Raw genomic sequence first — 288,358 nt, 5'->3', positions numbered from 1 at the left:
TAATGTTAAAAATTGGTTTTCCAGTAGATAAATAAGATCTTTTGCCCAGTGGTGATTAATATTTCCAGGTTTTTTCTTCATCATAATGACTTTAATAAATTACCACTGCTGTGGAGCTCATTGATTATGTAGGTCTTTTCACACCCAAACTATAAAAAACAACAAATACTGGTTTTAATCAAAACCACATTTTATCTACTTTTCTGTTCTTCAAATTTCAGTAACATACATTGGAAAGGAATGTAGATGTTTATTGAAACAAGAAGTTTTGTTGCTTTAGTGTTTTCACTTTAAGTAATCTTAATTATTTGTGTATTACCAGCTAAAGTAGGTCATAGGACAATATTTGGTTGTCCTGAGTGAACAAAAGAACAAAAAAACATAAATCACTGGTTCTTCACTGTGATCTGTGGACTATGGGTGATCTCCGAGATCACTGTCAGAGGTCCAGTGCTGACCCATGAATTCACCGAGCACAGCGTTTGCATTGTTTTCAGTCAGATCAGTTGAGTGTTAGACAAGCTGATATGTGAGAAAGTCTGAAGGTCAGCAGTGGTTTGGAAGTCAATGAACTAGATAATAGCTGCAAAAAAAAATCTTGCTAAAGTTTTACTAAGAAAGGCCTGGAGAGCTATAGCGCAACCAGAGATAATAAATCCTTCAACCAACTTGGGTCAGGTCTAGGTACAGTAATAACTACATTTGACCCAGCCAGCAACTTGAGTTTGGCTGTGGCATTATATTAATAAACGTTGGCTTGTCCTTAGCAATTTAAAAGAATTGGAATGTAGTATTTCCCTGTTCTATATAATGTATTAAAAAGATGCAAACAGTGCTGCATCTTTACAGCTCTGTTACGTCAGAGTTTAGCTTCTTAACCCAGTTCTTTTAAAGCTAATTTGTCATCTGTTGGGTAGATGTATCCTAGTTTTGCTTGAAGGGATGACAAGGGAAAGATCAGAAAAGATCAGAAAAGTGTATTGTGAACTCTTGCGTCATAGTTGAACGGAAAGAGAGATTGCTGACACTTTAACAAAGATATCTTTTGTCCAGAGTCATTAGAAATTGGATAGCAGTGAGCAGAAACAATGGACCTAATTGCTTTTTCCCCCGCCGAAGTTCAAGATGACCCTACTGAAGTTAATTCATTGGGATGGTAGAAAACTGTGAAGAATAAGGCATGCAAAAGCATTTTTCTTCAAATTTTCCAGTGTTACACTATTATTTGAGCAGAAATGTCGATAACAAGCATCATGAAAAGAGCTGCTGAAATACTGTCTGCTATCTCCTCAAAACCTGTGGTAAACTGTATCTCTAGGAGCTTGATTCATCTGATCACTTTGCTGCAGTTTTCATCTACTGGTAATTCTGGTCAAATGCTTATAGAATATTTCTATGACTCTTGCAAAGTGTCTTTGGGCTGAAACACATAGTCTCCCATCCTGCTCCTCCATGAATAGTAAAGGACTTTTAAATTCATTAGCAATGCAGTATTTTCTCACCTGTTAATTGCCCACATTTTTAGAACTACTACATGACTTATTTGACATATCATCTGCCTCTCTGAGGGCATAAAGGAAATGGTTATTTAGTAACTTTGCTGCACTTATTTCTGATGTGTAAAATTTGCTTGTTACAAAAGCGAAGGAAAAAATATGAACTGAGAATTAAGAAGTCTTATTTTTAAAGTCACATGTTGTCTAATTCTGGAACCTACGCATGGTGGTATGAGTAACTAACTGACCTTAAAATGTACTTAATGAAATGTAAATGTTTTAAAATCCTAAAGTAATGGTAGTTAAGATACATACTTGAAACACTGTACAAACTTTAATTCAAAGTACACATTACTTATAAGTCAGCTTTACCTTAGCCCTACAAAATAAAATCCCTAATTTACTAAACTCGATTGACCAAACTCAAGACATGAAGTTCTTTCGGACACATGTACTACTTAACTATGTTTTGATTTACTATATTGATTTGATATCACATACTGTAAGAACAGTCTCAAACTATTTTTTAATTAAAAGGAAAAATATGCAGACATGAAATTGGTTGTGTAGATCAGCTCTGTTTAATTTAAATTAATGCCGTTGTCAAGTCATTTTCCTTCTTTGAAGCATGCTGGGTATGTGCAGTTTTCCTTCTATAACAGGAGTGAATCGTAATAATAGAGTGAGGGAGATGGTTTTTGGACTGTTTCTTCCCTCAGTTCTGTCTGTCTTCACATCATCACATTTCCAGGAAGAAGAATTGGCTGATAAAGACTCTGAGTAAGCCCTGCTTAGTGCTTTTTCTGTGTAAAACTTAAAAGTGACATTATGGTATCAGGCAGCTGCATTTTTTTATTTTTTTTTTCCCCCCAGCCAGATGCAAGGGCAATGATATGAAACTGAAAGAAACCACAGCTCAATTGTCTTCCTTCCACTTAATTTTTCATACAAATTTAAGGTCAGGTTGTGGCCTGGTAACCAGTGAGGTGTATGTAACATTAGAACAGTAACTCTCTGAAACTGATTATGAAGAGAAACCACTGATAATGGACAGGAGCCTGCTCTTGGTTAAACTAAAACTACATCAGCTCCATTACTGTATGGAGTAATGGACTTCTTCAGATTTATACTGCTGTTAAGTAAGTGTAGAATCCGTCAGTGGATAATAAAGACACAGTTCTGCTAGACTTTCAAGAAAATGAGCTTTATGTACATATATATGAATTTTAAAAACTTTACATACTTATATCTGTTTATGTGTGTAAAAGATATCTACACACATTGAAGCATGCCAATATGACAAATGCTGCCACATATTTCTGACTACATAAAATCATTGTTTATAAATAGAAAACTTGTAATTTACACAAGCAAAAGGCAAAGTATCAGTAGAGCAACACTTACAGAGCTGCCATTGGTTTTTACCTTTGTTCAGTAAATATAAGACCTCCTTGTGCTTGTTCTTTGTGCAAACATTTACATCTTCCCTATATAACAAAAATTACATATATATGTCAAAGCAAAATATTCTTGTGGGTTTTTTTAAAGACATTTCTGTATTGACAGAAATGTTGCTTGAAGACTGTAACAGGATCTATATAAATCTACCTTCTGTCTAGTCTTATTGCAGCAAAGCAATAAAATAATGATAAGCCTAAGTTGTGGGGGTGTCCAGAGGCTGGTAGGGACCCTTCAGCAGAAATATTAAAATTGATGTTACAGAAACTAATCCCAAATTTTCAATGGACTGAATTTTTGGTAAAGTCTGTGAGAACAATGACAAAGGAGATTTATAATGGAATTTAAAACTTTTCTCTTTTGAAAAGCACATGAGAGAACCCAAGGAAGCCTCAAAACTGTCCTGATTTTCTGCTTTCTTACTCATCTTCTCTCAAGCTGATCTCTTGAGCTTCCAGCAGAGCAGGTTTCCTCATATATACATATATATATGTATATGTATATGTATATGTATATGTATATGTATATGTATATGTATATGTATATGTAGTAACTGTATGTGTAGCTATATATAGTGGTTTCTTAAGCTCTCTAACTCTCAAGGCATGAAGACACAGCTGGCCTGGGTATCAAAGAGAACCAAGGAGAACCCTTGCAAATAGCAATCAGTTTTTTGTTATTTGACTGTAGAGAAATAACACGGGTCCTGCTATTCTGCACTGTTTGATTCATTTTAGAGAATTACTCTGAGGATCATCTCATTTAAACTTCAGTGTTAGCAGGAAGTGTTGCAGTGTTAGTACAGATTGTTTAATAAGAATTCATATCTGATTCTTGAGCCATCAATGGAGATATTAATCCCTTTTTTAAATCATTAGATGGAAAGAAAGTAAAAAAATAGACTGAATTACAGAAAGCATTTTAGTTTTGTATCAAGTCAGTTCAAGTCTTCTGATTAAGGCAGAGAAGATCCAAATACAAGAGCCCCAAATGCAGTATTAACTCACTCTTCCACCCCTTCGTTGACCACATACTGAATAAAGTTTATTTTAGAGTGTTGCCTGTTTACAGTATCATTTAAGGACAATGGAACACTAAAAAGTCAGAGAAGAACTCAGAAAAAGGGATCTTGATAATACAGGAGATTAATTTATTGCTGTGTAACAGAGCCTCACATTTATTCCAGCCAGTTACAGATAAGGTTCACTGGACAGACCAATTTTTAAAACGAAGTTAAAGACAGTGAAAACCAGAACTGGCTGACAAAGTACCATGATCTTCTCTGAATGAGTGTTCTGATGGCAGAAAACTGCCAGTGTTAGATAGTACTCATTCCTTTGTCAATGGCCAAAGCAATGGTGATTTTATTGCCAGCCTCACTTAGCAAAACCTCAACGTTGCTGAAATAATTTTGGATTTTCCCATTTATTTCTGTGAGAGTTTTAGTTCCCCCTTTAGGCTTTTAGACCAATGAGAATGTTGTTGAAATTCATGAAAGGTGAAGATATCAGTAAAAAAAAAATAACTCTTACATTACAGAAATTCAATAAAATAATGCATCACAGATGAACAGAATAACTCAAAAAGAGCAAATAATTTCCTGTTTAACTATTACAGGAAGATCTAGCATTTTCAGCACTTTAAACAATACTGCATATAAACTGTGCAAAGTATAGCATATTCAAGTTGTGAAACTAGTGTATTTTACATGAAAATAAAACCATTTATTTAATAGCTCACTAATATTTTCATATAAATTCTTGCTGTTGCACATTTTGTTTCAATTCTGCATAATAACGTTCTTTTCAATCACTAAATGTCCAGGAATGCAAATAAGAAATTGCAACTGCTACTTGTGATTTCCCCAATCAAACTCTGAACTCTTTCCCTAATGTTTTCAAAAATTCTAGCATGTGGTACTTGAGATAATCCTGAACACAGTATGTTTTCCTGATGGCTAGATTTGCCTGTCACTAGTGTTTGCTTACCAGCAGTATCATATGAAGGAGGTGAATTTTCATTGGAAGAAACATATTGAAAAAGTGTGTGATTCCTGCTTCATTACATCTGTGTAAAGTTTCCCCCTCCCAATGCAATTGTTTTTACTTTCTTTTAATCTTGCAAAGAAATGTAAAAGTGGAATAACTGACCCCATGTTCAAAGTCATTTTCAGAGACAATGAAGTCATAGGCTTCTGGTTTTAATAATGTCTTGCAAAACACAAAGCATCATTAATCATATTCAGAGGATAAAAGACGCACAGATTTCCTAGTCTCAAAGTTTTCTGAAGACTCGAACATTACTCTGTTGTAGATTGGCATAGATAACATCCCACAAATCTGCAGAGAAAGCTCAATCAGCAAAGGAAGTGTGAAATAACACCATTTTTATTCCAACATATAAAAACTGAGACTGTCTCTTATGCAAAGCAAAATAGACTAGTACGGATATTCTGTAATAGTTCAACACTAGATGGTGTCTGTAAGTAGGTTCTCTTCTTCTCCCTTTCGGGATGAATTCAGTTAAGCTACATGTAGGAACATAAATAAGGGTGTCCATGCAAGAAATAAAACAGATAACAATCATTCTGTTGCAATATTCATGTTCTTACTTCCTTCCCAAATACTTTCACTTGCAGACAAGCCTTGTGTTCTATTAGTTTTAGATGAATGGCAGAAACAAAATTGGACTACAAATTCCTCTAAATATTATTCTCCTATCCAACTGTCCAGATTTTCATATCAAACCAAATGCTGCCATATATCGTCACTTTCAATTTTGAATTAATTTTGTCTGGAAATGTAGTCTTAGTTTATTTGTGCATTAAGGCCTTAGGAAAATAATTTTCCTTTAAAAGAAGGGAAATATAATTGAGATTTGGCCCTCTCCAACCTAATGCACGCCAAGCTGGATCCAAAAGAAGAAATAACCACAATACTGTGTTTAAAGATGTTGGTCTCAATGCAGTTGGTCTCAAAGTTTTTGAGAATTGGCTTCACTCTGGCTTAAATGTAAACATGTGCTTAAAATAGTATGATAAATCAGGACTATGTTCTCAATATCCATGTAAACCTGTAGTAAAAAAGGAAATATATAATGCATGTATAATGAATGTTACCCTTATATTTGTCTGATATGCAAGAAAGAGACTATAATTTGCCTGCAGTTACAGCTTAACATGGTCCCAGACAAAAGGAGGACTAACTAGAACCAGGGTAATCTGCAGGGTGAAATTCAGCCTTATGAAGGTCATGTGAGGCTTACCACTGATTTCAGAACAACCAAGATTTCACTTTCAGAGTCATACTACTTTGCACTAAGATAGATACACCTACTAAGAGGTTTTGCAACACTGCAGACAATTAAGAGAACTGCAGTGTAACTTTTTGCAGTGTAGTTGGGTGGTAGGAGAGGAGGGGCATCAGGAGCCTTCAACAAATGAAGGGAATAATCAGAATTGGTTTTGAGAAAGATGTGTAGGGAAAAGCCTTGTGAGGGTTTCCACAAAGTAAGTTCTCCTGCCCCATCATCCAGAAGCTGAGATCTCAACACCCAGCCCAGCACCTTGCAGTTCCCACAGACTCTACTGCACTCACACGCTTGCTGTTTTCTCTCTATCCTCCAGTAGTCTTCACAGACAGCCTGATCACTCTTCAACACCTTTACAGAAGGAAAAGAGGTAGCAGGGGCAGATCATTTAGGTTACAACATTCTACCCACAGATCTTCAGGCAGAAAGAGACAATCCACTCCAGCCTGCAAGCTATCTGCTGATCACCTGTAGGGCTGTCTTGAGTCAGCTCGAGAATATTTTTTTTCTATTTTCATGATAAAAATACCTCAATCATTATTTGTAGGTTGGAATGGTTTCCATAGAGACAGCTTTTGTACAGAAGCACATTGCAAAAGATTGTCTTTAAATTAACGACTTTGTTGAAATGTATGGATAAATTAATGTTATAGATACATATATTAATACATATCTATTTTTGTGACTTTTATAAAGTGTGCATATTCATATTTGTGAGAAAAAGAAAAAAATATTTTCCTTCATTCTTTATAGCAGGAAAGTACTTATCATCTACAATTTTATGTTACTATTTATTTACAGTAACTATTTTATTTATTGAATTATTTCATTTCAGTATTAAATGGCCCTTTTGGCCCTTCCTGCTAAATGATTTCTCTGTTTATATTTAGCAAGGTTGTAAAGAATTGGCAGGGAATGGGAAAACCAGTCCCTTAAATCTGAAGGGCAACATTTGTTCATTGAAATAAAACTTACAGGCCAGATGAACAGCGATTACGTGAGAAGATTCTCCTTATTCCCTCTGAAGACTGAATGGAAAGATATTTGATATATTTTGGTCTTGGTGTGTGTAGTCAAGCGTTATTGTTTGGCTGTACATGCTTCTCCACATTTACAGCAACTTTTCTAAACCTTGCAAACTACTTCTACAGCTGTCATCAAAATTTGTAAACATCTAGATTGTCATTGTATACATACTTTTTGTTTATTTTAAGAAACTAATTTTTTAAAGTATAACATTCAGTGAGTATTAAAGAATGTTAAAGAGAAATGCAAATTCAAAAATTTAGTTGTCTATTCTCACTGAAAATCTAGTTCTTGGGACTGTCTTTATGCATTAGCCAGTGCACTTTATGATCTATTAACTCAGTTTGTAAAACAGCATCCTCTCAAGGTACTGTAAATCATTTAACATAGTAGAGATGTTGTCAAGTTTATAAGATATACAAAGATATACTTGGAAGAAACAGCTGATAATCTGTTACCAATCAATCAGTTAAATCATTACTAACAATAAACAGGCTAAAATACAAAAAAACCCTAGACCATTGCTCTATGTTATCTATATAACAGGGTTAGTTTTAACTAAAAAATATACAATTTTTGGCTCAGTCACTCCCTTCCTACTGAATGAAGGACAATAAAAAGCATATTGCAGTGTTACATCATGAAATTCACAGTGAAGACATCTTTAGATGTGATCCAGATTCAACAGCAGACTGTTTTTTCCAATGAAAAATAAATCTGTCTCTGCAAGCTGAGTTGCTGAGGACCTCAGAATGTTCATGGAGGTATTGAAGAACTGGCTAATTGGTATAGGTAAAACAGGGATGGAAAATACTTGGAAGTGGTAAAATGTCACTTTGTTTCAAATTTGGGGTCTGTGTTCCGGAATTCCATAATGTTCTTAAGGAATATTGTAAACTGTTTATAATTCAGAATATCATTTTTCATTTGAAAATCGACTGGGCGTTTTTGTGCAGAGGCAAGAGTTTCAAGCTTTGTGGTGGTTTGATTTTGTTCTTTGTTGATTTTGTCAACAAACTCTGGAAAACATTTCTTTATGTTTTAGCTAAAGTAACATTTTCCATCTATCTATCTCTTACATTTGGCTAAATCAGCACTCAGGAAGCCATTCCTTTCCATCTCTCATTTTTAGCCATTATGCATGAGTGAGATTTGTGATATTTTTGCTTTGGTACAAAAGTGCTCAACATCATTTTAAGATAAAATATCAGTTCATATGAAATCATGTGAGCTGCCATATCAAGACTGAGCACCATTCATCACTATTTGCTTATCATCCCAATTACATCGCTGGTGTGGGCTAAGTAACACACCATACTGTGTATGTAAACTTGATGGTGTTTTGCATTTGTGTGTACATTTGTGTGTGAGGTGTAGCATAAACAAGCCCAAAGACTGATGTATGTTCTCACTGGAAAAATTAGTATAAACCAGCTTTCTATATTGCTATTTAACTGTATTGCAAGAAAAAAATTTCGATTATTCGTGGATTCTCCTTAATCAGTGTTTCACTCTTTCTGGATTCTATTGGGATGTCTTTGACTGTTGTAGACTTGACATAGATTACAAAAAGACTTTCTGGGTCTCTTCACTGGATAATTTTTCCAGAATGCAACCCAAACTATGAATATTTATGCAGTATATCCAAAAATATAAATCAACAAGTAGGCATGGCACGATTTTATTTTTTTTTTCCATTGATTGTCTTGAAACTAGAGCTTTTCCTCATCTCACTGTTGTTGTGGTTTAAGCGCAGTCAGCAACCAAGTACCGCACAACCACTCTCTCACTTCCCTCCCTCTTCGCTGGTAGGATGGGGACAAGAATTGGAAGAAAAAAGTAAAACCCATGGGTTGAGATAAGAACAGTTTAAAAATTGAAATAAAGTAAAATATAATAAAATAACAACAATAATAATAAAGAGAAATCTAGAGAAAGAGAGGAATAAAATAAACGAACAACAAAACAACAAACCCAAGTGATGCACAATACAATTGCTCACCAACCACTGACTGTACCCAGCCCATCCCCAAGCAGCGACTGACTCCTCCCAGCTGAATCCCTCATGACGTCCTGTGGTATGGAATATCCCTTTGGCTAGTTTGGGTCAGGTGTCCTGTCTCTACTCCCTCTCAGCTTCTTGTGCCCTCCTCACTGACAGAGTATGAGAGACTGAAAATACCTTGACTTAGGATAAGCACTACTTAGCACAACTAAAACATCAGTGTGTAATCAGCATTATTCTCCTATTAAATCCAAAACACAGCATTGCACCAGCTGCTAGGAAGAAAATTTACTCTATCCCAGCTGAAACCAGCACAAGCTTACATGAATTTTTCATTGATTTTGGGCTTAAATATTATTTCTTACCAAACAAAATTGGAAAAATCATGACGAAAGTAATGAAGAGTAACTTTTCAATACAAAATGCTATATAGAGGTAATTTGTGTATAATAAAAATAAAGTATTTCTAATCACTTCATAATGATGACACAAACAAAATATATTACAAGAGGTAAAGACTCAAAAAAAATTATTTCAAAGTGAAAGATTTGACATAATGATGGACAGTGCAATAAAATATATTGGTTCCAGTAGAGATCAGAGCCACAAAAATACGAGCTTAAAAAAATTATTTATTTATTTCACGTTACTTGGAAATAGTACTGGCTTTCCTTACTGGGGAGCACAGAGATATATTCCTTTTCTCATTAAGATTAAAGATTTACATTCTGAATTCATTTTTTGCAATTGATTAATACTAATATATCTATGGGATACCTCTGACTACTTCTCTTTTTAAACAGTCTACAGCACTAAAAGAAATCCCATACAAGCTACCCCCATCCTCCTGTTCCCTGTCCCACTAAATAACAAAAGCATTTTTCTGTGGTCATCTGAACTGGGAAACTGGCCTGCATTGACACTACCTTTCTTTTTCTTACAAACTAGACCTGTTCTCCAGTCTGATTTATTGCTCGGCTACATGTGTGCTTATACAAGAGACTGAGGCAGTAAGGGAAGGAAATTAGAGTGTGAATAGAAGATGGCAATGCTCATTTCACTAGCAGTAACTTTAAGCCAGTTTAAAGCGTACGTGAACCACTCTTTCAATCAAGGCTAAGGAATGTGGAAATCAACTCTATGAGGGTAAAGATAAGAGATCTGTCACCACTGGTTTTGCTTTGTTTTATTGCCAAATGTTACTCACAAATATTGGGGAAAAAAATACATAGACGTAGTTTAATTCTTACTTGTAAAAAACTGCATAAAGTTACATTACAGCAGGTCCAGGTAATAAGGATATCATTATGTCATGTGCGTGAACTCTTTTTCATCCAAATGAGTTTAAAGAACAGCATCTTTAGAATAAAACCAAACCAACCAAACAAATAAAAACCACAACAAAAAAACCCACATCTCACCTGGGAGGATAGAATGCCTTTCTAGCCAAAGCACTGAAAATAGTAACTTCATGAGTGTGGAGTGATAGGGTTTTCATTCCCAATACCATTATCATTTTTAATGAGGGATTGTAGAAGGGACAGAGGGAATAGATCACAGAACCTCATTACTACCTTAAGTTGAATGAGTATTTTCACTTTTTCATTGTCCATTTCCCAAACACTGAAAGTAACTGAGATTCAGTTTATTACCAGTGTATTTCAGTATGTTATAATCTTGCCTAGAATTAACATAAAAAGCTAATAGCCTGTTCATTAAGGTTAATACCTGACTTTACTAAGGGAGAGAAAGCCATGAGAGTGAATGTTCCTGAAGTTTCAGAGTTTATCTTCTTTTGAGGCTACTTGCACTTTCCTTTTCCATGTACAAAAAAGTATGATTCTAAATAACTTTTGTGTAGGTTTACTGAATATAAATGCAGCAAAGTTGTTTTTTATAACACCTCACAAAGGTCAGCCTTAGTCTATTACCTTTTCTTCTATGGATACTTGATTGCTACTTGCTGATTTCTTTAACCTTGTACCACGTAAATCAGTGAATCCTTTCTGGGAGCTGAACCATTTGGTAATGCAATGTTGAACATCTGTCTTTAGAAAACCTGTAATTTTTTTTTATAAAGAAGCAATTCAGCATAACTAACAAATATGATTTCATGCTTTCTATTTCCCAGCTGGTTCTAGGTTCTATAGTGTAAAGAATTAGTAACTGCTGAAATCTGTTGTAAGGGAATTAGCTACTAAATGCAAAACAAAAGATTTCTGAATAATACCCCTGTACTTTACTTAAGTATTAAGGTGTACATATCTCATGGGGACCACAAATCTTTGAGGCTCTAAGTTGTGCTGTACATCATCCTGACACTGTTCCTTATCTGGTGTAAATATAAATGGCCACAGCATGTTTCCACAGCTGAATATTTAGTTCTATTGCTGTGTTATGAGTACCACTTCTCTCTATAACCTCATACTATTCTTTACATACCAGATTATGTAAGGAAACCTGATAATGATGAGAAATCAATAGCAAGTGAGAGATCACAACTGAAAGAGTTGTCCAGACTTTTACAATCATTGGAGAGGAATAACTACATCCAAGGTGTGGAACATGTCATACTAGGGGAGATAAATCTGATAAATCATGCTGCAAAATACATTTTCATTCTTCAAATGGTAAGAGACAAGCATGACTAGTCCAGATCTATCCCAGGGACTGAAAGATGGGCAGCTACAGTTAGGATTAATTTCTTGGTCTGTGTTGAAAACACACCACCCTTAATTTGGTGTTGAAATGTTGCTCTTTTGTAGAGGCAGCTAGAGTAACGATAAGAACCACTTATCTTTGCGTCAGTCCTCTGGCATTAGCATTGGTTCTTTACCCAGACTTCTCCCACAAAATGCATTTATTTTTATTTTACAAGTAAATACCCTTTGAATATGAGAAAAGTCATTACAAACATTATTCTTGGGGTTTTTCTGATATCATTTAGAGACCACGTTTGATGTATGGCAGTATTTCTAAGGAATCTTGTAATTTCTCTTTGTATTATTGTAGGTGTCAGTGTTTTGTGCTTGGCTGGGTTAATACACTTAGCCATGCCTTCCGGTCTTCAGGAGCATCAACCTGAATTTGCTGTCTTTGTTTTCCCAGAGGTGAGCCATCAATTAGGTGCATACTAACCAGAACAAGAGAAGGACTGGAGGCATTAGCACTTCCTTTCTGAAATGGGAGCACCTGCTGAGTGCTCAGTGGTAAATGTGAAATAGAGGAAAATGTCAAAATATTTGCTGGGTAGATACCTTGGCTAACTATCCATCCTGGGCTGCCTATTAGGCTTAACAGCAAATAAAGGCTGAGTGGCTATCACTGTCCTTAATTCGTTAAGAAAACATGAATTCTAATTAGCTTCAGGCAAAGGTAGAAGTCCACGTGGAAGCTCCCAGTGGGGTACAGCCTGCACATGCTTCAGCCTCATAGCAAGCTGGAGACAGAGCTTTATTAGAAACATCTTCTTTACCCCACAGCTGTGCCTTCAGCACCACAAATAACAGCACATGAAGTCCATTTTTTATAAATCTTGGTTTCAGCTTGTAAAAAATCCAAAGGATATTTTATGCTAATAGCAACATCATGGGCTCTGTCTTCTCAAGTTTTACTGAGGGCTTACAGAGGCAAAATGCCCATAGTATTGAATAGGTGATTTGCTTTTCAAAACTGGGCAAAGTAATTAGTCAAACAATTAATTTAAATATTATCCATAAAAACATTCTCACGGCATTATTCTAAAGTGTTTTAAGGGGTGGTTATGAACTACTGATGCTTTTTTTTTTAAGCTACTCACCCTTTATTTCTTGTTTGAATTACACAAAAGCACTATTTGAAGTTATGTGATTGGGTACACAATGCTAAGAGAATCTCTTTTCTTTGTTGAGTGAGTCCATACTCTGCTTTCCTGTGCAAAATGCCTTAGGTGCAATTCTGCACCTAGCACTCAGGCAATGGCATACCACTGAGGTTATCGAAACACTCTGTTCCTCACAGTCCTTAAACAAACAAGACTGTACTGATTCAACTTGAATAGCTCTCAATTTCCAAATGGATTTTCGCATTTTAATTCTGTGAGCACAAACATTCTGTGAAGTATTTTCTGAGCTCTAATTTTTAGTTTGAGTCTAGGTTTTCTTTATCTTAAAATGCCTAGGTCTGCCATTGCCTGGGATTTTAGCTGTCATGATTAGCGGTTTAATGGTTCTATTGATTTCATGATTCAACTAGTGTGGTATTTAATCTTAATTTGGGAAGTAAATGGTTTCCCTTACTTCAGCAAGGTCCAGAATTCTTGTTTTAACTTTTTATCTGGAAGTATCAGAGCACTGACCATGTTGGCACATTCATGTTGAACCCCGTGTGTATATCTGACCGCTTGGGAGCACAAAGATGGCACAAGGCACTTGCATTCCCAATCCCAGGTCACTCCTGCCCTGGAAGGACAAGTGGAAAGCATGTCAAAGAGGACACCATGTCAACAGGACACTGGAAGCAAAACAAAGCGTGAAGGAGAAATTGAGACAGGCAGAGAGTTGGCAGGGGAACATGTCTTACATAAAAATGTCTTTGTGCCATGACCTCTTAACTTATCATCTTCAAAAGAAGTTTTTACGCAAAGCCTGCACTCTTCTAAAATGTCAGTTTTTACAAGTTTAGCAAAGAATTGAAATCTTCAGCTACTTTCCTTAGGCATCCTATGAAATACTTCCTGTTCCTCTGTTTCCATCATAAGATGCTGTCTTTTGTATTCATCGCAGTTTCACAGACATGGGAGGATGTAGCGTCGGCATCCAGAAATGACCTGCTGTTTCTTTATCTTCCTGCCATTCTAGTTAGATTCTTTGTTTTGACTCTCCTCAAAATTCAGTTGGGATGATTTTATTAATGCAATATATCTTTTAACCTAAGCTAATCACCCCCATAATGATGAAAATCTTTTGCTTTACATGGAAGATTTCAGCTGATGTCTACCTTACTCTCCAGAGGTTCTGGATCACTGAAACTTTAGTCTGATGGTAGAAATTGGTAGGTATTTATGAGTCCTGTACCATTTTTACATCATTATTCAGATAGGAAGGAAGGGAACAAGGAAATGCAAGGGAAAGGAAGCAAAAGCGAAAGAGTGAAGATTTTCTCCTACATAAAAAGTATCAGACATCAAACTGAACTTACTGTTAAAGAATAAATAAGGACAGAAAGCTAAGAATCCACAATCTGCAGATTTCCAGGACTTTTGTTGGTCTCTAGCTTTTTATCCTAGCTCATGCAACGTTTTTAGAAATCTTTAATCCAGAAAGATTGTCAATACTATAAAAATTTAAAAAAAAAAAGGCTGGAAAACAATATAAAAAATATTGTTTCTTGTATCTTATTACAAGATAGGATGAATTGGATAACCTATCAAGCACCTGCCAGATCTACTTGATTCTGTCTGATTTCTTCATCTGGAATATAGAAAATTTTTTTTTTTTTTTTAAATAATTCAGGAAACCTGTCCATCTCTTTTTAATGGGTCAAGTGCTATATGGATTGTTTATTCGGAGAGTTAGATTATGCTTTGCTGCTGTCCCTCTCAAAACTGACCAGCAATAAGCGTCAGTATTTTGCAGTGAAAGACTAATGTTGTACCAGCTGAGGGGGAGGGGAATATGAATTGGTTTTCTTACCGTTCCTTGTTTTCTCTTTGTTTTGCACAGAGACTTTCACACAGCTCACTGCTTGGAATGCTTAAGCTAGTCCAGGCGGAGATGGATGAATGAGGCAGGCAAAGGTAAATGTAATTTATTAAATGATAAATGTAATTTATTTCTTGACCACATATGTGGAACATACTTCTTTAGGAACAGGCTGGCAGGGTCCCAGGTATATACTATTCATCAGTATATTGCACTGTTGCATGAACGTACTCTTGTTTTCGTTCTCCTGTTGGTAAATTTAGAGACTGCGCAAATCTGTAAGCAGTCTTCCAGCCTTTTGTCAGATTTAGCAATTGTGCTACAGAAATGAAAAGCTTTTGCAAAGTTGTTATAAACATACAGCCAAGTAATGTGTTTAACTTGGTGAATAATATGACTTGTTTCAAAATTACTAAAGAAACACTCAAGTAACCTCTGTTGTTGTGTAGAAAGCAGTGATGAAATTGTCTTGGTCACAATTTAGAAAAATGTGTGTCACCTAACTCTGGGCCTGATCTGTTTTGTTCCAAGCCACTCACATTCCTCATTTAGGATGCACACACTGCACAGCCTGCCCTTTGTGAAGGATGCATTTATTGTCAGGGATGCAACTGCCTACAGAAGTTCCATTTTGGTTCTCTGAGAAGCTGAAGAACCCAAGGTAAAATGTACAACAAGCTGTAAACTGACCAACATCCTTTAAATGCTGTGGGAAAACACCAGGATTATGCACATGAGCAATACCAGAAATTAGTTTTTCACAGATGGAAAATACTTTCCCAGAGGCAATAGAAACTAAACAAAAATAAAACAAAATATAGTAATTCTGGAACCAGAGGACATAACTAAATTGTTTCCTTACATGTATTTTTTGTTCAAACTTTATTTCCATTTTGAAGGACTGCCAAAACAGTCCAACTTCTCTTTCCATAAAGTTATGTGCAATTCCCTCTGGAGTGGGTGTGGAAAGGGGAGTCAAATGAGGCGTGTTATCAGGTAACATAAATAATTTACAGTGTTTTGAAATCATGGTGCCTTTATCTGACTAGGGGAGGTTTGCCAAGTATTGACAATAAAAGCAGGAGGAATTTAAATAAGATTGACTTCTAGCCTGAAAGAGCATGGTTCTTTATGATTTCACCAAAACCTGCATCCCCACTATTTTTCTTAAAAACATATTTTGGCTTTTCTCCATCTAGAACTTTTGCCAATCCACTGTACTTGGTACATTAACTTTCTGTGATGATTTTGGCAGCCATTAGACATTACCTATGCCTAGCATGGGAAAAAAAGAAAGGAAACATGGACATGCTTGACATACATAGGCTAATTTTTCCCTTCCATAACATTACTGATGATAAGAACCTCTTCATTTACCATTGATAAAGTGTAAGAAAAAATAATAAAAAAGTGGTTATGACTTTTCTCTCTTTTTTTTTTTTATGAAATCTGACCATCTACAAACTACTAGATGCTAAGTAAGAGCTGCTGCTCCCAGCTATAGTACTCACATTACTAATAGCTTACTCAAGCTTATAAAAATGTATTTCACCAACATGTATGCAACAAAACTTGCATAAGGCCTAAATGACTTCATTATCTATCAGGAAGCTCACTGCCCACACTAACAGCTGAAGAACTCACTTATCACTTAACACGACAAATCTAGAGCTGTGATAGGTAGAATCTTTTGCTTAGATCCTATCAGCTAGCTGCTGGCCTTCCACACATTTCCATCTCTTCTTATCTATTTCTTCCCTTCTGTCCTTGTGGATTGTGAATAAAACTATGACATAAGGTCCAAAGACTAGAGACAGTAACAGGTGCATCTTGCTCATAAAAATTTGGTTGCTATTGCAGGGCATCGCAGAAGAGTATATCGTTCACAAGTCTCATATTTTTCATATGCCAAAAACAAACACTGAAAAATTTAAATTAAAGGAAGGAGGAAATTAAAAGTGTCTTAAAGGGGACATGAAGTTTATTTATGGTGTCTCAAAATGCAGTAAATCAAATTATTATCTCTTTAACATAATTTTGCATCAAAAGTATGAAACCCTAGCACAGGAGCACTAGGCCTGGTAACACAGCACTTTTTCATCACACCCATCAGTTTGTGAAGAAACAAGGAAATTGATGTAACACACTAAAAAAAGAAAAGGAAAAATTGTAGACGCAATTGGAGATTATGTAAATTTCAGCACTGGAATATCATCCCTATTTTCTGTGTTCAGATCTCTCTCAACTTCAAAACTATGGATTAAATTCTGTTCGCTTGCCATCTGCAAATACAGATTTATTCTCAAAAATATCTGAAGTTTCACTGGCATTGGAGCTTGAACATGAGCCTGAAAGAGCACTTTGGAAAAGTGAGGAAGTTTGGCTTTTAGCTTTCAGGTTTGTCACACAGGAAGAGACCTCTCGTGGCAGGTGTAGGAATCACCATGTAGTTACACCCAGACCTAGAAAAAATGGATTTTACAAAAGACAAGTACACAAGGAAAGAAGTTCCAAAGAAATAGTTCAAAAAAACCCACAGTGTTTGTATAACATAAAGAATGCAGTGTAAACAAAATAAACCACAATTGGGGGGGGGAGGGGAGGGAGAAGAGAGAAAATTTGGTGAAAAATACCTAAGGTTTCGATTGAACTGCAAGACAACTTAGCAAGGCCCCATAGCAAGATTTGACATCTTTGTGTTGCTAACCAACTCCTAATTTCCTTGTCATTGTCATTGGTTTGTGGCTATAGTGCTGCAGCCAGCAAATGCTAAAAGAGGTTTTACACAGCAGCCAATCTGAATATGTAGGGCATGTGGCAGCTCTCATGTGTCCTGCTGATGATACAGGTTGCATAAAACAAGAGATCAAGTAAGTAAAATGTATACAAAGCTTAAACAAATCTGTTACTTGTGTCCCGATTTCAAACTGCCTTATTCAGCCTGCTTCTATTTAACAAATACATTACCTTTTAAACATTATCAGTGGGGAAAACAATCAAATATATCCTGAAACATATAATATACTGTACACATATAAAATACTGTACAACATATACAATTATTTTGAAATTTTCAGCTGGTAGAAAACAGAATGTTATGTATATGTGTGTCTAAAATCAGTGTTTATGATACACATTTTATGTTATTCACTGAGAAAACAACTATTTTTACCAATTTCTATTAAATAAATTCCTTTATCTTTAAAGCAATACGCCTGCCACCAGAAGTTCTGACTAACTAGGAATTGTACAATTTAGCCAACTAAGAGTTTTTCTTAGAGAAACCATGGCTTATAATGCATTTCTCAGCAATGCCATTTGTAAATTTAGATGGAAACCAGAAGGCATGAACAAGAACTCAGAATAGCCGGGACTCCCGAAGGTTAGAGAAATTTTTCTGAAGAGCCAGGTTTGTGCATTTTTTGAAATGTAATATCCCAGAGAAAACCACAGGCTGAGTGATGACTTTGATGTGAAGCCTTTCCCTCTTCCCTAGCATATTACTTCAGCCTGGCTTAGCAAGTGAGTTTCTCAGTCTTTAAAGTACTCCCATTGAAACTATTTTGGTCTCATTAAATGTTCGTCAACAGCTGGTTTCTGGAGAACTCCATGCCACACAGCAGGCATATTCAAGAGCTTGCTCTGAACCACAAAGTGTTAGACCATGAATGTTAATGAATGTGCTACAACTCAGGTGGGAGTTTATTGGCATTTTTCCCCTTCATTGTCTTGGAAATTCTCTATTTTGAGATGTTTTCAGGTAGAAGAAAAACAGTGGTTAAAACCTCAGGATATTTCAGCCACGCTTTTGCAGCCAGCCCCAGCAAATGCAAACCATTCCACAAGCGTGGAAGCAGTCAAGAAAGAGATGCACCAGGAAAAAAAAAAAAAAGTGTATTATTCCATGCTGTTGATGATTTTCCATAGGCTTTTGTCATTCAAATTATCCTCAGATAGAGACAATAAGATAATGGCTGATTTATTCATAAGAGTAATTTTGCTGCCTTTTGCATCTTTTTACTGTTTTAGGAAGATGCAGATGTATTTTGCAGCTCTTAAAGGAGAGTGGAAAAGGATGTTACTTTCTCAGTCTTAGTTCTATTCAGTCCAGATTTGATAGGAGTGCTCCTCTTATTTGATAAAAGCTGTTTTCTAGAACAGGCCCACCACGACATATAGGTGGTAGAAAGTCCATATCATGACTTCTGGTGTACCTACATGTGTATTATTACTTCTTCGTTGGCAAGGCTGGGGAAGTTCTGCAAACATCCAGAAGCAGAAATAGAGGCAAGCAAGGTCTACTAGGGCAACAAAACATCTGAGCTAGACTTCAAGTACCCGAAGTTTGGACTTATGGACCTAAAATTGAAATTATTTCCTTTATTCTTTTGTGACTGTATCTGCTGCATTACTTACTCACTTTTTAGAAAATATTACCCCGAATCTCTGATCAGGGCCTTCAGACATTACTGAAATATATATATATCTCATGCAGAAATATATATACATTACTGTAATATATATAATATACTGCAACATAAGCCAATGATTTTGGTGCATAGTAATTGTCAAAGAGAGTAGCCAAAATGCAGACATTTTTATAACTGCCACTCTCACGTTTTTTAGTGGTTCGGGTATTTTTCTTTCTGTCTCATGTCTGAAAAGCTTCATAAAGACAGCAAATAGAAAAGTTACGTGACTGTAATAAGCACTTATATACTATGACTATAGACTCAGCAGTGTCTCTCAACAGACTTCCATAACAGAGAGCAAAGAACTAGCCTTTAAAAAAAAAAAAAAATAAAAAGAAGTTAGAAGTGGTGTCTTGCTCTGTGAAAATAAACACTAAACAAAGCTTTGGGGAATACTTTCCATGAAGTTACTGTGTATAATTATCAGCACAAAAAGAGAGCCAAAATATAAAATCTTGGAAAGGTGCATATATTTCATGTTACCAAATGTACTTTAATGTTTCAGTAGGAAGTACAAATAACATAACTCATGAATCATCTTTCAAGTTGTTTATACTTATTTCTTCCTACTCCCCCCCCCCCCTTAATTATTTATTCAATATTCCCACAGAGAAGTAGATGAGGGGGAAAGAATTATTTATATAATGGAGACCACATACTGTATAACGAAACATTTCATAAGTAGCACACTCACTCTTGTCCTTCATAAGTGTTCACAAAGAATGGTTTTATCCTGCATAGAGCAGTTTTATCCAAAGTAAACAATGTCCTCCTCGAGGAGTGTATGTTGACGTGTTTGTGAAAAATGCACGCGGTCTGCAAGAGAGACATTGCCCTGGATTACAACTAAAAGCCAATAAAGATAGATATTTTTGCAAAAGATGGGGAAAATGCTTGCATTGAGGATATAATTCATGGTAAGCTTAATAAATGGAAATTGTTATATTTAGGAACAAATGCAACGTGTTGCTATTAATCTTCATTTAGAATTGGGTACCATAATAGCATTATGATAAGTGAACTGTTTGACTTCATTGTAGAACCAGTTAGGAATTTTTCAAATCACATATTTCTACACACTGCTGCACTGTGTCACATAGGTGAATCTATAATGTCTCTTCATCTCATTTCTCTGATAATAACCTTTTTTTTCCATGCTAGCGGATTTGCTCAGCAGTTGTGTTCAGTGTGTTTGGAAGCAAATTCTTATTTAGGAGGTAATTTTTTGTCAGGACAAAGATTACTCTGTAATTGCAAATTATAGGATCTCTGAGAAAAAAACTAATTCTGACTGAAAAGCAATAACTTGAGAGGATTTTTAAAAATAAATATCCTTTTACTTTTAAAAATTATGCATGTTTGGAATGAAAATGCTTCACAGAGTTGTGTTAATTTTGTAGAAAATACATATTAAAATCAAGAAAGAAATATATTTTTAAAAAATTGTCAAAATATCCTACACTGTTATTTCAGAAACTTTTTTTTTCTGTTTGAGTGATCTTCATGTTGAAACTTTCCACTCTGTGATAGAAAATACAAGACAAATTCAAATAAAATGTTCTGACTGAATGAAAACAAAACTTACCCACTCCTCATTATTTTGTTTGTGGAGTATATGGAAGTGCAGAATGTTTGTTCTTAGTCAGACCAATCTCAAAATATCATTTGCCAAATGGCATTTTCATTCTCCTGCCAGCTTTTGTTAAGGTCCAAAAAAAAGGTCAAATATTCACATTCACAAAAAATGCCAGAACTTTATTCCATATCCATTTCTGTTATATACTTATAACCATTGATTTTTTTTATGTAAATTTGTTGTAAATTATACAAAGAAACTAGATGGGGCTATATTTGATTTTTCTCTCATGACTTAAACACAAGTTTATTTAGTTTGTTTTCATATTAAGTTCACAAATGGAGGTAATCACATTAAAGAAATCTTATTAAGAAATTACTGGCTTTTGGTCAACCCTTTGAAAAAGAATTCTCTGGCTTCGGCTTTTTGCTTTCCATACTCCTTTCTGAAAGGTTACCTTTTCACCATCCCCAAAATTATCTAGCTTTGGATAGATAGAAGAACATGAGGGACTTCTTGATCAGAAACCTAGGCAGAAATAAGACATTTAAATACCTCCAGAATACAATGGGACTTCAGAAATCTATATTTTGTATCTAGTTTTCTGCAGTTACATGTAGGCAGTGGAAAAACATTTACAATTTCTTGGTCCTGGTGCAATCCTCAGCTAAGCACAACACCGCACACCGGGGCTAGAGCCAGTTCTGAAGATGTTGCCCTAGTTCCACTGAAATGCCCTCGCTGGACTTGCTGTCTGGTAAACAGTCACAGATACTCCCAAATGTGAGTCATCCAGAAAATCAGGCATCCTGAGATGTGATTTGTATGCCACACTGTTTAGATGTATTTGTAGCCTTCAGTTCTTGTCAGACAGCTCAGTTTTTATGAAACTAGAAAAAAAGTTAGCAGCTTATTGTCACCAATTCTCTGTTCCTTAGAACTGATCTTTAGTCCATTATTTAATTTACCCATCTTTAAGAAAATCTAGAAGTTTGGTGAGGTCAGACCTTCTATTTTGTTCATACATAGAACAACTCATCTACTATTTTTTCCTGTAACAGTGAATATTCAGAATGCTTATGGTGAGAGATTTCTTGAGACATGAAAGAAATATACTTCAGGAGATTAATTGGCATAGTTCAAATGAAGAGAAACAAATGTCCTGAGGAGCAACTGGGATAGGATCAGAAGCTAGCCAGAGATTGTTTGGAAGCAAACTCTTAACTAGGATGTGATTTATGGTTACAGTACAGATTATTGTAATTTATTGTCGGTGGATCTAGAATGCAAACTTCAGTAAAAAACAGTAAATATATGCAACTCTAAAATCAGAAAATATAATGCTCAACACCCAAAGGGATGGATTGAAATAGATTTATTTTCTTTAGCCTAGCATCTTCGCTGCATACAGTGTCAGATTTGTTCCCTGATGCAGCTCACAACAGAAAAGGATTGCACAAAAAGACCTTCACAATAGTTTCTTCTTCTTTGTTTCATACACAACAAAGCTAAGATTTCCAAAAGGAATTAAAAGCATGAGAAGCCCATCTGTTAAGTAGAAATCCTTATGGTTTTCTTCATGGGAATAAATTTTACTTAACACAAATAACCATAAAGCTGTTGTAATTAGGAAAATCTTTACTCAGATAAAATAACAAAATTTAAAAGTTCACTCATTAGATTATATTTTTGCTAAATGTAATTTAGAATATTTTTGTGTGACATGGCATAAGCCTATTTGACTTCAATAATGCTTCTGGTTTTACTTTTTTGCATTGAAAACTAACATCAGGTTTATTTCAAAAAGTAAAGACTCTGGTCACTTCGTTTGAGGTGAATTTGTTGGTTGGTTTTTTTTTTTTTTTTACCTTCTTCAAACCATCCTTTGGAAATATATGATATAATGTTAACTATCCAATGGATGAGCTATCAAGAAATGACCATTGAGTGTACCATGCTGCATGTACCACCCACTGGACATCAGTTTTCATATCTTGTTATTTAAAAATGTAAGGGCTTTTATAAGAACCAACTCTTACCCAAGGCAGTTGTGTTCCTTTAACACCTTTGTGTAGTCACCTGGGAGAGAAAGACTGGAAATTAAGCTTAGTTCTTTTCTTTTTCTAACTGAAAGTCTAACAAACCCTTAAAAAAAAAAAAAAAAGAAAAATCGAAGTACTCTGTTATGAAGTGTTGTCATAATGGTTTTCATTTACAGCCAACTGCCCTTTCAAGGTTTGTTTATTACTTTTAAAATCTCCCAAATTGATTGTTTGCTTGTGTGCATACGTAAGAATTTCTGTATATAGTTTGGAGGTGTTTTCTGCAGGGGAAGGTTAAATGTTTCCAACGTTTTCATGAACTACCATCAGATGTCTTCCAGATCACTACTGGTTCCCAGAGCACAGATTGAGGAACAATGCATTAAAGGAGACATTTCCTTTTTCCATTGACTGTGGAGAGATTCTAAAGGGATTTGGCACCCCAGGCTAAGGTTAACGTTTGTGAACACCATCTGTAGTTTAATTTTAGACACACATTTTGGAGGAGGGTGTTACGTGATCACAAATGGTTAATGCCCATGGGTAGGCAGTCTTTAAGCAAAGAGAGCTCATACTAAGAAAGAAATGCAGTGCAGTGTGCCAGTAAAAGCTCATACCATTATTAAGACTTTATTGAGGTCTTCGTGAGACCACAGGTAAAAGTTGCAGAGATGATTGACTAAGCCAGGGAATGGCTACAGTTTCTATATAGGCACAAGAAGCACCAATTGGTCTGCATTTTTGAATCTCTTATATTTACCTTTTGGGGGCTACCTGGGCATTCCCAGACCTTTGGGAGGGGCTAGACCGGGGACCTTGGCTGTGATCAGGACTACTTATTAGTATATGAATTGTCATGCTTCTGATAAATAAAGTGTCATCATAATCACTGTATCACGGTAGCTGTGTCTGGTATTTGCCACAGCTAGGGAAATTGTAAGGCTGTAATTATGGCTTTTAGGAGCTTACAATTGTTTTCCAGAAACCTTCCTCCTACTGTGCCAGTGCTAGCTTTCAAACAAGAAGGATAAGGAACTAAACCAAACGCATCTGAATAAATAGAAACCACTACCCCCAAAATTTAAGCTCTGTTCAGAGGATGAGCTAAGGAAGCTATGAAAGCAAAATAGCAGAGCTGGAACTGTATTCAGCTCAGTATGAGTGTCAAAGGCTCCAGCAAATGTATTTAAGTTCAATATCATTTGAAGAAAGAAGGAAGGAAGAATTTGAAATTAAGTCTGGGAAGAGGTAAAATTTATTATTCATACAGGATTTTCCTCCATGAAGTGGAAGGTTATACTTCTTTTACTCATGGAGTGGTCTTACTATCTAACCAAAAAGGGGAAGCCCTTAAAAACACAACAATGATATGGATAAGTGATCAGTAGTTGGCATGCATACCACATATAATTTTTCTTTCAACATTTCCCCCTTACTTTCACCCCAGGTTTTTATGCTAAGCTCTGAAGTACTGAGACACTGAGATAGATACTTTGGTGTTTCAAATTCCCACTTCATCTAGTCAGTAGCCAAAAAGTATTACATGAACTGTCAGTATGAAAATTTCCAATAAAACAATGGGTTTAGACTGTGTGTCCATCTCAGTGCACTAGAGGTTAAATGCATTTTCATATCTATTTGCACCAGAGATGTTTACATTTTTCTAGACAGTGAAGTATGCCATATGTAAAGATCTATATATCATCTAGGTATGTTATATAGTTAAAAGCATTTAAAAAAACCCCAACAACTTCCTGTGTATGCATAAATAAATGAACCACCTATATACATATGTACATATGTGAACACATTGCCCACATGCAGTATAGTGTAAAGCATAATATAATGCATAGTACACAAATCAGACTAATTTTATATTAACGGGCTTGACTTTTTCAAAGCTGTTTACAAGGAAAAGGAAGGGAGAAAGCTTTTATTATTTTTAGGTGAATTCATCCTAAAGATATAACAAGAGGATAGGTATGAAGTGTTGAAGCAGTGTAACTGTGCCAAAGCTGATCAGGGTTCAAGTCCTAAGCTACAAAAATGGGAGAAGGAAGAAACAAGCCCAGGTGTTTGGCTGACCAAATGGGGTCCAAGAATCTTAATCAATAACTCTGCACTGATGAAGGGTAGAAAGACTGAGTCATCCTCTATAACTCACTAAGAAAATACCATATTTGCTGTAATAAACCAGGTAAAAACAAAAAACAAAAAAAAAAAAAAGACAATCTTTTGAACTTTTCAGCAAAATACCTGATTGCTGCTGGGCTGCTGTTTCTTCTCATAATGACTCCTGCTTTTAGAGGCTGCCCCATCTCTCCCCTGTCTGGCTAACATGTCAGAGGCAAGACAGATGGAGCAGGTTATCAGCGGGCAATACAGTCAAGCTAGCACTATAACATACTCTTTGTAGCTACATCACTTGACACTGTATTTTCGGGTTTCTCTGAAATCTGGGCATGTGCTATACCAGAGTTTCAAGATACATCATGTGGTAAAAGTCAATCAATAACCAGAAACCAAATCACTGTTGAAATATCCCAGACTATCTACAGTTTCTTAATAAATAAACAAACAAACAAATAAATAAATAAAGATCAGATGCAAATTGTAAAATCTTAGTTAATGGAAATGCTTCTAACACAAATACCGATGACGCATCTGAAGAGCTTCTGAACCATTAAAAGAATGGAAAGTTTTATTTTGAGATGACGACAAGGAGGAAAGTACTATCATTTTGACTCAGGTTAGAGCTATTAAAGAGACTGAAACCCTGAAACCAATGGAAAAAGGCAACTCAGGTTCTAATATTACTTCCTTAATTGCTTTTATATGTACCAAAGCCACATGCTGTTCCATTGACATAACATCATACACAAAGGTGTTTCATTAGAGTGTAAGAGCTTCCATCTATGAGACACCATTCTCCTAGTCTTTAACACGTGTGTAATGTTTACTTGTCTGAATAGACTTACTAGTCTTCTTGGTACAATTCATACAGGTCAGGACAGGGTCCTGAGCAGGGATGTTTTCTCCTATGGTCCCCTTTTAAACATATTTTAGGCATACTGTAACAATTCCTATTTCCACAGCCTTTTTTTCCTGTATTTACAGCAAAGGATCACAGGCATTTGTTAGCTTCAGCTAGGAGAGAAGATTTTATTTGAATTATGGGAAAAATCAGATTGCACCCCAACATTTCCTCAGGTAATGTCATTTTGGTTCATATGTGAGTGTTTAAACTATATCAATAAATATATGAGAAAAGCAATGATTAAGTATTTGTGAAACATAAAGCAGACATTTAAAGGAGAGTCATTAAAGACAAAGACAATTAGTCAGACTAAAAAAATGAAACACTTAGATATGTATGTCTAGCCTAGATACACACAGTAGCTGCAGTCTGGAAGCATTTATCCTTGGATTACTTTTATCTATTAATAACATTGAAAAATGATTCTTACCCCAAGTTAATTTCATGAGGCAAGTATAAAGTAAAAACTTGTACAGTGTCAAATGTAAACACGAGCTATGGATGGTAGTTGAAGAACTCTTCATATGTTGCAGTCTGTGGACTGAGGTAGTTGCTAAAGAATTTTATTCCTTAAAATTAAGAAAAGATCAACTTTGTCTATTCCGAACAATAGAGAAACTGTTGATTTATTATCTTTGCTGTGACTAGTTTCATGTAGAGATGAAGGGCAGTTGAAAAAAACAATTAGATACACAAGGAATAACCTAAAATAATATGCCCTGAACAAGCATGTCTGATCCAAAGCCCATTAAGAACAACTAGAGTCCTCTTGCTTGTCTGACTGCATTTTGAATCAGAGCCCTAACCACAAAAGCATAAAATCACACAGTCAACTGCTAGTAGCTGATTTTCCTAAATCATATGAAACTGCATGTTCACATTGACAGTGAAAGTATAGTAATGAGAGTACTGAGAAAGAAAATCCCAGAAGAGTATATAATTTGGCAAGACACGTTCATTAAAAGATCAAAACCAAAGAAGAGTGCATAAATCACAAGGCAGCCTCAGTTTGAGCTCTGGCTGTTAATCCAGGTTTTATTGCAACTCTTTTCTGTGACTTTCCATAAAAAAAGCATCTGCTGAACTATCAGCAGGATTTGATACATACACTGCCCCCAAGATACAGAGCACCCTCTGAAAGAAATGTGATCACCCTGAGCAATTTGAACTGTTGAATCTTTTACTGTATTTTAAAAGAAAAATATGTTCTATGTAATTCAATCATTTCCCCATTTCTTTCTTTTTCTTTTCCTTTCCCTTTCCTTTTTTTTTCTCCTTATAATGTTAGAGTGTAAAATGTTACTAAATAAAAAGCATACATATTTTTCATAAGACAGGATGCATAAAAGGAAGCCTGCAGATGCAGAACAGTAGCAATATGAAATTTATAGCTTTTTCATTAATATTGAGATTATAGCTTCTTAACTATCATCTCTGTTAGCCTTTTCTGGAAATGAAGTAGAAATGTGTGCCTTTCAATATTTTTAAAGGAGAGAAATTATTCTTTTAACCCAAGTATCTTTCCAATCTGCTTTTTTGTCCAAGTCTGCTCTGCTTTTGCATCTTTAGCCTTTGTAAAAAGATACTTTCTTATTCCTGTGTAAGCAAATTGAATGGAGCAGAATATCATTGCTATGCAAAATGTTTGGTGCTTATTGGTAAACAGGCAAGGGAAACACTCATAATAAACAGAGTTAACCCCTCAGCACTACCAGAGACAAAGAAAAGCAATGAGTCTTCAAGCAGCCCTTTTTGCTATGTGGTTAGCTGCCAACTTTTCAACAAGATGATGGTTATGGAACAGTGAGAATCTGGTAGCAAGCCCTGTGGAATGAAGGATAAAATGACTGTTATCTTCAGGAACCATAAGAGATATAACATTACTAGATATTAACATTACTGTGGAAGCAAGTACTTTTGATGATTATCTGCAAATACGCCTGTTAAGTACACATAAATAAATCTCTCCAAATACACATAAATATCACAGTACTTTACATCTCTAACTGTAAATGATAACCATCATCAAAACACTTTGAGAGAAGTTCCTTATCTGGCAACTTTGAGCTTTTTGTGTGGATTGGTTTATAAAACTAATGACAAGACTAGGATAGGTAAGATGGTAAAGAGAGGGTTGATAGCCAGCAAGGCTGTTTTGTTCATTTATGAAGAGAATCATAGCAGCGAACAACAGCCAGCAGGAAAATAAATGTACAAAACAATTCAGTAGTGAGAGCTACCTCAGATGTAACTGGTTTTCTTCAATGAGCAGGGTGGGTTTAATACAACTTTTACAAACCAGAAGGCTGGAGTTTACAGCTGTAGTAAATGACACTTTGAAATAATATGTACTGGTGAGACAAACATGAGGTTGTCCAGTAACTCTGCTCTCACTACTACAGCCCAAATTAAACTGCATTATTGTTACAGGATGATTTAGTCTCCCTGAGCTGTTAAGGTTCACTGTTTTTCATTTAAAGAACTTGCTGGGAGAAAGACACAAGTGGAAGACTGCTCAGGAGAAGTGAGCAGTGTGAGCCAAGTGTTTAGCAGAAAATAGTACACGCACTGTTTATGAGCTGGGTTGTGAACTTGGGTAGAAAATCATAGCTGTATGCTCTAAATTAAAGACTGAGAGAGAAGAGTTGCATAGCTTAAAAAACTTGCTTTTGGCTTGAAAAGGGACCTTAATAGTCATCTTTTTTCAATAGGAGTCCTGGCTGAAAGAAATGTGCGTAGGAAAAACAACTGATTAGATGGCACTCATTTTGTTTAAGAAAGTGGACATTATATTTTTCTTGTTAGTAAGCAGGGAAAAAAACAAAACAAAACAAAGCAAAACCAAAAAAAGAAAAAAATAAACAATTTGCTTGTCTCCAGATGGAATAAAATGTCAATTTCTGTAGTCTTTTAACTTAAAAGCAGTTGAAATAATATAATATGTATTACCTATAATGGTAGCAAACCTAACAAGTTGCAAACAAATCTTCAAGACTTACTTGCTATAAAGTCATAATAAAAATAATAATACATCTCTGAACTGGTGTGAAATCACATTTTATTCAGAATGAGAGACTTTAAATAAGTCATAAAAGTGCTGCTGCTATAGCTCTGACTATCTATCTCAAGACGAAGAATTCTGTGCCTGTATTGTCCATTTGCCAAATTTATCAATTAATCTAAGAAAAGGAAATGCCTTGTCTCATTTATGTTTCATAATTACATTAGAAGTAACTATACATAGAAAAAGTGACAAGATTTTTCTGACATCAAAATGTTATCAGAAAAACACTTTTAGTCATGGTATAAAAGCCACGATTGTGACATCATGTCTATCCCTGTGTTAATGATTAAAATCACATGTTTAAAGCTTACCTGTATTCCAGAATATGTCTGAAAATGCCAGAAAACTCTACATACAGTCCCAGAATGCTTGTCAGGCAGAAGCCTGATGGAACAAATTTTAGGGAAATTTTGGACCACTTTGAAATCAATGGGAGCATGCTTTTGGCTTTGGTGACATCAAGATTTTACCTTCTGTATCTCCATCCAATGAATACCCAAAACATTTTGTTTAAAAAAACAATTGTTGTACAACAGTAGCTGAAATGTCTTTATTTTAAGCTATTTGGATGCCAGTGTGTAAGTTGACTTACTGCAATAAGTGGCGCTTAGTAACTGAATAATTACAGTTCAAATTCAACAAATGTAATTACCTTGTAAAGCTCCTTTAGAATGCAATGTCAACAAATAACTAGAATTGCTAATGTTGGTTCAAAATATTGTCCTGTCTGAAGGCAAATATCTATGTTCAATTTCTAAAGCAAAGAGTCACTGTTTGTGACTACAGTGAACTAATAAAAAACGTTTGCGGAAAATATAGTAGCTTACATTTACTTAGGGATTCCTTTGTACTTAAGTTCCAGTTTCATTGTTTAATCAAAAAATGTTGGTTTATGAGGTGATTATTTTTTCTTCACAGGATAAAACCGTTATCTAACATTAAGTACTAAGAAAAACAGCATTTGACTTAACTAATATGTTCATTTTAGTCCAAATGCCTGAGCAATGCTAGTTACTAATTTATGACCAACGTCCTACAGCAATAAAAATGATACTGCACATGATTAAACTATTATTTTATTTCCTCCCAGTTTAGTTGCACATTCCTGCATCATACTTGGATACTTAACCAACTAGGCACTTGGTGCTCCCAGTGGTTATAAATGGGAAAACTTCAGCTTTTCTTTTTTTATTTCACTGTGTCTAAAATAAAACAAACCTGGTTAACATGATTAAAAATATATAGTTCTGTTACTTCTCATGACATTTGAACTGCTGGAGACATTCTGCTTTCCTCTTCTAATGAGGTGCATTAGTCAAGAACTAAAGGATCTTCGACCCTAGGATCAAGTGCCTACCCTTCAGGGACAGAGCTCAGTATATGGGATTATGGATTGACAGGAGACAGCTGGAAGAAATACCTGAGAATTCACACTTAAAGTAATCCCTGAAAATTGAATGTAGGTATGTGGAAATAACAATTATGTTCTCTAGTGATGTTCTCTAGTGAAAAGGCTTATAAAAACTTAACTAGGGTTTTGGGATCCCATCAACGGCTGTACTATTGAATGAAGCAGTCAAGCATGTTTAACACTACACTCAACAGGGACTGAAGTTCTGTGAATGAGCATAATCTCCAGTTGATTTTATTGCTGACTCCTTTCCTCTGCTAATGATGTCCTGTGTTGTATAATAGTATAATACCACAGAATTTACCCATTATCAAATAGCAAAAAACCAAATGGTTTATTTGCAAAGGTTTTTCAGAGCAAAGTGATGACAGATACTTATAAATGCTTGAGGCACATAGATTGATGGATATGTAGAAGTGTCAAAATAAGAACTTTGTGTTTTCTGTACAGGAGAGATCAATAATTAAAACCAAAATGCTTGGTATACTGTACATATGAGTGATTGAATGAAAATATAGTAAAAAAAAAAAAGTATTTTCAGCTCAACCTAAGAAATGGTAATGACAAACAATTTTTTTTAGAAAGTTTTGAACTTCTTGAGAGTTTAATTAAAATGGGCAAGTACTTTTATTAAAATCAAAATACTGAAATTTGGAGTCATCTTAAGTTTACTTGAGATTAACCTGTGGGGTTTTTTTCCACTAAAAGATTTGCTGAAATCAAATTAAGTTTGCCAATTCTGCCAACAATGTTCTTGAATTTTTTAATAGGAAACTAATTACCTGAAAATGTTTCTAAGTTTTAAGTAAAAAAATTTTCTCTGGAGCATAAGTTGAAATAAGATGCTTCTGTCTGTATCTTGACACTATATTAGAATCTTCCATATCCTTTTTTTTTTCTTTTTTTTCCATTTTTGAGGCTTGGACAAACCACTGCCATGACATGACACCTTGTTTCCAGTGAACTGATCTAAGGTTTTTACCCCTGTTCTGTACTTGAAAATCCTTGTACTAATCCTTGATTTAGTATTTTAATTACTAAAGGTATCAGGAAGCCAAAACTGTAGCCAGGCCTGGGACAAGATGGGAACATTTCTTTGCTCTCCCTCTATTAAAACAGAAGGACAGAAGTGAGCAGGATGCAGCTGTCTTTCTCCCTCTTTCTGTGCTAAGGGACTGTCCTGCACTGAGAAAATTTTCTGATAGGATCTGCTGATGCTGTAGGATGAAGCAAAAATAAATCCCATCTGAGAAACTGCTACCTAAAAAAATGGCCACAGAATTAATGTGGTATATCAGTTTATTAACTAAACTGTATGTCTTTTTACATTAATGGTACATTTACACTAGGTTAATTCAGATTTGAATTGGACCCTTAGAAAAATAAAATTGGATTGCTGGTATGCAAAATACACCAAAGGTCCTGGGGAGGTCCTTCAAGCATTATGCAGCCTTAATCTTACCTCCAATTCCTAGTGAATACGTGATGCAAAACTAATTTGGCAAGTCGAGGCAACCAGAAGTTCCAGGAGAAAATTTGCTTTCTTGTCAGCACGTTTTGGTCTTTAGTGTTCAATTGCTGTATTGCTGATCTGAACATGAGTCTATCTTGATTGCCTAAGTGTTCAGACATGATTGCCATGGACTAGTGCTATTTCTCATGGAAGAGTACATCATTTTTCATATACTGTGCGTACATCGGATTTGCCATTTTTAAAATGCAGCTGTTTTAAAAACACAATCAGGATTTTGTCTCGAATGATAAATTACAATCTAAAGCTAAATGAACTTGGTTTGTGATAATCCTTTAAGATCAACAGCTGCCTGGCTGTCTGGCTTACATTGGCTAAAGAAACCTAAATACAAACATATATTGCCCATTATTATAATTGCAGGGAAAGGAAGCAAATCTGTCCTTCTTTCTAGAAAACAAAATAAATTTGTGGCAAGGAGCAGATTTATTTACAATTGCAGCAATCACAAGGATAGTAATAAAATAAATCCTGTAAACAGTGTGATTATTCTGTTTATTGTAAACTTGACATTGCATTTGAAATGAGCTCCTGGGAGACTTCCCTTCCCTTCCACAACTAGCAAGATGGATGTTTCTGCACATAAAATGAAAGCTTCTGTCTTTGTGTAGTATATGTATGTTTGGGTGTGGGTGGGTGTACCTAAATTCTTGGTACAGAAACAAGTGGGTTAAAAGGCAATGAATTTAAACTAAGTAAACAAAATGTTTCACAGAAGAAACTCATTGAATAACTATATTTATTTTGTAAAATAAGACAATTTTGAGACTAAAAATAAGCATCATAAATGTGGCATATTTAGGGCACTGACTGTATCAGTATTGAGGCCACCCATTTTTTTTTTAGGTGCACCTATATAAATACTAGAATACAGAAAAATAATCTATCAATCAGAGTGAAAGAAGAAAAGTTTGATCTTAACCACAAATTATCTTTATTACAAAGATGAACCAACTATGCACAAGAAACAATCAGAGTTCATGACTATGAACATACTGAAAAGAAGTTAAACTGTTGCATCCATCCTTCAAGCATACTCTTCTAAGACATCATATGTCTTTCCTAATTTCGGAGCTATCATGGGATTATGATGTTAATCAATGGGAAGGAACTATAGCTGTTTGATTGTTTAATGGTAAAATAACTGAAAGGTATTATGGATTTCATTAGCCTAAAGCAGGCACGGCAACCCAGATGAAGCCAACAAGCCAGTATTGCTGTCACAAACCCAGTTTAACCCAGAAGCAGAAGGGCATGAGGTTTTTTACAGCATCTTACTATTTTCCAATCTTTATCAAAGGCCTAAGCATTAGGAACGCAGTGAGTTAAATTATGTGGGGATTTCTGAGTTATTTATTTGTTTGACTGGCCAAGTATCTTAGGCGATTAGAAATATATGTATATGAAAAAATATCTTTTCATCCGTGGCACCAACTCAAAGACAAAGATCATTAGACAATTTAAAAATATCAATTTTTTTTTTATAACGACTGATAGCTTTGAAAGTTATGTTCCAAAACATTTAGAAATACATTCAAAATTATTAATTAATTAAACTTTGGAGATACCACTTCCCTTTTCATTTCTTCTTTTAATAAACAAATGTGTGTAGCTTAAAGTCAGATATCACTTCTGCTGATTAGCATGATTGCAAAAATACAGGCAACAGAAACTCATCAACGACCTTGTCCTAAAACTGTAACCTCTATCTGAGTTATATTCCTAAGCAAATTGTTCCAGTTGTTATTTGTCTTCTGTTAAAAACATTTTTATTTCCAGCTAGTGAAATAAAATGTGTGAATCAGTGATGGCTGCAATTACAAATGTGCTTGAAGCAATGAAATTTTATAAGTGTCAGTTAAACAAACACGATATTTGAGATTGTGATACTATCATCCACAGTTAAATTTCTTTACCTGTGCATTACTGATTGCAAGATTGAGATCTTTGAGTGTAATATTTTTAGAACAAGAACTCTCCCCTTCCATGTGCGGCCAAGAAGAATCCTGACCCCAACTTCACCATTCCATGGAAATCCAAATAACAAAATCATTCACAACAGGAGTAAGGTCACAATGAGAAAGAGATATTGAGAGCCTTCAGAAATAATGTAAAAATAAAGAGAGCACTCCAACTAACTTGTGCTTTACCTTAGCATTCTATATGTGCTCTAAAATTGTTTCCTCTATAAATATAAATGGACCTATTTTTCTTTTGTCTTCAGTTTTTCATGATTTCTCCCCTCTTGGTTTGCCTTTTAGGACTCTGATGTAAGTGCAGCTGTGGTTTTTTTAGGAGGTGTTTACAGCATTTCTTGCACACAGCTCATCCATCACTCTCTGCTCCGATACAAGAATTCAAAATGCAGCCTGAATGGCACAGCTTTTTGCGTTTCATAAGGTGACTTAGCTGAATCTGGAGCATCGGTGTGTCACCAACAGCACATTCCTGGAGTGAATGCAGTGGTTTCTCCCATGTTCCAGAATATGTCAAAGAGCAGAAATGTTCATGTTTGTATATGCTATAGTGAAACTGGAGACTCATGCTGGAACAACACCACTTTATATTCACCATAGGTTCTTATTGGGGCTGTTTCATGTGTCATCCTTGGTAGAAGAAATTTTCCTTTGTTCCAAATTATTGTTCTTAACTCTTTCTAATGAAGCATTATATGTTACCTATATGAAGGTAATATATAATCTCTTTTTCTCTCATATGGGAGAGGTGGTTAGGGGCTCTGGAGCTCAGATAGTTTTTTCATCGATTCTCCAGGGCAAAAGGGAGGACCTTAAAAAAGCTAGGCGTGTTTGGCAGGTTAATAAATGGTTAGAATGCTAGTGCCATAGTCAGGGGTTTGGCTATTTAGAACATGGGGCTCCATTTGGGAGGCCAGATCTACTGGAGGCTGGTGGAGCTGGTCTGACAAAGAAGGGGAAGAGCTGTTTTGGTAGGAGGCTTGCCAGGCTGGTCAAGAAAGTTTTAAACTAGATGTGTTGGGGGAGGGGAGCATTGATCCATCCCAACATTCCTGGTCAGTTGCCAGCACCTGTAATAAGCGCTTGGAGCGATGTAGAGATGTTCCAGCTGCCCCAGCCATTGAGTCGGCTTCATTTGGAGCTCGGCTAAGGTGCCTCTATACAAACGCCCGTAGTATGGGGAACAAACAAGAGGAATTAGAGATGTGTGCAAGGCTACGGGAATATGATGTCATTGGTATCACAGAAACATGGTGGGATGGCTCCTATGACTGGAATGTCAGAATGGAAGGTTACAGGCTCTTTAGAAAAGACAGGCCAGGCAGACAGGGAGGGGGTGTTGCTATCTATGTCAGTGATAGGCTAGAGAGTACGGAACTCTGTCTGGGGACGGGTGATGAGTTAACAGAGTGTTTGTGGGTCAGGATCAAAGGAAAAACAGCAACAGGGGACATTACGGTGGAGATCTGTTACAGGCCGCCTGATCAAGAGGACTCTGTGGATGAAGCGCTCTACAGACAGATAGGAGCAGCTTCACGCTCGCAGGCCCTGGTCCTCATGGGGGACTTCAACCATCCTGATATCTGTTGGAGGGACGGTACGGCCCGGCACAAGCAATCCAGGAGGTTCCTCGATTGTGTGGAAGACAACTTCCTCTTTCAAGCAATAGAGGAGCCGACGAGGAGAGGTGCCATGCTGGACCTTGTGCTCACCAACAAGGAGGGACTGGTTGGAAATGTAACGCTCCAGGGCAGCCTTGGCTCTAGTGATCAAGAGATGGTTGAGTTTGAGATCCTCAGGACAGTGAGAAGAGCGTGCAGCAAGCTCACTGCCCTGGACTTCAAGAAAGCAGACTTTGGCCTCTTCAGGAACCTCCTTAGTAAGGTTTCATGGGATACAGTCCTAGAGGGCAGGGGGGCCCAAGATTGCTGGTTGGTATTCAAGGATCACCTGCTACGTGCTCAAGAGTGTTGCATCCCGACTAGAAGAAAGTGCAGCAGGAGGGCCAGGAGACCTCCATGGATGGACAAGGAGCTGCTGAGGAAACTTAGAGGGAAAAAAGAAGCTTATAGAAGGTGGAAGTGAGGACAGGCGGCCTGGGAAGAATGTAGGAGCATTGCCCGGGAAGCTAGGGACCAGGTTAGGAAAGCTAAGGCCCAGCTAGAATTAAGTTAGGCAAGGGATGTGAAAGATAACAGGAAAGGCTTCTATAGATACATAGCAAATAAAAGACAGACTAGGGACAATGTAGGCACTCTCCAGAAGCTATGAGGAGAACTGGCTACCATGGATTTGGAGAAGGCTGAGGTTCTTAATGACTTCTTTGCCTCAGTCTTCACCAGCAAATGCTCTGACCACACCACCCAAGTCTTGGAAAGCAAATGCAGGGACTGTGAGAACGAAGACCTTAGGCCCACTCTAGCAGAGGATCAGATTCGAGACCATCTTAAGAACCTGAACGTGCACAAGTCCATGGGACCTGATGAAATCCATCCACGGGTCCTGAAGGAGCTGGCGAATGAAGTTGCTAAGCCACTGTCCATGATATTCGAAAAATCCTGGCAGTCAGGTGAAGTTCCCGATGACTGGAAGAAGGGTAATATAACCCCCATTTTCAAGAAGGGGAAGGTGGAAGACCCGGGGAACTACAGACCAGTCAGTCTCACCTCTGTGCCTGGCAAAATCTTGGAACAGTTTCTCCTGGAAAACATGCTAAGGCACATGAAAAACAACGAGGTGGTTGGTGACAGCCAACATGGCTTCATTAAGGGGAAATCCTGCCTGACCAATTTGTTGGCCTTCTATGATGGAGCCATGGAACTGATGGACAGCGGCAGAGCAGTTGACATCATCTACCTGGACTTGTGCAAAGTGTTCGACACTGTCCCGCACGACATCCTTGCCTCTAAATTGCAGAGACATCAATTTGATAGATGGACCACTCGGTGGATAAAAAAATGGCTCGATGGCCACACGCAAAGAGTTGTGGTAAATGGCTCGATGTCCAGTTGGAAACCTGTAACGAGTGGTGTCCCTCAGGGATCGGTGTTGGGACCGGTCCTGTTCAACATCTTTGTCGGTGACATGGACAGTGGGATTGAGTGCGCCCTCAGCAAGTTTGCCGACGACACCAAGCTGTGTGGTTCGGTTCATACGCTGGAGGGAAGGGATGCCATCCAGAGGGACCTTGACACGCTTGTGAGGTGGGCCAATGCCAACCTTATGAAGTTTAACCAAGCCAAGTGTAAGGTCCTACACCTGGGTTGGGGCAATCCCAGGCACTGCTACAGGTTAGGCTGAGAAGAGATTCAGAGCAGCCCTGCAGAAAAGGACTTGGGGGTGTTGGTTGATGAGAAGCTTAACATGAGCCGGCAGTGTGCGCTTGCAGCCCAGAAAGCCAACTGTATCCTGGGCTGCATCAAAAGAAGCGTGACCAGCAGGTCAAAGGAGGTGATCCTGCCCCTCTACTCTGCTCTTGTGAGACCTCACTTGGAGTACTGTGTACAGTTCTGGTGTCCTCAACATAAAAAGGACATGGAGCTGCTGGAGCGAGTCCAGAGGAGGGCCACAAGGATGATAAGAGGGCTGGAGCACCTCCCGGATGAAGACAGGCTGAGAGAGTTGGGGCTGTTCAGTCTGGAGAAGAGAAGGCTGCATGGAGACCTCATAGCAACCTTCCAGTATCTGAGGGGGGTCTACAAGGATGCTGGGGAGGGACTCTTCCTTAGGGACTGTAGTGGTAGGACAAGGGGTAATGGGTTCAAACTTAAACAGGGGAAGTTTAGATTAGATATAAGGAAGAAGTTCTTTACAGTGAGGGTGGTGAAGCACTGGAATGGGTTGCCCAGGGAGGTTGTGGATGTTCCATCCCTGGCGGTGTTCAAGGCCAGGCTGGACAGAGCCTTGAACCACGTTGTTTAGGGCAAGGTGTCCCTGCCCATGGCAGGGGGGTTGGAACTAGATGATCTTAAGGTCCTTTCCAACCCTTACGATTCTATGATTGTATGATTCTTTATAAGACCATCTTTATGGGTGAATGTTAGATATTTCATAATAAAAAGCACATTATCAGTTTCAAACATGGCTCACTCCCTTAGATGAAGTTTGACTGACTCAAGTTAGAGCTTTTTCTATGTGCTGCTTGTCAGGGACAACCAAGTCTGTCCAGAGTGATGTCTGTGACTGATTTATTTTTATCAGCTTCTGTTTTGTATTGATCGGGTGCTACAGTTTTAGTTTATATCTGAAATGTCAATTCTCAAAAGAATCCTTTCACCTTTGTGATGTTTCAAGTGTGCATGTGCAGGTGGTATCAAATTCTTACTATCAGTGGAAGAAGACAGAGAGGAAATTCTGTCAACTGAAGTTATTGGGTATGAAAATGAACTTTTCTAGAAGCCCCAACCGAACGCTTACTGCATCTCATACCTGCATGACTTATACCAGGAAAAAGGCAGAATTTTGCCTGTGTTTCCTTCTTTCCCTTTCCACCCTAAATTTACATCAGTACTGAGAAAAAAATAAACAGTAACTAGACAGTCTGGTGAATTCTAAGAATATAGAATCAAAAATATTCCTTTTCAATGTTAATTTAAGATAGCTGCCAATGACAGCATAACTTAAAAAAAAAAAAAAGAAAAAAAAGAAAGAAAATTCAGTCTTAAGTTACTTTATTATCTAATAACTAGTGGGAAGCCCAATGGGTGTAGCAGACACCAGTCAAGGAAGTGCAAGCTCCAGATTGTTTTTCTAGGGACGGGATTTCCAATTTAGTTCTGGACTGGATGTGCCCTGTTTCACCTCTTCTCACAAAAGTGATAATTTCATAAGCATTCCATTTAAAAGTTAGATTGTCAATGCATCTTGAAGTTTTAAACTTACATACTTAGTATCAAGTGCTCTCTCCAGAAAGGGAAATCATGGATCACAATTTTAAATAGAAGAATATAAAATTAAAAAAAGAAGAATCAGCACTAAGAGTAGGTAAGTGTAAATTAGAGATGAAGAAGTGTTGCAAGCTTGTCTAGTCTCTACCAAATTACTTGAGTCTGTTATAGCTCAGGCTAAGCCTAGACTTCTAAATCTAACTATAAGGGCTCAAGCTTAATTCCTTATTAGAGTACTAATAAATATGTCTGCTATCACACAGGAAGTGTCTGAACAAAATCTTCTACCTAGATAAGACTAACTATAAACCATGACAATATTTATGATACCGTCACATAAATAAGTTACCAAAAAAAAAATCTAGAATGTGGTTTTATTATGTGTCATTTACCCTGTTCTAACCTTGCCTCAGAATAAATAGGGGGTAATCTTTTGAGAGGAAGAGCCTGCACACAACAGACAAAGCTGGTATGCTTTATATTCCTGGTGTGAACCATGCATTACAAAATAACTTTAACAACTACCTGAAAGGGGAAAAAAGAAAAAGAAATAATTGAGCAATCAATGAAATTTAAAGAAATAATATAAATTTACATCAGAGAACTATTTTGCATTGTGTTACCATAATGCTTTTGATCCAATACCAAGAGCTCAAAAGCTGGATTCATTACATCATCAAACTGTAGATCTTGAGGACTGTGTGTGATGCAGGACTATGATGGCTCTTTGCCAGCTGTTATTCTGAACTCCAGCAGTGCAAATGATAGTTAGTTGCTCCACTGTTGAGGAATAAATGTGTGGTCATACCTTGAAAAATATTTCAATAGAATATCATCTGGGCATGGCAAGTTGTTTGTGCATCATCTGAGTTAAACAGTGAAATGTAATCCATGTTCTGTAGATCTTAAGTAAAAGTTAGTGGGATTTGAAAAGAAGTTCCAACCAAAAAGGAAAGCGGTAGCATAATATTTCATAATGTTCAAAGAAAGCCCACCTATAAAAGAAGAGGCTACTATAAAGCTGGTTGGGCTATAAATCTACAACCCATAACATGAGAATGAATTTCAGGGCTTAAGAGCAAATCATCCCAAGTAGAGGAGAAACTCAAAACCTTTTGTGGAAAACAAAGTAAGCATATTAGCATAGTAGAGATGACACAGAACAAGAATAAAAATATTAGAATCTGGGGGAGGTTCTTGTTTGATTTCACCTACGTCACAATTTAATCTCTCTGTTCTATATATACATTATAATCGTATCTCCATTAAAAAGCACTGAAAACCCCTAGGATACTCTATTCCATATTCTTGTATTTAATGTTTGGGGTTTTTTTAATTGCTTTTAGGATGCAATAGAAGAATAAATCTGTGGACTACTTACCATCTGGTTCTAGCCTATATAAGTACTTAGAAAATATCTTCTCCAAAAAAAAAAAGTAACCTCAAACCATAACTTGCCTACATTTTCATGAAGTTTACTTACAAATATGAAGTTGTAACTGCTTTTGTCCCCATTTGCTTTATGTCAATTTCTATTCTGTGAAATTTTTCTATTTTATGAAAGTTTCAGAATATTTCTAAGCTTTATAGAAGTTCTGAACTAGATCCAACCCTTGGTTACTCTAGGATATAAAATGTGAGAGAAATGTCTGTGTAGGTCCTATAGTATGGAAATGGTTCAACATCATTATTTAAGTGTACATGCCTCTTGCATTTATTACCCAGCAAACCTCTTTCTTTAAACCTATCCAAGATTGTCAGCTTTTAGCCAATTTACCAGCAAGTTTTTAGTTTATAATGACAATATAAATCAATAAAATCAACGTTTTCTGCCAGCAGCTCTGCACCAAGAAATACTCTAGTTTCTGTTGCATATATCTAGGAAAAAAAATATGAATTTACATTAAGAGAATCACTTGAGAATAACACACTAGATGCCTTTCCCGGAAGTTCTAGCTGGGCATGTCATTCTCCATGGTAATGGGTCAGAGACAGAGAGGCAGAATTGTCTGAGGCTCAGTTAAATGCAACCAATGTGAACTCTTGAAAATATTGATTTCACCAGCATTTCCTTTGATTCCAGGCAACTTTGTAGTCAACTAGTCTCAGAGTGAACCAGCTTGGATAATTTTCATTTACTGTCTGCAAAAGGTTTTTTTCTTCACACGGATTTGATCCTATGGGGCTTTTCATAGAATCATAGAATCGTAAGGGTTGGAAAGGACCTTAAGATCATCTAGTTCCAACCCCCCTGCCATGGGCAGGGACACCTTGCCCTAAACCATGTGGTCCAAGGCTCTGTCCAACCTGGCCTTGAACACCGCCAGGGACGGAACATCCACAACCTCCCTGGGCAACCCAGTCCAGTGCTTCACCACCCTCACTGTAAAGAACTTCTTCCTTATATCTAATCTAAACTTCCCCTGTTTAAGTTTGAACCCATTACCCCTTGTCCTACCACTACAGTCCCTAAGGAAGAGTCCCTCCCCAGCATCCTTATAGACCCCCTTCAGATACTGGAAGGTTACTATGAGGTCTCCATGCAGCCTTCTCTTCTCCAGACTGAACAGCCCCAACTCTCTCAGCCTGTCTTCATACGGGAGGTGCTCCAGCCCTCTTATCATCCTCGTGGCCCTCCTCTGGACTCGCTCCAGCAGCTCCATGTCCTTTTTATGTTGAGGACACCAGAACTGTACACAGTACTCCAAGTGAGGTCTCACAAGAGCAGAGTAGAGGGGCAGGATCACCTCCTTTGACTTGCTGGTCACGCTTCTTTTGATGCAGCCCAGGATACGGTTGGCTTTCTGGGCTGCAAGCGCACACTGCCGGCTCATGTTAAGCTTCTCATCAACCAACACCCCCAAGTCCTTTTCTGCAGGGCTGCTCTGAATCTCTTCTCAGCCTAACCTGTAGCAGTGCCTGGGATTGCCCCGACCCAGGTGTAGGACCTTACACTTGGCTTGGTTAAACTTCATAAGGTTGGCATTGGCCCACCTCACAAGCGTGTCAAGGTCCCTCTGGATGGCATCCCTTCCCTCCAGCGTATGAACCGAACCACACAGCTTGGTGTCGTCGGCAAACTTGCTGAGGGCGCACTCAATCCCACTGTCCATGTCACCGACAAAGATGTTGAACAGGACCGGTCCCAACACCGATCCCTGAGGGACACCACTCGTTACAGGTTTCCAACTGGACATCGAGCCATTTACCACAACTCTTTGCGTGTGGCCATCGAGCCATTTTTTTATCCACCGAGTGGTCCATCTATCAAATTGATGTCTCTGCAATTTAGAGACAAGGATGTCGTGCGGGACAGTGTCGAACACTTTGCACAAGTCCAGGTGGATGACGTCAGCTGCTCTGCCGCTGTCCATCAGTTCCGTGGCTCCATCATAGAAGGCCAACAAATTGGTCAGGCAGGATTTCCCCTTAATGAAGCCATGTTGGCTGTCACCAACCACCTCGTTGTTTTTCATGTGCCTTAGCACGTTTTCCAGGAGAAACTGTTCCAAGATTTTGCCAGGCACAGAGGTGAGACTGACTGGTCTGTAGTTCCCTGGGTCTTCCATATTTCCCTTCTTGAAAATGGGGGTTATATTACCCTTCTTCCAGTCATCGGGAACTTCACCTGACTGCCAGGGGATATATATATATACATATGTTTTTCTTTTTAAATATGTTGTTTTCACATTTTAGTGTTTGTTTAATGAAAAGATATTTAACAAAGATGGAATGAAGCAGAAGAATCTTGTTCCTTTCTCCCCTTTCTACTTACCTTTCTTTATTGAACTTTTTTCTCCTATCCAGGCTTTTTCTTTATAATAGTTATTGACTAGATTTTTGCTTTTAAATAAAGTACTTATTTAAGAAGAAAAAAAGTAGGAAAAGAAATCTTTGGTCAATGATTTACTGTCTGAGCCACTATCATCTCCCTTATGTCTCTTCACACAGATTGTTTATTTCACCTAATCAAATTACAAAAGTTGCTTTTGGTTGCCTCTGTTCCAGCTGAGTTGTATTTAGCACACAGACTTGAGAAAAAATATTGTTTCCAAGTTATTACTGCTGCTTCTGATCATCTGAGCACAGCTTGGGGACTGCCTGCCTATGACATAAATTAAAATAGCCTGAAGATGTATGCAGCTGATGGTAGTAACCTTAAATAACTTCCTTTCCTCTACTATTGTTGCAAATGATCAGCTTTGTATTGGCTAGAGAGCCACCTTACTTCAAAGGCAAGCCACCAACTTTAAGATTCTGGTAAATCACTGGAGCAGTTGAAAGGAGGTCTACGAAAAATCATGCTTCCAGTTTCTCTCAGGCTATATTCTTGTATTCTTTTATAATTATTGTTACACGTGTGCTACTCAATATATGTATCTGAATCACAGTTGCAGGGAGGAAAACCTTACTTGTTTGCTAGCAAGGTCTAGGTTGGTAGATCTAGATTCATGGTTTATGACATTCTCACAGCACATTTCAAATACTATATGACTGACACTCAACTACAACAACTAAAATGTTTTCTGTGTAGGAGCATTTCTTTTCCTTGAAGCAGAGATCCTCTTTCTCCCACTTTTCTTGATTAAAATGAGATGTCTGGGGACAGAAAGCAAACAAAAAACAAACAAAAAACCAAACCAAATCAACACACCAACAAACAAACAAAAAAATTCAAAGACCTAAGAGTATGTACAATTTGGGCATAAGACAACATTTTTTTCTGAGAACAAGAAACTGCTGTTCCTGACCCAGTGCTGGTGCCCTAGCTCCTTGTCTGCTGTGCGTCTTCTAAACTTGGTTCTATTAGCATCTTTTTTAACCTTTGACTAATTTCCCCTAGCTGAGAAACTGAATAAATATAAACACAGACAGACTGGATAATCAAATGCATAGCTACAATGTAGAATCCTAAGTATTTAATCTGCATATGAAAGGTTATATTTCACCTGTCTTTAGGTGAGGTGGTAAGTTTTGTGAGACCCCTTTTTTCTGCAAGATACTGACAAAAGAAGTGTATATTATTGTTCATGAGAACTCTGAGAGGTAAGGAATCATGAAATGAATCTAGCAAAATAATAGTGTCATGTTCATTATTACAAGAGTCAAAGCACAGGATCGAAGGCTCAGGAAGAACAAAGTTTGACAAAAAAAGAATCAGTTGGGAGTAAGGGTCACAGCCAAACAGGAACAAAAGAATAAAGAACAGAAGAAAACATCTGCAAGCCTTGCTTGTGGGGAGGGAGAAGGAAGTAGGAAGAGGGAGGAACCCTTCCACATACTTGCCCTCAGAGGTTTGCATACATTTGTGTACTCCACATTGTTTGAACCTGATTTATAAAATAGTTACATTTCAGAGATAATGAACATCACAGATGACCTCTCCAGAGGGGTTTCCCTTCCCCTTTAGAGATAGGGGGAAGAGAACTTTCTCACCAGAGGGGGACATACAGACTTTTATGGGCTTTAGCCACTTAACTCCCTTAACTTTTGTGAGATACGTTATATATGTGCAGACCTGAGTATGTTATTTTTTTTAAACATAGTCTCATTTCCTTGCTTGCTTCTCATCTCAGTCTTTATGAGTGGCTCCACAAAATAAGGGGGCAGCACTACAACAGAAAGTTCCAGAGGAGGCAGATTTATGTGGGGTGAGCAGAACCAGATTTGCTCTGACTCCTGGAAGAAATTCAGAGTAGTGAGACTCAACCTAGGTGACAAACGAACACTCAGAGACAGCATAGTATTCACCTTATGTTCTTCCTTACTACCCATAATAACTTTGAGATGGGCTGCAGTAATTCATTGCAAACCTAGGAAAGCTTCAATTTATACCAGTAGACATTCTTGCAATCACTTTTCATTCCCATGCCTAAAAGCCAGAAAGATGTATGTACCTTCTGTCTAGTAAACCAGTGGGAAGGCTTTAATAAAACCATTAATTTCACAAGGTGTTCACAAAATCTAAATTCAAATAGATAAGGCCCCTTTCCTAGGCTTCCTTTACACTATATCACTAGAGAATATTGCTGCTTCCTTATCTTGGTACGTCTCCATGGACTAGACATCACAGGAGTTGGAAAGCATCACATAACTCACTTTTTACACTTTGCACTTTGGGAACACATCAGGAAAACATCATTTACATGTGTTCTTACGCACAAACAGTTAGGATAGACAGAAAATATTTAGCAGAGAGAAATAGGGTAGAAAATAGCATCTATGAAAGGGGTAGTTCTTAGTACTCCCTCTTGCACGTCTACTGTGTTTTTATAGTGCATGTTTTCCTCCTTATAATGTTTACTTGGCTATTTTATTTTTATTCAACTGCTCCTGAGGTAATACTATACTTCTGTTTGTGGCTAATGGGATGTTAAAGTAGTGCAGTTTATTCATCAAAGACTTCTTATCTTCCTCACCCCCATAAATGTTTGGAGCAGTTGAATTTCTCACTATAGGAGTCCTTTGCAATGTAAATATTCACAACTGCTGTCAGTGATTTCCAATATATTGCAAATGTAAAAGAATAAAACTTGGACATGATCTTTCCAAGAAGCGGCATTAAACTCGAAATAAGAAAGACCTTTTCTCCAGACTCTGGCTCAGACTTGTAAAATGTCTTTCCCATCCAGTGCACCATAAATGGGTATTAGATGTGGTCATCAAATTGTCTATGGAAGTGCAAACTCTCCTACCAAATCAATGAGCTCTTTTGAAAATTAGGACTGCTGAACTGTTTTCAGAAATAATGCAAAAATGTTTCACAATGGGAGGGATTGACAAGTGGAACAAATTTGTCATGTCAGTGGCAAATTTTTAATCACTTGGAATCTTCAGACTGATGACTGAACATGTCTTAGCCAGACCCAATTTCTTGGGACACAGAACTGATTTGTTTTTTGTGGTGGATTAACCTTGCTAAGGACTCAATCACTCCCCTCCCAGCAGGAGAGAGGGAGAGGAAACAGGATTAGAAAGCTTGCAGGTCAAGAAAAAGACAGGGAGATCACTTACCAATTACCCTGATGGGCAAAATTGCCTCAACTTGGGATAAATTAGTTTAATTTTTTGCTACTTAAAATAGATTAAGGTAGTAAGAAACAAAGACAAACATTAAAGCAACTTTCCTCACTCCTTTCCTTAGGTCATCTTTGCTCCTTCACTCCCAACTCTTCTACCCACTCCAACAGTGATACAGGGGAGGTAATGGTCAATACATAATAGTTCCTCTCTGCCGCTTCTTACCTATCACACTTCTACCCTGCTCCAGCATGGAGTCTCCCCACAAGCTTTACTTTCTTCAGGAAATAACTGCTCCATCGTAGGTCCTGCACAGACTGCAGTGGGTACCTGCACTGGCGCTTGGAGCACCTCCATCCCCACCCTCTACCCTTGTCCTCTTCCTCTGATCCTGGTGTTCCTTCCACTGTTTCTTACTCTTTTGATTACTTTCTCCTCAATCTGCCTAGCAGTTCTACCTTCTTCTTAAATGTTTTCTCAGAGGTGCCACCAGCTTCACTGATGGGCTCTGCTGTGTCCTGCAATGGGTTCACCACAGGGCAGCCCCTGGCCTCCTCCTACAGAGAACTTCCCTGCATCCCCCTGCTGCCAGCACCTTGATGCCTACACACAGCACAGCTGTCGGCAAGGGAAAGGGCTAAAATCCAATGGCTGTCACTAAAGTTTGAGAATCAACACTACATCATCAAAATTTTTTCTGTGTTAATAACATGCACCAAGTGTTTTCAACCAAGCTAGTGCCAGCTTCCAACCAATCATTGCTTCCAGCCAGTACTTTTAACTGCTTGCATCATTTATCTGTAGCGTCTTTAAAATCTGAAAAATAAACCCCATATTTTTATGGAAGAAAGTGTCAGAAATAAAGATTAGTTTCTGAAATTGGATATAGGCCCCACTTTAAGGCTTGTAAGTGTTGCAGATTATTGTGGTTTTGACTGATGAACACGTTACTGCAAATATCACCTATGCTGAAAAAACCACATAGTTTCAATTTCTGCATTTTAATATCTTTCACAAAACTTTCTGCAGAGAATTTGACATACTGTTTAAAACATATGTAGATAAATTCAAACAGAAACATTTTATGACAGTTAAAATATTTGCCTTTATATTTGGACTGTATCAAAACATATTGTGTTATGCTGGTTTTGAATACTGAAATACAAAAATGCAGCCTGGATATCCTTAACCATGGTAACACTGTTTTATAAACATGTTCATAAATATCAAAACCTATGTAACGCACATATGGAAAATCTAGACTTTTTGAGACATGAAGGGTTATTTCTGCTTTGCAAATCATGAACCTTAAGAGAGATATGACTTTAAAGAGACTAAAGAGAGGACAATTTGGGAGCAAAGTCAAGGATTTATGATAGATCTGTAGAGAAACTGTGGAAGATTTAGGCATCTATCTGCCATTTTATATGCCCAGATCTAAAGGTTACAACATCAACACCACATCTAGATGAAGCCTAATCCAAGAGGTACCTGTGTCTTTGACTTTAAAGTATTCCAGGTATGGAGAACTCTGTTCTGTACATGTCATTGAAGGTCACCTTATCCCTAGGTTTCAGCAACACAAAGCACAGCTGAAACTTCCAGGATTTGTAAATTTCTTTGCAAAGCATGAATTTGAATTTCCAGAACTTCATACAGGTGGAATTATCACTGGGCTCTGCTTTTTCTGACATCTGGCTCAGTTCCTTCTCCTGCTTGAAAAACTACAATAATTTTTACTAAACACTATTTTTGCAAAAAGCCTTGGGTATTTTCAAGAGATATGTCCTTCTATTACTTTCTGTTGAAATCATAAGCTTAAGAAATCACCATGCAAGGGGAACAAAGAAAGCAAATATGAGTGAGAATGACTTTTATCATCTAATAAATAGACTCTCATCTGAAAAAGTTCCCATCCTGTTCCAGCAATATTTGCCAGATTCTTCCACTAAAAACTCGTAGGAGTAAAATCTGGAATCTTGAAAACATCAAGTATCTTGAAAATTTCAAGTATCTTGAAATACTTCATAGAATCATAGAATAGTTAGGGTTGGAAAGGACCTTAAGATCATCTAGTTCCAAACCCCCTGCCATGGGCAGGGAAACCTCACATTAGACCATGTAGCCCAAGGCTCTGTCCAACCTGGCCTTGAACACTGCCAAGAATGGAGCATTTACCACTTCTTTGGGCAACCTGTTCCAGTGCCTCACCACCCTCACAGTAAAGAACTTCTTCCTTATATTTAACCTGAACTTTACCTGTTGAAGTTTAAACCCATTTCCCCTTGTCCTATTGCTACAGTCCCTGATGAAGTACTACTACATGATAAAGTGCTATTTCATGTAGCAGAATTCCCTTTGATGTCCCAGAGCTGAATGATAGCTCTGTCATGTCTCCTAATGATGCTTTCCATCTTAAAAAAAGGTTCCTCTGCTTCAGATGTTACTCTAAGGTTTGAGCCAGGAGCTGGAAAGCCATTTCTCACCTCCTACAACCCAGGCAAAATAAAACTCATTGGGAGAATTCTTAATGAAGAAGGAACAAAAATGGGTCAAGTATAGAGAGGACGGTTTCTAATTCTACCTTGAAAAACCTTATTTGTATTATTTATTTAGAAAGGCAGGAGAACAATACAACTTTATGCATATGTAGGATAAGGCAGGAGAAATGTGTTGGCTGGGATTTTTACTTCAAATTCCCCATAAAGGAAATTGTCTATTAAAACTGACTGGAAATCTATTGTGTTCTGTGACATATGCAAAATCAATATCTGTCTTATGTGAATAACATTAAAAAACAAAGAAGTCCCCTCGCATCTTATAGTTCAGTCCCCTGGCATCATATAGTTCATATAGTTCTTCCCTTTCCACTAGTGCCTCCACACTCAGTATATGAGCTTTTTCACCTGTTGGTCAATCAAAGAGCAAGCTGCATGTAAAGGATCTCCTCGTGAGATACTTCTATCTCCTCATGAGATACTTCTATAGTGATGAAGAAATCATGTATTGTTTTCTCATACCCCCTGAACTGTGCAAAAGGACAGCTGATAAAGAACTAACCAGATCTGACAGAATGCCCATTGCTTCTCACTCCCTCAACATTCAGAGGTTAAAATGTACAACTTGTGGCTAATTCACTTCCATTATAATTTTCCCACTACCAATATATTTTCAACCAGAGTATGGTGCTAGTGAAAGCTAGGGGATGACAGCACTTCTGTTGTAAACCCTGAATGGAAGAAGTCTTTTGAGTATGAATCACGTATGAATCACATATGAAAAAGCATCAGCATCAGCAAACAATGCACACACTTATGTGGAAAAATATGCTGGCCAGTACATAGAAACTATATTAAGTCTGTAAGCAGAAAAAGGTGCTAAACTAATGAAGAGAAGGATGCAGATAAGAAGGAAAATGGACTCTGTGTAATATAAAGAAGACTAGTATGAGAATCAGATAGCTCAATAGATGGAAGATATCCACTGGAAAGTGACTATGGAAGCTTTATTCAGAACAAGAGCTAAAAACGAGGAAACTGAGAGGAAGTCATAAATCTGGTGACCTACACGAATTATTTTACATAGTTGTTTGTGCCGATGGTTCTGCATAAAGTTATGAAGAGTTTCAGCTTTGTCACAAGCTGAACATTCAGGAAAATGAATGACACTAGATCATTTTTATGCAAATCCACAACATCCTACAGAAACAAGGAATACAATTTAAAAGAACTAATTTTTGGGTCAGTCAAATCATTGCATATGAAAACTCTAATACTCTATCAGGGCTATATAAAAGGAGAATATAATTTTGCAAACACTGGTGAAGCAGAGACAATAGGTGACAATCATCTTGCATAGTAACAAAAGAAAAGCAGAGATGTGTAGAGCCTGAAGAGTTAGAACAAACTTGATTTTGCTTTGACATACTATGGAAATGTAACAGAACTATTTTATATAAAAACAAAGAACTCTAAACTCAAACTGGAAAGTAGCAGCAACACTTTATATACTCATATTGAATGCCAAAGAGGAATGGAGGTGGAGAAGTTAAAATAAATAAAATGTCTTCTGTAGCAAGCTATTGCAGTTTATAGAATTCTTGCCTTTGACAACTTCCCAAGGTCCCTCAGCTGAATATTGACACACTGAGTAAATGGAAAATAGCACTTCTTATCCTAGGCTATGGTTTCCAGCAGAATCAGTAAAGCTGAAGGACAACAGAAACATGATTAACCCATTAATCCACAGGACCAAAATTAACACAGTAAAATATCCTTTCTACAAACATCCTAATTTTCAGGTAGAATTTTCAGGCAGAAAAACTCAGAGGGTTGATTTCAGGATGAATTAGTGCTCTAAGAGAAATCTTGAGACATAGCAGAATACTTTTAAATACGTATCATCCATCTTGCATGCAAAAGTAGAGAGAGAGACAGATTTAGTTTTTTTTTCATTTAAGGGAGATAATAAACCACTTTTTCTTCTTTAAAAAAAAAATAAAAAAGATAAATTTCTTCCCAGGGTAATAAAAATTCTCTGTGAACTTCTATCTTCCTCTTAAAGAGTGTAAACAGATACATACTTATAAAAAATGTGAGTCAAGACAAAGAAGTTACACAGTAGTACTCAATCACTTGTTCTTTGCTGTGATCATTTCCTTTTTCTGTAACTTTTATATTTTCATTGTAAGCATACTAGGTCCAGGGTCCAAAGTCCTGACTCTGTTCTTCCTTACACCACTGGGAATCAGAGAGAGATGCAATTATAAAACTAGGGAAATTAACATCGCAACTGGGTCGCTCATCTCCCTGTTTGACTCAGAAACACCTAGCACACACTGAGATGAAGTGCATGAATAATGAATAGTAGCTATAAGAAGCAGGCAAGTGGGGCAAGTGGCCTTTTCTCAGCCTAATAGCAGAAGACCTTGAGAACTTGACCTACTGAAGAATAAGGCATAAATCTGCTAAACAGCTATGAGTATATGCAATATAGTGCCTTCTAAGGACTTGGGAAATTATTTCCATTGTTCTGACCTCAAGAGGGTCACTATTGTTGTTATCTTTTGGCAATGAAACATAGTTGACTGTTGTCTTGTTTTTTGAACATTAAAGAGCTTCTATGATGAAGCAGGCAAGACTTGGACAGCACAGATTTCTCCTGAGCTAAAAAATGTAACAAGCTCTTGGCTAGTCATATAAGACTCATAAATGATGGAGGCTCCATGCTTTCTGAAAGCTCTGGGAAATTTAATGGCTTGAAGGACACCATTAAAGCTTCTGAATATTAGAAGAAAGTCCTTCTTCTCATAGTCATCAACCCTAGCTATGATTTCTAAAGCAGTATCCACAAAAAAAAATGCAATAGAATATTAACTATACACTATACACAGGCTTATTACTGCAGATTTTGAGGTAAGTAGTGACTCTTTTCTTTTTCTTTTTTTTTTTTCCTCTTTTGTTTGGATAGATGCCATAGGAAAAGTGAGTCTAAGAGAATAGGGAATATTTTTGTCATTTTCCTTCTACAACTTTGCCATGATTCCTTTTTTGGAGACAGAGAGGAGATTATAACACTATTGGATCTGCTGGCATGAGTAAGGTTGTTATAGATAGGGAGGTATGTCCTAGAAGTCGATAGTAAAATTTTTCTTATTGATGATATTTAGCTTATGCATCTAGCGAGTCTTTTCTCCACTTTATCATGCAGACATCTCCTTGGATTGGCACAGTCTTCTCTTCCCGCACAACAGTGTTGTCTTTCAGCAACTGAATATCCTTATCTTTCTGCTTTTCTTACGATTAGGGGATAGGAGAAAAAGACATGGGACATTGTGCTTTTGTAACCACTGAAACACTGCTCTCACTTGAAAAGCATATGTGGCACAGGCTTGGGAGAAGGAGAAGTAAAATTCCTACCTGCAGTGTAAGTATCCTATTAAAGGAAAAAAGTTATCAGTAGAAGTGGGAGTATCAGCTGGTCTAAACAACTTTGTAGCAAGCCACTGAATCTTCATATTCTTTTTCCAACACTGAACATAAAATAGACATACTCTGAATTGCTTTTGCTATTCTGCTAGTGTTCTGATAGGTGGGTTCCAATTCAATTTTATGTTGGGCAGAAACTTCCATATGGGTGTTGCTTATATAAACAACAATATATTAATGGTGAATTGAAGTATAAATATGTTCTTTGATACATGTGCTGAACATCAAATGGAGTTTTAATTTGGGTAATGACCAGCAACTTTTGCAAAGAACGAGATAGCAAGGTGGGTGGACATATTTCTATACAGCCTGTAGGGAGGGAAGTAACCCTATGCTATCCCAGTGTTTCTAGGTACATCTGTGATATCTCTCAGCACCCTATATTTCAGGAAGTCAGCCTGTTTGTGAAGTTATTGTAAGGTAGCAGCGGGCATAAGTAAAACACTGCTAATATACTACTTGGCCAAAAGTAGCCTCCCCTGGAGGAGTTTGTTTATAAATTGCTTTGGTCCATTTGACAAGGTCAAATCCATTCTCTTAATGATGAATCTCATCTGTTCTGGTGCAGAAAGAAATGTTTTCTTTCACTTCTACGTGTGGTAAGAGCTCATTCATCTCTGTATGTTCTAAAGGGAAATCTAGCAACATCAGAGAGAGAAGGAGTATTCAGAGGGCAACTGATGGCCAGGAAGATATATTGAATTCACTTTCCTGGGACAGACATTCAAATGGTAACAAGTGATAGAAAACAGCTCTATATTTCAGCTTGATGTGTGTTCTCTCTCTTATGATTAAACCCCCTGTGGGCCATCTGCATTTAATGGGTTAGAACTACTTTGTAGCTGCAGTTTTTCCTTCCATGCCTCTTATTTATTTGAGAGGAGACCAAACTGCACTCTTAAAAGTGCAGCATGTTGGAAACACTGCTAAAAGAATGAGAAGGAAAAAGCAAATTTATGGGCTAGTGTTGTTTTAAGCATTTAGCAGTATAAATAGAAAGTGTAGATAAATGTGGACATATAAGTGACTCTATGTTTATCTCAATTACATTATTTGCCTAAATTCCAGAAGAGAATTAGCCCAATTAGTTTATACAAGGGTTAATGCTCTGCCTGTGGACTAGCAATTTAACATATGCATAGAACTGTTTTCAAACTAAAACTAACACTCCTTAGAACAGGTCTCCCTAAAAAGAAAAAAGCATTGCTCAGTCCATCCTTAGCTATTTGAATCTTAAAAAAAAAAAAAAAAAAAAAAAAACCAAAAAAAAAAGCAGACACAGACATGGAAACTAATGTAGTAAATTAGATGTAAAACACTGATTTAATAAAGTTCAGTGTTTTAAAAAGGGTTGAATAGACTACCTGAGGGAAAAAAAAAATCATATAAGCTAAGTAATGTTGTTCCAGGACAATTTGATATAGCATAGTAAATCTATTATGTAAATCTATTAGGGATCATATTCTGCTCCCAAGTGAAGTCACTGGCAAGATTCCCATTAACTTCAACTATGATTTGATCATAAGAAGATTTTTGAGCACAGTTAAAGAAATTTCACCCTTTCTTGCCAACACTGAGTTTTCTGGCTCTAAATAATAAGCTCTCAGCCAATGAGTGTATTTTCCTCTTTTCTCATTGTATATAGTACTTAACCATTTGCTAAATAATACTAACTCAGATCTCTATTCCAGACCTTTTTCTAAAAGGCTTCCAAAATCATTCAGTATTTTATTTACCGTATGTGTTCAAGTGACATCTGATTTTTCCATATATAAATATGCATTTCATTATATATTAAAATGTTTATAAAGGATTATGAGAAAATCATTTTTAGTACTCTAGAAGCTGAGTTGTTCTCTGAATATCACTTTGAAAGAAAAATGCAATGAACATGTTTCATATTGTCATTTTCACAAAGACCTCAGCTGTTTTCCATTTTTAATGATTGAAACAAAATCGTTTGCGTAAATACACCTGAGTAAATAGAGTCTTACACAGATTCAGATACTTCTGTCTCTCTCTGAGGACACTGTTTAACAAAGCTTTCAATTTAACTGTACCGTTCTCTTTCTCAGAAGGACAAATGTATTATGAAAGTGCTAACTAGGAGCTTATTCCACCTACGAATAGCTTGTTAATCATAATCAGACTTGATTTAGAAAAAAAACCCACAAAAACACAAAAAAAAACAAAAAACAAAGACAAAGGTTTCTCTTTTTAACCGCAAAAAAAAAGAGGGGGGGGGGGGGTGGGCTTTAACCTTCTGATCAATAAATGATGTTGATTATATAATGTGAATTGCTCATTCACAGAGTAATTTTGGGGATAAGAATCTAATCTTTTGCAGCTACTGGTTTACAGCAGAAGACTTTCCCCAGCTGTGGTGACAGTGGGACTAAATGGTGGTTGGCATACATATATGGACATTCTCACAGGAGTACATGGCAGGGAGATCAAGCTTATTTCAATTATTTTTCATAATTAAAGGGTGCAGAAACCCTCATTTTCCCAGCTTCTGAGACATGAAGTGGCCAGTGTTAGGTTGTGGAGGGTTGATGTAGTTAGGACTGGAGCATGGAAAAGCGCTCATGTAACAGGATCTTGTGAGCTACCAAGTTCCACTGTACAAACCAGTCAGAAAATATTATTTTTGTTCTGATCCTATAACCTACAGTTTTCCAAATTATGGTTTTCATGCTAACATTATTTGCTTTAACCAACGGTATTGCCTATAGATTGATGTATTTATTAGTCTAGTCTACTGCTTATTCCTATGTGAAAAATCATTGTTATGAAGGCAGGCAGCATGAGCTAAGATGAAGTTTTGAGCTGTTGGGTGTGAGGCCTCACAACAGACCTTATTCTTTCAGAAGACAATGGATTATGAAGACTCATTTATTTGGATTTTTTTCATATATTGAAAAATCAAGGAGATCTCACATATGGACTGCATTCAAACATTTGGTGAGAAACTATGTAATTTTTACATTGTTATTTAAAAGTGTAAAACTAACTGGCAGAAATAGGCCAATATCTCAAATATGTCTTATGTGAGAGTGCTGTGACATATTCCTTAATTTGCATGCCACAGCTGTATCAGATTTAAAGAGTTTGTTATGCAAAGGAGAATGGCTGTGCGTCAGGAATTTAGTAGACTCACTAGTCTAGCCATCACTGTTTTAAACATTCTGCCTTAAAAATGCACAGAAAGAAAATATTAAGTTCATTATTAGAGATACATCTCCCCAGAATTACTTTTAAATTTCCCAATATGTTTTTATTGACATTGACAGTCATATACCTACCAGACCTGCCTCTTCAAGACTTGCTTTTGAGATTCTATACATCCCCTCTTAAAGTTAGGCTGTTCTTGCAAATAGAGACAGGAGAAGAAGCAATAAAATAAATCTTACATTCACAGGTCCTGATGAGATTTAGGTGCAGAAATTCAAGCAACAGAGGAAAAGGAGGGCTACCTTGGGTTTAAGTTTTCTCCTTACTCCAGCACTGCACCCTGACTCTTCTCCCAGGAGATTATTCTGCCGTTCCCAGTCATCATACCCCCATACTCACTGCACACTCCTTCTCTCATACCCACACCTCACATTCAGTGTTTGCCCAGTCTGCTGCTTATTTTACACAATTTATATCTAAAATATGTTCTTTCAACTACCACCAATTTACATTCTGAATGTTTACTTGCTAAGTTTGCTTATACCACCAGTATTTCCTATGATAATTCACCAGTGTACCACAGCTGTTTTGTGTTGCACTGACAATACAAAGCAGCTGTAAAGCTAGTTAAACTAGATATACACTTCAGCTTCTTCAGGCTACTGAAAAGTGGTAATAAAAAATAAATGGATACTGAGCTTCAGATAACTCAAAATATCTTACTATCATTCTGATGCCACCCAAATCTAAAAAAGATCACTATAGAAGGATAAGAATAGTGTATTCTGCAGATGAGTGGGCTGCTTGTTAATTGGGTACGAAAGTGCTAAGGGAAAAAATCAGTGCTTTGTTACAAAAAGAACTTCCCCTGGAAATATTTTGAATTTTAGCAGTATAAGCGTTTTAAATGAGTGCTAACTCTTACCAGCCTGGTTTTACTTTTATTTCTAAATATCTCTGATACTTACAAATTCATCAGTAAAATATTAATCTGTGTAATTTTGAAAATACTAATACTTTATTCTTTGCAAAAAAAGTCATTTACTTCTATCATGCTAAAGGATCTCAGTATTAAATGCACAATATTGGTCATATTTGCTGAATCATATACTTCAGGGACTTCACATAAAGTTCACAGTCAAAAGAAAATGCCTTTAACATATCGAGCTGTTTTTTTCAACACTTGACAGTGTGAAATATTATGACAGTAAAGTGAAGTGAGAAATATAGTTAGTTAATTTCAGCTTATTCTCGGCAACAAAAGATGCCTTTATTGATATGTTCCTGCGATATGTAACACTGCTGATTAAACTGTAGGTGGAAATCAGTTTTATCAAACTTTTCTTACCATTTTTATAGTAAGGAGAGTGGGACTTTAGCTCTAAATGTAATGTTGTCCATCACTCTAGTGAGTCTGTAAAAATCTTAAAGAGGAATTTCAATTTTCATAGATAAATTTACATGTGTTCAAAAATTTGTTCAAATACAGGCTTAATATTTTCAAATTGTTAACAAATCAATCATAGCAGAAAAAACAGCACAGCACTATGTCATCACAAATTCTTCACAGCAATAATTACAACAATATTTCACTTTCTCTTTTAACAGGATAGAGATTCTTTGCCCAGAAGTTCTATAAATTTACTTCTCAGCATTGCATGATGATCACATATCTCAAACATTAGTTAAAGTACTTGGCAGGAAGGCTGTGTAAATCACCTCCTTTTGTTTTTAGTGCATTTGCCACATGTTGAAGAAGCAGTGAAAAGATTAGTTGCTCATGCTAAGAAATCATTAAGTGGATAAAATCAAAGCACAAGAGCACAAGTCCTGTCAAATGTGGGCATATAATCCAGTGAAAAATAAAATAATTTACCTTGAATAGAAACTAACTAAAATTATTTGTGTGTACTAAAATGTCTCTTTTCTAGAATTTTCTTATAAAAAGAGAACCCTACAAATAGCCCTGTTGGCTCTGTTTGCACTAGTTGAGGAATAAGGAGCTACTCATCTTGGTTAAAAGAACTGAGTTTGGCCTTAAGCCAGCATGGGCCAGATTCTGCCATCCTCACCAGAGCTGAATAGTACCTTAAACTGGGCCTGATTATGAACCAATTACTCATGTTGTGCTGAGCAGTTCTTTGCATGAATGGGGCCATTGTGAATAAACATTTACAAGTGATTCACAATTTGGCCTATGTGAGTAGATTCACTCACATCAATGAGTCTACTCATGGAGTAAAGCACTACTAAATAAAGTGGCAGAATGTGACCCTGTTGTAGTACTTGACATCTAACATGAAGATACTTTTTCATTAGTTAAATGAAACACTGCAACCAACAGACTATCATTCATTCTTTGAGACGAGGCTGATGCAAGAGCATGACAAGCTTAATGCAGGCCTGCAACTTATCACACCTCAGGTTTAATGAAGGGTTGAATACCTGTTTGTCTAATGCATAAAGTTATGCTAGTGACATATAACAAATAATTTCCATTGCTAAAATTGAGGATAAAGAATGAATTCGAATTTCATCCCTTTCACTTAATTAAAATCAGCAGGAAGATGACATAGTCTTTCATTTTCCCCTTTGATTTTGGAGGCTTCAAACATCTAAAAATGTTGTAATGTCTTGAAAATGGGTGTTTATTCTCCCAAGTATTCTGTCACTGCAATAAATCCATAGGAGTTGTTTAATTTTACTCTTGCATAAAAAGCTTTGTATAATGAACTTTTTTCAGGATTTCAGAAGAAAATAATGGGGAATTCTGCTATCAAAATAAATAAGTAAATTGAAAGAAAGCCAACAATAAAAAAGGTTTGCAGTTTCCTGGCTAAACTTTTGTTTATTTATCCATCAATGGTGCTCTAATAAAAATTATCTGGATATCACTTTGACGTGTTCTAAATGCTATACCTTAAAAAATTATTCTGTTGAAACGGGGGGGGGAGGGGGAGATGAGAGAGAAAAATTAGAACTCGAAACAGTTTGACCTGCGAAAACTCTTCTATTTCCACCCCTTACATGTGGCACAAGTGTCCACATAAAACTAGTATCTTTACCTGTACTAATAAAATTCTTTCTTTTTTTTGTTTTAAAATATAAGGCTCATTTTCCTGCTACCTAAACAGACCATAAAAAGAGGAAATAATAAATTCTAGCCAAAATACTCTTTCCCAGTTCCTCAAGCCAAAGTTGAAGCTAATTTTTAGAAGAAGAATAAAATTAGGAAACCACGGAGTATACATATGTGTTAAACTTTGAGTCTATTACTAGTGGCAATTAAGACAGCCTTCCTTTCAATCAGCTGTGTAAGAATCTGCTGCAAAATTCCCATTTTCAAGTTATCCTAACAGTTTCAAAGTTAAGTTTGTTTATTCCACTGAAAGATTACAGAACGAACCCATTCCCTATTTTTGTTTTCAAGTTAACCTCCTGAGTGGGAGCAGAGACAGTTTGGGGGTTCCTGTGAATTTGTTTTTGTGAGCACCGGTAGTTCTGCAGTTGCTGTGGTGAAATCTGCTTCCCTGATCTTTGCTTCTACCCCCCTCACCCCCCCATCCACCCTCTGTTCCTAACAAATAGCCAGAGAGAAAAGCAAGAAGGAGCAGGCGGTGCCCGGAGAGTTGTATCCTGTTCTAATCACAGCCATGCAAGTCCTTCTTTATTTCAATTAATTTACTTTGCCTTTATGAACCTTAGAGACTGACTGTTGCTTTCAAAGAGGCTGACATTTCACTCATCTGAAGGAGTTTGGAATGTGACAGGGGAAAGGGAGGAGAAGTAAATCAAAGCAGATAGCAATTCTCCAGATGTAAAGTATTTTTCTTCTCCTCTATTTTTTTTTTTTTTTTCCACCAGAAATGTCAGAAAGTCTGCTGACATTTTAATTCCTTTGTGATAGGCTGGGACCTGAGAGCCAAATCCTGTTGCCACTGTAGCTGAAAAGATTTTTCCTATCAACTTTAGAGGGAGCAAACCAGTCTTACACTCTGAAAAAAAATGAAATGTACTCTTATAACATCTTGAGATCAGCTACAGACTGAAACTGGCATGCTTTGTTCGACTTTTTTCTTTTCGGTTTACCATAGCATAACAAAAACCAGTTAGTAAGACTGACTGGATTTGAAGTAAGACTTTGCTGTTGCACTTTTTTTCTAATTCTGTATTCTGGTGAAAGTGGCACAGTACTATTTCATGCTCTCTTCTAGTCAACTAAGTTTCAAGATACCCAATCTGCAAGGTTAAAGTTTTCTTTTAAACACTTGCTGACTTGCATAATCTGTGCACGTCTTTGAAAACTCTATTAAACACTGTGATCCTGCTTTTAGTGATATGTTTGGCTAAAAAAAAAAAAAATCTCATGATCTTTAGTAGAAACACATTCAGGTCCATAAAATAAAGGATTAGCTTCTACTCTCATTACATTAGTTGTGTATTGATATCACTCCAACAACTTTATAATATGCATTTAACCAAAGATCAGAGCTGGCTCAGAGCAGCAGCAATGAGTTAGGTCTACAAATTCCACCTACAACATGAACGATCATATATTTCCTTCTCCTCGTGGCGTGCTTAGAGATTTACTTCATGGTTTTTGTATAATAAATTTATTTGCCTTTACAGAGTTGTTCCCTTATGTAGTATTCATTTGTAAAGCACTAATTTTGTACACAGGACTGCTAAAAACCAATGGAGTAGACATATTTGCTTAATAGTTTTATTCTTTCTTGCAGGTTCTAGAATCATATTTCATCAACTGGTACAACAAAACATATTTCTATATAAAAAACAAAACAAAGAGGGCTTGTTGAGCTTGTTGCATGGTAAATCTATTTATTCTTGGTTTATTGTTAAATATTATATTGCATTTGTTTAAGCAGACATTGTGTATATTGTGTTTTCTAGCATTCCACACACAGCAGCTTATTGTTGTGTCCTTTAAATATGGGAAATAAAAATGTTTTCAGTTTGCTATTAGAAAAAAAGAAAAAAAGAAGAAGAAATTAAGAAAGGGTGCTGCTATATTACATAGCCCAGGAAATATTGGCAGCATGCTCTTTGGCTTTCATCCGTAGAACTGCAATGCTTGATGACCTCCTTTCAAACTCCGGCTTGGTTTCAAAAGCATGTCCATTGGTTGCCCCAGAAAGCAGAGAGTCAGTGAAAAAATTATTGAGGGGCACGTGGCTGAACTGATTCTGGTGGTTTGAAAAGCCTGTGTAGCCAGAATCTGTCCGGGGTGAATGGGAGTAAGGTGTCATACAGGAGGATGTGTCTCGTGGTAGCATGCAGGAAGTAACCACAGAACCGCTAGCCGTATTCCCTGCCCACAGATTGTTCTGAATCTGGAACATATAAAATGGATAAGATTCAATTTAGATAGTTCATCTTTTGTTTTCTGCAATGCTTGTTTTGCTTTATTTGACATATCCATTACTAGTTCTCCTCTAAAACAAGCCACAAATTCTTTATTAGTTACCTACAATAGTACTAGAAAATACTAATAAGACATTACCTGAGTCAAGAAGACATTACTTGAGTCAAAATACTAGATCATTCACTTAAAAGTAAGGGCTGCTGAATCATATTCCTTGCTCTGTCATCCATTTGTTCTGTGGCTTTACCTGAAGTGTTTACCACTGGACCTCGGGATGCCATCAGCCCAGCCAGTCAGTAAAATCAATGGAAGCATGCAACTGATTTCAAAGAGAAATTGTCAAAAGAGTGCACAATATCATAGCTGTTTTCACCATAAAAGCTTCTCTTCATCACAAACTTTTCTTATAGTAATTGTAGGAAACAGTATAAAAGAGTGAACAAACAAACCAGGATTTCTCAAGCAATAAAACCCAACAAGTATTTACAAAATTAAATATTGAGAAGCCTTGCGTAATTACTTGAAAACAAATCAATCCATAAAATACAGGCATGGTTGATAACACCGCCGAGAGTTTTTCATAAAGTTGCTTCAAAGCTGGTTTTAAGGTAGAAATTCTTTCAAGATGTTTTTATACTAAATTATATTTGAGGGCATTTTTTTTCAGCTCTCAGCCTTAACTGAGTGTGTTGTGCACCCCTGGAAAATGTTGCATGACAGACTAGGACACAAACTTTGTGGTTACCAGCAATGTCTGCTGAAGATCTGGAGTAACCATGTATTCAAGCTTTGATGTGTAATGCCTTCTATACTTGGCACTCACTTAAAGCTTTATTCTGAGTCTCAGGCTGTCTCCTATCGTCTATATATAGATACTATTTATGGATAGGTATTTTTCACTTATTTCTCACTAGATGAATAGACAGATTTTCAAGGCCTAGCACAAGTCAGCTCCTGTCATTATCTCAGACTGCATTCTTTCATTCCTCCTTTTTTCACTTTGATTTAATCAAACTTTGCAGTCAGCGAAGTCCTATGTTTTAAACTCTATATCTCTCTATCAGTACTATATGGATATGATTTCTGACATACTCTAACTTCCTCAGTCATTTCTCACTTGCACTCACCATTATACAATACACAGCTTTATATTTCTTCTCCCCTTTTACTTATCTCTCTTTCCTGAATGCTGTTTTTTTTTAAATATACAAATAGTATACAAGACATTTGTAACTCTCATTCACAATACAGAACTTCTCAGCCAGTAACTATATAATTTTCTTTTTGTTTTACTTTTCTAAATTTGTCTTCATCCTAAGAATCTGTTGTCTGTTCATTATATTACTGCTCCTGATGCTCTGGGATTGAGCCCATATGTCTTTGTTTCCTGCTATATGTTGGAGCAATTGCAATTACTCTTTGGTTAGCACTGTAAATTCCCACTTCAAACTTAATTTTGTCTTCACGTTCCAAATCCATAGACAAAGGAAGTTTGGCTGTAAGATATGTAGGTTATCTCTAGCTGAGTGGGGTTTTTTTCCTGCCAAAGTAGAGGTCAAGGCACTATGAATTATGACAAAAACACACACATATACACACACAGAGAATGAAAACATATTTCTAGTGCTGAGTTGTTTGTTTTCCCATTGTCCTATTACTTTGCAACAACACATATCCACCAAGCCACCAACAAGCTAAAGAGATAAATTACAGTTCACTGAACTCATCTAGATGAGATCTCGTGCAGATAGGGAGGTAGGAATAGAGTCTTATTTTAAAAGTTAATATTTTGAACACTTATATTAGCAGGGATCATCAGGAGCTGACAAATTAATTTGGGCTCCTTAGCAATTCCAGCAGCAAAAAAAAAGAACCAGTGAAAGCTCCATTCTGGTTTCCTTCCTCCCCAGAAGGCTGGGGAAAAGTCATGTGGTAGCAACACATCTCCCCAAAAGCCTTATCTGCCCAAGTCCTTATTCACACAGACATGCATACGTTCAGGCACACACACACTTCCACAGCTACTTACATGAATGCAGCTCGCCTTTCCACATACACACATACGCACTAGTTGGGCACACCTCAGTCATCTGCTCCTGCATATTTTCAGTGGTCTGCTTAGAGGTAAGGGAGTGAATAAGGTGCCTGTGGAAGGATATTGAGGAATTTTCTTCCTTCCTGTGGCCCTCCTGAGATCTACAGGAGGAAGGTGACTCTAATGAGAGTTTCAGAATTTCCAGTTCCCATCCTTCCCTCCTCTTTTCAGCAGTTTTTAGAAGACTCTCGAATATCAACCTATGGGAAACGCTCTGCAGGTTGACATGATCCTCAGTTGCCTTAATTAACCCACCTGAGCCATTTTTGACTCATAATCAGACATTGGGGTTTTTTTTTATCTTTATGGAGCAGGTGGTTTATCTGGGGATTAAAGGACACATCTTATCTGGACCTATGTGAACCATTGTCATGCTTAAGACAGTTTGTGCATTGAACCACAGAGCTATTATGGCTCCTAAGGCTTACTGACTTCTCAGACTTAATGAGTTTGTAGCCACATAGCATGTGATTAGAGTGCAGAGGGCAGTAGTAAAGAAGATTGCAGCTGAAAGTGTGTAAGATCCAGAGAATATCTTCACTTTGCTTAAAAGCCCAAACTGCACACGTTCTGTTTCAATCATGAACTGGGAAGATCAGAAACCCACTCATCCATGCAAAAATCATTGTCTTCTTTTTTTTTCTTTTTTCAGGATCACTAGAAACTTTTAATTGTACTTTATTGTATCTCATAGTTACTTATATTTTTCTTGCAGAAGAAGTGACAGATCAAGTAACTGTTGGGGTTTTCTTTCCCTTTCTTCCTACAAAATGAGTCACCCATACCTATTTCCATGCTGTTCCATTTCAGTTTGTTTGGCTGATACAGCTCTTTACTGAACTGAAACAGGGAGCTGATACAGCTAGAAAAGAATTCAGGGGAAAAAAGAAAATCAAAATTAAGCATTTTAAACACCTGCACACAGAACTCCATTCTTTCTGATGTTACGTCCAGGCCAAATGGTTAGTCTCAGAACCTTCACAACAGGGTGAATTTGCCCAGGGAGAGACTAGTTCATCTACCCAGCATCTAATAGAGGAGCTAATTCTGAAGGAGCGCATAATCTCCAAAGCTAACTCATACACGACTAAGTTTCATTTATCTGACTTACTAAGATTTCTTTCTAAGAAACAGTACGCCAAATGCTGCAGTTGCCCATGCTGCACAGATATAATTATGGGAAGAATTTTCCAAAAACATCTGTTTCAATAGGAGCATTCATGAGTTTGCCTTTAATACAGTCACAATGGGAAGACTTCAAAAGGTTCAGAGGCTCAGTTTGAAAGTGCCTAATAACCTATGTGGTCTGGAGGTACCACAAAGTCACTCTTTCCTTCCATATTTCTAGTAGTTTGGATTACAATAAACTAAGTTTAGTACCACCAATTTTCCTGAAATTTTTATCCTAGTCAAATGTCTTCCAGTTCAACTTCAGTGAGATTGCGCAGGTGTAAATGAGAATTCAGTTGCAAATCCTAAAACATACCAATGTCTTCTTAAAGAAATATGTGAACAAGTGATTCATTCCTAAAATTTTCAAAGGAGTGCCCTGGGTTTCTTCCTTAGAGGAAGGAATCCAAATTAATAAACTTTATTTCAGAAATGCCACAAGATGCTAGGAAAGCTTTACACCTTCTCTCATGAGACAGGTATACTTTTCAAAAGAATCAGTCACAGTTTCAGTCATATCAAATTTCTATTCATTTTAGTTGGTTGAGTGACTTCACTTTTGATATTAGATTTTCATTTCTTAGCATGGATTTACAATATAAATATCTTGTCATGAAATTTAGGTGCAGAAGGTATTCCTGTATTAAAAATAAATATAGTAATGTTTTACAATAAATTAAAATTATAAGACTTTCTTTTGGTATACTGGAAGGAAAAGGGACATTATGTACATGAATTTAAAGAAAATATTTTTCCTCTTAAACTCTTGTGTGATCCATGAACTATATAAAAGGCAATTCAGAGTCTGTGAATAAGGCTATACATACAGCACGTTTCTGGTTTCTGTTAACATCACAACCAACTTGAGCTTTGCTCTTGTGGTTACCATGAAATTACCAGAACCCTTCAATATATTTACCTACTGTATGGTTTATACACACACACACACACACACATGCACACACCCTTCCTGATTGATAGCAAAAAGAAGTAGGATTTCATAGCTGTGACATGAACATAACTGGAGAGTTATGGTTGTTAACATGGTTATGATATCATTTCCTAAGTATATGACCACTGCTTGACACAAAATTAGCTGAGGTAATTGGTCATCCCACATGGTGTCTTTTTTCCTTTTAAAATTTCAAGCTCCTGCAGCTTCAGTCTTCTTGCACAACACCTGGAGAAATCACATGAACTCAAATCTCCACATTTTCTGAGAATTTTACTATCACTTACCCAGCTTTGGTTCTCCATCACCAAATGTCTTGACTCATGCTATTTGAGCTACCTGCCTATCCAGACTGGAGTCTGTTTCCAACATGAGGACACACAGCTTCTATTTGAGTGGACATATGTTTTAGTGCTTCACATGGGAAACAAAATGATAATCTTTTAAAAATTTCTACATATAAAGCAATAAGTTATTATTTGTGGTTTTATTATTATATTACGTAATGTATGTTATGTCATGTCATGTCATGTTATATGTTATTATAATTACTCTAGTAAGTAATTAGAAACTACACATTGACTCTGTTTTCAGGATGGTACTGGGCATTGCAAGGGAGACAACAGTGGCACTAACTGAACACTTAAGAATTTGCTTAATTATAGAAAATGTGAATGTCAAAGAGACTTATTTGTTAAATTTTTGTCACTCCTCTCTTTGTGTGAAGCAACAATCCTTGCACTGCAAGAAAACATGAAATCTTTGCTTGCACAAAGAGCTACTTCAGACAAATTACATGCAATAGCTGTTAAACTGCTCAAAACTGCTAGTTTACAACTCATGATCTGTAGGTTATTCCTAGTCCATCAGCTCAATTAATTTGGTCTGTCACTTGCCACAGTATTTTTTTTACTGGAAGGCTCTTAAGAATGGAATCTAAATTATGGGCAAGGATTTTTCTGTACTTCCTGGGTTTGAATCATAGATTTTCAGAATAATTTCAACTGAAAAGGACCTCTGGGATTTTTATTCTACACCCTTGCTCACAGGTAACATTGAATTTAGATCAGATTACGTATGTCCTATCTAGACAGGTTTTGAGTAGCTCTAGCTACAGAGATACAGCAACTTCTATAAGCAAATTGTTCCAAGGCTTTACCACTCTTGTATTTTTTTTTTTTTATATCCAGACAAAAAACTTCTTGGTGTCATTTGTGATCATTTCTTAGGACCAAATGGACCTAATGAACACACGGAGATCATCTGTACTGGTTTGGGTTCAGGTACTTATGAGAGAGTTGCAGCACACCAATTTCAGGTATGTCCATAAAATGCAAGTTGGCCCTCGGTAGCAAGAGGCTTAATGTTACAGCTCTAAAATATGTGATAGTCTCATTCAGTCCACATTTAGACCTTCAATACAGTGAACAAAATAAAAACACGTTAATTTGATTTCATACTTAACAAGCTTGCTAAAGTTCAAAATCATGCAGAATTCAAAAAGTCATCAATCTTCCATTCTTCTATTGGATGTTTTGTATGTAAACTGTAACTTCTCCCTACTGCAATCTCAGGGCCAGTTACGATCAGAATTAATTATATTTCACTTCTGTGATAGAGTTAAAGACAAAATTTCATACTTTAAAAATACTATTAAAAAGAAGTTTCTATCTATCTCAGAAAAAAATGGATTTGCCTTATAATTAAGCCCCAGCTAAAGTGACTCACACTCATAAAGAAATACATGTTTCACAAAAAAAGTACTAAAGCAACAAACCAAATGTTGAGACTCTGAAGAGGACCACATACAGTGATAGTTTAGAAGCAAGAAAAAAGAAAAATCACAGTGCACAGACTACTTTGTATGGAACAGACATCACCCAAAAAGATTAGAAGTGTTGCTCTTGTTGGCAGATCAGCCACAGCAGTGCAACAGTCAGCACATATGCAGCAAGCAATGTACCACTCAGGTGGTGGTCCAGCCTGAGCTCCATGCTGTCACAGCTAGACAGCATGAGTATATGATAAAACTTCTTTGAAGCTAGCTCAGATATGTCTGCCACATCTACTCCTACTTAATCAGTGTACCCATAGCCTTAATGAACTATTGTGATTAACTGTCATTTATATGTCTACTACAGTTAAAAGAGTTTTAAAGTCATATAACATGTGGTATCTAATATATGCCATATGAAAGATTTAATTGGAGCATGTAACTTTGATTATTGCTAATGAGAATTACCCATATGTACTAAGGCAAGAGCAGAACTGTAATGATGATCCAAGAACTTAGTACATAACACATGTATACTGATACTACTTCTACACTCTTTGATTGCCAAAACAAATCATATGATGCCATGCTGTTCAATATATTTAATTTGATTTATCAGTCTGGTGGATGGCATGTAAACTTCAGCCTTTTCCTTCTATATTTGAGATTTTAGTGTTCTCCTTTCTCTCTACACCTTCCATATCACTCCAGTTCCCCTACCTTTGAAAAACTTTTGTCTCCACGGGATTCCCACTTGCGCTAGGCTGGGATTTTCCACCAAAAAATAAAAAAAAGTTATATTCAGTACTATCCAACTCTTGCCTGCATTTTCAAGTAAATAAATGAAACTAACAATACATTTCACACATGATAGTAAGAGGGAAAGTATTATGGTGTGACAGGATAGACCCTTTCAAAAGAACTTAGAAGAAGGACACAAATGAAGTAGGCTCAAAGAATAAGCAAGAAGATGCAAACTATGGAAATAGCCTAGGTGGGGAAAAACATTACCCCTTATGTCTGTTTTTCAAGGATATAATTTAATGTTTGTTTACATACTGATGTACTTATATTTATAAAGATAAGACCTCATAACAACCTTCCAATACTTACAGGAGGACTGCAAAAAATCTGGAGAGGGACTTTTTAACCTTATACTTTAGGAAGAGAAAACTTAGTTGACCAGATTTTCACCAACTTTAGAAAGAACCAGCCTCTGGCATAAGAGATTTGGTTAAGTTTCCTAAACACAAATGTTTATCTGACCACTAGCTGCAGCCGTTAAAGGATACATCCTTTGTGTAAGTCCTATTCATCAGCATTGTAAAAGTGTCTCAGATATCATAAGACATCTTTAATAACACTAGGCACTGTATTTAGGTGACCAAATCAAGTACTGCTTGTTACTAACATTTTCTGAGATGAGTTGAAGTAAACATCTCCATGAAGTGAATCTGCATTCATTTCCCAACCGATGTTGAGATGCTGCCTCTTAGCTTTCATATCATCAGCAGGATATTGCTAGTTAATGAGGCTCAAAGTGTCTGGGGTAAGATTTAACCAGCGAAATTTTTTCTGAGTGCACTTAAGATGACTTAGACCACATGTTGCATCTGCAACAGAAACTTGAATCTTAAATACTGAAGTTAATGAAGCTGAAATCTTTTACTAAAATGAATGAAAACTACTGTATATGATATTTTCTTAGAAAAAGCTGATTTTCAGTATAATGTTTTCAAAAGTTAAATATTTAGTCTGAATGAAAACTTAACTACGTTGGGGTATTTTTAATGTTAAATCCCAGAAAAAAACGTGAAAAACAGATGATTGTCCTGGAATATTGCACTAACTGTCCTCCTCTGCAATCCAGGTGTTACCAGAATAATTATTGGAAGGTGTATATTTGCAGAATTTGGACAGTTTAGGAGATACTGAACTTCTTGGCAGCCATCTGAGCAACTGTTTTGCACAGTAAGCAACACGTAAAGTCAATATAGTGTAAAAATAATTAGGGTTAGACTGAAGCCAACAATTATGACCTAAGTTAAAAAAAAAAAAAAGGAAAGAAAACCAAGTTCAAGATCAAAAACAAAACAACAAAACCTTAATATTTTATTACTATTTCAAAGATAAAGATGTACAATTTAATAGCAAAATTAGACCGTATTATAGAAATCAGGGTTGGACCAGATCACTTCCAGAGGTCCCTTCCACCATCAACCATTCTCTGATTCAGAGCCTTCTATCTGCAATAAGTTGAAAAGATCATTTCCTCATTGGAAAGCCTTTCAGATTTATATAGTTACAGGATGCATAACAGCATCATGTTCTTAATTTGTATTTGATGAAAATAATTGGTGAAGAGACTAAGCAGGAGTCTACACATTCTCTGTTGACTGATGTTTCTGCTGCAAAAGAGACTGATGTTTCTGCTGGAATGCAAGTAGGATGTCTGTTTTGTGAACGTATCTGTGGTGGGACTCAAAACAGATACCTTCAGGGTGCAAATTCCTATAACGCACACCAGAAAATCACATTTGTTCCTGTTCCTTCTGCCACACAGCAGTGAAGATCTCAGCTTGATTTAATCTTTTTTCAACATTCATGCTATGTTTTTTTTTGCCAGCAACAGGGAGTCTGTTTTTCCCCCATGTTAATAAAGGCTTCGTAAATAACCTCTAGTGATGTGTTCTACAATCCCCAAGAAAAACTATTTACTCAAAAGTACAGCAAAACTTGTCTAACATTTACTCATGTCAGTTTCACAATAAAAGTGCTTGTACATGGGGCATGGGGGTGGGAAGAAAAGATAAAAAAGATATTTGATTTCTTTTCTTGCATTAACTACACTGAAATGATGGAATTGTTTTGGAAATAAATCTGTAACACTAAAATAAAACATGCAGATAACAATTTTAAATATCTTTTTCTGCCTGAACTGTGGGATAGATAAATGAGTTTGTAGTCAGTCATCTACTGTATATTTATTTTCCATAAGTGAGGCATTTATAAATGGACAACTAGTTCAAAAGATTTGAATGTAGTGATGTTAGTGGTCATTGTTTTTAATACAGATCTTAATTGTTTCCACTATTCTCATTAGAAATGTTCTGTATATGATACAGATATGGTTTCATTGAAGATGAAGATGTAAGAATGTGAAACTATGAAGAATTACCACCAGGTTAGCAAGAATGTGAACTTGCATTGACTGTTCTGTGCTAGTTGCCTGGACACCTCTTCATACTCCACTATACAGCAAAGTAGCCACCTTCTTCACTGAGGAGTAAAACACCTTGTTTTTATCATGTAGCCAAACTATGCATGCAAGTACTCAACTGAAATGGCCAATGTAAAGTGAACTCACACCTTGCTCCTGTTCATGAAGTATGGTACAACAAAGCTTTCTTGTTCAGGTGACTTGACTCAATTACATGTTTATGCCTGTCTGTTTACTTGCAGTGTGTTAGTCTGCGGTTGTAGGTGAGTACTGCATATTTATGTTTATGAATGATTACACATTTTATATCTCTACATATTTTAGAAATGCTTTTTTTAAGATTAGGGTACCAACATTTCCATTTCAATCTCCTGGTTTTAAGAACTTAACAATTAATGATACAAAGTTTTGCCAGGCTGAATATTAATTGTTGTCTGCCTAGGAAAGGTTTTTTTTTGTTTGTTTTTGTTTTTGTTTTGTTTTTTAATCATAAATAGAAAGGCAGTGAATTCACTCCTCATTTTATCAAACTGAAAGTACAAAATAGGTATTTCATTGGATCTAGACTATTATGGATTATATTTTCATATAATTCTAAAGTGTTTCTTTTTTTAAAACATTCATTTTAAGACAACCACTTTATGTGCTTACCAATGGCTTGCGTTATTCCATTATCTTATGCTAATTAAACTTTCAGTTGGGAAAATTTATAGATTATATCCTCCTAAAAATACAAGATGAGCTTGAAGATACAAAATTTAGTCTAGAGAATTGAGTCAGGAATAGAAAGCCCAAAGCTTAAGTACTATGCCTTGTATCATCTATTGTGATGCTATAGGGAAGTCAGGAAGGCCTTCAAAAGGTATTTGAACACCTTGAGTGACATCTATGTCTTTGTGAATCTGCCTAGGAGTGCTTAAGGTCTTTTTGCACACCTCCACCTAGAAAGATCTCAACCAGGTGCTGGGTCCTCCTACTTAAACACAGTGTGTCATGCAGTGGTTGCTGATGCAATTTGGGCTGATGTACATTATAAAGTATAACCAGGCAAACATAAATGCCACCAAATCTGAAATGGTTGTGCTCATATTCTGAGCTGTTGAAACACAAACTGGCTTTGGCCCAGGCACCAAAACTAGTAACACGCAACCTCCTCAGAGTAAAAGCATTTTAGGTTAGGTGGATGACGCACAGGCCCAAGGCCTCTGTTTCAAAGCTACTCACATTCAGCCAATGTAGAACATACCCTAAGCAAGCCCACATAGAGTATAAGTATATTCTTAAGTCTGTCAGAGACCTTGCTTCCTAATGAACTAGAATAGCATCTGGACACAAGCAGTGGAAGGACTCTACCACAGAGACCCATACAAGATTTCTGATTTGTGTGGTACTTCTTTTTTTTTTTAGTTATATGATAAAAACAATGGGAAGCTAAAGACAAGAAACACAATACTTCAAAATAAAGGTATTCAATGTACTAAATCAAGCAAGCAGAGAAACAATAGCAGAGTGAGGCAAGGCAGTAAACCAAAGGACTGGAGAACAGACACAGAAGATTATGATCTTATTACACAGTATACCTTACTATATACTAACATAGCACAGAAAAAGAACAAATAAATAATTAAACAAACTACTACTGTCCAAGAGATCTTTCTTGTCTCTCTGCCTCCCTCTCTCAACGATATTCATTCAATTCTCATTGTACATGGCCATAATATGGTTTCATACCAGTAGAAGACTTGTTGTATTTAATGGTCTATTGAGGTCCGTAAAGAAATGGTGCATGATTAACACATCAGAAGGAAGTTATCTGCAGATCACATAGATTACACTTCATATTACCAAAGCATACATGACCAGAGTTGTTAAGACAATTGTGCCTGTGATTATAAATATCCCAGAATGGAAATCCTGATCTTATTGCAGTCAAAATTACATCATTCTTGTCAATCTCATGTCTGTAATCTTCATTCAGAATTTGTGATGGACCTAAAAGTGATTCAAATCCCCACATAATTTTATGTGCAGAAAAGACTTAGCTGTACAACTATATTGCCAGCCATTGGCAGTACACAAATTATGCAAACTCTGCAGCTCCTAAAACTGTTGTTTAAAAAATACTTATTTTAAGAGTTAATAATTCATATTAGATGTTAGAATTATTGTACACAGAGTCAGGTCCTGTGAGTGTCTAAAGAACACAGAAAACTAAACACATGAAAGTCTTCATACATCTTGTGTGTACTTGTGTGCCTGGGGATGGAAGAGAAGGTAAATGTAGAACCAAAGTACTACTTGGATTTTACCATACCTGAGGATAGCTGTCAGTCCTTGGAAGAACAGATATATCATAGGTGGCAGCAAAATGGCTCTTAGCTTGCTGGATCTGACCATAGCGTTCTCTTTTTCTCCATTTTGCTCTTCGGTTCTGGAACCAAACCTATAGTATACGAGGAAATAATCATCAAGGTAAACTTAATTACATACTGTGCAAAGAGTCTTAGGAAAAAGCAGAGAGATTTTGGACAGTAGCTTTGAAAACTTCTGTTTATCTAAGAAAGGGAAGTTCTCCACCTGAGGATGAAGTTCTTACAGTTTCAACCTTCTCAGTGTCAGACTTATTGGAGTTATTTCTGGCTATTTTAAAAGTATATACTTTTTCGTTTCTAGTGTAAAAATAAAAAAAAAAATTAACAAATTTAAAAAAAATAAAAAAAAGAGGAACAAAAAAAAGATCAGTCTATCAGTGATAATTTTGACAGAGTTCAGTTCCGTAGAGGAAAGTCACCAAGTAGCAACAAGTCAAATTTTAAAAAAATTTAAGAAACTTTCTCTCATTTTCATACGCCAGCCGACTAGGTATGACTATATGTGATCTGCCTCCTAGGGGTATACATAATTATTGTGTAGTAATGAAGAGGCAGGTTAAGCTGGTAGCAGGACAGTAGTCCATGTTACAGAAAAAGTTTCTATAAGGAAAGCTAACAGGGCAGGAAGATAATAAAAAAATCATGAGAACACAGTTTTAAAACTGTTGTGCCATTTTTTCACATTTATTTAGGTGATATCTGTTTCTGACAATGGAAAACTAAAGAATGGCACTTTACATTTAGACCACAAAATAATTTAGACCCAAAACAATGCCTTTTTGTCAACTGAAAGCTATTTTCTTTATGCTTCAATAAACTTTAGACTGTTCTGTAATATTTTGAGCATCAGGTGTTATCTCAAAACCTATCACATGCACAGTTCTTGCTATGCTGATATCTGTCATTGTTCTGTGGTCTTCAAAAAAACTTTTCTCTTTCCTTTTAAACAGTTTAGTTTGGACTGGCTAAGATTTATCCTGATGAATTAAAGGGATTGTTAAGAAAAGTTGCTGTTCCTTTATGAAAGTAATATTATCCATTTAAGACTTTGTTGTTCAGCTATGAGCGAACTCATTCTGGTTCCTTTTAAAGAAGTCACACTACTAACAGTGCATACACACATGAAAGGATATTTGTTTTATATATAGACACTGTCTGTGAATCCCATTTTGAGGGATATTTTCTGATCCCTGAGGGTGTGATGTTTAAATAGCACTGGTTTATAATTCAGTTTTTGCCTTGATCTTGGGAGAACTCAACTGTCCTTTGATTCTGCTTAAGGAACCAGGGCATGAATTTTTTATTTACTAATTTTTTATTTATTAATTCCCAAGGACTTGTTGTTAATTTAGTATGTGTGATCTTTTAAAATGTGCTGGGTAACCAAAGCAAGGCCCATGCACATAACTGCTGAGTATATATTGTTAGGGACCTTGTTGGTAAATTCGTATTATTTACGACTGCTGAGGCTCAGCAAAAAGAAAAGAAAAGGAAGAAAAAAAAAGTCTGTCTCCACAGGACGCATCAAGAACATGATAAGGGAATTTAGTCATGAGACTCTTTCATCGAAAAAGGACCTTGACAATCTCCTTAAAATAGGTGCCAATTACTTCACTGACATGCAGCAGGAAAGAGAACAACTTAAACAAATCGGGTTCAGGTTGGCTGTCTCTGCATGTGTATGCAGGACAAATATTAAACTGGATGTTGATGAAATGGCGGTGAAGGGAAATGTGGGTAAGGTATCCAGCTGATCACTCTGCTAAACTAAATCAAACAATTTGCTTGAATTCATAGTTACTAAATGAGAAAAAAGAGGCACATATTTCTTTCCTTTGGCAATACCCAAAAATATTTCTGTTTACATCACTTTACTAGAAACTGACTCTTGGCAGAGATAAAGTAACCATTTGCCTCCACAAAGCAATGTAAAAATCTGCTGCTTGTTATCCTTGAATTGCCAGATGCTTGCTTCTAATGGCATCAGGCCTTTTAAATTGCTTAATCTTGTGATGGAATACTGTTGCTACTATGGATAAAAATGATCACCATTTCCTTTCATATTTACCATATGAGAAATGCAAAGATCGGTTATCTTTTAAGAAAGAGGAGAACATGTTTAAATAAAATAGAAACAGACAATCTGTGAAAGTCTGGTGCAAACATATGTGTTTTTACATTTACTCTATTATTTTTAATAGTTTTACCATACAAAGCTTCTAAAACTTGGAAAATGTGACAAAAAATCAGTTGACACATTTTAGCCCAATTCTCCCCTCCTGTTCTGACTATTAATTTTTTCTTGGAGTAGTTCTCATTATCCCAGAATTATGCAATTGTAAGAACAGTGTTTTAACATTATGCAAGGTTTTTTTTTTTTAAATCAAGATTAAATCCGAATTAATAGAAGTCATACTTGGAAAACTATCTGAAATTTAGAGGGAGAGGGATTGCACAGAGCCTGAAGAGTTAAAAGCTTCTGAACTAACTCCATCGGAATCAGTGATATCGTATCCATGTAACTGACACAGAGTTTTGTCCTCTATTTTCTGATAATGGTGAATACGGTGTCTGCTTCAATAGACATGAAAAGAACACTTCTTTATAAAATTACTTAGCTGAGTTAGTTTCTGAAAGTGATCCTGGTTTAATTTCAGTTGTATGTATGTACACTGATGTCTATTTCTTCATACGCATGTGCATATGTGTCTGATCAAAAGTTGTGAAGTTGTTCTCATATTCAAGTCACTAAATTAAAAAAAATCATCCCAGTCTGTAAAAATTGACAGTTCTGCTATTCCCCAAACTGAAGTTATGAGTATTACCAGAATAGAGGTCTCTAAAAATAAGATAAGCTCGCAAAATGCAGCTCATACACTTTTCTAAGGGAAGATCTCTAAGTGGGGGAAGGGCTGCATTTCCTGGATATTTAGCTTCTTTTCCCACCATTACACATCCAAAGCCATAAATATTGTTGAGATTACTCTACTGAATGCACATACTGAATGAATCAACTCTGAGTTAAGATACTCAAATACCACACTAAGTGGTCAAAAGTATGTTTTGTTCCAAAACTTAGAATAACATTATCCATCTGATATGCATGTTTAAAAACCAGCAAATGTACTTCCCAGTTTTGTTAAGCTCATTCCATATAACAGAAGTGAAATTGTAACGTCCTTGTTCAACACAAGACATACTCACACACATACACGTGTATTTATATAGATTTATGTATGTGCAGTTTCACTGCATACTCTTTGGATAAAATTAAAGAATTTGATTCCTTTTTAAATTGTAGTTTTCATGCCATAACACACACAGAATCCTCTGCATCCGAGTTCTGCATCATCATCAATCTAAACTACATGCAACACATCTCTTTAATGGGATCTTTACATGTAACACTTTCTGAAATCACTGCCTGGAACTCTGACAGTAAAACAGGACTACCAGAGATCAAGACTGTTTTACTATTGATGTTGTTTTCTCATCCTTTAAACAAGTTTCTAGAACAGCAATACAAACCGTTAAAAAAAATAACAAGTTATTTTAGTATTGCAGTGTAACAGCTCACATCTATAAAGAAATAAAGCAAAATGAGCTATTTACTTTAGCTTTATGGGCCTTTGTAAAATCCCCAAGAGTGCCATTTACCAGTTCCTACAATGCACAACTTGTCATTGAAATGCAGAAGCTGGGTTCCTACCTGGACTCTGGCCTCAGTGAGCTCCGTTCTCAGAGCTAGCTGTTCTCTTACATAGACATCAGGGTAGTGAGTTTTCTGGAATACTTTCTCCAGTTCCTCCAGCTGCAAACTGGTGAAAGTTGTTCTGTGTCTCCTCTTCTTGCTGCTGGAGACATTGCTGTCACACTTATCACCAAGTTCATCCAGTTCCCCCTTCTCCTGCATCCCTTTCACCGGAGACATCCTGAGGTTGTTGCAATTGTCCATGGGCCTGCTCAGCTCTGTGTGAAGAGGCTGTCCTTCCACTTTAGTAATCCCATAGTTCACTGTATGCCAGGTGGGGGAGGGAAATAACTGGTTAAAGGGGAGGGGCTTTAGATTCAAGAATTCATACAGTTTCACGAGGAACCAGATTTTATGTGGCTGTGCATTTCTGTATAAGATCACAGAAAAGGAATCTGTAGTATTAACCACAGGCAGAGTAAAAGTGCTAAATCACATTGAATTTTAACTGAGAACTGTATCTGAAAACATAATCTAAAATCTTTCAGTGTAAGAAGACTGCGTAAGAGTACTTGAATATTTTTGCTCTGCCACGAAAGTAGTCAATAATCCATGAAATCACCTTCAACTGGAGTTGCACAGATAAGGTATCTTAGCCTAAAACAGATTTTCATGTAAGTGGCATAAAAGCTATTGACAAACATGCTTTTGAACTTGGAGGCAGATGTGAAAAAACCCCAAACCTTATTTCTATGAAAACAGAAAATAATTGTGAAGCAAACTAAATAGCTGTAAACTGACAGACGAAGAAGCAAATGAAATAGAAAATCAACTTCACTTTACAAGCTCAATAGACTCCATATACCTTCTCTTGGATTTGTAAAGTGGAATTGTTTCCAATTAAGTTTGTTATGGTTACAAAATACAGAGAGTTTCTGCAAAATGTTAACTTAATAAAAGAGATCGTTTCATATACTTTGTATAAGGATTGCAGGAACTATTTGGTATTAGGTAAAATCTGAGTGGTAGAGATAAGAAATATTCCTCTGCAACTTCTTAATAAGAAATGAAAACATTTCTTTTTTATTTATTTATTTTATTTTTACATATCTCACATCACTGTTACAGGATTCGAAAAGGCAGGGGGTTTTCCACTTTCCTCTCAGAAACAGGCAAAAAAAAAGTTTAAACCTCTGTTGAAATTAAAATCTACAAAGATGGCATGTAACACACTATAAGAAGCTTGCTTTGGGATACTCTCGCACTCTCAGTAATTTCTTTTATTTCAGTCCTACCTCATTTTAACCAAACACAATTTTTAGATACTTACCATACATAGATAGGAAATGCCCCAAAGCCCCCAAGGCACACACTAAATGAGCTAATTAGGAAAAAATTTCAGTGTATAAATCAATTTTCTATAGGGATTTTTTTAGGTTGCACTTGCACGAATCTGTCTTTATTTCTTACAAACTCTTTGATACGAAAAAAGATGCTCTCAAAAAAAAAAAAAAAAACCCCAAAAAAAAAATTTCAGTGCCTAAATGAAGTCGAAAACTGTAAGATATTGCTAGTCTCATTATTTCAGCTGATCTCAACCATATTTTCCGATTGTGCTAGGAAAATATTTTTGAAATAAACTTTTTCTGTAGGTGATTTTCATAATGGGGAAAATTTGAAATGTTTCAAAAATAAAAGACTTCACATCCTCCTTGCCGATGAGCTAGTGGGGAAAAAAAAAATTATATTTATTTAATACTGTTGTTTGAATTGCCTAATTCAGTCAGTATGAAGAATCACCACTATGCATTATTCGGTAACACAGCAGGGAAAAAAAGAAAATAAAACCCCACTATATTATCCTCGCAGAGAGTAATTTAAAAGACGCAAACAAGACTAAGTGACCTCCCGTTCCCACTCCGTGGCGGTACCCGCCGGCCGGGAGACGTCCGTGCCGCTGTCCCGCCTACACCGACATCGGCGCTGCAGTTTCCTGGGACTTTGCTGAGTGAAAGTGCCGGTCCCGAGCGCCAGCGCCATGGAGAGCGGAGGAGGGCGGTCGGCGCCGGGGCTGGGGCCGTGTCCGAGCCTTCCCGCACCCGCCGGTCGCCGCGGCTCGGACACCACGGGGCCGTCGCGGTCCTTCCCGCCGGCCGGCCGGTCGGTCGTTCCGCGGGGTGGGCGGCCCCGGGTCCCGGCATGCTGTGCCTGTATACTCGGCTCTGTTTTCTGCGTCCTGCTGCCCTCGCCGGGTCCCGGGGCCGGCAGGAAGGGCAGCAGCCGGAGAGGCAGCACCAGCAGACCAGCAGGGGAAGAGCCCTTCGAAATAGGAGATAGCCTTTTCCTGGTGATGGTATTATTAGTATTATTAATATTATTGCTGTTGTTATTACTGTTATTATTGTTGTTGTTATTATTATTATCTACTACCTGACAGCCCCTTGCACGCCAGCACCCAGGGGCTGAGCAGCTACCTTTGCTCTCCTCTGGCAGAAGCCGCCGACCTCCCCTGCACATGCCCAAGGAAGGCAAAGCGGAGGAGCAAGAGTGGCAACTCACCGTTGTTGTCCTGGCAGGGTGATGTCCTCTCCAGTCTGACATGATGCTCAGCCCTTTGCAGAGGGTTAAAGGCCTGCACGCATTTGCTGCCTGATGTTTTGCTATAAAAGGACTCATTGTCCAAAGTTTCCATAACGTGCTCCAAAGTGCCTCCTGCTCCCATGTAAAAGTCACTGTTCTTGCTTGGCTGGCTCTTCAGGGCAAACTTCTCGCTCAGAAAATCCATAATCATCTAAGGCTGCTTGAGAGCCTCTTCCCTAGGCAGAGGCTGGACTGTAAGCAGGGGAGGGAGGAAAAGTGGGTGAGTGGATGGGAGGGAAGGAAGGAGGGAGGGAAAGACGTTCAGAGCTCAGGGAGCTGGTTTGCTTCTGAGTCTTTGATTTGTCTTGTCTTGAAAGAGGGAACCCGAAGTTGCTCTTATATCTTGAAGCTCAGCAGGGCTCCTTATGCAACCTCCCATTTCTAATGAATATGAAAATAGGCAAGCCGTGTAACTCCACCCCAGGTCCCCCAAGACCTAATCCCAACACAGGAGGGAGTTCCAGGCCCATTTTCGACAGACAGATCCGTTTCAGACAGACAAACGCTCACAAGCGTGCCAGGAGGGTGGGGGGAGACAGGGAGGAGGACACATGAAAAGAACATTTCCCCTCTGCAACCTTATTCACATTTCTTCAGAGACCCTGGAAAGAGAGCAATCCCTAGCTTCCCTCCCTCTCCCCCCAGCTCCCCGAGAGGCTTAGAGCAAGGTAATTTCAGGGGCACATACCCTTAAGTAAAGGATCTTCTTTAATCAGTTTGACTGATACATCGGTATCTGTAGTCCTGTTCTCCGACGCTGTAACATTGAGAACCGGTGTTCCCTCTTTATTGAACAACTCAGAACTTTGGTCCTAGAATTAAAAGGAAAAAGAAATATTACAGGCTGTTGTTTGTGTAGATGGAGCAGAAAATAGAGGAACTTAAAAGTAAAAATCTCTCCCATCAGAAACCGGCCTAAAAGAGAATTTGACTGTTATCAAACAGACCTCCAGTCTGTCTCTGTTTGTGTATGCAAAGTGGTTAAAACGGGAGCTGTATTTTAAAACTCCTGAAATATTATCACGACCGACTTGAAAACAAAACAAAAAACCATAAAACACCAACAAAACAAACAAAAAAAAAAAAAAAGGGGGGGGGGGAAAGAAAAAAACAGCAGTTTCTAAATGAAAGTATTAAAACAATAGACTTGAGTAATAAAAAGAAAAATAAATGAGCCATATATGCATGCATTCGTATGGATATTGAAAAAGCGGATGGTTTTCACCCAAAGTGAAAACATCTTTGAAGTGTTGAATTCCTCGGTCCTTTCGCACATAGACAGGATTTAAAATATAGGCAAGAGAGAGATAGGAAACTACTTAGAAAGGGCCCAAATCATAGAAAGGAGCTGCTCCCTGCTTCCCAGTGAAAGGAATATTCGTTGGAGAAAAGTAAAACCGAGTTTGCAATCAATTCGGATTAGTGTTTCAGCATCGTGGGCCCGAGCTTGTCTGTTCTGTTAAGGCTATTTCACTGAAAACAGTTCAGTGGCCCTTCCCCCATGTGGAAGAAGAAAAAGCGGAGCTCTAGTGAGCGGTCGAAGTATAGGTGCAGTAATGGCCAACCGGGAATTCTGAGCGCCTTAGAGACCTTTCCTGTGAACCCAGCCAAAGGTGAAGAGAAGGCCAGTTTAGGTCCAGTGTGTTTGCCGGCGAGCAGTTCCCCTCCTTCTTCAGCTGGTCTCTGGTTTGATATATTCCCGGAGAAAAGGGCGGCTAAGTGAGGGTGCTCGTTTCAGCTACAGCTGAGTAGGCATCGCCCGACACAGGCACAGCCTGCCCTTCCCTGCCATCACTGCTGACACTTCCGCATCTCCGTCCCCTTTTCCAGTGTCACCTGCATCCGGCACCGGCCTCGGCGGCGGGAGGCTCGGACCCAGGCCCGGCTGCCCTCCTCCCTCCCAGCCCCGCCACCTCCCGCCCTGCAGAGGTGCCGCTGGGGGACTTGAGGTGGTTGGAGTGTTCTCGAGGGTGCTGCTGTGCCCACCTGAGGGGATGCAGAGGTGGAAGCAGTTCCCTCAAGCTCTGGGAGAAGGGAAGGGGCGCGGAGGGTGAGCGGTGCCCGCGGTGAGCGGCCAGGTGCCGCGGGGTCCGGCCAGCCGCTGCCTCTCCCGGGCGAGGGGCAGGACCCGGCCCCGGGAGCCGCTCCAGGGGCAGTTCCCGTCCCTGGATTTTTCTTGAAGAATCGGAACGTTTCCTCTTTGCACCTTTTGGACCAACGCTTGCTCCAGACCCGGGGAAATAGATCCTCTCCCTGTCCCCCGCCGCCTGCATCTCCGTGTGCTGGCATTTCGGCAGCTTGTTTATAACTATGCCTTAAAAGCACTGAATGCCCTGGGGGAGGGAAAAAGAGAGAGAGAGAGGGAAAAAAAGAAGGAGCTCTCGGTGTCTTTTAAATGAAAGACACATGCGACGTTGTTGCAGCCTGCAATCCACTTTTATCCCAATAAATGTCCCTCTTTAAAGGCAGCTATTAAACTCCAGGGGAGCCAAGGACAAGGAGTATCTCCTGTGCCCGTGAAAGCAAACCAACCACAAGCGTCCACAGCAGCAGCAGGGCTTTTCCCAGGGAGGCTGCAGGCAGCGCGGGTGCCCGCCCGCGGGGGCACGCGTGTCCCCCTGACAGCTAAGAGCCGCCCCGGCCGCGCATCCCCTCAGCTCCCCCCTCCCTGGCCACCCCTGCGGACTCGCGGGGCGGGCGGTGGAAGCGCCGGCCGCGGCTGGGGACCAGGCTAGGGACAGGCTGCCGCGTCCTGTGTGCTGCTCCCCACTTCCTCCCCGCCCCAGCTCCGCCGAGGAAGACAGAGCCTTGTCGCAGCATCTTCACCCCCGCGGTGACTCCATTCTCTTCTCGCCCCGGCTTTGCAAAGAGCTCGCCGGCGAGATTACCGCCCAGATTTATATACATGCCCTAACAATATCTGAGTATTAAATATGCAGAGAGACGGAAATTACAACCGAAGCTTAAAATCCGTCCCTCCTCCCCCTGGAAAATAACTAAATATACAAATAAACAATAAAAAATGTGAGTGGTTCCACATCGTTGTTAGCTCCAGGGGCCAAATTCTGCTCCCATTTAGCTCTGTGCAACCCAGCTGACTTCAAAAGGGGAAGGAGAGATGTAACCTAGGGGAGAATTGGCGCCACGTATGGCATTCGTTCCCCTTAAAAGGTTGAAAAACAGAAAGCTGACTTCAGCTGGCTAAAACCATCTAAAAGGGATTGGACAGATCCCGGGGAAGAAGGCGGCAAAGGAAGGAAAAAAAAAAAAAAAAAGAAAGAAAAAAAAAAAAAATCCTGTGCTGAGGTGGGACAGCTTTGAAAAGCATCTTTCTTCGCGGACTGCCTCCCTCCGCCAGGCAGCCCGGTTATTAAGAGCTGCGTGCAGATGTGCCGCTGTGTTTCCAGAGATGGAGTATCTCCTAAACCTTCTGTGAAAGGGTGTTATGTGTGATGGAGAGACGTTTCGTGGCCAGAGGTGGTGTGAAGGAGCTCGCCTCTGCAGTGCATAGGAACTCCTCGGGGGAAGCGTGTCCCTGGAGATAAGCCGGGCGCGCCCTCCGCCCGCGGGGCTCTCCGGCGGGGAAGGCGGGTTGCCTCCCCCCTCCTCCGCCTCGCATTCCATCCCTTCTGGAGATCAAAAGTTACAGACCCGAGGCTAACAATGAGGATCCCGCGTAGCAATGAGGAAACCGCGAGCGTCTCGATGCCGAAAAGTGAACAGATTTAGGGAAAGAAACGCGCGGGTCCGGTGCGGGACGAGGCAACCGGCCGCGGTGGGGTTAGGAGGGTGTCGGTACGGGATCCCCAGCTGATGCTGCCGCGGCGGCTCTGGGTGGCAGTTTCCAGCAGAAACAGTGCGACTGCATGTTTGAGGATCTCAACAGCTCTCCTCACATCCTTGCGTTTGTTTAAATAAAGTACGAACGGCGCCTATACGGGCGAGTACCTCCCGTCCGAATACCCAGGATTCCCCATCCCCCCCTCCCTCCTTCTCATTTATAATAGCAGCTTTTAACTACGGATGCCGGGGCCACGGAGATTATATTTTTATTTTTTAATCTGTTTCACATCAACACTTCTCTCCAGAAAAGTTACAACACGAAATTTATTTAGGGGCTGAACGGGAAGGAATCAGTTCTACCGGGGACCCTGCTAAACGAATTTCGGGGCTCTTATTCGCTTCACACACTCCAGTTACCCGGGAAAATCGAAGGGGAAGCTATGAGGACGAGGGCTGGGTGTTCCCGCAGGGGGACAACGCCGCAGCTAGGGGCGGTTGCCGGCTGGCAGCGGGGGAAGACGGGGAGCAATGTGTTTCCTTTGGGTGGGATCGGGTACGCCAGCAGCCGCGGGGGTAAGGAGGGTCCGTGAAATACGAAAAGAACTACCTGTCTCGAAAAACCAGGTGCTTAAGCGGTTCGGTATTTCCACATACAGAAAAGCCTTCTATTTTCTTGGCTGAGGCTTTACCTAGTTGCTCGTTTCACGTTCAGACTCAGAGACTTCATTGCGCTGGGTTCAGGAGTTAGGCTGCAGGGGGACCCTCCCAGAGCCCAGCGTAGCCATCTCCGTCCCCGGTCCTGGGAACGAGCGACCTGACCAGCGGAGGCGAAAGAAGATGTAAAAAGATACTCAGCGACTCGCTTCACATCTCCCTCCCAGTGGAATGTGTCAAATTGCAAATTACAGATTCAAAATCTAGTTTGGCTGAGTTATAATTTTCCAGACATCCTGTTTGTCAGAAGAATCATGTGAAGTATTCTCACTGCCAGCAAACAAAATACGTGCAGTGCATCTCAATGAACACTGAAAGCAGTAAAGTTTTGGGGGCTGTTTCTTCAAGTATGTTAAGCATCACTATCTTATTGCCTAAAAGTAACGATTGTGTTTCGGTTCTCTGCAGCCAGGCTGCAAAAAGGTTCCGATCCAAGCCCCCTGTAACGAACTTTGTTCCTATAGGGCAGTTTTTCTTCACCCAGGAAAAAAAACCAAAACGCGGTTCTGGTGTGGGAAGGTACCGCTCGGATTTTCCGCTCGGTGGGGAAGCGTTAGTTGGCATCGTTGTCGGGAGTGACTTTACCCCAAACCTGGGTCCTGTGTTTTCAGAGATAAATGAAAGTGTAGGAGTAAATCGACTGTTCTGCTCTGTGATTTAAAGTTAATTCCGCATGGGCAGGGGACGAGAGCGTTGAGCCCAGCTCATCCCAAGCGGGGAAAGAGATGGATCGTTTCTCATTAGGCTGGGGCCGAGCCCGGAGCCTTTCCCAGCCAGGCTCGAGGTTCAGAGGCTCCCAGATTTTGTCCACAAACCAGCCAACACTTAACGACAGCTATCATTTCACGGTTCCTGCAGTTTGGCGCTTTGACAGTACCTCAGATGCTTGGGAGGTTTCCTGTATGCCACCTGCACAGATAAAATGAAGATTTCATGTGCATCAAAGGCATATTCAGGGGGAAGACAAGAAACTGTGAACAGGAAGGTTCTCCCGTCCCATTCCGCCCGTTGGGAAAGCGGGATTGCAGTCAGAGCTGGACGAACCACGACAATTTTCTTCTCACAACACGTAATGACTCTTCTTAAACCGTCTAACGTTTCTTTCAAAACGGAACGAGATAATATTTAGTGTGCGGATTCAATCTTAGCCCCATAGGAAATCTCAACAGAGATGCTCTATACAAGCACTAATCTCTTATCTTGATCTAGTTCAAATTATAATGAATCCTACTTACATGTGTGCTATAAAAACAAATCCTACACGAATTTAATCTATGCTTTATCGGGCTGCTATTGTAGCCCTTTACCAAGTTTAGAAAGGATTTGAAAGTTGGGCCGTGGACTCAAAACCCCGTAAAGTTTGGCACTGCCAGGAAGACAGAACTGCCTCTAAAGACGCTTCTCGGATCCGACTTCTTTAGCTCCGTAGCTGAAATAAGAGTAGGCTGAGGGTTTCCACCCGGGACCGTAGGAGAGGCAGGCAGAGTCTTTCTCTGCCCTCAGCAGGGGATGGCTCCGCTCCACCCGCCTTGTCGGGGGACAACCCCGGTTGCTGGCTTAGGCAAGCGGGCAGTGGCTCTTGCAGCTGTGTCTGCCCTCTGAACGCCAAATCCTCCTCCTCCCCGACTCCGCCGTGCTTTCCAACAAATTATAGATACACACGAAAGGCGAACTACAAACATAGCAAAGAAACAGATGCCTTAGGATCAAAATCCAAAAGCGAAAACTCTCACTAGTACGCTACACAGCGTGTCAGGGGTGAACATTTGCTTCTCCCCTCTCCCCGGGAATTTATTTCCAAGGAGGCGGCCCTCCCCCAAAAGAGGTGATTCAGAGTTTTAAGTGTAGAAGTCTAACTAAATAAAGCTGGTTTGCTTTTTCCCTTTACCAGTGACCCCTTCTTGCTCTCCCACGGCGAACTGGCTGGACGCTGGCTGTAGAGCGCTGAGCATCAGCGCACCTCTGCGAACGAGCAAACCAAAAGCAAAGTCCTCCTTGGCGAGTCACACCGTCTTCCCTGTTGGCAGCTTGATTAATATTAGGACCAATTCGAAAATATACGACCTCGAGGCTCTGAATATATCGAGGGGCCTGGAGAGTGTGTGTGTGGGGGGCTGCCTTGTCATCTCAGATGAATTAATTTCTTCTAAGGCATGAAATATGGTCGACATTCTGGTTTCTAAGCACGAAGCTAAAGGAAGGTGTGAGACAGAAGGGACAGGGGCTAAGAAATAGATCCCTGTTCAAGCTGGAGGCACTAACAAACGGATGCATTGAGCTGCTTTGACAGGGACTGCCGGTTTCCAAGGCTAGCTCATTCGAAAGAACTTTTTTTTTTTTTTTTTTTTTTAATGTGATGTGTGCTAGATCCGATTAAAAATGTGTAGTTCAGCGATGCTGAAAGCCACAGGGCAATTTTATCCCGGTATTTCAGCACCCGGCTCTCTACAGTCTCAGCCTTATTTTGTCCTTTGCTGAGAGCTGCCCCTTCCTTTTGAAACGCAAGCCTGCATTAAGGAACATCTATCCTCCAGTCTTTAGACTTTCTGCCCTTCTTACCAAAGACGGCTAGATGAATAAAGAAAAGGACTTAGTGGTTAACCGATATGCTGCTAATATTTCATCCCGGGGCCTCCTCCTCCTCCTCCCCTTTTAAAACTTCAGCTCTTGGAAAAACAACATATTTTAAGCTTTCCACACAAATATTTATATTGGCAAATAAAGCCAGCCCCCAGCTTATGGTTAGAGACAGTCTTCTTTTTGTTTCTACCCCGGGCAATCAAAATTAATCCACTGTATTTCAAACCGCCTCCGAATATGTCACTTCTCCTGACAAAACGCGTACCTGGCATATGTCACAGAGAGAGCGGCACCTTTTCCCCAGCACGTTTGTGTGGTGGCTGTTTCTAGGGGGTACCAGGCAGCAGTGGGCGCTGGGGAGGGGACATGGTCCTGCAGGAAAGTCCCTTCTTTGCGCCTGCATTTCTGGTGAGGCAAGGGAGGTCGTTTCAAGTGATCAGGTAAAGCGGAGGTGGTGCGAGCATGAAGCTTCACCTCGTCTCCCGCCTACCGAGAGCAGGTCGCCCTTTGGACCTTTTGACACCCCAGCCAGCGCATCCCTCCCGCGCGGGACAAGCCTTTCCCGCACCGCCCGGGTGGAGGCTCCGAGCTTAACCCGGCACACGGCCAGGCTGCACATCACAGCAACGCAACAACCTCCCGAGGCATTACCTGCAACTCAAAGCACCAACATGAAGGGGTTCCATAAAATGCAGGTCTTTCTTTGCTGTTTTTTTAATTGATTTTTTTCCAGCCTAAAGTAGCAGAGAAATCAGTGCAGCTGAACCCGCAATGAAGATTGAAGCCGTTGCTCGTAAAATGGGAAACGAATGCAACTATTTCATACCCCCAGATCGCTCTGTGACACCCCCACTCCGGGGGTGGGCACAGTGTGTAGGGGGGTGCGGGGCCGCGGTGGTTTCCGTGGGAGCCACAAATTGGGGATAAACTGCGATGGAAGAGAAAAAGCCACCAGAAATTACCACTTATTGGGACTGCGCGGTGGATGTCTTGTCTCCTGTCGCTCCAGACGTGCTATTTTATTCCCCGTGCCACGCCTTCTTCTCTCACATTAAGGAAATTGTCATTTAACTGGTGTACAACGGTATTAAATCGCGTGAATGGCAACATATTAGGCAAATTAGAGCCACGCTTATGGCTGGCTTGCCTACTTGCAATGAATAACCCCTCGAACCCCCTACGCATAGTGATGGTGACAGAAAACATGATTTTGAAGGGACAGCTCTCATCTAATGGCCAGAACATGGCAGGAAAACAGAACCTATTTTACGGTTTTACGTTCTCCTTTTCAGAGCGTAGCTCCTAAGCACAGAAAATTAAGCTGACTTGTAGTAGAGGCATTTATCCTTTATTAGAATTTTAACTAAATAGCTATAGCAGTCTCTCCTAAAAAGCTGTTTGTACCTCAGGATATCTGTTGTGCACATTGGCTGTGTCTCAGCTCAGTGATGGTACTTAGTTGCGTTTAAGTTTGAAGTAATGCCTCACGAAAAAAATAAAGCTAACCTCTGGTTTCTTTGTCTAAGAGTAATTTAACAAATAAACGTACTAGGAATGAAGGAAACCCGACCTGCAGATAGCAGCAAACTTTTTTTTTTAATCATATCTTAACTTTGTGAAATCGGCATTGGTTGTTACTGATAGAAAATTATCTTACATGCTTATTGTTCAAGAGATATAACTGCGTTTCAGCCAGAAGTAATTTTGCATCTCCCTGGATATCTGGGCTTCTTTAGTGTTTGATGCAAAAAAGTAACTAGCTGTGTAAATAGCAATCAATCAACTAAGCAACTGAGTAAAGATTGTTAACTCCGAACAAATCTATCATTCAAGTAAAGACCAGGAGAGGAACAAATGCCAGTCCTTGGCAGTGACGTATGTGCTAAACTGTTGTGTCATCATCTATGTTACCAAAATAATGGAGGAAGTCCATCTGTGCTCATAAAGAACAATCCATTTGTCCAGCTACTCTGCAAATAACAGTGTAGTTCATAATGTCATCCATTTCAACTTCCAGTCCTTGTAAGGATGGCCAGTCTGTGGCAGTTACACAGTATTTCTGCTAAAAATCTCTGAAAACCCAGTCCCTGTTCATTGGCCATCATGGAACTTCAGGAACGTCTCTCCGGTAGGGATTTTAGAGCTAGCAAACCCTCAGCCCCCACAAAGTGCCTTGTGGATGGATCCGAAGATATGTGGTCAGGACTTCCCTGTCCACCTTTGCCTTGAAAACCAGGAAACAGTTCTCCACAATACTCAACAGCTGCTTTAGATTGATCTATATGGTTACTTGCAGGCCATACCTATGGCTCTTGCCCTACTCTGGCACATTTTTCTGCCTCTGTGTGAGAAGAAAGAGGTGTTCCATTCCTACTTAACCACAGCTACATCCATCATGAGTTGGCATCCCCCTTTCATATCTGTATCATCTATACCTATATCTATGTCATCTATGTCATCTACGTCATCTATATCATCTATATCATCTATATCATCTATATCTATATCTATATATCTATGTCTATGTCTATATCTATAACTATATCTAATCTATAATCTGTATCTATCTATATAATCTATCTATATCTCACATGGGCTTTAATGAGTGCTGCAGTATTTCACTGTGGGCCAAGATTTCCATTCCCTAAGACTTTATGCAATGATGAAATCAGCCATTGACTGTGATTGGTCTGCTTTCCAGAGGCTACTAGTCAAAGCTCCTACACTTTTCGCAACTCCTATAAAAATAAAATTAGTTAATTTGTTTTTCACTTACGGGCATAAAAAATAAACAAAACAACAAAGTTTGCTGGTGTCTATTCTTTCCCCTGTCTCTCCTCTCCCTCCCAGCCAGTACAGCTAAGTACAAACAGCTTGGATCTCAGATGTGATATCAGGCTACTCAATATTTTATAATATGGTTGAGTTCCTTTCTTGGATTTTTGGGGCCATATGGTAACAGCTACTTTTTGTATGTGTTTTTATCATTAAAGAAAAGCATGTTAAGAGACCGTAGTGTCACAGAAAATTAGCCTAGATTCCGCTAATGCTAAGACGAATAATTTCAGTGTGTATCAAGAAAAGATTCTATCTCCATAAATACACATTGCCATTATCATGATTGGAGAACAAGTTTTATGAGGAATGGCTGAGGGAACTGGGGTTGTTTACTCTGGAGAAGAAAAGGCTCAGGGGGGACCTTATCGCTCTCTACAACTACCTGAAAGGAGGCTGTAGTGAGGTGGGGGTCGGTCTCTTTTCCCAAGTAACAAGCAATAGGACAAGAGGTAATGGCCTCAAGTTGCACTAGGGGAGGTTTAGATTGTATATTAGGAAAAATTTCTTACACTGAGAGGGTGATCAGGCATTGGAACAAGCCATCCAGAAAAGTGGTGGAATCCCCATGCCTGGAAATGATTAAAAAAATGTGTAGACGAGGGCCTTAGTGACATGGTTTGGTGGTTGACTTGGCAGTCCTGGGGTAAAGGCTGGACTTGATGTTAAAGGTCTTTTCCAACCTAGTTGATTCTATGATTCTATATGACACGAAGATCAAAAGTATATTCCTCACAGTGCCTAGTGGGAAACCAAGTGGCAATTTTTCACCCATGTGTCTGAGGCCAGATTTGGACACCACTTGTGACATGTTTTTGAAAAATGTGAACCATGTGTATAGCGGATACTTCTTTAATGAATGCATGTTTGAATAATAGGTTATTAATAATTATATATAATAAGTCAAAATGTGACATTAACTCACCCTGCACCAAAACAATGTCTATGCTATAGATATATTGGCTCCCTGAAATTTACAGATCTGTTAAAACAATAAATCTATCTGAGCAATAATTTTTTGAGTCAGCAAGGTTACTGTTAAAGAGTGTCTTAACATGTAAGTAGGAAAATCTATCTGCCCGTTATTAAGTGAGAAACACTTCCTTAGGGTGTTTTCTCATTCAAGTTTGGGTAATCTGAGCACCATTAACACCACGTTCTCATTCAGAATATGCATTTTGGGGATCATTTTTTTCTGTCGCAGGAGATGATGATCCTAACACCACACTTTAAAGACCGAGGGTTTAAAGAATTGCTGTGCAGACCTTCAGGTCAGTTGCACAGGAAAAGACACTCCAGGGGTCTGTCCAGGAGAGCTCACAGAAAGCTTTTCAATTCGATTTAGCGAATGACACCCATCAAAGGATCAATGCATAAATGCACCTCGTTTGTTTCATTCTTAATTTTGAATGAAGGCTTTTCTACATTTCTGAGAAGCGGGCTTCATACATTTGGGGCATATATTTTAAAGAGCTTATTCCTATGAAGTCCCTCCTGCTTCATGTTAAAAGATCTACACAGAACAGAAAAAAAGTAGTAAAATGTTGCTAGTGAGTGGTGAAGAGGTCTGGAGCACCACAAAGGCAGTAGCATGCCTAGAAACATGCAGTTCTGGGGCTTTGTGGTGTAGGTTTTGCTGGGCTGTCACTGTAACTTCTTTTAAGAACATTCTTTTAAGAATATCTTCTTGTCCTAAATGGGAATTGCTCTGTTGGGGGGTGTGGACGGAGAGGATAAAGAAAAGAAGGGAAAATAAAAACAGAAAAAGAAAATTAAGAAGAAAAATGAGAGAATGAAAAGAAAACCTAAGAAAAACACAAAGAAAGCATGAAACAGCTTTCTGCTTTGCAGAATAGGGCTTGAAAAATTCATGTCATAAATATGTCACCCTGTGTAGCATTCGTGTTACCTCTGACCTTACATACTATAAGATGTGACTATGAACAGCAGGTATTTGCCCAGATTTAGGGTTGCTTCACCTTGTTCCTCAAAGGAATAAAAGTCTGTCTGCTAGCTTGAACAGAAGTTGCACCTTCCACATCTGTATTTGTCTAGACACACTCTACTTTCAACACTGCAATTCTTAAAAAATGCATTGGATACAATAAGACATTAACCTTTTACACATCTCAATGTCATGTAATGAAAACAGCAACATGTTTTGGCATACTTCATAACTTAATTTCTGTTGGGTATACTAGTTAACCTATGCATAACAATGTCAACTTATGGAATAGCAGACTAAGTATATAACGAACTTGAAAGAGCATGTCAGTGAATACTGTTAGTTTCATAAATTGTACGTTAAAAAGCTACTATTTTCTCTTTTCAAAACAAAATGTTTTTTAAAATGTTGTCAAAACATTTTATTTAGGCTTGGAGGTATTTCTCATTTAGAAACACCTGGAAAGCAAAAGAGGTCAGGTATGACAACTTTTACGCAGTAAATCTTTTTTTAGATATAGAGGTAGATATAGATGATACAGTTATAGACAGATTTATGAAATATGAAATAAAAATCTCTTATTTACAGTTGTGATGTACAGTATATTATGGACACTCTAGGCAAACAGAATAATCTGCAAGAAGTGCTAAACTGTGAATTGCTTGATTTTGCATCTTGATCTCCAGTTAACACCTGTAATGGCGGAGTATCTATTTACTGACTGCACTGTCACATATAGTGGCAGACATTTTGAACTAACAAGGTTTTCTTTACAAAACTTATGTCCTTGATAATAAAATTGAAATTTAAAAAAAAGGTCCAGTCTTCGGGGGTGACATTTAAAAGTCACTATGTAGCATATCTGGAAATCCATTTTAACACTTGCTACATACATTGGGAAAGTAACTAGATAACATAAGCACCTGGTGATATTTTATACCCTGCTGACAACCACTGCATTTCTATAGTCAGGCCCAGCAATTTTCTCTGACCATCATTCTTCAGAAAGGTAGAGAAATCTTTTCTGAAGTAGGCCTCACTGACTTTTCAAAAGTGTTAATAAAAACAGCACACTGATTCAGACAAGCAAGGTCATTTACTGGAGGTTTTCCATGAGATCAGCCATCTTTTAATCTGAACATGAATGCGAGTATTCACAAAAATGGAGATAATTGCTTTCAATCCATAGTCATATGTATGCTAGCATAAAAAACACCTCACAAAATAATGTCATATTTAAGTACATTTTTAAAACAGCCACAGCATTAGAATTTATATTCTTTACTGACTGAAGTTTCAGGCTCCATTAACTTCCCCACCTTTCTCAATCTGTTGCAGGTTGAGGCTTCACAATATTGGAGAAGATAGAGGAGATACCAAAGACAGACTTCTCTAGATCCAATTAGCAACTTCTACCCTCGAAGTAGAAAACATCAAAATAATGTTAGGCTTTGAAATCAAGGAGCATTTTCTGTCCTTTGATGAACAAAGCATTCAGTAGAAGTAATGAGTCAGATACCCATACATACTTGAAATAGTTTTCTTTCTCTACATCTTGTTGTACCACAAAACTCTTGCACACAGATCCGAATGAGTCTGGCTACATGAACAAATAAAGTTGAGTTAGCAGTGTCATGTGGATGTAATGTTACATTACCCCAGAACAAAATGAGAACTTAGTAAATTTGTTTTTTTCTTTAACCCTCTATGAAAATGTTAGAAGTCTTTCTTTGAAAGTATAAGACTATAAACAGGTTGCTTTATCATATTATGAGCACAATTTAGCTCTAGAGGACTTATCATATTACTAAAATAAAAAGATAAGTATATCTCCACCATTTGTAGATAGCTGTGAATTTTTGGTGCTTCAGAGAAATATCCTAAACAGACTTTTCTAAGAATGGCATTGCTGGCTACTATAGCTCACAACAGTTTGCAAGCATGTATTTTATTTGTGAGAAAATAAGAATTCACTGTTTTGATATGTGACATATATCACATGAGCATGAACCATTACCAAATTTTGCACATCTCAACTGGTTGTTATAAGCAAGCCTAAACTTATTCACTGTACAACAATCCTTGTAGGGTTAATCAGTTCTGCATTCTACACCACATGAACATGCAAGTAATTGGAAACACAAACTATGATAACTTACTGACAGGTATAAAATACTTTGACCAAAACAAAACCACCCCAAACCACTGAAACCATGTGTAATAAAAAAAGCCAAATGTAGTTAATTGAAACTCTTTATATTGGTACTAAACGAGAATCCAAAAATTAATATTCATAGGCTTAAAAAAACCCCAGCTCTCCATATGCTCTCCATGTTTGATTAAATCAACTAGTTAAATTATCTCCAATATTTTTAAGCTTTGTCCTTTTTTTGCCTGATCCCCATCCTCCGCTGAACTGCACTGGATGGTCTCGAAATGATATCCGTTCTTTATGAGATGGACTCACAGATGATTTTTCTGGAATAGGTATATTCTTTTCTAGACAATAAATAGACACGTGAAATTAAAAAACAAACAAAACTCCCTAAATTTCACTGCATCATATTATTTTTAAGATAATAGTATACACTAATATGTCTAATTTGATAGCACACACCTTTCATAATTATGCATTGCTCACCGTTTTAAAAGCAATACTAGTATTTTCACAAGGTAGGACTTTTTTAAGAACAATCTCTTTATCAAAATAGGCAGTAAAATTACTACACAAAATGATATTTTTAAAAGTGCCGCTGTCCATTTCGAGCATATTTTAAACACCTACACAGATAGTCGGTGCCTTTGACATAGGAACTAGTAATGTCATCCATCCTTCAAGTGAATGGAGAACTAGTTCATAACATACATCTAATTAACAAGTTCTTCTTTTACTATATTAGACCAAATATAAGAAGATATTTCTTTTTTTTTTTTCCAAACCCAGGAATACTTAAATTTGATGTTGAATGGTGCCACAGCAAATATAAACACACATAAAATTAAGTGAAATAATCACTTTCATAGTCATGCATACAGATGCTTGAGTAATTTAGACAATAGTTTTTATAAAATACTTAATTATTTAAATAAAATAACCAGTACAGCTAATGAAAGGTATGATTTTTCTTCTATAAGAACCATTACTTTACAAATGTAAACACCTTTCTAAGACATCTGTAAGGAAGAAAGCATCTGTGGAAGACAACTCAAATTTTGTAAGAGAATGATATGATGCTCACACTAGAACAGGTTTTTTTACATATATATATGTCTAAAATTAGCACACTTAGCTTATCAAATAAAAATTTTACAAACATATTTTTGCCACCTATTAAAGGAAAAGATTACTAACTGCGTATTTTTAGCATTTTTGATCTTTCAGCTTTTTAGTACTTTTCAATAGCAAAGATAAAATTTTCACAATAAATAATCCCCCAGATTAAAATCTTAAATCATATGGCTGAATATAATTCTATTTACTAATATGTAAAACATAGCTTTACATTTCAAACAGGAAGAACATCTTTGTTTTCTCATGGATCCTTTTCTGTAGTCTGCTAGATCTAAATGTCAGGAGATTCTCCCAGCCTACACTTCCCTTTTCCATGAATCCCTTTAATTTAAAAAGATATTTTATGAAGTTGAAAATATTGTTAAACAACAACAAAAAAAAAAAAAAATAAAAGGGAAATAGGTATTGCATGTTCAGACTGGAAAAGACGTTTGGGGCTAATTTATGCTTGAAACTGACTTTCCTACGTACTCATCTTCAAGGTTGTATCAATTATAAAGATAACAGTTATTTATGTCTATATTTCAACAAAACAAATATTTGTTATTATAATATTTTAAAACCAGAATAAATACAAATGCCAGAACAAAACCCATCAGTAACAGTAAATTTAAAAATTAGTTTAGAAGTGATAGAGTTAATGTAGCAAAACAAGAAGTCAATCTCACCCTAATTGCCTAATCTGGATTATTTCTGGAATAACAACCTCACTTGTTTATGAACCTGTCTGTACTGCTAGATATTATTTTCACAATGGATTTCAGAAGTCTGCAGGTTTTCTGGCTTTTCACTTATAAATATATGGAATTCATTGGAAGGGATATTTTGAGTTTCCATTACTATGAAATGTATATTATTATTCCATAAAAAAAATCCTCAAAGACTTGCCATAATTTTCTGCAAGAAACTTGTGAAAAGTCTTCATAAATTACCAATATATCCTTTTATTTTGGCAGAATAACAGCCACATCTGTCATAGCGTGAATTCTGCTTGTCTAAACTTCAGAGTCAAAAGTTAATTGTAACTCATTTTTGAGTTACATCTAAAGCATTGTTTAGATGGTAACATAGTCAAATGTCTTGTGAGTAAAATGTAATAACTTATTAACTTTGAGTGAATATAAACTGCCTGACAAAACAAGGTTCTAGATGCCTGTGAGAATCTAAGCTCAGTAACAGAGGAGGAGAACTTCCTCAGCCTGAAGGTATTTTTGCAAAATGCCAGGTACTCTAAAGGTGTAGACTCTGCTCCCTTGTATGCAGGTTTAATAAACCAGAGGCTATTCCAAATTCTGAAAGGCACAGGTCCCTTTTTCTTTATCTATCCTGAAGTGCTGGTTATATTTCCTAGGATCTATTTTAAAATTTACTACACAGTAGTGACCTAGAAAGATAGAATTAAAGCATAGACTACTCCATATTGTTTCTTTCCACCCTTCATGAAGTTCTCGGCACTGTCAGCCAAATAAAATAAAACCACTATAGGGAATGATCAACTATATCTACAAGACAGGTTTGTTGTAAATCACTGTAAACCACTCCCCTGTGTGTCCCATCTTCCCATCTTTGAAATGGGCATAATTATGCTTGCTCTTCCAATAAAGCACTTTTTATATCTAGTAAACAGTACTAAGAGGTGGGTATTATCAACACTGCTGTTCCAGTGACCGGTCTAACTGTAGTGAAGAAAGACAGAACTGGCATGGAGATCCAACAGCCTATTCCCTGAAGAAGAATTCTCAAAGATATGAGTCAGACCTGCATATAAGCATAGTGAAGTTTTCTTACTCCTATTCATATTATAATTCTCAGATATTATACTTAGACTACTAGTGGCTTAAATGATAATTATGGTTGAAAAATTGTGTGATGAAGCAAAGAAGCACCTCATTTACAGTGAAAGTATTAGTCAAATATGAGGTTGTTATTGTAGTTCTTTCTCCTAGAGTTTAATGAAGAACAAACAGAAAGAAAAAATGAAAATACAGGAATGGAATGCATTGCAAATATAGGACTTGCTTGATTTATCATACGTGTCCACAATTACTATGCTTATTTTTAATTCACGTCTTTTGCAATTTCAGTGAAACTCTTGATATGAACATTCTGCAGTGAAGTAAGAACAGCTTTGAACGTAAATATAAATTAAACATTTAGGTAGGGTCTTGCAAGAAGTAAAGATACTACATACAAATTAAAACTAAAACTCAGTTATTTTGTTGTCAATACCTGATTTTCTGATTCTACATTATTCAAATGGGCAATTTTTTTCCTTCAGAAATATGCAATAAAGACAGCTCAATTAGCAAATGGTTAGAATTTTCTTGAGATCAAGTGGATGAAAGACTAGAGAGTCTGATAAGGGATGACAATGCCACTTTGAATTAGTTCAAAGAAAACACCCACCAAAAACCCCAAACCAAACCAAACCAAAAATGTTTATTATATTTGTTTCATCTATATTTGTTACCTTTACTTATGTTTGTTATGCTTTACTTCTCCTTGGACATAAGTATGTTTATGCCTGCTCAGGGGAAGTTGTGCAAATATATTGCTCTATGAGATTTTTTTTTATTTTAAGAGCGGGGAGAAAGTAATAAAAAGTGGAGTGAATACTCAGGTCAATGTACAGAAAAATAAAGCAAAGATTCACCAAAAAAAACAATGATTGATGGCAAATGAAAACATTTTGGTTTTTTTTTTCAAATGTTCTACCAAGCATACACTTGACATGCTTCAAGGTCAATATTGAAGTATTATTAAAATGTTAAAAATCTCCATGTGTTCCTTTAACTGTTCTTTGGGGTGCACTTTATTTGAAAGTCTTACTTTGCACCTCAATATTTTTTTTTGAGAGAGAGTTTATATTTTTTTCTTGCTCTATTACTAATGACATAAACAGTTTTTCCAGCAAGCTTGGATTTGCAATACCTCCATTTCCCCCTAAACTTCAACGTGTCTTGCAAATGAACAGTTCATGTATTAGCTTATATGAGTGAATAAAAATAACTGTTATCAGAACTTTTTAACTGGAAAAATAAAAGGTGATATCTAAAGTCATATTTTGCCATCAATGTAAAGATATTTGTAAGGTATATATGTCATTAATATGCACATATACACACATAGATTGGCATGTGTGTATTTGTGATTTATGAGTAATTTTAAGCACGATCATAATATTTTCTTTTCATGTTATGTTCCATGAGTATATTTGTAGTGAAACTTACCCAAAGACAACAACAGAAAGATTCACATTGTTTCAAGATATAAGTATCTTTACAAAGTATAAATTAGACCCATTAGAACTGTTGGTTTTTACTTTATAAAGTACTGATTTTTTTACAATAATAGTAATAATAGTAATAATACTAACAGTAACAGTAGTAATAGTAATAACTTTTACCATTACTGGTAGTAGGATTAAATAGAACCTGGTGAGTGTATTAAGTACAATTTTACATGATATACAGTTATTCTAATACCCCCTCATATGAGAACAAAATCTTAGCCAAGAAAAGCAATTCAACTTCTGCTATCCCAAATTAGGCTTGGAAGACAGGCTGTAACAGTCATTTACTGTACTTTCATTTAGTTGTGGCATTGACTATGTGAAGGTCCAGTAGAGTCCGAGAGATTTTCAGGTGCCTGTATATATCAAACAACCATTTCTTTTGAGTAAGTGGTGAAAGCTTGTCTTGGGTTAAGCTCACATGCTTCTATTTCTAAGCAGTCACTTTTCTGTTGTTTAATCTGTTTTCTGCTATTGATTTGTTCTGGTCTTTTTTGGTTAAAGCCTGGGTCTTTTAACAAATGTCAAGGTTTGCATATCCTCTGTTTTGATAAGTAATGCAATATGTAAAATGCTTTGAATGAAATTCTTGGTGTCCAAGAAGAAAAGCTTTGTTAAACAGGTTATGATAGAAATTTTATGATGTATAGTAGACGTCATAGGGCATTTATCGATCCACCTAACATTGTATGTCTGGAGATATAACTTATTTCAAAGTCCTTACCATATTGTATTACTTAAGAGCAAATACAGCATAAGAAGGCATGGAGAAAAAGCTTCAACATTTTAATGAAAGTGACCAGAACAAATCCTTAGCAGCAAAGCGTTTACATCAATTTAAGCTCTGGAAAGAAGCTAGGTTCAGCAGGTCTGTGAAAAAGGTAAATGCTACAATCTCAGAAAAGTTACTTTTTAATAATGCTACTTATGGATATATTGAAGGTGGATCAAACTTTTTTTTTTAGTTGCATTATTCATATCAAAACTAAATTCTATTGTACTGCAATTTTACATAAAATTTTTTTGTATTATTTCATACACTTATATTTGTATAGAATTGAGAAGAAGCATCATATACAAAATTCCATGCAATACATAAAGATATATCTCCTTTCCATATGGAGATTTGAAGATAAAACATACGACTTTTTTTTTTTTGTAAGGAAATGATTAGTTTTCTCTATAAATCTCCTTGACTTCAAGTTGGTAGGACTAGAGACTAATCTTAAAATTTTATAGAAACAATGAACTTAAATATCTTTATTTATTGAACATTGATGCTGTTCTGACTAGATCTTGCTGACAATTAAATACTTGAATAATATGAATTCCTTCATGTAATTCAGTCACATGAAGGAATTTAGATAGATAAGCATTTACAAGCATTTGCAAGAATAAGTTATAACATTTATTAATTGCCACTCTGAACACTCAATAAACATAATGCTCCAAATAAGTTCCTGTAAATTATAACATTTTCCTAACTATGAACAGGACTTTAAGCACTGTTGGTTATTAAAGCCAAATAGTTATTTATTTTTCAGCTCCTTATCCATTTCCCCAATTTTGACCATTTAGGATGAAATTTGACACACTGAGTATCTGCCTTTGGCTGAAGTTTTCTGAAAGGTCGGTCACTTCTAAGAAAATATGCGAAACATTTATGTTCCCCTTTGCACAGAAGACTTTAAGTCTGCCAAGTAATAGAGGCTTGCTTTTAGGATCTGTCCAAATTTGGATAAAGTATATATAAACTGAAGTTTCTACATGATCAGAGGAGAAGTTCTTGATTTTTTGGGCTTTATTCCCTAAAACATCAGTCAGCATGGAAACACGCTTTACCATGATGTTACACAGAGCTAAGCAAGACTATTGCTAAAAATAATGTTGAAGATCATGCTAGGTCAGGGAACTTAAGAGTCTGATTATTTTATGCTCTCTGTGGCAGATGTAGCCTAGCTACAGGAACCATGGAATGGATATGAACTAAAGCCCCCACAGCATGGAGACTGAGAGAAGAGGCAGATGGCTGGAATTAGAACCTGAGAGAGAAATGAGTGACTTGAAGTTAAGGTGAGAGAAACTAAGGCTAACTTGGTACACAGTACCCTGGCGTAGCTGGCACAAGAGACTAGAATGACTTGACATACAGACTGACACTGGGAGCAGAGAGAAAATATGGGAAAGAAGAAAGTTGTGAATTGGCAAATGGGGACCAAATAAGAATAAAGGACATGGATTAAGTGTCACTAGATGGCCTTAACTCTCAGAAATTTCATAATTAAAAGAAGTGAAAATACAGGTGATGATAAGAAATGATAATCAGAATAAGTACATTAAGAGTCTGGGCTCAAGATCTGTCTAAATAGTACACTAAATTAGGCCAAATTTGGAGGAAGGTTAAATTAGGAGATGATGAATCTGAGGAATACTGGCAAGGAATATCTGGATACAAGAAGGAATGGAGAGACTGAGGAAAAAGGTAGTCAGACAAGGATCTGTGGAAAGAAACACAAGACTTGGTGACTGTGGGAAGGAAGCCTAAGAGTGGATGGGAGAGGAAGATGATGCTGGAGTAAGAACTTTGAGGAGCAGAAACAAGAATTGTTCATAGTAAATGAAAGGACTATGGAGCACAAGTGTGGAAAACTCAGCAATGAAAAAGAGACAGTTTAACAGGGAAAAAAAACAAAGAAAGATTTTTCTTGGGGGACAAAACCTATAGACATGTCTTTGCCATCCAACACAACTACTCTGTAGTAGCCCAACATTCATTACTGTGTCTTTCTGTGCACTGACTTGAAAAAAATTTTTGAAGCTACCTGACAAATATCCCACAGAAAAGGAAATCTAAAATTGTTACTCTTTGCCCCTCCCACATGAAAAAATCCTTGTGGTATGTGTAATGGTTCCAAGGTTCCAAGTGGTTAACGTCTCAGAATGGATTTTCTTTTTTTAAAAGCTGGTTTCTCTTTAGCAAAAACAACCAACTTGCCCCCAAGAATCCCCAAACCCTACTAAAAGACTATCAGGCTGTAAAATTAAGCACTTAAATTTTAGGAAATGCCTTTGTGTATCTATTAAACATAGTTCTTGAATTATTTTCATAAATCGAAACAGATGAAATTACATGAGAGAATGTATAATTTTTCTCCCTAGCCTGCTAAATTTTATGAAAGCAAGTTCTAAATGCCTTTTTAAAAATCTGCATTTAGGGTATTTTAAAATATATAACCTAAAAGTGAATTAAGCAGCATCTTGTAAATCACCATTCTGTAGTCTGTTCAAAGAGATTAGGTATGTGCTATTCTGTATGTAATTAATACATAGAAAAATATATGTGCATCTCCATAATAATTTCGAATGGTTAGAGAAGCAGTATCTTTCAGCTGTGTTTAAAAAATAGAAAAAAGTTATGATCCTGCAGAATTTGTCAAATTTGCATGCATAAGTATTCGCATTATGCAAAATTATACACAACTGTATTCCTGATCCAGATTTTCTTCTTAATCACACTCATGACCAGTTGAATTTTACGTTATATCTACGAGTAAAAAAACCTCCAACTAAACAGTAAAAAAATAGAAGTTTTTTTGCATTGTGTATTAGATGTATGTATCATACTGATATCTGGGATACTGGCTTTGATTAAGCCAGGATTTAACCTCAGAAATTCACCTTCACAGTTTTATGTTCATTTTGGAGACAAACTTCTTCAAAGTTTCTTCAAGGACTGCTGCACTTCTATTGTTACTCAGTACAACTTCTCTCCAGTCAAGGAAAAAAAATCAGTTAGTGAATTTAAGAAACTGAAAGAATGAGAGTTAGACCTACATTCACCAATTATTTTGTGAATTAACCATTCCATGATTTGACACATCTCTTAATTTTGTCACCATACCATAACTAGCTTGTTGTTTGCATGGCTGTACCTATGTACATCCATCTGTAAGATTACTCGTTTGTCGACATGGCAGCTTCCAAATAGTTTATCCAGTTCACAAATGAGAAGGAAGCCCCTTCCCTTTCCAAACCATTAAACATAATGATGTTTTCATCAGCAGATACATAAACATTATACAAGGAATGTATATATCATGACTATTATTTCTGCAGATAGGAAAATTGATGTATATAGATTCCAAATGACATTCCTAGTATAAGCTACCCCAAACCTCTTGAATCTGCAGTCAAATACTTTCCCCTGTATGGATAAAATGTATCTTATCAGCACCATATACAGAAAAGTAGGTTTTAGTATCTAAGTCTGCAAATGAACAAGTTCCATTGATCTGTGTATTTTCACATATAGGACATCAATTAAAATTCAGTGTACAGAAGAAGGTTTAAAATGTAATGAAGACTACTGTACTGATTTATTATTTTCTAATACATTGTATTTTCTCATTGATTATTTAAAAGACAGAATCAATGTTAGATGAAAAATTTGGATGTGACACAATATTAAAATTATGAACTTTATCTACCTGCACCATAAGTTTACAGAATATAAGCAAGTTCTAGTTTGGAATTCATTGAAGAATTTCAAATCTATATAGAGTTGTGCCACTGCTAAATTGCCCCATCATTTTGCATGGCTTTTTGCCTAGGTACCATTCTATTCTAACATGTCTAAGGGTTTCCAGATTGAGGCTATTTTGCATTCTTTCAGACCCTAACATAGGTTTAATTACTTTCTAACTATTTTTCTCTGACCATGTAAATATATTCTAGGCACTAATGTATGGTGGATCAACACCTCTTTTTCTGAAGCATATTTTGTATTCTAGTAAGATAAACAGAGGAATCTGCATGGAAAAAAATATTATATTGAAAGGATGTTCAAAGCAACATTCATGTTTTTTTGCTACATACCAAGGCCTGGTAAATTTTGATTAGTTCAGAACTGCAGAACCCTTTTGCATCCATCGAATGCCTTCATTTTCTGAGCACAAAAATATTAATAGTAAAGACTCATCTCACTATCTTTTATTGGGCAAAGTGCTTGCCCACTAACATTAATATGGTCATATAACAAGATGTGGCTTGCAGGAGAGACATCTTTATTCCTAAAATTGTGACAGCAGTTGTGATTTCTAAGGTAAATTGGGTTCAGCATTTTGCTGACAATAATAAGCAATTTGTATGGTAAATATCCCCTATAAATTTACAGCTTTTCTACACATTTCTAAAGAGAAAGCATAAATGTTACCATTATCTTCTAGGAAGTCTACTAAGCACGTAAATGCCGAAAAATTGAAAGGACTACTAAATGAGTACCTCCATATTTGATCCCATGTTTCTAAGATGTTTCTTACTCAGTTTCTATAACATTCTAATTTAGACTGCAAAAGAAAAAAAAAGAAAAAAAGGAAAGAGAAAAAAGACCACCAGAAATCCCTCAGTAAAATATGAGTAAAGGCATGAATAGAGAGCTTAAAAATGAGATGTTTACTGCATGTAGCAAGTTTATAAATCCTAAATGAAAGACAGCAGTTATGGAACTACAACATATAGACAACACTAATGCTAACAAGAAAGGAGCAGGAAAGCAGGAATTTTTTAAAGAAGTGAAGCTGTACCATAAAAGTTACTGTGCTTGATTTTTCTTTTTCCTTGATTTTAAAGTCTTTCCACTGTAAGAAGGGCATTATTAAGCTTCATTAACTTCATTTCACTGACTGACAGAATGGTAAAGCTAGAATTTATCTGAGAAATGAAATTGAAAAATGTTTTGTAGTGGAGATTGTATTTACGGGCTATTTTTTGAACGAGGGGTGATTAAGGAATGACAAGATTCAGGTCCAAGTTCTTCTAAATTTTTCCTGGAAAGAAGCATTTTATTGGTATCAGAGACTTACCGAAAGACAAGAATTCAAGGAAGAGAAGAATTAAGAATTCTGGGCAGTATTTTAAATAACAGTTAGAGGCATAGCTCCCATTGCATTCCATTTTCAAATTCTGGTGCTCATGGATATCCCAGTCAAAATACTACAGTTCATAAGACAAGAAGTACAACAAAAATAAAGTATGATTTGCAGAGAAAAGCACAAAATTGTGACAATAGGTAGACAATGTAAACATGTAGGAGACTCATCCAAAGGTCCAGCATTGGTTGGCTAGAATGAGATTAGGATGATAGAATGGAGGTTATGATTGTGATAGCCTGCTCACAAAGTGGACATTACTATTGAAAAAATCATCCTGTCTAGCTGGGTATAAAAGAATAAATTACTTTTAAGTCTTGCAAAATATTTCTATGTGCATCTTGCAACTTAGTGCTGACTACAGTAACAGTATTCAAGCAAGTATTAAAGCAAAAAATGTAACCAGCAATTCACCCCAATATTTACAGAGTTAATGAAAATACCAATGAGTGTAGGATTGATACTTGAATCTTGCATAATTCTGATTGTAAGCCACTAAGCATCTTATGTATGTGTATTACAGGGAAGTTATACTTCAGGGAGGAAGAGCTTTTTTTCTGTCCTTTTGCATAAAAGCAAGGTAAGTTGATGCAAAACTGAAAGGTAGAAAATATAATCAGCCAAATATTATTCTAACACACCTACTTTTGCAACTCATTGGCACTAGGTAACACAGAGATTAAGATTTTAGAATTGGTCAGACAAGAATGGATAAAAAACCCCAAGCCCACCCAAAAAACTCACCTCAAGAAATAGGAAAGAAAAATTAGTTACCAGGGAGCACAAAGAAAAAGCTACAATTTCTGGAAGGAATATAAAGTGGCATATGTTTGAGAACATAATGTATTGGCCATCAGTAGAGACAAGGTCCTAAATTAGATAGATAAATAATTAGTCTAACTGAAAGATTGCAACTCTTTCTTTAGGTTATATATACTTCTTTTTTTTTTTTTTTTCAATACCGGGTGAATTTGACTCACAGTAAATTTTCCCTTTGAACATATAACATGGAATCATGTCAAATACTTTAAATACACAAATGTTTTCCTTAAACTGAGATATGTCCACAGCATTTCTTTTATTCCTTATTTCATTTTGTTTTGTCAAGGAACAGAATTAAGTTAGTTTAGAATTAATCTACCCCATCCTATGTTTTCAGGAAGAAAAAAAAAGTAAATTTGGGTGACAAAAACCTTCAAATTCTTTAATGAAGAATTCCAAGAAAATTGGGCAGTTCCCAAAATATTTCTGAAAATCTTGACTTAGCCTTTCTAAAAAAACCCCTCTGAATGAAAGGATAACAACTTTGAAGCATTGTATGCTTTGTCTTTACAAAAACATGATCAGTCATGCAGTCATGTTCCTGTAGAATATAAAATGCATTTTATTTTGGTATCATATATGTTTGAGATTGTTTTTTTTAGTAAATACACCTAAAACCCAAACCATCGAGGTTTAATTCTCCTGAAAAATAGTACAAGAACTTGATTTAATTGTTTATTCAAATGGCAGCACCTCTAAGGTCACAGCGTCTTTTCTAAGCTCTTCTGTAATACAAGGCTAGCTCAAAAGTAATACACATACTAAATCACTAAAAAAAGTTTCCAGGCTTCTTTGTTAGCTATTTCAGAAAGCAAAACCAAGCGAGACAATATAACAGGAAAGTATTTTATAATGAATAAAGGCAAATTTCTAATGTTTCAGATTAAGGATACTCACAGGGCTAATAATTTATGTTCAATCATTGAAAATCGAATGTCTTCAGCAAACAGAACTAATGCAATAAACATGTTTATATACTGACTATAAATTGTACAAAAATAATAGTAATGACTTCATTGATATATAATATGCATTACAATTTAATGTATCTTCACTGTTTAACTTATCAAATCCATGATGAAAAGATTTATATAGATGCACATGCAGAAATGTATATAGAAAGACATGAGATCTGGAGAATGAATATATAATCATGCTGTAGTATATGTGTATTTTATGAAAATACATATATATATTAGCAGACACTGTAAACTGTCTCTCTGTCTCTCACACTTGTGACTCTGCCATTTGATGATTCATTCCTGCTCCTTTCCTAGTCTCTTCTTTTTGCAGGTATAATACAATGACACTTTTTATCTTTATTGTTCCCAAACTCATAACATAGTTCTATATGCCTATCTTCAGCAAAAGAACTTATTCTTACTTATTTTTCTGGATGGACATACAGTGTAGGTTACAATCTAGACAGCAGTTACACATTAATATGAATGTAGTGTATGCTGCATCCCTCAATTATCCAAGATATGAATGCATTCTATTCTGAATATATGAATATAATGCTAATTTTCCCATTGACGTCAGTAGCTTAGACTTGTCTTACCTAAATTTAGGATCTTAGCAGTTAGGAATCTCATCTAATTTAAATGGTGGGGGTTCATAACTAATCAATGGAGAGAAGCAGGAAAACTCAGGACACAATTCTTTCTTTTCTAAGATGGCAGTCAGAGAGAGAGAATCATATTCTTTCTTCATGGATGAAATCAATTCAGACTAGGATGATTAATTTTATCTGATCTAATTTTAGGGAAGTAAATCAAGTGAATAAGCATGGACAAATTGTACTCACTGTTATTTTTTGCCTGTGGTGGACTAACATAATGTAAATAAATCTTTATTCCAAAGCCTTTACAAAGTATATCAGAAAAACAGAGGTATTAACTATTTTTACACATTTATATTGATTTTTTTTTGTAAAAGTGAAAAGTCATCATATATGAAAACATAATAAAAAAAGCAAATCCAGAAATTACATATAATTTATGAAATAACCTGATTGCTATTTTGACACAAAACGTTTCAAGAAACTTCACTACTTAAACAGTTTTAGGAATTTCAATAATTTTGCCAAATTTATTTAATACTGCTTATATTTTCTGTAATGTACATTTTGGGCACTTGGTGTTTTATTTATTTGGAAAAGATATCGTACACAAATGAAAAAATATAGTAAGTCATATCATTAGAAATATGTTAACATTTTCTTCAGTTATATTACACAAAATAAAACATGAAACTTAAAATGCTAACATTTTATAACTTTCATTTTTTCCATACATAGATTCTTTTGTTAATTTGTATGATAATAGAGTGGTAAAAATATATGGCTTTAAAAGGATCCTCTGCCACTGAGCTATAGTAAGTTCTGTGGGATGCATATAATACAGCATAACTGGCAATCAACATAACAGAAATCTGTGGCTCAATTAGGATACATGCTCAGGTATTCAGTTAATGAAACATGCATTTTTCAAATATCTTTTGGAAAAAAAACCCAAAAAACGAAAACATTAAAAAAACCCGCTATGTTTTATAATTTAGAGAAAAAATCTTCTAAGAACCAGACCATCAGAAGACCTAGCATACCTCATATGGAACTTCCCATTAAAATCAGAAAAGCAAAGTTTTATTCATGACACAGTTTTAAAACAGAACTGTAGAAAACATATGAAAAGGTTTTAGGTTAGAAAGAAACAGAAAGGTGAGTAGCATGTGTTGTTAGGGATTCCAAGCATGCTCAGTTCCTAGCACTTTAAAGTGATCTTTAAAACTGATATTGAAAAAAACCATAACTTACTTGAAGATCTTGCTGAGTGTCTGTGTGGCTGCTTATTTTTTCCTCTGTTCTCAGTCAAAGCACTTCCACTGGCCATGGAAACAAGGTCTAAATCCGTGTCTTCTCTGCTTACAGGGCTTGCCTGGAAGCAGTGGGAGAGAATGTATACAATCATGAAACAAAATATAACATTTTCTGAATGCAGCTCACATTACCCCAAATAAACAAACAGGGTCTGTCAAACAACCTTCTTCAAAATGATACCACAATCCTTTATTGTTGCCTAAGCTGAACAAATGCACTATGTCAAAGCATTTTTGTAAATAAGAGCCGATCTTAAAATTGTGGTTTGTGATCTGAGTCAGTGCAACAACAAAAGAAAACATTTTAGTACAGTAATTTTGAAGAAAATCAATCTTGCAGACGGCTGATGAAACCTTAAACAGCTTAAGATCATTTACTGACCAGTCTATAATTAAAGTTATAGTTGAATGTCAGAGATGTCATATTGGATTATTTTCTGCAATATTTATGTTTTATCCAGGACACGTATCAGTTCAATCAGTCAAGGGCCCAGTAAGTAATTTAATCTTTACATTTTTTGCTAATTATCCATAACCATCAGACAGCATTTTAATTAACTTTAGTAAGAGTATTATATTAATTATAAACTTCTAAAATCCAGTGGAGATACATTTTGGCATAACGCTTGTTTTCTGCTCATAAATATGGCAAAAATAGAAATGAAAATCATATTTCAGCAATGAGTCCTTGCTTTGGGGGACATCTAGGGCAAAGGTTAAAAATACTGACCTGGAGGATGCCACACACTGTAAATGGTGCAGTTAGTTTTGCAGAAATGACTTCACATTTACTCAATGAGAACTCCCTTTCCTTGAAATGAAAAGTTGTTCAATACCAAAAGCAGCCATCTAATACTGTTGACTAGATACTGAGGCAGTAACAATGATGAGGAAAAATCAGACACTGTGGAAGAGTCATCTACAAAATCCACAGTGTAGAGTCAGTCAGCTGGAAGTACTGAACATAAGGGTATACATTTCTAGTCTCTGGACCTTCAAAAGCAAAGTCCAGAAGGCAGATTAAATCCTTCCTCTATCTGGGCTGAAAAGACCCAAATCCTTTCAGAAGCTAGGTGTCCAACTGAGTAAAGTCCACTTTTTACAAAAGCAAACAATATCCTAGTAGCTAGAGTGCTTAATCGGGAATCAGGAGACTGGGTCTCAACTCCTTCCTTGGGGGGTTGAAGCCTGCAGCTCCCCTTTTCTCAGGAAAATGCCGTTACTATAAAGTTGTAGGCTATTCTGGAGGAGACGATCTCCAGACTTCCTGTTTAAACCAGCTCACTGTACCAAGAGCAGCATTGCACCAATGCAGACAAGCTTTGTAGTCCAGTCTAACTTAGAGGACTCTGATGAAATGGAGACCTGTTTCATTTCTTTGTCTTTACCCAGTCACTGTTTAATGTAAAATTCATAAGAAAGTTCATGAATTGTCAAACCAACAACTCCAAAGATAGAGAGATTTTTATGCTCTTCCTTAGTGACTGCGTACCCCTTGTGTTAGCACAGAAAGTTTATCCCTTGTTTTCTGATGCTTGCCTTTTATACGTTTAATGACCATGATTTTAAAGTTTTCTTTGCACAGGTAATAGGCTATATTATTGCTGTTAGTATCAATATTTTATATTCTCTTCCATGGCAGTGTCAAGAAACTTTGAAAAGTTTACAGTTTTATCTTGCCAACTCTTTATATTTTTGGCCTTAATATTTACAGTCACTTTAACCTTGTGAGAGCTCCTCATGTTAAAAATCTTTAAATAGAAAGCTTTTAGTCTTTCATTAGTAAAATAATGCAATCATTGTGGTGCTCAGAGAGATTTGAACCAATGTAATTGATCAATCTTATTTCCATCTAACCTCTTTCAACACACTGCAGAAGTTTTCTAATGTCCCAATTCCCAAAGACCCAGGAGGCCACAGCATTTTAAACAACAACTCTTTCCACACAAATATTATGCAATCCCTATATCATAGAATCTGAGGCTTCATCACCATGTAGACAACAATATCCAGTGTTATATACTAGACTTTACTAGGGCTGTCTGGTTCTCTGATGTAAAATATTTGTTATTTTATTTCAAATAAATATAAGTGTTTTTACCCAGTTACAGTCAGACTAATATTTAAGGTTGCATTAATCACTCAAGCAAACTTAATTTCAGGTTTGTAAAGAACCTGATTGAAAGTCCTCTGAAGCTAATTAAAACCTACCCTTTTACATTTATAGCTTAGAGCCAAAAATTTAGAAGACACTTAAGACACTTATTCACTTTTTCACAGAGTGCAGTATTGGACCGCCAACTGTAGTGATCACCAGAGTTAACTCTTCAGACTTTTTGTCCTTAGTTTTTTACTACAAACTTTTTTTCTCTTCCAATTAATTGGAAATTCATTTCAATCAGGAGGAATCTTTTCCTTGAATACAGCTCTGCATTTGAATATTTTTCTATTCTTATGTTAAATTATCAACATATTCTGTAACCTTCTGAGGTTAAAAGTGCTTTTAAGTTCAAGTTATATCAATGTTTGGAGATACTGTTTAATAGTAAAATGGTTAAGCATGTAGGTAACTTAAACTGCATACAGAGATGAATCAGTAAGTATATCCTACTTGTCATTCTGCAAAATCATATTATTTTCAAGTGCTCAGCTTAAACTGTAAGTCAGCATGCCTTCCTAAGCACTTATGTAGTAGTATTAGCAAGCAAAATCATCAAAATGATCAAGGTTAACAGACTAAGGTCTTAGACCTACTGCAAGTTACTACATCAGGTTTATTCCCCAGTGAGAAGGGCCAAGATTTGATTGTGAATATGCAACCTCTGAAATAACATTTTGTATCCATGAAAAAGAATGTCTTAAATTCTTGGAATGTGCACAAATGTAATTTAGAAAATTATATTAATCTAGCACATTCAGAATGCAGGCCTATGAAACACATACAAATTAGGGATCTTATCACACACCAGGAAACTTTATGATCAAGCATATGATATAAGATTAAACTACTGGAAATTTCGAGGAATGGTTTCCTCTTCTGATATTTTTTTCTTTTTTTTTTAATATATATTTCCTTTTTTCTTCCACTTTACCACAACTTTTCCTACTTTTTGACAATGATTTCAGCAAAGTGTTAGCTTAATTTTTGTTATGATTTCATAGCTTTTAACTAATTTGTTGTGCCAAAGCATCAGGAGTATGTTTGCACTTAAACCTTTAAAAGTTAAGAGAATCCATATAAATTTAAAAACTGTAATACTCCAGCCGTCTATGTGTACAAACCACATCATTATTTCATTACCTATATAGTACTGCTTTATGCATTAGAGATACGTTTTATTCCTTTTTCTATTGCATTTTTCTCTGTATGTCATTCATGTGGAACAGCTATGTAATTATGTGGCACAGGCTGTGACAATCCCATAACATTGCTGGTTATGTGGGCACACCACATAATACTGTTGTGGGATTGCAGTAGTATTTTGTGGACAGAACTGCCTGCTATAAATAAGATACAACCTACCTATGTGCACACATGCTTACCAATAATTGCGTAATATGTAATTTAGATAACATTATTAGATTATGACTTGCTCAAATTAGAGCAATTACTGTTTTAGACTTTATCCAACAAGTAACTATTTGTGCTGCTGCAAACAAACCCCATCACGACAGTCACTTGGTTCTTGATTTCAGCCCCTAAACTTTAACTAAGAATTGGGGATACCCCACACCAGAGAAAAATTATGACAAAATCCGACTTAATGAAAAAAGTAATAGAAACATCTAAGTCTTAAAAACATTTTTTCAACAGTGAATTTTAGAAGCTTTGGGAAGCGTTTCCAAAACATGCATATTGCATAGATGGTGAAGCTAAGGAAGGTAGAAGTTAGAAAGGGCCAAGATTGCTCAGAGTACAGAATGAGGCATCTGACACATCTACCTAGGAAATTCTTTTTATGCAACATTTTACACTATATATATGAATATAAGACACTAATTCTGTATAGCTTATAAGTTTTTTTCCCATTTTTTTTTGACCCCTACATAATCATATAAACAAGAATATTGGTACTTTGGCAGTAAAACATAAAGTGTGTGTGTGTGTTTATATGTATATACATATATGTAGAGAGAGTATAAATTGGACTGTAAGCATCACAGCATTGCTCACTATCAAAGGAATCTTTGGGTATCTCTGACACCAAGTCTTTTCATTTTGTAAATCTTCAGATTGTTAAATTGATCATATTCCCCCTCCTGCCAAACCTATCCATTTCAGAAAATGATCTTTTTTTTTTTTTTTTTTTTTTTTTAAATGCTGCAAGAAACCAAAACAACCCCATGAAAAGGGTAGGGGACATTTAATGATGTAAAAATACGGTAAAGAAATTGTAATAGTGTCTGATTTTATACACCATTTTTTATAATGTCACCATATTAACACATAAGTCCAACTTACTATCTTTCAATAAATGACACTATGGGCACATTAGAATGATTTAGGTATGCGACTTACAGAGTTTAAGAATGTTTAAACTTGTCTGATTGACAAGAATACATGTTTTTAGTCAAAAATGTACTTGGTGCTGAACCATACTCAATTTTTTTAAACATTTCGGTTGATTCAGAAGCTTTAAAAAATACGCAGTAGCATTTGATGCCTTAAAACCAAAACCAATATCAGATCATGAAACTAGAACCCTATGTATACACATGGATTCTTGTGCTCAAACATTTTCTTCTGATCTCCATCAATGAGTGACTTGATTGCCAAATAGAGACAATATTAAAAAAATTATTTTTAATTAGAAAAAGTCTGGTTTTACACCAAATATGCATTTGGAAGCACTACCAAGGCATAGCTGAATTCTGTAAAATCCCATAAAGAAACAAGTTCTTACCACAGCTTGTACTCGTCTACTGTCACATATCGCAGGATCTAACTCGGGCAAAAAACGACAGCTGGGAAAAACGTAGTATAGAAATTTCAGTAAATCCCGCTTTACCGGGTTCACTAAAATACCTGTACAGAATCCGTTTCTGGAAACACTCCTTCTTAAGTAGAAATGATACTATTCAAAAAAATTCAGAGTAATTAATACTAAAATGTTTGTACTTAAGATTAAAATCAATGTCACCAACAATTAATATTGTTTATTAAAATGACAGAATACTAATTAAAAATATAAATGTCAGTAAATGCAACCATGCATGAACTTTCGCTGTACTGACATAAACTATAGTAAAATCAGTTGTCACATTACATAGGAATAAAATTGTTTTCAGTTACATAAATGTATCAGCTGTTCTAAACAGTCTGCCAGTGATGTTCCAATGGAGATCAGTGGGACTTCTGCTACAGTCCAAAATGGTATCATAACTGTAAAAAATGTCAGTACAAGTACTAGTGCATAGCACACACCTGCAGAGGTAACATAATAACATTTAAAGCAATTCTTTCCATGTCTTCTTACTTTATACGTCATTATATGTTCTGTTCCAGTGTTTTCATTCAAATTAAAAATCATGGCAGTTATCTTAAACGAACACTTGGAGTGTTTCACTATTATGGAACATGACTGACATAAATATTTTCTAGGGAGTATGTGCTGCATATACTTGCTACAGTCATTGATACAATTAAGAAATGTGGAATATTTTTCCATAGGAAATATAACAATATGCAGTCCACTTCATTACAAATTAAACACATTTTTAATGAAAATAAAGTTAAAATGCTTACACTAAGTCCATTGCTTGTCCACTGACAACTTGTTTGGTTTTATTAGGCGTGCTTGGCATTGTGTCTACTAATGATTTCACTAAGATATCAATAGTTTATACTGAATTTATGACCAAAATATACTTACTATGTCTTCATGTTAGTTTATTGAATAAGATTAGCCTTTTCTTTAATTGCATTGATATTTTACCTGTTTAATAACCAAAATTAAATAAAGAAGGAGCATGTTTACAACATTTTACGAAAGTATACTCTGAAGATGAAAAAGTTGGGTTTATGTTTTGAAGAAAAAATATAAATACATACAATCTAGTTAAAAAGTGGGAGTTTTACTTCCTTAATCAAATCTAACAATATAGGTAATGTTACAGTTGATCTAATTACAGTTGATCTTAATAAAACCATAATATATACCAATCACATTATAAAATATGTGATGAATAAGCACTTTTTCCTACACTCTTTACAATGTAACAAACACCGTATTGCTAGCATAAAGCTATGTAGCTATTTATCATAAGATTCTGCAATGCTTACCACTGTGGAAGAACTATCTGTACAATGACTACTAAACTAATTCTAAAGGGTGCCATGTCTGAGACCCAGAAATACAGTGTACTATCTGCTAGCTACAAAATCATGTTTGTTTTAGAATTATTAACCTAGGTTTCACTTTACAAGATAAATTTAAAATAAAAAAAAAATCTAATTTAAAGGCAATTAAAGACCTCACCACTTCGTATTTTTGGAACTGGCAGCTCCATAATCCAAAAGCTGTGTATGAAACCATTGGTATGTAAAGTCTTTTCTCCTTTGTAATTTCTCATCTAAAGTAGTATCCAGCTGTGAAAATTCTTCTTTTTTACCTGGGGAGGAAAAAAGATACTCCTGTCTTTCATTATTATTTTAAAATATATTTTTTAAGATTCCCCAGTTAGATAGACGTGAATGTATTGCCTTTTACAAAAGAAAAAAAGGCAATTACCTGGGCTGAACATGTTCAACTGACAAACCCAGCTTATTAAAATTAAGCGAGGTCCTGGTCCAGAATATGAAGTCATATATGTCTTGCTAGTGACACACAGACTAGAATTTGGGCAGAAGAATTTATCCTCAGATGATGTAAAGATCTCTCATTTACCTCTTTAAGAAGACAGAAAATGAAAAGCTTGGATGGACAGTCACTGTATCTAACCAAATGAGGTTGTGAGGGCTGTCTAAAAAGGTCAAGTACAGAGATCATCACCTTCCTTGATTAACGTGGGAGCCATTTCTTCTTTTCTAAGTTTATGATATTGCCTTCCCCCATTCTTGGTTCAGTAATAGACCTTCACATTTTAAAAATTTATAGGTTCCAAGTCTGCAGTTACACTGGTACGCTTACAGCTCTTCAGATGGAGACTGCATGACTTCATAAGAGCAGTCCCGGAGATCGAGCCTTCTGTGTATGCTCTCCAATGAGGAATAAGTCCCCAGTAAATTACCTGTAGGACTTTTCTTATCTGTATTTACAGAAAAATTGGTCCAGTATTACCATCTTTCTCAGGAGAAATACATCTTCATATTAAAAGGATCAGTATTATTTATGCATTTACTAAGTGTTTGTTACCTTTTCCTCCATTAAAAGGGAAATTAATGTAGGGATTTAAATCCAGTATTGGAAGTTCATGTCTGAGTCTGTGTGTCAGTGGTGGTCAAAAGAAGATGTACACACAATAAGCTAAGAATAAACTTTAAAAAAAATGAATAATTTTAACTCAGCCAGTTATGTTTCCAAAATGATTGTTAATAACTTTCCTTTGTTTGAATTTTTGACAGAGTTACGTCTGAAACACAACTGGTTTTATTTAATAAAATTTGATCTTAAATTTATTTTTATTTATTTTGCATGCTAATTATTGAATCATTATTCAAACAAGAAAGGGACCAAGATAAAAGTGCACATAGTAGTGAGGTTTTTTCCTTAAAATTGTATATGCTAGTAAATGGAGTATTCTTGTTCCATGTTAGTGGTAATAGTGGCTTTTTTTCTCAAAGAGGCAAATACTGTTCAATAATTTGTTTAACAATGCTGCAGAACTCTGTATTCTATTTTCTTATTTGGAACATACCCATATTCTTACTTTTTAATAGCAACATCTCTCTTTTTAATTCTTATGAAAAAAATGCTATGTTATGAATTAAACCATAGAATTATCACTTTTCTACTCCACTTCTGAACATCACGTGCTTGAGGATGTGGCATATCAGTATCATTAACATGCATTTGCTTGGTATCTTTCTTAAATTAGGGCTCTGGGTTTTTTAAAAAACCTGGACCTGATTTTGTAGAAGTACTAACACTCACAAATTCCACAGTTCTAAAGAGCGGTAAGCATTCTGCATCTTTGAAATGGATCAGACCTATAATCTTTAATTGTTAAGCCCAGACAACTCTTAGAATATCAAAGAAAAAAGCAATAGATCAAAGAAGGCACAACTCCACCAAAACCCAAATTAATCTCAGAGATATTTAAAGTATCATACCCTCATTAGATTATCACTTCTAAGCTTTCAATCTTTTTGACATTTTAAATTTTTTTTACTTGACACACACGTTAATAATTTAAGATTGGAATAGTCTTACATTTGGCATTAATACAGTAATGATTTTTAGGTGCTGCCAATTAGTCATATACACACATACTGCGCACTCTGGCCAGATCCAATGCAGCTTTCAGGGGCACCTACTGCCATTTTCCTACAGAATCTGGGCATCTAAGAAGACAGAACTTATTCAGAAGAGCCTGGGCACCTGAAATGTACTTGGAATTGAATATTTCAGGAAAACATAAAATTATTTTCTAGGTCTGCAAAACACCATGAAAATCTGTAAGAACCTGAACTTTGGGATCTAGAAAAATGTCATCCTCCATCTCCATAAAACATCAATTTGTTTGCTGGGCACGCTCTGAGACAGCCGACTCATGTTCAGTTTAAAATATGGGTACTACTTATGTACATTAGACTATCTCTGAATAATCCATTACGTGAGTTAAAGGAGAAGGGCTAAACCTGTGAACTAATTCTGGTGAAGCGCCCTAAATTCTAGAGATAATTTTCTTCAAGACTGATGCATCTTGTGCCCTCAGCTGTAGTAGTCAGCTTTAAAAAAAGGATTGAAACATACCAAAAAAGAATACCTTGGCATGTGGAAGCTGGAGATTCAAATCTCACCACGCTAAGGAGTATCTGAAACCTGTGTTTCCCACTGTCTAAAGAGTACCTCATACCCATGTTCCCTAGTGCTAGGGCAAGGGTTCTTAACAGCAAGCCAGTATACAAAAAGAAGGAAGATGGTTACACAATGTCAGTTTTCAGGGTGATCTTTCAGATTCTTCATTGAAGTTTTCAGATTCTATGCCCAGGAAAAACTGTTCCCGATTCTTGTAAATCTCAGTTAGCTACTCAACTCTTTGCCAATTTATATGCTAGAGGATGCTGAAGAACCTGATTCAACACAGTGATTTCTTTCTTTTTCTTTTCTTTTTTTTTTTTTTTATAAATGTATTTGCTGGTGATAGGAAGATAAAAGATTATTTAACTTTATTATGTCATATGTTTTTTGAAACAGAGAAATGTGTGGAGAAGTCTGCACTGTATCCAACCTTTCACAGTTGAATTTTGTGTTTGGAAGGTGATTTAATTCACTTCAAAACTTGTTTTGTACAGAGTACAATACAAATAAAATAAAAGACTAAGAAAACTAAGATAAAGAATGCGAAAGAAGGGCTTGGAATTTCTTCAGCATTCTAAGTTTTCCTCCTTTAATATAAAAATCTGTGAGCAGAGTTAATTTTCTCAATATGTATTCTGGAAATGGTGTTTTTAATATAAGAATTAAGTAGCTGAGTTTGGTTATAAAATTAATGCCTATGCTATTAATACATTGACATTTTTCTGATCTGTTAGTATTCTGGCATACGTTCCTGGCCAGCAATGTATGTTATGAGGGCATGTGCGTGTGAGTGCGTATGACTGTACAAACTATCTAAAAATATTATTCCGAATGAAAATTAAAATTATATATAACCTGTGAGAATTTTTATAATCTCTCATGTCTTCTATAAAGTTATGTTATAACACATATTAATAAATAATCTTGAAATCAAAACCTAAAATCCAAAATTTTATCACATTTTTCTCCATATGTTAGTCAATAAAAAAACCCAGCATTATTTCTGTCTTAATCTGTATAATACACTCATCATAGAAAGCAAGAGCATAAGTAATCACATTGCGATCAAGGCAAGAAACTGAAGAATCTGGAAACAGACAGGAAAATAACAATAATAAAAACTCCACAACAATCCCCCAACTCCCCCCTCAAAACCATTCAGAAACTTACAGAGAATGTAAGAGAAATGAGAGGAATTTCTTCACTTCCAGAAAAAACTTGACACATCTGTCAGAAGTCTACTTGTCAGAAGACATTAAATACACCTAAGCATTACATAGCAATCACTACATGCCCAAATGCACACTACATACCCCCATGGTTTTGGAAAAAGAATGGTATTTAGAGTGGTTTTTAGCATATTCACAGGTACTCAGTGAATACATCTATATTACCAATATATATAAGACTTCCAGACAGGTGTTAGTATCATGTGGCAGTAATTGATACGGAATTCTTTTCACCTAAAATTATAGTATCTTCAAACACTGTTTACCTACAACTCAGGTATGGAATTTTCAAACAGTGAAACACGTACATTTCTACCTTAAATCCAAGAAACTTGTTTATAACATAGCTATACTGCACAGATTAGTTAATTGTAGAGGTAACTTTTTCATCTGAGTAACTTTTGACTAAATCAACCTCCATCTCTAGGACCAGAATGAATCAAATAAAAATAGTTATAGCGGTGTCAGTGAGTTCACAGCTGAATAAGATTGGAGATAGATTTTTCCCACAAGAATACCACCAAGGTTAAGACCTACAAAATTTCTTGATGCTTAAAAATGCTTTATCGATTACATCACAGGGAGATATGAACAGGGAGTTTTGAACAATCCACAAGAGCATGTCTTTCAAAAAATAGAAAACCAAATAGTAAAAGAAAAAAAAAAAAAAAAGGAGGGTTTTCCCCCCTCAATCCACCCCCCTCCCCATACTTGTGTCTCTTTTTACCAGGTATTTCAGATTTTTTCAGACTATAAATAAGGCCTACTATATTACTATTCCATCTGCAAATCTTCTTCTGTTCTCTATCTCTTCATCTGCTATTGTAACCATCTCCTTTCACCAGATGACTGTCCTTGACCTCACCCTCACACCATTCTTCCTTCACTGAATCCAGATACTCACCATACTCTCAGTTAAGACTATAGTCTTTATTTTGGCTGTCCTATTTCTCCCTGTTTTCATTTCTAATTTTTGCTGTCTTTTACACTCTGCTCTATTTCTGGGTGATTAACATGAGTAATAAAGCTTCATTCACTTAGTTCATTCTGCTTCAGTGGTTACCATACTTCAGCCTTTGCTTTCTGTGTTATTTCTTTGATGTCTTATTATTAGATTATGCAAAAGCTGAACACTCTCATTGAGATTTCTAAACCACTGAAACTGTACAAATTTCAGCTTCTGAATTCAAGGAAAACAGGATTTCAAACTTGGACATTCCCACACATTATTTTCTATTTTGCTACTTGTTCCTGCCTCTGCAGAATACACCACCACTACCGTTTATCAGTAGTAATTAGTATTTATCCCTCTTATTGTTTATGCTTAATTTGCTCCTTTCTCCACACTGAGGCAAATCCAAGTCTTATGTAATCTTCAGTGATGTACTTTTAAGACACCTTATTTAAAGTTATTTCTCTCTTCAAATCACAATAGTGTCAATGAAGTTCTCCCAGTATTTCCAGATTATTCAATCTCTTCCACTGCAGCCATCTGATCACAGAAATACATTGCAAACAACTAATTCATCTTAAATTGCTTGTCTTTTACTCTTCTTATGAACATGGTTCTTTTCCCTTTGAATTACTTCATAAGCTTCACTTTCCAGGCACTAAGTTCAAAGCAGCATTAAACACTGTTCCCTCCAATTTATCCAACTTTCACAACTTTTATGAGCTGTCACCACTTTCTGTACTCCATTTATGTTAAACACAGTTTCTCATTTATCTTCTATAACTTCCTACAGAACAATATCAGTCTCATATAGTGATATTTCCTAAGACACACATATATATATACACATATATATATGTCTCTCTCACCTTTCGGAACTGACCTATAAATCTGAAGAAATATTTCACCCGAGGTGTGTACAGGAAGCTGCCACACAGGCAACTGCTGATTTAATTTTTTGCTAATTTATGGCTGTTCTGATCTGATTCAGGCAGTGAATCTTGGGATAAGAACTTTAAGATCCATCTGGAGCAAGATTTAGGGATTGAATAGAGTAGGGCTAATAACATTAATAATGTAAGACTAGGTTGCTCGAGTCAATTAAAAAGGCATAGAGATGGGAAAAACAAAAAAAAGGAACATTAGTGAACTGGTTTAATACAAGTCCACACTCTTTAATAAAGATGAGATTCCCTATCCACCAAATAAAGAGTTATTCATATATATATATATTTTTATTTATTTTTTTAAGAAGCTGGAAACCAAAACAATATTCTGCCATTTGACTGGTTAATTTTGTACAGTTTAAACCATTTTGTTTAGAGTTCTGTAGACTACTGTTCAAACATATTTGTATGAATGAAATATTCAGAAAAAATGGTTTATTTCTTCAGAATGCTACAGCAGTTATTTAATACTGGAATTAAAAATATAGTTATGGTTATTTGTTTTAATCTCAGTGAATGACAAAGCCCATGTGATTTTCTTCACCATAGAACAGCAGAAGAAAAGGAGAAGAAAATGCAGAAGAATAAGCTGCACAAACATTTTGAAAGCTTCAGATTCTAGTTTCTCTGAAACCTTCCAAGAGTGGAAATGCAAATATCGAGCTCTGGTGAGTAAGTCTATGATTTTGCATTTATTAAATTTTTGATTAAATGCTGTGTAGATACTGACTCCATGTATCAACTGCTCTGGGTATTTTTTTGTACTCAGGCAAGTATTGAAGGCACCCAAGCATCAGACTCTTCAGCCCCAGTACGCTGGACTTATACATTGTGGTAATAGTATAATAAACAGCATTACTGTTAGGATAGTGAGAAATTTTTTTATTGGATTAATGGTAAAAGTGACGATAGATTGTATTTTACTCAGGAATAAAAGTATAAGAAGTGACAACCGATAGGATGTAGAATACATATATAGAGAGAAAATTTGAGTATCTCAGCATCTGCCTGAGCACACAGACACACACATGGCTCCCTCAGGTTCCCCAAACTTAAATAGATAGAAGTTGCATTACAACTAAAAAGAACAGATCAACATTTCTCAGTCCAGCCACCCAAGGGCAGACTTGTTTTATGTATAGGTTGGGAAACAACATAAAACAGCTTCGCGTTTGAAAAACTAAGTTGTTTCTTTCTTAAAAAAGAAAAAAAAACCAAAACCAACACAAAACCCCCTTCCAAAACCAAACTTGAGAAGAAAATTTGGAATATAGCCAAGAGTTACTCAGAGATCTTTGAACCAAAGAAATCAAGGAGGTGTAAAAAGTATTTTGAAATAGTGTGTTCAGTGTTTCCATGCTCAGTCATTCATTATGAAGTATAAGGAATAAATAAAATGGAAGTATTCTGAGCCTATTTTGTTTATCTTTACCACCTACATTCTTGCATGATTTGCCTCATCCCACAAATCTGCCTAGTACAGACCCTATCTCTATTTCTTCTCACAATCTTTGGGAATTAACGAACCCCCCCTAATGATGGATGTTCTCTGCTGAAGAGAGGAAAGGGTTTTATATTGCTCAGGAGAAAATTAAGAGATGCATGATATCAAAACATTTTTTTACAGAGTCTTTTGATAGATATTATTTCTATACATTCCCAGTTCTTGAGGTTATCTGACAGAAACAATTAAGAACTTGAACAGAAGTGTTTAGTTGTTCAGTAATGAAATAGTATTCCCAAACAAGAAAAGAAAGATTATCACTTCATATGGAGCCCAAGCCAAAGGAATACCTTTCTCTAAATTCAATAAACCAAGCAAAAGCAATTTAAGACATCAAATCTTCTAAAGGAATTCTCAAAAAAACAAATATAAAGGAAAATTATGTAAGGGCACAGGAGGTCTAACTACAATGTTGTCCCTTATCAGGAGGACAGAAAATAGAAAATACAATAAATTTTATTGAGTGTGACAACTATTAAGGTAGGTTTTGCTTGTATTGAAGGACTTAAAAGTACAAGAAATGGACAAAAAAATCCAAACCCAATAGAAGATTAATTCAAAATAAAAATCTGAGAAGATACCTACGCCAAGTATTAAAAAAAAGTCATTACTCAGGAGCAGCATGAAGTTAGTCAGTAAAGCTGGCTTACACCACATTAATAGTCATCTCATCATTTTTATAATTAAAATAAATAATTTTGTATCACACCTTGGGAATGTACATTAAAAATAATCTTTGTTCTGTTTATTCTTGAGAATAAACATTTTTTCTAGATAGTTATCTGAATAATATACGAACTTGTTTATAACTCATGTTCATCAATACACATGATGTACACGAGTGCCATATGTGACTGGTACTTATCAATGCAGAATAACACTGAAGGTCAAGTAATCAAATTATTGTATTAGCATCAATACGTAGTTCAGTTATGAATGCCTATGAATTGGTTATATATTTTATCTATTATGTATACATATAATTTTCAATTTAAAAGTGTTTTATTTTGCATGGGATGCTTTCGAATGCTGACTTGAAATACCTGTTGGTATTTGATGAACATATTGTGACAACAATTCACAATTTTGTCAATGCAGTAATGCATAACAGCAAACTATGTTGTCAAATATACACAGAAAGTCTACACAGACTAAGCCCAAGGCTGCTGTTTAATTTACTTTATAGCAGAACCCAGAGGTATCACGGAAGATCAGGCCTGTCATTATGCCAAATGTTGTATAAACAAGGCTTGATTTAATGCTCATTGAATTAAATTGGAAAAAAGTCTCAGATAGACATGGTTCTTAAGACTTTACATCTAAAGCGAGTTAATACCCAAGTGTGTACAATTCTTATATATTTATACCCAGATTAAGGATAACCATAAATACTAAACTTCTGAGTGACTATAAACAAATATAGACATTAAAGTACTAATTCTTCTTATTGAGTTATACTTAAATGGTTTATACATCATGGAAGAAAATAACAATATGAAATTTCAGTGTCTTATGGCTTGATCAAAAAATTTAAAAAAACCCAAAACAACAAAACAACAAAGGAATTCCAGGTAAAAAAAACCCAAAAAACCAAGAATCAAAATACCTCAAGCCACAATTTGCCTACAAATTGCTCCAGGTTAATTCTTAATTCATACACCTCAAAGCACTTAGCATTTTTATAGATTCTTAAAATAAATTTCTTGAGTTATTGGACTGAAATTTTCAGCTTGTAAACACATGAAAAATGCAATAATTGAAAGAAGTGTATAATTTTAGAGAAACCAACTCATATTCAAGAGTATTCAGCCCCACAGGAATTGAATTGACTTAATGATATTGATTTTGGATCAGTTGTATTTACACTGACACAGTTTCTTCTGTCCATGCAGAGGTTTGAACGATTTACCTTACTGAATAAAGAAATTAGAGTTGAAAAGGGAATAAATTAGCATTGACTCCTCCTGTTCTTCTATAGAATTTTGTTTAGACCTTCATTCAAATTCTTTTTCTTAATGAGAAAATGAAGAAAACAAAAAAACTCTGTTCCATTACTGAACATAATTTAATCTTCTTTAAGCTTGACTGTAAATATTTTATTCTTAGACTAGGTGTTTTTAAATTAGGGTTTCTTTTTAATTAAACTTTTCATCTAAATTTGCTATTAAACTCCCCAACTCACTGACATATACATATATGTTTCTATGTACATATACATAAAATTTATTTGAAACAGAGTGAATAAGTTAAATGCCATGATGGTTCTGAATAGATGAATTTGCTTCATGTGTATTCTGTTTATATTTGCAACAGCTTTCAAGACAGCCATAACTAATTAACTTAGAAGTGTGATTTGTTTTACCTGTTGCCTAACAACAGGTAAAACAATTGTCCATTCCTAACTTTGCTTTTTTGCAGCCAATTATCTAAGCTCCTGCAAATCGCACAGGAACTTACAGGGCATTCAGGTCTGATGCAGAATGGAGAGAAACCCCATAAATTCCAATTAGGTAAGCAAACTCTCACTTCAGATCAAGGAAGCTCAGTAGCTAATCTTATACTATTTACACCAGAAGAAGGAAACAGATATTATGTGGTTTACAATGTTATAGACTAAATTAGGCTATTAAACTTGTATTATCTTACATGTGAATTTGTCACAAAGATTAAAAAAAAATTAAAAAAAAAATTAAAAAAAAAATTAATTGTCCAAACCAAGATTTTACTTCCACTGTAACAGTCACTGTCATTAAGAAGAACAAACAGAATTTCATTGCCAAATTTGAATGTAATAAGAAAATACCTGCTTTTTGCCTTATATCAGAGAACTTGTTTTATTAAAAAAGGTTCTAATACAGTTTCATTTCCATACAAGATATAGCAATTTTAATACAGAGTAATTTGAGTGAAAAAGTGAACAGAATTCTATAAAACAGTTGAAGAAATAGAGAAATATGAAATGAAATGGTAATATTTACAGATTTTTCTTTCATTTTACTACAAAAGTGAGCACACAGCATTATTTTGTTCAGCAAGATTTTTCTGCTTTTCTGAAAAACTAAATGCATTGATTAGAGGTAGTTTGTTAGAGGTATTGATACAGAGGCTAGAAAAAGGTATATGTATATTCAATAATACAAAAACTTATATAAGTAAATACAAAAACTTGTCTGTAAATTGTACCATGGTTCTTGAAACTTTTTTTCAGATCTTTGAACTTCTCCATATTCTGATTCAGTGAATGCATCAAGGGATACTAGAACTGGAGAAATGTCTGAATAGCATCACCACCCTCAAGGCAGCGAGATCTCTGAATAGACTCTCCTTCAGGATTCTGGCTAGAAAAGGACGAAAACAGGAGAAAATGCAATGATGTAGCAAAATAGTCAGTAAACCCAAGATATCTAATTTTCAATGATATTTTAAAAGTCTTAGTTCTACTCACCTTCTCCTGGATTCCAAACAGTTTCTTCAGCTTTCACCTGACTGAATAACTACATCTCAGTGCTCTGGGTGCTCACCAGTACCGTCTCCTTGTGCAACTGTATTAAATGTGCAATGAAAAAAGAGGATTTGCCCCTACTAATTCTATAATGAACATACTGTTGATGGGAAGTCATAGAAACACATAACACTCATAGGGGAAATAAAACAAATTTCAAAGCAAGGAATTAGTATGATGCATGGAAAACATGCATGCATAGTAATATAGTGCAATAATAGTAACTACTTGTACAAAAGTAAAAAACCAAAAATCCTGAGCAGCCATAATTGTGGAAGTAGCAACTTTTAAAATTTATTCCAACTAAGCTTTTATAAATATTTCTGTTTGCAATAAATGAAATATGTTTGAAAGGGAATTTTAAATACAGTGCACACAACTCACATAGTATGATGACAGCCTATGCAGTGTTTTAGCATATGTGTGTTTTAGCATATGTAGACCAGACTACAAGTAGAGTCTGACAAAACCTAAGAAGGCAGACCTGGCTAAGAGTCAGGAGTCACGCTTATTAAATTGAACTCTCAGGGGTATCATGCAATCAGAGGTCACAATCGAGGCAACAGAAGCAATGTCACGATATCAGAGAAAGGGCCAATTCAGACCTGCTCCCTGACAGGCAGTGAGGTCACGGCTTGCGGCAAATAACTGTATTAAAAGGGAATATTCTCTGCACACTTTTAGAACTGTCATCTGAACAAACAAAGCCAGGTCATTCGTAGGTTAAATCAGAACTTTCTGCCTCAGTAGCACATGGCTTCCTTTTTTTTTCATTCACTTCTAATTTCTCACTTACAAAATACACATCAACTATTAACGCGAATTCTCAGTAAGTTTAACTTTGAAATACACATTAGTGTTTAAATTCTTCCTTTTAAAAAAGATAATTTTATTCTTGACAAAAGATACCTCTGATCTCTTCATAAATTTAAAACTACTGAGCTTGCTGCTTATTCATTAAAAAAAAGCACGCAAGTGCTTTAGGAAAATGAGTTTCCGCAGTCAATTTCTTAGTATATATTTCTTAGCCTAAATCTAAATCTAAATTTAGAATCTAATGTAGATTCTAAATCTACATTTAGAAACCATTCAAAAAATTAAAGTTATTCATAATCTTCTTGTTTAATAATGATTGTGAAAGTGAAATGAAGTTGTTCTTTTGGTTGGCCACTTGGATTTCTTTATGTCGTTACCTGGACTGGGTTATCTACAGGATTCTACAAAAGTAGTATTTATGAAATTATAACCATGTTGGATTAGTTAACCTGGCAATAAACCTGCATAGGAAGAATTATTCTACCATACCATGTAAACAAAATTTTATTTAAAAATAGTATCTCTGTATGCAGCCTTTCTCAGGAATATAAGAAAAAAATATATACATATATATACGTAAAAGCAACTGCAAAAAAATCAGTATTTCTACCTTTTTTATATGCATAGGACAGATAAAATATCTACAGTGCATACTTCAAAACATCACAAACCTATATTCAAATTTCAAACAATTGCTAACATGTTTCTGTATTGCACATGATAAGAATTGAACTGTAAAGCTATGCAGTTGGAAGATGTACATTATAGAAAGCACACAAAGTGTTACATTAAAGTTACACAGATATCATTGCATGATTGTACATTTTCATTAGAATATTTGAGTTAATTGCATTTCCTTGTAAAATTATCTATCACACATAGATCTAGATTACGTGAAACTTGTAAAAGGTATACAGCTTCGCTATAAGAGTCAATATTGAACAGCATAAAAATTTTAATACCTACATTTCAATTTTAGAGTCTTGTTGTAATGTTCTGCATGAAAAAATATTGCATACTACCAGCATATATTATGTATCTATACTACGTTATTAATGAAAAAAGTGAAAATGACTTAAATGTGTGTTTAACACTAAATAAATGAAAATGGCCTTTTTGTAAAGCAGTATATCTCTGATCTCATTAACAGTATTAATTCTCCATTACACTATAAGTACCGTTACAGAATAAGAAAATAATAATTCCTTTATAGGAAACTTTAATCAATTACAGTTTCAAATCAATGAAAAGCTCAGTAGTGAAGGCCTTCCATTAATTCATCTCTGAAAGTACATAAAATATGCAGAGGTATTGCTACTAAAATGTATATCTAAAGGAAATGTTTCTTCAATTGGGATTTAAAATGTATCATGTTGTCCAAGTGAAACAAGATTTGTACCTATAAAATATTTCTAAGAACACATTATATTCCTTGTTCATAGCTTCATACCAAATGGAAATTCTTTTGCAAGATGAACATTTGTGCAATGCAACATTCATGACACTTTTACAGACACAGACTATACAGTTTCTGTGGCTTATGTTAAAATACAATTTGCATAGCAGTATGATTCTAATGCTTGAAATAGTTGCTTTGGAAAATGCTTGGAATATATCTTAAAATGCACTTTTAATGACCGCTTCATCAGAAATTAGTTTGTTGAAGTGTAAAAAGAATACTGGGTACAGTTCAGTAACATCAAAAGAAACCGCCCCAATATTGGCTACAGTCCCCAACCATCCAAACAGATAGCAACAAATTCAACAATTACTTTTAACCAGATGTACTAAAGCCAAGTGCTGTAGCGGTTTATTTAGAGGAATTTAGCCAAACCTATTCTCCTTTACCCCCTTCAACCAAATCCTTTTGGATTTAACTTGTTGCTAAAATTATCTGTCTTTTGCACTCTAAGACCTGGGTCACAACCTTACTTAGGGACAGGAAATAGTTATCAGGTCACTGAATGGTCAAATGAAAAAGGATTTGAAATGCTTCAGTACTCAGGGATCTATTCATCCAAAATGATTGCCTTATGCAGTATTAAAAGCTGTGGATCTGAATGTGGAGTCAACTTGCTTACATATACATTGGCTGAGATGCAGGTATCTACACTACCTAGCTTTTGGACATAAAATGTCAAGAAAAGGAGAAAAAAAAGAGAGATAGAATCTTAGAAGATACAAATAAAACTATCTGAACAATTGTGTTCCCTTAATAATGAGAAAATATAGTCTTCAACCTCTGATGACATTTTGGGTGAAATCTCATTCCCACTGATGTCACCATTAGGTAGTTATTAGCAAAAAAACAGTAAGACTATTTTTTTTTCTTTTTTTTTTTCATGTGAAGTTCCTTTTAGGTTAAAGATTGGTAAACTACTATGCTATGGAATCACAAGTAACAGCCTACACATTGTATAAAATCCAAGTTTCGGAAGTTTGTTGGAGCAAATGCGTTCTCTCTAGCTAAGAGACCACATTTAAGTCTGATGTACTAATAAAGTCCTTATATCACCACAAATTACAACAGTCTGCAAAATAGTAGAGACAGGAACAAAGAGATAATACACAGGCAGGTGAAATACGTGGTTAGAAACCTTTAAAATATGAATACAGAAACCCTGAAGACTAGAATCACACTGAGAATTTATAATATTAAGTAAATACGCATCTAGGGTAAGTAGCTCCTGTTCAGGCAAATAGATTTTTTATTTTTTATTTTTTTTCAATTGAATGTGAAAAGCAAAAATATTAATAAAACTGTCACACATGTAGATCATTTATAAATATTCAGACACTGAAATGCACTGCCTAAGCACACATAAATGATGTTTTACTTATGTATCTTTAAATATATATGATAATTTCAGGATTCCTTCATTGCATGAATACTGAAAAAGTCCTACACTGTCATTGATGGACAAGCAGCTAGAAAATTAGGCACAGGTTTTATTTTTTAGTTTTATTTTATAATAAGAAACTGGACCACTAGAACTATGTAACTGAAGCTTGAGTGCATGCACTGTAAGGCCCCTGCAGTCTTTTACAACTTTTCAGTGTACCGCTGTTGTGAACTGGGTTTGCACTCTGCCAGCAGAGCAGCTCTGACCCATGGAGAGCACTCCTTCAGATCAACACTGCCTCAGGCTTTACTGCTTTCTCCAAGAAGTCTTACATTTCAGGCATCAAGTTGAATTTCTTCTGGAGATGATTAACCCAAACCCATGACAGATTTTTTCCAAGATATCCAACTCCTTATGTTTATTTTAACCTGGCTCTTTTTGGATGTACTGGACACAAGTAACCTACTCATTTTACATGTTAGAGGGCTGGTGGAGAGCCATTAATTCCTTAAAATGAGAAAATATTTCAATGCGAGAGTTCTGTTGTGTGAGCTCAAACTAAATAATAAGAAAAAAAGTCATAGAATTCTGATTTTGAAAAGATAGATCCCCTTCCACACTACAGGTTTCTGTAACACAATTTCATCACATTTCAGGACAGATCTTGCATTCTCTGGAAATGCATTATTCTGTCATTTTCGTCAGTGCTTTATGGTTTAGAAACTGCTTCCCTAATGTGGCATACAAATTTAAAGCATGGGAGATATGTAATAACTACATTTAACTGTAAATATGGCAATTCAGCGAGTATAATTGCAGCAAGGCCAGATTTAGAATGTGTTTATTAATCCTTTTCAGACCACAGCTCAATAAAAGATGACTTAATTTAGAAATGGGTGTTTACAAACAATGCACTTCCTGGGAGTTGATGAGTTAATGCCATTTCTATTTTTCCATTGAAAATAGCTGATATATAAAAGACAAAAACAGCTAATACAAATTAATAGCTGTAGTTCAATGCCTTTTTAAATATTCTTAAATAGCAAACAAAAAAAAAATACTTAAAGCACAAAAAAAGATGAATATTAGCATTCCACTCTTAGTACCTGCTTAACTCTCATGCAGATATTCAAAAACATGAGTGACTTGAATCAATACAAGTTCTATTTAATTGTCATATATACTTTTTCTTCACTGTATTCATATTATCTAATACAGAAAACCTAAGAAACTATGTTGCTCCCTATGTAACAATATTTTAATGAGCTCATGTAATTAACTCAAAGATAACTTTAAATTACCACTTTCCAAAGTCTGAAGTTCAGGTTTTTATTTAGCAATAGTAATAATCTATAAGGATGTTCTGCAACATTTTTCACTTGAGACTACGAGTTTCATAACTGTTAACTATCAGAAAGCTAGAAAACAGATGACTTTAAATGGATCCTTGATATTTATCTTCCAATCATATGACATAATCGCAAGATTGTTTTACCTTGTTCCAGTATGAAAAATAAATGTTATTTCTACTGACAATTTAAAGAGAAATGAATAAATATTTCTGTAATTAAAAGCTAACCAAGAAAGCATAATCTGTTCATTATCAAATTTGTATCGGTGAAATTTGCCTTAGCATTATACCCATTATGTTTTCTTTAGTCACCCATGAGCATAAAATGACAGGAAATACAGTTCTAGCAATTAGAACTACAGGTTCCCAAACTAGAGTAAACATATCTTGACAACATAGTCGAGTGCATTTTTAATATATTTAAACTTCCTGGCATTGGTCACTGTGCACATTCCTGGGTGAAGCTGTATTGCTTCCAGTCCTTGGAAGCATGTGGTATTGATGTGCCACTGATGGATATGGATATGACTAAAAATATATGTAGTATATGTGCCAATAAGTCACCTAATTACATAACTAGAGCATAATTAGAGCATAGTCTATGAATTTCTGAGAAGTTAGGTAATCATATCCAAATAATACTTGGGATAGTTTGACTGGACTCTCAGCTGATTTACTGTCTTCTTCCAGCTTACTCTACAGATTGGAATCCAGCTTTCCATTCCTCTGAACAGAAATTATTTGGATAACCCACCAAAACTGTTGAGGCAGATGGATTAAGGAGGACCTCAAAAGATATGTACTGTTCCCAAAGCAAAACAATGTGCTAGGCCTCAGGGCTGCTTCTTTAGTTCTGAGCTGCTGTACTGGGACACAGCACTCACACTGCTGGTTGGAGAAGTAGGTATCCTTCTTCTGTGTAAATGGAATTATGGACCCTGTAATTACAGACCCACTGCTGACAGAGATGTTCTGTTACTCATTCAGCCAAGACTAATTAGAATTTCTCAAGAAAAGAGAAGTAGTCAAGGGTAGATTCTTCCTCCAGTTCCTGATCTACTTTATCCAAAATAGTCAAGACTATTTTACGTTAAATCAAGAACTGAAATAGCCTCCAGACAAGAGGAGAAGCAGTCATAATGCTTTCTAAAAATATGCTTTGCTGCAAAATAGGAAACGCTGAAAATTATCTGTGTTCCTTATGATGTTTCCAAAATTTTGAGATCTTTTGAAACGTCACCATCTACAAAACACACAAGAGTCTCAAAAAAATGTTCATTAAAATTTAAGCTGGCATATTTTGTTTGTCAACCAACTGGTACTAACTGAAACCCAACAACCAGGCTGGAAGTATAAACCTATCACACCAAAAAAAACAGTGTAGTATACATAATTCCAGGAAACATCCAGCAAATCATCAGAAGTGAAAGTAGATTAAGGCAGGCTTTTGTCTGTCTTCAGGTTATTGATCAGGCTACAGTTTCTTAAGAGAAGCAGTAAACACATATTTACACTTGCATATTCTGTGTCTTACTTATAACCTACTGAAGTTAATGTCGCAATACATAAGTATGCTTCAAAAAAATTATTTAAATTATAGTTTTAATGAATCTGTATTATACAATGACCACATGCATTAACTTCATTTTAAAATAACTGAAACAGCACCTAAACAGAAAGCATTAGGATTACCAAACACACTTTGATATTACAAATTACGCCAGAGAGTAATTGTTCACAATTTACTTTCCTTTCTACATACACAAACAAAAAAGCATAAGTGCTATGCGATGTATACGTATTGACAGATACACATATACACACACACATATACACTAATACGTATTTAATTATGTTCCCATGGTTTGTGCCTTCACATGTTCCTTGTATTTTTAAATGGTAAATTCTTGTCTGCCAGAACGTTTCCTCGTGCTGTTGATGAAGCGTATAATACAAAGGGGATTGTCTCTGATTAACTTCTGTGTGCTATTGTGATACAAATGTGAAATAATGGTCCCCTGTGGGGATTTTTATAACATCAGTGAGTAAAGCATAAGACTCTTCTAAAATTTAATAAAAATTTATGATGTCACTCCAATTTTAAAAATGTATTTTCCTACAGTGTGTGTGCCAGATTAGAGATATGTGAATTGTCCTATGGGATTAAAGTTATACACAAGTTTTCAAAATCGGATACCAACATTTTGCATATTAGCTCATCACAACTTTTGTAACAGGAAAATAGTTGAATATTGCATCACCACTGTGTCCTCACTATGTTTAGATATTCTTTTACAGATGCAGTGTTGTTGCAGGATACAACACCGTCAGTATGATGCAGTAGTTCAGATGACAAAACAATTTATAGCAGAATATAACCTTTGCCTCAGAAACACACAAGCATCACATATTAAACTTATTCTTTTCCACTCTTTATTTTTATACCTCTTATTTTTTATGTCTTTTTGTCTTATTTTTATTTTTAAAGACAAGCTAAGGACACAGTGAAGACAAAAGACGTTCGTCTTATTTTTTAACTAGATTACCTCTTAAATATTCACTACCATGACATGTTCCAGTTTGAAAATCTAAAACTGTTCTAATTGTTTCACTTCCGAGGGCATCCCCTTTCAAAAGTAGTGATTCTGTTATTTAACAGATAACACATGTGTACTTGCTGTTGATGCCATGGTTTCTCCCCCATTTCCCAATTTAAAGAAATGAAGCAGGAATATTTAGAACATGCCTTTTATTTATTTATTCATTATTTGTAATTTATTTAGTTGTTGATGAAGGAGATATATTGGAGTTCAAATTTTCTACCAGAGCACTGACTACCAGTCTGTGAAGGTAAAAGGGCTTGAATGAAGGAAGTTTATTTCCACCATGCAATAGATTGGTCTGTGTTCTCTCTTGACTTAAAAGACAGTGTCCACAAGAGTTATCAATACAGAGTGAAAACATTTCACCTTCTTGTTACAGAAAGAACTTCCATCGGAGAACAGACCCAGATAAATCTATTCTAGGCAAAAGAGGAAGAAATGGTCAAAAGGGGAGAGAGGGGAAATGGGAAACAAGTTTTTCTGTGAGTGAGGGAAAAAATGACTGATAACACAATGCTGAAATTATCATGCATGTGCTTTGCTTCACAGTAGATAACAGGCAAAGTGTTACCAAATTCTAAATATAAACTCTTAGTTCAGTCTGATGGTATCTCACATACACATAAATAAATGATTTGTGCTCCACTCAGGGTTCTAATTCACAACCTAGTGTTTTCTGGCCCTACCATCTGCAGTAGCAATGCCACAGGTAGGAGAATTTTATATTCTGATCCAACAGAAGAGTATTGCTCATCTTCTTGAAGGATCAGCAGATTGCATGTGAGCACCCAATACAAGATGGCCAAAAAAACCTAAAATCTATTAGCTGACCAAAGGAATACAGTGCTTCTTGAAATGAAAGATAAACAAGAGTGCCACTACAGTGCTTGCCTTCTGATATCTAATCTGCTATGGTACCTTCTCTCCATGTATTCAAAAAGTAATTTCACTAATATTTAGAATGCATATATTAGCTTTTCCAAAATCTCCAGGCAGGAACAGATAAACTGATGGCAGGAAAGCTAGGCTAAACCTATAATGACTTCAGGGTACTGAGCATGTGATCAAGCTTGATATGGTTTTGAACATTCACACTACTGCTTATAGGCTTTGGATATCCAGTGTTTTGTAGGCAGTCAGCATGTTCTGTTCAGTGTGTGATGCACTCTGGCATTATAAGCATAGCCACAGCAACAGATACGAGACACTGGGAATACTAAATCAGTCACAGTATATACAGACTATATTCTAGGTAAATTTATGCTTAGATCCAAGGAAAATAATAGAGCAAACATTTGTCCTCTTTAGAATTCACCAAAAGTTGTTTCCAACCAAATTTGAGCATGTACTCATGAATGTGAGGCAAATCTGGATTTTCATACAGCTAGGTTAACTGACCAAATTCAGTTCAGGTATACTCAGATTGATTGCACACCTGTCTCTGACAGGTTGCAATTTCTATTCTCATTCAGTGAACATTAATATAGTATTATTTTTAATCTTACTTTGTAGGCTTAGGAATAAATCAGATAGCATGTGGCTACGTCTTTGAAAAGATAAAAAGACAGAGGTGACAACTCTTCAAGCACACTACTGAGTTGCAAAAGTAATCAAAACAGTAAAAAAAAAAATGCCTCTGGAGACACTCAGCTTCTTACAACGAGGGTATTTTCAGTAGAATTGGCTTTACTCTAATTGTACTGAAATCGAAGAGGGTTTTAAAATTAATTTCGACAGTAAAGGAGCTACAAGAGTATTTAAATGTTTTTGGAAAGTCAGTTTTATATTTACATGCTGCAGATTCTTTTCTTGTCTTCTGCCAAATGGTGGGTTTTAGGGAATATTTATGGAAGTATCTTCCTAAAAACATGTTAATGATTATCAGGAATTAATGGATAGCTTGAGAAAAGATGAGAATGAGATGAAGAATTTGAAGTGATATTTCATTTTGAAAATTTTGTTTAGTGCTTTGTATTTTATACCTCTGTGACATGCTTTGATGTTTTTTATAATGATTATTTTTATGATGAAAATTTAATAATAATAAATAAATTATGTACCAGTTTATTATGAATTAATCTCTAGGAGCACCCCTCACCCTCCCCAATGAATTGAATTTGGAATGTTTCACTGCTGTAACTTGAGATACCCAGGAACAGATAAGGACCTTAAACTCTTGACTTCTTCTATTTGTGCATCTTGTTTTACATTTCAAGTAGACTTGCTTAAAACACATTACGAGATATATATGCTTATATGCATAGAGATAAAGTGAAATACTTGTTCATACCTTCAGAGTAACCAGAATTTATAGGCTGTGTCTTCCTCAGTGGTTTCACATGGAGATGTTTATTTTCATTGTTTTTGAACAATGCCAGTCTCACAGCTGGGTCTAGATGACAAGAACAAGTTAAAATCAAAGGTCAGACCTGGCTCATTCATTCCTTCAAGCAGTTTTTCACCTTTTAGCCACTTAATAAATGAAAATACCTTTAAAAGTAGGTTTTATATTCACAAAGGATTACACTTTCTAAAATAAAGCAACATAAATACATGTGCAACTGAGACTCAAAGTCACTATTTCACAGGATTTTAACACTGTTGATCTTTCAGCTAGCTCATCTCCAAAATAAAATCTAAAGCATATATTTCCAGAAAATATTTAAAAAAATATGCTTTTAAAGCTTGAAATTAAAGCAGAAATATTAGCAGAATATATGCCAAGCACTGTTTCTAAAAGCTTTGATTTAGAATTATTCAGCACTATAAATCAAGTCATTTACACCTAAAAAATGTTAACAGGAGACAGATTATTTTTTGAGGCTAAACTTACAGATAATAAGCTAACCTTCTTTCATGTGCCATCCTTACTGGAATAAAAAATACTTGAAAAGTCTATAGACTCATCTATATGCCACCGTATGAAATCTTCATTAGTTTCATAACTGTTAACTATTATTTCAAAGATTTTGCAAAGAAGTAAAGATGAGCACAGAATTGTGTAAAAATCTAGATTTATTTAGAAAAAATATAAAGTTTAATTAACAAAAGTTAAACTAATGTGAAACCACACAAGTCAGGAAAGGTGATTTTCATGCATTATTTCTTCTGTGAAGGGAGAATGATTTCCTTGACATAGAAGGAATGTAGGAGTTTAAGGGAAACAGTAGGTTAGAAAGAATGTGAAAATTCTATGCACAGCGCAGAATAAACCAGCCATTTATTAAAAAAAGAAAAAAACCAAAATGACCCAGGAGAATGTAGAAACAAAACCAGATACATAATGATGAGCAAAAGTATATATACAGTTGTGAAGCTATGGCACTGAGCATAATATGAGTAATGGAAAGTCAAAGGAAAAATCAAAGAAATATGTTTCTCATGGTTAAAAGAAGAAGACAATAGCAAAAGCAGACAAATACACTCTCAGGAATATCTGAGAAGCTATGAGGCAGAAGCAGCTTGTCGACAGAGGTGACTACAAACTGTCAGAAAAGGGTAGACATTAATAAAACTAAAGAAGGAAAACAGGAATAGAACTTAGCAAGAAAGTAAATATGGCAAGGAAATAATCTAAATTTTCACAAAGAATGCAACTGTAACAGAAATGAATATGTGACACACTGTCAGAACAGATAGAGCAGGAAAACAGAGGAAATGGAAAGACTCAAAAAGCATTGAGGCAGAATAAATTTACATGGCTATTTATGTCCGATGCTCCATTTTGAGTTTGTTACATGGTGTTGCTGGTGTTTATTGAAAAAGTTTACAGGAGTATCTCTAATACTGCTTCAAAGTAAGTAGCTTTTTTGTTGTTTCCTTATCTATGGAAATAAAGGATATTAATGCCCTGTTAAGTCAGTGGGCAATTTCTTACGCAGCTTAACTGCAATTTACAAAGTTGGGTTTTGACTACACCTCTGTATTTGCAGTAGATGCTTCAGTTATAAACTAATAGTACATAAAGGGATACTAGGAGCTCCACTTTTTCTCAGAGAATGCTCTCTTGACACAAGCAAGAAAATGCAGACAGACTGCAATTTTGTTTTATAAGCCCTGAGAAGATCTTTAATGGGTGTGGATACTTTAAGAGATAATGCATTGACAAAACACATCAAACTGTTATGGTATTCTTGGTCAGCTGAAACTGCAGCAGCATTTGGTTGACAGAATGTCCTTAATGGTGATAACCTAAGTAGCAAAGTACAAAGTAGCAAACTTGACTAACGAAGGAATTGTGGAAAACACAGGTGGGAATTATTTAGGCCATGCCTTCTTCCCAAGGCAGAATCAGTGATATCTTACACTTTTTTACTTCAAATTGTCTAGAAGAACATCTCTCATCTTGTTGTATAATAATTATTCCAGATTAACCCAGAGGATATCAGATTTAAAGTAATTTTAACCTCTTTTACTACATAATGTGCAAGTTCAATGAAACAACGCAAGAAGCGCAATAAATAATGATTAGCTCCATTAGGTTTAAAGACAGATTATAAGAATGATTCTAATAATGGGATCACTTTATTCACAAACTGGATTACCAGGTTTGTAGGTATTTTCTATTTGCACAGATGGATGAAGTAGGCCTATATTACTATGCCTCCCAACTCAAAAATAAATTTGTAACAACCTAGCGTTCTTGAGGGTAGCAAATGTTTGAGGCAGTAGATCACAGTAAGATTTGGGCCAAAATAATCTTGAGTACTAATACATTATATTTTAAAACTTCTCCCTGAAATTTTAAGTAATAGAACTTATAAAAAATATTTTAAGTAAAGTATGAATTATCACTGTGTTTTCTGTAGTTGTGAAATACATAGCCATACATGCACTATACATGGATAAAAATGTAGAGTAAAATTTTTTTATAATTACAATTTTTCCAACATCCAGCATTCAGTGTTGAAACAATGGTGTTAATAAAAAGACTTCTAACTTCTACTAGCTTAATACTAGTTACAAAGTCAGTGTCTTTCTTCAATAGAAGACCAAAAACAAAGTTAAAAGCATTATGAAAACCTCAACAAAGTGCAACTGAGGATTTGAAGGGATGCCATCCAGAAGGACCTTGACACGCTTGTGAGGTGGGCTGATGCCAACCTCATGAAGTTTAACCAAGCCAAGCGTAAGGTCCTACACCTGGGTCGGGGCAATCCCAGGCACTGCTACAGGTTGGGCAAAGAAGTGATTCAGAGCAGCCCTGTGGAGAAGGACTTGGGGGTGTTGGTTGACAAGAAGCTTAACATGAGCCGGCAGTGTGCGCTAGCAGCCCAGAAAACCAACTGTATCCTGGGCTGCATCAAAAGAAGCGTGACCAGCAGGTCAAAGGAGGTGATCCTGCCCCTCTACTCTGCTCTTGTGAGACCTCACTTGGAGTACTGCATACAGTTCTGGTGTCCTCAACATAAAAAGGACATGGAGCTGTTGGAGCAAGTCCAGAGGAGGGCCACGAGGATGATAAGAGGGCTGGAGCACCTCCTGTATGAAGACAGGCTGAGAGAGTTGGGGCTGTTCAGCCTGGAGAAGAGAAGGCTGCGTGGAGACCTCATAGCAGCCTTCCAGTATCTGAAGGGGGTCTATAAGGATGCTGAGGAGGGACTCTTCCTTAGGGACTGTAGTGGTAGGACAAGGGGTAATGGCTTCAAACTTAAACAGGGGAAGTTTAGATTAGATATAAGGAAGAAGTTCTTTACAGTGAGGGTGGTGAAGCACTGGAATGGGTGCCCAGGGAGGTTGTGGATGCTCCATCCCTGGCGGTGTTCAAGGCCAGGTTGGACAGAGCCTTGGACCACATGGTTTAGTGCAAGGTGTCCCTGCCCATGGCAGGGGGGTTGGAACTAGATGATCTTAAGGTCCTTTCCAACCCTTACTATTCTATGATTCTATGATTCTATGATTTCCAAACTATTTTTTATTAACTTAAAATAATTTCTGAAATTACACACTTTTTTTCCTGTGTGGGTCTACTAAAATACCAAAATATTTTAAAAATGTTATCTTTTCTTAATCCAGCCTTCCACCAAATTCTATGAAAACTCCAACTAGTCCAAAGTTAAACTATACCAAGGACTTTTGGATGAAGTCACATGAAGTTATTTTTCAGACATTTATGTGTGTACAAGCATATCAGCAGTAAAGAAGGTCCATGGAATGGGCAGACAGGGAAATGATAGAAATTGTTCTTCTAAGAGATTTCTATCAGAAGATTTATCTTTGAGTCTCTGCAAAATAACTACAGGGATTTAACACAGTGCCAGGCCACTTGAATTTGTACCTACCTGGATCACCTCAACCGCTGCCTACAGCTCTTTTGTTATTAAAAATTAACTCTTTTCTTTATTTAGTCTCAAATATAGGCAATATTACGTAGATTATACTACTAGTGCTTTTCAGTCTTCAAGTGAGCTAGGGAAATGAACTGCATGTATGCTTTGATGACAAGCAATCAAATGTTTTAGATTTCACACAGAGAACTGTGAAAGACTCCAATAGTTCAAAATCTTACAAATGTCTTCCTGGATTCTGGCATTGTCATTTAAATGTCGCTTACTGGACAATGATCTGTGCTGGCAATCTAGGAACCAGGGAGGTAATTTAATGCACATTGCTTGGCTGACTCCAACTATGGAAGATAAGTTGGACAAACACAAGAAATGTTATAGAAACAATATGGAAGGAATAGTTACTGCCTGATTTGGCACCACATTTACTAAATAACTTCTTGATAATATGTAAAACTGAAAAAAATTAAATGTTTGTCATTAATTTTTGTTGTGCAATATCTGTAATTAGAAAAACATAAACATATCTGTGTTGACTTTAGAGAGTTGACAAATCAAAGTAGCACAGTGACAGATACTTATCTATAAGATAATTCAATTTGTAAATTCATTTGGAAAGAAGACCATATCTTGTTCTATAACTGAACAGCAATTAGAACTTCAACTCATCCATAGCTGGAGTTCCCAGATGATACTGCTACACGAAATACACAGAAACAGAAGTAGCTTTCTTTCTGCTACTAAGGAAATATAGATCAATGGTTATTGATGTAAGGCGCAACAAGGAATAATTACATCACCCAAATTTTTATTCTGACTGGTGTTAATTCAACAAATCATCAATGGTGTACAGTCAGGTCATCTGATATGGGGTTGTGGGTTTTGAGGGGGGGTATGTTGGATCTTTTGCTGTTTGGGTTTGGGTTTGGTTTGTTTGTTTGTTATATAATTTGCATTGCATTGCTCTCTTAAATTCTACAATAGAACTAAAAATATTTTTTGACCTTTGTGAAATACCAATACCATTGTGCTTTGGATTTAGGAGTCAAGGCCCACTCCAGCTGCTTTTTTACATTTTTTTTTTTTTTTTTTTTTATTATTATTACCTATGTGGCAGCAAGAATTACCATTTCATGCTGTTAGTCACTGGCAAGTTTTCCTTTGAGTAGGAAATGGTTAAACAAGAAGTAGTACAGCAGTGTAGGAGAGACAAGCTGAAAGCAAGACAAGGCTTCCAGCCATCTTAAAAGAAGTTAACTTTCAGAGACTAATATAAAATCCACAGAATCAAGGAAATTCAAAGTTAAGCAAGAAACTCTGCACTGCTGTGCCAAGATATCTTTAGGAAGTTAGGATTGTTTTGAGTCACTGTGCTTAGGTGCGTTAATGTCTGCTGTACTTAGATTTTGAATTAGAATTTCTATAGAATTTTCTGCAGCCATGATAAACAGGAATATTTCTGACATTATGTCTGTTTTACTTGGCTGCAATATTTTTGGTTTCTTGCCCACACTTTTTGTATTATCTTACTGCAGAGTAAAATAGTTGAAGCAGGCACAGCCTACATTTGGTATCGTTATAATACAGGTCACAACTTTATTTAACTACATACACAAGCATACGTAACTGTAGTGGATTAGGGCATAACAGCCCTTAAGGCCATTATTTGGTGGGACTGGTCTACTGCAATATAAGCATCGCCTGAATCACTCCCTATTATAAAGTTATGCTACTTTAAGCTCTTCTTTGTAATATAAACTATAGCATGCAGTGCACTTGCTAGTATATTCTATATTTTTTTCACTACTGAGAAGGTACGTGGCCAGATGTATGAGGTAAGATATTTCTCAGTTTCTTCTACATACCTACAGTTTAATTCTGTACTTCAGCCAGTCACTTTAGGTTTTCTGTCTAGGCGGTGGAAATTTGTAAGTGCTTTTACAGTGAGATTCAAGTAGCCTGTTTTTGAATTATGTTTTAGGAGGAAATTAATAGCATTTAAGGTAGCTATTTCTCTCCACAAAAGAATGCACACGACTAGCTCAGATGTGGGCTTCTATATTTAACCAATTGCACTAGAAGGAGACAAATGTTTTAGATGGAAAATTAAAGAAGAAATTCCTACCCCTGAGGATGTTAAGAATCGAAGCTATTCATGGCTGTCCAATCCAAGTTCCAATCAAGCAGATGTCATGACTATATTAAAGAGTGACTGTAAAACTCTTTGAGTGGAAGCTGATTTAACACTTAAAACTTGTGAATCTCAGGCCTAAGGCAAAGGAATTTGATAGAATATGGAAGCAGACAGCATACTCTGACAAGCCACTTGTTCCTACAAAAACCATCAGCACCTTATTGCTACCTGCAACTAAAAAGCTCAGTGCCACAGAATGATCAATAGCACATAAAAGATGTTTGAGATGATGCTGAAATCTTACCATAAAAGCTATCAGTATATTTGTTAATAGCTTATAATTTATTTATATCTAGAACATTTAGAGATGTTTTTGCTCTGCTTTTTGTCAGAGCTTAAACTGTAGTTACTGCAGTTACTACTGTAGTTAACGTGAGTTACTACTGACGTGTAGTAAAGGGATATAACATGGATAATTGCTTTTTTATACCTTATAATTCACACTTTTAAGTGGATGCTGGCTACTTATTTTCTAGTGGGTATTAATCCTTATCACTAACAAAATTATTTTATTGTAGTTAGCATACCTTCAACTATTTTAAATTGGAAAGCTAAAAATGAAACAGTTGTAATTACAACATTGAGGACCTGAAAATTCAAAAGAACAGAAATAATAATACTAAAAATAAATCCTACAACATTTCATGTGCAGCTTATCATAGAATCATAGAACGATTAGGGTTGTAAGGGACCTTAAAGATCATCTAGTTCCAACCATCCTGCCACAGGGAGGGACACCTTCCACTAGACCAGGTTGTTCAAACTTCAGAAAGTACGAGATGTATGAAGCTCATTTCAGAGGAGGTGAAGGTGGTAGGATGCTAATATCTATGGAAACATTAAAAGACAATGCTGACATCTACTTATTCAGATTAATATCAATCTGCTTTTAAATATTAGAAGGAATAAAGTTTCTTATAGAATTCCTTCTTCAGTAGGGTTAAACTCACAGCAATGGCCCAAGATTTTGAACACTCTCTCTCTCTAGTTATACTGGAATTGCCGTAAATATTCTAGCATGAGCTGTACCACATGTAGACCCAAGAAAGACACTGGCAGCCTAATGTATCTGGTCACAGTTTCCTGATCTGGAGATGGCTAGCCTCAGGATAAGGTATATCTACCCTAATTTAAATGCTGTAAAGTTGCTCTGTTCAACCAGACCCTCAACAAGACCCTGGCTTGCTCCCACCACTTCAGAGGAGGTAGCTGATATAAAACATAATTATATACATGGAGATTCTTCCCACATGGGGAATATTAGATCAGGATAATTTTTTAGTGCAACAACTGAATTTTAACATAAGTTTAAGATAAAAATACTTTTTTAATTGATAATGGTCTACTTGGTCCACACTGACCAGTGTGCTGTATGAGAAAGAATAGTTGGCTTGATAATCTTTGTTCCGAAAATTGATTGAGTATGCAATATTTTCAGTTATATTTCTTGGTTCTAGAAATTATGCTTTTTGCTTATATGCAAAAAAAGATCATGATTTTAATGACTGTCAGAAAACTCTATACAGCAAAATTATATATATATTATTTTTGTGCTTGATGTAATAATCAAATAGACAAAAAATTTCTGTATGAGGTGGTGTCAAGAAGAGAAAATTTGAACCTATAAAATAATTGTGCAAAAGTTTTGTTAATTTTTTTTTAAAACTAGTAATATACTTTGAGAATATTCCAAGTGATACATTAAAAAGCTCAACATTCCTATACCATATTGAATAATCTGAACAAAGTGAATACAAACATAACCAAAAAATCCATTAGAACTACAACAAAAACAGGATAGCAAATTTGATATGCTCAATCAGACATCTATGACTGGAATAATTACCGCTAACATAAACCAGAGAGCATATGGAAAAAAGATTATATAACCTAATAAGATTTTTGTTAAAAAATAATAGACCAAATGGAACATATGTAAAAAACTCAGCTGCACACCAGACATTTACTACATTTTTTTTTTTTTTAAGTAACATATTAGGGCATTGTGAGAAGCCATGAAGATTTAAATATAGTAACTTCAGTATTTTATTACCATTTTTATCAACATATTCAATTAACATTTGTATTACCATATCATACTAACAGTTAATGGTTCTAGAAAAGGTTCATTGACATAAGAAGCATCTGAAAGGAACCAGAAGATAATTACAGAGGAGCTGGATAAACATTATGTCCACAGTGAATATTTAATACAAAAAAAATTATTTCATTTCATATGTATTAAGCTGTCATTTTCATACATAGTTGTTGCATAAGTCAATATTTTTAACCTGCAATTCCCCAAAGAGGAAAATATAAAAAGCACAAGAAATATAAATTCCACATTTGGAAAAAGAGATTCATGAACAAACAAACAAAAAAAAATTCTGCTTAGCATAGCTGTCAAATATTCAACTTCAAAATCCAGTGAATGTTTTTTCTCACTGGAACAAATAGATTTAAACTGAGTTGTTTTTACTGAATCACACTCCACCTTTATTCAAGTTAATGTTTGATGTTGTGCAAGCAAACTTTTAAAAGAGAGTAACTATTTTGAGATTTAACTGTAGAAAAATTACATCAATAGAATCTTTTTTTGAACTGTTACTTACCTAAATTTATATTACTATACTTTTTAGGCTTCATTTTATGGGCCCTCTTCAGCATTAGCTGTGCAGTAGAAATATCCTTAAAACCCCTAGGGGAAGATAATAACTTACTAAGCATTTCACATGTGTTATATTACACCAGCTGCATATTATTGCATAATACGCATTCAAAATATAAGTGTATATAGTACTTCTTATGCATGGTATGAAACTTTCTGAATTAACCAGATAGTTGCAATACTTAATGTTACATTATTGCAACTTATTAAGCTTCTCTCACAGGCACTTGTAAAAGTAATTACAACAATTTTTACTTTGGTAGAGAACAGAGACTCTTGAAAAGTGGAATGTAAAAAAGGCGAGCAACAAAAGCCAACTACACTGTGTCCATTCCTGGAAGTCACTATGTAAGCAAAATAGCTTAACATACCATTCTTTTGAAATTTTCTCTTCTTTTTCAGACATGAATGAAAATGTCTTTTTTTCCTTCCAGTCAGATTGCTGTGACATTGTTCCCTTCCCTGACCTGAAAACAAATAAAAGAGTGGTACTGAAAGGCAGGTAAATAAGGAAGGCTCTTGGGTGACTATTTTGCAGCCTTTGTTATTCTACAAGTTGTTTGTGCCTTTTAAAAGCACTTTTGGAGCTTGGAAACAATACAAAAAATCTATTTTAATACTTCAGGAAGGCTTTATCTTGGAGAGTAATAAAAGTCTGCCATCAATTTGAAATGTTTACATTTCAATTACTTGGAGCATATTTCAGTCCTTTCTCTCCAAAAGAATGCAGCTGTTTAAGAAATCCCTTTTAATCTTTATCTAGTCTTACAAATCTCTATTTCAATGTCTATGTTATGATATATGTGAAAAAATATAAGTTTTATGATTTAAAGTCAAACTTAGATAAAAATATACACATATATTCTTATATTCTTAATTCTGATAGTCAATGAAAAAGAACAACTGAATTTAATATATTTGATTTTAACAAGTTAATACACTTTGGAAGCACAGAATGGTTTGGGTTGAAACGGACCTTAAAGATCATCTTTTCCAAACCCCCTGCCATGGGTAGGAACACTTTCCATTAGACCAGGTTGCTCAAAGCCCCATTCAACCTGGCCTTGAACAATTCCAGGGATGGGGCAGTGACAACTTCTTGGAGAAACCTGTTGCAGTGCCTCACCACTCCCGTAGTGACGAATTTCTTCCTAATATCTAATCTAAATCTCCCCTCTTTCAGTTTAAAGCCACTACCCCTTGTCTTATTACTACATGCTCCTGTAAAAAGTCCCTCTGCAGATTTCTAGTAGGTCCCTTCAGGTACTGGAAGGCTGTTATAAGGTCTCCCTGGATCGTTCTTTTCTCCAGCCTGAACAACCCCAACTCTCTCATCTTGTCTTCACAGGAGAGGTGCTTCAGCGCTCTGATCATTTTCGTGGCCCTCCTCTAGACTCAGTTGAGCAGGTCCACATCCCTCTTGTGTTGGGGGCCTCAGAGCTGAACGCAGTACTCGGGGTAGAGACACACAGGAGCAGAGTAGAGGGGGAAAATCACCTCCCTTGACCTGCTGGTCACGCTCCTTTTGAGGCAGCCCAGCATACGGTTGGCTTTCTGGGCTGCAAACGCACATTGCCAGGTAGTGTTGAGCTTCTCATCAACCAATGTATCAACTCTTTCTCGTCAGGGCTGCTCTCAATCCATTCTCTGTCCAGCCTGTATTTGTGCTTGGGATTTCCCCAGTTTTTTTAACTCCAGTAATACCATATTAACCAAATGTAGCAAAAGCATCAGAAAACAGCCTCAAGTTTTCCTTCTTTTGCTTTTTGTCAAATCCAAATGAACCAAATATAGGGAAAAAAGAAAATAATTTAACTTATCTGCTATGAAAGTGAATATTTTCTGCTGAGTATGAATGTGAGCTGCTAATGCACTGCCCAACTTCTTGTGGTGACAATGGCAAACCATTTGAATGTTCACTGGAATGTGAAGGCCTAGAATACTTCTAAGTAAGAGGAAAAAAAAAAAATTCAGTTGATGATTCCTGCAAGCTTGAGTTTAAAATGTGCAGGTAAACCTGCACCAGGCTTTGCAGAGTCTATTACCATAACAGAAAGGATTCTTAATAGTGATATGCCCATTAGACCTTACCTTTGGGGAATTATTCCCCAAATATAATGAATTATACTTTTATAGGACTCCTGTCTTTTAACTGTAGGAAATAAAACATTAGTATTACTACACTTGTAACAAGAAGAGAAAGCTCTACCAAAACAAAAAGCTAAAACTTCAAAGTTTATCAAATAACTAGCAGACATTACAGTTTAATGACCTTTAGCTGTCCTGAAAACATTCAGCTGTTGTCATATAATGCAGATCTTAGTTTTTTTAAAGTAGTGTGTCAACTAGCAATTTTTAATCTATTGCCAAATGTACAGATGAAGCACATCATCTTTTTTTCTGCTACTGTGAAGTAAAGTGTTGAAATAGATCCAAAATAAAGAAAAAACTAAGCAAATGAAAGAAAATCTAAAAGAAAAATTGCATCTGGAGATGAGGAGGAAGTCCGAGACTTCTAAAAGTAATTGTGTTTTTCAAGTCAATAGATTGTCGTATTAATCACCCCAGAATAGCATATGCTTAAGGAATGAATAAAGACTGAAGAGTAAGAAGTTTCTGTGACATGTTACCTTTGGCCAGTGCAGCTGGTTTGAGAGCAGGAGTGTTTTTGAAGGGAAACGGGTGGAATCTAGAGTTAGCCATTCCTTCTCTAACGTAGCCTGCATGAATGAGTAAAGTTAAATAGTGCACTGATCAAATCAGGTTAGTTTTAATAACTTTTGCAAAGTCTCTTAAATTGTCTTACTCACTGTTCAAGTGTTTTCAAGTCGTATATCAGAACTGCCACCTGCAGAGCAATCACACTTAAAACACCTTTGGAGATGCTGTATTGTACTTTTTTGTTTTAAACAAATCAGATTAGTAGTATTTGTGAGCTGTGGTTTTTTGGGGGGCGTATTCTGTTTTTTAAAGAAGACGCATCCCCTCCTTCTCAAATTCTTATAATTTTATCCCAATATTGTTAATAACACAAGTTATTCAAAAAGACTGTCATACAAAGACTGAAAAAATACAGAGCTAAGGTACTTAAAAGGTCTAAAGAACATGAACAGCTTTGTTCACTGTTTTTGACTAATTGAGTATTTTATATCCAGATGTAGGTGCCTGATCCTGTCAAACTTGTTTTTTGTTGAATTGAATCAGTGAATAGTTTTCATTGAAATCTGGTGTTAAAAAACTGAATGCTATATGTACTTATTCCTTCAATTAATCGATTTTATTTTTGATGTTATGTAATAATTTGCAAACTAAAATAATAGCTTGGAATGTAGAACGGCGACAGAACTAGGTGCTAACTCATGTCTTTAGCACTTCCAGGCAGAATTCAGTTTTCTTTCATAAAAGCAAAATTTAGATTTTGTTTCAAACTCAACCTGCATATGACTTATTTTTCTTTTAAGTCCTTGAGTTTTTTGACCATCTGTTCTTCCAATATATTCTGATAAGTGAGAGAAATAAATTACTCCCACACAGTAAGTAAATACTGCTGAAGAATTTGGCTTCACTTACACAGGGCTCAGTCATTCAGTCTGTTCTTACTTCAGCAGCAAAGAGCCTGGAGTTCGTTCTTTTGAAAATGTCTAATTTATAAAAATGGACTGTGTTCTCCCATTCACAGGGTATTTCAGATTGCATGATTTCTGACCCTGTGAAATTATCTTAACTTCGGATACCTTACTGTTTAGTTTATGTAAACAGGATTTTGCACAGCCTTAGATTGGTGAAGAAGAAGGTCTTCCAAACCCTTGGAAATTCTGAGAGACAAAAGGATCATATTCCAGATATTTTGAAAAGGTTACTTCAGGTAGTGGTCACATAATTTTGTAACTCTAAGACCACTCTTTTTTATTATAAAGTAACTGTTAACCACTATTATTCTTCATCTTCCATTCAGATCTAACTGTTAAAAATAAATTTTCAATAAATTTTGACTTTATTTTCATGTCTTAAAAGGGATTTATTCTTACATCTTTGTTTCCTTGTTTCTGAATTCTGCGATCTTTGATTACAGTATGTTTTGGTTTTCATTCTTTTATTTAATAAATCTGGATAAATTCTATGCCCTCATGATTAACAGATAATGTCCCTTTATGACTCTTCCCCTTCCTACCATTTCAATTAATGATAAACATACAACATTATACTTTTTACCACACCTCCTCTCTAAGGTGGCTGTTTATGTTAAGAAATCTATGTAAATAGACTGTAGAGGCGTGCAACAAATAAAATGTATGACATTCTTTAACTGTTACATTTACCTGCAACCCACTAATACATATCTTCTCAGTGATTACTTTTATGCCAATAACTACTGAGTAGTTGATTCCAATAATTTTCATTAAAAAAAGGAAAGAAAAAAAAAGTCACAATTAAAATCTATTCCAGAAGCAGACTGTAGTAAATCAAAATATAAGGTGATCATTTAAAGATGTGAAGCTGGTACAATTCAGACACAGAAGACTGACAAGTTCGTATCTCAACAGAGATAAAGCTATGATATAGTCAAATCTTATAACTGTCTGAGGTCTATGGGCAGAATGGTCAAAATGAGTAACTATGAAAAAAATTAGAAAATCTGACCAAAACCTGTCAGTGAAATGATATTAGTCCTCCTTGTCCTCCTTGAATTTACTCTTTAAATGCACTGCACAAATCCTATTTCTAGTTTTTCAGATTAGAGTTTTTCACTCATTTTCTAAATGTGGGTTTGCAACCTAGTCACAGGTCAACTCAGTTTCTGCAAAAGCTGTGTCTTCAACTTTTCTGGTATATAAAGGTATATGAAAAAGGCAAATTTCTGAAGTATTTTTTTTCCTCCTTTATTTGCAAGAGAATCAATACAGCTGAGAGAGAGGTAGATTTCCACTTCTTGTACAATTTAAATGTCAATCAATTTAACTGGTGTGTACAATGATGTGTCTATGAATTACCTGGCTACTTAGATGTCTTATATTAGTAAGTGAATGTGATCTAGGTTCTAATGTCAGATTTTAGGTACAGCTTGCACCCTAGCTATTTGAATTTTTACCTCTCTGATGAAATTGTTTGCAATAGAAATCAATAAAATTACGAAATATGAAAACTACCACTCCAAAACTGTAGTCAATTTTTTGGAACAAAAATCAATTAAGCAGCAAGAATCACTGATTGAATCCTTCTGCTTTATAGTTGTACCATGACCCAGTTAAAGTTCTTTGCTCTTAATCTTTAGGTTGAGACTTTTTTCCTAGTATTTTCTAGGAAAAAGTATTTTCCTAGCCCAGTGTTCACCATTTATTAATTTAATATTCTTCGTAGTGTTTCTATTTCTTTCATAGCCTATAAAATGTCTATCCATGTTCTAAGTCTTGAAAATAAATATCAATGAAAATCTAAAAGCATGATTCAAAGGTATAAATATGCAAGACAAGAAGAAAAGATAACTGATTTATCATTAAGAACATTTGGCACTCCTATGAATGTGTAGCATATTATAAAAATATACAACACTGACATTTGCTTTGGCCAACAAAAATAAACACAGAATTGATTTTCAAATATATGCTCTTCCACTGTTTATCCCTAGAGATTTTGACAGTGCTAAGTTCAAGAAACTTCTGTCCATATCTTCCCCATAAACAGAGTCCTAAATTATAACTAATGCAAAGTTTATGACAGAATTACCAATACTTAAGGCTAAAACCTATATCCATTTCTACTGATATTGTCCACTAAAAGAAAAAAAAACCACAACCAAACAATCCGAGATGAATTACAAAGCAAATAAAATTATAGTGCTTGATTGTATGGTCTACATAAACTGTTATAGGCATACATTTGTTTCTAAAGCCAAATTAAGGAACTGATTTCATAAATACTGAGGTATATATGTAGTTTAACACATGTGTAAATCGCGTACAGTTGATTTAACACACATTAATTCATCTGAAGATATCTCTCGCACTTCTGTATCCTCCATACTTTATTTACAGTGTTTGTTTCAAATCAAAGACTGTATTCATTACTTTTTAAAAGTTGCAATTTTTACAGGTACACAAAACATACACAGACCTTTATAATTGTTTGTTAAAACTTCACAGAAATAAATTCACTTTAACTTATAGTTTGAAACACATTTTTAATACTTGCCAAATTATTCAAAGGTTTCTTTTTTCTTTTTTTTTCTTTTTGTGCCAGACTTTGTGTTTGTGTTGATTTAGCTCCTCCTCAAGATACAAATTTAGACTTCCAAGACTAAAAAGAATACAGACCACCAAATTCATTATTAAATACAATGCAATTATCCCCTATATCATTCTTCAGCAACAAGAAGGTGTGAATATACTTGGGTTTGAGGTTTTCTTTCTGAATTTTATTATTAAAACTTCCATTGTTTTAAAACCATTTTAAAGCCATTTATCCATCAGGATCAAAACCTATTTATCCTGTTTCACAGTGGTTCTACTAACTTCAACTGGGACTGAATGAGCTATTGAAAAGCAAAGTAATATTATTTATACAATCTAATTCTAGGCATATTTTATATGCTCTGGATTACATTCTGTAGCTACACAATCTTTTATAATGACTATATGTGTAGTTTGTACTGTTCTGAGTCCTATTTAGACCATGAACAAAAAATAGCTCACAGAACACAGTGTCAAACCTACACTCAGCTTTGAAGCACTTCTACAAGTAACTGTTCAAATCGTGAATAATGTTAACAAATACTGCCTTTCATCTCTCTTAGATCGAGGAGGATCACAAGAGTATAATAAAAACCAAACCAATCCCCAAAACTGTGCTATGGTTAGAAGAAGAGAATGCAAGAAGACATTGACAATACAGGCTGAAAAGGAGACCAGCATTTGGTATAAAACAACCCTGTTCTGGGTCAGACAAAGCATCTATCTACATCAGTAGATTGATACTTGCTTCCAGAAGAGTTCAGTAGCAGATGCTTATGGAAAGAGTGAAAGAAACTGGACATGTTGGAGACAATCTTTTTATAGGTATATTCTTTCAGACCTTGGAAATTGGTAGTTTAAGGACTTTCTGCTAAAGTGGTGTACATTAACTCCAAAAGGTCAACACGTTTGCTGCCATGAGAGCTGAAGTTGTCTGAGGTTTCCAAACACGGTGGACCTCAGAATCACAAGCTGAATCACCATCTGTCAAAACTGTGAAACTACTTTTGAAAATCAAGGAGAACTAACTCTTTATACTTCCTTCTTTTCTTCTTTCATTTCCTCATTGATTCATTCACTGTTTTCAGTACAGCAATGGTTTAGCCAGAAAAAATGTTTTATTGATATTTATGTAGTGCTTTTATTTATATGGTATCGAAGAGAAAAATAGGAAAATAACCCAACAGAAAATAAACAAGGAGAAGAAAATTTATATCCAAAACTCACTGTGAACTCAGAGTCCTGACTGCTCCTGAAGACTACAATAGAATAGAAGGAATGGGAGGGGAAAAAGGTGTATTTTATAATGACTATATGTGTAGTCATTTAAAAAAAAAAAAAAAAAAAAAAAATCCACATTACAATTTCACAAAAATAGCGTGTGGAATTCTTTGCTTTTAAAAAAAAGATTCACCCTGCAGTTCACCTCTCTAGTTTTGTCTAGCCTGTTTCTCTGGACTCCTGCTCCCCTCAGTGAGGCAGGCCATTAATGCCATTCTCAGTCAGAAAGGCCCTTTTTCCAACAGATTTTACAAAATATCTACATTCATATTTTTGCCCAGAGAAGTGGCAGATGCACCATCCTTGATTTCTACTTTCCTAGTCTTCAGTGAGTATATTTCAATAGTGCAGTTAAAATCTAGTTCACTCCAAGAAAATAAAACAAAAAGTTAAAAAAAAAAAAAAAGACAAATTAAAGATGATACTTTAATCCAAGGCAGAACATTCAGTGGCATTCTATGACTATTTCAAATAAGCTGGCAAAATTTCATTTTGGGCAATACATGCCACATAAAGAACTCCTTTTCCTACTGTTAGACATTCTGCAGTTTAATAATTGCTCAGACTGGGAGGGGGAGTGGTCAGGCAGAAGGATCATATGCTGAAGGTTATCCCTGTGGATACTCAATAGAAAACGGCCTATTGCAACCAGCCATACCAGCCATACTATACTGTCTTTCATGTGGCTGAAAGCTGTAACTTTCTTGGTTCCTGGCAAACATATTTTGCTCTGCATGGTATTTCATTCAAATATCATGCTACTCCAGGACAACATCTTTAATTTCTTTTTAAACTAAACTTCATTTCTGCCAAGGCCTAAGTATTCTTTGCTAGAAATGTCCCCTCTAAAAGCATAAGTAAGTTTTGAGAAACTTCTTAAGAAATCACAAATTTTTACCTCTTGTAGCTGATAGAGAAGGACCAGATCACTTTTCTATGCTCATTTATACATTGATGATAGACTGTGATTGAAAACTTCCTTTGAAATTAAAGATCCGAATATATGTGTGTATTTAGCTTTTTATTTCATCCAGTCCTTTTAGGAATCAGATTACTCTATGTGGACTGAGATACTCAAGTTCATGTGTAAAGATTAGTTCAATGTTAGGAAGTTGAATATCAGTTCAGACCCACACTTTTTAAAAGACTTCCAAAGCTAAGATAGCATCAAATACGAACATTCTTAACTGAATCATCTACTAGTTGCATTGTTATTCCATTTCCAATACCACAAAACTTCAAAGTTCTGCCATTTTAAAACTATATGTAAATGTGTTGACTTGAACAAATTTATAAAAAAACCCCTGCACACTTCTTTTTAATTAGCTTAGTGAATATACGTTTTATAGAAAACGGATCTCTGAATTGCAAGCAGTAGGAAAAATAGCCTCTTTCCCTGGGTTTGTCTTTCATGATCTTTCACATATTTTATATGGTGAAGATAAATAGGTTAGCACCCTAATAAAGGTTATTTTAACCTTTAGCAATGCTTCTTTTTCAACCCTGTCTTTATATAAGACATGAGAATTAGGAAAGAAAGCTGGGCATGGCTGCATTCTTATGACTGCTAAAACCAAACAATGTTTCAAGCCAAAAAAAGTAGTGAGTATCATATGATTTCCAGAGAAACATCGCAATGATTAATTGACCCCAAGATATTTTATAGACTTAAAAAAGCTGGTTAATTACTAGAGCACATTCTTGTAGGAAAATTAGAGAACAGGCGTAGTTGTGTAGATGTCCATTTATAAGAAGGCTGTATTGACAATTACCGGAAAAATCACAACAGTCTGTTAAGAAAAACATTCAAGAAAACTTTATTGGGGAATGTCTTCTCCAAATGTAATTTTTCCGAAGTGTTTTATAAGCTCAGAAATCTAACTGTTCTCTCAAATCCTAATACATATATATACATTTAATATATGTAACTATGTGATTTCTCTAGATACATATTACTAAAATTAAGGAAATAATATATTTCAGAATATATAAAAGTAAATAAATAATGAAAATTTCAGGGACACTAAAAGTTTTCATTCACAAAAAAGGTTGAATGTATACATACATAATTAACTTTCCAAAAGTATTAATCTTATTGTACTTCATGTCAGTTGTTCTTGACCTACATGACCCAAACTTTTCTAGAAATGCATTTTTGTCTTAAGCCTGACAAGTGTTCAAAGCAAGCTCTGGTTCTACATCTTTTTTTTGAATACAAGAATAAAAAATACAGCTGGGTAAATGGTAACCTCAGCTTCAGAGGTTAGACATGGCTCAAGTAAGCATAAGAAATGTATGCTTCAAAAAAACTTTTGAGATGTATACTCCCACCCACCTCAACAATATCAGGCTCCTAGCATTGAATTCAGTCCACCCCTCAAATGGCTCTTAGACCTCAGATGCAGTCTTTACACATTAAAATGACAAAAATCTTCAGGTCTTTCCCTCCTCTGACTCTTCCACCATTACATAGACTTTAGCTGGTAATGTCCTAAAAGCCTTTTCCCAAGTTCTTATACCTCTGTGAAAACAAACAAACAAAAATTCAACGGGGCAATGAATCAAAAAACCCAGCAAACTAAACAGCCAAGGGACCACTCATTCCCACCCCCTTAAAATACTGTACATATCAAAGAATATAGAATTTCAAAGGAATATAACCTGACAATGTTCTATCAAGTTTGTGAAATCAATACTAAACAAGACAATAGAAAGAAAGTGTACTTCAGCTTGCATTTTTTTGTCAAAAAGAAGGGAAGTCAGGCAGAAGCACAGGGTAATCAAAAAATAGACTACTCTCAAGTTTATAGTCATGTAACCTCTAATATGTATCCAAAGTTCAAGTCAACAAGACATTTGACCTCAATTTCAAGACAACTTTTTCCTTTTTGTTTAAAAATCCGTATTTCAAATTAAGAACAAAAAAGTATTGGAAGATAAAAGAGCCAAAGGACTCAGTTGTTAAACATATGTTTTTTTGAAACTGATGATAACAAATCTCCACTTACACTAAACCCACTTAATTGTAAAGAAGATATGTACTAATTATCAGCTTCACTTATACTATCCTCCTTATATGCCTCTAGCACTAATTTTTCTATTTGAAGTAAATTATGCACAAATGAAATCTGCAAGTTGAAATTCTGTTGATTTCGTAACTGTAGTCTTAACAATTTATTCTTTTGGGGCCTACACTGCTACTTTCCTGGGAAATTCAAGAACTTCAGGAGGGATGTTTTTCCTATTATTAACTAAGATTTCTGAAATAATCAATAGCCCACTGCTATTTCCATATAAAAAAAAAAAAAAAAAAAAAAAATTTTCCATACAAGCAAAATAATAGACTGAGTACCAGACTATGGTTTTAACGGTATTTAGGCATTTAGGATTCCTTAGGCCACTGCATTCAAGGACAAACTAAAATTAAAGTTAAATAGATTTTAGCTAAATTCAGATTGTTGTTACAGGGGTATGGGTTGTTGGGTTTTTTTCCCTTTTCCTGTTGCCCACTATTAGAAAACTCAAGAATTGCATGGCCAAAGAAAGTCCATTAGGGCCCTAGATCCTTTTCTGAGGGTACTGCTTCCTAGACAGTCAGGCATAGCCAACAGTGTTGCATGGGGTGACTCTAGCTCACATGTTGGACTTGGCAGTTGCCTTTGTTGAACTTCATGAGGCTTTGGCCAACCTGTTTACCTAGCCTGTTGCAGGCTGCTCTGAAGTACACCCTAGTTCTACAGCATACTGATCGCTGCTCCCAGTTTGGTATTATCTGCATGCTTGCTGAGATTGCACTCTGTTCCATCATACGGGTTATTAATTCAAATATTAACTACTTCTTGGACCCCCTACCATCCATTAATTACTGTCCCACAAGTTGGATTTTGCACCACAAAGCACAAATATTTGAGCCTGGCAGTCCAGTTTAATTTACCACCTTTCTTGTCCAGCCCATACCTCAACAAATTTTGAGAATAAGACTGTATGAGACTGTCAATGGCCCCTGGCTAAAATAAAGGCATTCAATATACACTCCCTCACTGTATTCATAGTGCAGTCACCTTGTGATAGAAGCAATAATCAGCTTGGTAAACCCATGTTGGCTGCTGTCAATCACCTTCTTTCATGGGTTTAGCAATGGCTTCTGATAGGATTTGCTCCCACAACCTTCCCAGGAACTGAGGTAAGGTTGATTGGCCTGTAGTTCTTCGAATCTTTCTTCTTGCCTTTCTTGCCAGAAGGGTGTGATGTCTGCCCTTTTTCAGTCACCAGTAACCTCCACCAGTTGTCATGATCTCTCAAAGATGATAGAGACTGACCTCAAAATTACATCAGTCAGCTTGATCAATCCTCTTGGATGCATCCCATCTGTTCCCCTGGAACTTGTATACGTTCAGGTGAGTTAAGCTGTGCCATGGGTGGATAACATCTGCTGTGTTCTAAACTAAAAGGACTTCAAGCTCCCAGGCAATGAGACATGTATGGATTTAATTGTGGAGGAGAAGGAAGCTGAGATCTCACTTTTCTCTTTGGTTCCTCCAAAAGTACTGCTATTTCAACTCAATTATAGTATTGGCTGCATCAATGGCCCTCTTCTCACAGAGCACAGACAAGTCAGTTAGGATAGCTCCTGAATTTTTAAATAGACATTACTAAAAAATTTTTTTTTCAGTGGAAATCAAAGGTATGTGGACATGGTAAAATATCAAACATTTAACTAGATCTATAACCACAATCATATACCAACACTAAATGTCAGTTCTAACATCACTCAAAAATTAAAGAACTTAGGGAAGATTATTCAGTGATTTGTGATCCTTAGGCTCTGCTTTCAAGAGACTCCAGATGCAAATGTACTCACCTGAGAAGAAATGATGGCTCTATTATTACTTCCATGTACAATGAGGCATTTGGCTTAGAATGATTTTTCCTTTGAGGCTACAGTAATGAGCCCTAAAACTTCACAGAACTAAGAACTTTTTTTACTTTTATACATTTTTTCCATTGCTTGGCCCTTTTTATTCAATTCTGATGTTTTACTTTGTCCTTAGAGAATAAGAACTAGGAAAGTACAATTAATGACATCACGTATAACTTTGATATGTCATACACACTAGATATAATTTAGAAAAATACCATACCATTTGACTAAATGATATCTTTAGTGTCATGCATCATTAGTGGGCCTTAGAACTGAGATCTCATGGTGGAAGGTCAGAGAAGCAATCAGAGCACATTCTGCATGAGCTGTGAAGCTGGAGGTGTTAGCAATGGCTGCAAGTCCTAATAGCTGTGTTTGTGGTTATTTTTTCAGATACTGACTAAAACAATCTACTTCCAAGGCCAGGATATCTATTAGATAACTAGAAAACAAGATTTCAGCTTTTTAAATAAGCTTCATTGCTGAAAGAGGTGAAAAATGGGCTTTATGTAACTGATGATGCCAGAGACTGAGAATGCCATCTAATTCATTAACATAGCAGCTGAAGCAGCATGATCACATTAAGACATTGTTGATACACACTTACTGAGAAGATTGTTCTTCCAATATGTCACTTAGGAGAGAGTTTTTCCTCTCCTTTTTAAAGAGGATGGACCTAACGAAATTTCATAATACACTTTTTTGCCTTTCTACACTGTAACTTTGTAATAAATTTGATGAAAAAAGGAACATATTCTTTGTAATATACCATACAGAAAGGCTGGATTCTGACCTGACATTTATAAGCAATTACAAGAGCTAGATGTGTGTAAGAGTGTCAAGATACAAGAAATGTTATGGAGACCCTCTCATTCACAGGCTACACTTATTTCCTGGCACTAGCCAGAAAACAGCAATCACTGTCACAAGCCCACAATCACAAACTCACAGCCTGAGACAAACCACATTATGAAGAACTATATGAAAACGAAACATATTGTATGTGTCTAGTTTCGACGTGATAAGAATACTAAAATGAGATGTAAAGAAATTGTTGTTCTAATTGCTGTTTACTTTTCAAAAGTTAGTACATATGATGTAGTTTTTCTTCTCTGTCCTACCCTCTTCCTCCCGCACTCCCTCCAAAAAAAGAAAGAAAAACCAACAACAACCCAGAAAACAAAACAGAAAACTGCTACCTAGCTGCCGTGGAAGGCAAGCAAAAAAAATAGGAATGGCTATGTGTCTGAGTGTGGATATGTAAAATATGAAGGAAATGTGAAGGAAATGTGAAGGAAACTCCTAGTCTATAATTTCAAAAGCTGTCAAAAAGGTTGGGATTTTAAAATTCTACATAATCAAGCTCAGAAGCAGGACAACACTTTGTCTCAGGGCAACAAATTTGTTCCCTTTGATGAAGAAAACAGTGATGGATTTCTTTTTAGCTTAGTTGTAACTTACAAAGTTACTTTCTTTTTGAAAAAGTACGACTAGATAGTCCTGATTTAAAACCAAATTCAAAAAATGAAGTTTTGAGAAATACAGTATTTATATTCTGTGCTATGTAACCATCAGTACTGGTACTTACCTTGATGAGAATAAGACATATGTCTATATGCTGACCCAGTGTAGGAAAAAAAATATTCAGTAGTCACTGTTCTGAGTAAAAAAATTGTCTTAAAACTGATCATATTCAACTGGTTCAGCTATTTGGCACACTGGCAAGTTCAGCCATTTTGCATTTGACTCTTACCATATTCTCATTAAGAAAATAACAATGCTGATGGTTACACAGTACAGAAAGCAGGAGCTGTGTCAAGCGAATATCTTGTCAGATTTTGTCCACCAGAGGTGAAATAAACTCCGCCTTGTAGATCATTTGCTACATGGATGGACTGCTGATGAAAAGTTGCCTTAAGATCAGCCTTCTGGAGCATATAGGGTGGAATTCTTCAAAGTCCACATGAAAGACATGAAAATATCACTAAATACCAGACTTATACTTTCTGAGACATCTGTTGGCCAGATCTTTTACCTCATTTGGGATAGCCTGTTTGACACTGCGCAATACAACAGACACAAAAGACTACTGCCATCAGTTGCTTCTGAATGTCTTTGGCAAGGTATGAGAGCTGATATAAATATAACAAGATACCAGTAATTGTTCAGGTAAAATTATTACTAATCATGCTAATGTGAACAAGATAAAGGTCTTTCCTCCAGGTCAATCACACGCAATTCATTTTTCATGTGATATGGTGCCAAACTTCTGCTAAAATATACCACTGTTCAATGTGCATAAATGAAGTAAAGAGAAGATCTTTAGCAAGGACTAGAGTTTTCCCCATGGTGTTCACAGCCTCACCTTCCACAGAGCACTGGTACACTGAGTTATATTTAAGATATTAAATAGTAATTTTAATGAAGACTGGTGCCTAAAGACTTATTGCAATATTTGCAAATGGTTTAAATAGGTGCTTGCACACTAGTGATTTTGTGACAATACTAGGTAATACTGAATAAAATCATTATGACTGAAATATATGCAATACTGGTATAAAAAACCCAAACCACGATGACTACACTACAAAATAGTGGATTATTCCAAAGACCTTCGGAGAAAATTTAGTGCATTTCTACTGGTTGCAATAAAGAAAAGTTTCTTTGTCATTCTCTCTCATTTCCATTTCCCTATCCAAACTGATTCTGCAGTACAAATAGTGTCTGGATATTTTTCTTTTCTTTTACACCCTGGCATACGGGATCTCTAGCCCAGCAATATATACTCCTCCCTCCACACTTGTTGGAGACACAACAGATAGGCACTGATACAATGTGCTTTATTTGGATCTGTTTCAGCTATGAAACACTGGGCCAGAAAGAAACACTGAGGACAGAAAGAAGCACTGAGAAGAGTAAGGAAGGAATAAGAAGTATAGACTGTTCTAAGCTTCTGTTGCTTGTTTCGCAGAAGTATAAGTCCATGTGATTTCGTGTTGCCCAGCTGCAGAGAATGAAACAGCTAATGACACATGGAACCAGGCAACCTAGTACCAAGCAACTTAGTATGAGCGTGGCTGTCTGGGCTAGACAGGGCAGAGTGCAGGCCCATTTTAGTTAAGCCACACACTTCCCAAATCAAACTCTTCAGTAATACAAGATATATGCTTGGGGGATAATTCTAGTTACAGACATCAATCTCGAACACTGAAATGCTCACTCACTGAATAAAGTATATTTTTCATGGGCATATACATTGTAAATTTACCACATGCACTGCTCTGTAGAAAACAGATGTTCTTATATTTTCATCACCAAGAAGCTTAAGGGCTTGAGTAATTTTTGCAATTAATCCCCAGTTCAGCCTTTGAGCCAGCTATGCAAATGACAATGTAACTCATGGGTCTCCGGTCATCATCTGAACCTAAACACTTTCTCTGAGAACTACTCCTTAGACCTATCTTTTATTTCTTTCCTTATAAAGTCAATAGAATGTGGAAAAAAAACCCAACCAAACCCCAACAAAAAAACAAACCAGGAAGAACTGTGTGGCAACATCAGAAGGTGGTACAGTGCAAGCCTCTCTCAAATGAGCTTTCCTTTTTTCCTGCCTTCCCAGTTCTTCCTTTTCTCCCTGGCCTCAGGAGCACCTGCCCAAAGAGATTGCCATGCTGACAGACAGATGGAATGAAACTGCCCGTGTAGTTTTTCGGTTTAGTAATTAAAATAAAAGTATCAAGAAATGTCACAGGATTATTTGGGCCAAACAGAGTGAAACGAGACGGCTAAATTGAATTACAGATATATAAGACTCTGGCCTACTGACTGACTAATTCAAACCAGGATATTTTCCTTCTTTAGTATATGAAACAGATACTTCCTTCCTGTGTGAAGAATAAATCTTTCAACTTTCTGCTTTTTATTATTTTAGAAAGAAGCCAGGGATCAGAGAACATCAACTAATGAGACTGTTCTTTTTTGTATATATATTTCAAATTAAAATGAAAAAAAAAAATCCTAAAATTTAAACCAGATCTCTATGTTTTACACACACACATTTCCTGTATACCAAATGATTCCTGGGACTCCTGCCTCAAAACACTTTGCAAGCTTTTACAATAAGACAGTAATTCTGAAAAAATATCTTAAAATAGCTGCTGAAAGGGAAAAGAAAAAAATAAAATTACTCCAAGACATCAAGTCATTGGTAATAATTTCATACAAAGCCCAACTATACTCTAAGAGGAGGAGCGGCAAAAGAAGGCTGATACTCAGGTGACTGAAGACTGATCAACTGTAAACTGTGCTGTTCCAACTAAAAACATATTTGGTTTCAATAACTCTCTATGAGCCATACAAACATATGATCATAAATGGGATCTAATCCTGCCAGTAGCAGGGCTATCGGCTTCATATTCATTTGCAAAAATTGCAGTGGAATATTGATAAATTGCTCTTGCAAAGATGCAGCAGCTGAATAAGCACATTCAGAGACAAGGGTTCATGAAAAAAAACCCTCAGTCATATCCACTCAGGTCTTAAATGGCCAAATTGCTATCAGTTTTCTTTGCTTTACCTGAAACCATTAAAAAAAGAAAAAAAAATCACAGCCAACGAATGTGAACAATGAAAGAAAGCAGTGCTCCAGACAAATATATAGGTAAGTCATCAAGAGCTGCCTTACTATGCTTATTGAGTCTCCAATTTTCCCCTGTACACTGTGCTTTTTGAGGCTATAAAAGATAAAATTTGGTTTTAAGATTCTTTTCCTTGCTTACTGAATGAAAATATTGATCCTGTAGACATTTTTTTATTACTTAATTATTGATAAATTCAGTTTTGAATGTGATGTTACTCCTTAAATTCCTTTGGAGCCTGCGTTTATTTCTTAGAATGGAAAACTTCTGAGCCAGTTAAAACTTTTGAAACTGAAAGAACATTATTAACTCTATATAACTTGTAAAAATTACTAGAAATGATTTCTGGATTTTGTGCATCACAGGACCTTCTAATTGTGAGGGGTTTTTTTTCCGATTTAAATTATATTTTTCTTCATAATTTACTTTTTATATTCAGACTCATGATCTTTTTAGCACTATACCTATAAGACAAAAGAACAGCTAATAAGCCTGCTTCACCTCTGGTTTGGGGTGTGTTTCTTTTTATTGGGATATCGCAACACTGAATCTCAGCTGTATTTTCAGATATATTATGTTCTCATTCTATCATGAAAATGAACAAAATGCATACTCAATATTGTTGACATTATAATCTGTTACTAAAATACTAAAAAGCTAAACATTTAGACAAAAGTAAGCTGTTTCCTTATTCTCACATGATGTCCTTTAACTGTAGAAGTCTATAGGATTCAACGGTGGGTGCGACATTAATAGCAAGGCAACTACCAGAGCATCTCAAGAGCAGGAAAAATTAATCCATGACAAATATATTTAAATGAACTATATATAAAAAGTGTTTCTTTATTCTGGACATCCAACATGTTAATTCTAGGCTCCAGTGGTCCCATTCGAAGGTCTATTATTTCCAACACCTACACAAATGCGCTAATAATAATAATGTTTTTTTTTACATAAAGTTCTTATGCTAATGATGTGCTTACTTCAGAAAATGGAAATTCATCCACATTTATGTCTTCATAGTCATCCTCCACTTCATCACTTTTAACAGCTGCAAGAGCACTGGCCAGTTTTTTTCGCAAAAGAAAACCCTTCCAGAATGCCTAAACAAAAAATTTAACGCATGTTATACAAAGCCATAGATTCAAACCCAAATCCAGATTCTCTATGTTATCCCATTAGGAAGATATAAAACATCTTGGCCTTGGTTTAATAGCTCAATGATTCTGTTTTTTGAAACTTTATTGTGACATTTAAAAACTACAAGGACAAATTAAATGCCAGCATATGTCTAAAGCTTAGAGCACTCAAAGAGGCTCTCCACAAGTAAGCAGAAAGGAATCCTGCAACTCCCTCAACTACAAACCTGGGTCAACTAATTAATTATTTGACAATTCCTTCAGGACTATTATAAACTGAAAGGAAAGGCTACATAAGAAAAAAGCTAAGTGTCAACTTTTCAAATTACTAAGAATAAAAATACACTTGTACTAAATGTCTTATAGTTTACAAGTAGCAATTCTTAAAGACATCTCATGCAATTGACCTAGGTCAGTTACTCTTTCTTAACTGTCTAAGATCTTTATTTAAAAAAATATTACCAGTAGGCATAATCATATCTAAGAAAAAGGATCACATAAGGAATTAACTGCTTAGAAAAAGAGGAAGGTGTTAGGAACACATGCCAAGCTTTAGAATCAGATCCAGGAAAACACTTCAGAGATCAGAATTACATAGATGAAATTAAGAAAATTAAATTCAGGACTGCAATTTTCCCCAGATCAGTGTTTGACATCATTAGGGTTTCAAGATGCCCTAAGCATTTAAAGCACCATGCAAAAAATTTCCACTTTCCTGAAAATGTAGTGTAGTCCACATTTAATGGCTTTTCAAGGAACACACTACAATAGGAAAGTTAAATCTTATATTCTGTCTTAATGTTTAGCTTATTAATTTTTAAGGAAATAATTGTCTAATTGCATAGGATATTGAAATGTTACTGGTTTTAGACACACAATTCTTGATTATTATAAAAAAGACTAAATGTATTAGAATTCTTTCTTATTAATTTCATTGTTCTTATTTTCCTACAAGAATCTTCATAACCATCCTGATAAAATATCCTTATATTACTCAGTGATCACATGAAGAATATATTTAATACAACAAATATGATTAGTTTTTACAAATGCAAAGGGAGAAAAGCATTTCTAACAGTAATATGAAGAAGGGTAAATTTTAACTCAGATCTATGAAAGCAACAGGTCAGTGCTCACTCATGATCAAAAAGAAAAAATTATATATTAGTTTTTTAAGAAAGAAGATGAAAACTGTCTTACTGAACAAATTCATGATATATCTTTTCCTATGGAATTCAGTTTTAGGCACTTGTTTAAAAAAGTTATAATAGAATAAGGTAAAGGTTCCATAGAGGGACAAAAAGATAAAAAGTATAGTTAGAGTAACATGAAAGAGACTAAATGGAATAAACTTCTATTACAAATGAATGAATGTAAGGATGGATATAAGAGATTTAAAAAAACCACAAAATACGCAGAAGATAAATAGCGAAAGACTATTTTCATACTAACTTATGAAATTCTGAGGCCTGAAATGAAACGAAGGACATTTCAACCACTATATGGAATTTGTGAAACTCTTCAACTTTAAAATATAATAGAAGTCAAATATATTAAGTAAGTTTAAAAATCTATTAAGTTCATGGAGATCAATTGTTAATATATTAGCTAAACCTTATACTCCAGAAAAAAATTTCAGCTCAACTTCCCAGATAACTGACTGCTATAATATGATTCTGTACTTGTCCTGTTTCTTAGTATGCACATTTACTAAACATTTTGCTTACTGCCCATTGTTGCATAGATACTAATGAATTACTTGGATTTTCAGTCTGAAATGGAACTTAGACACCTAAATCACTTTTGGAACAGTTGACATTTTAATAGAAGACTTACACATAGAATGTTTTTTAAGATAACTTGAAATCTGGAATCAATTACAGGGTCCATTTGTTTAAAAATGCAGAAACCCCATGAACCCTGGCAACTGTGCAGGTAAGTAAAACTGGTTAGCAAACTAAGCAGAGCCAAGGCATGGACTTCAATTCTTGCACACAGTAACCCATTGTGTTTTTACTGTTAGCTCAGTATCTACCATAGGACAGCCTATGCCATGGTCTGTTCCCAACAGCAGTGTGGATGAGGCAATCCTCGGTTCTGGAGATGAGGAGAGAAGGAAAGTGATGGATTAGTAAGACAGAAGAGATGGGAAGAATAGTTAGTTGTATGGCTACCATAAATGATGCACCAGTTACGCAGCATCTGTCAGTTTAATAGCATAGACATACTCCAGCAAGAACATGGACACAGTATGTCATAAGCATAATATGAGAATTAAATCAAGCAAAACTAATTCAGGGAATAGTGAAAAAGGGAAAACATTTTTATGCTTCTATAAAACTTTTTATAAAGAAGTCTCTCTTTTAGAAACATTAAGCTTATGATAAATAAACCAAATGTTTATTATGAAACTATTAATAAAATCTTCAACAAAACCAGAAGATGACAAGTACACAAAACTAGTAAGGTTTTTTCTTATGAAATCTGGAAAGTAAAGAGAATACCATAACCCAACCTGGATTAGTGTGGCAGCTTCATGCTTCTGTCTCAAAGACTTTATAAACTGATGATTCTCTGATTTTGTGCAGTTGGGTTTCCTCCTCGCATGGTACTGCCGCCAAAAAGACTGGATCACCGATGCCGCCATATGTAGCCTCACAGAGATATAAATACTTTTATGAATGACATAACCTCACTAGTACCCTGGATTATCATAGCTGCCCAATTATAACCATAAAACACAGCACTATGTGTTGAGACAAATGGAAGGCACTGCCATTAAACTGTTGAGACATTATAATCCAGATGTGACATATATGTTCAGAAACACGGGAGGTTATTCACGTCACATAACTTTGGAAATCCAGTAATCTAAAAGGACTAATCTCCACTGGGCTCTGTACCTTATATATTCACTGGAGAGGAAGAATCTCCTAAAATGAAGGGGTTCAACAATGACTGAACAAACTATTGGAGGGGTCCACTTATGTCCACTGTCCAAAGGAAAAAAAAAAAGATAACTAAAGAGAGCTAAATGCTGAAAACTGCATGAGACAAATATCTGCAATGGAGTAGACAGGAAAACCAGAAAGTTCAATTTCATTTTTTGCCTACTCTTACCCTTCACTTTAACACTACTCAACACTGCTTATATGTGTACATTTCCCAATTTGCTCATCGTTTAACAAGCACTGATTACAGACGATTTATATTTGTTCTATTTACTATATACAACTATAACATTATTATATTTGAAAGATTGAGCTTTTTAAATATATGTTAAATTAATTTATACTGATAGAGAAAAAGTTTAATGGAAGTTCTACATTATGACTTGGAATCCTTTTCTCCACAAAATTCTCCTTTCAGTTGGATAGTGGGTTTAAGAAAAGACATCTAAATTTTCTCCAATCTTTCCTTATGCAGTGCATCTATTTAAATAGAGGTGTACTATTCAGCTATAAAAAAAGCACACTTCAGGGGTTAAGCCAGAATTTTGAAATATATTTATTAAGTTTGCCAGCCCCAAACATGATTTATTTATAAGCTTTACATCTATAAAAAGCAGTAGTTGAGTTAAAAAACAACCTTCCAGTGGTTTGCATCCTGCACTGAAGGCTGCATGGAGACCGCATAGCACCCTTCCAATATCTGAAGGGGGACTACAAGGATGCTGGAGAGCGGCTCTTCATCAGGGACTGTAGTGATGGGATAAGGAGTAATGGGTTCAAACTTAATCAGGGGAAGTTCAGGTTAGATATAAGGAAGAAGTTCTTTACTCTAAGGGTGGTGAGGCACTGGAACGGGTTGCCCAAAGAAGTCGCAAATGCTCCATCCCTGGCAATGTTCAAGGCTAGGTTGGACAGAGCCTTGAGCGACACAGTTTAGTGTGAGGCATCCCAGCCCATGGCAGGGGGTTTGGAACTAGATGATCTTAATGTTCTTTCCAACCCTAACCATTCTATGATTTTATGATTGAAGAGAACTGTTCAACAACTGATTTACAGAATACATTTAAAATATTAACTAAAAACTATAAATGACGTATTTCAAAAAGATTTTTCTGAAGCACTCATATTCCATAATAGACTACTGTACTCTTACTTTCAACTTCCTGAGAGGCAATGATGAATTCTGTGGTCTTCCTGAATAATAAATATTATGACGAATTATTAGTGTCTTAAGTACCTACTAAGCTCTACTGCCCATTTACCATAAGTCTAAAGCATGAAGAAGCATACCTTCCATGCTTGTTCTTCATAGTATTCTCAAGACATGTATTTTCAAAATGGAATTCTTATGAAACTGTAACTGAATTTTTGTGCTTTTAGAGCAAAAATTTCAGCTTCGCTTTTCCCTGACCATAAATCCAGAACCATACAAACCAGCAGCAAACACATTCTATGGATGTAATAAACTACTCTGTTTCATACAGGAGAATATTTGGAGGCACGGAACAAGTTGAACTGTCCTCTCACTCCTGCCTCTACTTTTAAGATGCAGGTTAAAGCATGTTGGAGGAGTACCAAGGGCAGGGCAGGCTGTTAGCTCTTCACTCATCACAACAGCAGGAGACTGGCCTAAGGTCAAGGCAGTAGGATGGTAGATTTAATCAACGTTTCCCTCTTGCCTTTTAAATGATACTGACAGTAAACTCTACACAAATGAATCTTGAATGTCTAATGAACAGTATAGCAAAAAAGCCTTACACTTTGTAAACTGACCCAAAATTTCTACAAACCATCCAGGATTTTCATCCCTAATATTGTATGTGTCATTGAATTGGTGTCATAAATATATTGCAAAAAAGAAGAAAAAGGTAGGACATAAAGTGAAAGTTATCAAATTCTCCTGTTACACAGTATTTTAAAATTATTTTAAGTACATACATATCTATATTCTAATATATCAACTGACAGAATACCACAAAGTATTGTTGTCAATATGGAATTCTAACGTGCATCTCCTTAAAATAACTCTTCACTGCCTAATAACCGTAAAAATATTGTTTTCTTACTATGAATACTGTGCCTCTGTTTCAAACAAGAAATCTTCACTCCTATTGCCTATCCATTTAATCTTTTTGAAAGCAGTCTGACATCTCTCTTACCTTTCTGTATCATTCTCAAAATGCTGAAGATCTTTTCCCACATTACTTGCTACTATCACTGACTGTTGTAACATGAGTTGGGCTGACATGTTATTGTTGCCTTTGGTCTCCCCACTGTAATTAATACAAGATTCAGTGCTCTTCTGCTCCACTCTCTGATGTTCTTTATTTTCCTTTTGGTGCACAGGTATGGAGGAGTTAATGAATGTGGCCTGAGTATGGCCAGTAGCAATCCATCTTTTGGAAGGATCCAACAAGACCTGTTTATTTTCTGTCTCACCCATGATAAAGAGGTTATTTTCCTGTAGGCAGCCAGTAGGTGTTTGCTTTAGATGATTTTGCAGTGCTTCTGGTCCATCTCTGTCAGTAATGTTCAGATCGCCATACTCATGTGCATATCGGTGTTTAATGCTAAGTTTCATCAACCGATTAAAATACCAGCATTGTCCCTGTGCAGAATCAATAGAAGAGGCAATTCTGAAAAAAAAACCAAAAATGTCTTTACATGTGTTTCAGAATGTAAGAATGTTTTTTTAAAAATATATGCCCTCTATTACTTTCTAAACTACCTTGTATTTTCAAGTATCCTTATATGTTTCCATATCCCTACAGCAAACAATAATTACACTGATTGAAAACCAGTTTCAGTATTTATAAATCCTAATTGCATTTTATTTTTTTTTCTTTTTTTTTGACAGTTTTTAAAATATACTCATACATTAGATTGCTTATTTTACTCTGGCTTTTTTTTTTTAAAGGTTTCAGTCTGTTTGAAATAGGCACCAGGGCATGCATTTCACTATTAATTTTATGTGTGGTTAGAGGCATATGAAGCTGAAAATTTTAGAGGATTTGAGGTAGTTTTGTTATAAGTCCTGTAACAGCCTTAATAATCCAATTTTATCTGGAAACTATGAGAGGTAATATAAAAACAACAGTAATTCTGCAATTTAGATTAGAACTACATCAACAAACCCCAAACTTAGACTCAAACCAATAAACCACAATGTTAGAGAGAATTTGGAAAAAAAAGGCTTCTCAGTATAAATATTTTTATCACTGTAAGGGAAAGAGCTAGACTGAAACAGCATTGATTTACAAAGTCTACCTCATTAATTTTTTGTGCTATACCATCTAAATGACAAGGATGAGTAAAAGTAAATATGAAGTGATTGTTACAGATTCAGAAGGAATGTATTAGGACAGTGTTTGTCCATTGTATTAAGCAGGAGGTGCTTTTGGAATCATGAAAACTTTTTCCAGAACAGTGTTTGTCCATTGTATTAAGCAGGAGGTACTTTTGGAATCATGAAAACTTTTCCTTTGATAGTGCAGATAGATGCAGAGATCTGTAATCTGGCACTATTTTCAGAGGAGCACAAAGTCAATTCTAGGTCAGCAATCCAAGAGAAAAAGTAGAAATAAGATCAATTCTCAGGAATCTGGAAAAATCGGGCCCCAAGATCACAGTCTGAATAATGGAATTTGCTTTCCCGTTCAGCATTCTTGAAAGGTGAAGCTTTTAGAAGGTTTTATTGTGAAAAGACTCTTAACCTATACAACTATTTCCTCTAGTGAAGTTCAACTAAGAATTTTTCAGATTTTTAAGAACATATAGAATCAGATCTTACAAGAGTAAAAAGCATTCCACACCCTCCTCTCCTAGTGCAACTTCAGTGCTATTGGACAAAATATGAATGGCTAAATTGGAAGCCAAATCCACACAGCCTAATTACACAACTCACTGTGCATTAGCTGTACATTTGATTACCTATTACACAACATTACTCCTACTCCTGTTAATTCCACAAATATGACAGTTCTTAAAAAATATTCAAACCAATGCATACATTTGCTTAAGGATCTAACAAATTCTAGGTGTCTCCAACTGCACAGTAAGAATAGTAATTTCTTCAACATGAAATACTTACAGCATTAGTTTAATGCTTTAAATTAGTTAAAGTATTTCAGAATACAAATTTGGTACACCATTACCAAATTTCTAAAAAATAAGTATGGTGAGAAGAAGAACAAAAATAAAGAAAAAAAGAATATAATTAATTTCCACCGTTCCTTTATTTGCTTTATTTTAGCTTGTTTATTTGAGGATTACAATATTGCCTGAAAAAACACAGAATGTTTTATATATTGAGCTAAATAAGCTACTGTATGAAAAACATATCCTGAGTATACTTGTTTATTCTCAAGAAAACAGAAAAAAAAAGCAAAACAAAACACCGTAACAGTGAACAGAAAAGGATACTTGTGCATCCTCTCTTTTGACAGGTTCAGGGACATCCCAAGCAGCTGTTTCACCCTTCCAGTGGCTATGAATGTGGCAAGCAGAAATGGAAGGGGAGGCTGAAGGCAACTGAAAATTCAGGCAGGGAGGAGTAACTGTATGGTCACCAGGGATCCTGTGTTATTTTTTTCACAAAGGTTGCTTTTGAGCAGCTTTTCCAAGCACCGGTTGCAAAATACAGTCTTGTCGCTGTGGGCATGCACCCTATTTCCCAGCTGACACATTCCCTGGCAATCCACAACTGTACTCAGATTTTGTAGGATTTTTAGGCTGCTCTCCATGTATCAGTGGCTTTCTTTTAAGGCAGTCAGATCAGCCTTACTATCAAGAAACTACAAAGGAAGCTGTAGTGACATCTCAGAGAACTACATGCAACGAAGTGGCTTGGTAACTGTACTTGGGGTTCCTCTGCAAAGGAGAACCCCCAAAACACAGGCAACAAACATAAAGATAGGGCCCGAGTGCTAGGTAGCAGTCAGCTTGATGGTTCCCTTAGGTGAACAAGGATTTCAGGTAGCTCTGGAGAAAAAAGAGAACTGTTCAATAGGCTTGGGGTAGAGCTATCCTATCAATGCACTGCAGCTTTCTCAGTGTCTCAGATGGACTGCATTCTTGATATGAGAGACATGTTCCTGAAGACTGTTTATTCAAACCACAGAAAGGAAGCTGCTATAACGGAAAATATGCAGGACTGATTTACTTCTTTAATGGAAAACAACCCCCACATATGAGGAAAGAGAGAAGACAAAGTAAAAAATATTACAGTATTGAGACTTTTGATACCACACTATTTCCTTTTCAGTTAATGTAAATTGGTTGTTTGCCTTTCAGACCTCTTTTGGCATAGTAGGTCAAGGGGTCTGGTCACAATAACTCTTCTGGAATTGCTTGTTGGTTAAGCTACAACTGAGATTTTAAGCATAAATTGGCATCTAGACAAAACAAGAAATGAGATAATCCTGATGGAAGCACCAGTATCCATACAGCCTGACTGCTTACTATGTAATGAAATATAGATGAATATGGCAGTCTTGCTATAACAAAATTTTTAGGGCTTGCAGCTCTGACCAGCACATTCCCTCTGTTCAATGGCTACCCGCAGCTTTATTTTGATCTTAACAAGTAAAAGTAACTTACAGATGTAAATTACTGTATGTCATTTACATACAGTATGTCATTACATACAGTATTACAATTATTCAGCATAGCCACAAAAGATGCACTGCTTTTGCAGTGGAGAAAAGGGTTAACAAGTCAGAAGACAAAGGGATGCATCTTTCACAGCAATGTACAAATGTGCTAGAATAGTGGCCCTGATAATACCTAAAGACCAAGACATTACTTTCACAAACAAATACTAAGAGCAGAAAGCTACCTGTAGCTTTCTTACCAAAAAGATACCTCTCAACTTGTGTTAGGATTTTTGCAGGGATTTTGAGTAAAGATAAAAGCATTAGAGTCAGATTTTAATCTGTTTGGAAATTCAAGGCAGGCATTTATTAATGACGGCTACAACTTCAATCCTAACATCAATCCACCAAGAGAATCCATCACTGTCGTCTTGGTTAATTTAGACCAAACTCTGCTCAGTTTCACATGCAGTATCTGGTGAGGGGAAAGTAAAGGTGAGGAGGAGCAAACCCCCACTGACACCACCTAGAAAGTGTAAGGACCCATGCACAGGCTGACTTAACAGAAATGGAAATGGACAAGTAATTCATCCTTAAAGGCCTTTCAGTGGAGTTTAAATCAGCCAAAATTTTGCCACTTATAAAGTTTTAAGGTGGCAGTGGAAGCTTGCTTACAAAGCTGACACATTTTGTATAGAATTTCCTACTGCAATTGCGTTTGCAATTGCTGCCAGCTTATTCCAAAAGCATCATTTTGTCAGAATGAGACAGTAAAATTTATATGGAAAAGTAGCAGAACAAACCTCTTAGAAGCAAAATGGAGAATGGACAAACAAGCCAGTTCTAGTCAGCAATGGCAGTTTTCTCCTGGCCACTGCAGCTAAATCATAAATAATATTCTACTCCTTTGTGTGCTAGTTTGTGTACCAGTTAAATTTTTTCTTAATGTCATGTTCTTCCTTTTGCAGCTTTTCTGTGATTTCCATAATTCTAATAAATAGTACACTCCAATTTTAACTGAGCTTTTGTTCACAATAGTGTGGTAAAACCTAACTTGTCTTTGGCGAAACTTCTATAAGCATCATTACTGATGTTCAACTGTGGGTTACAAAAGTCCCTTGCAAACACATGAAAGAGGGCACTGTTTACAGACTCTATCCTGCAATACCGTTTATGAAATTCCTGTCATTTTCACTGTATTATACATACAGTATTTATAAACTCCAAGTTCCACTAGCCAGACATCTGCATATTTGATGACTGAAAGCAAATTACTGCAGCTAAGGTATCGTATAATTTTTTTATACAATGACTCACTACTACACATCTAAAGACTATGTGACAGAAAGCATTTATTAGAATAGAGAAGTTTAATTTTACATTATGTTTCATTCTTAAGCATGGCCAGAACAGTGAAGTTTCAGGCAGAAACAGCACAGACAATTTAATTGGGCAGCAATGGTTTATGAAACACGGATTAGGGAAGCAAGCAGTGATTACTTTTGGCAGCTTGCATATTTGAGGTCACACCTACAGGGGCTCATAACTTAGCAAGATGTGAAACAGAGAAGTTTGCTCTATCGTTGGCCTGTTCTTTAGCAACGTCACATTAATTCAGTCGAAGTATTGCAGTTTGTACATATAATAGCTATGCTGTGAAGGCTTATATAAAACCAAGTTGTTTAGAGGTCCTTTTATGAACTGCAGTTTTCAATGGTTTTCAAATCACCCATAAATTGTACTTTTAGTCAAAATAAAACATAGGTGGCTTTAACATACAAGAAATTAATTTTAAGACTAGATTTGATACAAGATGGTCCAACCATGCCACAGTTACCAATTTAAAAGATTGTGAATGAATTCTCAAAACCTTAAAAACCCCACAACTCTCCCTCCCTCTGCCCCTCCCCTCCAAACCATACATTCAGGGAAGAAGAGGCATTTACCTAATTCCTTCTTCCGACTATTCTTCTTCTCAAACATCTGAAAGCTCTTTCAAGCAAAACTTATGCTGAATCAGAAAAAATTCTCAATTGAAGCAACCTCATGAGGTCTCTAGTCCAACTTCCTGCTTCAAAGCTGGGTAAGCTCTGAGATCAGACCAGGTTGCTCAGAGCTTTATCTAAGCAGATCCTGAAAACCTCCAAGAATGGAGACAGCACAACCTCTCTGGGTAACCTGTTGCAATTCATCACTGTCTTAACAGTGAAAAGGTTTTTCCTTATGTCCAGTAGTACTGTGTCTCACTGGGATGGAGTCAAATCTCATAGTTACCCATGTGGTGCTGTGCTTTAGATTTGTGACTGAAACTGTATTGATAAAACACTAATGTTTTGCTGAACAGTGCTTGGACAGAGTCAAGGTCTTTTCTCTCCCACACAATAAGTAGGCTGGGAGCAGGCAGGAGGCTGGGCAGGAACACAGCTGAGACAAATGACCTGAACTGACCAAAACTATATTCCATCCCATATAACATCACACTCAGAAACAACACCTGGGGGAGAGTCTTTCCAAGGTAGCCATTGCTCAGGGACTGGTTGGGTATCAGTCTGCTGGTGGGAGGTGATGAGTGATTGCTTTGCATCACTTGGCTGCCTTTTTTTTTTTTATCTGCCTCTTTCCTTCACTCACTAAACTGTCAACTGTCTTCATCTCAATCCACAGATTTTTCTTTCTTCTGGTCTTCTGATTCTTTGTCCCATCCTGCTGGTGGCACTAGGAGCGAACAAGCAGCTGGTGGGTGCTTAGTTACTGTTTGGAATCCACCCACCATATCAGTCTGAACTTCTCTTATTTCAGCTTAGGTCTTTGTTGCTCATCCTCCTGTCATGCACCACTGCAAACAGCTTGGCTCTGTCTTCTTGAGTATGTGCTTGAAACCGCTGACCATCTTAGGGGCAATGTGCCAAACTTGTTCCAATTTATCAATGTCTTTTATGTATTGGTGACCCAAAATATGGAGCACAGTATTCCGGATGTGAACTAATATGGGCTGAAGAGAAAGAAATAACTTCCCCCAACCTACTGGCTATGTTTCTGTAGATACAACCCAGCACGTTCTTAATTTTCTTTGGTGCCAGGCTACATTGCTGACTCACATTCAGTTTCTTATCTACTCAGATCCAAACATACTTTTCAGCAGAGACATTTCTCAGTCAGTCCCAGCCTGTATTGTTGCAAAGAGTCACTCCTTTCAAGGTAAAGAACTTTGCATTTGTCTATGTTGAATTTGCAAGGCTCCTGCTGGCCTACCTCCCCAGCTTGCCTAGGTTCTTCTGAACAGTAGCCCTGCCCTCAGGCATGTAAACTGTTTCTTCCAAATTGCTGTGCTACAAGCACAGTTAAGTGTGCACTCCATCTCCTGCTCCAAGTCTTTGATAAAGATGTCAGAAAGACATGTCAGCCTCCAGAAAGCAGCATGAGCCATTCCATTAACTATTTATAGTTAATGGATGGTCTGAGCACTGGCTACCCCACAAATTTCTTACCTTTGTAGCTGTCCATTCATGCAGACGATGGTTAAATAAACCATTAAATTTTGTGAATATCATTTTTCCCTCCCGTTTTTACCATCTTGCAGAAATGTATGGAAAAGTTAGGTCCTTAGATTCTACTACAGCTCTCTCACAAGTCATATCCTAATTACAGACTGGCATTTTTTTCTTCACAGGATACTGATGAAACAGATCCAAAATCTCAGACATAAAAAAGTTTTCTCTACCACAAAGGAGGATGAGTACAAACATGAGAAGTTTGAGCTATTTAGATATTGTAAAGGGATGAAAAGATAGCAGGTATAAATAGAATCATAGAATCATAGAATAGTAAGGGTTGGAAAGGACCTTAAGATCATCTAGTTCCAACCCCCCTGCCATGGGCAGGGACACCTTGCCCTAAACCGTGTCACCCAAGGCTCTGTCCAACCTGGTCTTGAACACCGTCAGGGATGGAGCATCCACAACCTCCCTGGGCAACCCATTCCAGTGCTTCACCACCCTCACTGTAAAGAACTTCTTCCTTATATCTAATCTAAACTTCCCCTGTTTAAGATTGAAGCCATCACCCCTTGTCCTACCACTACAGTCCCTAAGGAAGAGTCCCTCCCCAGCATCCTTATAGACCCCCTTCAGATACTGGAAGGCTGCTATGAGGTCTCCACGCAGCCTTCTCTTCTCCAGGCTGAACAGCCCCAACTCTCTCAGCCTGTCTTCATACAGGAGGTGCTCCAGCCCTCTGTCATCCTCGTGACCATCCTCTGGACTCGCTCCAACAGCTCCATGTCCTTTTTATGTTGAGGACACCAGAACTGTACTCAATAGTCCAACTGAGGTCTCACAAGAGCAGAGTAGAGGGGCAGGATCACCTCCTTTGACCTGCTGGTCACGCTTCTTTTGATGCAGCCCATGGACTTGTGCACGTTCAGGTTCTTAAGATGGTCTCGAGCCTGATTCTCTCCTACAATGGGCCTAAGGTCTTCATTCTCACAGTCCCTGCATCTGCTTTCCAAGTCTTGGGTGGTGTGGTCAGAGCATTTGCTACTGAAGACTGAGGCAACAAAGTCATTAAGAACCTCAGCCTTCTCCAAATCCATGGTAGCCAGTTCTCCCGATAGCTTCTGGAGAGGGCCAACGTTGTTCCTAGTCTGTCTTTTATTTGCTACGTGTCTATAGAATCCTTTCCGGTTATCTTTCACATCCCTTGCCAGATTTAATTCTAGCTGGGCCTTAGCTTTCCTAACCTGGTCCCTAGCTTCTCGGGCAATGCTCCTATATTCTTCCCAGGCTGCCTGTCCTCACTTCCACCTTCTATAAGCTTCTTTTTTCCCTCTAAGTTTCCTCAGCAGCTCCTTGTCCATCCATGGACGTCTCCTGGCCCTCCTGCCGCACTTCCTTCTAGTCAGGACGAACACTCCTGAGCACGTAGCAGGTGATCCTTGAATATCGACCAGCAGTCTTGGGCCCCCCTGCCCTCTAGGACTATACCCTACAGAACCTTACTAAGCAGGTTCCTGAAGAGGCCAAAGTCTGCTTTCTTGAAGTCCAGGGCAGTGAGCTTGCTGCATGCTCTTCTCACTGTCCTGAGGATTTCAAACTCAACCATGTCGTGATCACTACAGCCAAGGCTGCCCTAGAGCATCACATTTCCAACCAGTCCCTCCTTGTTGGTGAGCACGAGGTCAAGCATGGCATCTCTCCTTGTCGGCTCTTCTATTACTTGAAAGAGGAAGTTGTCTTAATAAATTACCACTTGCAATGTCTAAGCTGAAGTAACTGAACGACTGATCATAGTAATAATGGCAAAGGTAGTAAGTGTTGCAAAATCAAAGACATACAAATAGAGCCATCTGATCCACTACTTTAAGAGAAAAGGGGTCAAACCTTTTGCAGTCATTTAGAATGTCAATAATACAGACATGGAAAACAAATGCACGAAAAAGTGGACCATATACTCCATCAATAGCCAAACTAGGTTTGATTAACCTAAAGATGGAAATAATGTTAATATAATTATACCACTTTCAGGATTTAAACTACTACTCCTGCATACCACTGTGCTATGTTGTGTGTATAAATTCATTTAACTACTACTAACTGAAGGTTTTGAACCATGTGTTTTCTCAAACGTAAACAAACAAAAGTCAAGGCCTACATATTTTAATGTCTGTCTGAAATACTCTTTGCACTGAAGTCGATGATTCTAATCTCTTTCTTAACATAACATTTCCAGGCAAAAAGCTAAGTAAAATTCATAAGACACCAAGAACTACACTAAAAATACAAGGAAAAATATTTTTGAATGTAATTTATATTCACATACATACCCCAGTTCAGCAGTCTTTTTTTTCAGTAGAACATTTTCTTTAATTTGAAGTTGACACAGTTCCATAAAAGTACTTGATTCTGTTTCTTTGATCCTTTCAGTTGTAGGTAAAGTATTATAGTGTAAGATTTCACCATCAAGAAACTGTAAACTAGGAAGGACCTTACAAAAGGAAGGCCTTAGAAAAGAAAAAGTTATAATCAGTTGTACAAAAAAATCCTATTGCTAAAACTCCATTTTATTGACAATCATAACAAAACAGAACATGATGATAGTTCTCTAAGTACTTATATATACTTGTCCTTACTTCATATATTAATTTATTAACTAAAATGTTATTCTTAATAAACCACAGACCTTAACAAGATTGCTTAATACTTTGTTGGTATAAAGAGCACTGCTGAAATACTGACACCAGAAAGGTTAGTGGCAACATTCTCAATTCACTAGAGCTAGCATTTTACCTACTTCGACAGTAACAGGGAAATTTGACGCACTTGCGTGTAGGCACTTGTAACACATTTGATTAGTAGCTAACACAGCAAGCAAAGTCACAGGATTAAGATACAGCACTGATTTTGTTTACACATAGAAAGGTTTAGATTTAAAAACTGCACAGAATACTAAATATTGTCTTACTCCCTTTACCATTCGCATATAAAGCAATATTATAAAAATCGCACATAATGATATAAACATAAGTTGTATGTAAAAGATTTAAATATGATATAATTGCATATAAAGAATTCACATAAAGCAATATGATATTCAGTATGACTGATGGGAAAAAAATCCCGGTTCTGAACTACTAAGGGTGATAAGGGGGCTGGAGCACCTCCCATATGAAGACAGGCTGAAAAAGTTGGAGCCGTTCAGCCTGGAGAAGAGAAGGCTGCGTGGAAACCTCATAGCAGCCTTCCAGTATCTGAAGGGGGTCTATAAGGATGCTGGGGAGGGACTCTTCCTTAGGGACTGTAGTGGTAGAACAAGGGGTGATGGCTTCAAACTTAAACAGGGGAAGTTTTGAATAGATATAAGGAAGAAGTTCTTTACAGTGAGGGTGGTGAAGCACCGGAATGGGTTGCCCAGGGAGGTTGTGGATGCTCCATCCCTGGCGGTGTTCAAGACCAGATTGGACAGAGCCTTGGGCGATATGGTTTAGTGCAAGGTGTCCCTGTCCATGGCCGGGGGGTTGGAACTAGATGATCTTAAGGTCCTTTCCAACCCTAACTATTCTATGATTCTATGATTCTAATTTGGGTCAGTGAATGGGATGTCAGGGATGACAGTAAAGCTGATATTTCCTTGCTATGAAAAGGACAGTTGGAGCCACTGATGTAACAAAAAAATATGTATGAGATACTTGTCTATCAATTAAAAAAAAAAAAAGTATCATCAATGCCCAGTCTTTTAGATTATTGTGAAATATTAGCTAGTCTGCAACCTTGTTTCACATATTTCTTACGCCAGACCAAATTTGTAAAAAGCTTCAAGATTGCAAAATTATTTAAATCAATCCATCAACACTTAATATTTTCATTAAGTTAGTTTTTAGTAGCACTGGAAAGAGTACTTATTGTAGGCTTTAAGTCCCATTACTATTTAGAAAGATAATACAATTTCCAAAATTTTAGAACTACTTGACTATTTGCTGTGAAGGTCAAGCACTATTACTCAGCTCAGACAATATACACTAAGTTTAAGATCAGTTTCTGTGATTGAGTTTGAGTTGATTGATTGAATCCAAAATGTTGCTCAACAGAATGTTAGTTTTTCTGAAAATAAAGAACTTTCCTCCTGTACTGCCCATTAACGTAAGAATAATACTGTTTGAAATATATTTGGAATAAAACAATGGGTTTAGATAGGCAGTCCCTGAATACATAGAGAGAAACTGCCAAAGTTGATGTTGAATAGTGATACGTCAAAAAAGTGCCATATCAAAGTTGATTGATGCTGGAAGTATAGTGTCTTAGAGCTGTGGGATCTCAACACTAGTTTTTCCAGCTGGGTTTCTCCTGGTGAAGGGCTGAGTCAATATTTCATTTAGTGAAAACTTCCTGGTGAATATTCTGTCACTTAAGAGGCGCTATTAATCATAACCGCATTGAAACACATTCCCCTAGGAGTGCTCAGACTGATCCCAGGGTTTAATTTCTAAAAAGCAATTTCTTATTACTTCCCTTTTGTTGGTGTTATAGCTGGCTGGACATGAAAGTACAAAACCAATCAGGAAATTTTACAACTAATTCCTTTGTTGGTATCAAGGGGTTATGTAAAGTTCACTAGAACATATAGCCTGAAGTTACGGTCAATGCTCTATTCAGCAAATCCATGTTTTATAGCATCCCATACTTTAAATCCTTTAGACAAATGAATCTCTTGACTAATCATAAAAGCTCTATTGGGTCAAGCAATCTAAAGTGTCAGTTCTTACAGTTAAACTGGAATTCAGAAATCTTTTCCCCTCCAGGGTACTAGTGAAATAACAGCCAGTTCTGTAAAATAGTGGGAATTAAAACAATGCAGATAGGAATTTAAAATATTGTCACAGTCACTGAATTTTATTCGCAAAATTACCTGCAGGAACCATGGGAGTGCAAATAAGTCTGTTCATTAAAAAACAAACCAACCACCAAGAATATATTTGTACAGTTATCTTTTAAATGACTCATTTCCAACTAAACATTTCAAAGAGATTTTTTTTTTCCACCAGAATACTAATCAGAAATTTGTGCAAAAATCTTCTAAGAGTGGTTTTACTTTTGTTTGGGTTTCTTTTTTTTTTTTCCTCTTAAAACACATGCTCCAAAACGCACATACCCCAAAGTTGGCTGTTGTTATACTATGCAATCTAATATAGCAAATGTGAACAGGATTTATCTAAACACATTCTTGTGTAACATTGCAGTGTAAAGCCTCACCTTTAACTGACTTGCAATCATACAAGGAATAATTTTGGTCATTCTTCAAAACTGCTAAGCTTAAAAAAAAAAAAAAAAATCACATTTTTCTAAAAAAAGAAAATCTCATCCACCTGTTTTAATTACATCCAAAATGGAAGTCCAACTGTTGTGTCTCATTTCATGTCCTCATATTTTATTATGTCAACATTTTCCTGGGTAAATACTAGATTTCCTTAACTGAAAGAATTGCTAATGATTTAAATTCTTAATGATTAAATGCTTCTTTGTACATTAAAGGGAATTACAAGTAAGAGTTCACAAAAAGACACTACCATTTCAACACATGTATTCTGGAAAATCACCTAAAAATCTAAAATTGCATTTCCAGCTTGTCATTCTGCTCTTTAAGGCTTGTAGACTAGAAAGGGCTAATTCTAAGGAAAATGAAAGAACACTTCACATTAAAATAACAGCACTACTGTGCTTTTGCCGAGTGATTCTCTTGGACAGCTTTAAGTCTTGATGACATTGGGCCATGTACGGGGTTTCAGACTACAGAATTCTCAAGAAACCACGAGACTTCTTCCAAAACAAAACAAAACAAAAACCAAAAACCAACCCAACAACAAAACCCCCAAAATAAAAAAAACCCCACCTATCCATGTACAATTTTATTAATACAGCTTACAAATACAATGCTATCACAACTGCTCATTTCAGGGATTTCGGTGACTGCATTTGATTTCATATGCCAACTTTCCTTTCTCCCCTATCCAGTTTTTATATATTCATATATAGAATCATAGAATCAACTAGGTTGGAAAAGATCTTTAAGATCATAGAATCATAGAATCATAAAATAGTTAGGGTTGGAAAGGACATTAAGATCATCTAGTTCCAATCCCCCTGCCATGGGCAGGGACACCTCGCACTAAACCATATCGCCCAAGGCTCTGTCCAATCTGGCCTTGAACACTGTCAGGGATGGAACATCCACAACCTCCCTGGGCACCCCATTCCAGTGCTTCACCACCCTCACTGTAAAGAACTTCTTCCTTATACCTAATCTAAACTTCCCCTGTTGAAGTTTGAAGCCATTACCCCTTGTCCTACCACTACAGTCCCTAAGGAAGAGTCCCTCCCCAGCATCCTTATAGACCCCCTTCAGATACTGGAAGGCTGCTATGAGGTCTCCATGCAGCCTTCTCTTCTCCAGGCTGAACAGTCCCAACTCTCTCAGCCTGTCCTCATATGAGAGATGCTCCAGCCCTCTTATTGTCCTCGTGGCTCTCCTCTGGACTCGCTCCAACAGCTCCATGTCCTTTTTACGTTGAGGACACCAGAACTGTATACAATACTCCAAGTGAGGTCTCACAAGAGCAGAGTAGAGGGGCAGGATCACCTCCTTCGACCTGCTGGTCACGCTTCTTTTGATGCAGCCCAGGATACAGTTGGCTTTCTGGGCTGCGAGCACACACTGCCGGCTCATGTTAAGCTTCTCATCAACCAACACCCCCAAGTCCTTCTCCACAGAGTTGCTCTGAACCTCTTCTCCACCCAACCTGTAGCTGTGCCTGGGATTGCCCTGACCCAGGTGTAGGACCTTGCACAAGTCCAGCTGTGCATGTGTATATATTTGTATATATAGCTGGTCTCTAGGATCAGCTTTTTTTTTCCCCCCAGATTATTCTTTCAGTATTACACATTACTGGAAGGCAAAGAACAGCATTATTTTTACACCCGTGTCTCATAATCATATAAACTATTAATTTTTGGTGTAAAGATAAAAATTTCTCAGAACAAGAAAAAAAAATCTAAGCTTCAACTACTAAGGAAAAAGCAACAATTCATTCTGATCATTTTTTTTTTTTAATTTTTTTCCTTAAAGATGCTAAGCCAAGGTTTCCTTCATACATTTATTATTGACACCACCCTTTCTCTAGCTATGAACTAGAGAACCTGTCATGGCAGCAAGACTGTTAAGCAATGAATGGATGAAGTGATGAAAGGCAATAAATGAGAAAAAAAAAAGACAGCAAAGCAGAAAAAGAAACACTCTATGAAGCTTTGTGATTGATAATCAGAAGCTGATGGTTATGAGAAGGGCAAGTAAGCAGTGTAAGAACATTGATAATTAGAGATAAAAAAAAGTTTTTAAATAGTGCAGATAAAAGAGAAGAAGAAAAAGATTGAGTGGAGAGTCATGTCTTTGTGCAGAAGTTTTAATGAAATGTAAAATAGGGTAACAAAGTCAGACAAAACACCAGCCAGAAAGTTAAAAGTTACCAAAGGTGGTAAACTTGTCAGTAAAGGGGAACAATTCTTGCTTAAAAGGAAGAAATTGTGATCAATGGACAAAGAAGCAGTTACAAATACACATTCAGAATAACAGTTAAACAGCAGAGACCACTGTTGAGATTTAGCACAAACTGCTTATTAATAAAGTTCGAAGTTGAAGCTAGGTCAAACATCGAGATTTTTGTTTAAAAAAACCTACAAACTAGAGTTCTTAGAAAATAAAGATCACCGAACTGAATTTTGTTTGTTATTTTCATACAATTCTCTTCCAATTTGTCATAGTGTTCATATTTACCTCATTTCTACTGTTTAACTAACATATGTACACCTAGGTTTTGGCTGATTTTGATTTTTTTGCTTTAGCAAATCAATTTCTTTTCTTACCTCAAATTTCTTTCTTGGAGAAGAGGATTTCCACTGAGTGACAACTCCCTTAGTTTATGACAGCCACCTAACCATGAAATGACACCTTCAAGGTCTGTATTGTAGTAGGAAAGAAAATAAAATAAAAATTTGAATGCAGAACCATAAAAATCTTACATGAAAGTAAACCATACCAAAATCACGAAGTACTACAAGCAATTCTGCTACATATACAGTATAGTTATAATTATTATCTATAACTTCCATGTATGGAAAATACTTATGTTTTCTGTATAAATGTCTCAAATGGAAACAATAAAATTCAAGTAAGATTTTATTTAAGAAGGTTTTGTTTGGATAGGGGTTTACGTTTGATTTTTTTTATACAACTCACCTGACAAGCAGTTATTTTTGATATCCAGCTTTTCCAAAGATACAAACGAATTCAAAGGCACAAGCTCAGTTAATCTAAGAACAAAACAGAAAGGTTTTGGGTTTTCAATTAAATAAAACATCAGCTCATGAACAGAAGGGCACCAGGATCTTTTACAGTTATGAAAATTTACTTATTTACATAAGAAAATACCCATTTTGCTATCCAAGGTGCTAGAACTAATTACTGAAATTTTAACTTGAAAGCATTACTTAGTCTTCTTATTAGCTCTGTTTTTAATATTTACTCATTATTGGTTTTGTTTATTTGGTAAATACTTTCTTCTGTTTCATGCATTTAGTGCTGATAATCGGAAGTCTTGTAAAATTTAGACAACTCAATCGGCTTCTTTAGGCACCATAACTAGAATGAAACTAACAGAAGGCCTTGAGTCTGGAAAGGAAATAAAATCTGCTTTTCTCTTTCCTCTTCCTTCATTTCCCATTGCTCAAACTTCTTGTCAGCTCGTTTCTCTTCTCTGCTCATCATTACTGCCTAGATCCTAAACCTAACGTAATTGTTGTCACAGTTGTATTACAGGTCAAGACTGCACTGTCCTGTGACATATTTTTCGTGCTTCCTCTGTCTTACTACTACTGTCAGACAATGTCAAATAGATGCCTATTATACAGATAGCTATGAAATTGTTTTTCTTGTGCAACAAAGCAGCAAAGCAGTAGTAAAGCTATGACAAAATTTTTACTTGTCTTCAAAATTTTTATTGAAGGGTAAACATAAGGAAACTGAGCTGACATCCACCTGTACAAAGGATTTTGGACTGTAAGATGTCTATTATCACTACTATTAAACATTAGCATCCAGTGTTATACAAGTTTCTTTACTTACAAACTTGCATTGGTGCAACTAAGAAGGAATGTTGAATGGTTTGGTCAACTGCCAGGCTATTTGCAAATATTACCTTTCAGATTTTTTAAACATTTATTTTGATTTACGTTAAATATGAAAGAGGGAGGAAAAATTAAAATCAAGGTGCAAAAGAAACCAGTCTTCAACTAAAATTAGAATGTTTATTTATAAGCATGTACTATATCAACTGTATCTTTTTTAAAAAAAAATACACATTTAGGTAACTTCTTTCATCTTCAAAGGACAATGTCTAAGCATAACAAGAGAAAGGTAACACCAATGGCAATGTGTGTGTCTATTTTGTGATACACACATTTTCATGGAAAGCAGTATTTTCTGAGGGTTATAGTGCCTCTGAAAGCTGTAAATCAGAATTCTTATGGTCAGAAACATGACCATGCAAAAAAGAAAACCCACTTTCTCCACAAACTTACAAGTGGTCAGAGTCAAAAATGTTTATTTGTTGCTGAAATGTGCGACTATGTTGCATTTCAGCACAGGCATTACAACTTAAAGACAGAGCTGGATTTAACTCTGGTACACAGATTCTGGACCAAATATTGGTTGTAGATTCATTAATCTTATTGAACAGTTGAATTTACGCAAAACATAAAAAAAAATAATTTCCACATTCAGTTGAGTATTTCTATAAAACAATATAACATTTTAGTAGTAAATTCAGACAGATTCAAAGCAATTGAATATGTCTCAGTATGCTTCCATTTCTTTCTCAAACCATACTGTAAAGTTGTTCTGCTTCTAGTCCTATTTAGTTTTACTACCTCCCTGCCAGTTTTCCCTGGAATCAAATAAATATGAAGAAATATTAACTCTAAAAAAAGCATGTAGCTTTATGCAGAACTGTATGTAGTACTGCAAATATCAGTATTTTAGGTTCTCATGACCAGTCAATGGTACATAAATTTATTTAATATTTGTAACAAATATCATCATAGGTATTAATGGCTAACAGTATGGCTGCAAAGACTGAAAATCCATGATTCAGATTATAGATTCACATATTCAGAAATACTCAGGAAAATAAATGTCATACTTTGGACAATGGATGAAAGATAATGCAGTATTTTTTTATTCATAGTGACTGTGTTCTCTGGATCTTTATCAGTATACGCTGTGGTGAATTAGAAAATGTCTACTGGACTATCCTTGCCTGCCATTGGCACTATGAGAGTTAAAATGTTTCCCCGTCATTCTATAGCTTTCCTTTTACTGACGTTCTTTGTTAATTTTTTCCTGAGAAAATTCAAACCAGAAAGACAAAGGACGTTACTGAAAACTTAATACTACTTGACCTTGTCACATTAGCCCTGGGCATAAGAGAGAGGCAAATTACAAAGAAGACACAAAAGTAAAAGATATTCACAAAAAAGCAAACTATAGCTTCCTCTTTCTGCTCCCATTTAAGTCTGCAGCAGGACAACACACAGATAGTCAGAGAAATTCTAGGTCAAAAAACAAGATTTAAGAGACTAGTTGCATGTATGCATCAAATAAAATAAAGATTGCTTTTCTGAACATGAATAGCAGTTACTGCTCAGGATGGTCCAAATCCTGCTGTACATCATTTTTCCCAGCAAAATTATTATTGACATTAATGAGAAGTTAGCAGGAAGGATGGCTAAATAATTAAAAATAAATTTATACTAATCTAGATCTTTAAGTAAAACCCATATTTCTGTTTCATTCTTTAAAAATAAAAATATTTAAATTTACAATATTCACTATATTTATAAGTGGTAATCAAATACAATGTAGGAAATCTGCCAGTTAGCCACCCGTTTCTTGAACATCCTAGTAGGCACTACCTCAACTGTATTGTCACATACTTAGAGCTAAACTTATCACCAGCAAAGAATTACTGAAAGTAAGTGATCAAAAAAATCTAGACTGGTGTAAGGACAGGATGGGAAAAACCACTACCTGTAAACATAACTTTTTCATTACTAACTTATTTCAACATCTACTGACAACTCCGTAAAGGTGGTCAAATTCTCAAAATATGACGGCTTGCAATGACAAGAAGGTCAACTCTTATATCCCAGAAATTAGGTTAAAAACATAGATACCATACATATTTAAGTTGGGAGAACAATACTTGCTAAAAAAGAACTGAGCTGAGTTTTTAGCATTTCTATTACACGAATTTTAGGAATAGTATGCATCTAGTTGCAAAAACATGAGAGCAACATTTTCACAAAGAATTTGATTCTGGCCAAGCCAGCTTCCCCCAAAAAAGGAATTTTTGCAGACGACTGCATTTTTTAAACTATTAAAATTTTTGCTATCACACGTAGATTATCCTCATGAAAAACGAGCAACAGCAAAAAAAGAACTTTGCCATATTAGAGCCATATTAAACCAGAAATTTTAGATTTCTCTATTTTGATGTTGCCAAAAAAGATCCCAAAAGCAATGGCAACCTGAACAGCAGACTGATTTAGTGTCTCACTGTAAAACTTCTAACTGAAAAAGACATAAACAAGTAAGCTACATAATTAAGTGGAGTTACATGTAAATATAAATACCACATGAACTCTAAACACATATTAAATATGTATTTATTTTAGTCCCAGAGGAAAATTTTTCTTTCCTACTCCTAAATCTTTATAGTCAAAAGAACAAAAAGGAAAATGTACCCTTTTTAATCTAACTTAAAAATTGTGTCCTCCAGCTACTATAAAATAGAGCATGGATATTCATAGTCCCAAATCTGCAATAACCAAGTCAAGAGGATATTCATCATTGGTATTGGTCAATTGCATATTGATGAAGTATATGCTTTGTATTTGAAAGCCACAGTAAAATACTTCATAAAAGCAGCAGTGGTGAAATAGGTGCCATTTTTATATTTGAAGGAGTTCATCACTACCTGTTATATTATAATTTGGTTTTGCTAGATTCAAGGTTTAAAGCACTTATTTTTTTTGAGTTTTACCTTTGGCAATTTCTGGTTTATGATGTAGACAAAGTATCTCAGGAATAAAAAAATCCTGTAAATTAGTGTAAGAATTTTATTTTCACAGTACTTCACTTTGTGAAAGAATACAGATTCACAGCATTACCATTCTATGGGCTTCCTGCAACCAGTAAAAAGGAAATGGCACTCAGTGCACACTTGAAAAAAATTCACGAAATTGCACTAGCTGTAGGATAAAAGTAAAGAAACAGCTTTTCTTTCAACAGCTTACTCCATTACATTCACTGTTCCTATAGAACATCAAGTTACTTAAGCTATAGCACACATATGGAGCTGCTTATAAGTGTACATAAAGTGAGTGTAACAGAGCAGGCTACTGAAACGCCAGGAATTTTAAGGCTTTTAATATGCATTTAAGGCTATCTTGTCCTGTTTGTCACTAAGATTTGAGATACACTATTGATACATCAAGGAAAGAAAGGGAATTGTTTGGGGAGGAGATATGTGTTTATTTTCAGCGCATCCAGTTTGCTGCTGCAAAAATATGTGTTTTCTCGCAGTCCAGCTCAGTGAATCAAACACTGTATCTCAGCTTGACCACTGGAAAACCAGAATAAGCACTACAAGGAACATTAAAAACTGTAAGATCATGGGGTAGGTGAGCAATGTATAAGGTACATATATGTGGCCAGTCCAGCACAACCTAGATCCAGAGGCTGCATTCCAGCTATGCCTGAGACTGTGCTCCTGTTTTTTCTCTGCCTAGCAGGCACATGAGGTCTTCAAGCAGTTTTGCACTTTTTATTACACACATCATAGCTACACCTTAATGTTAACAAAAACCAAACCGTATGAAGAGGAGGAAACTACACAAAGATAGAGCCATATTACTGCATTTTCCAAAAAAGCTGAAGAGGACAAGGGAAAAAAATAAATAAACTGAAGAACAGGAATTAAATCAATTCATTTGATTCAGAATCTGACACTTAACAAGTAATGCCCTTGTTAATCACGGGCAGGAAGCACTTTCTCCAAACTATAGAAGAATTAATAAAAGAACAAAAAACCCCTAAAAGCCCACCAACTTGAAGAGTAGATTTTGTAAATATAACTAGGTGTTATATTTATATCCAAGAGTTTACATGCATACTACTTCATTAGAGATGATATGAAAACAATATGAAAAGTTATATAAAAATCTAGGTTGTATATACTCAAACAGTATTCATTTTCCATGAAGGAAATGCCTTATAATAACAAGACTCAGTGTTACATATCTTTTATCCCACAGGCTCCCAGATACATTTGACTGCTGAACTAAATGTCACGTAGGATGAGATGAGATTCATTTGTTCAACTGTAGACACCTACATATGAGCTGGTCATTTTGACTCTGTTAAAAGTCAGTGAAGATGAAGAGGCACTTGTAGGGTATGATTAGTCTCAAAGCAAATGACTAAAAATGGCAGACGAATCACACTCTAAAACATCTCCTCTTCGCTAACAGGAGAGTAAAGCGATTAGTTCAAAGTGTTTATTGTGTATATTATGTGTAACAAAGTATATTCTATTTGTTTACTGAGATCAATCTTGTTCAGGGTGAATTGGTCACAGTATAGAAAAATATTTTATATTAATAAAATTCATTTTACTACTAACATGGAAATTATAACGTGTTCCTTGTTTTTTTAGCAGAATTTAAATTGAGAAAAAGGGGGAAGGGAAATAAAAATTTTGACTTCTGAATATCTGGTCATTCTAACTTTACAGATGTACAGATTAGCTTAGGAAATGAGCAGAAAGCTAATTACAGAGTACTTGAGTGCATGATCTAGTCTTATGATGAATGTCTTGATCTTTCTTTTTTATTTTATACCTTTCAAACTGAACCATAAGACTGAAAAATTAAAGCAAATATGCTTGTTTTGGAGGGCATTAACATATGCCTGCAAAATAAAAAACATTCTCTTTTGTCCTTTTTAACTCTAGCAGTTACGCTTAACATAGCCTGTAAAGTCTGTTTTGAATAAGCTAGCTGTGAAATATGAAGTTTGACAGACATACTCTAGAAACAATTGCTAAAGAAAGGGAAAAAAAAAAAAAGAAAGAAAGACCAAGGTTTTAATAACTCCACAATGCTCAAAAATTATTTTCATATAACATCTTACAGAAAAAATACTTTTAATAGTTAATGCTGTTTTAAATTTTCTTAGCAAAAGGTAGCCAACGTCTTTACTTCTCAACCCCATATTTTCAACAAATATCTGGAAAAGATAGTGATATTTTAACCACACTGAGAACTATACTTTTCAGAGAAGTGTTATGTCAGTAAATGTCTCTCTATCAGTTCTGTAAGTGGAAGAATGATTCTTGCTTACCTATTTTGGGACAGCAAAAGAATCTGCAATAGAGGCAACCAACACAAAGAAAGCATTCTTACAGCAGAAATGCTATTGTCATCCAAATATAGTTCTCTAAGGAGAACATGATTTTCCAGTCTTGGAAACTAAATAGAAAAGAGATGGTTATTTAAAATTAATATAAATTAGAGAAACAACAGTGGAATGCTTACCAGATGCTTTTCATAAATCATTACTAAATACAAGCAAACCCCACATTTTTGATATATGTATCATTTCCTTATTATGTACGTATCAGTTGTCACACATGATTTCTGCATATCAGGTGGTAAGTACTTTTTTTAATGTCTTCTACCTAGTCCAAAAAATCAATATAAAAACAAACAAACAAAAAAAAAAACAAACCAAAAAAAAAAAAAAACCAAAAAACAAGAGCCCAAGAGCCACAGTTATTTGCTGCTTATTGACAATGATTTTCCTCTCTAAGATTCATAGGAGAATCACTGTAAGTAAATATGACTAAGTGTATAGTTAACAAACTACTTTCCATTTTTAAATGCTGCAGCACAAATTTCAACTTTTGGAGGATCAGCATACATCAAGTCAGCCTGAACTACTACTTATATATAATGATAATAATATTCAGTTACATTTTAAACAAAGAATCAGCATCAAATATTACAAACTGAAGACTAGATGTTATAAATAAAGGAAGGAAATATAACTTCTGAGAGGCAAACTTTTCAAGGACTTGGGAGCAAGAAGATATTAATTGCAAGCCATTTGTATCTTTGAAAAATCTCCCTCTAATAGTGAAAAAAAAAAAGCCTGCCTAAGAGCACAAAGCATCCCACAGCAAGCAATGAGCACAAGATCAGCATTCTGAAAAACATGACTGTCAACAAAAGCGTATGCAAAACAGCCACTGAATTCAAAGCTTTTACCTCCTGGAGGTTATTGCCTTGCAACTTCAGAATTTGAAGTAGGCCACAATTCTCAATGCCTTCAACTTGTGTGAGGTGATTGAAAGAGCAGTCTAGGTGAATTAGAGTAGGCGCCTCACAAAGACCTTTTGTGCTGATTAGCTGATTATGGTCCACAATTAATTGCTGAAGATTTTTCAATGACTCCAGACCACCTGAAAGTTAAAGATTTTATCTGAATCAAACCATAATGAAATAAAAACCTGTTGGTTTTCAAGTACTAAAAAACCTCTGAACTTTCAATATATTTATATCAGCTATAGTAAAAATTAATATTAGTCCTATATAAGGTTGAAAAATAATTACTGTATTTTGACCTGATCAAATATATAACATGTGTAGTTCAAAAATTTCTGATCCTGTTAACTAAGCAATAAAAACAGTTTATAACTCCTTTAGCACTTCTGTTGAAACAACATTCTTTTAGTGATAAACTCTACTTACTATGCTTTAAGCACTTTATAACTGCTACTTATAACCTATGGGGTCTGTGAAATGCTAACAGCCCTCTTAAAATCACACCCCAAAATGGAAACAGTTGTTACGTTTAAAATTTATTTTTCCTTATTTCATTTTTAAAAGGTTTTTTTTTTTTTAAGCTATCAGCAACGTGAGAACAAATTGTGTTAACACTTAAGACAGTGCCATCTTTATTATTTAAGGGCATCTTGTTTAAGGAATTATACCATAAAATAGTTTTAATGAAGAAATTAATTAAGAAAATTTGGTGCCCTTAAGTATAAACTTATACTTCTATAGCCATTACACTGTCAACAAACTTACTCCTGCCAGGTAAAGAGAAAGAATGTGTGTGATCTCTACCCCAAAAAGATGTAAGGGAAAAGGTTCCTGTCAGTGTCTGTTTCTTTCACAGAATTTTTCCTGAATCATCCTCTTAAAATGGCAAAATCACACTGTCTTTCCACGATGCTACCCACGCTAGATGTTCTGCAATGGCACTGATGCATCTGACTTGCTACAAGTCCAAGCACTTTTTCTGTGTACCTGTAGTAAAACTCCTTTGAAGGGACAACCTTTACAAAATTTATTTAAAATAAGGAATCCTGAATTTATTTTTATTTCTTCACAGGATTATTTGAGATAATACTTTGTCTCATTTTTATCTCACTCAAGACTCACTCAAGTCCCTAAAAGGAAGCCAGGTGAGCTTTACAGAGGTGAGTGTCTTTGTGATTGTCCTCTGAGAATAAACTGGATTATGAGACCAGAGACCAGTTCACACCACAGATTATTGAGAATACAAAAGAGGAACTAAAAGAGAAACTGAATGATAAGGAGAAAACAAAAGTAAAAAATTAAACGTCAAGACTAGCAGTATGTTTAAAAATACCTAATCAAATACAGGCCTTTGAATCACAGTAATCTAAAAATGGAAAGCACCTATTAGAAATAACACAGTCACCTGATATTAAAGAGATATAATCCTAAATCTAAAACAAATGTCTTACACTGTAACTTCAAAACTATGCTTTATGAAATAAATATACAAATCTTTAATTATTCTGAAAGAATTTCAAACATGTCCATGACATACTATCCTCACTGGAAGAGCCTTTTCTGTATTTCCTTTTATTCTTGGATAAAAATAAAAAAGGAACCAGCACCATCTAGCGGTCTCAAAACAATTTCGTTTCAGTGTTAAGAGCTCCCAGGACCTCAAGAGCAGTCGTTAAAACTCCACTGTTAAGTTATGAACATAGCAGTACTGAAAACTTTAAAAGCACTGAATTAGTCTGGAGCGGGACAGAGAGAAAAGACTGTACACACAGTAAGAAAAGGCAACGAGTTAATACAAGATCTGGAAATTTCCTAGTCTGCATGCTGCAGAAAGCACCTTTTTTACATCTTCTCCTCATCTGTCTCGTTTAATTAGACCAAATGTCATTCGGAACAGACATGCCTAGGCTACACACAATAGGATCACAATCTATTCTGGAACTATCAAATGCAGTCCAGCAGAAACATACACAAGAGAGAATAATGTAATACAAACAGATGGTATTTTAATGTTTCTTCTGCACACACACAAAATTAAAAATAAGCATGAAAGTCCACTGCATATTTCCAGAAGATATTGTCTGTTTTACATATGGTGCAACCAATACAGCAATATATGGGAAAATGCATTGTTGAAAAACATGGTTTCAGCAAGATTTGTGGAGAACCTTTACAGAGGTAGCTCTCAGCAATTTGAAAAGCGCAGCTGGAGTCTGTTAGCTAGGGACTCTATCTTAGCTATCAATGCAGTTCCAAAATAACATCTACATGTGACAAAGATGAATGATAAGAGAGGAGTGAAAGTTGACAGTGAACATGAAGATGAAAACACACATACAAAAAAAACCAACCCAAACCAACCAAACAAATAAAATAAATCTGAAAGGTGTCTGATTAAAACTCCCTTGCTTTCTTAAAAAGCGTAGGTCCGAAGAAGCATTTACAACTATCCAGTTATGCACTGCTATTCTTAGCACTGCCAGAATTTTAACCAACACACTATGGCCACATAGACACCCTACAAAAGCGTATTCTATGACTCAAGTCAAAATACTACTTTTTGTGTAAGCAAATTTCTAAGTAAAGCATTCATCTTCCAAGTACAAACATATGCATTGAACTTCAGTGTGTTATTGACACAATTACTTCATTCGCAACCATGCATTCTTAAATGGAAAAGCATAACTGAGACGTATTTCTCATACTTTTACTGCTATTTTTAAGGCTTTTGTGGCAACTCCAATTTTTCCCCTACTGATGCTGTATTTCAATGAGAGGAAAAAAAAATTAAAATAAATCATAGTATGCTTGAAATTTCGTACAATAAGTTATTGAAACAGAAGTATTGCAAACATAAATAAGCCTTACTTCTTACAAAAAAGACCACAGCTTTTGTTAAAGTTCAATGAACAGAGAACATTGCACAGTACTGCAGCTTCCAAAATTGGTAAGGGACATCTTCTAAGATTGGATGGGAAGGATACATTAACTTCTTAAAACCCATAAATCCATTTTTGTGTATTCTATGTGACTACTTACAACCAATATGTTATTGTATGAAATAAATCCTGTACTATATTTTACAATGAGGATGTTTTAACCAGACATCCTGAAAGCAGTTCTGGAGAGGAGAAAGACAGATTCCAAGCTGATTTTTGTGAACACTTATGTACCCACTCATACTTATTAGAGACTCAGTAAACATAGCAGCACACTGCACAAAACAGAAAAGAGGATTTCACTCCACTTGGCTTGTACAAAGATACAACATTCCACACAGATGTCATATTCCTATATGTTGTCTACTGATACTACGTCATTCTTACAGTAATCTTTCAGACATTTCTATCAAATGAAACAAATCTGAAGAAAAGTCTTATCCAGCATTATTAGCCAAAAGGATATAGGTGAAGCCTCTTTAATCAGTTTATTTTATTGTTTCTCATTAGCGTCTTGATATGTTTTTACAGTAAGCATTGATATTCCAGCACCTTTATTCTCAGGTATTATAAACTCTGTTCATAAATAGAAATATTCCATTTGCACATATATGCAAAAAATATTAAAAATATCAGCATTAAAACCTCTAAATCTAGAGACCTTTTTTTAGCTTTCCCATTTCCTGTTTGCTATGCCCTTGTTATTTATCATGGAATTGCATACTGTTTCAGTCTTTTTTTTTTTTTTAGATAGTGGAAATCATTTATTTATATAAATGTCTTATGTGAATGTGTTTCATCTATCAGCTTAATAATTGTTTTATATTATTTTCCTGCAGCCCAGCAGGAAAATAAAATACGTCTATGTACTTTAAAGAAAATTAAAAGTCAAAATCAATACAAAAAAAAAAAAAAAATCACAAAACCATAGAATGGTTTGGGTTGGAAGGGACCTTAAAGAACATCTAGTTCCAACCCTCCTTGCTAGGGGCAGGGACATCTTCCTTCCACTCAACCAGGTTTCTCAAAGCCCCATTCAATCTGGCCTTGAACAATTTCAGGGATGGGGCAACCATAACTTCTTGGGGAAACCTATTCCAGTGCCTCACCACCCTCATGGTAAAGACTTCTTCCTAATATCTAATCTAAAGCTACCTTATTTCAGTTTATAGCCATTCCCTCTTGTCCTATCACTACATGCTCTTGTATAAAGTCTCTCTCCAGCTTTTTTGTAGGCCCCCTTTATGTACTGGAAGACTGTTAAAAGGACTCCCTGGAGCCTTCTCTTCTCCAGGCTCAACGAGCCCAATTCTTTCAGCCTGTCTTTACAGGAGAGGTGCTTCAGCCCTCTCATCATCTTTGTGGCCCTCCTCTGGACTCACTTGAGCAGGTCCATATCGTTGTTACATTGGTCACCCCAGAGCTGGATGGAATACTCCAGGTGGGGTCTCACGGAAGTGGAGTGGAGAGAGAGAATCACCTCCCTTGACTTGCTACTCATGCTCCATTTGGTGCAGCCCAAGATACAGTTGGCTATCTGGGCTGCAAATGTACATTGCTGGGTCATGGTCAAAATCAGAATCTCCTTATACCCTTTCTGTTCCCAGTTCTGCAGTCTTTTCCAGTAACATCTTTAGATTTAGCGCAGACAAAAAAACAACTAGAAAGTCACCTTTTCAGGTTTCATGTTTAATTACTTCATCACATGCATATTTTTTTTTCTTGACCACAAGAATTTATTTCAATGGACAAATATCTCAAGATTTATCTCTGCTGAGACTGTAATACTGAAGTTTTATAGGCATCCATATCTTGGTGGCCTTTCCAAATTTTATAGTATATCACACCCCAAAACTCAAGTACCTAGAGTACAGGTAGGCTGTTCAATCTAGTTCTGTTCTATGTGCTGTGCTGCCTTTTTGGAGGAAACTTGCTACTTTCAAGACTTAAGAGCTTCACTCCCTTTCAAGTAATGATCTGGCAATTTACTACTTCCTTTTCTCAACTGTTAATGTTGCTTTTTAGGGACCACTGATGTTCTTCCCTCCACACATAATTTTAAAACCAAAAAACTGTCTTCATAACTTACATACAGCAAAGCTCTCTGTTATTTTCACCATGCTACACTTCCCTGAACTTTTGTCAGTAGAAAAGGCTCTGGATCCTGTTTACATTTATATGAAATTTACACAAAACTCACTGCAATATTTTTGGCTTGCCAGAAGCTATGACATGCTATCTACAACTTAGGCACTTTATAGTCCAAGTACCAGTACAAGCAGAGAGGCAAGCACTGCTCACCACATGAAAAATTCCTTGCTGGCCAACAGAAAGCATCTGTCTCCTGGCAGAAAGATTTCATGTATTGATGCATCTGTTGAATGGTCTGAGTGTATGTAAATTCTAACTGGTTGACTGCTAAAGGTGCACCTGTTGCCTGTCAAGTGTTGGACCTAACAAATATAACAAACTGCCTTTGTAGATAAAACAGGGTTTAGCACACCTGGTGTGCCTAAATGACTGGCATCATTCTACCTTAAACTCATTCTTTTTTCCAGCTTTGGGGCAATGAGTAGCAACAAAGAGCCAGAGGGAGGGAAATATAGAACAATAGTTTGGAGCCAGAATAAGCAACAGTTTAGCAGAAAGAAAGGCCATGGTCCAGTGTTCGCATGGTTCACAGACTCAAATAATATGGTTTCCATACAACTACTTACTGCGCCAGTCAAGAACACACTGTAATTCTCTGCAGTTGCAAGGTTAGCTACTCACATATTCCAACTGCGTTAATGCGGGTAATCTTAGGTGCCTTTGGAGAAAGATTTTTAGTTCTCTTTGACTGACAATAGTTACATAACCTGGTAGACAGAATACACAGCAGTAACTAAGCCATACTACAAATGTGAAGTTGAGCATGCTTTAAAATGCAGGTCTGTTCTAAGCCTGTTTCCTCATTCTCCTTTAGCAGCTGTCTGGCCTCGAATCCAAGTGAAGTATAACTCTGAATATAAACAGCACAAGTATTGCTATATAAATTGGAATAATTTTTCATTAATTTTCTTACCAATCCGAGTGATTCTGTTGTAGGAAAGTTCAAGATTTTGAAGATTTATGCAGCCATCTAAACCACAAACTGATGAAAGATGGTTCTTGCTCAGAATCAGAATAAAAAGATTTTCCAGATTTTCACAGTCAATTATCTGAATGTTGTTTTCCTGCAATAAATGAAAATAAGAATCTTAAATAGCATCTGAAGTGAAATGGCAGAATTAAGTCTAAAAATATGACAGAAGGTCATAATGGCTTATTTTTATCCTAAACTTTTAGCTAGGAGTAAGGGCATCTCTATTTTTCCCATTAAGAAAATAAATTGATGAGAGACAGAAGCTGCCTTTTGTGTCCTGCTGGGATAGAACAAATATATTTTGAACTTCATTCTGGCTCTGAAAATGCCCAGAAGTTGAACCAAAAAGTGTACAGAGAAGTTAAGGACAGACAGGTCTTTTCCATTTACGCTTTCCTAGTTTCCCAAATCCCAGAAGACTAAATTAAAAACTGAATAGAAACCATCATATTTATTAGACAATAATGAAAACAGCTATCACTTTGCTGGAATCTATTAACTAATAGTGAAAATCTGCATTTAGAGATATTTTGGTCACAAACATTAACACTGTTCTCAGCTAATGTTCTGCTCCCAAGAGATCTTGCTCTTTTAACATCCCCTTCCCAAGGCCATTTTAATAATGATTCCTCAAATTTTTATTTCACTATTTCCTGCCCTTGCTGTATTCCTCTGTTTTTCACCTGCAGATACACAAACAAAACTTAAATTCCTTGCCTTTGTAACAAGCTGATTAAACCAAAGGGTGTAATTCCTAATCCAGAATTAACATGCTGACTGGATTTAGATGCTACCTTCAGCTGCAGGCAGAAATGCTTACAGGTTTCCTCTGGAAACCATAACATTAATTCCTGCCCTTGGACAGCCTCTTCAGTTGCACCACAAAGTTAAAGCAGAGAACTGATATGGCTCAAATGTTAGCTTTTGTATCAACAGAAATGAGGAGCAATATCAAGTAGAAATGAATGTCCAAGGGAAACAGAGGCAGCTGCTTTAGTATATGAGAAATACCCATGAACCAATCTTGGACTGTCATAAAAGAGGCTGTTTCTTCATTAACGTTGAATAGAAGACAACTGCCACATTAGCTGGCACAGCAAAAGTATGAAATACTATTACTAATAACATGTATAATTAATAAATTATTAATAAAGCCTACTTAAAGAGGCTTTTCCTTAACTAAATTATCCTGACATACCCTAGTGAGGCAATCCTCTGTATTTTTAAAGGCCTAACATTTTAAAATAAATAAAAACAAAACACAAACCACAAACCCAAAACTGTTCTGTAATATTTGATCTAAAAAAAAAAATCACATGAAAATACCAATCTCAGTAAGACTGGAAGCACAGATATATTATGCTCTTATACTAATATTTCTCTCTTGCATTTTGAGGTACCCAAATTATCAAATCCCAGGAATTATATTCTGAATTGTTTAGAAAACTGAGAAAAGGACACAGGTATTTCAACATGCCCTATTGCCAGGTCATGTTGAGCTTCTCATCAACCAACACCTTCAAGTCTTTCTTCACAGGGCTGCTCTCAACTCCTTCTCCACCTAGCCTGTATTTATGCTTGGGATTGCCCCAACCCCCATGCAGGACCTTGAACTTGGCCTTTTTGAACTTCATGAGCTTTGCAAATACCCATCTCAAGCCTGTCAAGGTCCCCCTGGATTGCATCCTTCCCTCCAGCATGCCAACCATATCACACAGCTTGGGTCTTCCTTTTTTCTGTTTTTAAAAATGGGGGTTATGTTTCCCACTTTCCAGTCAGTGGGGTCTTCACTGGACTGCCACGACTTCTCAAATATGAGTGGCTTAGGCACTTAATCCACCAGTTCCCTCAGGACCTGCAGGTGCATCTCATCAGGTCCCATTGACTTATGCACCTTCAGGTTCTTTAGATATTCTTGAACCTGATCTTCTCCTACAGTGGACAGTTCTTCATTCTCCCAGTCCCTGCCTTTGCCTTGTGTGACTTGGGTGGTGCAGCTGGAGCACGTTCTGGTGAAGACTGAGGCAAAAAGTTGTTAGGTACCTCAGCCTTCTCCATGTCCCAGGTAACCATGTCTCCCATTTCCTTCTGGAAATAAGGGCATATTAACTTTCTTGGAATTGGTATTGTTAAAGCACATGAAATAAAAAATGAGAACAGAGTTGTTTCATGTAAATTGTCAAGTTCTGGAACTAAGATGCATCACAGAGCAAAAAGTTTTCTTTTGCCATTAAATTTACAAATCTGAGGCAATGAAGTCCTATCACTGTGCCATACTAACGCTAATCCTAGACTGATACTATCATGCGCTTTTCTTAGTATAGTTTGATTCCTCTGCAGGATGTTGCTTTGGTAACAATGCAAATTTTTATATGCCATGCAAATCTGCTGGTATAATTTTGTTAATATTTGAGTGTATTTTGTTGGTATTACTATGCTCTTAAAGCAATAAAAGCTATATATTCACAGTTGGACACAACTGCATAACCAATTAAGCAGCAGAACTGGCAGTTCTACCTGGGTTATTATAAAGAATCAAATACACTTGGTACCTCCACATTTATATACTTCAGGTCTTTGCAGCTACTTAGTCCTTCCAGTGCAACTAGTCCACAGCGCCTCAGAGTCAAAAATTGAAGATTCGAACACTCGGATAATGTTGAGAGACTACAAGCTGGCAAATCTTCAAGTGTAAGTGTTGTAACCTACATGCATTTATTGATAAATAAAAGTAATTGTTTGTACATTGAACATTCTTGTACAATGTCACATTATGGTTATTTTCTTTAAAAAGAAAAAGAACAAAACTATATTCTACTAACACTTTAGAAAAATGCAAGCAACTAATGCTAATCCTTTCATGTAGAAAAGGATGACGATGGGTTTGATCTGTTAAATGGGAGAAGTTGTAATGAAAACAATCTGATTTTAACATCCACCTTAAAACAAATAAAACCAGTGCTTTACTAATGACATGGAATTTGAATGGATGGAAGATTAACGCTAAGCAAAGCACCTAATAGCGTGAACTGTTTCCCATCACACTACCATAAATAACAAGTGAATGCACAAAAAGAGACAAAAGTAGTTCAGACTAAAAGTGTATGCAGTCATCTCAAAGTGGATACCAAGATGAGAGCACAGAGCAAGCATTCAGTAATAAGTTAGCAAGTGGAAAGAAAAGTAAGTGCTGGGAACCAAGAGATGTTATTTATGGCAAAACACCACCTATAAGCTGATCAGCAATGTCTTGCTTCTGGAAAAGACTAGTCTTCTCAAAACTCTGAAGAGGCTAGAGAAGCAGGAGCTGAAATGCAGACCCTCATACCAAGGCAAAACCACATTAATTTAATGGAAAATAGGAGCTAGGTGCTCCTGCCTTTTATAGACTTAAGACACTATCAATTGTCTGAAGACTAATACCACACTAATCTGCTCCATAATGCTTATAGGCATTCAAAAGTCTCAAAAAAAGGCAAATTCTCATTGCTCTTATTCTGCAGTTGTGTAGAGGAACTCTCACCAAGATCTATATCCTGCTCAATGATAATCTCCTCTTCCAAAACAGCATTTGTTGACGTACTGAATTAAAAAAAATACAATAATAATAAAAAAGTGCTATGCTGTGGCTTCCAATTTCATTCTAAATCTTCTGTATAGTTACCTGCTGCAGAGTATTCCAAGGGCTGCTATGAGTTATCTTTTCTGTACTTAATGGAGGTATCTTAGGCTTCTTGATAAGTGAACTCTTCCTTGGTCGTTTTTTTACAGCTGCTTTCTTTCTTTGATTTTCTTCATGTATTTTAGACCAAGATTTACATGTGTTCATCCAGTTTATTCTCTTCTTTTCAATATCATCAGGAAGAATTAGTCTACTGGAACACTCAGCTAAATCTTGAATTTTGTCTGAAGTCTCTCTGACTTCATTAGCATCTTCCATTAGAAACAGAGTTTTCTTCCTTGTTTCAGACTGAGAAAAATGATCTTTAACTTCTCTATTACTAGCATTTGGTTGGACAATTGGTGGACTGCTGCATATATTGCTTGCCTTATTTTCTACCATGTCGTTAGCTCCAAAATTAACAGATTCATTGTTTGAAGTATGACTATTTGAAGCTTTATTAAGATCTCTAGTTTGTGAGCAATTTTCTTCTACATGTGTTACTGAATTTTTGTATATGTTCTCATTTACTTGAGAAAAGTATTCCTTCTCAGAGCCTAGCATATTTGATGTTGGTGTCAAAGTTCTTTTTGCTGGAATAATCCAATATGTTTTTTCATCCATCCTTTCAGCCTGTTTTTCTTCTTGTTCCTCTACTTGCTTATTTAATTCCTCCTCCTGTTCTCTTATTACTTTTGTATTTTCTGTCTGCTTATGGTTGTTTATGTTTTCTTTCTTCTTTTCTGTGCTTTCACTCATCACAGCTTTTGCTTTTTTTTCTCCTAGTTTTCTCTGTCCTTCTCTTCTTATTTGCAACTGTTTTTCTCTTTCAAGTCTCAGGCTTTCTTTCTTTTTCTCATAATCCTCCTGTCTCCTCACCTGTTCCAAATATTCCTGTCTTTCAAGAAGTTCTTGTCTCTTTTTTTCTTCTTCTTTCTTTTGCCTATTTTCTTCCATTCGCATCTTCATTTTTTCCTCTTTTTCTTTCATTTCTCTCTCTATTTCTTCTAGTATTTTCTGCTTCTTTTTTATTTCATTTTTCCATTCTTTTAAGATGGGAGCATACTTTTTATGGACTAAAAATGACCTAAATCTAGCTTGGATTTTCACAGCTGCTGTATTCTGTTGTTCTGTCAGGTGTTGTCTTTCTTTTGCTTTCTGCTTTTCCAAGGCATTTTTCTCATCTTCCATTTGCAACTGTAGCTTCATGATCAATTCCTAGGCCAAAACAATTAGGATAGACTTCAAACACTTTTAAAAATATGACAGGTGTTGGCACATATTTATCATTAATAAATAGAATATGGTGTATTAACTGGTTTAGAATAACATTTATTCTAAAATATGTGACAGTAACCTCACAGTCTTTTGACAGAAGCTCATTGTAGAACCTTACCTCATGTTGCATCATTTTGTCTCTCCAAGCTTTCTTTTCTTTCCGTAACTCATCTTCTATTGCAATTTGGTGTTTCTGTGCAACAAATTAACTTAAGTGAATATTGTACAAAACCTGGAACATCACAAACCACCCTCTCTCCAATCTCCCCCATCTTCTTGACTTTTCAATGGTCCACTTCTGTGAATGCCTAAATTAAAATTAGAAACTCAGCTGTGCAAGAATAAAATAAACAACTGGACACTTGCAGTGGTAATGCAGATTTGGTTATGTACTGAAGGATGCATACCTGCAGAGAGTCAGCATCTTGGTACTGACCAAAACAACTGCCACCTTCCTCTCCAAGTTCTGTACAACCATTGAAGATGAAAACTGTGCTTGTGAAACAACTATTTAAAAGTACAGGTAGATAATAGAAACATAAGCAAAACCCTCTGAAAGTAGCATGAACAATCTTCCTTTAATTGCACTGTTATTATACTGTTGATCTTAAAATTTTTCAAACAGAAATTTTGTTCAGTAAAGCTAAATAAATTCTTTTTACTGAAACAGTTCCTCAACAGAAAATGAAAGTTCAAGTCTATTTTCTCACTATTTGCAAATAAATAGCATTTCCTTCCTTGCCCAACATATTCTTAATCAGAAAAAATCTGAATTACTTGGAAATTACATCTGACTGAAAATTAGCAGACAGTAAGTACCTAAAAAACACAGGCTGATCCAGAACCACATAACTTCTAGTGGAACCAAGATAAATCAGTATCAGCCAAATCAAATATACACCAGGATATGAAGGAACCAGTATAAACAAACTAGCACTTTCAACTTGGAGCATAAAGTCTCCCGGATGCCTAAGCACTGTTTTTCATACATATTTAGAAGCATACTGTTGAGACAGTAGAAGACTATTAGTCTAGATCCTTCTGTAATGATGGAAGTTAGTCTCCATGTCTCACCTCCAAAAAGAGTGTGCTAGCAACAGCACTACCGAAGTGTCTAAACGGGGATATGCTCCACCTTGTCCGGAGAAAGAAAGTCATTCTACATCCAAAAATGCTTCATCACATAAAAGAGCAGAGGAAGCCTAACCAGTTTTGTGGCTTATTGTAAAGGGAGCTATATCAGACACTGAACCGGCCTTCAGAGATCAAAGGTCTTTTCACTTACTTAAGCCCTTCCTTAATTTTGGTGACTTTAATTACTTTGCTGTGACTAAGATGTCCACCTCTTCAGAAAGCTACATATTAGTTAACTAAAAATGCAGTGTTAATGCATCTCTCAAAATACAAATATTTAGGCTAAATATGACTGAGAGGTACACTTCTTTACATTCTTATGCTCTTTTGTGGGGAGCTATCAAATTTTATTCTTCAGTATGCATGATGCACACTATCACAAAACATGATTATATACTTTGAGAATGCAACCAGTCAACATGTGGAGTCATGTTTCATTGTGGCAGTACTCTGTAGATGAAGCCAGACTCCCAGATACAGACAAGAAAAGGAAGTATTGTAACTTTTACCTAGATGAAGCACAAAACCAGCATTTCTGAACTGAATGGTTTTGGCTCAGAAAACATCACCTATGATTTTTTCATCTAAATATTAAATTGGGGTGGGAGGTACAAAGTAAGTAAGTATTTTCAACAAAGGCACAATGACCATTTTTCATTTGTGAGTAATTTAGCACAACTCTCAATTCTGGTACTTTGGCTAGCGTCATAATATAAAAACTCAGTAAGGGCAAAGCCAACAGACTAATTTAACACTTAGCATAGCAAATTCATTCACTGTTGATCAAAGCAGTAAATGCATAAAACTCAACTTAAATATGTCTTACATTTCACTTTGGGATCACAAGTAGACAGAGTTTAGGACAGTCATACAATTTGGGACAGTACTCTCCTTTTCACATTAGATCTTGAATCAAGATACTCCAGATGGGAACAGATTGACTTTAGTATTATTGATTACCTTATAAAGAAGCTCTAACTTTATTTTTTCAGCCTCAAATTCCTCCAGACGCTGCACCCTTCTTGTCTGTTCCTCTTCATTTTGTTTTTCCTGTGCTTCCCTCTCAGCTTTCCACTTTTTCCTCTTCTCATCTTCAAGCTCCTTTTGTCTTTTCTCCCACTGCTCAAGTTCTTGTCTACACTTTTCTTCTACTTCACGATGAGTAAGGCTTATGCTTCTTTCAACATCAGCTATGAATTTGTAATCAACCAAGCAAACCTTTTATTTAATTTCCTTATAAGCACTGGGGACATTAAAAAGTTTTAAAGTATTGACAAGAAAAGGATTCTATGCTGATAAAGACAGCAATATATATCCCCAGGAAAATCAGAACTACAACATGAGTCTTTTTTATCAGAGACGTCTTATCATCATGACTCACATTTACTGACTCTGTTACAATCATTCTTATTCTATCAATGTATATTTCAGGATTACACTTTGGATTCAGGATTAATGTCTTGTGTGGCTAACGGCGGGGGTTTTCTAACTGATGCACTCCACCCCCAAAACATGGAAAGAACATGGCAAAGGGAAACATTCTCAGCCTAGGTGACAATAAGTTGTGACCAAAGCACAACCTGCTTAGTGCATCATATCTGGTTTCCATTTGTATTCATAATTATTTGTATCCATAAATATTTCAATCATTTTTGAGTAGTATTGAGTAGTATTTTTTGAAACAAATTTCTATCAAGACTTTAGAGAAAAGGGTAATTTTGTGATCCTGTAATGAGATAAAAACACAAGCATTTGTTCATGTCCAATTCATGAAGTATCAAAATTTACTGCATACTGAAGCATGTAACTCTTTACAAAGAATGTTATGATACTCATGAAAACAGAAAAGCAGGAAATAGTGATATGACACTGAAGAGCAACTCAACCAAAAGACTAATGCATTTGCTTACCTGTAACAAAATGGTCATCAGATAACACGTCATCACTTGTGGACTGACTATTATAACTAGTTGTTGTAGCAATCTGTAAGTCATCATTTTCAATTTCAAATAGTACCTAATATAGTTTAATATTGTCATTAAAAAACAAGAAACAAAATATAAAAGCAGAACACAACAAAAATCTTCCAGAACAAGAATAAGCTTTTCGTCATGTGAAAAGTACAATTATATAAAACTTACTACTGACTTGAATCTTTAGACATTGAATAATGTAAATGTATCAGTCAAAATACTGTTTTCTAGAGTAATAAATATTGGAGCATTTCTCAAAATACATAATATTCCTATGTGGTTTTTTTTTTTAATATATTTTATATTTTGACTTTGAAAAATGAATGGTTTGCATTTGGGATTTGTTTTACTTTCTCTGGAAGTAAATATTTACGCATTAATACTATTACGCACATTAAGGGTGAAGAACTAGTTACAGAGTAAATTTTTAAGGAATCTACTTGAAAGTAATGCTATGGACATGAAGATTGCTATGTTTCTTTCATTGTTCTTTACTGGCAAGAAGTAATTTATTCCTGCATTTATCATCTGTTCATCAGGTGTTTGGGGCATATATTAATATTAGTAATGCAGCTGAAGTCACATAAAGTAATTGTGTTAAACAATGGTGTTCTGAGAACAAAAAAATCATGTTTCCAAAAATGCTCACTAATAAAAGCCAGGCAACAAATTAAAAGTGATTAAATTAAATACAGTTTTATATTTTTCTAAAAACTTCAGCAAGTTATTCAGTTAAACCCTATGAAAACATTAAAGAATCCAGATTCATAGATCTTGATTTGTCTTTGAAAGTTACAGACATTATTATCTTTACATTTTCTGTAAAATACTGGAATATGTTAGAGGCAAGATTAATAGTAGCACATCCTCCTAATCATGCTAAAAAAGAGTAAGATTAGAGAATTTTAAAAGTGTTATACTATTGAGATAATATTCTGCAAATAATTAACAATAAAATATTATTCAGTTTTGTTTCATCTTGTTGATTTTTGTGCTCAGCACCTCAACTACTGATACAGAGAATTTATTCCAAATTTTAAAACTTATAAACATGGTGTATTACAGCTGATGACCTGGTTATAAAGAACGGCATGCACAAACTCATCTTAATACCTTAGTCTGACAGAAACAAAACTGAACACATCTATAGGTGTCCTTAAGAGATAAGGTTAGGAGGTCAACAAAGCAAGTGCAAATTATCTAGATTAGTTAATAGAATTTTGTTCAATATAAATATTGTTTAAACAAAGAATACCTTTTTTTTTAATTGTTCTGGATCTTCATTATATTCAGAAGACAATTCTGCCAAGTAATCTGAAGCATGGCAAGAAACTACTCCATAAATGCTACCTAAAGAAGAAATAAATATATGATTTAGTACACAGAGATAAAATCCCTTGCCAGTACTCACTTCTGTTCTATATTGCTTTGCTACTATATTTCTTTAAAGTAAAATAAAGCATTATTTCCCTTTAAAAATCTTAAACAGGCCCAATTTTGCTCAAGTATATATGGGAGTCATTTATCTACATTAAAAGCAGCAAATATGTGCATCTGGAACACACACAATGGTATCATAAGAATCCAGTGATAGGAAATATGAAAGAAAATTCCACAGCATAGAACACAGCAGGACATTTTCCATGTAGAAAAATACAGCAGAACTTGTATCAGATAGGTCAAAACGAAAGAACTACAAAAACAATGAAAAAGAGTAAGTGCCCATTAAATGTAATAAAAAATATCAAAATATAAAAATATATAGACAATAATTGAACCTCTGTTCACAAAGACCATTACACTAAATGAGTATGAAACTCAAGATGATGTGAAAAACTAGAATGGAACAGACAATGCCAGTTCCCCGGGCATATAAACTCTGAATGTGGCTTCAGATTGTTAGTCCAACTTCCACTGGCAATATGAGGTGCACAAATATTTTATCTGTGACCCTTGCTTACCTGTAGTTTCTTCATCTTTTAAGTCTTGCAGTATAAACTTTTCAGCATCTTGATTTCTGCTCTTTATAAAGTTTAAATAGGAGATAACTGATTTTGGCAAGTCATCTGAAATCTAGAAAAAACACAGTATTTGACATAAATTCTGCATTTTCATCTCACAACCGTGATCAGGGGTAAATACTTGACATGCAAGAATACTCATTTTGGCTTCACCTATAAAGCATTGATGGAGATTTAGTAGCAGTGGCTACCAACATTGTTCCCAATTCCTACACTCTTCCTATTGTCTTGTCACCTACTGAACAATTAATAATTCTCATTTTTAATTACATTCTAAGTAAATTTTGATTGGAACACATCTTAGTAACTCATCTTCTATTACCTTCAGAAACATGTTTCAATTAACATTTCCTGTGTAATTGTGTTGGACAAGAAATTAATGAAAAGGTTAAGACAAAAATTAACTAATACTGCAAGGATCTGAGGAAATGGGCTGCCTTCTCTCAGATGTGTAAACTGTGGTAAGCATTGCTGGCATTTACCTTGTGAGTGCACAAATAATTATCACTGATGCCTTTGCTGATTCTTATGTCGTATCAAACAGGTGATACACGGTCACACATGCCCAATATAATCTACCCTAATATCCTATAGACCAATCCTTTTGCTATGACTGGATTTCAAAAGAAAATCTGTCCCCAAAATAAGAAGTCATCCAAAAAAGAGGACTTAAAGCACCAATTTACATGAAATCAGTAACAGGAAGTCTTCAAACATTAGACAGTGTCTTATAAGATTTAAATATAGATTTAAATGAAGAAACATTGGCTTATTCCTACAGATTTAATCTACCTCATCAACTTTAATAAAATATTCCTGCTTCAGAGGATCTAAAACAAAACATTGCCTCCGCGTCTGGTTTTCTCACTTAAGCAGAATGCTGATATTCACCTGTTTTATTGTCTTGTCATCATTGGAAGTTACATTTTTTCATGAAGCAATACTACTGAGACAACTTTTCAGAATAGATCCTCAGGTTAGGTATGTCAAGAAAAAGTTCATTCATTAGATCGGCTTTCCAATGCCCGTACTAATTTCAAGCAGAAATTGAAGCACGTTTAGCCCATTGAATACTTACCATCTCACTGTCACTCAAAGCTCCATCTGATACCTCTGTGTCAGGATCATCTGCTTCAAAGGAAGAAACACTGATTCTGCTTAATTCAACTTCTATTTCTTTTTCAATTCCCTCAGTATCTTCTGACATTCTACTTTCCACAGCGTCTTATTTGCTTTCAAAGCTGCACAAGGAAAATACTAACTTTCAGCACTGCATGAAACAAAATAAGGAGGGTGGTTTTTTAGCACAAGCTTAGTTGTATTTACTGAATAGTTGGCTTAAAACATGAAAGGAACAGCAGAAGTTTGTTCTGAGAACTTCGCTCTATACTAGCAAGCAAACAATAAGAAAACTGTTAGTTTGCAATAAGAGAATCTGCCCTCCCTCTAAATTTTGCAAGTGTTATCAAATTTGTATTAAATTAATTTGTATACAAATTGATACAAATTTGTATTTGTATTAAAAAAGTCTTCCTGCTCTCTGCTCCCAGTGGACTGTATCAGTGCTACGACCACAAGCATTGGCTTTTTTTTTTTTTTTTTTTTTGCAAACCTAGTAGCTGCAAAGAAAGAAAAAAAAAAAAACACGAAAAAGAAAAAAAGAAAAAAAAGAAAAAGGCTTAAACCAACAAATATAGTAGATATTAACAATTGCAAAATAAGACTAAGAGCCCAGAAAGCGCTCGATGAAGTTCTAAGGATACAGAGAAAGCAGCGAGAAATAGACTAACCCACAGAAGTACATACAAGACTTGTAGATGGATGCAAGCAGGACGGGAAAGGGTCCCTCGCCAACCGCCTCTCTCTCCGCAACCCGCACCCCTTTCCTCATCCCTAGCCCCAGGCAGGGGACAGGGGAGACAACCCAGACCCTCTCCACCAGAGGCAGCGACCAGCTCCTCGTCCATCGCCGGCTCCTGGAGCAGAAGAAAGGACACGCCGGGCGCATCCCAGCCGTAAAGGTGTAAGACAGTTCCTCGCTGAGAAGAACTACACCTCCCAGAAAGCATGGTGGTAGGGAGGCCGGCCTCCCGCCGCCGCTTCCCGGAAAGACCGCGGAGCCGCCGTGTTGCATGCTGGGGGCTGTAGTCCTCCCCTTCAGGCGCCCGTAACCCTCCGAGCTCCGCGATCTACTCCGTGCAGCTACTCACCCTTCCTTCAGCAGAGGTCCTAGCGGAGCCCCCGCCTTCCTGGCCGCCTCCGGAGACCGGCCGCCCCGCGGCCCTGAAGCTCCGCAGCCCCCAACCGCCCCTGGTCAGGCCCTCCGCGGGACGAGGAGAGTCCCTCCACCTCTCTGTTGACCGCAGAGCGTCGCCAAGGCAACGGGAAGCCGCGGCTAGGAAGGCAAGCCGGAGGATTTAGACTACGCCAGCAGGTGGCGCTCCGCGGTGGGGCGGAGGCCGTGGGGAGGCAGCTCTGTGCGACGGAGCACTACAGCCTTTTTGTGTGTGTTGTCTTGTTTTTTAATGCTTTTTGATTTTAAGTATGCACTGGAATGCAGTGTTCAGAATACATTTGAATCAGCAATTAATCGGAAAAAAAAATTAAAGCAAACCAAAGACAAAATATAGTAAAGGCAGATTAAAACACCACAGTTTTGCTTCTTCTTTGCCAGGACAACTCCAGAGGCATAAGAAATTAAAACCTTCCAGACACCCCTGCTGTGATGACATGCCGGGGCCCTGTCATGGCTTGGAAAGGACCCCAGCCACCCTATTTTCTTTTTCGCTGCTTTTTTTTTTGGGGGGGGGGGGGTAGGGGGGTGGGGTGGGGTGTGTGTGTTTGGTTTTGGGTTCTTTTTTTTTTTCTAGAATCTAACAGGATGTGAAAAGTTGAATTCCTCTCAAACAAAACTAAATCAAGAAATACACATCATCTGTAATTAATTGCAAGTGGGTGCTTGGTCAATGGAAGCGCGAGCGGAGGCCCTGCCCACAGCAACTGCCTCTGAAATGCATGTAAAGTGCGCATGAGAACCTAAAGCACTTTCTGATCTCCAGCAGCCTGCCAGGGGGAATGGGATATTATCTGTTGCATTTGTTTGTGTCCTCAACCAGCTTTATGTAATTTACATGTATACCCTTGATTTTGTTCTGTAACTACCTGTCTAAATGATAAACAAATGCCAATGCCATGTTCATTTTGCAAGATTCAAAAATAATTGAGATTTGGAACATGAACACTTCAGAATCTGATTTAAAAAGCAACAGCAGAATATTAGGTAAGATTCTGAAATCATCTGAATGCTATTCTTTTATAAACTGCCTGGAGATGAGAAATACATTGCTACAATCAGGCACATACAAATTCTTTGGGACCTGTAGAAAATGCCGAGTCGGAGAATTAAAGACTCCACACAGTTCAGTCTAGCAAAAATGACATGAGGCAGGGAGGGTGCAGACAATATCCTTTTAATGCGTAATGGTATTTCTAGGGAATGCATCTGTCCCTAAAGTCACGTTAGGAATACCAAGGTGCAAAGACAGGTACAACAGAAAAATAAGAGGTGAAAAGTAAAGACATGTTTGACATATAAAATGAGCACTTTTGTGAGCAATGGGAAGGATTTGCCAAGGATAGAAATTCTTTACTGTGTGGGTGGTGGGACACTGGAACAGAATTCCCCAAGAAGCTGTGGCTGCCCCATCCATGGCAGTGTTCAAGGCCAGGCTGAATGGGGCTTTGAGCAAACTGGTCTAGTGGACAGTGTCCCTGCCTGTGGCAGGGGGGTTGGAAGTGGATGATCTTAAGGTCCTTTCCAATCCAAACCATTCTATGATTTTATGATGATTCTATGGTAGTGGAGGTTTTTCCCACCTACGGTGTTTAAAATAAATTGAGGACCTTTCTGAAAGACTTGCGGATGTTAACCTCAAAATACTGGATTCAAGGGCAATTGTTTACCATTTTCTCACCAGTGTTATGGATGAGTAAGATATACAAATTTTAAAACAATGGAAACTCAACCATTTGAAATGTCCTCCATTTTACAGAATTATGTAACCAGTGAACTTTTCAATGTGGTCAAACCTTCAAGCACTGAGTTGAATGTGCATGTGGTATTTGTTTTGTAAATGAGAGTTAGGCTGTAATCATGGTGACTGAAGACCACAGGCGCTATGTCATGCCTTTAGCAAACAACTTTGCCAATTAGAAAGATTTTTTCTGTAGGCCTGTTGCCTGTAACCAGGAAGTCAGGGCTGACCAACAGAAGAAATCTTGTCTGTTGTAAGGATGTGGTTAAGTGGGACTTCAGAAAGAAACATATTGTGAGACTGTTCTCTTTAACATAGGATGGAAATATTCAGAGCTGGTAAGGATTTTTATTGTGAAGCAACAATGTAATGTAAAATGTAAATAATTTGATAAAGTTAATATTTCTGGTTTTTGGATAAATTGTTTAAGATAAACTAATTATTATTAAAGTGGCTCAAAATAAAGCATCAAAACTGCACAGTTATTTTAACAGAACTATTGCAGATGCCAGTTTTCAAGCAAAATACTGTTGAGGGTTTTTTATTAGAACAACATTTTGCACCTATGTTTTAACACATTTGGTTTTGAAAACTCAGATGAAGTTTAATTACTCTTTAAAGTAGTGGATCTTCCTCAGGGAAAGTGCAATACCAGTTATCTAATATAGTCCATAAGTTTACATGGTGCATTACTGACCCAAATCCACTATGGAGCTAGTTTGAGAATCTTACAGCTTTCTTCATTCTTCATTTCAGCAACAGAAGTTTCAGAATCCAGCCATGAGATATTGACAGGGCAGGCAAAGCTTATGTTTGCTGAATCTTCTAATCAACAAATTTGATACATATGTAACATATGTTTTGTATGTAAAATAAGTTGTTAACGCAAGATATTTTTTGACCACAGAAGTTTCATCTCTGTCCTTTTTTTTTTTTTCTGTTTTACAAATAACAGAAGACGTAACTTCTTGTTGTAATCAATCTGTAGTAATTCTGACAAAAGACAAAAACAATTCCTTTCAAACAAATCCCTTTTCATTAGAAAATACTTTCTGAAGACTGTGCCTATGCTGGTTATGTTCATGCGTCTGTGCATGCTTGTGTGCCTGCCTGCTTAGCACATGGGAAGTGTAGGACAACTGTAGTTGGCTGCTGTTGCAGAATTCATCTTGGAACACTGCTGCTCTTGAACTCCTCTCAGCTTGTACCACAAAGCCAGGCAGACTAAAATCCTGGAGTATGTTTAGAGAAGAAGCAAGACAGGAGAAAGGGAACAGGAGGCAGTGGTCAAATATGAGTTTCACTCTCTGTGCAAAAAGCTTGAGAGGCCCAGAAGATATGGTGTCCTATAATGATAATAATAATAATGGTATATATATATAAAAAGAAGTCCTGCATCAAAGAGTTTACAGTGCTCGGGGTCTTTCCCACTGACATATGCTAAACCATGCTCAAGATATGAATGCGCATGTGGCTTCACTGTGGTCCTGTTGACATTTGCAGGCATTTGCAAAGGTGATTCAGTTGGTACTCAGGGTCTAATGCACACTTTACATGTATTTCAGGGGCAATTGCTGTGAGCAGGGTCTTTGCTTGCCCTTCCATTGGCTTGCTGTTGATGATAGATGAAGTGCATTTCTTGGTTTAGTTTCATTTGAAAGGAATTCAACTTTTCACAGCCTATTACATTCCACAACAAAAAAACAGGAAAAAAGTAAGCAGAGTGACTGGGAGATTCACTTAAAAAGTGTAAAGTGTACCCTAGGTTAGTACAAGGCAGTTGGTAGCACAGTTTGACAGCTCTCATGGCTTTGCTAGAGCTGTGTGCTGGATCACACTGAAATAATTAGGCTGTATCTGCTATTTTCAACAAAAATTGAATCAGGTCATGTAAACAAATGAGAGCTTTTATCTTTACTAAGGTTATGTCTCTTCATTTCAGCTGGTATCTTTAATAATTAGTAAACTATGTATTGAAATATATAAAGAAAAGTGTGTTCCAGGCTATGTAACTCTTGCCATCTCTGCAATATAAATCTTGCCACATACATGCTGTCTCCAAAGGTCTTTAGTAGTTAAGAAAAATAAAGCTAAAAACGGAAATACATATTGTACAGTGTGACATTAGAGGCAGTTGAGACCAGACACCAACTTGATGTTTCTACTGTTAATACTATTTATTTGTTCAATGTATGAGGTGACTGTTTAAATTTGTAAAAAATTAGCTGAAGAAAATAAATCCCATTGTAATTGATAAGCTTAGTTATATCTGTTTCATATTGAACTCAATATATGTTTATATTTTCAGCTGTGATTCAAAACTGAAAACAGAAGAATGAAAATAAAAGACAAAATAATAATTCAGAAGTACTACTTAAATGTCTTCAATGGAATATTCTTGGTAAAAATTCTGTTTTCTTTTTCTTATTTAGAAGCTTCAATTTATTTTTTAAAAAATGTTTTTCATTAAAACAATAATCCTCCTTTTTTTCCCAGGCTCTGGGTCTTATGCTTTTGACATTTGGCCTGTGGCTTATATTTGACAGAAACAATTTATTCAGTGTCTTATGTGAGTATAAATAGAATTTTTCTTTTGTTTCAAATGATTGTAGGTTAAATTAACAGAAACAATGATAGAATATTTATTTTCACAAGGTGGCAGTATTGGATTGAAATGCACTGGTTATTTTTTTCTCTTGTGCATATTTTTCCACAGTATGATTATCAAAATAGGGGAAAATATACATCAGTATATCTTTATATATATATATACTTTATATATATATATATACTTTATATATATATACTTTATATATTATATATACTATATATATACTTTATATATTATTGTAACTTGTATGATTTATTTCTCTTGGTGTACGATATGTAGATGAATCACTGAAATGTAAATCAGCTCTATTGAGCTTTTCTTTATATAGTTTACCAGACTGCTTTTGGCCTGCATTTGACATTAGATCCTTTAGTTGGATATTTGGGTGGAATAAACACAGGTTGGAGCTTGGGCCTCTCCATATAGATATTCTTTTTTCCCACAGTGTTTTAGCAAATTGTTTCACGGAGAAGTAAGGTTTGGGTCACATAACAAAAGCTGTGCTCTCGAAGAGCTGTCTGCCTTGGCTATGCCATGAAGCATCAATTCCCAACTGATAGGATGGGAACCACCCAACATAGTAATTCTGGGATGAAGCATTTGAGATGGAGGTAATGAAACCTCCTGCTACTTTTCCTATCTATGCAAAAATGGTTAAAGCGAAACAGGGAAAGTGGCTAGTCACAAAGACGGAGGTTAGCATTGAATCTGAGTCTGGATTTAATGAGAACTATATCTATGTCTGCATAGGATTTGCACATATGCTACTCATTTTTTTGGCAAATGGAAAGAAAAATCTGTAAATTTGTAATTGTTCTCTGATTTCATTGTGAGTGGTTCACATTGTTTAGTTATGTTCTGTTTACATCTTATATGTTGTTACCATTGTCTGCATTTATGAAAATATTTTTTTTTCTTTCTGTGACTGTCCATAGCATAAGTAATAATAATACCCTTTTACCATTCTATTATTTCCACCTTTTCAGTAATGGCATTGCAAAGATTTGATTGTTTTTCTGGAATAAGTTTTGTAAGTGAAGTCTCAAAAAGAAAAGTGACAGTATGAATGCACTGTGTTACAGTTTCTACAGGCACGAACCAACTAGTGGCATTTATTTCCTATATATTACTGGGAATTGGATCTGTTATTACTTTTACATCAGCCATGGGATTACTTGGAAGTGTTGTGGAAGTCAAATGTCTACTAGTTACGGTAAGTGTAGATCAGACTCCAACTTTCTTGTAAAATGAAAGGGAGTTTTGTGTGCATGAAAACTGTGATGCTGTCTTGATAATGCAATTTCCACATACAGTGCTTAACAAATCTGCGGATACGAAGATATTTTTAGATAAGGTCCTGGCTCAAATGAAATCTGAACAAAACTGAATATCTTTCCATATCACTGTATGATTTTTTTCAATGTCAGAACACTTGCAGTTTGATACAGCAAAGATTTTCACCACTGTATTTATTAACTTAGAGGTTTTAAAATTAGTACTGAAATTATGCAGAGTAACTTTCTCTCAGTATGTGCTCATGTGCTCAGTATATGCTGAAGAAATAAAGAAAAACCTGCCCTAAAATATTGCAGGTTGAAGGCACAGGTAGCAATATTATGGCTACAGTATCAAAATGGAGAGTATGATTGAAAAGCTGTTACCCAGGTAGACCTACCTGCATACTACACATTTATATATAATTCCTGCTTTTTAAGGGAAGAAGACTTTGATTTCTGAAAAATTACATGGTAATTATACATTCTTATGATCACTTTGATTAGATTTTTGTCTGTTGTTTATCATTACCCTTTTTGAGCGATCTGTTTTAACCTATGTGAAGGCTAAAGCAGAGAACTGTTCTACTGATTCATTTATTAAGCTCTGCAAATATCAGTTGACACAGCTGTGAGAGGGGCCCTGATGCTATAACAAGGACTCTTGTGCTTTCTTCTTTCCCGCTACTGCCATGTTTACATCAATTTATTAATTGATGGAAGAGAAAGAACTGCCTCATTTCCAATTTCCATGGAAGTATCTAGAATCACAGCATCTCACTGAAAATGAATGAAATCAACTATTCTTTTGTTTTGTTTGGGCATCTTATAGCTCAAAAAAGTCCTTGGCTAGGCATGCGACTTAAGTACCATGGTAATTCAAACAGGAAATAATGAAATAAGAGTTTTCTTCGGTGGAGCACAGTTGCTTAAGAACAGGTTTTGTTCTTCACTTCCAAGTGAAGTGTCTTTAAGCCCAATGCAGTGAGTTGTGCTTTGCCTGAAGCCTACCTCTTGGACTATGACATCACTTTCTGATGGTTTCCAGGAAAAAATGTTTCTTACTTTTGTTCAAATGTCTCTAAATTATAGTCATGAAGGATGACTTCATGAGTCATCCATGAGCTCCTGGATTTTTTTTATTGCATTGCTCTCTTGTTCAATATTATGTTTATCCATAACTTAGTTTTGTTTTCGTTGTATTTTTTTTTCCCTAGTATGTCAGTTTTCAAATTCTAGTGTTTCTTACGCATCTGGCAATACTGTTGCTTATATTTGCGAAGAAGGAAGAGGTATGTAAATAAACTATGTGAAACTGCTGATAATTTCAAAATAGTTTCTTGCAATTAATTAAAAAAATTCTAATAGTCAGTTCTCACTCTATGCTGTATCACTGTTTGTTTGAACTTGAGTATTCTGTATGTCGACCAGGTATAGCAGAAGATGGGGAAAACTTAATTTGAGGAATTCATCACGGTTCAATAGTTGTAAATGGGTGGGCATGGAAATATATTACCAGTTTATCCCCTGCAACAAAACGTACTCTTCCTGTTCAGTAATGTGGAATCAACAGTGTAAGGGACAGCTTTATTCCTTTTTGAGGGATGACCCAGAATGTCACTCTTTCCTGGACATCAGCAGAGGTAGAAGAGAGCATTAGATCCTAACCTGTGTCTCCTAGCAGGGGATAACAGTAGTCTGCTCTGCAACTGATAGCAGGAGTCATTGGTATCATGGAATGAAAAGTGTACTAATGAATTTTAGGCCTGTATTTTAGGTTCAACAGAGCTCTAGTATAAGGAATACATCTCTTTGCTTTTAACAACAGGAAGCAAACATAAATACCAACATAGGTGTTAATAGTAGCTGTACTGCTTTGAAGCTTTATTGAGACATTTATTTTTCTACATATAGCAAGTCTAATAGCTTAAACAATCCTCACAGTATCATATGAAAGGTAATTGGTACTGAATCCACACTGGTCTGGTCGCTTATCTAGTACATAATTCCAAAATGTATGGTTTGAGAAACCTCCTGTGACACCAGTCTCATAAGGTTCATACAGTTCTCCAAATCTTGCTGCTATTAAGGCAGCGTACAGCACAAATAAATTAGTTTTACTCCATCAAAGTGCACCTGTTTCATCAAGATTTCTTCATTAAATGTTAATTTTTAATGATGTAGTCCTCCCTGATTTATATGATGGTTTTACCTATTGAAAGGTTTGAACTGTCAGCAATGATGCATTCTGGAGTCAGCTATTTGTGCTAGGAAAATTGGCTGAAAGATTGCAGTAGCATTTATTTTATATCAACTGTAATTGCACTTGATCTCAACCTTAATTAAGTGCTGCTGAAGTATAATAAATGATGGTAACATCATCATTCACTCTGCAAGCTTTTGAGGGTTTTTTTAGGATTACTGTAGCAAGGGGAATGAGTTGGAGAAGCCTCATTTTTTCCCCTGTTTTGTAATGACTCCTTCCAGTGGCCTAGGAGTTCTTTTCTGTATGCATTCCCTGCTGCACTCTCTATGTGTGATCAGCTTGTCCACTTCGATTACTGTTGAAGGGGTATTTTAGCAGTGTCTGCAAAAACCCTAATCTAGGGCCAACATGAACTGCTAACTTCCCTAGCCCAAAGCAATACGTGTCCTGACCAGACTGTATGGTGCTCATACAGGTTTGTATCACATTAGGTATAGAATCAATTTTGGTTTTCTGCTTATTATTATACAGTGCTGTGCTTACTAAAAATAAGTATGAGAGGTAGGATTTAGTATTTCAAGACAGATCAGGTGCATCTTAACTATGTTCCCTGTCTCTTCTGTCTCCATTTGGGCTAATCACCCTGTGTCTGACTGCGTTATTTTTGTGATTTGGAGCACTTGATTTATCTTCCCCTTTTGCTTTCAACGTTCCTATTAATGCAATGGCTATGACATATCTCAAATCATATTTGGCAAATTGACTAGAATACTGCTGCTTGCAAATAAACCTTGAAGAAACCTGGGTATCAATAAAAGATCAAGGATTGTACTAGCCATCCACATTCTTTCAATATGCATCTCTCAAATGCTATAAATATTTATAAACAGGTCCACAATCAATGGAACAACAGAATTGATGAAGTTATTTCTGAATATGGGAACAAGAGTCAGGCTGAGCAGGAACCTGTGTGGAACATTCTGAATGCTGTGCAGCACAATGTAAGGAAAAACCCCCAAAAATTATCACCACCAAAAATACTGCATCAGCCAAAATGTGTATACCAATCAGAACTTACTTTAAAAAAACAACTCCTTTAGTAAAGGATGAATTTTTCAAGATAGGCTGCTAACACATGGGTAGGCAGATTCTTTGCTGTTACATGGATTATTATGGATGAGATTAGGCTTTTGAAGGATCTGTAAATTTATGTAGGGGCAGACAGCTCTGGTCACTGAAGTTTACTGCAGCTGAAAAAAACAATGTGTTTTCTAATATCTTCAGCAGTGCTAGATATCATAAAACATTTGGTCTGCTTAGACCTCAAGACTGACCTGAACCATAGACAAACAGAGATGCTATGATGTCGAAGCAGAGCTCCTACTGTGAGAGCATTTGAATAGGTATTGCACTGAGACCCTCTCAGAAGTAATGCTTAAAGCCTCAACTGAGTTTGCGAATCAATACTGTCAGCACACATTCCCAACTATTAATCACAATAATTTTTGTGGCCTGGCAGCACATAATTTGTTTCCTATTTCAGAAAAGTCCTTTGAAGCACTTGTTTGGGATCAATTATTTTGAAAGTTGTTAGCAATGTTTTTGTCCAGTGGCCCGCTATCTGCCCTGGAAATTAATTCTGCATCATGAGCTTTTAATTACAAACACCGCAGCTTAACAATTTAATATGGTTTAACATATTTCTATAGACCAGCTGATAATCCCTTAACATGACTTCTTGCAGAGATGAATTACATAGTTCTTGACAAATGTTGAAGGTAATTTATGATTCCAGATAACACACAAAGCATGTATGCCTGGATTCAAGAGTACAAATTCATTTGTAATGTATATTTAAAATCTGTTCTTCGAAAATCCAGTCTTTTGTCATTGCATTCATGATTTCTCTAGTGATTAATGATGACCCCATTTTGTCAATGGTGCAGCTAGACTGTGTGCTGGTATACTCTGAGCTAAAATATGACAGACTTTTCATCCCACAAAACAATTCAAACATTTCTGAAGTTTCATCCTGATTCAGAATGAAAAAATGCTGGAATTTCCTACATGAGAAGAATTCCATTCTCCACACTGTTTGGTGATTTGGTTTGATTTTGTTTTACTGGGATTGAAATAGATTTTTGGGAAGAGCTAACTGATAATCCATTTGAACAGGGCATAGTATCTCTTGGTAAGAGTGGAGTGTTTTTGCAAATACAATATTAGAAGTAACAAACAAATAACTAAAAGTTTTCAAAATCTGGTCCTTATTTAAGTTTCTCAATCAGAGTAAACCAGAGCGTATACACTTTTATTTTTATTTATTAAAATATTTTTTATTAAAATCTTTCTGCATTTGCCACATTGATTATGAAAAAAATTCATTATTTTTGTTTCCTATAATGTATACTTTTCTTTCTTCGTTTTGTTATACTTCACACTGGACATATCCTTAATATAGTTTACTGCTTACGCACAATTTCTACACTGGAATTACTTTGGAAGATTAAGGGTGATTGAGTGATTGTCATAGTATTTTACTTTAATCTGGGTTTGTATTTTTTTTCTTTTTCCATATTTACTTATGTTCCAAAAGTCTAAAAGGAGATTCTTTTCAAAAGCATATTTTAAGATCATATTATTCTTAAGTCTATACTATCCAGTGATATAGTAGGAAGTGGTAGATACACAAGGGTGAATCATAGAATCATAGAACAGTTTGGGTTGGAAGGAACCTTAAAGATCATCTAGTTCCAACCCTCTCTACATAGAGAAACTATCTAGCTAATTTAATCAACTAATAGCTAGCACTTGTTGGGGTGGAAATTCCTCTGTGTGACAGACTTTATAGGTGTTATAGTTACCAAGTTACAGGATTTCTATTCTAGATGGAATGCTGTGGAAGATACAACGTTACGCAGTGGGAAAGGAATAAAAACAAGGAAAACATCACTCAGATCCCATGTTCATGCACAAAATCCAGTCTGAAGAAATGGTTTTGTGATGTCCCAAGGGGTTCAACGTACAGCATGGTAAGAAATAAAAGACTTGTCTTGATGAATGTAACTTTTACTACTAAAATGGACTTTGGAAAAAAACACCCAAAAACAAACAATCAAAAAAAACTCCAAAACCAAACCCCAAAACATGTTTTCCACCAAGACTTGGCTTACAAATGTCAAAGTATTAATAATATTATTTTTTTTGTCTTTGGTCACTCTGAAGACTTGTTTTTTAGTTGTTAGGTGTCAGCCATGTAATCAGTCCTAAATTAACTCTAAACAGGAGTTGTGCCTGATCAGTATTACATTTGGACATTTAGTAGTAGTTTATGAAGTAGAAAACATCTCGGCATTCAGAAATCCATGCCATGCAAATCACTGATGACAATGGGAAGTGGCCATATATGAAAATATATGGTACATTTTCCACTTGCAATTACTATTCATTACTTAGAGAGTCTCAGCAATGTCTCCACCTGTTTGTATTATCTGTTTCCAGAGCATCTCCAGCACTTTACAGGGTAAAAGGAATGAGCAAGGCATTGAAATATGAGATGTGTTTCCCAAGACCAGTTCATGTTAGCATTTACATGTGTTAGTATAAAAGGACCAGTAATACATATCACTTTCTTCAATGTACCCTCACATGTTAATAAGACTGTCCAATGAGAATACAAATTCAATCGGCACAGGTTGTTTCTTGACAATGCAGGACGGTAAATAGTAGAAAGGATGTTATCAAATGACATCTGGTATTGTCTCCCTTTGCTCATCAGTCTTGAATTGTTCTCTGTTTCTACAAACCCTTGTCATCATTAAAGATCACTTCACAGTATAGAAAGCATTTGTTTTATTTATAGCTATTTTAATCTATGTAACAATTTATAATTCACTTTAAAAAGCAATATAATAAGCGTAGACTGTGATCTGGAAAATATGCACATGCATTTCAGGATGCATAATGCATGAGAATTGGTGAAAACTTGAAAACGATTCTTTCACGCATTTACTTGTAAGGTCATCTCTCAGTTACACTCATACAAAAACAAATTCCCTTTTGATTAATTCACAAGCTTGGGAACATTTCCATATCAGATTTCCATAAATATCAGATATCATAAATATCATAAATACTTAAGAACTATCTGCTCAGTTCAGATAATTTTAAAAATGCTATAGCTAACTCTCTGTAGTACACGTTACTGATCTATTTACTTTCTGGCAGGTAAATATCAGAACCCATCATAACATGCAAAAAGTCCTATTCTGTATATTTTTAAAGTATGTTCTTATAAAGACGCAATATGTATTCCAAAGTTGAAATTATTTTTTCTTGAAATCTGTTCATCTGTACTTGCTTAGGGATGTGAAGAACATTTAAATACATGGTTTGAAAACAATGTTTTGATCTTAACTGCAATTACTATCAGCCTGCTAATTACACAGGTAAGAGCAGTTTGAAGCAAAAAACCCATAAAATATTGATATTCTGCTGGGGGTAAAAATCAATTCATTGCCATTTGGCTTTGGCACGCTCTCTGAAATTTTGTAAAGCTTTCCATCAATTTTAATTAGAAGTAAGATCAAGCACTGTTTACCAGCAAACTCCCATGTTTTCAAGCACCACCACACATGTTGGTGTCCAAAGTTTGTTGAATGAAATCTTTGACCTGACATGTGAAAGCAAATGGCATTGCAAGGACAGAAAGCAGTTACAGAAAGTGTAAAACCCGTAGAGCAAAAGACGTCTTTTGTCCTGTATCTGTACAGAACCCAGTCCATGAATATGCTAAATCAAATCATGCAAAATCATGAAAACCCTCCCCCACACGCATATCTATGAGAAAATTTTATTGCTGAAAAGTAATAAATCAATATAAAAACAAAATCATATTAATAATGTCAACAAGAATCGATTGTTTGCTCCACAGACACCCTTATGTTTGAGTATCATCAAGCAGGCAGAAGGCTTTTTGAAAATATCTGAAATTGTGAGATTGAAAATGAGTTTAGTTCATTTTTGCTCAAAGAATTAAAAGTGTGACCTATTTTACCTCTTCCATATGTAGTGCCTTTCCACAGAAGTATGCCGTAAAAACATTCCAGTTATGGAGTGGGCCAGTTCAGTAATGAAAATGTTTTTTATTCATACTTGTACTAGCTACTAGTACAAGCAAATACTACACTCATGTACTAATGAAGTGTCTCATGGTCTTCAGTGTACTATCATTGACACCACCTTGTCAGATGGGAAAGAACTTTTATCACCATTCAAGAGGTTAAGACCAAGAATCGTAGAATTATAGAATCATTTAGATTGGAAAAGACCTTTAAGATCGTCAAGTCCAAACACATTTGGATTCATAGGGCACTGAAAAACTTGACACATAACTGAATTATTTGCCACTTGAAATAGATTTCAAGATACTTCTGTGGATGTGGCTTGCTGGAGGTCACACAGCAAACCTGTGCCAGAGCAGCGAATTCAGCTTGTCTCTTCTGGCACATGTCCTGATCATTCTGCTTTATCTGCACTGCCATTCATAGGAGCCAGGTTAGCAATCATATTGACTCTGTCATGAGTGAGTATCAACACTTACTTTGTTGTTTTTAACTAATCTTTTCTTCTTTGTCAGATATTTTTCATTACACTGATAGGTCAGTTGTTTAGAAACACCAGAAAGAATACTATTTGGCCAAATGAATCATGAACTCTTCTGAGCATTGCTGTGGTGCAAGAATTATCTGACCCATGCCTGAGACAGTCAATGAAATTATGTCCACTAAGATTTGGATCTGGCTTTACATATTGTAATCATTAGAATATTAACATTTGGGGTTTAATATGTTTGTTTATTGTTTGTGGCTATGGATATGGTGGTATGCTACAAAATTGTGTGTGTTAAAGTCGGAAGTACTATGCCATTTACTACCTGGTTTATAAAACATCCTGATAAGCTTTAGCTGGATTTTCCTTTGTATACTTCATCCATGTAATAAGTAATAGAGTGAACCTTGCCACCAAATTCTGTTAAGTTGTGCCTTTATAAACCATATTACGACTGCTCTTTCTTATACCTTTGCTGGTCGTTCTTTAAGTAACTCTAAACCACTCATTTTGCGACATTATGCCAAGCAATATTGCCCTTCTACCAGATGTGAGGTGGTTCCCTGAGTGCAGGGGTCAGCAATCATGAGGCTTCCTCCTCCAGTTGCCTAAAGAAGACTTTGTGGACTTCATCTTCTTGATCAAGCAGTCTCTGGTAGATACCTACTATGTCATCATCCACATTGGTTTGTCCTCTGATTCCTTCCCATAAATTTTCAACTGATTTGTCAGCCCTTCAAAGGCAAAGATTGCTGCATTCTTCCTGAGTGGAGTACCTCCTTTCCTCCAAGAGCTACATTTTCAGAAATACAGAATAGTTCTGTCAGTGTGAAGTAGCTACTCAGATATACAGATACTTCTATTCTGTCCAAGTGGGATGGTTCTTCACTAGTCTAGTGCAGTAAATTGCATCCAAATCTAATGAATACCTATTCATGTTTCACTGGTTTGTTACACTTAACGTGATTACTTATGCACTCCCCCTGTTTTAAAAGGATATTAAGGGTGAGATTATCTGGGTAAATACAGCCGTGTAAAAGCTGGACAAGTATTCTAGCGCATATGGAGAGTATGGTACTCATGTAGAGTAATGCATCCTACTTTTCCTACATAGGTATTATAGAGTGACGTCCTCTAGAAGTAACTTTACTCTTTTGGGTGAGTGGGAGCTAGTTGCACTAGCTTATAGTTTCTGCAACTTGAAATGGTTAAGACTAGATTAATTGGATCCCACTTTAATATTATATAGTTAAGAATTCAGAAGGCTGCAAATAAAGTCACCTGTGGAATCTGAATTTGTTTCTAATGTATCTGTATTATAAAACAGTTGTCAATTATGTGCACACATACTGGCTCTCCGCAGTAGGTTAAAATCCAAATTCTGTAAAAATGTATTGTGGTCTGTACCCAAATATTATTTTAGGATGAATGTAAGCAGCTCCTATTTTCCTCAGTGACAGTTTGACATGCCCAAGTGAGAGAAGAATGTCCTTCGGTATACTAGACAATACCTACCAAAGCCTGCATCAACATTCACAATAAAATGTACATACTGGCTGCTAAAATCTCTGGCAAGCACACAGATAGCTACATATTAGATGTATGTGTGTATGGAAGATTATATATAAAATTGGCAATACTGCCACACATGCAGCTGTTGCTTAACAAGAATAAATACAGAAATATCACTGCTAATATAATATTTACTAAAAAAAGGAGTAATAAAGAGAAGTAATAAAGAGAAGAAAATTGGTACGATGGAAATTTAATTTTTTTTTAAATGTTTGAGACAAGAAAACGGAGGAGTATTTGTTTGCCAATTCTGTGCAATTCTGATAGGTAGACACTAGAGGACACAGGGAGCTTAATAATAATACGGGACATAGAAAAATAAACAAGATTTACAGAATGCCATAACATACACACCTTATACATAGTCCACACTTTAAAACATACTGAATAAGTCTGAAAGTGATAGCCAGGTGGCACTGCACTGTCAGAGAAAATGATGTTCAGAGACAATGTGCTTCAAAGGAATGGCTTCAAATGGAAACACCTCAAGATAGCTGTGCTAAAGCTCAGTAAGATAATGAGTGGATCCAGTTCAGCTATTTTGGAATTTGTGTCACCAAAATTAGGAGATGTCCCTGAAGGAATTATTGGTGTGAGAGTGCAAGGGGAAATGTTAACTGCATAAATTCCCTATACAATTCAGTACGGAGAGGAAACAGACTGTGGTTACCCAGTTGCTTTCATGTGGCCTAAAAGCACTCTGCTGCTAAGGAGATGGTCCCATTGTTTTCGTGTTCTTAGCCTTGCTGCGATCCCCAGCTGGGCACCAGCACTGGTTCCCATGCAGCTTTGTAGGGAATTGGTCCAAGGCCAGGTCTGAAAAAATCATCCTACAATAAAAAAGTGATGTGTTTAGGGGTTTGTGTGTGTGTGTGTGTGTTCGGTTGTTTGTTTGGGGGTTTGTTTTATTGTTTGCTTGCTTTGGTTGCATTTTTTGTTTGTTTGTTTGCTTGCTTGCTGTTTTTTTGGTTTGTTGGTTTGGGGTTTTTTTGCTAGTGTTTGTCCAGTATAAAATATATATACATTTCAGGGGGTTGCCTCTCTGTAGATAAAATATCCTAACCCCTGTGTTAAAATAAGGCTCTCTTTTGCTTTCTTAGTATCTGCCCCATCATGTTATGAGCCTGATGGGATAATTTCAGGTATGACCTTCAAGAATTTGAGGATTGGAATGCAAAAAGAACAGGCAGATCAAAGAGATAATTTGTCTAGGATGAAAAGCTCTTTGTAATGAAAAAATGGATATCATTTTTAATAGAAGGATACTAGCAGTTAGGACACTATTTTCCATCAACAAACAAAAAAAGAAACACCTAGCATGAAAATGTAACAGAAAAAAGGTGTGAACATGGTGGGTTTTTTTAGAGTGAGTCAGAGCTGCCAGCTCTTTGAACAATCACTAGCCAAGATCCTGTTCTCCATTCTTACAAAAATATTTAGAATTCAAAAAAAAGTGCAGTAAATAGTACCCTTTTTGCTTTAACAGATGTAGTGACATTAACATATGATCCTAGTGACCTAATGATATTTCAAAATGAAAGGTGACCTTTCTTTCTCTAAAGAACATTCTTAAGCCTCAATTATGTTAAATACACATGCAGGCAGTCCTGCACAATGCTTTGATCACAGAACGTATGGAATTTATCCCTTATGACAATAAGGTGATTAGAATGATCTGTATATTTCATATATTGTAAAGCAAAGTTTCTTCCCAGCTAGATTCCTATCATGTATTTTCCCTTGGAAAAAATGCATGTTTATATTTCAGTTTTCCCCAGTCTGAACTATTTTTAAGTAAATTAAATTTGTTTGATATTGACTGAAATAAAGAGTTTCCAAAGACAAAGAACCAATGTTTAATTCCCTGAAAAGACATGAGGGGTCCCTTCAAATTCATGGAAATCTGGGCTCCCTAAATGGTCTTTTAAAATGCTTTAAAATGCTTTAAAATGACATTTAAAATTTTCATCTGCAAATAAAAATCTTTGTTCTCATGCACTGGCAGTTCTAAAGTCTTGAACTACTGGAAAGTACCTATAAAATTAACTTACAGTAAGTGTTGTTTTTTATGTAAACACATTTTACACTTTGGCTTTATTTTAATTAAGGCCTTTAATAGTTGTAGAGTGTGAGATAATACTTGATATATTTCTTAAAGTTCTAGATTCTCTTGTGAGAACAGTTGTTTTCATTCAAAGTTCATGTGTAGTCCTGACTGAAAACAAAAGCATACAAGAAAACATACGGTCTTAAAAATGGTTGCAGGGGAGGGAAACAACAGACTGAATTTTTAAAAAGCTTGTAAAAATTGACAAAATCTCATGTTTTGTTGGCACTTTGCTTGGCTTGACTTGGACCGCAAATTGTGGTTTTGGTCTAGCTGCAGCTGGTTTAAATTTGTATCACTGTTTGGGTTCTCAACTGCACCTGACTGTTTTACAGGTACGACCAAGCTCACTACTGCAACACTGAACAGTGCCAAGTCTATCTCATGCAGATGGTTTACTGTTTCTTGAGATTTAGTCCTAACTAGATCTCTGCCTGTAGTCCCGTGCTTTCCCAATGTTGGGGAAGCCAGAGGTTTACTACTTGGCTATCCTATCTTAATATAGTTTGCAGATGTCAATCTTAAGTATTGAAGTCTAGTACAGCACATGATTCTTAGATACTATATTATTTATAAACACCATGAATTGACAGTGAGTGTATGATCTTGAACAACATCATTCTAGTTTGACTGCAGATGGAAACATCCACATTTTTGAGTGCCTATGTTGAACTGATTGTGGTTCTTCAAAGTCTGCACACAGCTTGGCAAAGCACTGTTTCATTTAATAGCTATGGTTTTGGGGAAAAAAAAAATAATTGTTGTTGAGCATAAATGAAGCATTTCCCAATGGCTCTTGAGTCTGAACCAGGATTCATTGCTGAATTATTTGATGAACAACCTTCACTACCTTCACCTCCAGTACTCCTGGGCTGGTTCCTCTTTCTCGTATCACATCCATCATGCTCTTATTTACGAGTAACTCCATTCATCAGTCATTATCAGAGTGATGTTTCATATGCTTCAATGGATTAGATACACTTTCAATATTCCCGTGAAAACATCTTGCTTCCTTTGCTAATTCAGACACAGATATGAATCATTAGTTGAGCAGCTCAAAGGAATGGAATATAAACTTTTGGTAGCATCTCTACATTCACCACAGAAAGTAAAGGCAACAAGAAGTACAATTTAAATGTCACCAATCTCAATTTCTCATGCATTTTGTTACTCCTAAGCAAGCCCTAGTTCTTAGGCATTCTGACCATTTCTTTTCTGTCTAATGTCTTTGGTTACTAATCAAGCGTATGTTTATGTATCAGCCCTTCCTTTAAGAGACTTTCTCCTATCCTTAGTCATCTTGTTTCTTTACTATGGTAGGAAACTTAAGATTTTCAAACCTTTCAAACCATCCTCTGGAAAGTCTACTTGAGAGTGGCAACAGATGGGGGATGGAATGACAGTTCGACTCTTAGACAAGGATGTGTCTGCATATCCCCGCACACACACTTGTACCCATGTGCGCTCTCACAGGCATACTGTTACAGCATGGCTGTGCAATCAGGTCTGATTTTCCTAAGAAATGCCACTGAAGAGTTAGTCTGTTAGCACACCTCCTAAAGCTGCTGCTCTATAGCTCTGCATGTCATGTTCTCCACAGTCATTACATTGTGTTATGACTGTATATAAATAACTTTAAATACTTATATTATTTTCCTTTACTAGAAAGTATTCTTTTTCATTACTTCTGACAGATAGGTGTGTGCACTATTAATTTGCAAATCCTCAACAGTAAATTCAATCATCTGTGGGAATTCACAATAGCTAAGGGTCTGATCCACATGTTAGAAATTAGTTATGTTTTACAGAAACTAAGCTAAAAGAGGTAGTCCAATATTTTAAAAGCAAATAGCAGAGTCACTGATATGCTCTTTCCAAAGTGCTGTGTCATATTCCTGCTGAAGATTACAGATTTCTTACTGACTCTTGCTTCTACACACCAGCTCAAAACCTCCAGGCAGTGATTTTTTTTAATTTTTTTTTTTCCCTACACAGACTTACTGTGTTTTGCAGAAATAATAAATACAAATGAAAAATCTAAGAGCCAACACATTTAGAATGTTGGCACAACTCTGCAAACATGAAGGGGGAAAAGGCCACTGGAATATTTCTTCATATTTATTGATAGTCTTTTCATTTTCCTCTCCCTCAAAGACATATTGATTTTAAGTGCCTCATGGATATATGTCTTTTTTTCAAACAATGTTGTAATTGGCTTCTTTGCATTGCACACATTTCATTGTGTCCTCTATAGCTGTAACAGCCAAAGAGGAATTCCTCAGGAAGAGAAAGGCCAGGTTCTTCTTCACTTCACACCAGTTCACATGGGTCTAACTCCATCATGTTTAGTGGTGTTCCTCAAGTTGAACAACAGCTCTAGTAAGAGCAGAGCCTGAATCACAATGCTTTCTCCAGCTTTTTTGGAGAAGAGAGGAATGTCTAAAGAACTGAAGGTATATATTCCCTTTGCTGCCTTTGTAACAATACACGAATATTTGTTCATGTGTCAAAGTGGGATAAGAACTCCTTTAAACTGTATTTTTGGTAAAATATATCATGGGATATACAGAATGGGTTATGCACGGGTAGGATAAACTATTGTGAGGATTATTAGAAACACAAATGGAAAGGAGAAGTTTAAGCTAAAAAAGTTATCCAAGACCACCCTTAGCTGGATCTTGATTTACCAATAAAGCATTGAAATCCGCTTTAAAGTGCTGTACTTAGGACAATAGACAGAGAGTCAGAAATTCTTGATTCATTTTTCTTCTTAGCCATCAACATATTGGGCCATTATAGGCAATCTTTTCATCTCTTATTGTTCAAAATCCCCCTCTGTAAAACGTAATAACACCACTTCCTTTTTGCCTTCATTTGTCTGACTTGTTTTAAATCTTATGCCTTTCGGATATAGGGCTTGGTTTTTAACTCTGTGTATTTGTTTGGTGGTCTTTGTTGGGAATCATTATGCACTACTGTAATAAATAATAGTTCCACTGTTACTAGTAAGGTTACTTGAGTTGGGTTCTCCAACAGTAAAAGTCAAAATTCACATTAGGATCACAATAAATTCATTTATGAAATTCAAGTGCAGCTGCTTAAAATCCAGCCATCAGCAGGCTATGTCTACTCCTATTAGCAACAATCAGTGCTTCTGCTCCCTATCAGTGAGAAAGGTGTTCAGCTCTTTTGTTGAAGCTGGTTAAATCCAGACGAGGGCCAGACAGATTCATCCACAGATTTGCAAAAGGCTTATACCATCAATAGTAAATCCAGCCTAAAAAACCACAAGTTTGGAGAGCATTTCTGTTTCTATTACCAAGGCATTTTACCAAATGCATTTTAATACTGTATTGTTAGGGGAAATGCCTGTAGACATTTCACTAGTATCTGGCATAAAAAATCAAGGAGTTTATGAAAGTACAGAAAATATAATTCTTCTAAAGAATGTACTGTCAGATGACCACGACATCCTTGTCTCTAAATTGGAGAGACATCAATTTGGTAGAGGGACCACTCGGTGGATAAAGAACTATCTGGATGGCAGCTCGCAAAAAGTTGTGGTCAATGGCTCAATGTCCAGTTGGAAAACAGTATAACGAGTGGTGTCCCTCAGGGATCGGTGTTGGGACCTGTCTTGTTCAACGTCTTTGTTGGTGACAGGGATAGTGGTATTGAGTGCGCCCTCAGCAAGTTTGCCAACGACACCAAGCTGTGTGGTTCGGTTGATATGCTGGAGGGAGGGGATGCCATCCAGAGGGACCTTGACACGCTTGTGAGGTGGGCCGATGCCAACCTTATGAAGTTTAACCAAGCCAAGTGCAAGGTCCTACACCTGGGTCAGGGCAATCCCAGGCACTGCTACAGATTGGGCGGAGAAGAGATTCAGAGCAGCCCTGTGGAGAAGGACTTGGGGGTGTTGGTTGATGAGAAGTTTAACATGAGCCGGCAGTGTGCGCTTGCAGCCCAGAAAGCCAACCATATCCTGGGCTGCATCAAAAGAAGCGTGACCAGCAGGTCGAAGGAGGTGATCCTGCCCCTCTACTCTGCTCTTGTGAGACCTCACTTGGAGTATTGTGTACAGTTCTGGTGTCCTCAACACAAGAAAGACATGGAGCTGTTGGAGCAAGTCCAGAGGAGGGCCACGAGGATGACAAGGGGGCTAGAGCACCTCCTGTATGAAGACAGGCTGAGAGAGTTGGGGCTGTTCAGCCTGGAGAAGAGAAGGCTGCGTGGAGACCTCATAGCAGCCTTCCAGTATCCGAAGGGGGCCTATAAGTGGGGAGGGGGAGGGACTCTTCCTTGGGGACTGTAGTGGTAGGACAAGGGGTGATAGCTTCAAACTTAAACAGGGGAAGTTTAGATTAGATATAAGGAAGAAGTTCTTTACGGTGAGGGTGGTGAGGCACTTAAATGGGTTGCCCAAGGAAGTTGTGAATGCTCCCTCCCTGATGGTGTTCAAGGCCAGATTGGACAGAGCCTTGGGTGACATGGTTTGGTGCAAGGTGTCCCTGCCCATTGCTGGGGGGTTGGAACTAGATGATCTTAAGGTCCTTTCCAACCTTAACTATTTTATGATTCTATGATGCTATGACAGTATAGTGGAGTAAATTTCAAGATTATTTTATGGTTCCAGGTTGACATCTCTTGTATTTTTAGCTGTTTACTTTTGCCTTGTTATGCAAAACTGCCTTTAAAAAACTGTTGAAAGAAAGAGACTATTGATTGCAATATCCCCATGCTGACAGAGGATTCTGGTGGCGAGGTCATTTGAATGTTAAACTAACTTACTCATGGTGGGTAGAATACAGACTGGTTTCTAATTGAATTTAGCCCTCAAACAATGAAGGAAAGCCCAACACAAGATATATTTTTACAGTCTGTGATTCAAAGAAAGTAGTTACTTTACAAGATAGCAAAAGATACATAATCACTTGGTTTTCTTAGGAATTCTGACATCCAGTAATGGCAAGAGAGGGGGAGTTTCAAGGTTAAATCTGAATTGTTGTCTTTTCAAAGCTTAAATATGACTTCTGACCTTATGTTTCATAGAAATTATGAATATTCTTGACAAGTTCACCTCAAAGGCTGGAGAACCAGGTCAGGTAAGATGTCCAAAATAAAAATGTTTAAGATCATTATAACTAATTAGATTTACAGATTTTTTCTAGATAAGTCCTTTGTCACGAGAACTCCTCTGGAAGTGTGAACACTGACAAACTGAAAAATACTTTTTTTTACATATCAATCAGCTACTCTGTTTGGAGGATTATATTAATAGTGGTCAGCTTTGATTCAAATCAGAAAAGCTTTGACGCCATCTTTCAAGGTAGCTGGATTTTTTTCTTATTACTCAAACAGATTTTTTTCTCCACAGCCAAAGAGATACATAATCTCAGAAGGACCCTGACACCAATGCTTACTTTTCAGTTTTCTTCCTGTAATCCTCCTGTTTCATGAAGGAAATGGAAACCTGCAGCTCAGCTCTGCCACTTTAGAGGCAGAAATCACCAACACTTCTGTTTTGCTTCCTTCTGATTGAAGGTGAAGGTAAAACAAGCATTCAAGATGTAACTAAGAGATATAGGAACTGTAACCCTGTTGAAATTTTACTGTCAGAACCTGCTTATTGCTATAATCTCACGTCTAAGACTTGTATAACTAATGGAGTGCTACAAATTTGCATAGTTTTTGTCTCCCTTACTTGAGTGGGCCAAGTGGCATGTCAGGACAGATGCTTCCCAAATCAAAGGTGTGTTAGTATTCTATTTCCTTGCTCTGTAGTTTCAAGTTCTTTACTGTAATTCATGGCATGAATGTTTTTTCTAATTTTCTTTTTTTTTTTTTTAATTCTACTACTTAAGAGATGGAGACATCAGTTATTAATTTTTGCATTTAAAAACTTTGTCTTTTGACATTTAAATGCACTTAAGCATGCTGTTTCATAGAATAAATAAATATATTTAATCCCCAAACTTTTACTTCATGCAAAATGGAAGAAAACAACTGCGAAATCTGTATGAAACAGAGCTTCTAAATGTGAGAAAAGTCATCAGCAACTAACTCCACAGGATATTTTATTGAGCTGTGATGGAAGGTCAGCCAGCTAAGCACTCAATAGTCATCTATGAAGACTATCTTGCAGACAAATTGTAAATACACATAATAACAGAAGTTTCCTCGCACTCCTTGATGACTATGAACTGCTGTTCAGAAAGTGTAAATGATTTCTGTAAGATCACACACAGAGGCTCAGGCCATGGATACACATTATGCAAGAGTCTGGGCAGCTGGCAGAGCACAGTAAGCAATGTAGCAGCAAGAGCAAGCAGGTTTGAACAGGGAGTGAAGAATCAAAAAAGATCTAGGCATCCCTACTAAGAGTTTGTTCCCTAACCTACACCTTAATGGCAGTGAATGGAATTATAACCTAAATCTAATGAATTTGAATTTATACTTAATCCACTTGGCTGTAATTGTAGGCCAGTACTGTGCATGTGAGGGTATGTTTGTAAAAGCAGAGAAATTTGCCTGGGACACTAAAATGAGGTATGGGATTGTTTCATGGCATTAATGAAAGAAGTTTTTATGTGGTTTCTAATGAGTTCTAACCTGTTCAAATAACATCACATAATAGTTTAACGTATCTTGTAATTGTCTTCAAGAATTATAAACTAGCCTTAAGGGCAGTAGACTAACAGCAGCTCCCAACGATTTTCTTGCATCAGCAGCTACAGAAACACAATCAAACCCTAGGATGAGAAGGTCAACTCCACTGAAATAGATGAGGCCGCATTCAGCCCAAGCTTTATGCTCAACAGACAAGCATCTATATGTTCCTGCTGTAGCTCCAAGTCAGTTTCCTGAACAGGACACACTCTTTCTTCTACTTTCAATAAACCAGAAGTATAGTATTTCTGCATGATTTCTATTCACATGGCAGACTTGCCACAGTTCTGTTGGATTCTTCACCATTAAAGTCACCATTAATGATTTTAAGGTTTGGTAGCAATGACTTGGAAATGAAATTTCACTATACCTGTCCTGTGCATTAACACAAGATTGGGTCTCTGCCACATCTCTGCTACTGAAAGATCTGTTTACAGTAAACAATATTTTTCTCCCAGAAACTGCTTAGCCATTAAACCAGCAAGTTTCAGTTACTTCTGTATATCTACTGAAAATTTTTAAATCCTCAAAATCCCTGAAATATGGAATATTAAGCTGCATTTCTCCCATGAGCCCAAGAAGTTTTAATAAACACCCAGGTATTTGTAAAACACGTTTGAAATCAGTTATGTATTGACATTACTCTCTGGATCTTTCTGCCACGGTTCTGGACTCCACCATCAGGGGTCAACAACAAGCTTTCTCCTCTTTTAGAAGTTAAAGTTGAAAAATTATGCTTACCTAAAAACATAAGAGGTAATGCCATAAAATAGATGAGGGGGAATCACAGCCCTTATTTAGTTGGGGGAGTGTTCTGCTTTTAATTTCAGTAAAGCTACGCATTTTAAATGGAGTTGAAACAAGTCAAAATCCCAAAATTACGTTGTCCCATGGAGAAAAATCCTGAGAAGTAAAACCAAAAATAATACCATGAAAACATCTGTGACAAACTTGCCCTTCCTAAACTACTTTTCTAAATTCCTCTACAAATTTATTTTCAAATGATTCAGGAGTTCAAAACAAATAGCAGGTTGATATCTGAATGTCAAAGAATGTAAAACTCATAGCTTTAGTAGCCAATTTTACTCCTATTCGTCAAAGAATGAATTACATTCTTGTATTCTCAGTGCTTTTTCTATCCTTTTATGAATGGTGTTGTATTAGCCTCTTTACATCTATTTTTACAGTAGCTTGATGAGACTTTATTATAATTGAAATAGTTTCAGTTATAAAGAACTAGGACTAGGAAATGCAATTTATTCTTAAAAAATACAAACCCCAAACCAGTTAAATATGCCCACTGACAGATGTGCCATGAGACACATTGTTTCACAATGGTTCAGCATATCATTTAATATTTGACAATGATAACACCTGTAAGTACAGGAAAAGTCTTGAGTTTTGAACAGAATGAGCAATAACCAGGCTTACAGGATCAGCCAACTGCCCTCAGGTTAACAAGTAACATGATAATCCAAACTTTAAACAAATAAAAGTATCTAAATTTCACTAAAGTTCATATCAGAGAAAAGAAACAAGCACAGACACTATAGAAAACCAAAACCATGGTTCTAAAAAATCATTAGATTCTTCTTGCTTTCTTTTAACTATATTATGAGGTTCATCCATCTTCGGAACCAAAGCTCAGATCATTACTTGTTTCTAAGCCTGATCAGAATTCGCTAGCTAGGTCTCACCCGCTGAGGGGGCTCAACACAGCCAGTGACCTCAGAGCTCACTGCCCATGTGGGGGTCCAACCAAACAAATCTGTGGGTGCAACTGGACACTCACCCAGCATATGGAGGACTTGTGAGTGCTTGCAAACTGGTGGTGAAGGCAGGACAAGGATGTGGATGTCTGCAGAATGGGACAGAGAAAAGTAGTGGGATCATGGGTTCGTTTTGTGCCAAATTAGCAACTTTCTCCTTTCTCCACTTTGCCTCTGCTCTCACCATGACAAAGTAGCACCCAAAAGGGAAGGAATAATCCCAGACTGAGCTCAGAGGTAGGGACATGCAGGCCAAGAGCAACAGAGTTCAAATAGGGGAAGGGAAGAATAAAAAGGGTAATCAATCTCATTTTCAGCTGAAGAAGTTTGAACACTTTCAATATCTAATTTTTTCTCTGTGATAGAGAGGAGAAAAGCAGCAGAAGTTTCCTGTGTGACTGAGTACGCAGAGGTGGTACATACTTCTGAAATAAGACACAGCAGTAAGTAGAAGTAAATAAGTAGGTTTAACAGCCCATTTAAGAACTAGGTCACTCCTGGGAGAGTATCCTAGTCACTGGATGGGACAGTCAAGCTCAAGCTTCCACTTGCCACCTGTTTGTGGTCCACTGAATCTGGATTATTTTCTTTCAGAGCATTGCTATTCCAAAGGCAGAGGTGAAGTCTGCCCTCTCACACACTCTCTTGGAAACTTAATGAGTGGTAGGCAGAGCCCCAGATGCAGCTGGAGGATTGGTAGATTATAAAACAGCCCTGAGGCAAGTAAGTGCAAGTGCTTTTACCACTGAATTATCACCATCTACAGCTGCAGGGTTTTAGGAAGAAGGAACAATTTCTGTTCCATCTTTGAAAGAATGGCCATTGCACTGCAGGGCCACATGTATAATGCTGGGTCCCAGAGGTAACGGTAGCAGTATACCTGTGTCTGTCTTGTTTTGCTGATGCAGCTGGTCAGGAAGTGGATGGGTGGCAAGGTAGGTTAATCTTACTGTCTCCAAGCATGTGGAAATCACAAGTAAGGCTGAAAATACGATTTGCCTGCCTTGACATTCAGAAGATTTAAAAAAAAAAAAAGGGGGAAAAAAAGGAGGAAAAGAAACAGTTTTAATTTTTTTTTGATTTATGCTTTCTGAGTCTTCAGACTCAGAGGTTTCATGTTCAAGCTCTTTTACATGTATGGTAGGATTAGAGCAGTAAACTATTATTAAGCAAAGCTTAAATTTTCACCTCATCATAATATTTTGGAGAAAGAACTTAAAAAATAGTAAGTATCATGAAGTTTGCAATAAGACAATGGTAATCGTCAACATGGAGAGAACGGGGCAACAGACTATCAGCCAAGCTGAAATGCCAGGAAAAGGGGAAAATTTGTCACTACTGCAGTACATTGCTATCTCAGAATAAGAGAAAAGTGAAAAGCTATGCTTGTCACTCTTGGAGGAAATTGTGAAGGATCAGAAAACAAATCTCTGCTTTCATAACAGTTTGCTCTTACAAGCTAGCTCCCAGACGCTCACCCCATCCTCTGCCATGAACTCTTTCCCCCATGGTTTCGGCAGCAGAAAACAAGTCAGACATCATCACCTCCATGCTGGAGTTACTGAAGCATCGGCAGCTGTCCAATGGTCTGCTGCACCTGCCTATCCTCATAGCAGACTTGGCAGAGAACAGGATGTGGAATCTGTGACCAGCACACTTTCTACTCCCCTTCAGAGGCTGTCCCACACACTTCAGCTGGAGCAGTGAGCAGAGAATCCTCTCTAACACAGAGAAGAGAAGATGAAGATGTATGCCTTATTCTCTGCTATGCTTGTTATTGGAGTAATTACATTCAGCAGCACAACAGAACAGATTACATTTTAAATCAGATAATTCAATTTGGGGTAGGATTTGTATGTTCTTTTTGTGATGTATTCTTCCCCATATTTACGGGAAAAATATATGAGAAACCATTATTCATTATCCTAATTTGAAAATTCTTCTTTAATCAATTGCTAGAAAAAAACTAGTGACAAAATTTTCTTTTCCTAATAACAGCATTCTTAAACCAGCACTATCAGAATGGCTAAGGGTTTATTTTAAATTAGCCCATTATATCTTAATTTATCTCATAAAAACCTGTTTACTGAATCAGGGAAAGATTTTTTTGAATATGTTTAAAATAAAACAAAATGCATATTTACAGAATTACTTCTTTTCATATGCAGAAAACTTATGTAAAGGCAGATATTCCATTACAAGGACTAGACATATATCCAACAACATATATTATCAAGTGCCTTGCCATCCCTAGAAGAATTTTGGATCTGCCTGTGCTGTGAATTTGTGTTAGGAAAACACAGGACAACATGGTCCTTAGTCCGAAGATGCATAATGTAATCGTAGGTTGAATATTTTGCTCTAGCCCTTAATGAGAGAGGACATATAATTATTGGCTCTGAAATATTAATGTTTAGATTAAATTGTAATTCATATTCTTATCTCTCAGGAGGACGTATATTGCACAAGTATATGTTTGGTGATGCTTATTTGTCCCTTTAGTTCTTGAATGGGCTGTAGCGGCTCATGCATTAGATTGGATTTCTCTTACCTCCCGCCTTTACCTGCAAATGGAAGTTGATGTCTTCTGCGTGATATGGTGGGTAATCTTCATGTGGTTATAACGGGAAGGACTTGTCAGGGCTGAAATATACAATAAAAGATTTCATTCCATTAAAAAAAAAAAAAAAAAGGTAGTTATACCCAGGGGATGACATCAATGGCCCAAAAAGTCAAAAGTTAATTCCAGGACTATATCCTATGTGTTTTCAAATGAATCCTACAAAGATGGAATGCGCAGCATATGTGAGAAAGAAAAAGAATTGTGGAAAACCAGCAACATTCAAAGCTAGAAATACTAAATTTGTTCGCAAAAAGGGTTCATGCTAGGTTTCTGTAATAAGCCACTAATATCTTATGAGTGACTTTGCCTGAGGCGTTTCTGAAACCATTCTATAAAAAGAAAAATTGAAATATTTTCTGGAACTGAATATTATCTCAAATTAATCCTTAACTTGAAAGACATTCTGGTTTAGGAGCAGTTTAGACTTACAATTTGGATCTGAATTAGAGATTGATCACATTTGTGTTTTGAATCTTCTACAAACCCTTCAAGTTATGGAGAAGCCTAATAGACTGTTCTAAGTCAATATTACACCTATATTACAATTATCTTCTTAATTTCATGTAATAATGGCTGTAATAATGACTGGAAAAGTACAGTCTATTGCCTTGCAGAGAAGCTTAACATTAAAAGAAGAAAGATCACACTTAATACATATCTTCTCTATTTTGTGTCATAATAACACTGTCTCACTGAGGAAGAAAGAATAAACCTTTTTAAAGAGCTTTTTAAAGAGCCAGCAAACAGCTTCCCAACATGTAAGGTGGGGGGGGGGGGGAGCATGTCCTTTTTTGTTGTATCTGTAGTGCAGGCAGATAAGATAGGCAGTGTTTTGGACTGAGTGAGTGCCTTCACATACTGTTTCCCAGACTGCTTCATCCTTTGCACAGCTCCGAAGAGTTTTAGTCATTCTTACGCCTTCCCAGCCACTAGTAGTTTGTGCTGATGTTGTGGATGGAAACCTCCTCAAACCTGACTTTTTTTCATGCTTTCCCAAGAATATTCCCAGCAGAGATCATGATCTTCTCCCTTCATGTGTTTTCTTTAGATCTCTTCAGGGGTCATCACATTCTGTCCCATGCTATGATCTTCCATTGGAACATCTTAGCTCAGTATTACTAAGACAACACTTCTAAGACAAGTGCCTCTCGAGAACTAGAGTAATGGAGTGAAGCAATGGGGCAGAGAAATAAAATATAACAGTAGTTTCTCAGGTATTACTCACCAGTTGTCTTCATCAAATACACAAATCACTAAATGGACTGAGCAAGGCGTTCCCATGTTTGTGTCAATACACTGAGATCTCATGTTCTGTGTATCTACAGTGGTTTTTCTTTTCAGTGTGATTTGTGGAATTTCAGTCAATTTTACCTATTGACTCTCAGTAGAGAATATTTTTGTTAATTCTGGTCATTGTGTGAGAACTTCAGCCCTTAATACTTTCACTAGGAAGATCCTTTAAAATTTTACATAGTTAGTATTTATGTTGCAAGCTACAATAGCTCAGATTATGAACCAATTAAGACTTCTGAAGACCTAAACCTACATGAAATGTAATAGTCACCTTCTACAAAGCAATCTCTTTGCCAGTCCTCTTTTTTTTTCCCCAAGATTTGACATATTTCTCTAATAGGATTATAAATTACAACACATTATCTGAATTTTTAACTACTATGACCCTTGAAAATGTCTGGGTTCATCAACACTCTCAGATGTGCTTTGTACCAACTATTAACTAGGATGAATGGGCTTGACTAGTTAGTCATGTCATCATTAAAATAAACATTCAAATATGGCGTAAGAGTGGTATCTATGGATTACAATAATAATATGGGGTTTGCACTGGATTCTTTAATCATTGCTGTACGTAGTGAGATTTGAGAGTACAGAGGAGTCTTGTAGAAGTAGCTTGCTGTACATTTTGATTAGACATTTTAGTTTCTAAATTACCAGTTTGTTAGGTTCATTGATCTAATATAGTGATTTAAATTTACACAGTGACTGTCAGCTTGATCTTTACAAGGATCTTCACAGAATTTGCTAAAACCAAATCTCTTTATTCATGTGGATAGATCATTCTTAAACACAAGACTCTTCACATGGATAACAAATTAAGCTGCAACTGTATACATCTTACATACAAAAGCGTTGTAAAAGAAACATTAACTATGTAGGCACAAGTCAGTTACTGCAACTGCACCATTAGATTTTATGTTTTCATACATTATATTGGCACAATAATTTTCTCCAATATTTAGGTTTACTGGAAGTTCATAAATTTAAAATATTTTAAATGAGGATAAATTTAAATACCTCTTCTCTTCATTGGTAACAGAAAACAGGATTTTAAAAGAATTTTAAAGAAGAATTTTGAAAGGTGGTAAAATATTTTTTAGGATTTTTTTTTTTTAAATGGTTTAATGATTTTTACAGTGTCTCAAAATCTTTCGTGCTCAAAAGAATACTCTTTTAACCTTCATGTTAAAAAAAGTAATTCTTTGGATACATTTGCTATAGGATTTTGACCTATATATCTCTAAGGCAACAAATACATATACGTATGTGTATATATATATTTATAGCTTAATATTTCACTGTACATAGGGGAAAAAAATATTCAAGTTTCAACCAGTAATCCAATAAACAGTCCGTTCATCAGCAGATGACTATTTTTCATGAACTCATCTTGCCAGTCATCTACAAATACCAGTGTTGTGATTCCCTGCCCAACCCCAGCCATGCCAGAGATACAGTCACAGGGTAACACAGCTGTGAAGGCCAGTTGACCAGCAAAGTCCAGCATCTGTGCATTTCATTCTTTCAGCACTTTATGTCTACATTTCCCTTTTGCCCTGAAGACCAAATGGAGGATGATTGATAGTAATCAGCTTTGACTGTTTGGGAGACATCACCTTGGTGAGGGAATTCACACCTACAGTGAGTCCTCTACTCCTCTCCTTGTGTGACTTCCTGGGAGAAAACCCCACAACACTTTGTCCTTCTGACAGCCATTTATGTATACTTTAAATCTTCTAGTCTCCTAAGTCTCCAAGACTGTATGGGACAACATGGAGCTACATTACCTCTGAAAAATTATTTTTAGCCATTTCTATCTTCTGAACTAAGGTTAAGGTAACAAAGTCAACCTCTGAACTTCTTATTGATGTAGAGTGATATTGTGACTTATGGAAAATCTAAGTACCGTATAAAACATATATTTCTTACATAGTGAATTAACCTCTGACTGTTAAGTGCCAAATAGGCACTGACCTGAAAGAACTGATATTAGAATAAATAGCTAAAACCCAGCTGCAACTCTTTGTTGAAGAACTGTGTCAAAGGTGCTGCTTGAATTAAAAACAGTCTGACAGCTGCTCAAATGTTTCTCAATTTTCTAAAATTCAGTTATCTCACTACAACATAAGTTAGTTGGTAATGAAATCACAGTGGATTCTTTTTTTTTTTTTGTGTGACAAAATTTCAAGCAATAAGGATAATTTTACAGTTATTTTATATTTCTTAATCTTGCAATATGTTTCTAAAGCTCTCTCTCAGTCAATGCAGACTACATTTTTCCTTTCTGTCTCATTAATGTTCTCTCAAAGATACATACAGTGAGAATGAGCTAATAATGTCCATAATACATATTTAAGCATACAGATGCTGGTATTTCACTTTCTTCTGCAGGAAAACCTGAACAATTAGTTGCAGTTTGTGGGAAAATTAGTCACCTGATCAGTTATGTTTATTTGTTTGAAAAATGGCTGCCAGGGGAGATTACCACCTGTTCATGGTATCAGACCAATTAGAGCACTGGCCCAGTAAAATATGACTTTTGTTGTAAAGGAGTAGATGGCTTGCACTGTTGTCTGGCTGTAACACATAGAAGGATAGAAGGCGTAACTTTACTTACTATTTTTTGTGATACTAGGTAATTCAAATGTTCTGAGGTCACTCTTGAGAGGAAGTTACCTGAATAAATCTCCAGTTCATACCACCAGAGCTTGGCATAGTCTGTTGTTTATGCCAGCTAATTATCATCTACAGTTATCTGTAGTTTATAATGATTGGTTTGGTTTTTTTTGGAAAATGGTCATGAAAATTAGTTTTGTGAAGCCACTTTTCTGCACCGCTGTACTAAATTAGTAGAAGCAGCTGATGTATAGTTGTATCTTTTTGTCCTATTGAAGAAGCATTCTGTAGCCAAGTTCTGTTCTCTTGGAGAACAAATAATGTTATCCATTCTTGGAGAATAAATAATGTTAGCCATCACTAAATCACTTAGTAAGCTTTTAGCAGTATTATTTCTCTCCTTTACCAGATGATCCCAAGTATATTGATTAAAGGACAGTGTTGCTTTAGAATCACAAAGAAAATTGTGGCAGGTCACAAAATGCTAATGCAAGAAGCATTTCTGAGAGGATATTGTGCAATGGCATAAATTCAGCTACAGTTCTCAAAGCAAAGCAAAACATGTTAAAGATTAAAAAATAAATAAAAACTGAAACAGGGAAACTTCAAAAACATTTTTCCCCCCAAATTTATTTTAGATTCTTCACTTGGAGGAGTGATTACTTCTACTTAGAAAATGAAGAAATGTTGACTTTTTTGTTTTCTGGAGGTATAAAAAGCACTTTGCAAAGGAATATTTCAGCTTTTTTGAAAGTAAAAATGTGATCTTTTTTCCAGTCAAAAAGATAGAAAGATCACAATTTAGAAGCCGAATGCAAAAATAACACAAATTTAAAAAAAAAAAAAAAATCAAAATGGATTACAAAAGATGATTAAAACCTGATTAAAACCTGGTGGTTTTTTTGGCCTTTATTTATTATATTTTGAATATTCTTCTGGGTTTGGCATAGAAATGTGTTTATATTAACAGAATGTGAAGTATGGCACTGAGTTCCCCGCCTGGCTGCTGCTGTATCTTAAAACACATCTAGGAAAATGTAGATATGTATCAGAATGATGTCACAAGATAAAATAGTAGGGCTGGCACTGGGAATTCCAGATGGCCAGTGATCACAAGGCAGTAGTAGAACACCAGGCAACCACAAGAATCGTAAGAGACACTAACTGAGAGGAAAGCGGAAATTTTCAGCTACTACACTGCCTACTATTTCAGCACAGCAGTTGCAAAAATGTCAGGGAAAATACTCAAAGGCACCTCCATAGCCTGGTGGCTATGCCTGGGACAAGTGTTTGAGATTCATCCTGCAAAAATAGAGCAGAATGGAGTACAGAACTGAAAGCACATGTGTTGAAGACATTCTCAGCTGAAATGAGGTTACTGCTTAAGCAAACTGAGGTTTGTCAACAGGAAGATCAGAAGTGCCAATTTTAATCAGAAATATTCATTTCAAATACAATTTGCAGCTCTTGCATGGTGAGAAGTGATTCTCACTAAGTGAACTCTCCAGGTTATCCATAAAGTTAAATAAATCCGATTCTTGTGTAGTACACATTTCTAACCAGACATAACACCTTTCTGGAGGCTTGCGTCTGACTTCTAGCAACATCTAGGGATAAAATACATTTTTAAAAATGTCTGGTTTATAATAGAATATATATTTAACAACAAAATAAAAAAACAGCTTCTTTTTCTTCTATTGTCACTCCAAAATATGGGAGAATGGGATTTCAACTTCCTCAAGAAAAAATGTTCTATACAGTCATACTTCATGTGTGAGTGCTTGTGGAGGCACATTCCATTCTTTTGAATCCATTTGTGGATATCAAATGTGAGAGAGAAACAGAAGCCTCAAAACTGTTATGTTCATAGAAATCCAAGTTTTCTGAAAATAAACAACTTGCACAGAGGAAAGTTACCCCCAAACTCTGTTCTCACTCCTAAGTAGACACCAAAGAATCCAATCCTCAGACACAAATACATAAGAAAACTGGCCTCGAAATTTCTAATTCTGATAAAATATTAAGCCCTAGCACAAGGCCATCAGACAACCCTTGTGAAAAAGTCCAACAGGGCTGCTCTTTCTGCTCCTCCCTTTCTCCAGCACTGCTGAGCAGAGTGCACACAATATGAAAATGAGAAAGTCAATACAGACTAAATATGCATACCATCTTTACTACTCAGGAGTGATGGACTAATGACACTAAGAAGTAGCTGGACATAAAGAGAGCATTAAAAGTACTCAATAGAACACTTAAAAAAGAAATTGAACTTCCTTAAGCAATAAAGACACCACTGATGTTAGTGTCATCAACAAACTTGGTGAGGGTGCTTTCAATCTCATCATCCAGATAATATGAAGATGTTGAACAGCATGGGGCCCAGTATTGACTCCTGGGGGACCCTGCATGTGACAGGCTGCCAGCCTGAATAAAAACCACTGATCGTCACCCTCTGAGTGCAGCCTGTGAGCCAATTTCATACCCATCTCGCCAACCACCCATTCAGTCTGTATCTTGCCAGTTTGTCTAGAAGGAGGCTGTGGGAAACTGTCAAATACTTTGCTGAAGTCCGGGTGTTTGAAACTGCCTTAACTGTCTCTTCTCATCCTGTGAACTCTGCTGCATGTCCGAGAAGACTTATAGCATTTTAGAGGTCACTGAAATTTTAACAGAACATGTTCAGGAAAATAATTTGGTTTCCATTTTGGCAATATCTAACATTTCTACCATTTGTGAATAATTTTCAGAATTGGGAATAAAATCAAGATTTTTGATACCTAATCTTGTGTATCTAGAGAAGGTGTAGAAACACTCAACTGAAATCTGGATTCTGGGTGTCATGTTCTTCTCTAATTTTTTATTTTTTTATTAATGCACACCATGCTGTAAATCTCGTTAAGTCCATCCAAACATTTGGCATGGGTTGCTCCAAAATAGCAACTATTATGATTACAGTCTTCAAATCTACTAGCTTGCACTTTGCCTATATAAATACAAATCACAATTATGTTATATTGTTTGCCAGAATCCCTACAGTTTAAAATTCCTAACCTATGAGAAATAAATTCAGAATGCATGTCAGGGAATGTTCAGGTTCTTTCCTTGTAAATTATTTCATCTGCAGTTTTCCAATAAAATAGGCTAAACAATAGATGATTTAATGATATCATTCTGCCTAGCAGTAGACTCTTCAAATACCTTTGGTTATTGTTCATTCATTTTAAATATTATTTTTCAGTGAGACAACTATCCAAAGGTACACAATGGCACTTAGACAAGGTAAGCCAAAAGTCAAGATTCAGTATAAATTTGGGGGTTGACTGAACTGTTGTCTATATGAAACGAACAGTTTAGACTTTATTTAAGGATATAAGATATAGAAACAAGAAGTGCATGAAGGAAAAAAGGAAATTGTCATGTAAACGAAAGTGTATTTGTGACAATCTTTTTGTTATATTTCTCTGTATAGAATAGGTACATATATTCATATACCTGTATGTTCATTCATACACCTATATACATGTATGCACATGTTGTTCTCATTATAGCACCATTGAAATTAATTCAGCCTCCCAGTGCTAAACTGTGTAGAACTTTTATAACTATTGGACTTACTACAATCATATGTTTTTTTCCTCCTTTGATGACTTTCCCAATTTTGTGATACCATGAAGCAGTGAAAATGTTGACAAAAGTGGTGATGGTATATTTAAATCAAGGCACTCCTTCAGACACCCTCTTTGCTGCTCTGAAATCTCTGATCTTCAAACAACCAAGAGAGTAATCCTGATATAAGATATACAAAGATTAACAGAGTTAAACTGCATAATATTACTGTGATTGAGTGGATGTGGAGGAAAAAAGCCATAATCATTCAATTTCAAAGTGACATCTCACTTTCACTCTAACCAGCCATTTGAGTGTAACTGGCTGGATGTTACATCCAAATATCTCTTACAAGTGATTTCCAGTAATGATAGCACCAAGAAAGCAATCCTAATTAGAAAGTTACCTAATTTAGAAAGCAATGCAAGGCTTTTCACATCACAAATACTTAGCTTAGATATAAAATAAGATTTTAGGGGTTTTTTCTGATTACATAATTTACACGCTTCAATTATTAAGCCAGGTTCTTTCCATTTCTTGAATCTCTGCATTTAATGAAGAATTATTTCAAATACATAAGAAAATCATAGACTCATAGAATAGTTCAGGTTGAAAGAGACCTTCAAAGGTCATCTAGTCCAACCCCCTGCAATAAGCAGGGACATCTTCAACTATATCAGGTTGCCCAGAACCACATCCAGCCAGGCCTTGAATGTCTTCAGGGATGGCACATCTACCATCTCTCTGGGCAACCTGTTCCAGTATTTTACCACCATCATTGTAAAAAATTTTTTCCTCGCATCCATCCTGAATCTCCCCTCTTTTAGTTTAAAACCATCACCCCTTGTCCTATCACAATGGGCTCTGCTAAAAAGTCTCTCCACATCTTACTGATAGGCCCCTTTTAAGTACTAAAAGGCCACAATAAGGTGTCCCTGGAGTCTTCTCCAGGCTGAACAATCCCAACGCTCAGCCATTTCTCACAGCAGAGGTGCTCCACCCCTCTGATAATTTTTGTGGCCCTTCTCTGGACCCTCTCCAACAGGTCCATGTCTTTCCTGTACTGAGGAGTCCAGAGCTGGATGCAGTACTCCAGGTGGGGTCTCACCAGAGCAGAGGCAAAATCACCTCCCTTGACCTGCTGGCCACAATTCAACGTTTACTTCTGTTTTACTTAATTTTTCCAGGTGGAACCTAAGTTTTCAGTGAGGCACTTAGGCTTCCAACAAAGAGGAAAAGGAGAATTAGCTGCTTTAGAATGGGATCCAGAAAGGAGAAGACACTGAAGAACAGCCAGTCTACACAGCACGTTAAGGAACGATACATTTGAAATAGGCGTTTTAAGTGAAGAGCAAGAGCTGCAGAAGGACTCTTTATTTTGAAAAGGTCCAGGTGAGTACATACAAACTATGGGAGAAACTTCTATCCAGACTTTTAAATCACTTACTCTTCTTAAAACTGTTAGCTGTAGTTACTTGTCTTTCACACCTTTGTTAGAATGTGTCCCCCACTTGGGTTCAGATTTCTCCTTAGTAAAAGAGGTTCAAAGCCATAAAGCTTTATTGTGTGGCCACACATTCACTGAACAATGATTATTATGTATGGTTAGATCCCATTTCACTGTCCCTCTCCTGTGTCGGCACTGAAATATGTGAAACAAGTGAAAGAGAGGCTTGGAATCACAAGCTGATAGCCAGGACTTGAACAGTGATGGAAAATTTTCTGTGTCCCTTCTCAAGGACTATTTTCTATACTTTAAATCAAACATGACACAGACTCTCCATGCTCAGTTGGATGCCCATCTAAGAACCTGTAAACCCATCTGACTTCTGTTTTTAAACCGTGGAGGTAAAATGCAGGCAGAATATGCAAAAAGCACCCCTCCACATACTTGCTTTGCTTCTGTTCCCTCAAATAACCTACAGCTTCATTCTTACATGACTCTCCTGGGAGGTAGGTGTTGTGGGTTTGAGTCCCTCAGGCAAAGGAGAGAACTCAATCCAGATTGCCTGTTTCCTGGTTGAATGCTTGAATTTCTGTGGCTACTACCTCCCCCCTCGGCCACCTTATTTTTGTGAGGTCCTGTCAGCCTGTGTCAGACCCTAGAGGAGCCTGGCAGAGAAATGCCTCATTTCTGGATCTTCATCAGGCTTCAGGAGACAAGCATCTGAGAGATGGGGAAGCCCTGGGCATGCATTGAAACTAAATTTTAAGAGTTTAAATAACTTTAAAATAGAACAGGGAGGAACCAACTGATCTTAACAGCCTTCAGGTTCTGACACCATTGAGTGGAACTAGCAGGGGATTTTTTTTGTTTGTTTTAGGCATCTCAGATCTGCCTAAGTCCCACTTAGGTCCTCTACTACATCTATGGAAAGATCCAGTTTTGGACTGAATAAGGCTGTTGAATACTTGTGCAGTGTGAGGGTCAAATACCATAGTTTGTATGATTTGCATATAATTCTGTTCTTGCAGAAATAAATTTCTGAAAAAAAAAGCCAACCAAAAAACCCATTTTCCTCAGAAAATATTTCCATTAAAAAAACCCCAAACAATTAAGGGATATCAAATAAGCTGTTACTTTTAGAAATATGGCTCAGATGAATGCAAAAACCTGAAATTGCTCCAGCTCAATGCTTTGGAGAATTTTGCTTCAAAAACCTTATCCATCAGACATCAATCTGAGTGATTTTTCCTGCTGTTGCTGTTTATACACAGCCTATAATTAATGACTAGCTTATACTCACAACTGCAAAGGTGTAGGTTTTAGATATTTCTGTTAAATATATGTATTTTCAGAAAAAATAAGTCAAAAAGACAACATATTATTCACTAATAAATCAGTGTGTAAATTTTTGCTGCAAATATAAGAGTATGAGCAGAAAAGGATTTGAACTTCTGAAAACTTCTCACAAAATTAATATTTTCTGTTGAGAAAATATAAAAATGAATTTATACAAAATGAAATTTCAAAAATATTTTTTGTTTAAAAAGTGCTTTGAACCAGCACTGAAGGTAATATATTATCGAAAATATATCAGTTTGTGATCAAGCTTAAACAGGGGAGATTTAGTTTGGATATAAGGAAGAAATTCTTTACTGTGAGAGTGGCGAGGCACTGGAACAGGATACCCAAGGAAGCTGTGAATGCTCCATCTCTGGCAGTGTTCAACACCAGGTTGGACAGGGCCTTGAGCAACCTGGTGTAGTGGAAGGTGTCCCTGCCAATGGCGGGGGGGTTGGAACTAAATGATCTTAAGATCCTTTCCAACCCTAACTATTCTATGTTTCTAAAATATAACTTTAAAAACTGTATTTAAAAATTCAAATATGATAAAAAAATCGAAATACTGAAACATGCAACACGGAAAAAATCCTCAGCTTGTGGGACTACCCTGAGTTGTTACATTGCAAATGATATTCATCAAAACATAATGTGTAGCATTTTCTGACATAATATTCAACTTGGAGATTTTTAACTTGCTGTATACATAATGCTTCTAGATATCTGCTGGAATTAAGATGAATGAAAAGTTGAATTAATGTTTTTAAATTTCTGGGATAGGGCAGGAGCATGCCATTCTGTCAAGCTGCAGAACTATGGCATATACATAGTGGGCTAACGCAAGTTTAATATCTGGATATATTGACTTGGAGCCTATGAGCACTATTTCTCAGCTTTGTTCTTTGTTTTATCATTACTTCAGTTCCTGGAGATAAAAGGACTCTGAAAAAATGAATAAATCTCACCTTTTCCTCTTAAAGCTTTACATATCCTACTTCTTTATTTTCCTTACTGAATATACGATAATTCCTCCGTTAATGTCTTGGCCATTTTTTTTTCTTGCATTCTGATAGACAAAGATGAAAAAAAACCCCACTCCAAAGTAGCATTTTTATTGTTAAGTGCACCCACTTTTTTTTTTTTTTTCTTTAGTATATGTAATTCTTGGAAATATATCTTAGAAAATTAATTGGCACTTCTGTCGACAGGGATTTTTGATACCTGTCCCCTTTTCCACCAGAATTATCAACCCACATTATCACTGCAGTACACTGGGAAACTCCAGCTGTCTGAATCAATATTTCTACTTCCCTCATTTAAATCCGAGCTCTGGCTGATGCTGGGTGGCTGTCACACACCAGAGCCATCACATGCCTCCCTGTTGCTACAGGCAACACTGCAGAGGGCGAGAGCTGGTCCCTGCACATCACATGGCAAACTCTGACATGCAATGGTTTTAGACAGTCTCTCCTTGAATTGCTTAAGGTGATGTTAAGATCACATGATCTTCCAAGAACTGTACTAGTGCCAGTCAAAAATAACATGTATTTTCTTTGTTACTCTAATAGACTTGCGTAACAACTGTATCAAAACACATGCCTGACTTTTTCCACTAAAAGGAAGGGGTAACCAGCTAATCAAAATTTATTATCCTATTTTGACTCTAATTATTCATCCTGTGAAGGTATCCCAGATTTGGTTTTATCAGCAAATTATATTTTTGGAGTATTCACTTCGAAATTACAGTGAACTGAACAAAAGTTATTAGGCACTTATGTTATCGTTTGGGGACACTGTGTTACATCTCTAAGCTATTTTATCTGGAGAATTTCTTCAGGTCACAAGTGGAAATTAACTTCTTGATGTTATTTTCCTGTTAACTGGCTACAGATCCACATCACCATAGTTTACATGACTGTCAGAGTTTGCTCAGGGGAGGCTTAGAACTGGATAGCAAGGGCATTACAGGTCAAGCATGCTGTGCATTGGCAGAAATACAAGACTCAGTTCTAAAATGCACTTCTGTCACTGCCATGCAAATTACAGTGAGTATCACTGGAAAAAATCTCTTTTTCAGATTCAAATTCTTACTTTCCTTACCAAGGCATAAGTTCATAAGTAAAAACCAGCAACCTTATTTATTAATAAATATATTTTTACTGTTTGAATTGGTTAAAGGTTTCCTTAAAAAAAAATCACATTTCATCTGTTAATACTGGCTTGCTTGAAATGTTTTATTAGATTCAAAATATCTTCAAAATAAGGTTCACCACCTTACAGCAAATCTAGTGCCACTCAAAGATTTCTCAGTCCCATCCCTGGAAATCTTCAAGGTCAGGTTGGATGGGAATCTGAACAACCTGATCTAGTTGAAGATATCCCTACTCCTTGCACAGGGTTGGACTAGATGACCTTTAAAGGTCCCTTCCAACACAAACCATTCTGTGAGTCTATGATTTTGTGACTTCTGGTGTGGCGGTCCCAGGAGATCTGGCAAAAAGAACTAGGTATACCCACACTGGGCATGGTAGGGCCTGCTGGTACTGGGTTTGTGGGATTCAATTAGGAGACTAAACATAGATTCCAGAATTCTGTAAACCTGCAGAACAGTATTTTATGATTTTTTTTTTTTTTTTTTTTTGGGGGGTGGTGTGAATATTGGGTATTTTTTCAAGATCTACTCTTATTTCAAGAAATGTAAGCATCTTCTGAATGTGAAATCTTGGTTTTCAAGAAATGGTGTTTATCAAATCAGCTGAATCACTCATCACAATGCATCACACCTGTAATCATCATAAAATAGCCCCTTATACTCTAGATTATTAGCCCGTGCCTTTTCAAAACGTGTGGGTTGAAATGTCAACATGGAGTTAAGTCTGTACATGGCTACAGGTAAGAATGGGTATGCCCATGGCAGGAAGAATAGAGGGCTCATTATCCACACTGAAATATTACAGTCATCTCATTTCACATGTTTCAAAAACATCCCATCTATTTTTCTCCAGTTGAGAAACTGGACAATATACATTCACAGGATATGTATACTTATCCAGAGGGAAGCAATGTAGAAAGAGGATATTTCTTTCTTTCACTTCAAGACAAATGTGGGAAAAAGTTAAATAGCTGCAGAATCTCTGAATTAAGCCACAACCCCATTTGGAAAACAAACAAATAAACAAAAAGCACTGATTAAAATAATCTCTCTCCAAAACACAAGAACTCTGTGGGTTAAATTTATATCTCCTTAATCATTCCCGCTGCATGCCAGGGCACATGAAAGCCATTTCTCTCTATTATATTTACAATTCACTCAGCAAGTTTCCAATAGAAAAGATTGCAATGTAGAAAGAAAATCCACTGCCCACAATTAGTCACCCACAATGAACTTTGCATTGTCAGTAGTCCAGCTTTTTTCAGAGATCTTTCATGTTTTATTTTATCGAAGTTCTTCCATTTCCTTATCTAGATATTCTGTTGCTAAAGAAGTGAGTTTAATATTTTCCAAAGCCCTTGGATTGCCACTTTTATAACCCAGTTAAAGAAATTACTTAGGCTCCAGGTGAGGCAGGAGAGATGACAGGTTCTAAATTGTATTTATTTCACTAGGATAGTCACTTCTTGTTCTACATCATTTTGCTTGTATTGCTGATATTAATTGCTGGGAAATGAGCAATAAAATTCATGGGAGAGTAAGAGGTATGTATATTACTTAGGCAAAGTAATATAGGAATAGAGATTTATCCTCTGACACTGTTGATTTCCTTCACAGAATCAAATCTCTGGGATTTTTTTTTTTTTTTTTTTTTTTTTGTAGAGAATTTACGTATCTCTTCCTTGTATGGATTCCTGTAGATCTTGTCACAATGGCATGTAAGCAGTCATAGATAAATCCGGTTCAGTTAGCACAGCAAATATCAGGTGCTAGGCTTCATGAAGGAACCTGGATTTTGGCTCCCCAAGATTGCAGAAAGCTGTAATATGCAATTAGCATTTTAAGGCAGAACTCTTACAAGCACAGTAGAAAGCTATAGTAGAAAAGACTTATTAAGGAATATAGGGCTTATTAGGAAAGTCCTGTAAGTACTGAAAGTACTTACAAAGAACTAATAAGTTCCTTGTTAGAAATATAAGGACTTATTTGAATATGTTGTTGAAGTTCCACATCTTATGAGCAGTTATAGAAAAGAATTTGTCCAAGTTACAAGTATTTTGTGTTTACTGTAGTTAACCGTACTTCTCCCTTGCCTTGATGGATCATAGGGGAATGTATGGCCATTGATATACCTAGATTCTACCAAGATCTTACTGAGAAATACTGATTAAATGCCCATAACCTACAGCTCATAGCCTTGTAGTAAAGGCATTTACCTATGAAATAGGAATACCAAATTTAAGATTTGGTTTAATGATTTCAAAAATGGACATGAACCTGTACCTCTTACATCTCAAGATCCTATGAACAATATTGCTCTCAAAAGAAATTATGTATAATCTGAAAAACTGGGAAACTAACTTTATAATCTGATATCAGAAAGAACAGAATTTTAACCCTTGTCCCCTGTAGGCAAGTCAAGTGTGATAACTGTAAAATTATTGCTTGTTAAATGGAGAGGAAGGAAAGTACTCTCTTATTCATTATAACTCAACTCCCCTCCCCACCCACACCCCCAACTTCTCTCCCCCCAAAGTACATCTCATTCTATTTTGGGATCCTGAAATGTGCTGCAGATCTGGAAATACTATTGCTGGAGGCAAACTGTTCATACACTCCTGAATTTCTTAGGAAGCTGAGCAATGCAACTTCTTGAACAGGGAATGGAAAGTGATTAGGAACTGATGGGTGAATTAGAGGTACAAGGAAAAGGTAGTAACTCACCTAACTGAGGAGCTAATTGTCCCATTCCACCCAGCTGGAGCTCTGCCCTACTCCCAGCTAGAACCAGAGATACTATGGCTTATAGCAATGCAGCCCGGATATAACAAGTGTGTGGAAGTGATGAGTATTTTCAAATGAGTATGTTATATGCTTCATAAAAGTCCATGGGAAAAGCCAATTAAGAATTTTCTACCAGATCATGTGAAAACCTAATTTTGAGATCTATGTTGGACAGTTGCTCTATTCCAGAGAAATGGGTTCACTGTAGCTATAGGAGTTTTTTATGTTCAAAGTTGATGCAATAATTATACATACCATCTTACAGTATAGGGATAAATTAAATGTATAAAAGCACTTTTTTTTTTGCAAAACCAGGCTCAAGAAAATAAGCTACTAAGAGTGGCAGACTGATAGCAGTCAGGGAGACTGAACACAAAGTCATACTTAAATTAGAATTAGGGAGAAAAAAAGGTGAGAAAACTATGGTCTTTGATAAAGATGAAAATGGGTCTGTTTGACATACCCTACTATTTGAGATGGTCACTTGATGGAGCAAAAGTTACAGCAGAAAAAAAAAAAAAGGATTACTCATTTTTTCAGCTGTTCATTCATAGAATCACAGAATAGTTAGAGTTGGAAAGGACCTTAAGATCGTGTAGTTCCAAACCCCTCGCCATGGGCCGGGACGCCTCACCCTAGATCGTGTTGCCCAATGCTCTGTTCAACCTGGTCTTGAACACTGCCAGGGATGCAGCAGAGACCACTTCTTTGGGCAACCTGTTCCAGTGCCTCACCACCCTCACAGTAAAGAACTTCTTTCTTACATCGAATCTGAACTTCCCCTCTTTAAGTTTAAACCCATTACTCCTTGTTCTCTCTCTGCAGTCTCTGATGAAGAGTTGCTCTCTGGCATCCTTGTAGGCCCCCTTCAGCTATTGGAAGGCTGCTATGAGGTCTCCACACAGCCTTCTCTTCTCCAATAAAAATTATCTCAAACATCTGCAACAAAATAAAAAGATAATTTTAAAGATACAGACTTACGCGATGTATTTTCAGTCATACTATTTTAGTAAAAATTAGCTCAATTGTGAAATATCTAGATGCTTTGCTTTTAACTCTAGCAGAACTAAGACTTGACCCTAATTTTCTGTATATTCCTTTTATTTGTTGCTGTTGTATGATTTTTTATTCATATCTGCTATGTTCTGTTTCATTTCATGGTGAATCTAAGATTCTATATAGGCAAGAGAAAGGTAAATCCTTGAGACTTCTAATTTCAACCTGTGGTCATTGTATAAATATATCAGGTGCCAGGAATGTTTCACCCTGTCCCATGGCCTAAGAAAATCTCTAACAATTGTTTATAGAGACAGATTTAATTACAACACAGTTTCACAGAAACCTGAGCATATAAGCACAGAGTGGACACGAAGTGTTGTCAAGGCCCATTTGGCAGTGTTTCAACTGCCAAGGGCAAGACTAGAGATCAAAGGAAAGTCAAAATTCCTAATCTCCATATGAAAGGCTCATGCAGCCTAGGCTTGCTGGCAGACCCTGATCAGATTATTATTCATTATAACTTTTGCTATTTCTACTTATAGAAGAAAAATGAGGCTTGCCTATGAATGTTTTAACAGGAAAGACAAAGACATTCTCAAGAAAATCCTATACCAGGGGATGAAAGAACATTTTTTCCTTAAATTCTAACTCATTTGAACCCCAAGAGTTTAAATTTTAGAATAAAACTTAAGTTCCTTGTGAACATAAGATTCCATCTGATTTTGCTGGTTTGCTCTAAGTCCTGGTGGCCCCAATGAAAAAAATTCCTTGTTGACTTAAGTGGATTCACTTGATAGCTGAGTTTTGGGATAGAAAATAGGTGTTTCTTTTCAGTATGCTTTGAGTATAAACTAACAGCAACCTATAGGTATCAGTTTAGTGAGCTATTTTTTTGTAAGCCTGTGCCTTCTAATAAAGGCACACATTTCTTTGGGGACAGAGGAGACAAAAGAACTCACTTCAAGAGAAGGGGGAGAAAAAGAGCTATCTCTCTTCTCCCTCTCTCTCTCCCTCTCCCTCTCCCTTTTTCTCTTCCTCTCCCTCTTCCTCTCCTCTCCCCTCCTTCTCTCCTCTGCTCCTTCTCACAAACAGGAAGGAGGGATACACATGTACTTATCCCCTTTGTTCCTCTCTCTTGAGGTTCAAAAAAGCATTCAGGCTAAGATGAATACATGTACATAATCTGCTTTTCCTTTCATCTGAATCAAAGAATCTTCATCTTTGCTTGGCTGACACAAACACATGTTTTGGGGCACCTCAGTCTGCTTTTAAAAAGAATGGAATTTCCCAAAATTCAAAATAAGTTCTGAAAACTATACCACACTCATATTTTGGAATGCAATTACTCAGACACAGTTTTTGGTAGAGAAGCGCAAGATAAAATAAGCTTCAGCATTGGTGTTTTAATTTGTTGTATAAAATCTTCTGCATTCAAAGGCCAAGGTCAATAGCTTGGCTGAGGCTAATTAAAGGCAGCTATTTTGTCAGAAAATTGCTTCATAGAGAGCCTATATGTATGAAGGTGACATTTTTATGAGGTTCTGGGAAAAAAAAAGTAAAAATCAGTGAGACTCTGGTCTCTCCATATTGTATGAAGTCCAAATGACCTTTCGGTATTGATAGAAAGCTCTCTTGAAGGCATTCTTTGTTTGATATTAACTAATCCTGTTACTGAGAGAAGAAAGAGTAAGATTTTATTGTACACTAGCTATACTAACAAAATGTATCTGGAATTTCCTGTGTCTTTTGATAATTACAACACTGATGCATTTGTTTTCTCCTGAGCATATGAGTAAAATTACATGGTCATTAAATTATTTTATTCTCCATATCCAAATCTTTTCAATAACCCCTTATTATGAACTTTCTGAGTGTTTATATAAGCTTAAAATCTCAAGTAGCAGAACTAATTTTTGAAGTTACATTTGAAAATGAATCATGAAATTTCAATATAACACACTTGTCTCATAAAATAAGCTCTGGTTCTGTTTTCCATGAAGCCAGGGGGAATTTTGTCATCTGAGTTCAGTAAGAGTGGGAGAGGACTAAGAGACATTTTGTTTCTCTGGGAATACTTCAGAATGTAGATTTCCTAACTTAATTTCTTATATTTTCTTATATATAATCCTTTGGGATTTGACGACTTTTTTTTTTTTTTTTTCCCCACTTGACCAACATTTTACTGTAATTGGCACAAAACTATCTTTACTTTTACTTTACTGCAGGAAGTATGATGGGAAACTGCTGAGGAAACCTGCTGGAGCTGAGAGCAGTCATCCAGTCAAACTATGCTTTCAAGGGGAGTATATCCATGCCTGCTCCTATCCTTCTGTGTTTCCTTTACCTCTCCTTACCATGGCATAAGCATTATCATCCTAGCCTGTCATTTCTGAAGTGGTGAAATTCTATTTTGCACACACTGTTGAGAAGCATTGAGACAACTCAGTTTCATAAATCTCTATGTAATTGTTTAATTTGAGCATCTGTTACTGCTGCCAAAGCAGTAATCACTTGATTTTTGATCACCTTCCCTTGAAATGTTAAAATGACATTTTAACCTGGTTAAAATGATCACCTTCCCTTGGTTTTTGTGGGGTTTTTTTCTTACTCGGTAGTTTACTAAGTTTCTAGCAAAATAATGTTGACATATAAAAATGTCTGGAGTTTTCAAGCCAGACCTGAAAACCTGACCCTTACTCTGCAGTTGAAACCTGGTAATAAGGTGGCAAATATCCTTTGACAAATGCATATGCACACACCAGACCAGATTATAAATTAGTCTCCAAAAGGGATTTTTTTTTTGTGGTTATGTCTGAGCCGTTCAGGCTGTACAAGGAGACCTGACAGAAATAGTTTATATTAGCTAAGTATTAAGAATAAATCTTGTGATACAATTGGATTTCATTTTCCCTCACTGAAAATCTCCTCTTAAAAGAGGCAGTTTAAAATATCCTAGAAGCTGTAAATTTTGATTAAAAAAATCCAGACTGTCTGCATACGTTTATCATGAGTTCTATCTTACTGTTTAGGGCATGTCTTTGTTACGTTTTTCCATATGGCAATTGATTGCCAGTTGCAGAAGTGAGGTATCTCCCATGTACAGTATGAAGCCTCTCTTTTGCCCAGAATACAACCCCAGTGACTTTTCGTAGGCTAAGAAATTCTGTCCTGCTTTTGGGTCCCCCTCCCAGGGCCATGTCACTGGATGATGAGTGCAACACCAGAATTTAAACAGATGAATGGTGCTCAGCTATAAAGATTAGTAAGAAAAAAAAATATTTCCACATTTATTTTAAAAAGAATTAGTTGCATTGCCATAGATTAAACAGTAAGATACTGATTGAAAAGTTTTAGTTCTTTATCTTCCAAATGCAGTTCTGCAGAGTAGGAATTTTATGTTATTCATTCTCCTGAGATTACTAAAATACCCACATATATTCAACTTTCCTGTATGGCTATGCAAGACAAGTACTTCTAAAGGGCACAAAGGAACAAATGAGAGAGCTTAAATTGTGGTCTCTCAGAGGAATGTTGAATATCATGTGAATGTCCACACTGCAGATGAAGAATTAGTAAGATGACTTCAGGAGAATACTTAAAAAAAATCTGCTAAAGAATTTTTCTATGGACATACTGTCTGAGAATGCTTAACTCATTGTGTTGCGGGGGAAATGAAAGAAGAAATATGATGAGAGACCAGTATGACAGAAATACTCAGAATAGAAGGGAACAAACATTTTAAGTTCATCTTATGACCCCAAATGATGGAAAGAAGTAATAAGCACCTCTGAATTGCAGATATCCCATTAAAAGAGAGAGATACTGTAAACAAATTTGGTAACATAATTCACAGCATATGCTGTAAATACATGCTCAGTTCACCATATTCTTTAAAGGTGTACACCCTTTTGGCACTAAATTACACTTAAAAATTAGACTTAAAAATGGGAGTCTTCTAAATGACATTAAGTGCACTAACTAAATCAAAACCATAGACAGACCCACCAAATTTGGGGAAGCCATCTCTAAAACAAAAGCTTTGTAACTTCTTCTGCAAAGTGCTAGATGGGCCTGGTTTTACATGACTGCAACATCAGCTGTGCTGTTTCAAGCCAACCTTGAATAAAACATCATAGAGGATTGCTTGAAGTGTGGCTTGTCTTGGGTTGAAACTAGCTGGCTGAGGCACTACTAGCAGTGCACCCCTGCTGCAGCAGAGTGCGGTGTGAGTGGAATATTCATTCTGCTTCTTGGGAGATTTTTGGTATGTGGTGGGGTTTTATTTCCCTCATTAATTAGCTAGCCATTCAGCAGTGACTGAACAAGACAGAATCATTAGCGGTATCTTGCCATTACTTTTTATTGTGCAGATGATGACTGAAAGATCTGGGAATTAGGATGGCAATTCAGAATGAGAAACTTGCTCTTGTGGTTGCTCTGTTGGGGACCATCAACCTCAACTCACCAGTCCTGCAGTGTATCAAGTTCAGGATGAGTGCCCTGGCGCATCCATACCAAAGATACCTCATGGGCTACTGATTAGAAGAGTTATCTGCCGGGTAGAAGATGTAGCTTGACTCATTTTTAAGTTGTGTGGGGTCTACAAACCGGGTCTCTCAGTTTCTGAGAAAGTGGTCTAACAACTTAACTGCTGAGCTACAAGGTAGATATCATTACCAGATGCCTTCCATCATGCTTCTTTCCTGGCAAATGAGATCCTAAGTGGCTAAAGATTCCTACCACCAACAGTAATTTCTTAAGGGTAAAAAAGGATCATCCAGCTTATCAAGATTTCTGCCTCACAGGGTTTATATTTCCTCATCTAACATATATGAGTCGTTCAGGCTAGTAGTTCAATAGTAGGCCATCCACCAGAATTGTGAGGGAACATAGTGCTTCACTGAAGAAACCTAACTGTGAAAGCACTCTTGGTATACTCTTAAGTTTATCATTCTATACCTGCATAATGCATCAGTATACAGTGATGTATGGAACAGACGTGAAAGCTGTACTGTAACAGCAAAGATCTGCGTACATGACAGGTCTGTATGATTGAGAACATGTTTAAAACATGACCTATCATGGATCTATTCTAAGACAGTTATAAAAAGTTATAACAACTAACTTTTCTTTCCTGTCACAGCTTGTCCCATAAACACAGCTTGAGACAATACAAGCCATTTGTATCATGTTTCTGAGCAGAGGAAGAAAGAGTGTGTGATAGAATGGGCATTGCTGATGGGCTGTCAGTGTAATACAGGATTTTTCTATCCTTGAAACTTGGATATTCTTTGCAAGCTCAACAAAATGAAGATTATTTTTTAAGTCTGCTATGAGAGGATTAGGTTGTCTCCTGCATTTAATCATTTTACTGTTTGGGTAGATTTAATTTTTTTTTTTTAAGAGGAAGTGTGATGAGAGACATTTATCTGTAAGATTTTTTTTAAGGTACTTGACGTATTTAGGAATGAAAAAAGCTCAACTTCTTGCCATCTTGACCTCAAGGAATCAAACAATGGAATACAATTTCTGCCATAACGCTGAGCTAGTTTTAAAGTAGCATATTTTCCTATAAGTACAAGTATAGCTGCAACTTGTCAAGAGCTGTAGACATGTTAAGATGCTGAAAATTATATTCAATTAGAAATGCATAACAGTAAAAGTATTTAATTATTTTGGCAGGCAAATTTTCCTGGACATGTAGCTTCATGCATCAATAATGTATTGTAATTAATCCCAATTATCTTTTGTAGCTTTAATCCAGACATTAGGCCACAGGTCTGTGTGTTTTGGAGAAGTCAGTACACATTTGCTACGGAAAGTGAGTGACGCATGAATATTACATTATATTTTGGGCATTTCCTGAAATGAAAGAGTAACAAAGTCAGAGAAAACGTAGCTACAGTGACAAATCCTGGCATTGGTTCTCACTGCAGAGTCAGTAATTAACCAATTCAACAAGTCCAGGATTATGAGGAAGAATTCAGACAGGTTAAGTTAAACCAAACTCTGAAATCACTGAACCGCCTGTTGCAACCTGCCTCTGGCATGCTGTACTGCGTGTTGCTGTTCCCCACTATTCTGGAAACTGGACTTTGTGGAGCACTCCTCCGTGTTAGGACAGTATTGCCGTGGTGTGGACTTTTTAGCTTGCACACCTGAGTGGGCTAGAAGAACCTAATTCCTGTTATCTTGGTTCATATTCTTGCACTAAAAGACAAAAGAGTAAGAACTGAAAACCCTTGAAAAACTGATTCTGAGGGGAAAAAAAGGCAAAGTGAAATACAATAGATATTTATCTTGAAGCAAAACAGATACCTCTGCTGTACAGCTTAGCCAACTGTGCCTGCATATGCAACCTTTTGTAGATATGAAAATAGTTTGCCTTCAGAACAGCTTCATGATATAAATACTGTCCCCCAGAAATATTGAAAAGGACTACAAAACAGCAATGGAAAATTAAAACAAAACCCAAACCACTAGACCAACAGCCACTAGCATACCTTTTCCAAACTTTAACTAAAACAGAATAAAATGCCTGTAGCGATTCAGTGTTCTCTGTAATGACAGGTTTACAGAGAAAGCTCGTGTGTGTCAAATATTCATTACAAATCTTGGTCCACCTACAAGAAAAGTTTCCTCGTGGTTCTGAGAATTTCTGCAAGAAATATCTGGATAAGGTCTCATGAATCTCTGTTCAAAGGATCTCTTGAAAGACGAATTAGATTTTCTGGATTCTTCAATGCAAATCAAATTGAAGTGCATGTGAATTAATTCCAACTTGCTAAGTAGAAAAAAAGCCAGGTGATCCTTAAACATACAGTGAGAAAACAGAACAGCCTGGCAGTTTTTAAAATTATATGTACCTACTTGCATACATACACGTATGAATGAAGCCCTGGAAACACTAGAAGACCTATTAACAGATCTAATGAAGAGCGAATTCTGGCCTATTCCTTGCCTCTCCATAGCGTGTAAACGACATTCATTTTGGTATGAACTTTAAGAAAATCAGAACTGCAGATATTTAAAAACATTTTATGTATCTTTAAATTGCTTCTTTCTACAAGTTGCCAAAGGAATGCCATAGAACTCATTGAGGGGTAATATACAATTCAGCATGAGTCATGGAGACATAACAAAGGAATAAACATTTCATGGATGAACGATGACAATGTTTATTCTGTTCTTGTTCAAAATACTCATATGCATTTTTAGTTTATGCAAGATGAAATTAAAATGGCATCTACACATGAATATTGACAATAATTATCATATATATATAAGTGTAAGGTAATTAAAATCTTACAGGTAAAACTGTTTGGGATTATGATTTCATGTGGCCTAGTCAGGCTAAGGCACTGTTAAATTAGAAACAAATGTTGCCTTGGTACATAAGCTCTTCTGTCTCATAAGATCTGCAGCAAATGAGTGATACACAGACCACAAGCAAACCATTTGTATGAATTTATATACCAGTAAAAACTTCAAGAACTGGAGTAGGACAAGGAATAGAGACGTTGATTTCGTAACAGACAAAGAAGAAGTTAAAAGCCTAAAGGATCATGCTGAGACAGCTAAAACGATCAGGACAAGATCCTAATCATGTCCCTGTTCAGCTTTTGTAAAGCGATCATTAAGTTTATTTCATTCGTTGAAAATGAACATTCTCGTACAAGTTTTTAAAGATGAAATTACAAGTTCTTTTTTCCCCTGAAGATACCAAATTCATATCTTCAGCTGATTTTTTTTTTTATTTATTTCCTCACTATTTTCAATATAATTGTTTTAAGTATTTTGTATTTTATATGAGGTTCAGTGAATATCATTCTTCACCTCTTTTTGGCATGACACCTATACAAAAAAACTTATGCAAATCCTAGTATTTCTTAATTCTTTTTTGGTGATAGAAGATGCTCTAAAGTCATCCTGCAGGAAGCTGAAATTTGGAGGTCGGAAGCAAAATTAAGGAAACTGGAGTTGAAATATAACTGATTTATGCAATTTTTCCTCAATTATATATCACTGTAGCTAGCACGGCGTGATGGTGCCCAGGGTAAATGTTTGAAGAAGTCTCTAATTAATAGTGCTGTAGTAGTGCTGTAGTAGTGCTGTAGTAGAGCTGTAGCAGAGCAATCCTAAGGTGACCCTCTGGTCCTCAAGGAATCAGAGTGAGCTAATGTACACCACTTGTATTGGTGGTTGTTTAAATGACCCATGCATTGATCATTGCTTATCGAGCAGTGACTGATAAATAGTGTATTGTAATAGCTCTCATCAATGAATAGCTAAATGAATAGACACCAAGGGCAGGAATCATCTTATCTGATGTGCACAATACATCTCCCCTAGTCATCCTTACCTCTTGTAATCAATGGAGAGAAGCTGGGGCATCTCAGGAACAGTTCACCTTGTCCGGAGGTCAAGGGATTTGCACTGCAATATTGACTGTTTCTCTCATTTGGTTGCAAAGAAAAAATCTGCTGTCTGTGTCTATGCTGCAGCCCACTAAATTCACCTGTGAAGCACCCCATGAGTGGTGTTTGCCTTTTGGGTCCATACCTGTCACCAAGGTCCATCACTACCTGTTTTCAGGTAGAAAAGCTCTATTTTGAGCTCATATACTATTTTAGCAGAAGGAGGCACAAAAGGAGCTTCTTAGTTTTACAATGGAAGAATATGCTCCTGAAAGTTTTGTTAGGTTTTATGACATGAAGGTGGTAGAAACAAGCCACATCTTGCAATGTGCTTGTGTGAAAACTAAAAATAAATTTGAAATTAAATACAACACAATATTTATGTTAAATATGTTGAAAAAAACATATGCAAGCATAATATACATTGTATATATATAGGTATTTGTTCTGCATATCGATTCAATACTTATGAACCATGTTTATACTCTCATATACAGAAATATTTCCATTACAAAAATGATGAAAACAACAAATGTTTGAAAATCATAACCAAATGTCTAGCAAAAAAAAAAAAAAAAAAAAGGCAATTAATTTTAAGTTGTATCTTCCATTTTGTACTTTAATCTGTGTTTTAGAACTTTTGGTCCTTCCATCACAGACAGGTAATCTTTTCAAGCTTTTCTGCATTAGAAAAGCTGGAAGTTATATGGGACTTTGGGCAAATTAAATTTTCTATAAACCCAAGTCCTTTATATTCAAAACTGGGATAAAAATTGTTATTTGTTTATCATTTATCTAGTTCTAATATATGCTACTTATGCCTGGGCCTGTCTCTTCCTATTGCACACATATTGATTGGCAGATCCTAATCAAAGAGAGCTTGGATTTCAGCTGCAATTTTTAGGAATGTTTATAATGCAAACACAAAATTAGATTTTTTTAAAATTTATAATCTAAGTTGTGAAAAATATACAAAGAAAATGTTTGCTGTATTAATTAATTGCACGTGTGTGCATATATCACAGCTCTTGAACAAAAATAGTATTTTAAATTTTTCTGCTCTTTCATTTCTTTAAAACAAAAATCTGTATTATATCAAAGTACTTCATACCTAAAATGCTTTATACGATTTACCTTCATCTAATAACTACAAGAAGAGAATGAAAGGGAGGTCAAAGACCATATTCACTACTACATGCTGCCTCCATCCCAACATTTCCTGTAGTAATAAGGAGTTGTAGCATTGTGATGAATCTGGGCCTCAAATCCTTTTCTGTGTATAATTTCAAATGACGTCTCCTATGTAATACAGAAAACTTAATGTCCACTTCAATATTTTAATATCATGAATGGCCAGAAATAGAAAACATTGCGAAACCATGTTTAATATGCATGTGATGATTATTCTGAATTTTACAAAGAAGAGACTTGTTTCTTAAAGGACTGATGGATCATGAACTGACCAAAAAGAGAAAAAAAATGCTTAGAACATTTCTTCAGGAAATGGCAGCATGTCAATATAGATACAGTAAATCAAGATTTGAATTTGTGCATTGCTAATTTTTCTATAGGTGGGAATTTATTTGATCCAATAAAAGTGTTTTGCTTTGTTTTGTTTTATAAAAAAGAGGAGAGGGGGATGGTTTTAACATGCTTTCGCTTCAGTTTTCATTACGAAGTGAGTGATGTATTCCAAAATGAAATCGTATGCATACTAGCTATTCAGTATGGCTGAAATAACAGCTTTCTGTGGAGGAGAGATATACCAGTACCAACTGATAATAATCTACAGGCATGGCCATTTTTCTTTTTAGTTAGTTCAAGTTAAAAGCAAAGTCACATGCACTTGACATCAACTGTAAGCTGTCAAGAGACACATCTTCTGAATACTCAATGATTAATCAGAGAAATGAACTAGAAAAGAAAGGTAGCTGTGCCAGAATTAGTGCTCCTACAGTTATCAAATATCAGATACATCTCTACAAAAAACCCTGTAGGGTCAGACTGTATATTATAAAAAAAAGCCAAAACAACAAAACACAAGTATAGTCTTTAACAGAATCTATCCAGCTCTCTGCAACACAGTGAGCTCTGTAGTTGTTATGGGACTAAATATGGAAAAACGGCACATGTAACAGATAGGAAGTAGATGAATTATGCATGCCTAAGCTTCTCTTTGCCAAAAGGATGGTTACTTCACACAGTGCTTGCCAGGGAATGCTTATTTTTCCCACGACTTCTCAAGATGTGAAGCTATTAAAAGAAAATAATACAGATGGATTTAAATTTTCAAAGGGACCTGATTTTCACATGCTAATTGCTTATGGCTTTTTAATAATCAGAATCCTTTAAAATAAACTACCAAAAATACTAGAATTGCAGCAGCCTGGTCACTTTTAGAAAATTAGGCTGTCACCATAATCATTCAAAAAACCCAGAAACATACTACCTTAATCTGAAAGATATTTCGTGATCAAGAAGGAGGTTAAAAATTCTACAAAGGATCAGTTGTACTCTAATATATTTTCAGAGACTACCATGTGCACCAGCTGCATGGTTCATTGAACACAGGAGCCTTTCTTTGTCTTGGGCAGGTTGCAGGCTTGAGTAAAGTGAAAGATAACAGGATAAAATGATGTCTCCATTCAATAAGTAATTCAGTTAATCACTGTATGAAAATCACTGGCACCATGTAAGTTAGCATGCAGAAATGGCAGCATACAGAGAAGCAGAATGGAGTTAGCAGAGACTGAATATCAAATCTTAAAGAAGCAGTGACTGATCAGGGAGGCAGGTGACCCATGTTATGGTCAGAACGAGAGCAATAATTAGAAGGGCTGTAAAACATCAGGTTCTTCAGATCACAGAAACACATTTTCAGTGCGTAAGAATTATGCTTAATGTTAACCCGAAGTCTGCAGTACTTAATGGGAATAGATGTGTTGTTGCAGTGCGGCTGCATTTGAATAAAGTCGCAGAGAAAGGCAATCCCAAATTCTCAAATGCAAAGACATTCCTAAAATAATGATAATAAAACCAAACAAGTAAAGAAAAAGAAACAGAATAAACACACACAAACTATAATTAGGTAGAAAAGTGTTCTGCAAAGAAAGTTATTCTATACCACACAATAAGCCAGGGTGCAAAGCAGTCAGGATAGCTGACAGACCTGAAAATCTGCAGGTTGTTTCATTGTATCAGATTGATGCTGCTAACAAACCGGGACTTTCAGTATGGGTAATTACATTGTCCTCCTCACCTTTACAAAATACTTTGGATATTACTAAACTGTGATTGCTACTCCTATTTGAAAGAGTAGGTAACAGAAGCTTAAGAAAAGCCACATGGACAAAATTCAGTACCCTCCCTCCAATAGCAGCCAAAAGTAGGTATCTAGTGAAGGGTGAAAGGACATAGGAAACATATACTTCCCCGAAAATGTGTAGCAGTCCCAGTCATCCTGGCTTCTGGTCTCCCATGTCAAAGGCTTTGGGCTTGGCCTGCCTCTCCCTGCTTCTGTCAGTTCCCAGCCAGCTGCTGGGGCTGCTCAAGCTGCTCCTGAAATAATGAACCACAGCAGTTTACAGCCTGTCATATTAAGGTAAACCACCATCAATTCCAGTTTTCTGTAATGTGTTAGGGTGTCTTTTGTGGCAATTCAAAAGCAGCTGCCTGAGCAACTTAATGGCCTCTGCCCCACTGACCCCTGCAATGCATGCGTACCCGCAGTTTAGGGTTAACTGGCATTTGTGTTGTGTTGTGGGTTGCACATGTCCTAGTGTGGAACTTCTTGGTTTCTTTAGAAGAAGCAGGTATGCTGCTAGCTGCGGGCAGTATTGTCATGTAATGTGGTGACTAAAAATCTCCCACAACAACACTGATTTGCTACATCATTTTTGATTAAATATTTAGTGGTTTATAATGCTTGGTAAGCATGGTAGCTCAGGAGTTACAATTCTCTGTGACAGACATAAGAATTAATATTTTATCAATCAGATATAAGCTGGCAGGAGGTTGAAATATTGCTACCAGTTACAGCTATTAACTTTGCTTCACAATAAGGTATTGTTGTTACTGGCTTTAGTATACATTGCAGTGAAAGGGACATTACTTACTGTACGCAGTGGTGCCATATAACTTATAAAGGATTATGATTACTAGCAGGAATATAGAGTCCATTAAGGTTTTATAGAACAATGTAATATCAAATGAAATTCCACATTCTTTTGCCTTGAAAGAAAATGTAAAATATTTAAACAACTCATCAGACTTCTCTTTACTTAGAGTTCGGATAAAGTGCATTAACTTCCTTTTCTCCTTTTCTTATCTTTAAAATATGATGTGTTTTATAGACATAAATGATTTCTGAACTATAACAGTAAACAAGTTCATATAATCATATAGCACAAAAAAACACAGCAGAAGTATAAATGCACATTGACCATTTCTGGATTAATTGTCCATACCCCAATATGGGTAGTTACTTATTTCACTTTTTTTATCAACAAAATAAAAGATATTTAGTAGCACAATGAAATAAACTAAAACATAAGAGGACAGAGTAGTAGCATATATAAAACAAAACAGGAACCAAAATTTAACTGTGAGCTTCTACTTCAGATACTTTAAGATTAGTGAACTTTAAGGTATATGTTGAATTGGAAATAAGTATTTGATGTGTGAAATGGTATATGATGTTATTTTCTGTCGACATCATTATCTGAGATGTATAAATAATTATATTTTGAACAGTATATAAAATCAGTCTGTCTCCCTCAAAAATGTAAACCAAGACTGAGAAGAAATAACAGGCATATTTATTCTTATTATTTTCATCTCTTAGTGTTTTAGCTCACTTCTATAGTCCCTATTTTCCTTTCCATCTATTCTTTTTACATCTATTATTTATTTTTTCATAAAATACTAACAGGTACTTCTTATTCTAGCTGTACCTTAATAGAAGACCAGAAAGTTTTTATCTCTGAATTTCTATACATTTGGAGTCTAAAAATGATCTTGTGACACTTGAGTACAACTGAAAAAGGAAGGAAGTACTAGTTTAAAATACAAAGTATAGTATAAATATTGAAAGAATATATTTATGAGGTATAATGTTATATTTTAATGATACAGGCATCAGACTTTCTGATATTTATTTATAATTTGTGTCTAGTTTTTCTGGTAGTAAGAGCAAAATCCTGAAAAAAATTAGCCCCAAATATTGTGATTATTTATGAACTACATGTAGTATCACAAATTTTCATGTCTTGTCTATGCGTATATACAAAAGTAAGAATAATCCAGATGAAGCAGAGAGCATCATTTCCTCTTATCTGTCTTGTCAGTGTAGCTTACGCTATTCAGACTGTTATTGCATAGGCTAAGTCTCTATGTTAAAGAATACTAAAGAAATATAAGACTTCAAAGTAATCTTTCAAAATGACATTGTTTCAACTGCTTGAGACTTAATCAACTTTGGTGTTTCTTGAAAAAAAAAAAAGGCAAAAAAACCCCAAATCAACCAACAAAACACTTCCATCATTTGAAAATAGTTTTGAAAACAGCTAGAAATTTTCTTTTTTCTTGTGATGAGAAAGAAACTGTTATCTGAGAAGTCATGCTTGGAATGTGTTAAATAGAAAACTGAAGGTGAAATATTCTATTTCAGTTTCTAAATTAACAGCCAAGTAGGAGATGACCTGACTGGCAAATAGAAGATTATTGATTATATCAGAGAAAAGAAAGAAAAGAAAAAGTGAAGACTCTTCAAAATGCAGCCAGAAAGCTTATGTTAGCTTTTAAATGAGCTACTAGAGGGGATTACATTTTACCTGTTACCCATAAAAGGACAACCAAAGCAATGCAGTTCTCTGAGATGTAGATATATTAATGCACCTAGGTATAGTGCAATACACTATAACTATGATGTTGTGGATCACAGTGTAAGATGAAGAAGCTCAAACTAACTTTACATGACCTGATTGAGGGAAGGGAAGAACTTCGGCTGCAGGAACGTGGAGCACAGTGCAGCTGGCCCTGGACACAGGCTCACCTAGTAAACAGCAGCTGCCCCACGTGTGTGACTGCCTCTGCGAAAAGTTCTCACATCCAGAACCCAAGATGAAGTGACTGCTCTATAATTATGTTTTTGAAAAGTCAGCTAGTCAAACTAAACAGCTGACAGACAATTTTCAGTAGAACAAATAAATCAATAAGCTACATGGCAGAAGCAAAAATCAGTGGAGAATCAGTTTGATAAATACAGCTGACCCTTTAAATATTGCTTATGAAGCTAAACAAGACACAAATAAAGTCCCCACATCCCACTCTCTGTGCTGGGATATAAGCTTAAAATTTGAGATTTATCTTACATAAAAAACTGTCTAGATCTTGTGGTTTAACCCCATCTGGCAACTAAGCCCCACACAGCCGCTTGCTCAGTCTCCAGCCCTGGGATGGCAAAACTCGTGGGTTGAGATAAAGACAGTTTAATAGGTAAAACAAAGCACACAAGCAAAGCAAAGCAAGGAAATCATTCACTGCTTCCCATCGGCAGGTGGGTGTTCAGCCATCTCCAGAAAATCCAGGCTCCATCACGTGTAACAGTTACTTGGGAAGACAAACACCACCACTCCATCTCCCTCTTTCTTCTTCTTCCCACAGCTTTATATACTGAGCACGATGCCGTATGGTTTGGAGTACCCCTTTGGTTAGTGAGGTCAGCTGTTCTGGCTGTGTCCCCTCCCAACTTCTTGTGCACCCCCAGACTACTCACTGGTGGGGTGGTATGAGGAGCAGAAAAGGCCTTGACTCTGTGTGAGCACTGCTCAGCAATGACTAAAACATCTCTGCATTATCAGCACTGTTTCTAGCACAAATCCAAGACATAGCCCCATACCAGCTACTATGAAGAAAATCAATTCATTCTCCACCCCTTATTCCATACCATTTATGTAATGCTTAGGTACCACACTATCCAATAAAACTTCATTAATAACCACGCCTGTTCCCATCCTTCAATATATAATACACAGATATCATTCCCTTAGTCTATGGACTACCCCTGTGAAATGTCTGTGAAATGTCTTTAAAATGTCCATTGAGTTCACTTAGTCCATGACTTTGGGCTTCATATGTTACGGTGGTCACTCAGAACAGTAGAAGTTGTGTGTTGCAAGGTTATTGTGCACCAAAGCCAGCTTAGGTCAAGTCACTGCTGAACTTGCACTGCTTCTTGTAAGGCTTGTCCTCCAGTGTTTCAGGTGGTTCCTGCTATAGTAATTCCTGTAATATGCAACTTAAATCATCGGTTACAACAATTTAGCCCATACTAGCTACTACGAGGAAAATAAAGTCTAGCTCAGCCAAAACCTGCACACTAGACTATTGAATTTTATGCTTACTTAAAATTAATTAATTTAAATCATAGAATCATAGAATCATAGAATGGTTAGAGTTGGAAAGGACCTTAAGATCATCCAGTTCCAACCCCCCTGCCATGGGCAGGGACACCTCGCACTAAACCATGGAGCCCAAGGCTCTGTCCAACCTGGCCTTGAACAGTCCCAGGGATGGAGCATTTATCACTTCTTTGGGCAACCTATTGAAGTGCCTCGCCACCCTCACTGTAAAGAACTTCTTCCTTATATCTAACCTGAACTTCCCCTGCTTAAATTTAAATCCATTACCCCTTGTCCTATCGCTACAGTCCCTGATGAAGAGTCCCTCTCCAGCATTCTTATAGGCCCCCTTAAGATACTGGAAGGCTGCTATGAGGTTTCCACACAGCCTTCTCTTCTCCAGGCTGAATAGCCCCAACTTTTTCAGCCTGTCTTCATACGGGAGGTGCTTAAGCCCCATTACCATTTTCGTGGCCCTCCTCTGGACTTAATGCTAGATGGATAGATATTAAAGCAAAATGAATTTTGGCAAATATTAGATGTAATGTTTTGTCTACACCTTGAACAAAAGTGAACTATGTCCAGGAAAAAAAAATTCAGAACAATACTTTCTGTACATTAGATAATAAAAGGTGTTTTAAGGTATGTTAATAACAATTTATGAGTGACCATATTAAATTTCAACATTTTCCTAGGGTGAATAAATAAATAAATGATTGCTTTAATTTTTCTAATAGCTTGGTATTCTTTGAAATTTTTGACAAAATTCTTTAAGACTACACAGATATCATGAATCATAATTACAATGAACGTAAGTCATTAGCTTCCACCAGTGAAAATGTTATGGGAATACTTTAAAAGATTGATAAAAGAGTTGTGAATATAATATGTATTTAGTTATTTTAAGCAAATTTGCTTAGATTTAATTTTGCTGGGTAGTACTTTTAATAGGAGATTTTTTTCCTCCCTCAGAAAAGTTAAATGAAAAAGAAACCTCGCTCTTCTCCATGCTTTGGTTTAGTTTATTTACATTCATTTGCTGAAATGAAACTTTAATTTGCAACACCTTATGGCTGAATCCAATCTTGTACAACTCTTGAATTTGGTGGAATTACACACAGAAAGGTTGAAGGAGTGAGATATAGTTGGTTTCTTTTGACTTGCCTGTTACTAGAACTACCTTTTTATTGACAATATAGGACAGCGAACAACCGCTTTGATGCTTACTGCATTTTATCTTCCTTTGGAAAGAATTGGAAATTCCAAACCTCTAAAAAGTTGTTCTCACTCATACTCATTCCACTAATGACCCACAGAAAGGCAACTTTTTTTTAATGTAACACTTTTCTAAATAAAGCAGTAACAGGGAAAGTGATACCTCCCAGGCTGTTATCAGTCAGAAATAGATGGAAAAATTGAGACTGTGATGCAAAACATATTAAACTGTAGATTTATTTTTTGCACGTTTTCCCCCAAGTTCATTCAGTTGATTTGATTGTTTCATCTAACATTTATGGCTTATCCTTCAGACTAAAAGCTTTTAAGGACACAGACTTTCTCATCAATTGTGTTCATGCAGTGTCTAGTACAATGAGACCCAGACTTGGTTTTAGGTGGTAAAAAATAAAAATGAATGGTAAATACAGATAATAATAATTTAGAAGTAGTGACTAGAAGCTGTACTAACATGTAGGCATGTATAGGAATGAAACTTGAGTAAGCACTGAATTAGCCCTATATTCATTTTTTGATGTGTCTGCTGACATGCCCAGTGTTCATTTTTGAGTATATCTCCATGATCTTTTGCAAACCGACATGAATGAGCATTGCCTGACTCCAAGCGAGTCAGGAGCCAGCCTGCACTGGCATGGAAGCCACGTAGCTGGGGATCTGGCTCTCAGCCTGCCTGTTTGCACAGAGATCACTGTCATCTGCCTCTAAAAGAACTGAGGGAAACTCCTGACCTGCTTTGAGGCAAAGCATTTGCTGCTCCTTCTTGGGTTTGTGAGGGCTTACTTGTACTTGAAAAGATGAGATCAGCTGGACTGTCTTGAGGGAGGTTGTGTCTCTCCTACGGGAACTACAGTGGGGAAAAAGGCAACGGACAAGAGCTGATTAAATACATAGAGACTAAAAAGACTGCAGTGGGCAGCAGGGAACAGACAGACCTCAGCCTTGTGAGAAAGTGCTTTCTAGGACCAGAGCAGAGGTTGCGTTCCTCAGAACACTGCTGAGGGACCAAGGGCAAGGACCAACCTTCAAGAACACAGCTGGCAGAAGGAGAGGGGTGTACAAATCTTGCAGCTTTCATTTTTTTCCCTAATTTCAATTTTTTCTGTTTTAAAGGTGGACTACTAGCTTCAGAATGGAATTTCAATTCTCACTTTAGCCAATAAACTTTTGATTTTAAAAGTTTTTAGGTCCTTGTGGGGAAATCCAAGCACATCTAATCAAGCTTTATTAGCCTACTGGAAAATATATTAAAAATTATAAATATTTATAAATATAATATAAATATAATATTTATAAATATAAATATAAAAAATATGAAACTGTTACTAGGACTATATGAAATGTATAAATAACAAGAGGTGAAATGTTGTAGGACAAATTTCTTACAGAGAAAGCCAGAACCTTCAAAACCACATAGAACTGGTCAAATATGCACTGTGTCTTGCACCTTAAATATTGTCAAGACTGTGGCTTGCACTTGCTTGGATGAAGAAATACCATCTTGCTCATGTGCACTTTTGCGGTGTGAAATGGGTCTAAGAATGACAGAAAAACCATTGTTTTTCCCTTTACATAGAACATAAGTAATTAGTAATAAAAATATTTCAAAAGGACAAGAACCTGCATGAATGTTAATAAAATAACCCATCTTCTCTTTGCTTGAACACACATCTTCAAAGACTTTTCTTCACAGAAAGTTCCATTAATTTGTACTGTTTTATGTAACATTCTGATGATTAATATTAATTTTATACGGACAAGGTCAAAAACCCCTTCTTGTCTGTGTGGTCAAGATAAACATGTGCTGCCATTTTATAAAATGTCCTACAGTTTGTACTCATGCTGTTTTGTGGAAGAGCACTCTGCTTTACCATAGTCCTTTCATCACCACATGTATCTGAACTTTCCACTTCCCACTCTATGCATATACCACCTTTGCAGCACGTTTGACAGGAAGCTGTGAACTGAAAAGCACTTTAATAAAAGGATAGCAGGGTTACTAAGCTAATGCATGGATTGCGTCATTTGTCCTTGGAGCAATGCTGTGAAACAAAGAAGGGAAATAGAGCTTCACCTTCCTCAGATGCTGATATGGGTATTGGCCTGTAATTTGGAAGATTCAGTGCTTTTGGCCCAGATCAGGTGAAAACAGAACCCAACAGAGAGGGAGGATATGGAAAAACAGACTGAGATAATTAGTAAGGATGGGTAAATATGCACATGAAATAAATCTAGGAATTCTCTTTTCTTACAATGCAGCTTTAGCAATACAAGTTTCAGTCTCTGCCTTTCCTTTGTCAGACACAAAAAGTGAGAAATAAAAGTATTCTCAGAATTTCATAATGAACTTGATATAGTTATCTGATACAGGCACCAGGCACAGTTTTCCTGTAGACAGGAAGGAGTGGACTGAAAAAGTATTTCCCCAGCCTGTCTGTGTGATACTGTGAACAGTATTTGCAAATTACTGTTAAAAACGGAGGGGCATTCGATAAATCAGGAAACTCTGAATTGAGAATTAGAAATTATGTAGCTAGTGAGCTCCTTCTGGATTTCTGTAAACTAAAAATCTAATTTTGGAGGGTCAGGCAGCAATATTCTTGCATAAGAAGTGCAGCACAAATCTATTCCATTTTGCTCTTGATGAGAAGCCAAGACCACCAGGTTGTCTGTGCAACCTGGAAAACCTTTGTGTCAGCGTAGCACCAAAACAAACTTAGCCTCTGCAGTTCTGACATGTCTGCTGAAAGGAAGATGAAACAAAGATCAACACAGAAGCTTCCAGAGTCAGTATGCCTCTCACATGTCTCTTTTTGCTCTAGCTTCTTCTACATAAAGGTTTGTTTCTCAGACAGTCATAGCTCAATTCCTCTGTACATATGCATTACACTCCATGCTTTAGTCATATGACCAACAGAAACGTTAAGTATAGCATTACTATTATCTGCATTATTTTAGCTACTATAAATTTGGTTTGGAATGTAATGATTTAACAATAAGAAACTTTTTTTTTTTTTTTCCCCTGAGGTCTTTCAATTTCAATAATCAGAACTTGGAAATGATAGGGACACAGTGAAAAATGGGTATTTTCCTGAAGCCGATGCAGTAGGACAACGTGTGAGCCAAGAGCAGAACCAGATCTCTTTAAACCTAGTGCCTTCTTACAGGGAATCAGACTTCTTCAGGTATATTGTGAACTATTTATAAGAAAGTTTCTTTTTATACAAGTCTAGGCTCTTACACCTGCTATTTATCAACTATATGAGCACCATGAGCTCTATTGTTTTACTTCTCACTCTTCCTCATATTGCTTCCTCTTGTCCCCATTGCTAATCAACACATAGTCCTGGAAAATTGATTTGCAGTAATGGGCAAAGTGGCAATTTTTCCAGGGCCTTTTAAAAATTAGGTATCTGTAAGGTTACTTACAGATTACTTCCATTAACTGCTCTGAGCAGTAAAGAAGTTGTTTTCTTAGGTACATGTATTTTCTTCTAGCATTTGCACTTACAAATCAGCCAAAAAGAAAATTAGTCTGTTGTATATCTGGCAATTTTCAAAAATATGGCTGTGTTGCTACGTATTCCATAGATTCCATCAGTTTTAAAATTCTGTTATTTCTATTTAATAGAATCTCACAGCATTTTCTACAAGACGATATGTAATAAAAATTAAAATTTATGTACATTACCTATGGTTTCTTTTACATTTCAATGACTCAGAAATGGATTAGCATTTCTTTACTCCACATCTTCCAGAAATGACCACTATAGCAAGTGACTCATGGGAAATATTAGTAAATATGCCTGAATGAAAAGAAGGTAAACTTGATGAAATACTAGCAACAGCACTGCAAAGAAATCTCAAAATTATGCTAAATCTAATCTGAGAAAAGACTTCCTGGGTGATGACCTTTATAGGTCTGATTCCCACCAGGACTTCCCAGACCTCCAAATAGGGATGTTTCCTGTAGCTACAGCTGAGCTTAGTTAGAGTCACAGATTTAGGCATCTGAAGTGTCAAGATCCATAGTCAAATGAATTTATTCCCTCCTCAAGTGCAGCCTTTCTCCTGCTCCAAACACAACTGGTTTTTGCAGTTCTGTGATCCACTATCCAGATGGACCTGATCAGTAACATCCTGAAGGAGGGCAAGGAGGTGTTTGGAGCTATGCTGGTGGCTTCCCAGCCACCAACCATGGTCCCCTCATCAAATGAAACATCATATAGCAGAGCGTATAGTGGCTCAAGACTTAGTTAAGAGGAAAGTCAAGAGGTATGGGCTATGATGAAGAAATCTGCATTTAAAAATGCTGATTTATCACATCCTGATGTTTGCCTGGGATTTACATATTGGCATAATCTTGTACTCATCAAAATGTACTCTTCCCTGACTCAAAATGTGGCTTAATCTAGGCCTATTCTAATGTTCAGGTCAGAGCAAGTTTTGGCAGTCACATAAGGAAGCTGAATGAGATGGGAGGAGTGAATGTGAGAGGGAATACTTTAACTGTTAAACATAGATAGCACCAGCATAATTATTGAACTTCACAGAGGAAAAAATATTAAATAGTGATAGCTGAACATCCAGCTGAATTCAACTATAAAATAGTTTTAACGGTTCAAAAAATAGCCTTGAAGTCATATATGTATATTGAAATAAGGTTCTTTAACCTGCAAGACTCTGAAATCTCTATCTGGCTGATCAGATAAAACACTGCTGTTTTGAGGGATTCCTCAGCTCCTGTGAACTTGCCATTTTTTCCCAACCATTTATGTTGTTCCACAAGCTCTGGTCTAAATTGAAAAGTTAAAGATAGTGTGTTAATACCTTCCTCTTAAACATGAAGTTGTAGAAAGTTGCTGTGCTGAAATTTGCATGGTAAGGGATGAAGTTAAGTTCAAGAGCAACGTACCACAAGGGCATGAAGTTAGTGACATTGTTTCTGACAAAACTGCTGTCTCAGACCTAGGTATTTCAACATGAAATTAAAATGATATTGAAGTGGTAATACTGTCTATAAACATAGTTTGGGTTGTGTTCATTCCTTTCTCTTATCAATTTTTACCTTTCAGAGCACAGTTCCAAAAAAGAGTTGATCTCAAATTAATATTTCCCTCTGCCTCTCTTACTGTAGTTATTAGGGCCTATGGTATAAGTCTTAGCTGCGGAAATGAAAAATAGATTCTTTGGAATATGTCAGGCTTTTGCCTGAAATCAGTGTTCACTTACATATTTCTGCACCCTTTCAAGTAACTATTTAGTAGTTTGGCTTTGTATTTTTTGGCATGCTCAATATCTGTTCATGTTTCTCTGTTTTAGTAATAGGATGCTACTGAGACATGAAATGTTCTAGAAATTACATGGCAAAGCCATCTGTAATACCTGGAATATAGAAACTATAAAGGCAGCTTATGTTTCTGACCATGTACAGTGAAATATTCCCTTATTTAGATTTTCAGCAGAAGTATGTAGAATAGATTATGCTTTAGACAATGAAATCCTTGGCTATGATTCTCATACCTAGACTGAATTGTTCTGTAATTGTTGGCAACTCATACTTGCTTTACAGTGTCGTGGTTTGAGCCCAGCCGGTAACTCAGAACCACACAGCCGCTCGCTCACTCCCCCCCCCCCCCCTTCTTCCTCCCCCCGCTCCCGGAGGGATGGGGAGGAGAATGGGAAGAATGCAACTCCCACGGGTTGAGATAAGAGCAGTCCCGCAACTAAGGTATAACACAAAACCACTACTGCTACCACCAATGATAATAACGATTAGTGAAATAACAAGGGGAGAGGATACAATTGCTCACCACCCGCCGACCGATACCCAGCCCGACCCGAGCAGTGATCTGGGCCTTACGGGTAACTCCCCCCGGTTTATATACTGGGCATGACGTGCTGTGGTATGGAATACCCCTTTGGCTAGTTTGGGTCAGGTGTCCTGTCTCTGCTTCCTCCCGGCTTCCCCTCCTCCCTGGCAAAGCATGAGACTGAGAAAGTCCTTGGTTGGAATAAACATTACTTAGCAACAACTAAAAACATCGGTGTTATCAGCGTTGTTCCCAGGCTGAAAGTTAAAAAACACAGCACTGCACCAGCTACTAAGCAGGAGAAAAATGACTGCTATAGCTGAACCCAGGACATACAGGAACAGTGAAAGAAGAAGTTCTGAATATTGTTGTGAGTCAAAACCATAAAACTATGCAGAAATGCTTAACAATATATTTCATAATTATCTAAATTTTCTTTAAAATGCTTGACAGGTGTATATATATATCATAAATGAGAATTATTGCCTGTTTAATATACAAGAAAGTTTGTCCCTTATTACTTATTTACCTGCTCTTTGATCTTCCAGAGCCATAACTGCTTCTACCTTTGCCTGATTATTTCACTTGTTTCTATTCCATCTCTTGCACAGAAGCGTATAATGAATAATAGTATAGGCTTTGTTAGCCTACACTGAAAGATTGGAAATTATAGTGCTCATATCAGAGATACATAAATGAATTTGAAGACAATAATTCCAGTGCAAAAGGGTGTTTTATTTGATGTGGAATTTTATTAATCTTATTGTGGTATATGTTTAACACCCTAAACCTGCAGCTTATATTAGTTTAAACTACTAAATCTGGTGAATCTTTCTGGGCCAAGTCCTTAACCACTTTGCAACATCTTGCTAGTTTGAAGACATCTTAAATGGAGCATGAATTACGTTTGTTCACTTAAGACTCCTCTAACACCAAATACGAATGCAATAAGGCCCTATTAACTTGGTAATTCACATGTACGTGAAAATAAGATAATGAATTATTTTTTTAGCTAGCATAAAACTCATAATCCTTTCATTCTGTGATCTGCTGATTATAGCTCTGTGCATTCTTTTTTATCTGCAAGGTAAAGTTTATAGTATGAGGAAAGAAAAAATTCTGCTGTTCCAGGCTCAGGAGCTCAAAGCAAAATTCAATTAAAGTTGAATGGAGGCTTGCAAAGAAAATATGTCAAGGAATACTAAAGAAAATGCCTATGTCATTTCTTAATTATCCTTTGAGGTTTCTTTTCAATTGTTTCCCTTCACTGCTACGCAAAACTACTTGGAGTGAGTACTGGCATGTTGTAAATGGGCTATAAGTGGCACACATATAAGCTTGCATATTGATGTTTGTTTTTCATATTTACTATCATCATCTTGGTAGGGAAATCTCTATGAGTAAGAAAGGGATGCATGTGTGTATGAACACATGTGTAAACAGAGAAAGAGACCACAACAGCAACCTCACTGCTGGAGGTGGCTGAGTCACAACAATTGCTCCACTCGCTCTTGGTAGGATTGCCTGCAGGTATCGTGCCATGGGTAACTGTGGGCTTGCTGATGTTCATACAGACTGCTGCACAGCCATGAATCATGGTGCAATATGCAAAACATAGTAAAGTCATAAGGAAGATAAGTGCGATACTTATCCAATCAAAGGATGCATGCTTTGTACATGCAAAGTGTAAGTGTGAAGGTTATAAGCTTCAGCTATATTTTTACATGACACATCGTTCTCTCTCTGGTGAAGATCTTTACAACTTCTGAAATTCTGCTAAGTAGCAGCAATAACAACAAGGAGGACAGCAGATTCATAATTTGCTTTTGATTGTTCTTCAGTGTTTGAAATAGTTTGAAGCAGATGTCTAAGGAATACACTTCTTGATCGTGAAATTCTGTTACTAATGGAAAACTTTGTTGTACCCTACACCTATGTATATGTAGTAACTGTATAGCTGACTAGTATCTTTAGTATCTTAATATCTTTTTATAAAGGGGAAGTTAAAAAGCAGAACTTCTATATTGTTAAACCACTGTCAAAACTTCAGAATGACATGGTATTTTTTCCCTAGACTTCAGATCTCAGTCTCTTTAACCCCCTTAAATCTGCAAACTGAATTCTAATAACACTTGGGGCATTGTTTCTCAACAAACATTTAGTACCCCGCCGTTAGCAGAACATGCTGTAAGTAACCATTCTGGTTTGAACTTTTACTAAATTTCACAGACCAAGCTAGAGAAGAGATTAAACATCAGGATAGGTCTTTGAAAAACAAGCTGTATAATAAGCAGAGAAAAGAGAATGAAAGAGAGGAGAATGAGATAGGAGGAATAGGAGGAATAGGTATCCATCTGGCTTTCTGCCGGATGGAGCTGTATCAGAAACCAGTTTACTCTTGCTACCAAAATGCACAGCATCAGCCAAACATAAACAAACCTTCAGTTATGGAAAGAAGAAGCAAACAGCTAAACTAAATTAGTCAGGTGGGAGGGAAAAAAACGTAAAGACAAAAAGCTCTTTCAGCCAAGCTAAGGCATGCAGAGCAACATGTGATACTGCACCAAACTTTGAACATAATGAAATATTCCTATCAAGGTGTTAAAGAAGAAAAAAAAAAAATCCAAAGCTAAATGAAATATTTAGATGCACTCTGATATTTTTCACAAAAGTCTAAGATTGCTGGAGTTGATGTGAAGTATTTCACTAAATTATAGCTTTAATGAAATACATGTTTTAGCTGACAAATTTCAGTGAATAAGTATTGAGTCCCCATTACTGTTTTTATCATTGCTGATGTTTTTTTCTCCTCCTTCCTTAGAAGACACTCTTCCTCTCTATACTCATTAATATCTGAAAATATCTTTTATTTTGCCATCTCCATTATAACAGGGATCATCTGGTAAAGGGTTCAATTATCTCCACTTCTCATTGTTGTTATCTGCATGCACAGCCATGACATGGGGACTTTTCTCTGCCTCTGCATGGGTTTGAGTATCAGTGGGTTTTGGAGGGAAAGACTATACATATTCTGACTTAAATTTTTAATAGCTTTTGGCCAACAGACACTTTCTGATTAATGCTTTTTTATTCTCTTTTCAGGCTTAATTAGGCCTGATGCAAAACAACTTGTAATTGCTAATGAAATGTAAGCTTCCCTGTTCCTACAATGTACTTTGGAACCGATGGATTTCACTTTTCTGCTTGAGAATTAATATTATTTAAAGAAACATTGTTTTGTGAAAATTTCTGAGTAGCTAGAATTCGAAAACTAACATTTGAGAACATATATTTTGCCTGCAGATGTCCTTGTCATGAGGAAATACGGCTGTATGTTTGAAATCATCTAAGCCAAGAATCAGTTCCTTTCTTGAGTGCGCAGAAGAGAAATTCTTTTTCAGTAGTAACTTTGAAGCTTTCAAACTTTGGTTTTGTTCTGTATTAGCACATCCCAAATTTTCTGAACCTTTAATATTAAAAAAGTGGCAGCATTCAAATGTATTTCTCATATTTTACAATGCAAGAGCATAAATCTAAAGCTAGGCTATATTAAAGCTAAGTTATATTTTAAAAGGCATTGTGTCATCTTTAGATGACTTGAGAGCGAAGTATAGAAGGTCCATTGTGTTCTACATTGCATAAGCAAATAGGTACCCTTCTCCCACACGATCTGAAAACCTGGGTGAGGCATAAGTGATTGAGTTTTAGACTCAATACTTAAATATATTACAACATTCACACATATATTGGCTTATAATTTACAGCAATATGAAGAATTGCAGAATTCAAAAGTTTGTTAAAGGGAAGGACTAATTTTTAATTTTTTTTCTTTAGGTATCATTTTAATTCTTTTACTTCTGAGTGGGTTTATAACCATATCCAAAGAAGAAGGACCACATTATTTCTGGAAAAGGAGGCAAAGTAAAGGAAGATCCTGAATAGCTGTCAATAGCTTCGGGGTGCCAAAGATGTCAACTTTACATAAACACAGGAATTGTTTACTTATCTAGGCAATGGCCAAAGAACATAACAACTGTTATGAGCCAGTGGTGGACAGACTTAGGTGAGGAAGGCAGCTGCTTTCCTTGGAACAAGGAAGAGGACATTGTATTTGTTATCATGGCTGCAGAATGGGTGTACCCTGCCAGAGCCCTTGTCCAGGATCTTGAACCTTGCAGCTGAAAATGAAATTCTGGACTCCCTTCCAGTTATCTTATGTCTGAAGGATGATGTATTCAGTTTGTCAGTGCTTTCCCAGTCCTCCAATATCGTCATTCAGTAAGAGTAAGACTGGGCTTTGAGTAGTATCTGGTTCATTGAAAAGTAAATGTGGGACCATCAGAGAGACAACCTCATTTGCCCACTGTTCATGCTTGCCAGGTCTGCCCATCCTGTTGTGGATTGCCTTACTCTGTCCAACAGAGTTGAAGCCCTCAGACGGTCCGTCATGGTCCAATTTTTCGGCATAGACAACAGTGGCAGTAGGTTTTTCTACTTCATAACTCAATTGCAAACTTACAAATAAGAGAGAAGAAAAAAAAAAGACTGAACTATGTATTAGGAAAATGCAGTATATTTAAGTAGACATATAAAATGTGTCCTACTCTCTACACCTTGAATACTGAGTTTTTTGTTGAAATTAATCTTCATAATGAAAGCAAGTTCAGAGGTTTCTGTGGTCAGACACCTGTACCCATTTTAAATACTATATGCATCTGTTTTTAGCTTATTGGACAATTCAGTCATTTGAACAAGTGGTTGAATAATATTTTCATTTTACTGTCATCACTGTTTCACATGAGATGTCACAAAAAGTATATTTTCCCCCATGTACTCTCTATGCTATCATCCTAAAGTGATATCTCAGCCATAAAAATCTGTTTCTCAGATAATAAAACAAGGAATGTGTAGTATCAAAAAAAGGATATATTTTCTCAAATGTAGAAATGGTTCAAAGATAAAAAGTACTCTGTATTCATATATTAGAGAATCTGAGTACATTTTACTCAAGTGAAAGGAAAGCAATTTTAATGTATTTATTTCCATAATTCAGAGGCACAGCTCCATTTCAAACTGATAAAATCATGCTTTGAAGTAACTTACATGTTTTTGAAAATCATAGCCAGAAGCAAATACCCATTGTCAGGAGAATAGGATTATATCCCAAGAGAAATGATTGCAATCTATATACCAAAATATGCCAGAGGAATGTACAGCCTCACTGATTGTTTTAGACAATTTTATTTCACATTTCATTTGGCACTGATCCTCCTCCCCAATTGCTTTCAGGAAGACTTTCTTCTACTCCACAGAAAAAGAAATAAGTGAATAATAAAACAATAAATGGTACCGTTTATACTTAGTCTAAAAAGATGCAGAAAGTAAATCATTTCTGCATATTTGCAAGTTATGACAACATTTAAATTTGAGTTTTGTGTAGCCAGAGGTCAACATTTATGACTCACAACTGGGAAACTGGCAGGGTATCATTCTCCTGATTATATATAACAGACATAATGTCATCCAGTATATACCTTAGAAACTGGCATTAGCTGCTCAGTTAAGCCAGGCAAGTAAAAAGAAGCAAATATACGAATTAAGCAGATTTTCCTCATGCTGTGTCACCATCACTCTACTCTGGCATGGTTTTAAGTTGTATGAGAGTACACTGGCACAGGCACTGAAAGCACATAGTATTATACCAAGCACAGTGAGCGAGGCATCACTTTATTCTGATGCCCTTTTTAGGAGACACAGTCTCTCCATGATCCCTGTAGTTATGAGTAGAAATATGCTAGAGGACTACACAGAGTTCCAAATTTGATGCCACCCTGGAGTAGTTCTCTCCATTGACCACGCTAGATGCCATGACTGATCTCGGGACCATCAGCTGTCACCCTGCAATGTGCGTGCCAAATCCATGTTGTGCTTAGCGACAGCACCTGGTCAGTCCTACTCTTCAGAGACAAGCAATTCAGAGTTGTGAGTGCTGGTGGACCTGACAGATGGATATGCATCTGTCTCTTGCTCTCTCTCTCTCTCCCTGTGATATATGATTTATCTGTGAGTGTACATATGTATACACACATAGATATCCACCCACATACATACATATATGTATACAAAAGTACATATAGAGGTGTACATACATATGAACAATTTATGTATGTATTTCTTTATAGAGAGAATATATGTAAGCTCCAATAAAAATATATATAATTTTGTGTTACCTGATAAGAACACCTACCAGCCAACAAGAGTTAACTTTTGAAGCTGTTTTCATGTTAGTTCATTGTTTGTAGGATGATTGATCTGACCACTGCCAGACTTGCAATTAAGATGCAAGTGATATGATGATGAATAATAAAATCCCTATCCCTTTAAGTATCCCAGATGTACAGTCATACTCTTTATTTTACCCATCATAAAACAAACACAGTCCTTTTGCTAAATTAAAACACTACATGCTAGATTATTGACTCATTTATTTTCAATAAACTTGAATTTGAGCCACAGGTGTTTCATTTTATACAGAAGCATTTCATAGCAATATTTATTTATTTAAAGACTTAATTTCATTACATACAGTTCATAACTTTCAAAGATACTACATTTTAAAAGCATTTGTAGGACGATAACCTTTCTTTTGTATGTATTCTCAGGATTTCCCAGCTTCTCACATTGTGAATTCAGATCTATTACGTTTCTTTTTATTTTTCCATTTACTTGCTAATCTGTACAAAAACTATAGCTCAATCTCTCACATCAGGCATTCTGCACGTAATAGTCTGCTGCGAGGTAGCAAGAGGTCTCTCTTTTTCCCTCCTAGAACACAAGCTGTTTGAGTATGGGCTTCACAGTGGTGCATCCAAATTTGTTTACACAATTTTTGAAGGAACATAATAAAGTCTGTTTGCAGGAATTCTGTGATTTATAATCTTTGTATTTCTCACATCGAAAGAGATGGTATAGAAAAGTTTACAGTGCTTTAGCTCAGATACAAGAGAGAAAATTCTAAAGAAATCAAACATAAATTCTGCTAAACCACTCTATAGAGAAAATAAGAACATTTGTTTGTTGTCGTGGTTTTGGTTTTTGTTTGGTTTTTTTTTTTTAATAAACTGTCAAAATAAGTAAAACTAAAATGGCTGAAATCCCTTTCCCTCCTCTAACCCCATTTTAGTTTTTAACTGAAAAGTCCAAGCCCTCAAGTATATACTGAACTGTAACTCTATCCAAATTCAAAGTGCATGAACTAAGGAGCTGGCGTGGTGAATTTATACAACAGATAATTTGCTCTTTAAAATACAAGGTTAAATTCTACTGGTACAGAAAGTTATTAGGCTAAAATAATGAGAGAGATTCAAATTATCTAAGGTTTTTAAGGCTTTGTCTTTGAATTTTTGTTTTCAACAATTGTCTTTATGCATTAAATGTCTGTAATCTTGTACTTAAGTGCTTCAGCAAAGTATCTTGAGATAAAGAAAATAGAGAAATTCTAATGATTGAAAGATTCTCTCGTTTGTGAAAATTCCCAAATGAGCACATAATTTCTATTGATGAATAAAACCTGAAACATGGCACATCACACTTACATAATAGTGTGAACACATGTACATGTATATTTGATGAACTGGATTTACTTAACTAAATCATCTTCACCCTTAGCTCTTCCACTAAGTGCTGAATTAAGCCCTGAGTGCTGCTGCTTCTCCATGCCTGTCATTTGTGCTGATCCTCCAGTGAGCGCTATACTCATGCGTGTAGGAATCTAGCTGCCAAAATGATGCAACTCTCAAGTTGCCATTATGAAGTATGTAGCAAACCTCATCCTGCAACCCTCTGGCATATTAATGGGCTTCTTTGTTCAGCAAGAAGCTCTGTTATCTGTTTACCTTTTATGAAAAGCTTTTGGAAATACATAATCCTCTGTAAAAGAGCTGGAAAAATACTCAGTTTAATTTAGTAGCATTTATCTGTTCCATTGGAAAAATATGGCTCTAACTCCCTGCCCTCAATCTGAATAAGCATCTCCTATAATTAGAGACTAAATTTTGATTATGTACAATCTGTTTACTTTTACATGTAAAAGTATTTGCATAAAAATTATTTGCATGCTTTTTCAAGGGGATCTCTTAGGAAATCAAGAATATATATATATATTTTTTTTATAACAAAACCCATCCTTTTCATTGATCAACAATGGTATCAGCAATATGAAGTAGAAAAGGCTTGTTTTGCAACGTCTTGAGGTCCCCATTTGTCATGTCCACATAAAGACCATTGCATTTTAAAGATAACGAGACCAGGAAAATCAGCTTTCTAAGTGGTGCTTTCATGTGAATCCAGCATTAATGTCTCTTTGTATGAATATTCACAATAGATTCATTACTTTGGACCATACTATTTTTGTGAACAAAAAGTATTTGTAAAGAAGCTTTCTGTCTGTTTAGTCACTACCACTTAACCTCAACCAAAGATATCAAGCTTGCCAAACTTTCTTCAACCTCTACTGCAGCTTGAAAGATTGGTTCTGTGTACTGACTTCCTTAGAGATTTTAGCTTAAAGCAAAACTGATGCACTAAGCAGCAGCGCTCACAGGTACCATGACTGTCTGCCTGAGGCGCACATTGCTGCCATGCACATTCCTGCCTACTTTTCTTACTTTGGGGAGTTATTTCTTGCTAGTTCCATACCTGCAGCAAAGAAAGCTTTTGTTCACAATGTACTACACATTGTCAAGGGCCGGGGAGACTCTGATTGTTAATTGTCATGAAAATTTTGCCACTGACTTCACTAAGCACAGGATCAACCCTGCTGTTAGAGCCCTGAGACATTTTAGACAGGCAATTTCATAAGGAAAGCACATTTACAGAGAATTAAACTCACAGTCCGCTCATTTGTTAGTGTTCTCAGTTCCAGAGCATAACACCCCATACTGGTCTCGGTAGCATTCAGGCCTAAATCACAGCTTTAGGAAAAAGAACAAGTCAACCAAGACCTCCCCAAACTCCAAACCCTGATCTTGCACACCAGCACCTACAAATTGCCACTTGCACCTCTACAAATTGCATTTAAGGTTTTGCTTTTGAGCCACAAGTCCTGTATAGCTGAATGTCTCCTCATTTTGAAACTTTTAAACTGCATCATTGGAATGACTCTTCAAAGTCCAGATATAATTTCATAGAAAAGTCTCACCAAAATAATATAATATTCATTAATATATTATTTTGTCTAACAGTAAAGAGGAAGCAAATTAGAGTGATTTATAAATAAATATCCCTACAAGAATATTAGTGCAAATATTGCATATTCTGATTTCCTGTACTTTATAAGTTGTGGTTTAACAACAGCCAGTGTGAATTAACATTATGTGAAACACAGAAGAAACTGAAAGACAAGTTAAAATGCTGTTCAGACAGATACACAGAAAAGTGATTACGTCAATAGTAATACAGAAGGTGTAAAATATTAATTTTTTATTAAGTAGCACCATTCAGGAGGTTAGAAGGACTAGGAATTGCTAGAAACTTGTGGAGTAGCTTTGCAAATCAGTAGCAGAATGTATACTCATTTCTGCCAAAATAAGAGAGGGTGGCATAGGCCAGGAGGAGGAAGCTTGTCTCAGTAGTAAAATTTAGGGGAAGAGGAGAGACAATCAGGAACCAGATGAAAAGCAAAGACAGGATGATACATAGGAAACATGAGAATGTCTACAAGGCAGAATGATCCTTAGAATAGGAATAGAACAGATGGGAGAGAGTCTGATATTCACTACAACATCAAAAAGAAGTTGGGTCTTTGTGGTTAGAAATTAAAAGAGAGGCCTGCTCATTGAGTGGATTCAGACTCAGTAAAGATTTAGATACAGACTGGACTGAAAAGGAATTTAAATACAGAAAAACCATTGACTACTCTTCATGTCTGGCTAAACAACTTCCTGGTTTCCACTGAAAACATAACAAATAGCAGACATGGCAAAATTCATGAAAAGTGGGAAGTCAGCAAACACAAGAGTGCTGCTAATCCAGCAGTTCTCATGCAGGAATCTGACCACAAATGGAGTTTTAGGACTTCTGAGTGAGACAGCAAAGATCACTTGATTATTTAAATTGGTATTTGGGTTATAAACCCTTTAGAAGTAGAGCCTGCAGGTAGAGGTTTGGGGTTTTTTTTGGAATCCAGATCTAGGTAACGAGGCTGATCAGAAGAATTTAAGGAGATGTCCACTTCGGGAGATATTTGCAGGAAAAGGACTCTTCTGAACAGATGAAGTTGATTCTAAGCATGCAAGTAAACCCAGGTATCTAACATTAAAGCTGGGTCTTTCAGCATTTTTTTTTTTTTTAAACTGACTCAGATAATCAGTCTACTTACATTTAATAAAGAAGAAGAGAAAAATTGATAAATGGAGTGGTAAAGGACACAGGAAAATGAAGAATAGCATTCTAGGAAAAGAAAATACAAACTGACGAGAGTGACAAGGACAGAAGCAGGGATATAAGACAGAGGAATTCAGCTAGGAAACTGGATGAACTCAGGAAGAAATAACTAATATATCTTTAATGGAAAGACCTCAGAAAGTAAAATAAAAAACCTGCTAGCATAGGATATGGAAAAGAGACAAAGTTAAAGATGATATCTAGTATTCTGTAAGCTGCCACTCAAAGTTTTAATTAAATCCACCAAGTTGAACATGAATAAATAATTTTGGTTAAAAAAATAATTTGGGGTGCTGGGGGATTGTTTTGGTTTTGTTTTGTAATAATGGCATAGGTCTACTATAAACCCTCAGAACAGGTCACTAATATGAAGAAAATAATGTTGCTGGGAAGATAAATTCTGAAGCCTGTGTCATACAGATAGAAACTATAGACAGTTTGGAGAGGAAATATTCCAATGAACAGCAACTATTCCTGAGCAGAAATAATGATAGTTTTTTGTGGGTTTTTTTTTTTTTTTAACAAATAATTAGTGAAGCAAAAATAGGTTAATATTAACTTGTTTTGGGGAACAGCGAAGTCATATAAGGAAAAAAATCAGTTAAAGGATGAGTTGAGTGATCACAAGCTAGTACAACTGAATAAACAGAATGGCTTAGTAATTCTGTGACTACTGGTTTTAGAGGACCTAATAGTAAAAGTTAAGGAACTTACTAGGAAAGTTTTTGAACTTACACAATAAGGAAGTAAAGAATCTCCTTAAGAAAAATATGCAACAATTACGAGAGCTTGCTTGAGCCTTCAGCAAAATTGGTAGTGTAACTCTTGGTGGCAAAGGGAACTTTTCCTAATGATAATGATTAAAATGGAGCAAACCTCAACAATAAAACTTCCATTTCTGTGTACCTGGAGGCAGTTGAGAGAGGAAAAAGCTACATTATTTCTATCACAGAATACTAAAAATATTATCCATGGTATGTTTAAATATGTGTTGTTAAAAATTTTCTTATCAATTTTCTAAAATTACTAACTTTAGGATTCTTGCAAGGAATTGCAAATATACCTGGAAATAATATATTAAGGATAAACAGTGAGACTACTCATTTGACTTCAATCATATACAGATTTCCAAAACAAAATATTGAAAGAAAAGGTAATCAAAGAAAAAAAAATCAGTAAGTTCTGTATGGGTTTACTAAGGATAATTAATGAATATTAGTTTTATATTTTTCTTTGATAAACTAGTATTTTATTTTAACCATAGATTTTTTTTCTGTCTGACATTTATTAAGCATTTGAGATAATATTAGAAATCCACTGTTCGAGTGGACCTTTGTCCTACATATAACTGGAAACGTGCTGTACCAGTGTTGTATTGTGCATGAGCTACTTAAGTCTTTCACAGATATGTAATAAATCACTTCAAGGACAACACTATTACAATACTGTAGAAAACTATCACACGCCTACTCCTTTTAAGGCTCAAGCTAATATCATTTCATGATGTGCATGACTAATTAGCATGAGGATAGTTTTATATTATCTTTCATTGCTCTAAATGACCTCAGTTTTATACACTCTGCCAAAACAAAGAGGAATGGGATAGTGTTACTCTCCATAAACACATGATGATACATAAAATACAAAGACAGAAAACAGTTTAAGAACTTTCTGGCACAAGAACAAATGATGACAAATAGGCTGTGACTAGGTACTTGAAGAAGGTCTCTAATCATCATGGGAGAGTTCTGAAGAAATTTTTCACCAAGATGCATTGGTGAAATATAAGTAGCTTAAGATTGAACATGATAAATTTAGGGATGAATTTATATAGTTAGGTTGACTAGGATACCACAGAGCTGGATTTGCTAATGCAAGTTGTCTCCTCCAGGTCTTACTTCTGTGAATGAAATACACATCTTGGTCCTCACTCCCCGACATTAATTGACAGACAATAACTAAATTCTAATTCTATTAATATCTTATTAGCTTACATTTCCTCAGACTTGCTTTGTGTTAAAATGATATTATATAAAATTAATTGCTTGTGTCTTTTGACAGGAGGATCAAGCAGTGGTTGATTCATAATGTATTCAGCTTGAGGCATATGGACTACACCAGTCCCTTATACCACAGATTTTAAAGAAAATTCTATGCAGGAAGGAAAAAAAATTTCCACCCTTGTCCATCAATAACTAAGTAAGAAACAGCATTTGTATGACATGAGCAAATTCTAATATGGATTCTGTGTTATTATGAAATAACACAGTTGTTATTACACTGCAAGTAGAGAATGATAGTTTCTCTGTGCAGCAATGATTGACAGGATTACAGACATGAGTGGAGCCTTATGATTGTCCTTGCCAGTCCTGAGATGAAGAAATGTGTTTGGATTTTCTCAGCCCACAAGCCTGTGATCTGAGGTCATATGTTAAAATATATTGTCAAACCAGTTTGCACTGAAATTTCTTGGTGATAACCACCACAGCCATTTTGCAACTTTTCTTTAATCAGTTTTCTTCATGAAATGTGCAGATCAACATAGACTTAGCTCGTGTTATCCTAGATCCATGAATTTTAGAATACGTCTTGGTGAGGCTAGTATTTAATTCTGGCTCATATAGTTATGAGATGATAAATATCACCAAACCATATCAAAACAATATATTTAAAATAGCTTGTGAAGCTTAAATATAAGGAATAATTCTGAGTATCATGTGCAGTTTCAGGCAAGAACTGAACAAAAATACCATTCAGAACTGAATCCTCAGTACGGCACTCAAAATGTGGTATATAATGTGGTTGTACAAACACAAATAATTTTCTTTAGAAGGCTATTCTGCAAGCTTTAAAAAAACCAAACAAACTTCCTGCCATTTTATCATTTTACCATTTCATTCCAGAGTTACAGTACATTCATGAACAGATTGCTATGCTCAGCTGTATATTGGACTACTATGTAAAGCTTATGTTACTGTGGCCCAAAAGATAATAATAATGGTTTATATTAACTACACTTTAAATGTGCTAAAGTTGATATACTTGGGTGAAATAAAAAAAAAGCTGATAGACAAGGTGAAAGCATTAGACATTTATTTAAACATTAAATCTTTTGAATACTGTATTGGAACACAAATCTACACAGAGTTCTAGTGTGAAGAAAACAACACAATAAACTGCTGATCCCTTCATTTTCAAAGTAATTACTCTTTTAGCCCATGTCTAGCAATGACACCCATGACTGTGACATCTTTCTTCTGTTTTCTAGAGCAGAGGATTTGTTCTTTTCCCTGTGTCCTGGATGGCCATATAGAACACTGTACAAATGTACATTAACTTGTCCAAATGCGTTTAAAAACCTCCCACGGATGGCTTGCAACTGATCATCCCATGGTATTTATTCTTTGCTGTCAGAAAAATTAATTTATTAGTGATTTAATCTGTAAAAGAGTCTTTTGGGGATTTCTGAAAATAAACCCTCTTCTTCTGTCTGAATATTACATTCAGTTATTTACGTGGTATTCTATTCTGAATTGCAGTAATCGAAATAATAGTCTCTACCTGTTGCATTCTATCATGAAAGTATTAATTTATTTAAAAAATACAACTCCACCAATTTTCATGAAAATATGTCATCTTGGATACAACACACCATGAGAGCAAACTTTTTAACTCATGCACATTTTAAAGCTTCTACAATCTTTTTCTTCTAGTATCAGTGAGTTTTGGGAATCCGAAAGTACTTCCCCTGGGTACAATTTTATTGATACAATTTTATGATTTTATGGTAAGCATGTCAGTCTTTTGGATTTAAATGGAGAATGCAATTTCTTAGATTCTCATAATGTCTCATATAGATGAACATAACACATGGAATCATTCTTTAGTAAGCCGTACCATTTGCATTATTTTCAAAATCAAAATTCATATGTTTATGGCTACACTTACACTTTACATGATACTTTGAATCTATGTGGACAATATTTTCAATGCCATTTCTTTCTTCTCTAAATAAAATAAGGTACTTGTTTAATTTATTCTGCTGAAGAAATGGTCAACGTACCGTTCCATTAAGTACACCTAAACTTCCAATTTAGTGAAAATT

At 36.2% G+C, this 288,358-nt stretch overlaps 3 protein-coding genes across 24 annotated transcripts; 1 reads left to right on the top strand and 2 right to left on the bottom strand.

Moving 5' to 3' along the window:
* Positions 1-59,860: 59,860 nt before the first annotated feature.
* Positions 59,861-79,221, bottom strand: ALX1 (ALX homeobox 1). The gene is made up of 5 exons (XM_030480247.1): positions 79,137-79,221; positions 78,368-78,640; positions 75,827-76,131; positions 72,060-72,188; positions 59,861-60,502 (listed from the first exon to the last, which is right to left on the bottom strand). Exons 2-5 carry the CDS (start codon positions 78,597-78,599, stop codon positions 60,182-60,184), a joined length of 987 nt encoding a protein of 328 aa, XP_030336107.1. The 5' UTR covers positions 78,600-78,640; positions 79,137-79,221; the 3' UTR covers positions 59,861-60,181.
* LRRIQ1 (leucine rich repeats and IQ motif containing 1) lies at positions 79,181-206,614 on the bottom strand. 19 transcript variants are annotated; one of them, XM_030480235.1, is made up of 25 exons: positions 206,445-206,614; positions 205,313-205,475; positions 204,175-204,286; positions 203,469-203,563; positions 202,151-202,256; positions 201,201-201,430; positions 199,225-199,299; positions 197,832-199,046; positions 196,720-196,872; positions 194,108-194,258; positions 188,048-188,241; positions 187,122-187,249; positions 180,900-180,973; positions 180,527-180,620; positions 174,940-175,116; positions 165,687-166,163; positions 142,743-142,838; positions 142,316-142,401; positions 133,516-133,617; positions 112,995-113,127; positions 111,420-111,480; positions 106,454-106,574; positions 92,773-92,804; positions 91,835-91,905; positions 91,383-91,717 (listed from the first exon to the last, which is right to left on the bottom strand). In XM_030480235.1, the coding sequence occupies exons 2-25, from the start codon at positions 205,439-205,441 to the stop codon at positions 91,708-91,710; spliced, it is 4,122 nt and encodes a 1,373-aa protein (XP_030336095.1). In that variant the 5' UTR covers positions 205,442-205,475; positions 206,445-206,614; the 3' UTR covers positions 91,383-91,707. The 19 variants fall into 19 exon arrangements, 12 of the variants coding, with proteins under 12 accessions (XP_030336096.1, XP_030336095.1, XP_030336093.1 ...); XR_003990645.1 differs by having other exon boundaries at positions 91,383-91,722; positions 91,835-92,804; XR_003990644.1 differs by having other exon boundaries at positions 91,835-92,804.
* TSPAN19 (tetraspanin 19) lies at positions 206,408-229,402 on the top strand. Of its 4 annotated transcripts, XM_030480249.1 has the most exons (10): positions 206,408-206,668; positions 210,577-210,669; positions 210,765-210,837; positions 211,962-212,092; positions 213,371-213,445; positions 215,250-215,360; positions 217,248-217,391; positions 218,724-218,807; positions 228,701-228,753; positions 229,026-229,402. In XM_030480249.1, the coding sequence occupies exons 2-9, from the start codon at positions 210,604-210,606 to the stop codon at positions 228,707-228,709; spliced, it is 693 nt and encodes a 230-aa protein (XP_030336109.1). In that variant the 5' UTR covers positions 206,408-206,668; positions 210,577-210,603; the 3' UTR covers positions 228,710-228,753; positions 229,026-229,402. The 4 variants fall into 4 exon arrangements, with proteins under 4 accessions (XP_030336109.1, XP_030336110.1, XP_030336108.1 ...); XM_030480250.1 differs by lacking the exon at positions 218,724-218,807; XM_030480248.1 differs by lacking the exons at positions 228,701-228,753; positions 229,026-229,402 and having other exon boundaries at positions 218,724-219,135.
* Positions 229,403-288,358: the final 58,956 nt, after the last annotated feature.

This window comes from Strigops habroptila, chromosome 3, assembly GCF_004027225.2.
Source record: "Strigops habroptila isolate Jane chromosome 3, bStrHab1.2.pri, whole genome shotgun sequence".
In the NCBI taxonomy this organism is placed as follows: Eukaryota; Metazoa; Chordata; class Aves; order Psittaciformes; family Psittacidae; genus Strigops; species Strigops habroptila.
Note: the sequence above shows the minus strand (reverse complement) of the source record. Positions and strands in the feature narration are given on the sequence as shown.

What these genes read in the sequence shown, in the direction of transcription:
- ALX1 (XM_030480247.1), bottom strand. Translation starts at nt 78,599, where the DNA reads ATGATTATGGATTTTCTGAGCGAGAAGTTTGCCCTGAAGAGCCAGCCA. An exon ending in ACCCTGCCAGGACAACAACG is followed by an intron (nt 76,132 to 78,367) that starts GTGAGTTGCCAC and finishes CCTGGCATACAG; the next exon opens with TGAACTATGGGATTACTAAA. An exon ending in TCACTGAGGCCAGAGTCCAG is followed by an intron (nt 72,189 to 75,826) that starts GTAGGAACCCAG and finishes CGTATACTATAG; the next exon opens with GTTTGGTTCCAGAACCGAAG.
- LRRIQ1 (XM_030480233.1), bottom strand. Translation starts at nt 205,441, where the DNA reads ATGTCAGAAGATACTGAGGGAATTGAAAAAGAAATAGAAGTTGAATTA. An exon ending in GAGAAAATTTCAAAAGAATG is followed by an intron (nt 142,402 to 142,742) that starts GTATGTTAAGCT and finishes ATCTTCCCCTAG; the next exon opens with GGGTTTTAAGGATATTTCTA. An exon ending in ACACTCAGCAAGATCTTCAA is followed by an intron (nt 92,805 to 106,453) that starts GTAAGTTATGGT and finishes TTTATTGTCTAG; the next exon opens with AAAAGAATATACCTATTCCA.
- TSPAN19 (XM_030480251.1), top strand. Translation starts at nt 210,604, where the DNA reads ATGAAAATAAAAGACAAAATAATAATTCAGAAGTACTACTTAAATGTC. An exon ending in CAATTTATTCAGTGTCTTAT is followed by an intron (nt 210,838 to 211,961) that starts GTGAGTATAAAT and finishes ACTGTGTTACAG; the next exon opens with TTTCTACAGGCACGAACCAA. An exon ending in TATTTGCGAAGAAGGAAGAG is followed by an intron (nt 213,446 to 215,249) that starts GTATGTAAATAA and finishes ATTTATAAACAG; the next exon opens with GTCCACAATCAATGGAACAA.